This window comes from Salmo salar, chromosome 06 (genome assembly GCF_965601325.2).
Source record: "Salmo salar chromosome 06, fSalSal1, whole genome shotgun sequence".
Taxonomy (NCBI): domain Eukaryota; kingdom Metazoa; phylum Chordata; class Actinopteri; order Salmoniformes; family Salmonidae; genus Salmo; species Salmo salar.
In genome coordinates, this window is record NC_138296.1 from 36,254,651 (window position 1) to 36,543,008 (window position 288,358).

Sequence of the window (288,358 nt, forward strand, 5' to 3'; positions counted from 1 at the left end):
AAACTAAAGTAAAAAATAAAAAAGTAACAAAATAACGAGGTTATATACAGGGGGTACCGGTACCGAGTCAGTGTGTGGGGGTACAGGTTAGTCAAAGTAATTTGTACATGTAGGGAGGGGTGAAGTGACTATGCATAGATAATAGACAGCGTGTAGCAGCAGTGTACAAAACAAATGGGGGGTGTCAATGTAAATAGTCCGGGGGGACATTTGATTAATTGTTCAGCAATCTTATGACTTAGGGGTAGAAGCTGTTAAGGAGCCTTTTGGTCCTAGCTCCTGTACCGCTTGCCGTGCGGTAGCAGAGAGAACAGTCTATAACTTGGGTGACAGGAGTCTGACAATTCTTTGGGCCTTCCTCTGACACTGCCTAGTCTATAGGTCCTGGATGGCAGGAATCTTGGCCCCAGTGATGTACTGGGCCGTATGCACTACCCTCTGTAGCGCCTTACGGTCAGATGCCTTGCAGTTGCCATACCAGGCGGTGATGCAGCCGGTCAGGATACTATCGATGGTGCAGATGTAGAACTTTGAGGATCTAAGGTCCCATGTCAAATATTTTCAGGTGTTGCCGTGCCCTCTTCACGACTGTCTTGGTGTGTTTGGACCATGATAGTTCATTGGTGATGTGGACACCAAGGAACATGAAACTCTCGACCCGCTCCACTACAGCCCCGTCTATGTTAATGGGGCCTGTTCGGCCCGCCTTTTCCTGTAGTCCACGATCAGCTCCTTTGTTTTGCTTACATTGAGGTAGAGGTTGTTGTCCTGGCACCACACTGAAATAAGTTATGAACATTACAGTGTTTGTTTGACCCATGCGAGGGTGACTGAAACAGGAACCAACTTTGCTGTAATTCATGTATACAGTGGATATGTACAAATTAATGTAATATTTGAGTCTCTCTCTCACACTAATTGATTGTACAATGTACACATATATATTTTCAGTTTGTGAGTGTGTAAATATGAGAGTTGGAGACATGTTTGTTTGTACATAATAAAGAAAAACTTTTGTAAACAATGGGAACACTGCCATTTTGCACTGAGCCTTGCTGTTGGAAAACCACATCAGTAGTTAGGTTTCCATCCAATAGGCAACAGATTGTCATGCCAATATTATGAGAAAAAAGAAGGAACCCGCACACTGCTCTTGATATTATCACTGCTCTTTAATAAGCTTTACTTGTTGGCCTTACGGCCTTCATCAGAGCGTTTGTGAGTTAAAAAAAAAATATCACCCTTATGTAAACCTAGCCTCACCCACATCTGTTCCACGCATCAAATGGGGTTGGAGTCGATATTATAAAATCCGCATAAAGAGTATGTTTCCACCAAACTGACTTGTTGTTAAGTCAGTGCATGATGACATAGTTCACACAACATGTACTTTGCTTACGTTTTCATGTACCAAATAAAAATCTAAAGTTCATTGTGTTTCAATCGCATTTTCTACTCTACCACCATTTTTGTACAAAAATAAAAATGCAAATGTGCCAACTCTGTGAGGGTAGGCTAGTCTACATGATTACATTATTAATAATAAGACAGAGAATATTTATATTTGTCAAAAAAATTAAAAATATATATATATTACAGATAACTATGCGCACACTCCAACACTGACATCATTTACAAACAAAGCATTTGTGTTTAGTGAGTCTGCCAGATCATGGGCAGTAGAGATGACCAGGGATGTTCTCTTGATAAATGTGTGAATTACACCATTTTCCTGTCCTGCTAAGCATTCAAAATGTAACGAGTACTTTTGGGTGTCAGGGAAAATGTATGGAGTAAAAAGTACCTTATTTTCTTTAGGAATGTAGTGAAGTAAAAGTTGTCAAATACCCCAAAAAATGACTTAAGTAGTACTTTAAAGTATTTTTTCTTAAGTACTTTACAGCACTGATGTCACTCAGGAGTAAAATTGAGAAATGCCCTGCCTCACTCTGCCAAGCCCCCGATTTCACAATCTTCTATATGCCATCATAACTCACTTCCAGAACTCGGCTTTAAAACATCGCTCCTCACAGCGGAAGATTCATACTCGCCACAGACAGAGAAGGAAGAAGAGCAAGAAAGAGAACTCACAACCGGACTGACAATAAGAGAAAGATATAACAATACTTGTTACCAGCGAGATAACAACAGACTTTATTAGAGGATTTCTAGTAGGATCATCTGTAACTCCAAGATGAGCATCAGAATGTCAGCCAGCCTTGTCATTGTGCTCCTGGCCCTCCTGACCATTACTGAGGGTGAGTTTATATTATTACCTACATCACTCTGACTCAATGCATTGACACCAATGGACATGAATATAATGGTTATGAGTAGCAGGATTACTATTTACCTTTATATACTATCTTGTATCTTATTGTACATACAACTCAATCTGTCCATCTGCATCTTATATATATATATATATATATATATATATATATATATATAATATATATATAATATATAAATGCCCTTTTAAAACACGCTTTTATCCAGATGACTCTCTCGCTCCCCCTCTAACTAATCAAGTGTGTTTGTCATCACGGTGGATACCTGTGTATTCTTTCTACCCCTGACCCTTGACCTCTTACCTCTAACAGGGATGAGTCTGAGAGGCGTGGGGGCTGACCTGCGATGTCGCTGCATTGAGACAGAAAGCAGACGAATTGGTAGACTCATTAAGAAGGTGGAGATGTTCCCTCCCAGCTCGCACTGCAGAGACACTGAGATCATGTGAGTCCTGTTGCTTCCTGATTATAGTTCTATTACACTGGCAAATGCTTACTGTAAAATATGGCTATTATTTGATGTTGACATTAAATGTGGTTACTATATAACGTTAACTTAAAAATATAGAACTTTAGTTAATCAGTTCTACTCCCTGACTACCATCCAATTTCACTAGCTAATGCGGACACTAAAATGTAGTTATTACCAGGTTTCATGATTGTCTGACTGTGCTGTGTGTCTGCCCTGCAGTGCAACTCTGAGCAACAGCGGTCAGGAGATTTGTCTGGATGTCAGCGCTCCTTGGGTCAAGAGGGTCATTGAGAAGATGCTGGCCAAGTAAGTACAAGTTAGGCTGTATGAGTTTAAGGATGTGAACCGACCGGGTAAAACAACACAGATAGGATGACTGTTAAATGACAGAGAGTTTGATTGGACAAAATAATGTCATAAATACAGCAGAGCATGACTTGCTTCACCTGACAGAAATATGTCTAGGTTCAAGTGACATTTTCTTTCAGCTGAGTTTGGGGAATTTTCTTGTCTAGCTTCACAAAAAGTTGTGAAACCACATGGGCAATTATATTGTAATAACGTAACCTTTTATTTTCCTCAACAGCAACAAATGAAGAAGGGGAATCATTCCATGAAAACTCTGGGATTCTGAACTGTTACAAGATACATACCAAATAAGTATTTATAAGATTGATAGGCTGAATTCTATCATTTTCTATCTAGGTTGAAATACAATACTAGATTTAAAGTGGCATGAGACTTTTTTAAATGAAGAGACAGTCGGTTTCTTATATACAACCAAGTACTATGTACTAAGCTTATATTTGCTTTTTATTTCATAAATAGTTTTCGTTTCATTGAGATTTACATGCATTCCGGTTGTATTGGAATGATTTCGTATGAATAACGTCACATCCTACTTGACCCTCAAACTAATGTATTCATGTAAACCTCAGGATATTTATTGATATATTTATTTATTTGCCTACTTATTTATATTAAACTGTTGGATCATGTTGAAACTTCCAATCTAATTCAATTACAATAAATGTGTGAAAAAACCCTCTGAAATCTGTCTCTCGCTGTCTCTATTTTCTGTATATAACCATTACTCCTTCTAAAATGCAATCACAGCTTTTTACAACAGCTGGACTTAGACAAGTCTTATGACACTTTTGCCTGAAGCAAGGGAGGGTAGAGCATTGTAACAACAATACTAACAAGCAATCATTCAGTAAAAATAAGAACATCTCCTCACAGTAAACCAAAAGTTGGATTTCCATTTGACAGGAAAAGGGTAATTCATTGTTGCCTGTTCTACACAGTGGCCAATGAGCTTGGCTTGGATACAAGTCACTTTAGACTCCCCCACTCCAGAATGGATGATTGTGCTTTCAGATGATGTTATTTGAGAAGATTCCGAACTCATCAACAAAAATATTTTGCTAGATGAAACTTCTCTTACAGACTAATTGATGCAACGTATCACAGCGCTTACATTTTTGAAAATCTGGCAGTGGAGCTTGGCACTCTTTTGGTCATTACATGATAAGGTACATGTGTTTTAAATTCATTATCAACCACTATGTGATCTACATCTCATGGCTTCAAGTTCATTTGCTTTACTTCAATGCTGTACTGGCAACAGAAGATACACACAACTGACAAGGTGAAGACATTGTAGACTCCAGGTGAAGACGGTGTAGACTCCAGGTGAAGACGGTGTAGACTCCAGGTGAAGACGGTGTAGACTCCAGGTGAAGACGGTGTAGACTCCAGGTGAAGACGGTGTAGACTTTAGGTGAAGACGGTGTAGACTCCAGGTGAAGACGGTGTAGACTCCAGGTGAAGACGGTGTAGACTCCAGGTGAAGACGGTGTAGACTCCAGGTGAAGACGGTGTAGACTCCAGGTGAAGACGGTGTAGACTTTAGGTGAAGACGGTGTAGACTCCAGGTGAAGACGGTGTAGACTCCAGGTGATAAGTGTTTTTGAACCAGCTGCAATATACAACTTCAAGGAACTTAAAGTTCCCAAGACCTTTAGTATCCTAATGTAACCGAGTTGAGTTTTCTAAACTCACTCCTCTGAGTTTATTTTTTATTTTTTTGCTGGCGTAGCTGGTTAAAGGTATTTCAAGAGGGTGGTGAGGTGCGTTTGCAAGACAGAGGATGGGAAATCTAGTCTCAGTGCGAGCTGGTGAGCCAAGAAGCTATGCTGTTGAAGCAGCAGCGTGTGGCCGGGTACACTAACAGGACTTACCTTGTGCAATTTGTGTGGACACATTTGTATTAGTCCAACTTGTAACTCTCTTTTCAACTTGCTAAGCACAGTATGAATCCATGGAGGAATTTGGTCTATCTCAGGGAGGAGGGGTACAGTACACTCCTATTCATAAGATCATTTTGAAAGTTAAGACGAAGAAAATGTACAGTAAACCTGGCTAGGCATTTACCCTAATACCATGCTATCCACACACCTAAGACATTTATGTGCCACAAGGAGCTTCCATGAGCAATGGCACTTCCTCTTTCACCCTAACTCAGCTCACTTTAATCCTCACTCAGTTCTCGCTTTGATCCTCACCGCTCTCTTTGGGTCTCAGCCTCTCTCTTCCCTAAACTTAGTGGTGTGCGGGCACGTGCCCGTCCACATAGAAGTTGCGTGTGACCTTGGGCAGGGTGACCCCGATGCCATCCATCTCTGGGGTCAGGATGATCTGGCAGCGCAGACGAGTTCTCCTGGAGCAGAGGGGCCATATCCAACACGTCATCCTCCCAGTGGCGAGCAGTCATTTGATACAACTGTATGACAATCATGAACTTGTGTCAAAAATTCAATGTATATCTTTCCAGAATGTAATAATTACAGTGCATTTGGAAAGTATTCCGACTGTTTCTCTTTTTCCATATTTTGTTATGTTACAGCCTTATTCTAAAATTGATTAAATCTTTTTTTCTTCTTATCAATCTACACACAATACCACAACGACAAAGCAAAAACAGGTTTTTAGATTTTTTTTGCTAATTTATTACAAATAAAAACAGAAATGTTAACCTTATTTACAAAAGTATTAAGACCTTTTGCTGTGAGACTTGAAATTGAGCTCAGGTGCATCCTGTTTCCATTGATCATCCTTAAGATGTTTATACAACTTGATTGGAGTCCACCTGTGGTAAATTCAATTGATTGGACATAACGTGGAAAAGTACACACCTGTCTATATAAGGTCCCACAGTTGACAGTGCATGTCAGAGCAAAAGCTAAGCCATGCGGTCGAAGGAATTGTCCGTAGAGTTCCGAGATAGGATTGTGTCTAGGCACAGATCTGGGGAAGGGTACCAAAACATTTCTGCAGCATTGAAGGGTCCAAGAACACAGTGGCCTCCATCATTCTAAAATGTAAAGAAGTTTGGAACCACCAAGACTCTTCCTAGAGCTAGCCAGCCGGGCAAACTGAGCATTCGGGGGATCAGGGAGGTGACCAAGAACCCAATGGTCACTCTGACAGAGCTCCAGAGTTCCTCTGTGGAGATGGGAGAATCTTCCAGAAGGATAACCATCTCTGCAGCACTCTACCAATCAGGCCTTTATGGTAGATTGGCCAGACGGAAGCCACTCCTCAGTAAAAGGTATGTGACAACCCGCTTGGAGTTTGCCAAAAGGGACCTAAAGAACTCTCAGACCATGAGAAACAAGATTCACTGGTCTAATGAAACCAAGCTAGAACTCTTTGGCCTGAATGCCAAGCGGCACGTCTGGAAGAAACCAGCCACAGCTGGGGTTGTTTGTCAGTGGCAGGGACTGGGAGACTAGTCAGGATCGAGGGAAAGATGAACGGAGCAAAGTACAGAGAGATCCTTGATGAAGACCTGCTCCAGAACAGGACCACAGACTGGGGCGAAGGTTCACCTTCCAACAGGACAACAACCCTAAGCACACAGCCAAGACAACGCAGGAGTGGCTTCGGGACAAGTCTCTGAATGTCCTTGAGTGGCCCAGCCAGAGCTCAGACTTGAACCCGATCGAACATCTCTGGAGAGACCTGAAAATAGCTGTGCAGCAACACTCTCCATCCAACCTGACAGAGCTTGAGAGGATCTGCAGAGAAGAATGGGAGAAGCTCCCCAAATACAGGTGTGCCAAGCTTGTAGCATCTTACCCAAGAAGACTTGAGGCTAATCGCTGCCAAAGGTGCTTCAACAAAGTACTGAGTAAAGAGTCTGAATATACTTTTATACATTTGCAAACATTTCTAGAAACCTGTTTTTACTTTGTCATTATTTTGTATTGTGTGTAGATTGATGAGGGGAAAAAACGATTTAATCAATTTTAGAATAAGGCTGTAATGTAACAAAATGTGGAAAAAGTGAATGGGTCTGAGTACTTTCCGAATGCAGTGTACATGTTATTTAATGCTTTCATCATATGGTGTCATTATAAACAGGTATTTTTAAGAGGGCATTGCCTTGCACTTGTACTGTATCAGACATGTGTGTGTCATGTACTGGACTATTCAGGAGTGTGGGGTGCTAAGATGTATTTTAAAAATGAAGATGTCCATAACAGAGCACTATGTTACTTTTTAGGTGTCCACAAGTTTGCACCTTGCAATAATTGGGAACATGGGCTGGGAACCCTGTGAGGTGAGATGGAAGGTGTGTATGGTGAGACTTTGGAATAGTCTGTTGGATATGTCAACTGCCAGAATAGCTAGTAAAGTTGTTCAATGGGATCTATCCATAGCGGGAGCCTGGGCAACTGAAATGTCTGACCTTTTTCAACAGTCTGACTGTGAACATCTGTACGAAATCCAAATTAAGGGAGACAGAGATATGATTAAAATACAACTGTTGATGCAATATGAAAAAAAATGGGTGGAGGAGATTAATCATAAACCCAAATTGAGACCCTTTTGTTTGATTAAGGGTGAATTTGTGTGTGAGAGATATATTATGTATAACTTACCTAAAAGCAAGAGATGCTATGTGCACAGCTAAGATCGGGGATTTTGCCTCTGTGAATTGAAACAGGTCGGTATTGTGGTGAAATGGAAGAGGAAAGCCTATGTAACTATTGTAACCTTGAAGAAATAGAGAACTCATTTTATCCTATATTGCCCTTTCTACCATGATATACACTTGCTCTTATTCCAGAAAGCACACCAGATAGACCCTGGCATTATGTGGCTGAGCAATGAGGAGAAACTGAAATATTTTTTTGTCCATTGTTTATTTCTGTTTGGGGAATATTTAGATAAAGCCTGGAATAAAAGAAAAAGGGCTACCTGTAATCAAATTGTAAAAATGTTTAGCTTCTATGTGGTAAATGGCACGTGTGTGTATATAGATTGTGTATAGGCTTGTCTCCCATATGAATCTTCTCTTAGTGCCAGACTGGGTTCAAATGCCTTCTGTTTATTTTTTTCTGTATATGTATGTATGTATGTATGTATGTATGTATGTATGTATGTATGTATGTATGTATGTATGTATGTATGTATGTATGTATGTATGTATGTATGTATGTATGTATGTATGTATGTATGTATGTATGTATGTATGTATGTATGTATGTACAGTTGAAGTCGGAAGTTTACATACACTTAGGTTGGAGTCATTAAAACTCATTTTTCAACCACTCCACAAATTTCTTGTTAACAAACTATAGTTTTGGCAAGTCGGTTAGGACATCTACTTTGTGCATGACACAAGTAATCTTTCCAACAATTGTTTACAGACTATAGATTATTTCACGTATAATTCATTGTATCACAATTCCAGTGGGTCAGAAGTTTACATACACTAAGTTGACTGTGCCTTTAAACAGCTTGGAAAATTCCAGAAAATGATGTCATGGCTTTAGAAGCTTCTGATAGGCTTATTGACATAATTTGAGTCAATTGGAGGTGTACATGTGGATGTATTTCAAGGCCTACCTTCAAACTCAGTGCCTCTTTGCTTGACATCATGGGAAAATCAAAAGAAATCAGCCAAGACTTCAGAATAAAAATTGTACACCTCCACAAGTCTGGTTCATTCTTGGGAGCAATTTCCAAATGCCTGAAGGTACCACGTTCATGTGTACAAACAATAGTACGCAAGTATAAACACCATTGGACCACACAGCCATCATACCGCTCAGGAAGGAGACACATTCTGTCTCCTAGAGATGGACGTACTTTGGTGCGAAAAGTGCAAATAAATCCCAGAACAACAGCAAAGGACCTTGTGAAGATGCTGGAGGAAACAGGTACAAAAGTATCTATATCCACACTAAAACGAGTCCTATATGGACATAACCTGAAAGGCCGCTCAGCAAGGAAGAAGCCACTGCTCCAAAACCGCCATAAAAAAGCCAGACTGTGGTTTGCAACTGCACATGGGGACAAAGTTCTTACTTTTTAGAGAAATGTCCTCTGGTCTGATGAAACAAAAATATAACTTTTTGGTCATAATTACCATCGTTATGTTTGGAGGAAAAAGGGGGAAGCTTGCAAGCCGAAGAACACCATCCCAACCGTAAAGCATGGGGGTGGTAGTATCATGTTGTGGGGGAGCTTGCTGCAGGAGGGACAGGTGCACTTCACAAAATAGATGGCATCATGTGGAGGGAAAATGATGTGGATATATTGAAGCAACATCTCAAGACATCAGTCAGGAAGTTAAAGCTTGGTCGCAAATGGGTCTTCCAAATGGACAATGACTCCAAGCATACTTCCAAAGTTGTGGCAAAATGGCTTAAGGACAACAAAGTCAAGGTATTGGAGTTGCCATCACAAAGCCCTGACCTCAATCCTATAGAAAATTTGTGGGCAGAACTGAAAAAGCGTAGGCGAACGAGGAGGCCTAGAAACCTGACTCAGTTACACCAGCTCTGTCAGGAGGAATGGGACAAAATTCACCCAACTTATTGTGGGAAGCTTGTGGAAGGCTACCCAAAACGTTTGACCCAAGTTAATCAATTTAAAGGCAATGCTACCATATCAATTGAGTGTATGTAAACTTCTGACCCACTGGGAATGTGATGAAAGAAATAAAAGCTGAAATAAATAATTCTCTCTACTATTATTCAGACATTTCACATTCTTAAAATAAAGTGGTGATCCTAACTGACCTAAGACAGATAATTTTTACTAGGATTAAATGTCAGGAATTGTGAAAAACTGAGTTTAAATGTATTTGGCTAAGGTGTATGTAAACTTCCTACTTCAACTGTATGTATGTATGTATGTATGTATGTATGTATGTATGTATGTATGTATGTATGTATGTATGTATGTATGTATGTATGTATGTATGCAGTATATATGTGTGTATGTATATTTTATGCTCTAGGGATATAATTATTGCTTGGATAACCTTATTTACTATTATGGATTCAGTTTTACCTTACATTTTTTCACTCTTCATGCGATGCGCAATGCAGAGAACACGGGAAGAATAATTCTTTTTAATTACCACAGTGAATTATTGTAATATTTGTTTATGTGTCAATTAATCCCATAAGGGATGGGTTGCCAATTGGCAATTTGACACAAAAATAACATGTCATTCAGTCATTCATGTACCTTACTGCCTTTAGATAAACAGTAGACCTATAGTTTTTAATTGTTCATTACCTCTCCTCAGGTTGGGGCTGCCTGTCGACGTAGACTTCATTTACATACACATGGCATGTAGAACAGGCCCACGAAGCCTCATATGCACCTGAGTATAAACACAGTACCAGATGGTAACAGAACAGATCACAAGTAGACTATGAAATGCAGGCACTGTTGTCTTTCCAAGTAGTATACTAAGAGAGAAAGACAATACATTTCAACCTCTTGAGGAACCCATGTCTTTGATCATGGACATAAATGTGGGATGGATAGAGGATGTTGTCCTCCACATGAGCCTTCACTGGGATTCTCTGTCCTGAGTGGGCTATGTAAACAACTTTAACTCTGCAGACAAGTGACAGAGAGCAAAACAATTGGACTCCAAGAAAATGATGCTACTTTGTAGGCAAAAAGATAAGCAAATGGTGGCACTCCCAAACAGAAGGCCTATTTCAGTTTCTTTTAACACACACATAGAAAATAGGCAAAAAAAATTTGGCCCAATTTCAAAGACATTTCTTCATTTCAACACCTGGTTATAAAGACTCTGTAATAGACTATTTGTACAAATGTTTCAAATTATACAAACTAAAGTATTACAGTTTATCCTATGGTAGTTTCAATGAGCAGCAATAGCCCAAAGGCCGGCAGATGGCAAAATTGAGTCATGTCATCTTACCGTCCAAAGGCTATACATATGCTCGTATCCCCGTGGACTGGTTCATACATAAAACATTCTCCATTCAACCTGCAAATAAGGTTTTCACTAGTTACCACAGTCACAAAGTCAAAATGGCTATATCGTAAAAATGTATGAAAATTCAAATTAGCTTTTTGGTCTTAATTTAAGGTTAGGGTTAGGTTAGCAGTGAGTTTTGATTAGGGTTAGGTTAAAATCAGATTATAAGAAGATAAATTGTACAATTATTATGACTTTGTGGCTGTGGTAACTAGTGACAACCATGCCAGAAGTGGATAATGCCTAGGAATGCTAGTCCCGGATGTTGAGTAATGCGTTCTGACAATCAGGTTGCTGCAGTCTGTTGTTTACGCCTGGCTAACCTAACAAAGCAGGTGTAAAAGAAAACGCCTGAGCCAGGGGCGAAAATCTGATATCAACTTTGGAGGGGACAATTACATGAAATTTTCTCAAGAGCAATTCCTGAGGGGGACACCAAAAGTAGTGCTGTAACACATAGCCTACATTGTAATATGGTAAATGTATATTGAGGAACCAAAGAAATAAGGTGTTTGCCGTACTCCTAACTACCGGTACCCAAAACTACACAACTAATCACAACAGCAATACCATTGCCTTTAACAAATCTTAGTTCAGTCACCAGTTTAAGTTGAGAGTGGGGGTATCCATGGCATTTTCCAATTATGTTCCTATTTTACAAGTAAAAAAAATGGAGAACCTTTCATAATGTTGCCAAACAAAGACTTAACAAACTTACCTGAGACTCCCTGTCTCTGCCAGTCTGTCCCTGCATATCTGTCCCCAGCTCTGCTGTCTGTGTGCCATCTGTTGCCTGCTCTGCCTAATGACATCATTGTGAAACATTTCCATTAGAATTTCATTTCTTTCTTATGAACATTTTATCAACTAGTCTTTGAGATATTAGGCTACTAGGGTTCTTACTATGCGTTTTGGTGTATTGAAAAATACTCTGATGTCCGTCTTTTATTTTTCTGCCATTTTTCTACCTGGCTGGCTGGCTGGTTTACACACACACACAATGTGTAGGTTATTTACAGTAGGAGATGGGCTTCTATCATCTTCAATCATTCTATTTGGGCTTCGATCTAAAAGGTAGCTAGCAAATGTGAAACAGATTAAAATGACTAGAGTTGACAGCTGTATGAGTTCACCATTTACACAACATATGCTGCAACCTTTTGTAATTTTAATAGTTTGTTTCATATTGGCTGGCTTCCAACAATAGCTGAATTTGCAAAGCTAGCGAGCACCAATTCAGTTTCAGTGGTGTTTGCTATAATCTTTGCTACCCGGGTTAAATAAAGGTGAAATAAAATAAATAAATAAAAGTTCCCTTGCGACAATTTAGCTTTTGCAACGAGACCATTAAATATATTTAAGACAATGGTAGAAGAGAGTGTCGTTCTGTTCAGTTTGGACTTCAGTTTATCGCTAACCTTATCACAGGGACTTTGAAGCACTAACTTACATCATCTGCATGCTGAACTTGGAATAAATTGACAATAGCAAAGATTCCATCTTTGACGACGCCACATAAATGGAATAGGTACTAGCTAGCTCAATAGTTAATATTTGCGTGCTAGCTCTGCATATTCAGCTAGTGTGTGTGCGCGATTGACTGGATTAACCTCACGTCAGTTACGTGCATTGAGTGCCTTTCAGACAGTAGATACGACCTCTCTGTTACCTAGCAAGCTACGGAACTGGCAGTGGATCAAACCATTGTGAGGCAAAGGGTGGGGGGGTCGCAATCTTTTGAAACTTAAAAACGCCCTATTAAGTGTCTATAATCAGCACAATTGCTTTCATTGCGTATTATTAATATTATTTAAATTACATAGTTATGTTTCAGTGATATATTGGGGGGGACAAATCATATTTTTCCCAGGATGGGGGGGTCGTGTCCCCCCGTCCCCCCCGGGATTTCCGCCCCTGGCCTGAGCGGAGTTCCCACATCCGGTTTTCAGAGGGGAAAAAAACTACAATACATGACCAAAAGTTCTTCGAACATCTCATTCCAAAATCATGGGAAATAATATGGAGTTGGTCCTCCCGTTGCTGCTATAACAGCCTCCATTCTTCTGGGAAGGTTTTCCACTAGATGTTGGAACATTGCTGGGGGGACTTGCTTCCATTCAGCCACAAGAGCATTCGACAAACATTTCTGCATGGACTTTGTTCACTGGGGCATTGTCATGCTGAAACAGGAAAGGGGATTCCCCAAACTATTGCCACAAGGTTGGAAGCACAGAATTGTCTAGAATGTCATTGTATGCTGTAGCGTTAAGATTTCCCTTCACTGGAACTAAGGGGCCTAGCCCGAACCATGAAAAACAGCCCCAGACCGTTATTCCACTTCCACCAAACTTTACAGCTGACACTATGCATTTGGGCAGGTAGCGTTCTCCTGGCATCCGCCAAATTCGTCCGTCGGATTGCCAGATGGTGAAGCATGATTCAACACTCCAGAGAATGTGTTTCCACTGCTCCAGAGTCCAATGACGGTGAGCTTTACACCACTCCAGCCAATGCTTGGCATTGCGCATGTTGATTGTGTATGGCTGCTCAGCCATGGAAACCCATTTGATGAACCTCCCAACGACATGCTGACATTGCATACTTTTGTATATATAGTGTAGGTTGAATTAGCTGTATCCCTGAAAACCGGATGCATCTGGTTGTTGGCAATTCCACTAAGGGTGACCCCTGGCTCTACATGGGGCACAACATCAGGAAGTAGAATTAGCCACTAGTATGGTGGTGGAAAATGGCGTTTCGTAAAGAAAGAACGCATATTTTTCCAGTTTTTTTCTGCCGTCTCGTCAAAAAATCGAGTTACAGAGGAAATCGACACCTTTACAGCTTGAATGGAGAATTATTTATGTACGAACCTGTCCACGGGGGATACGAGTTTATAACTAGCTGCATACAACGTCTTTGGACAGTAAGATGAAACGACTCGGCATGCGCTCCGGACCTTCTTTCAAGGATTTTTGATCCTTATAACATTTGACTGGAGAGGCTTGGGAATTCCTCAGGACGGCGAGCGCCAGTGGAGGAAGTGCAATGATGCGAAGGTGTAAAAATTGTGCTGTTAAGATCAGAGATTTGTCTCCTGAGTATACATCTTTGTTCGAGGTGTACATACCTACGTCTCCTGATTACAAACCAATATGACTTCCAACATTTGCCCTGAGAATTCTACCAGAGATGAGTTTGGACAGGTAGAAGTGAGACTTTAGGAAAGAGTGGATTCTTGCTTTTTGGCCAACCTATACATTGTGTCGGGCTGGGTAAAGGACAAACTGGGAATGGATGCATGTGAAAGTTTCCAGAAGTGGAATTGTTTCCATTTGTTGTGTATCCGCCACCCAGAGTAAGCGTACGCTTTGAGTCACACGAATCGGGGCTCAAACTGTGGTGTGCTTTGCTCTCTGGAGCCACTAAAAGGGGTGATCAGTGGGGTAGTGTTGAGTGTAAAAGGGGTGATCAGTTGGGTAGCGTTGAGGGTAAAAGGGGTGATCAGTGGGGTAGTATTGACCTATGTTCCAAACTCGCTTCTGTGCTTTTGGGGCCAAGGATTTGGACACGTTGCAGCAGTTTGTAAAAGGGAGATCCCACGATGTGAGTGGGCATAGTCAGAGGGAGATTACAGTTGGGATAGAGAAAGCACTGTGTCAACTGTAGGGGTGTACAAAAGCTGAAGAACAAACACACATCCAGGTACACGCAACAGCACATCTTCAACCTCAGGAGGCTGAAGAAATTTGTCTAGGACCCTAAGACTCTCACAAACTTCTACAGATGAACCATTGAGAGCATCCTGTCGGGCTGTATCACAGCCTGGTACAGCAACTACACCGTCCTGTCCAGAGGGTGGTGGGGTCTGCACAACTCATCACTGGGGGCACACTGCCTGCCCTCCAGGACATCTACAGCACCTGGTGTCACAGTAGGGCCAAGAAGATCATTAAGGACCTCAGCCACCCAAGCCATGGCCTGTTCACCCTGCTACTATCTAGAAGGTGGGGTCAGTATACTGTAGGTGCATCAAAGTTGGGATTGAGAGACTGAAAAACAGCTTCTATCTTAAGGCCATCAGACTGTTAAATAGTCACCACTAGCCGGCTACCACCCAGTACCCTGCCCTGAACTGTCACTGTCACTAGCCGGCTACCACCCGGTACTAATAGAGACAGCTTCCCTATGTACATTGTCATGGAACACTGGTCACTTTAATAATGTTTACATACTGTTTTACCCACTTCATATGTAAATACTGTATTCTAATCAAGGCCTATCTTATTTAACTATTGATTTACATATACTTTCCGTAATGTCTATACATCCCATCATATCTACATGTATATTTATATTCCGGACTCTGACATTGCTCGTCCTAATATTTACTTATTTCTTAATTTGATTATTTTACTTTAGATTTTGTGTATTGTTTTGTATTGTCAGATATTACTTCACTGTTGAAGCTAGGAACATAAGCAGTTCGGTACACCCGCAATAACATTAGCTAAATATGTGTACGCGACCAATAACATCAGCTAAATATGTGTACGCGACCAATAACATCAGCTAAATATGTGTACGCGACCAATAACATCAGCTAAATATGCGTATGCGACCAATAACATCAGCTAAATATGTGTACGCGAACAATAACATCAGCTAAATATGTGTACGCGAACAATAACATCAGCTAAATATGTGTACGCGACCAATAACATCAGCTAAATATGTGTATGTGAACAATAACATCAGCTAAATATGTGTACGCGACCAATAACATCAGCTAAATATGTGTCCGCGACCAATAACATCAGCTAAATATGTGTACGCGACCAATAACATCAGCTAAATATGTGTACGCGAACAATAAAAGAAGTAGAAAAAGAAGAATGAAACGATTCAATATCACCATCTGCAGGCATTTGGGTAGAGCAGCCAGAAGTTGGAACAGCGAGATGACTTCCACTTCCAATTAGATGTTTGCAGGCTTCTTTTCGGGGGTTCTGAAAATGTCAATGTTGTATTTCTCTGTCTGCTCAATATTCAAGTATTCAATTGAGGCAAATTAACATTGCCATGAGTGTGTTTAGGTCACATAAAATCGAATTGAACCTAGGCGAGAAACAATGTTGCCAGTTCGAAAAAACAATGACACGAAGAAATGATTACATACAAGGCTTGTGGAATTACAAAATGTGTCAATAGGCTCATTTTCTTTCTCTCACGGGAAAGACAAAACTACACATTTTGTGTGGCGCTTCAATTGCTTTTGACAACAGAGGGCGCTCTTGCATTGCATTTTAAAGAAGAGGGCCAACAACCTTTCATCAACAACAAGAAGTGGTACCTTTTTGTTGTTTGTTATTGAAATGGAAATAACTTTCCCTGCATTCACAACAGCCTATACATTTTATGATAAGCATTAAATTGAAAACAGTGAGGGTAAGGTTAAAACTCTTGAAGGCCTACACACCCTTTCATGCTGTAATATGGCTGAGATATTCCCCAGAGCACATACACCACTCTGTCAGGTGTCTCTCTCACACACACTGACAGACAAACTCCCACCTCATTTAGCTTGACTTAATTACCTTCTTTGACTGACACCATACACCATACTGCACTAGTTAAATACTGCCTAGTCAAATAAAGGTTGAATAAAATGAAAATAAAACTAGCAGCTGTGTTTGCTGGCTGTTACCTCCTGAGAAAGCAGTGGGCTACCACTACATATGTGTTGTAGAGGCACTAATTAAGATACTATATAATGATGGGATATTGCCAACCTGGACTCAGGGGCTAGATGTAACATAGTAAATGTAATTCATTTTTGTATGATATGTAATGTTTGGTATGGTATGTATTAATTTGTGGATGTCCATCATCCATTTTGTATAATATGTTACAAATTACAATTCATACAATATTTTACGAATTTGCAAAACGTATAATGTGTTACGAATTCCAATTTGTTGTGGGTAACATTGGCTAGGTGGCTAACGCTAAAGTTAGCAAGGTGGCTAAATTAGGTGGTTAAATTAAAGGGTTTGGGTTAGGATTAGAGGAAGGGTAAGCTAACATCTAAAAAGTAGTAAATAGTTGCAAAGTTGCTAATTATCTGAAATGATCACCTTGTCCGTGATGAAATTCAAACACACATCCTTTGGGTTGCTAGACCTTCGCGTTATATGCCGACCCATCCACCCTAACCAGCCATCCTGCTTTTGTTTTTGCCTTAAGTAACCTTCTGTTTTATGTAACCAAACTTAACATATCCTACTAATTTGAGTATCCCAGATGTACATTTACTATGTTATGTCTAGTCTATGAGACCAAGCTGATATCACTGATAAAGGTATTACCTCAGCAGATGGACATGTCAATTCTGTAGCTCTGCAGTAAAGATGGAAGCACAGATGGAAATCTTACCACACTTCCCATTATTGTAGCTACAGTTCTTGGCACCTAGAACATCCCTTTACCCAGTTGGCCTTGGTCAGTTGTTTGTTATTGTAGGATGTTGGAGGGGCATTAAAAATCTGTCTAATATCAATGGTTTTTGGTTGTGTTCCTCACTCAACTCTATGCAGATTGACAGCAGTGGTTACAACTCTGAAACAGTAGTTTCCCCTGAGTTGTTGTCAGTCATCTCACAAAGACTGAGAGTGAGAGGAATGCAGATGTTTTTTTGTTTTAAAGCTCAGTGTGTATCAGATTGACAGACGCTCTGAGGTCAGAGGACTAGGGGGGATTGTGTACAGCAGCGAGTTGTTGGAGCGTATGTGAGATGAACGGTGTTATGACTGGACTCTACTGGGTGAGGAATGGGGAGTGGAAACGTTAGCTCTCAGGCTCTATGCCTCTACAACACAGACAGGATTCTGAGAGAGAGATAAGAGTGTGAAGATGTACTGTAAAGATGTGTACTTGACAGCTTTGTGCTCCTCTCACTTCACGTGTCCCTTCCCAGGATCTAAGGGCTGCAATGTAATGCCAATCTTGTATCTCTCACTGTTATCATAACAAGCAGTGAGTTAGGACTTGTCCACAAGGACCATTGAATCACGGCGTGGTTTGAAAAGCGTGGTTTGAAAAGTGTATTGTTTGGTCTAAGATCTGAAGGAACGGTGGAATAATGGGCTAGCCTCAGAGTAACTGGCAGTGTAGGATCCTCTGATGTGCGCACATTGGGTCTTGGCAATGATACACGATTCCACTACACAAACACTACCAGCAGGGCTGCAGCCTGCAGCCTGATGATTTTCTTTCATGTGGTTTTCAACAGTTAGGATTTGGTGGTCCTCAGAGGTCAATGGGATGGACCACCTGGTTTCAGTAATCCCCCCAAATATTACTGTAACGGAAACTAAAACATGAGATTCCAGAGACATTAACCCTGAGGCAACTGCACCTATAGATCATCACCCTAACAGCCGTAAGGGAAAGTTGAGCAATATGTAACTTTCTGAGATAACGAGTTGTAAAATGACTGTCTGAATTATATTTGTAGGCCATGATTCTATCCGTAGCGCAGCACGCTGGACAGCTGGCAATGCGTTTTTTTAAAGGTAACTTTCCAATTGAGCTGACATCTTCACATATACAGCATTGACCGTGAACGTAATTTCCGCAAATGTGGGAACTTTGCCTTTCAAAGCCGCATTGTCCACAACGCGCGTTCGGATTGAATTGGGTTGAGTATCTGTATATAGACATTTCATGATGGTTTATTACTATTGCAGTGTATTATTATCATCAGACAGTGCCAGTAATGTAGTCTGAAATGTTTCTTACTTCAATTTAATTTAAAAAGCGTTACTTATCCCCGAGAGCCAATTCATTAGGGCAGTCTGCAGGAAAGACAACAACAAGGCAACATACCACAATGACAATACCACACACAGGGTTGGAAAGGGAGGACATATTACTGGTAACTTTAAAGGTTTACCAGTAACTACCAGAATTTGGATAACTTTCAAGTATTTATTTTATTTTATCACATGACATCTACTGGCCTTTTTGGGTGCTTAAGATTATCACAGATGTCTGTAATTATCTCTGGCCCTCTGTGTGGCCTTATCACATGTAAAATATATCAAATAATAAAATACGATGATTTTCAAATACAAAATAGAATGACAAATCTGTAAAACATTATCCTAAAAATAACCTGTCAACTTAGTGAATTCCTTTGGTGTTTTATATGAGGGTTTCCGCATGAAATATCCTTTCTTTTTTATACACTTAGATTTTTTACTATGTAAATATGTCTGTAAATGTTTTGGCACCAAGCTGGTGGCAGTTGTGAAAAAGTCAATAGTTGGAAGAGTTGCAGAGTTAATAGAAAACAATTCCATTGTTGATTTGATGCTTTATTTCATGAATTACGCTATTTTTTCTTAAACCATGATGTCTATCCACTAGAAACTCATGGACAATATGGACACATATAGAAAAATGTAATACTATATATGAACACATTTTTCTAAAAGTTATTCAAGTATAAATTACCAAAGTTACCGTAGATTGCCATGGATTCTGGTAACTTTGCTAAATTACTGGTAGTTTTGCAACTCTAACCACACACAACCATCACATCATCATTAAAATCATCATAGACCACAGGACAGTACCTGGCATACACATTGACAGATTTAAAAGGCATAACAAAATGTATGTCCATAATAAAAGGTCAAAGATCAAGTCCATTACCTGATGATGTATGTCTTTACATGGATACAGCCAGACAGAGGGAGCACCAGGCAGCAACTGCTTTCAAGGAGCCCTGGGGGTCATGACCCTGGGGTGGTGTGTAGTTGAGAGAGGGGCGACCGCTGCACTGAGGCCACGTTGTTCTTGTACCCTGCCCAACCACCCTACACCCCTCATAATCTCCCCAACCATCCAGGCAACTGCTCCTGACCCCCTCAGCTGTGACGGCACCACATTCCTCGGACAATTCTGCTGATAGATACATTCCATCAGTGGCATTCTTTACACCCACCTGGGTCTCTCTATAGTTTGGATTACACCCATAAGGCTCCTCCATAACTTCTGTCAAACTAAATATTTTCTGTACTTTCTGATGTGCTAGCACAGCAGTCATATATATGACAGCCAGGCCTTTGATTACTAGTAAAGTTGCATGTTGTTTGATATTGATGGAGTAGGGGATGCATTCCTACAGTTTCACCAGTCTGTGATGTTTGTACACTTGTGGATACCTCCTATGAATTCATTTGCCAATGTATTCATGTAGGAGTGAGGTTGTTTGTGCTATGCCTGTAGATGAGTAGGTGGTGATTATGCACGTGGATGTCTGTTGAACCGCTGGCCTACATTCTCTCTGGGCAACAGGCCTGAGAATCTGAGGGGATGTCCCACTGTTCTCTCTGACTTCCTGCGAAATCCATTACTATCAGTCAGGCCCAGACGTAACACCACACACTTCAACCCAAAACAGCAAAGAATACACAACAGAGGGGCCATTTCATCTCCAGCTCATCCATTTGGGCCCCCTTTCTTGACACATCTACTGTAGAGACTGGTTGGGGGCCATGCTAAGAGGGGTTGGAACCAGTGTCAGGACAGTGCTCTGGTCAAGGATGAACAGTCTTTTGTAAACTTCCCTCTCCTGGAGTCATGTGTCTGTGGACTGGGCAGCTGATTTAATTAGTACAGTAGACATTTTTAAACCTTTATAAAGCACTAAGGACCCGTGAAGCCAACTATGAGCTGGATTGTCGATGTGTTTATTAAGTTTGCCAGGAGGTTTCTTAGGCAATGCCACAGGTGATACTACATTTAGATGTAGCATTACATTTGGACAGCTGTGAAATGTGTTTTACAATAACTTTACTGCAGGGAGTTGCAGTAGATATGTTAACGAGCAGTATAGTTGCCATGATATGTCTGTCAGTACTGGGCATCAGTGTGTGAAACGTGTGGATGGTAGATGATGGGTAACAGAACTGGCAGCTTGCTTGCCTGCCTCTCTCTCTCTCTCTCTCTCTCTCTCTCTCTCTCTCTCTCTCTCTGATGAGTGTTCCTGGTGATGGGAATCCAGCTCCTCGCCTGCTCCTCAATCGCCCAACCTTAACACACACACACACACACACACACACACACACACACACACACCACACACACACACACACACACACCACACACACACACACACACACACACACACACACACACACACACACACACACACACACGCGCGCGCGCTCATGGACATGCACACGCATGCACCCACACAGAAAACACCTCAATAAAGCATCAGCACACTCATCCTAAACTCAGCAGCTTGCTCCCAGGAGGCTCCCCATGTGTCCTCACATTCCTCTCTGCTATAAACGGATCAGTGTTTACCCTCCGTCTCCTCAACATGAGGACATTCTACAGACAGACAGCAGCCCCACTCCACTCATTAGCCCTGACTTTGATCCCTCTTCCTCCCTGTCTGACTGTCCGTTACCTGTCTGACTGGCCCTCCACTTTAATTGAAGAATCGTTTGAATGTAGCCTAAGAGTAACAGTATGCATTCAGCACATTCTTCACTCTTGCCTATTTTAGGTTATCATTCACTCAATGCATACTGTTTATAATGGGCTTATTGGTCTTCCTCCAAGTTTGGGTAATTGACATGACATGACATGACTAAAGGTATGTTTGACAGGAATGTGACCTTAACCACTCTCTCTTTCTCTCTCTCTCTCACACACACACACACACACACACACACACACACACACACACACACACACACACACACACACACACACACACACACACAAATGCAAACAGTACTGCTTGCAAAGGGCATTCACACTTAAGAAATGTTATTTGTCCACACCGATCACACACCCATCACTTTGACACTATAAGCTCAGTAAGCATTCATGACAAAAGACAAACAGGTCACAACAAGTGTGCATATTGTTTACAGGGTTGCTCAATTTTCTCTAGAACCAGAGCTACAGTACATTACCAACTACCCTTGAAAGAGGGTGGACCGCCTCTGCCATGCCAAGCCAACTCATTTAAAACAGGTTTCTCTATGTGACACCACTTTCAGTTGTGTAGATGTGTGGGAAAATGTCACTCTATCTCAGAGACGCTCAAACTATGAGGAAATGTTTTTCCTCCTATTACAGTGAGGTCCCAGCTTATCATGGCCACCCTAACATGGTCTCTGGGCCAAGAATAGCAGCAATGAAGGAGTATTATCTTTTATCTCCTTTGATTGTGTCAATGCCTTCCAGCTATGAAACTGTCTGGCAAAGAAGTGGATGTTTTTTAAGCTATCATTTTCATTTTGGTAAAGTAAATGGTATGGTTAATCACACATACTGGCCTAGGTGTCACAGATGAAGCAGTGAGTCAAAGAGATGTTGCCATTATATGTCATTTGATCTTGTTTCTCAGCTTAACTCAAACAGATTTACAGGCTTATGTATTGATCTACCACTACGCTGTACTTCTTTTCCTTCACATTCTTTCTGTAACAACAAAACAACAAAACAGAAAGTAAACACAAAGTTCAGTTGAAGGAGTGAGAGTCCGGAACAAAGATGTACCAGGTAAACCTCTCCACCAGTTAAACCTCTCCACCAGTTAAACCTCTCTACCAGTTAAACCTCTCTACCAGTTAAACCTCTCCACCAGTTAAATCTCTCTACCAGTTAAACCTCTCTACCAGTTAAACCTCTCTACCAGTTAAACCTCTCCACCAGTTAAACCTCTGCACCAGTTAAACCTCTCCATCAGTTAAACCTCTCCACCAGTTAAACCTCTCTACCAGTTAAACCTCTCCACCAGTTAAACCTCTCCACCAGTTAAACCTCTCTACCAGTTAAACCTCTCCACCAGTTAAACCTCTCTACCAGTTAAACCTCTGCACCAGTTAAACCTCTCCATCAGTTAAACCTCTCCACCAGTTAAACCTCTCCACCAGTTAAACCTCTCCACCAGTTAAACCTCTCCACCAGTTAAACCTCTCTACCAGTTAAACCTCTCCACCAGTTAAACCTCTCCACCAGTTAAACCTCTCTACCAGTTAAACCTCTCTACCAGTTAAATCTCTCTACCAGTTAAACCTCTCTACCAGTTAAACCTCTCTACCAGTTAAACCTCTCCACCAGTTAAACCTCTGCACCAGTTAAACCTCTCCATCAGTTAAACCTCTCCACCAGTTAAACCTCTCTACCAGTTAAACCTCTCCACCAGTTAAACCTCTCCACCAGTTAAACCTCTCTACCAGTTAAACCTCTCCACCAGTTAAACCTCTCTACCAGTTAAACCTCTGCACCAGTTAAACCTCTCCATCAGTTAAACCTCTGCACCAGTTAAACCTCTGCACCAGTTAAACCTCTCCATCAGTTAAACCTCTCCACCAGTTAAACCTCTCCACCAGTTAAACCTCTCCACCAGTTAAACCTCTCTACCAGTTAAACCTCTCCACCAGTTAAACCTCTCCACCAGTTAAACCTCTCCACCAGTTAAACCTCTGCACCAGTTAAACCTCTCCATCAGTTAAACCTCTCCATCAGTTAAACCTCTCCATCAGTTAAACCTCTCCACCAGTTAAACCTCTCCATCAGTTAAACCTCTCCATCAGTTAAACCTCTCCATCAGTTAAACCTCTCCACCAGTTAAACCTCTCCACCAGTTAAACCTCTCCATCAGTTAAACCTCTCCACCAGTTAAACCTCTCCATCAGTTAAACCTCTCCACCAGTTAAACCTCTCCATCAGTTAAACCTCTCCATCAGTTAAACCTCTCCACCAGTTAAATCTCTCTACCAGTTAAACCTCTCCACCAGTTAAACCTCTCCACCAGTTAAACCTCTCCATCAGTTAAACCTCTCCACCAGTTAAACCTCTCCACCAGTTAAACCTCTCCACCAGTTAAACCTCTCCACCAGTTAAACCTCTCCACCAGTTAAACCTCTCCATCAGTTAAACCTCTCTACCAGTTAAACCTCTCCACCAGTTAAACCTCTCCACCAGTTAAATCTCTCTACCAGTTAAACCTCTCCACCAGTTAAACCTCTCCACCAGTTAAACCTCTCCATCAGTTAAACCTCTCCACCAGTTAAACCTCTCCACCAGTTAAACCTCTCCACCAGTTAAACCTCTCTACCAGTTAAACCTCTCTACCAGTTAAACCTCTCCACCAGTTAAACCTCTGCACCAGTTAAACCTCTCCATCAGTTAAACCTCTCCACCAGTTAAACCTCTCCATCAGTTAAACCTCTCCATCAGTTAAACCTCTCCACCAGTTAAACCTCTCCACCAGTTAAACCTCTCCACCAGTTAAACCTCTCCATCAGTTAAACCTCTCCACCAGTTAAACCTCTCTACCAGTTAAACCTCTCCATCAGTTAAACCTCTCTACCAGTTAAACCTCTCTACCAGTTAAACCTCTCCACCAGTTAAACCTCTGCACCAGTTAAACCTCTCCATCAGTTAAACCTCTCCACCAGTTAAACCTCTCCATCAGTTAAACCTCTCCATCAGTTAAACCTCTCCATCAGTTAAACCTCTCTACCAGTTAAACCTCTCCACCAGTTAAACCTGTACACAAATGACGTCTCCACTCTCCACTTCATGATGTTTCCGCTTGGTTACCAGCCTCCCACCATGGCTCCCGCAGTTCAGCTAATAGCTGTGTCAGCTCCCTGGTGATGTTACAGTACCTGCCTGGCCTGGCTGTAGGCTTTTTGGACAGTGCTCTTCTACATAGCTGTAGCGGCACATCCTCTGAGTGTGTGCCAGACGTGGAGCAGCAGATCAGAGCGAGGCCCTCTCTGTCCACAGGGACTCTTTACTGAGCCAGGGGGAAGATTTACGGGTGCAAGGGTTCTGAGGGATGCACACTACACTGAATGTCTTCACTGTACTGAAACCATGTGTTGAGTGATATTGGGTGAAAGAGAGATGTGAGGCATTTCACAACCCTCTCATGGGATCTAAAGGCCAAACCATACACACACGCACAGAGACAGACCCCCCCCCCCCCCCCCCCCCCCCACCACCACCACACACACACACACACAAAGATACATACCCACACAGACACACACACAAATCAGTGATACAGTAGGCCTTAATGCTGTGGTGTTAGAAAGAGGTCAAGATGTTATTTCTGTACCTAATTTGATGTGATTTATTAATCCATCACATCTTGGAAGCATCCAACAATTTGACTACTGAGAAAAAACAAATCTATAAAATGATTGGATAAATGATGAACATCTCAACTCCTACTGTACTTCCCATTGATTTTATTTATAAATGTCATACCGGTCCAAACCGGAAATAAATAATAATAATAATAATAATTTATTACAGTTCTGTAGCACTTTTCATAGAATCTCAAAGCGCTTCAAGAGCAAAAAAACAAACAAGCAATATATCATGACAGCTCAACCAATTGAGGCCAAGTCTTTGAAAGCTGCATCCTACGAAGACGGAGAGGGACAGTTGATGGCTTGAGTGAAGGGAGATAGACAGAGGATGGTAGATGATGGTGATGGAGTCTGCTGATGATCTTGTAGAGGGCAAGTCTGGGAACCAGCCTGAGTCTTATAGCCACTGGACTTGGCAGCCACTGGAGTGATGCCTCAGCAGCTCTGGGTGCCAGAAAGCTCACCACACAAAGTTCAGAATAGTATCCAGTCGTCTTCTCTACGAGCCCTCTGCCTCAGCACTGCTGTATTCCTCTGTCTCCCATTCCTATTACGCTGCAGGCCACTCCTAAAATTATGTTCTCAAAAGATCAGGAATTGGCAGCCAGATGAAACAAAAAAAAAAGTGCTGTCATCACTAAGCAGATGCATATGTAACATGGGAAACATACTGACTGACCCACCCACCCAAGAGTTCTGGGCCTGGAGTAGACTTTACCCAGGAGCACTATGCTGTCTGAAAGCAAGGCTACAAATCAAGCCTCCTGGCTGTTTATTCCTGTTCCATTTCATCTGGGTTGAATCCACACAGCTAGAGAAAAGCTCTCACCCTTGAGCCTTCTGCCCTGGCTCGCTGTGCTTGGCAGGAAGGCAGAAATCACACGATACCAAAATCCCTCACACACCGCATGAATTATGTGAGCTGCATCCTTTTCTCGCATTCTTTCTCTTGCTTTAGGCCAGCTTTGTAAAAATGGATTTATTTTGTCTTCTAATCTTGAGTTCCTTTCTTTACCAAAAGAATCATGTGCCAGAAATAAAGTTCTGTAATACCAATGTATGGGAGAAGGAAAGTAACACAGGCTTCCAGTTCAAATAAACCAAGGTTGTTTGAAGTTTGAGTGGCAATAAATCCTCTTTGTCAATTTGAAATATATTCTTTCAGTGCTTCAACCACAGTAGAGTGACATTTGACTGATGTTTCAATTTCAGGGATCTATTCAGAAGTTCACCCCATATTCCCCTGAGTTCTTTAGGAAAGACTCTAAAACATTATGATTTCCAAGGATGAGGTTAACAGCTTTGTGTGAGTGTGTTCGTTTGCTCCTGAACGGGTTGCAGGTAGCCTACAGGTTAAGAGCATTGGGCCAGTAACCGAAAAGTTGTTGGATCGAATCCCGGAGCCGACTAGGTAAAAAAATCAGTCAATGTGTCCATTAGCTAGGCACTTAACCCTAATTGCTCCTGTAAGTCACTCTGGAGAAGAGCATCTGCTAAATGACTAGTGTGTGCGCATGCATGTGTCTGCTTAGTGCGAGTGTGTGAGGCAACTCCCTCTGATTAGAGGGTGGCATTCTGCCTGCAGAGTTTCCCTTGGATCAATTTACCCTATAATTTTCCTCCACAACCCGCGCTCTCAATGAGGAGAGCGGGTGCGTGACCTCCTACCTACACACGGCCACAGGAGGTGGACTTCCCCATTCACACACCCCTGCAGTTTAGGCCTCACTGAGCCCTGCAGTACTCTACATTCTAGTAAACAGGAGCTTCTAAAGCTCCAGCCTCTTGCACTTTTCTACTTGAGCTAAAACTGTATGTCCATTGTCCTCCATATGATACAGTATGTACTATGTATACGGAAGTCTTCAGTGGAGATGAACTGATGACATTTATACAGGGCTAAGGCCGTCTTGTGTGGATTTAGGCTTCCTTCCCTAAATCTCTCTGAGCTGGAGAAGACACATAAAAGGGCCTAAAAAGAGACTAATGTTGACCCAGGCAGCATGTCTTTGAGGATTTCTTTGTCAACCTTGTCTCTTTCTCTTGCTCCCCCTGTCTCTCATACTCTCTCACTTTCTCTCCCAGTCATTTGGTTTCAGTCTCTCCTTTCCCTACTCTCTCCTCTCTTGCACACGTACACTGCACTCACCCACATCATTACTCAATGCCTAGGTTTACCTCCAATGTACTCACATCCTACCTTACCTTTGTCTGTCCACTATGCCTTGAATCTATGCTATCGTGCCCAGAAACCTGCTCCTTTTACTCTCTGTTCCGAACGTGCTAGACGGCCAGTTCGTATAGCCTTTAGCCGTACCCTTATCCTACTTGTCCTCTGTTGCTCTGGTGATGTAGAGGTTAATCCAGGTCCTGCAGTGCCTAGCTACATTCCCACTCCCCAGGTGCTCTCATTTGTTGACTTCTGTAACCGTAAAAGCCTTGGTTTCATGCATGTTAACATTAAAAGCCTACTCCCTACGTTTGTTTTACTCACTGCTTTAGCACACTCTGCCAACCCGGATGTCTTAGCCGTGTCTAAATCCTGGCTTAGGAAAACCACCAAAAACCCTGAAATCTCCATCGCTAACTATAACATTTTCCGCCAAGATAGAACTGCCAAAGGGGGCGGTGTTGCAATCTACTGCAAAGATAGCCTGCAGAGTTCTGTATTACTATCCAAGTTTGTACCCAAACAATTCGAGCTTCTACTTCTAAAAATTCACCTATCCAGAAACAAGCCTCTCACTGTTGCCGCTTGCTATAGACCTCCCTCTGCCCCAGCTGTGCCCTCGATACCATATGTGAATTGATTGCCCCCCATTTATCTTCTGAGCTCGTGCTACTAGGTGACCTAAACTGGGACATGCTTAACACCCCGGCCATCCTACAATCTAAGCTTGATGCCCTCAATCTCACACAAATTATCAATGAACCTACCAGGTACAACCCCAAATCCGTAAACACGGGCACTCTCATAGATGTCATCCTAACTAACTCGCCCTCCAAATACACCTCTGCTGTTTTCAATCAAGATCTCAGCGATCACTGCCTCATTGCCTGCATCCGTAATGGGTCTGCGACCAAACGACCACCCCTCATCACTGTCAAACGCTCCCTAAAACACTTCTGCGAGCAGGCCTTTCTAATTGACCTGGCCGGGGTATCCTGGAATGACATTGACCTCATCCCGTCAGTAGATGATGCCTGGCTATTCCTTAAAAGTGATTTCCTCACCATCTTAAATAAGCATGCCCCACTCAAAAAATGTAGAACTAGGAATAGATATAGTCCTTGGTTCACTCCAGACCTGTCTGCCCTTGACCAGCACAAAAACATCCTGTAGCTTTCTGCATTAGCATTGAATAGCCCCCGTGATATGCAACTTTTCAGGGAAGTTAGGAACAAATATACACATGCAGTTAGAAAAGCTAAGGCTAGCTTTTTCAAACAGAAATTTGCATCCTGTAGTACTAACTCAAAACAGTTCTGGGACACTGTAAAGTCCATGGAGAATAAGAGCACCTCCTCCCAGCTGCCCACTGCTCTGAGGCTAGGAAACACTGTTACCACCGATAAATCCACTATAGTTGAGAATTTCAATAAGCATTTCTCTACGGCTGGCCATGCTTTCCACCTGGCTACCCCTACCCCGGTCAACCCCCGCACCCTCCACAGCAACCCGCCAAAGCCCCCACCATTTCTCCTTCACCCAAATCCAGATAGCTGATGTTCTGAAAGAGCTGCAAAATCTGAACCCATACAAATCAGCCGGGCTAGACAATCTGGACCCTCTCTTTCTAAAATGATCTGCCGAAATTGTTGCAACCCCTATTACTAGCCTGTTCAACCTCTCTTTCGTATCGTCTGAGATTCCCAAAGATTGGAAAGCTGCCGCGGTCATCCCCCTATTCAAAGGGGGTGACACTCTAGACCCAAACTGCTACAGACCTATATCTATCCTACCCTGTCTTTCTAAGGTCTTTGAAAGCCAAGTTAACAAACAGATTACCGACCATTTCGAATCCCACCGTACTTTCTCCGCTATGCAATCTGGTTTCAGAGCTGGTCATGGGTGCACCTCAGCCACGCTCAAGGTCCTAAACGACATCATAACCGCCATCGATTAGAGACATTACTGTGCAGCCGTATTCATCGACCTGGCCAAGGCTTTCGACTCTGTCAATCATCACATTCTTATTGGCAGACTCGACAGCCTTGATTTCTCAAATGACTGCCTCACCTGGTTCCCCAACTACTTCTCTGATAGAGGTCAGTGTGTCAAATCGGAGGGCCTGTTGTCCGGACCTCTGGCAGTCTCTATGGGTGTGCCACAGGGTTCAATTCTCAGGCCGACTCTCTTCTCTGTATACATCAATGATGTTGCTCTTGCTGCTGGTGATTCCCTGATCCACCTCTACGCAGATGACACTATTCTGTATACTTCTGGCCCCTCTTTGGACACTGTGTTAACTAACATCCAGACGAGCTTCAATGCCATACAACTCTCCTTCCGTGGCCTCCAACTGCTCTTAAACGCAAGTAAAACTAAATGCATGCTATTCAATCGATCACTGCCCACACCTGCTCGCCCGTCCAGCATCACTACTCTGGACGGTTCTGACTTAGAATATGTGGACAACTACAAATACCTAGGTGTCTGGTTAGACTGTAAACTCTCCTTACAGACTCACATTAAGCATCTCCAATCCAAAATTAAATCTAGAATTGGCTTCCTATATCTCAACAAAGCATCCTTCACTCATGCTGCCAAACATACCCTCGTAAAACTGGCCATCCTACCGATCCTCGACTTCGGTGATATCATCTATAAAATAGCCTCCAACACTCTACTCAACAAACTGGATGCAGTCTATCACAGTGCCATCCGTTTTGTCACCAAAGCCCCATACACGACCCACCATTGCGACCTGTACGCTCTTGTTGGTTGGCCCTCGCTTCATACTCGTCGCCAAATCCACTGGCTACAGGTTATCTACAAGTCTCTGCTAGGTAAAGCCCCGCCTTATCTCAGCTCACTGGTCATCATAGCAGCACCCACTCGTAGCACTCGCTCCAGAAGGTATATCTCACTAGTCACCCCCAAAGCCAATTCCTCCTTTGGTCGTCTTTCCTTCCTGTTCTCTGCTGCCAATGACTGGAACGAACTGCAAAAATCTCTGAAGCTGGAGACTCAGATCTCCCTCACTAGCTTTAAGCACCAGCTGTCAGAGCAGCTCACAGATCACTGCACATGTACATAGCCCATCTGTAAACAGCCCATCTATCTACCTACCTCATCCCCATACTGTATTTATTTATTTATCTTGCTCCTTTGCACCCCAGTATCTCTACTTGCACATTCATCTTCTGAACATCTACCATTCCAGTGTTTAATTGCTATATTGTAATTACTTCGCCACCATGGCCTATTTATTGCCTTAACTTACCTCATTTGCATTCACTGTATATAGACTTTTTTTTCTACTGTATTATTGACTGTATGTTTTGTTTATTCCACGTGTAACTCTGTGGTGTTGTATGTGTTGAATTCCTATGCTTTATCTTGGCCAGGTCGCAGTTGCAAATGAGTACTTGTTCTCAGCTAGCTTCCTGGTTAAATAAAGGTTAAATAAAAAATAAAAAAACATCCAAAACCTTCTAAAGACGTCAGAGTCCAGAACCATCCAGAAAGACAGAGGCATTGAAGCAGGTACCACCGCAAAACAAACAGCCTGAGGGCTCCTTGGCCAGGCCATGGCCTCTCTCTGAGGGATGGGAAACCTAGTGCCTCAGAAGGAAAAACAAAGAAAACTTCCCGCCGCAGACAAAAACACTGGATTCCATTGTGCTGAAAGTTTGACCTTCAGGACCATTAAGTTTAAGGAGAGCTGCAACAATACTGGAGGTGGATTAGAGGCTGTACTTCAGAGCAGAACAATGGATGGCAAGCAGTGCTGTGGTCCTGCTGTCTGCAGTTTGCAATCAGATGGATCTAATGAAACGCATGGGTCTGAATCCAGGGTTCCAATCTTCTCATAGGGAGGGAATGGGAACCACACAGTCAGAGCGGGGTTCAGTTTGCATTGTTGGAGGCCAAGACAGACTCCATGCAAAACAGGCACAATGCGTTTGGCAGGTATTGTACGTCTGAACTATGAGGGAGAGAAGTTAATGTGACGAAGACAGCTCTCCATGTGCTTTAGATGATAATAATCTAGATCAACACCAGTCCAATGGCCTTGATATACAGCTTCAGCCTGGCTTCAATTAGCATTAACCTCTCATCTGACACCAAGCCTTGCCACTATAATTCATGGCAAGCTTATCTTTATAGGAAAGTAAGATCACCTAACAGATGGGACTCTCACAGGGCACAATATATGACTACTGTAACACCATGGGGAATACCATTTATCCGACAGGGACATTTATCCCCATATGTATCTACCTGTAGGCCAACTTCAAAGGGCCAACATAGATAGGGTCCCACAAGGGGCCTCAATCAGCCCACAGGGCATGTATATGACCCCACAGAGGAGGTCAATTTCCACTGTTGTGGTTGGAGTTTTCACCCTGGGGCAAAACATCATCACCATAGGGACTAATCCTCAGGCTCAACTCCACAGGGCCCCACACTAAGCCTTTCATTGACACCATAGAGATCACATAGACCCCACAGAACCAGGCTGTTCACCACTTTGTGATAGCAGGACTTTTTACAGGTGTTGTTTTATTCATTATCCTTGTATCCTTCCAAGTAGAAACATAGTACTTTTTATTTTTTGTAAGGCTCAGAAACTTCTATACTCTTCTGTCAATATTGATTATCACCATGTAATACCAAGATGAAGAAAATAAGTAGTGTCTCTCGTCTTCCTCTATGCCATGAATGAAGGAAGGTGAAATGTAGTGTCACAGTTCCATTGAGAGAATGAGGCCACTTTGTTTCCCACAGATATTCTATAAGTGTCCCTCACCCCAGCTAAAAGACAGACAGATACCACAGGGGCTACACTCATTGTCTGTGGTCACATGGAGACTGTGGCACGCCCGCACACGCCACACACACACACACACACACACACACACACACACACACACACACACACACACACACACACACACACACACACACACACACACACACACACACACACACACACACACAGAGATATATATACACACACACAGAGAGATATACACACACACACACACAGATATACACACACACACACTGATATACACTCACATACACACACACAAACACACACACACACACACAGAGATATGCACACACACACACACATATACACACACACAGAGATATACACACACACATACACACAGAGATATATATACACACACACAGAGAGAGACATATACACACACACAGACATACACACACACACAGAGATAAACACACACACACAGAGATACACACACACACACACACACAGAGATATACACACACATATATATATACACACAGAGATATACACACACACACACACACACACACACAGATATACACACACACACACACACAGATATGCACACACACACAGATATAAACACACAGAGAGATATAGACACACAGATATTCACACACACACAGATATACACACACACAGAGATATACACACACACACACAGATACACACACACACACAGATATATACACACACAGAGATATATACACACACACACACACACACACACACCCACACACACACAGATATACACCCACACACACACACACACACACACACACAAAGGAGTCCCCTAAGATAATGATGTTATCTGTTACTACGTACAGGGATCCTAATCAGACAGAGGGATTTCTGGTAAGATTACCCAACCCCGAACAAGGGTTTGTTTTCAGTCAGGACCACTCCTATTTTACTATCGCTCTATCTGTGTTGTGTTAGTGTTGATTATGTCAGTGTTAATCATATGGGCATATACTATAACAGGAGAAACTGCCCCAAATACTTGAATATATTAAATATAAGTATTATATTCTTAAGTAAACTGCACTTGATTAATGACACTGTTCAGTCAAAGCCTTAGAGGTCCCTGTCTTTAGGGCAGAATAGTTATACATCTCCACAGAGAGAACATGGAACAGAGAGTCCAAAGGGCATGTGAGCCTTCACAAAAGCACCTCTTAATGACGTCCAAATGTTTGTGATTAGAACAGCTTAGCACTCTCTCTCTAGTTGGAGGATGACTCAATTATTTAATGCCCCCACTGTTCCTGTGTTCCCATGAACTACGTGAAGTTTACAGACCCAACTTTTCCCCCTCAAAAACTATCCTTAAATACTTGCAGTCCCATAAATACTTCCAGTCCCCACAAACAACATTAGGAAATAACCTCCAGGGGATTTTACAATGCAGGAGGCTGTGGCTGGCCGCCTTTGCAAGGGCCTCAATGTCTGACAAAACCCAGCCAACCTCAAATGACAATGACCTGAACTGATTACTGATAAGGGACAGACAGGCATGGGTCCAGCAGCCTGGTTTCCTGGGTCCTGGCATATGTTGGAGGACTGTCACAATACATGATGAAGATCCTGCATAAGTAGTGTAAATCAAGGGTTGAGATGTTCTGAAATACATGCAGTGGTGCGGAAGGCCTTACAGTACATCCAGCACACACAGAGACAGATTGACAGGATACTTGGTTCTGCTGCTGTGGAACAGGATGCTCTGCACTGTGCTTGTCTGCTGGTGGCAGCATTCAACTCTTTTCCTCTCTGTCTAGGAGAGTTGTTGAGTCCCTCTGTCTGTAAGTCAATAGGAATGTGAGCGTCCACAGGCACCTTACCTTATCACCACAGGAAAAGAGAGGAAGTATGTATTAAACACATTATGTAATGAAGTTTCAAGGATTCGCCTAAAGAGTTTCTATATTACAGAGTAATGCAGTAATAAAGCACCTTTTTTAAAGTTATCTCTCCATTATCTTGGAGAGGCTTATCTGCATAGATGGCAGAAAGTAAATGAAAGCAGTGGTGAGGGATTCCTTGATGTTTTCTGGAGGTGAGTGGGGACATGTAGCTCTTCCTTTTCCAGTTATGCAGCTGTGGTGGACAGCTGTGGTGTGGTGGACAGCTGTGGTGGACAGCCTGCCTGGTCACTGCTCTGGTCTGGCCCCGCCTCCACCGCTGAACAGCACGTTCTCCAGACCTGGCACTGCGCCTACCCAAACACCCCTGTGCCTCCACTCGACCCAACAACCCTTCCGCTTGACCCCTACGTCACACACAGCCACAGCTGCATCCGCACAACCAGAGAGAGAGCTGTGTGTGAGAGATGAAGGTGGAGTGAGGAGGGTGACAAGAGCACCTCTACTCTAAATAGAAACAAAGAGGATCTTCAAGGACTCATGACTCGGGCAGATATAGCCCATGTGCCTTCTTAAAAGTTGCCTTGTTTCTGCCCAGGCACCCTTCCCCCTTCTCCTGAGATGGAGGGAGAACAAAACAGCGAGGAGTTGGACTGAGTTTATACTGTATCTACAGCTGACAGGTCAGCTTTCCTCTGGGACAATGTGAGGATATGACTGTTTGATGACAAGATACGATAAGCGACTCAGAGGGGGAGCAGGGGTGACGGGTGCAAGGCGACAAGTACACTTTCTTGTATTTATTTTTGCCACAGCCCTGGCTTACCCTTTCATTTTTAGCTGCTGCTACATTTCTGAGAATATTACTAATGTGTCAGTGTCCTTGACTGACTGTGTGACTCTTTTTAACTAGAACGTGTGTCTCTCAGCTCGGGTCCCAGAGCTGGGACTGTGTTGTAAACATGATGAACGGTCAGTCGAACTCACAATGGCTTGTTTTCTTCTACTGTGAACTGAAAATAAACGTTGTTTAGAAGCTTTTAAAGACTCTCCCTGGCCCTCCAATGTATTTGGAGGGACCTCCATGGGTCACTGTAGATATGCTCTAGAAATTCAGGGAATAGCTTGTACAACCATACTGTCGTTAGTTATATCACTGTAGAAATCTGTATTTATTTGAAAAAGCCTTATTTCCAGGTCATTCAGAGGAAATAAACAGCTCATCAGTGGTCAGGGAGAGCACATGTTTTCCCAGGGCAGAGTTAGTGATGAGCAAACACACATCCTTCTGTCAGAATCACATCAAGGCCTCTATCTGTCGTACCAAACAATGGACTCAGGATTCCTGCTCTGTTCCGCAAAGAGTCAGGTAGCAATTTAGATAACCGTATCTCAGTATTTAGACACTCAAGCTGGGTCAATGATATCATTTGTTGAAACAGTGCAGGGTTAATAGCTATTCAAGAACAGTTGTTTCTAAGTAACAGAGCAAACAGTCAGTTGACAGAAGGATTCTGATTGTTCAGTGGCCTTTGATGTTTTAAACTTTGATTAGGCACGTTTGTGTTCTTCCTAGGTACACAGGCGATCTTTAAATGGTTACATTGCAGAATGTAAATGACACTGACCAGTGGAACATATGTACAACAGTGCCAAACATTCCCAAGATCAGAGGCACTGTTGCTCTGCGCTGGGGTATCTGATGCTGAATCTGTGATGGAGGGAGAGAGGGAGGGAGAAAGAGAGACTACTACACTAACACTGACATTTCAGTCCACCATTGAGTAGTGGTTTTAGGAAGAATGGGTAAGCTAAAACTGCCCCCATATCTACTCTGTGTCAGACTCAAGAGATTCTAACAGACCACTCCCAACACCCACACCAATCTGAAGACTGAAGAAAGGACATAGAACTATGAGAATGGAATGGATTAGTCAGGATTGGCAAACGATGGCTTCCTGTAAAGAATGCATTGACATAGAATTACCATTCCTCCATATCTCATTTACCTTCTTAGACATTCTCCAATACAGAGCTCTGAAAACTATCATCTCCCAGTTTGCTAGGGATCTTTTGTAATGGCAGGTTGTGCTCTTCGACTACCATACCCACAAAGATGTTAACATAGGCGAGACAGGGCAGCAGGAAAAGGAGGAGTGGGTTGAGCTGGCTCTTGGGTGAAGACTGTGAGTTTCATGGTTATGGGCTGCAGGGTGGTTAGTTACAGGGTGAAACAGCTTCAATCTAAGTTGCTCGCCACTCTTAGAACGTGAGAACCTGAATGTGGTTCACCAGGCTTTATTGGCTATAGTGCTCCCACTTCCACTGCCATCACCACCCATTCTGACTACATGTAGCACATGATGATGTGTGAAACTTATTCCCTCAGTCTGAAGTCTCCCCACTTGTGCCAGTGAACAGCTAGCTTTTTGTGTGGCACCGACTGGTAAGAAGCTTCAGGAGGGCGGTCACTTGTGCTAGCAAGGCAGAGGTCCCGCGTTTGCGCCTGGTATGGGCCGAATCAGGAGGAAGTGGTACTCGCTAAGCAAACAACGTGATGTTCTTTATATATGCATGAACAAAACCTAGGAAGTCGCAAAACTCAAGGTTTGCTTTATACATGAAACAAGTTCCTCATAAATGGATGTGGTACATTTTTGGGTAATCGCACACATTCACACATTCATATGAACTTATTTGACAAAAAGAAAGCTTAGAAGAAGTCACTAACAGAGAAGCATAGGCCTATCTGAGTTCATAGAAGTGTGATATTTATTTACTGAGGGGTGAAAATAGCTGCAAGCAAATGTGTCAGCCTAACTCCAGCCCGGCTATCTAGTTGTGGTGTAACCTGTCACATATTGTAATTAGGTCTCTGAAAACAGTGCAAACAGCTCATGAACTCATGGGTAAAAACAGACACACCCACCTCAGACCGTAAAGGCCTGAGTGATGGTATTAACATCTCCTCCAAAGCTATGAGACTTCACATTGGAATTCTCTCACAAAACGCAGATATATAATTATAGTGTAAGGCTCTGGGTCTAGTGGGTGCGAAGTCAGGCGCAGGAAGCAGAGAGTACAGGGTAGTGCTTTATTTGCACACACGGCGAACATAAGCCACCCCACGAAAATACAGGGCGCACACAAAACAAATGCCCCAAACACTGGGGACTGAAACAGTCCGGAGAAAACCCACAACCGAAAACACGTCAGACACAAGCGTGCACAGTAGCAACACACAAACAATCCCGCACACAGAGCAGGCGGGCCTACTGGCTAAAATAACCCGACTAATCAGCCTAACACAAAACAGGTGAAACCAATAAACAGAAAGGGGAAAAAAGGGAATCAGTGGCAGCTAGTAGGCCGGTGACGACAACGGCCGAGCACCACCCGAGCAGGAAGGGGAGCTACCTTCGGTAGGAGTCGTGACAGTACCCCCCCGACGCGCGGCTCCCGCAGCGCGCCGACACCGGCCTCGAGGGCGACCCGGAGGGCGAGGCGCAGGGCGATCCGGTTGGAGGCGATGGAAATCCCTCAACAGTGACGGGTCCAAGATGTCCCCCACCAGTACCCAGCACCTCTCCTCCGGGCCGCACCCCTCCCAGTCCATGAGGTACTGCAGACCCCTCACCCGGCATCTTGAGTCCAGAATGGCCCGTATAGTGTACCCCGGGGACCCCCCGATGTCCAGAGGGGGCGGAGGGACCTCCGGCACCTCACCTTCTTGCAGGGGACCAGCTACCACCGGCCTGAGGAGAGACACATGAAACGAGAGGTTAATACGGTAATAGGAAGGGAGTTGTAATCTATAACACACCTCATTTATCCTCCGCCCATGGAATGTACCTAGACCACTCCCCTGGCCGGTCCTGGCAATACGACCGCAGAAACCTACCCACCTCCTGGTTCACTCTCTCCGCCTGCCCATTACTCTCGGGGTGATAACCGGAGGTCAAGCTGACCGAGACCCCCAGACGCTCCATAAACGCCCTCCATACCCTGGACGTGAACTGGGGACCTCGATCAGAGACGATGTCCTCCGGCACCCCGTAGTGCAGGAAGACGTGGGTAAATAGCGCCTCAGTAGTCTGTAGGGCCGTAGTGAGACCGGGCAACGGGAGGAGACGGCAGGACTTAGAAAACCGATCGACAACAACCAGGACAGTAGTGTTCCCCTGAGACGGGGGAGATCGGTCAGGAAGTCCACTGACAGGTGAGACCATGGCCGTTGTGGAACGGGGAGGGGCTGTAGCTTCCCTCTAGGAAGGTGCCTAGGAGCCTTACTCTGGGCGCATACCGAACAGGAAGAGACGTAGAACCTAACATCCCTAGCCAAGGTGGGCCACCAGTACTTCCCCCTGAGACCCCGCACTGTCCTCGCCACACCAGGATGACCCGAAGAGGGTAGTGTGTGAGCCCACCGAATCAATTGATCACGAACACCAAGCAGCACGTACTTGCGACCCGTGGGACACTGTGGAGGCGCAGGTTTCACCCGTAACGCCCGCTCGATGTCCGAGTCCACCTCCCATACCACCGGTGCCACCAGCCTAGAGGCTGGAATGATGGGAGTAGGATCGATGGGCCGGTCCTCCGTGTCATAGAGACGGGACAGTGCGTCGGCCTTCGTGTTCAGGGAGCCTGGTCTATAAGAAATGAACCTGAATCGGGTGAAGAGCATGGCCCACCTTGCCTGACACGGATTCAGTCTCCTAGCTGCCCGGATATACTCCAGATTCTGGTGGTCGGTCCAGATGAGAAAAGGGTGCCTAGCCCCCTCAAGCCAGTGTCTCCACACCTTCAGGGCCTTTACCACCGCTAACAACTCCCGGTCCCCCACTGCATAGTTACGCTCCACCGGACCGAGCTTCTTCGAAAAGAAAGCGCAGGGGCGGAGTTTCAGTGGCGTACCCGAGCGCTGTGATAGCACGGCACCCACCCCAGCCTCGGACGCGTCCACCTCCACTATGAATGCTAGACAGGGGTCCGGGTGCGCCAACACGGGTGCATCGGTGAACAGCGCCTTCAAACTATTGAAGGCTCTGTCAGCCTCTGTCGACCACCGCAAACGCACCGCCCCCCCCTTCAGCAGTGAGGTAATGGGGGCCGCTACCTGGCCAAAACCCCAGATAAACCTCCGGTAGTAATTGGCAAACCCTAAGAACCGCTGCACTTCCTTCACCGTGGTTGGAGTTGGCCAATTACGCAGGGCCTTAACACGGTCACACTTCATCACCACACCGAGGTGGAAATGTGATAACCCAGGAAGGAGATGGCTCGTTTGGAGAACACAGACTTCTCAGCCTTGACGTATAGGTCATGCTCCAGCAGTCTACCAAGCACCTTGTGCACCAGAGACACATGCGCAGTGCGGGTGGTGGAATATATCAGAATATCATCGATATAGACAACCACGCCCTGCCCGTGCAGGTCCCTGAGAATCTCATCTACAAAGGATGGAAAGACGGCTGGAGCATTCTTTAACCCATACGGCATGATGAGGTACTCATAATGACCCGATGTGGTACTAAACGTGGTTTTCCACTCGTCTCCATCCCGAATACGCACCAGATTATATGCGCTCCTGAGGTCCAGTTTTGTGAAAAACCTTGCTCCGTGAAATGATTCCACCGCCGTAGCGATGAGAGGTAGTGGGTAACTAAACCCCACCATGATGGCATTTAGGCCTCTATAATCAATGCACGGACGCAGACCTCCCTCCTTTTTTTTCACAAAAAAGAAACTCGAGGAGACGGGTGAAATGGAGGGCCGAATGTACCCCTGTCCCAGAGATTCCGTGACATATGTCTCCATAGCCACTGTCTCCTCCTGCGACAATGGGTACACGTGACTCTTGGGAAGCGCAGCGTTTACCTGGAGATTTATCGCACAATCCCCCTGTCGATGAGGTGGTAATTTAGTCGCCCTCTTCTTACAGAAAGTGATAGCCAAATCGGCATATTCAGGGGGAATGCGCACAGTGGAAACCTGGTCTGGACTCTCCACCGACGTGGCACCGATGGAAACTCCCATACACCTCCCTGAACACTCCTCTGACCACCCTGGAGAACCCCGTGTCTTCACGAAATCCTGGGATTGTGACTAGCCAGCCAGGGAACCCCCAGCACCACCGGAAACGCAGGCGAATCGATAAGGAAGAGACTAATCCGTTCTTTATGATTCCCCTGCGTTACCATGTCCAGTGGAACCGTGGCCTCCCTGACCAACCCTGACCCTAATGGCCGGCTATCTAAGGAGTGCACGGGGAAGAGGGGATCTATCGGCACTAGCGGAATTTCCAGCTTGATGGCGAGTCCGCGATCCATAAAGTTCCCAGCTGCGCCTGAATCGACTAGCGCCTTATGCTGGGAAGAGGGAGAAAAGCCACGAAAACAAATAAATACAAACATGTGACCAACAGGGGGTTCTGGGTGAGTTTGGTGCTGACTCACCTGGGGTGACCGAGAAGTGTTCTGCCTGCCCTCTCGACTCCAAACTGGCTCCTCCAGCACCAGTCGGCCGTGTGTCCTCTCCGACCACAGCTGGTGCAGGAGGAGCCTCCTCCTCCGGTACCCCTCGGCACGGTCCCCCCTAACTCCATAGGAATAGGGGCGGGAGTACTAGGAGGTGGAACACACAAACAATCCCGCACACAGAACTGGCTAAAATAACCCGACTAATCAGCCTAACACAAAACAGGTGAAACCAATAAACAGAAAGGAGAAAAAAGGGAATCAGTGGCAGCTAGTAGGCCGGTGACGACAACCGCCGAGCACCACCCGAGCAGGAAGGGGAGCTACCTTCGGTAGGAGTCGTGATATATAGCCTAAATGTAACACTGAAAGATTTATTGTTGTGATAAAGTCATAAAATAACTAAGATTTAAAAATCCTAAGTAATCTTTAAAATAATATTGAAAACTTTTGACATTGGATTGGATGCAATTAATCATCATAGTAAATGTAATATGAGCCTCGTATAAGGTGTAACTGTTAACCCCAGTCAGTCCAGCCTACATGGGCAAGCTTCAGCACCTTCTATTACCTCATGGTCATACCCCAAATTACCTCGAAGAGACAGGCCTTTATGAGAACCTGAAATAACCACAACCTGTTTCTGTCTGTAATGAGAGTGGTGGTCTGCATTTGACCCCAGCTTAAAGCATCTCTCTAAGTAATATCACATTGATTTGAAATATCAGGTTAACTAAAAATGTAATTTCACATGATTAATCACAGTTGTTATCGGATCTGTGTAACAGTCAAAGGGCAGGACGTAAAACTGCTGCTGTCTGCAGGAAATGGCCCTGCATCTGAAGAAGCCCCAATAAGATGGGCCAAACACAATCAGGCACAGACGATGAAAAGGAAATGCAACCAATCAGAGAAATAACAGGAAATCTAGACTTGATAACAATAGTATTTCAACCCTCCAGCTAACATTAGCAGGTCAGGAGAGATACCGTACATATCTGACCCCAATGTCATATTATCTGCTTATTGTGGATGTACTTTTTAATAGCAGTAGGGGCTTCATAGAGGGGTTTTGTCTTCCAAAGAGATTCCCATTCACTTTTCATAACTGCAGGGCTCCTCTGAATTCATCTAAAACAACCCCTTCAATGATTAGTTAACAAACAGGGATATTAAAGGGTTCAGGTGATTGGTCTGGCCTGTCATCATGGGCAAATGGTGAGCACTGGCTTGAATACAATGCATACAGTATGAAGGCATTAATTGAGGTGCCGTGGGGGAGGAGCCAATATCGAACCATACTGACACTGACACTTTCTACGTTTCTCGCGTCCAGGTTTTATCATCAAAATCTTAATGAACCAATTCCATAATCACATGGCTCGCTGCATAGGAGATTAACTACAGAGTAGATCTGCCTTGTTAACAAGTCAACTAGATCATTTAGAGCAATCCCAAAAAATGATGTATTCTAAATGCTAACTGGCTGCAAAGAGTTGCAGTTGCACTTCTCAGGCATGCAGCTAAGCCTTGAGTGAGAACACAAGGCTATTTCTGCACCTAGTGTTGGGTGTTAAATTAAACAACTACTCCATCCCAACAACCACTAGCTCTGACACAATGATGATGTGGTTAACACATTCTGCAAAATTGATTACTAGATAAGAGGCAGATGTAGGTGTGTGTGTATTTCCTTTCCTAATGGTTGCCCTCGGGTTACTGAACAAGTCTGAGCCTGAGTGTTGTGTCAGTGTAAAGAGTTGTGGTTAAGCAAAAAAAAGAGAAAATGTCAATGGAAAACTTAAAGCTCGAATCCTTAATAGGTGAAACTACTACGTCCCTTTGGGATATTATAAAAACAAACACAATTCTTTACAGTCGGACATCCTTACACACGCAATAGAACAGCAGAATATGGACTGCAATAATTTTTTCCACACTGCCGGATGCTTCTCTGCTCCGTTTTCATCAACAAAACAAAAACAATAACTATGGTACTGGGGGGGGGGGGGCAAACAGTGGCTGCGGATTTAATCTTTAAAGAGCAACTGCCCCTAAAAACAACTTATCATTTAGAAAACAGCCTATGTGGCATCAATATGAGTCAGAAACATTTATTCTACTGTTAAAGTGTGTCATAAGATAATTTTGGTCGTAGTCAGTCTCGTCCAAAACAGAGTTTTGTGACACTTGTGGTCGTGAATGCATCACAACAAAAGTTTATGTTGGGTTTGTTTCAATCTTGCCCGCTTGCCCACAGCTGGCAGCACAGAAGTAATCATCAATTCGGAGTGCAGCTGCACACAACCCAATTGTAATGCCTGTGGTAAATTTGGGTTGACTTTGGATACACTGTACCTCTGGGACTAGTTAGGGACCATTGGTAAATTACACAAAGTACATGAGACAATATGTAACATTCCAATGGCTCCAAATTTAAATTACTTAAAAACCTCAACCCCACTATAAATTGTAGAAATTCATATACAATATTGAAAGCATTTAATGAAAAAACTTAAAGGTCTGCAACATGAAAATATTGTCTCATATACATTCATAAATTATCGATGATCTCAAATTAGCCCCAGAGATAGGCTATCCAAAGTCAATCAAATCAAATAAAATGTATTTATATAGCCCTTCTTACATCAGCTGATATATCAAAGTGCTGTACAGAAATCCAGCCTAAAACCCCAAACAGCAAGCAATGCAGGTGTAGAAGCACGGTGGCTAGGAAAAACTCCTTAGAAAGGCAAAAACCTAGGAAGAAACCTAGAGAGGAACCAGGCTATGAGGGGTGGCCAGTCCTCTTCTGGCTGTGCCGGGTGGAGATTATAACAGAACATGGCCAAGATGTTCAAATGTTCATAAATGACCAGCATGGTCAAATAATAGTAATCACAGTGAACAGGTCAGGGCTCCATAGCCGCAGGCAGAACAGTTGAAACTGGAGCAGCAGCACGGCCAGGTGAACTGGGGACAACAAGGAGTCATCATGCCAGGTAGTCCTGAGGCATGGTCCTAGGGCTCAGGTCCTCCGAGAGAGAGAAAGAAAGAAAGAGAGAAAGAGAAAGAGAGAATTAGAGAGAGCATACTTAAATTCACACAGGACACCGGATATGACAGGAGAAATACTCCAGATATAACAGACTGACACTAGCCCCCCGACACATAAACTACTGCAGCATAAATACTGGAGACTGAGACAGGAGGGGTCAGGAGACACTGTAGCCCCATCCGATGATACACCCGGACAGGGCCAAACAGGCAGGATATAACCCCACCCACTTTGCCAAAGCAAAGCCCCCACACCACTAGAGGGATATCTTCAATCCAATTTTGCCACAGTCGCACACCAGCCGGCTGAAGCTAATTGACAAAATAATTTGGCTTATTCTTCCCACATCAAACCACACCCCAAAATCAGAAAGTGCAGTCACCCTTTAAGGTCAGTGAGCTGAATAGGTTTGGTTGCACACTGATACATGTCTCAGAGTCAGGCAATTTTTTTGTCTTCATTTGAAAGTGCTGAAATTACATCCTTTTCTCAGGTTATCGCAATGCTTAACCCCTGTACTGCACTCAGCTCTATGCTGACTACAGTAGCTGCTGCCCTGTACCTTGTACATGTTGTACAGTATGTGAAGGTTTTGTCTATTGTACTTCAAGGGCACCTCAAGCATTTCATAAACCCCAGAGTCTTATACCGGCCAAAGACAGCCACAGGACACATGGTGGATCAGAGCAGAGGTTTATGGGAAACCAGAGCTGTTCTACAATACTCCAGGTCATCTGCAGCCCTGCACATGGTCCAGCTAGTGCATCTCATAAAGCCCTGGCTGCTGCTGCCTAGTGTAAATATTTCCCCTCTCATCAAAATGCTCTCCGTTTTTTACTGGCACAAAGAGCGGCTAGGCCTCTAAAACAACAAGGCTTTGTCCTCTGTCACTGGCCTGCTTCTCATTACTCCAGATCAGCCCTTTCATTTCACAGGTGTGTCCCCCACTGCACGGTTTAAGCCCTTATTTGTCACTGTGCCATTGTCCGTGCTCACTGCACCAGGGAATGACATCCGTTTGTGACTCAGTGGCCATCAATTGTGTTTGTCTGGGGCAGGAGGGTGAAGGGGACTGTGGGGGGGGGGGGGTTGTATGTCATTAAAGTTCCTGCTGTGTGTGTCATAGCAGGAACTTTAATGACATACACCCCCCCCCCCCCCTGCCCAGAAAAAAAAGTGTTAGTGGTTGAAGCAGCCTGTGCCTTACTTGTTTCAGTATGTGTTTCCTTCCAGTGACTGTAACATATTGAGAAGCCCGGCAGAGCGACTAATAACGAAACACAGGCCACTCTCCAACCATCTTTCCCTTGTTTCCTGAGGAAATGCCCAGGGTCGCAGCTTGCCTTTGCTTTTTTCCAGACCATTTGTAAACTGGATTCCTGTTTGAGAGAGGGAGCATGGGCTTGTATCGCAGCAGAGGAGGAATGAGCAGAGGTTCTGCAGTGACATGAAACATAAAAGATTTCCTTCAGGGCATCCAACTCTCACAGCTCCTTACACACGATCATGCAATGGCCTGCGGTCGCCGTTCAAGAGTGGCAATCGAGCATCTCTCCCACTCCTTACCTTCTCATCACCTAGATTCATTCCCAGTTGCTTATCCAACGCCCAGCCCTGAGAGACAGGTTACAATGAGTTACACTCAATGACTTCAACTACCAAGACGTCTGTATCTCAACTATAGAAGCCCTATATTAGTGAAATGTTGATTCAGTCAAGTAATAGCCTACATTTTTATTTGATTACAACATTAATTCATACTGTAGAACCTTATCTGCACCAACCACAATCAAGTAAATAATTCAGGATCAAGACAAAAGATATAACTCATTAAGAAATATCTTCTACGAAAGACCCATGGACATGGCCAATAGCAAAGTTGGTTAACTATTAAAGCTCATCACTAAGCTAAGGATTCTGGGACTAAACACCTGGTAAGGGTAGGCACAAATACATCAATGACGTCGCTCTTGCTGCTGGTGATTCTCTGATCCACCTCTAGACGACACCATTCTGTATACTTCTGGCCCTTCTTTGGACACTGTGTTAACTAACCTCCAGACGAGCTTCAATGCCATACAACTCTCCTTCCGTGGCCTCCAACTACTCTTAAATGCAAGTAAAACTAAATGCATGCTCTTCAACCGATCGCTGCCCGCACCTGCCCGCCCGTCCAGCATCACTACTCTGGACGGTTCTGACTTAGAATATGTGGACAACTACAAATACCTAGGTGTCTGGTTAGACTGTAAACTCTCCTTCCATTAAGCATCTCCAATCCAAAATTAAATCTTCCTATTTCGCAACAAAGCATCCTTCACTCATGGTGCCAAACATACCCTCGTAAAACTGACTATCCTACCGATCCTTGACTTTGGCGATGTCATTTACAAAATAGCCTCCAAAACACTACTCAGCAAATTGGATGCAGTCTATCACAGTGTCATCCGTTTTGTCACCAAAGCCCCATATACTACCCACCACTGCGACCTGTATGCTCTCGTTGGCTGGCCCTCGCTTCATATTCGGCTCCAGGTCATCTATAAGTCTTTGCTAGGTAAAGCCCCGCCTTATCTCAGCTCCCTGGTCACCATAGCAGCACCCACACGTAGCACGCGCTCCAGCAGGTATATTTCACTGGTCACCCCCAAAGCCAAATCCTCCTTTGACCGCCTTTCCTTCCAGTTCTCTGCTGTCAAAGACTGGAATTAATTGCAAAAATCACTGAAGCTGGAGACTCATATATCCCTCTCTAACTTTAAGCACCAGCTGTCAGAGCAGCTCACAGATCACTGCACCTGTACATAGCCCATCTGTAATAACCCATCCAACTACCTCATCCCCATACTGTTATTTATTTTTTTGCTCCTTTGCACCCCAGTATCTCTCCTTGCACATTCATCTTCTACTCATCTATCACTCCAGTGTTTAATTGCTAAATTGTAATTATTTGGCCACTATGGCCTATTTATTGCCTTACCTCCCTTAGCTCATTTGCACACACTGTATATAGACTTTTCTATTGTGTTATTGACTGTATGTTTGTTTATTCCATGTGTAACTCTGTGTTGTTGTTTGTGTCGCACTGCTTTGCTTTATCTTGACCAGGTCGCAGTTGTAAATGAGAACTTGTTCTGCCTGCGGCTATGGAACCCTGACCTGTTCACCGGACGTGCTTGTTGCACCCTCGACAACTACTATGATTATTATTATTTGACCATGCTGGTCATTTATGAACATTTTAACATTTTAACATCTTAACCATGTTCTGTTATAATATCCACCCTGCACAGCCAGAAGAGGACTGGCCACCCCTCATAGCCTGGTTCCTCTCTAGGTTTCTTCCTAGGTTTTTGGCCTTTCTAGGGAGTTTTTCCTAGCCACCGTGCTTCTTTCACATGCTTTGCTTGCTGTTTGGGGTTTTAGGCTGGGTTTCTGTACAGCACTTTGAGATATCAGCTGATGTACGAAGGGCTATATAAATAAATTTTATTTTATTTTATTTGTTCTCAACTGGCCTACCTGGTTAAATAAAGGTGAAATAAAATAAATACAAAAATAAAAGGTAACAACACATCCGCCACGCTGATCCTCAACACGGGGGCCCCTCAGGGGTGGGCGCTCAGTCCCCTCCTGTACTCCCTGTTCACTCATGACTGCACGGCCAGACATGAATTCAACACCATCATTAAGTTTGCTGATGATACAACAGTGGTATGCCTGATCACCGACATCGACGAGACAGCCTATAGGGAGGAGGTCAGAGACCTGGCCGTGTGGTGCCAGGACAACAACCTCTCTCCCTCAATGTGATCAAGACCAAGGAGCTGATTGTGGACTACAGGAAAAGGAGAACCGAGCACGCCCACATTCTCATCGACGGAGCTGTAGTGGAGCAGGTTGAGAGCTTCAAGTTCCTTGGTGTCCACATCACCAACAAACTAACATGGTCCAAGCACACCAACACAGTCGTGAAGAGGCCATGACAAAACCTATTCTCCCTCAGGAGACTAAAAAGATTTGGCATGGGTCCTCAGATCCTCAAAAGGTTCTACAGCTGCACCATCGAGAGCATCCTGACGTGTTGCATCACTGCCTGGTATGGCAACTGCTCGGCCTCCGACCGCAAGGCACTACAGAGGGTGGTGCGTACGGCCCAGTACATCACTGGGGCCAAGCTTCCTGCCATCCAGGACCTCTATACCAGGCGATGTCAGAGGAAAGCCCTAAAAATTGTCAAAGACTCCAGCCGCCCTAGTCATAGACTGCTCTCTCTGCTACCGCATGGCAAGTGGTACCAGAGCCCCAAGTCTAGGTCCAAGAGGCTTCTAAACAGCTTCTACCCCCAAGCCATAAGACTCCTGAACATCTAATCAAATGGCTACCCAGACCATTTGCACTGCCCCCCCCCCCCCCACACCCCCCGACCCCCACCCCCCGCTCCTCTTTTACGCTGCTGCTACTCTCTGTTATCATCTATGCATAGTCACTTTAATAACTCTACCTACATGAACATATTACCTCAATTACCTCAACTAACCGGTGCCTCCGCACATTGACTTTGTACCGGTACCCCCGTATATAGCCTTGTTTACTTCTTTTTTTAGGTATTTCTTTTTATTTTTTTAACTACATTGTTGGTTAGGGCTTGTCAGTAAGCATTTTACTGTAAGGTCTACACCTGTTGTATTCGGCGCATGTGACAAATAACATTTGATTTGATTTATAGATCTGTAAGGGAGGGAGGGGGCGAGAGAGAGAGAGAGAGTCTCTGGAGAGCCTATATTCTGTAGGCCAGTGAACTCACTGTGCTGTACAACTCATCAAGTCTGTCTTGTGAAAAACATTATTCTGAAAAGTCTCTACTGAAACAAGGTCATCCATTTACTGGTTTCAAAGCAATCACTCAACTCAACCTTTTCTTTTGTATCCATACACTCAACTTCAACTTCAAGTGGTGAAGGGCAGCCACATATATCCTCCTATCTAAAATAGAGAGGCCATCCACGTAGTGTGTTTCTTTTGTCTCTGTCTCATGAGTAGGGCCCTGTGTTTAGGTACGGTTGCAAAATTCTTGTAACTTTTGATAAATTCCCTGGTTTTCACAAAATCCAGGTTGGATGTGTCACGGAATCAGGGAGGAATAAGCAAGAAAACTGTAATCCTCCAACCAGGATTTCTGGAAAATCAGGGAATTTATTGAAAGTTCCAGGAATTTTACAACCCTAGTTATGGACTGTCATGTCAAGCCTTTTCTATAAATGAGAATTACACAAAAAATGTAAGTGATTATTTGAGGATAGGGCTGGACCATCTGACATAAAAATATGCTGTTGCTCTCTTTGGGTCAGAATCCTCCATGATAAAAACACACGTGAGGAAACTGACATTCCTCCAGCGAATGCTGGTTTGGAGGTTGGGAACCATGGACAGCTTGTGAAAATCACTGGCATCCAAACAGGGCTCTGCTTTCCCTCTAGTTAACAGTCCCCCAATAAGCCTTCCAATAAAACTACATTTTAAAACAGTCACCCCATTTATTCTTTTAAACATAATTTAACATGAACACCATGCCGGACCATTTTTCAGGGTTATAAACATGTGATGCACAGGGGAAAGAAAGACAGTGGGGTAAACTAATTGTGGTAATTGGTTTAAATGAACAGAGGATCGGGATATTGTAAACCTTCCAAAGGGATCACATAAAAAGATAATGGAATCCATACGGGTAATCATGTTTATGATAACAGAAACCATGTGTCCAAATAATCAGCCGTCCCGCAAAATGATACATCTCTCAACTCAATTTAGACAGCTCATCAAAATAAACAAAGGGATGAGCCTGAATGGAAAGGCATGCTACTAATTTCCAAAGAACATCAACAAAGAGCGTAAGCCAATATGAGCCTGTGCTGTAATTCCTGCGTGTGGATGAGGCAGGATTTGGGGAATTGAAACCCTCTCCTGGGTTGAAGAGGGGGCTGTTCCAGGGCTACAGTTACAAAGTGCAGGAGACAGGAGTTTGGAAATAATCTACTCCTTGTCTCCTGGATGTGTTTTACAGCGGAATACCTCACATAGCTCCACAGTCATACGGTAACACAGCACAGACACAGTGGGGTGTTGATGTCCCCTTGCTGCCATGTGTTGAGCACTGTCACCATCATGCCCTTCACAGTTACAGTACACACTATCACCACCGGAAAATTGGCCCCACAGCTGTTTCCTATCTTTGATGCCTGTTTCCAACACGCAGACTTGACATGATACATGATCAGAGAGAGACTGCCACGGACCACTACCGCCATGACCCAGATGAGGAAGTTACCGGTCCTGGTTTGTGTAGCCCAAGACAGGGCGGTTAATCGCTGGTGATGGGTAGAGAGAGGGAGGCAGGGATACAGATGTAGCTAGAGACCCATCAAACTCAGGCCCATGTCTGAGTGTTCTGACTGTGTTCTCCAGATTGTGCTGGCTAGATCTACAGTAATGGGTTCTAGAGGGTTATTGTCAGCCAATGACAACACAGTCACAATAGGCAGGACAATTCACTTCCTGTAGTGATGGGGGTTATCACCACCACAGGCAGCATGCACACTCTTCTCTTACTAAAATATGTCAGGTTTCAATTATATTCTAACAATAGTCAAAGTTAGATTCACACGTTTTTAAGAGAAAATATAAGGCCTTTGGGTTGTAAGTTCAATTTAAGCCCTTTGCTACAATGTAAATCCAAACATTGCTCTCTCTTTTATGTGAGACGTAGTGCAGGAAATCAGAGAAGCAGAGACAACAATAGTTTTGGTTTGGGTTAAGCTGAGCATCAGTGGAACATGCACGGCAGAACCTCTGTGATGGTCTGGGTAACTCAAACAGCTGCCTGGTTTCCCCCAGAGCGGGCCCGTACCACACTGACAGAGTACACGCATAATTAAGGGTTTACGTTCTGCTTTTAGGGAATGCTATGAAACAATATACAGAACATATATTTAACATATAGGCGAAGGGGTGGAAGAAGACAGAAAGCGAGAGGTCTTTGCTGGAACCAAACTCATAGATTTGTTTAGTTTCTCACTCAGAAGGGTTTAAATCTAGCCTATTTGCTGGTTTGCATGGATTGAACTAAGGAAATCCCATCCTTCGAAACATGGTCCAAGAGACAAACTTCTTGTTTCTTTTTATATTTGATTTGGTGCAATTATGGTTCGGTGAATCATGACTTATTAGAGATATTTGGTTTGTTTATTTGCTCGTGAAATGACAGATCCCATCATACTTTAGAAGTTACTATCCAAACCTCCTCACCACAGCAACATACGGGTTGAGCCAAGTGCATCTTATATGTAAACATCCATACCCTTGATTGAGAGAACTGTGCAGGCATACAACCTGAGGAATCTCCAGCACCACCATAGTCCCTCACTTGAGGGAATGAGTGGGCTGGTTTCCCTCCACTGTGCTCATTTAACCCTAATAAACACACCAAAAGGCATAGGGGGAATAAAAGAAGGAAAACTTAAATTGTCTCAAAACATTGTTAGTCACGCTACACTGCACCCGACTTGACTTGAACAGGGCCGTATCAACAATCAAAACTCTCGAAGAAAACCGCAAACAAATCAAAAGAAAGAGCGGAACAAGAGAAGAAAAAGACTCCAGGGCATGACAGTAGTAGCATTATGCCTTATCAGCCTTTACACTCCATGTTTTAATGATTAACCTTCCTCTCGGGAAGCCAGCCACTCCAGTCCGGCTCACTTCTGGCACTGTAGGTTCAACTTTATGGTCTTATTTTTTATGGAGGTAAAAAAGTTATACAACAGATTGGAGAATAGTGATGTTTGTGACGATGACTGGCCTGGGGGTGGCCGTAGTTAGGTACGGCTATTGAATACAGACAATGGGCCTGAAAAAAGCTATTTTTAATGTTGACGTGTGCTTCGTAGAACGGCTTTACATTACATATTAGGTCAGTACACTTCCAAATTCTGTCCTAAATACAAATCAGAGATATTATATTACTTCCCCCAAACCCATAAAAGGCATAATTGAGACACTGTTACACTGGCCCATATCCTCTACCTCAGTAGCTAACACACAAGTGATGTGGTCAGAGAGTATGCACTCCTCTCTACAGGAAGAGAGTATGAACCCAGGGCTAGATCTCATTATTGCTGGAGTTCACCAGAGGAAAAATGAAGACAACTTCATTCATGTGTATTCATTCATTCAATGAATACACATTCACTCTTTTATCATGTACCAGGGGAACACCAAAACTGGAAAGGGTCCCAGGGTCGGAGGCTGGATTTTCCCATCGTCTTGATGAAAAGAGTCTTGCCGTTTATCATTTCATTTTGGATTCCGCCCCGCTCCAACACAGCTGCCCCCTCTGTGTGGAAGCGAGGGTGGCTCTTCCCAGAATCTGACTCCTGACTAAGACATGGTGGGCTGTTTGGTGCGTATTGGTCATTGAAAAAGTTAGAATAAATCTTGTGAAAGACCTAACTCATTCACATGACTCACCCAGAACGGTTACACCCCCACCCCTTCTCCCCTTCTCCATGGGAATGTTCTTTCTTCCATTCCTCCATCCAGGATGAACTCATCCCAAACCACGATTCAGTGCGGCTTCTATGAACAAAACAGCCTTTCATAAGACCCTTCATTCAAATCACACTCAGCAACAGATAATCTGGAAAAATACATATGTAATAGCATGAGCAAACAATTTTAGGTCATCCACCATGATGCTAGCTAGGGAGCCTGAGAATTGAAAGTGACAGTAAGTGTAACATTGTCAGTAAAACCCTTTATCCTAAGGCCTGGGGAGGGGCTGGGGACCAAACCACGCTCCAGAATGTAGTGTTTCAGAAGGTTGCTACGTCAGTGAAAAGGGGACCTGGAATGCTTTGTTATACACTGCTCAAAAAAATAAAGGGAACACTTAAACAACACAATGTAACTCCAAGTCAATCACACTTCTGTGAAATCAAACTGTCCACTTAGGAAGCAACACTGATTGACAATACATTTCACATGCTGTTGTGCAAATGGAACAGACAACAGGTGGAAATTATAGGCAATTAGCAAGACACCCCCAATAAAGGAGTGGTTCTGCAGGTGGGGACCACAGACCACTTCTCAGTTCCTTTGCTTCCTGGCTGATGTTTTGGTCACTTTTGAATGCTGGCGGTGCTTTCACTCTAGTGGTAGCATGAGACGGAGTCTACAACCCACACAAGTGGCTCAGGTAGTGCAGCTCATCCAGGATGGCACATCAATGCGAGCTGTGGCAAGAAGGTTTGCTGTGTCTGTCAGCGTAGTGTCCAGAGCATGGAGGCGCTACCAGGAGACAGGCCAGTACATCAGGAGATGTGGAGGAGGCCGTAGGAGGGCAACAACCCAGCAGCAGGACCGCTACCTCCGCCTTTGTGCAAGGAGGAGCAGGAGAAGCACTGCCAGAGCCCTGCAAAATGACCTCCAGCAGGCCACAAATGTGCATGTGTCTGCTCAAACGGTCAGAAACAGACTCCATGAAGGTGGTATGAGGGCCCGACGTCCACAGGTGAGGGTTGTGCTTACAGCCCAACACCGTGCAGGACGTTTGGCATTTGCCAGAGAACACCAAGATTGGCAAATTCGCCACTCTTCACAGATGAAAGCAGGTTCACACTGAGCACGTGACAGACGTGACAGAGTCTGGAGACGCCGTGGAGAACGTTCTGCTGCCTGCAACATCCTCCAGCATGACCGGTTTGGCGGTGGGTCAGTCATGGTGTGGGGTGGCATTTCTTTGGGGGGCCGCACAGCCCTCCATGTGCTCGCCAGAGGTAGCCTGACTGCCATTAGGTACCGAGATGAGATCCTCAGACCCCTTGTGAGACTATATGCTGGTGCGGTTGGCCCTGGGTTCCTCCTAATGCAAGACAATGCTAGACCTCATGTGGCTGGAGTGTGTCAGCAGTTCCTGCAAGAGGAAGGCATTGATGCTATGGACTGGCCCGCCCGTTCCCCAGACCTGAATCCAATTGAGCACATCTGGGACATCATGTCTCGCTCCATCCACCAACGCCACGTTGCACCACAGACTGTCCAGGAGTTGGCGGATGCTTTAGTCCAGGTCTGTGAGGAGATCCCTCAGGAGACCATCCGCCACCTCATCAGGAGCATGCCCATGCGTTGTAGGGAGATCATACAGACACGTGGAGGCCACACACACTACTGAGCCTCATTTTGACTTGTTTTAAGGACATTACATCAAAGTTGGATCAGCCTGTAGTGTGGTTTTCCACTTTAATTTTGAGTGTGACTCCAAATCCAGACCTCCATGGGTTGATAAATTGGATTTCCATTGATTATTTTTGTGTGATTTTGTTGTCAGCACATTCAACTATGTAAAGAAAAAAGTATTTAATAAGATTATTTCTTTCATTCAGATCTAGGATGTGTTGTTTAAGTGTTCCCTTTATTTTTTTGAGCAGTATATTATGTTGATAGACGAGACACAGCAGCAGGGAAAACGTGTTGACACTGCACTTTTAGGGTGATATCTCTGTGGCAGGGGTTTGTATTCAAAAAGCAATGCACGTCAGCTTCGGAGTGAGGATTTGTAGAGGTTTAGATAAAGCTGAGGATGTTTGTGTTTATGCATAGACAAAGTCACATTCACATTTGCAGAGTGTGTGTATAATCAAACTGTTCCCAAATGGGAGCCTCTTCCTGTGCTTATTTGTCCCAGAAAATCCCCACTGACTGCAACGACAACATCAAACTGAACAAAGCGTTTTCCATCTCCTGTTCCACTCAAAAATAGGAAAAATATACATGGGAAAAGATTCAAACAAGTTTGTTTACCCAGCAAAATAAATGAATGCATTCCAGTGTAATTTCTGTTTTATTGCACAACCCCTCTCTATAAAGTCTGCCTGGCTTACACACAAAGGCTAAACTTCAAGAGTGTTTCCCTATAAAAACAAAAAGTCTGGATCACAGCAATTTGACATTCTGCTCTACTTGAGAATCTCAAACACACAAAGCTACAGACTTACAGCCGAGCAGAGACTATGGCCCATACACTTAATACAACAATTGCTGCCCATGTTTGATATATTTGCATGCATTTCCATGTAAGACATGCAAGTTTACATACTAGAAGTCACACACAGGGAATGGACAAGGGAGGGAGGCAGATACAATCTTCATCCATCTATCCATATTCAAATTGTGACAGAAGAGTGTAGTGAGTCCTGTTGTGTGGTTTCGAAAAGGACTGCATGACAGCACAGCCTCAGAGTGCTCCAGACAGCCAGTGGCTGGGAGGAGAGTCAGGTGACGTGCCTGACAGAGGAAGACGGACCAGTAATGGAAAGGAAACAAGTCCAGCAGTTTCATATGTTCCTCTTACATCCTCTCATTTGGAACTTGGGCTGTGGTCATTGTTTGAACACTAAGCTGTAGTTAACCACCATCAAAAGCTGGACTTTCTACACAGAAAGGCAGGCGAGCAACTTGTTGCGCAGATTCAGAGACATTTTTATGAACTCTGTCAGTCTCTGTCCTTTAGTCTCTCCACTGTAGTCTCTGTGGGAGGTTTGTGATGGACAGACGCTGTGTCCAAGCCACCCTACTCAGTTACAGTGCTCCAGACAGGAGGAGTGGAAATCCCATGACCTCACTTCACCCAGTGCAACATCGGGTCAACAAGCCGCCCAACTCAACAACTTCCAAATGAAAAAGCGGTCACTCCCTCAACCTACTGTACCTCTCAAATATGACACCTTGCATATAACTGAGAGAGAAAGAGAGAAGAGAGAAGAACGAGTGCAAACACTTTCTGCTCATGTGTATCTTGTGGCTTGGATCTCCGCCCACTATGTTTTGTGATGAATCCTGCCAAAAAGATAGCGTGGAACAAGTAAGGGAGCAAGGGAACAGGGATGGATGACAAGACATGTCCTTTTGAGTTCAACCAGTCATCCAGATGAAATATTGTTTAACCCCTCCCTTTCATCCTCTGTTCTGTTGACCCTGTGAAGTGAAGGGGTCAGCGTTAAATCAGAGGATGAGGATATCTAACAAGCTCTTGATTGGATAAACACACTAATGAAACGCCGTTCTAAGCAGTGGGAAGGTGTGATTGCTTTTCTCATGACCTTTTCAGGGTCCTTCGTACAGTATGTATGGCAGGCTCTGTGGTTATTTTCAGGGTCCTTCGTACAGTATGTATGGCAGGCTCTGTGTTATTTTCAGGGTCCTTCGTACAGTATGTATGGCAGGCTCTGTGTTATTTTCAGGGCCTCCGGTGGCGGCTCGGCAGGGCCGTACAGTATGTATGGCAGGCTCTGTGTTATTTTCAGGGTCCTTCGTACAGTATGTATGGCAGGCTCTGTGTTATTTTCAGGGTCCTTCGTACAGTATGTATGGCAGGCTCTGTGTTATTTTCAGGGTCCTTCGTACAGTATGTATGGCAGGCTCTGTGTTATTTTCAGGGTCCTTCGTACAGTATGTATGGCAGGCTCTGTGTTATTTTCAGGGTCCTTCGTACAGTATGTATGGCAGGCTCTGTGTTATTTTCAGGGTCCTTCATACAGTATGTATGGCAGGCTCTGTGTTATTTTCAGGGTCCTTCAAACAGTATGTATGGCAGGCTCTGTGTTATTTTCAGGGTCCTTCATACAGTATGTATGGCAGGCTGTGTGTTATTTTGACTGAGGTGAGAATATTATTCTGAGGTGAGAATGTTGCTCGTCAACTGGATTAGCACTGAAATGCTGCAGCCAAAGGAAATTGTCATAGTCTCAGAATGCAACGCTACACTGAGGTGTGATTGACTTTCTCACATCTCCCTATGGACAAAATAGTGGTGCATATCTTTTCAGCAGAGAAAGGATCCTGTATCATGATGAAACAAGCAGAAATGTCAGACTGATCAACAGGGTCCCTCTCTTTTTGGGGGTTTCTGGCTCATCAATCAAGACATGACAGCCGTACTGGCAACATGCCTTCCCTAAAGGGACAACAACACACAGAGCACACAAACAACAGATACATTAAAAGCTTATCTTTCCTCCCATTGACTTCCACATTACAAGACCAACGTCACAGAAATATATCATCCAAATCCAAAGCACTTCATGCATGTACTATACTCCCTAGGGGCGATGGGCGACTAATAAAGAGTACAGACACAAGACCTGAAGGAGAATAATAGGGGACTGAGTAGATTCCTACTGTGGGAAGCAGCTGGGCTGAGTGGGGTGTCATTCCGTTTACTCTTTGTGTGTTAATAAGGGTGATATGGTGAGATAGTGTCACAGCAGGAGGCTAACTGCCACTCGGGTGACAGGCCCATGGAGAGGATCACCTCCTGAGCAAGCAGCCACTGGGTGGGCCTTAGGCCAGAGGACAACTGAGACAGGCAGGACAAGTCAGGGCTTACCAACAGTTCTCTACTGCGGGGCCAACTGGAAATTAATTGTGGCAAGAAAATAAATAGTTTAACTCCAGAGAAGCAGGTGAAGTGAGAAGTATGCCTCCTCAACAGTTAAATAAAACAGCCTTACAGAGAAAAATTGCTTAAATAGATTTAGCCTCTAGAAGCTGATGGAGCATGTCAGAGGAATGGAACCCAATCGACTAAAAACGAGTCTCATGTCTCATGCAGTAACAAAAACAATGTATTTGTTTTTGGTAAACGTGATTTGTTTCCAACGTATTATGAATCCTCTTCTAACTGGAAATGAGTAAGGTGGCATTGCATTCCCAAAGGATAGTGTGTTCCACGTCAAGCTGGAATGCACTGTGTCAGTGTCGAATCCGTCTTACTATGACTTCATAGGTGTTTCTCAAGGAAATCCCTCTCCCTTCTAGGCACAATGAGATGGCTTCCTGTTTAGAGAAAGTAGGATCCAGCCACTCAGCCACCCACCATCCCTTTACGTAATTTCTACATACTAATGTAATAATTTATCATAACTGCACAAAGTGCACATATTGCTGTATTTCCATCATCCTTCTCATCCTCAGAAACATGTACGGTTATGAGGAAGGTCTGCATACTCTATACGCATTGAGGTGGGGGACTGACAGAGAGCGTTGTCCAAATCATGAAAAAAGATCCATGGCCCATGTTTTCATTCAGAGTGTGAGTAAAGATAAGAAGTAAACCAATAAAACTGACAGTCTTTAAAAATTAAGTACCATATCATTGTAGGAAGTGCAGCCTGGTCTCATATACTAGATGTAAGATAGTAAATGTAAATCCGGGCCCTCAAAATATTCTGAACAATAAAAATAAACGCACATGTAACAATTTCAATGATTTTACTGACTTTTAGTTCATATAAGGAAATCGGTGAATTGAAATAAATTAATTAGGCCCTAATCTATGGATTTCACATGACTGGGCAGGGGCGCAGCCATGGGTGGACCTGGGAGGGCGTAGGCCCATCTACTTGGGAGCCAGGCCCACCCACTGGGGAGCCAGGCCCAGCCAATCATTATGAGTTTTTCCCCACAAAAGGGCTTTATTACAGACAGAAATACTCCTCAGTTTCATCAGCTGTCTGGGTGGCTGGTCTCAGTCGATCCCGCAGGTGAAGAAGCCGGATTAGGGGGTCCTGGGCTGGCATGGTTACAAGTGGTCTGCAGTTGTGAGACCGGTTGGACGTTCTGCCAAATTCTCTAAAACAACATTGGAGGCGGCTTATGGTAGAGAAATTAACATTCTCTGGCAACAGCTCAAGTGGACATTCCTGCAGTCAGCATGCCAATTGCACACTCCCTCAAAACTTGAGACATGTGTGGCATTGTGTTGTGTGACAAAACTGCGCATTTTAGAGTGGCCTCTTATTGTCCCCAGGACAAGGAGCACCTGTGTAATGATCATGCTGTTTAATCAGCTTCTTGATAGGCCACACCTGTCAGGTGGATGGATTATCTTGGCAAATGATAAATGCTCACTAACAGGGATGTAAACAAATTTGTGCACAACATTTGAGAGAAATAAGCTTTTGTGCGTATAATACATTTCTGGGATCTTTTATTTCAGCTCATGAAACATGGGACCAACACTTTACATAGTATGATATGTTTAGTTTGGTATGGTTACATGACAGAATGTTACTTAATGCAAAACTAAAGGAGGGAAAGGGAAAGGGGGGTACCTAGTCAGTTGTACAACTGAATGCCTTCAACTGAAATGTATCTTCCACATTTACCCCAACCCCTCTTAATCAGTGATCGGTTGAACATATAACGTGAATGTCTAGCAACCCAAACGTTTCGTGTTCAAATCTCATCACGGACAACTTGTGCATTTTTGTTAATTAGCAACTTTTCAACCAATTGCACATTTTTAGCTACTTTGCAACTACTTAGCATGTTAGTTAACCCTTCCCCTAACCCTAACCTTAACCCTATCCCCTAGCTAACATTAGCCAGGTAGCTAAGGTTAATGTTAGCCTCCTAGCCACCTAGCTAACATTAGCCACAACAAATTAGAATTCATAACATATCATACAAATTGTAATTCGGAACACATAATACGAAATGGATGATAAACATCCAGAAATGAATACATACCATACGAAACGTAACATATCATACTAAATGGAGTGTGATGTATTTATGTTCAGAATCATATGAAATGCTCTGAGACCAGGTTGGGAAGTAGTATAGTGATCCATTTTACAACCACAGATCAAAAAACATATCAGATGGCAATTGGCCTAGAAAGAATGCACCTTTATACCTTCCAGCATGAGAAACTGCCTGTAGCCAAAACAGATCATAAATGCCTCACACCGCATCCCTAAAATAATTGTAATCCAGAGAGTAATGCTATTTCATCTCCAAGCCAGCTCGGGCAATGCATTTACCTATAGTTATTGCGACTTCAGAAGCCAAGTAAATGAGAGGTAGAGAGGAAGGCTGAGCGTTGGAGGGCAGAGTCCAGCCCAGCCCACTTCAAGTCGAGTCTCGCGTCAGTCGTTTTCTCCCATCACAATCTGTCACGTCTGATCATCAGTCAGAGCGTACTGTATTCAAACGCAAGACAACTGTGCTAAATAAGAACACGATCTCAGGCAAAGCTAAACTTCTAAAAGGTATGTCTTTGTAGTTATATTTGTGTAATAGCCTACTTATATTTGTACGGGGTATTTTTCGTTTTTATAAATATTTGAATGATACTTGTTTGGTATTTATTTATTCAAAAGATAGTATGGTGTTTTAGACAGTTGATCGAAATTCTATAATTCGATGGCATATAATAACTAGGCTAAAGCAAGGACAGGTTTATTTGTCTTATATTTCAGAAATTAAGCAATGTTGTGGAAAATCCAGATATTTAGCTTCACAATTTTGATACAAGCCTGTAGCCTATACTTGCCCACTGACAAGTTGATGAAAACAACAGATTTCAGTGTTGTCTTGTTCTTTTTCTGAAATAATACAAACTTGAATAACTACTAATTATTTAAAAAACGTAACTTAATTCATACATTTGCATACCCAATCCATAATAATTTTGAATTAGTGTTTTATCATATGCTATGTTTAAAACAGATAGGCAACAGTGCCTCAAATACAATTGAATCCAATTGTATTTGCACACGCTTTGAAAACAACAGGTGTAGACTAACACTGAAATACTTACTTACGGGTCCTTTTCCAACAATGTAGAGTTAAAGATTTTAAAAAATTGAAATAGTGGGACAAGGAATAAATATACAGTGCACAACGAATAACAATAACGAGTAAAAAAATAACATGGCTATTCAGGGAGTACTTGTACCTGAGTCGATGTGCAAGGGTACGAGGTAATTGACGTAGCTGTGTATATATAGGTATGGGTAAAGTGACTGGAAAACAGGATAGATATCAGGCAGTAAATAGACATTAGCAGAAGTGTATGTGGTGAGTGGTGTGAAAGTCTGTGTGTGTGTGTGTGTGTGTGTGTGTGTGTGTGTGTGTGTGTGTGTGTGTGTGTGTGTGTGTGTGTGTGTGTGTGTGTGTGTGTGTGTGTGTGTGTGTGTATGTGTGAGAGAGAGAGAGAGAGAGAGAGAGAGAGAATGTGGCGTCAGTATGCATGTATGTGCGTTTTGTGTGTGTGTGTGTGTGTGTGTGTGTGTGTGTGTGTGTGTGTGTGTGTGTGTGTGTGTGTGTGTGTGTGTGTGTGTGTGTGTGTGTGTGTGTGTGTGTGTGTGTGTGTGTGTGCGTGTGCATGTGTGTGTGTGTTTTGAGGTGTTAGTGTAAGTATGCGTGATTGTAGAGTCCAGTGTGTGTGTGTGTATAGAGTCAGTGCAGGAGATTTAGTGCATACAAAAAGTGTTTGTGTGTGTTGGGGTGTCAGTGTAAGTATATGTGTAGGTGTGAGTGTGCCTACATTTCTGTTCATGTGTGCATCGAGATAATTAATCAAAGTTGACAGGCAGAATGACCGTTTTCCCCCCCAAAATAAAACTGAGCTGGAAGATAAAGATAAATATGAATTAGTGACATAATAGGCCAAGTTTCTCCAGGACAAAACACTAATATTGGGAATTCTGTTATTATGTCTTTTTAATGGCGCCTTAGCTTGGTAATTTCTCATTTGTAAGGCACCTGTGGAGTAATGTCTTTGCTAGTTTCATACTCAAAAACATTCTATTAGAATTTGAACGAAGACAGGTACTGTTAATTACAAGGTTAATGAAGAATGTACACCTCCCCCTTTTATTTACATGTGTGTGTTGTTACAGATAAATAGGCTATTATACTGTATTTCAATACTGTTATTTTGTTTCCAGGTTTCTTGCTTGTCTGAGCCATCCAGTGGATTGTCCAGGCATTGCACAGTATTGGATAATGCTATCACATTGAGGATTCTTATTACCATCTATTCTAATACTAAATACAAAAAACTGGACTGCTCTATCTGTCAGAAACGACATTCAAAGATAGATTTCCTAAGGAATGTACATTCCCCACTTCCAACATACTGAATTATGGACTGCCTAAGAATTATGTGATGCAGAGTGGAAAGCATCTCGTCAGCTAAAAAGAAAGCAACATTCTCAGAATACCAATGGAAGCATCGCATGCTGCTTACGCTGCTTACGCTGCCCCCACTGTGGTTCCCATGTCCCCATCGGCAGGGTACCTGCTCCGGATGTTCCGCGAGTACCAGAGCAATGCTGTCATCAGAGAACACTACAACTACACAGGCAAACTGAAGGAGAACAAGTACAAGGATGGACTAAAGTCAGAGGCCATAGCCTTCCTGCTGATCTGCTTGCTCATAGTGCTGGAGAATGCTGTGGTGCTGTTGGCCATCTGGAAGAATAAGAAATTCCACCTGCCCATGTACTATCTGTTAGGCAACCTAACACTCTCAGACCTGCTAGCAGGCTTCACCTACATGGTGAACATTGTGACTTCAGGGGCCAACACGTTAAAGATGACCCCTGTGCTGTGGTTCCTGAGGGAGGGGGGGGTGTTCATAACGCTGGCCGCCTCTGTCATCAGCCTCCTGGCCATCGCCATTGAGCGCCACGTCACCATGGTGAGGATGAAGCCCTACCAGGGGGCCAAGCGAGGCCGGATGTTTGCCCTGATCGGGGCCAGCTGGGTTCTGTCAGTGTTCCTGGGGGTGCTGCCCGTCCTGGGCTGGAACTGTATGGGCCGTCTGGACCAGTGCTCCACCGTCCTGCCGCTCTTTGCCAAAAGCTACATCCTCTTCTTAATCACCGTGTTCACCGCTGTGCTGCTGGCCATCGGGGTGCTTTATGTGCGCATCTTCCACACTGTCAAGTCCAACACAAAGCACCTGGGCTCTGGACCGCAGCGCAAAGGCCTGGCCCGCAAGTCCCAGAAGTACATGGCCCTGCTGAAGACCGTCACCATCGTGCTGGGTGTCTTCATCGTCTGCTGGCTGCCTCTCTTCATCCTCCTCTTGCTGGACTTCTGCTGCCCGGCTCAGAGCTGCCAGGTGCTCTTCAAGGCGGACTACTTCCTGGGCATCGCCATGATCAACTCTCTCCTCAATCCCATCATCTATACCCTGACCAGTAAGGACATGAGGAGGGCCATCCTGAGGCTGCTGTGTCGACGCTGCCTCCTCACCAAGGATGGCCAGGTGAAGAAGATAGGGATGTCCTTCCTGGAGTGCAGTACCAGTAAGACTGAGGCGCCCTCCCATAGGCTGGAGGGCCTGGAGATCACAGTCTCTTCTGCGAACTTCACCCCTTCCACTACAAAAGCTATCTACCCCAGGATGTCAAAGACATGACTTGTCCATGACGGCCCAATGTGACTCAGCAGTAATAATGGATAATTGTCCAATTACAGTAAGAGCAGAGTCTTGGATACCCCCTTGACTGGACCACTCTTCGGCACCATCTTACAGCTGTGAGACTACTACATGTTACGTATGGGTTGTAAATGGAACTACAAGCAGGGAGGAAGTAATACTCTTCCTCTCACCTCAAAAGGGTAGAGAACGTCAGCGGAACCCACCATTGTCTTATGTTTTGACCTTCCTCCCCTGGTCTGGCATTTTCTTCCTTGACAGATAAGCTGGAGGTTTCCATTTAAAGACAGGTCGGTCTATTGTTAGGAAGTCAACCCTCAGTCACAGTGTTAGAGAAAGAAATACCTTGTTGGTTTTTAGTCTTCGGCGCCAAGCATTTAACGGATTAATATGCTGTTCTCATACTGTGAAAGTCCTTCTCTCGTATGCTGAGATACAATATATCTTTCATACGTTAACAATACTCCAAACTGCAGAAAAGAAAAACCCTCCTGAAGGAATGGATTCATGTTTGCAGCAGTATTTTGAATTCACCATTTACCGGTATTTAAAGAGAACCACTCAACCAGCAGCTGTGAAATTAACATTATTCATGTTTTTTATTATACAAAGATTGAAACACATTTAGTACATTTTATTTTGAGTCATACACATAAGTAAAGTATACATTTGAGTCATGCTAAGGCTCATCCTTATATCCCCTCTCTAGAAAATACATAATACAAACATAATGACATGTAATTAAAACATGAAGAATCCACACCCAAAACTTCTACCAGAACCATGTCATTTTTGTCATCTGATCTCAGGTCAGCTGGAATTCTGGGTAGAGGTTCCCAGACCAACATTAGAGGCTTGGTGGCTTAGACAGACAGAGAATGTCACGTTGATGCCTCTTCTGGTTTGCACATCTCTGGAGGTCTCTAAAACACACGTAGCAGCAGACATGATTGTGAGCAATAAAAAGGACATTATTGACTGGCTCTAGTTTTGTGGACTCAAAAAGTATGGAAATTATATTGAACACAGCCTGTTCACAAAAACAATAGCCTTCAGATCTTTCCTGAACAAGCTGGAGAATATCCCTCTCATGCAATGAAGTGTTATGTCTATCTTCTGTAAACAGTGGTCAATAGAAATGTGTCAAAGACAAACCACAAATGCATGGGGTTCCATGTATAAAGTTCCATTGTAACAGCAGTGGTGTTTAAAAAGCAAGCAATTCAAAATCTGTTCTCACATTGTATATAAATGTACAAATGAAAATATTTATATTTCTGTCTTACTGTACTATACAGTATATTGTGTAAATAAAATGAACAATAGTTTCTGTATTTCGTTTATTCTGAACTAAACTTAATTTATGAGGCCACTGCCAATGTTTTATATGTACATTCAAACAATAAATAAATGTATGTGAACAATATCTACAAAAACAGTATTTTTGGTCATTGTTTGCAGAATAAACATCCATACAAATAACATTGAATCTAGTTATTTCCTCTCACCCTATATTTGTGAAGCCAGAGGCCTCATGTGTGAGAATATGAAAGTGCTAGTGTCAATGTGGTGAGTGCGATGTTTCAGATCTTTCACAGGAAACTTACTCTCCCATCATCCACCAGTTATAAAAGGCTTTGACCTATATAGTCATCACATACCATACACTTCAACACTGAAAAGTGCATAAACACCGATAAGCAAATGTCAACTTAATTCATTTGAGAAGATGGAACAGTCTACAAAATATACATATACACCAAGGTGTAGTTTCCCACGATAGAGCAGACAGATGCCAAAGAAACGATGTACTGTATATCACAATAAAATGTAAATGTCTGATCGATGCTGAAGTTATTAAAGTAAACACACAAGCACACACGACAAACCCCTCCACTTGACCCACAGTGCACCAAATCCATACCACAAGCAACCATTCAAGAAGAAGACATGCGCTTGTGGCAACACAGAGAGAAGGCAGCAGTCATTGGGGACAATATACTTGACGCCCCGTTTCCAGTAAGATTATAAACAAGAAACCACCAGCTGACGAAGTTACACGAGTTGAGATCCAAACGAAACCTGTCCCCCGCCCTGTATCAAATCAACTACTCACCACATGCTACACTGGCAGAAACCTACCTAAGCATTGGCAATAAAATATGACTCATTTACAAAATGTGTGGGACATGCAATGAAGAGTAATGGTAAGATTTGCATAAATTGTGTGTGAACAAAAAAACTGCCCTTTTCCATTTAAGACTAGAAACAAGTCCCCTTAACCATAAATGGTTGAACTCACTTTGTCAACATGGACTTTTGCAAAAGTGGGTAAAGTTTGGCCTGGCCACAAATTTAATAAATAGAGTTGCTCTAAAATGAGATAATCTCCACAATAACTCATGTCAGGCTTTCTGCCCTGCCAATTATTTTAGGCTCACAGATGTTCATTAGGAAAATTCAATGGGTAGACAACTAATAACAGCAACACATTATTACTGCAGCAGTTACAATTATGTTTCTATTCAACCAAAACCTCAGAAACACTAGTCAATTGTGCATCCTTCTTGCTTGGAAAGCCCATGGAGGAATAGCATTTACCATGAATAACAGTTACCATTCCTGAAAATCTCAGTTTGCAAAAACAAACTGCAATGCAGTCCAGAATACTGTCTGTTGCATAAGCACACCTTCACATTGGACATTTATTGCATTAAAAAGGTGATCAGCACCCAACTTTTCAATACAGTAATTTCAGTACCATATCAAAAAGCAATGGGTTTGCAATGACACCTATTGGCAGAAAATAGTATTTCTAAAAATCATAATGTCTATGGTGAAAGTAGATACAAATAAAAGCTAGGGTTATAGGTTACTACCCAAATAAGTATTCTAGGAAATGTGATGCTTAGGAAAACTGCTTTATTCAATATAACAAAATATCATGCAAGTCAATACCAACAATAGGAATACAATCTTATTATAAAACAAATGTATTACAACACATAAACACAACAGACAATCCAACCACAGGAGAAACAACTACTGGATACTTATGGCAACTTTCCTTTGATCTCTTCTACCATTCAGTGCTGACAAAGTTCCACAGCTCATCACTGACTGAACACCGAGACCGCACAGAGGTGTCTATGTTGATTGGTGTGGCCAGGTCAGCTCCATAGTGCACTGCAAGGGATTAAAGTACACTCAAACATTAGTTAAACGCAACCAAAACCCACATCAACCAGCCATTAAACAAGAATTCCACATTTGTGACTTGTCAAAGGGTGATGGAAAAACAGTTATGCAGTGACAAATACCTCCTCTCAGAACGTGTGGCTCCGTGTCATACTCCCACTTGATCTTGGTCACCTTGTGGTACAACTGGGCCACGTATCTGCAGAATTAACAGTTTGTCAAGTTGCACCATGCTGTTCATGATGTGAGATCAATGCTCACCGACTATCATGGTTTAGTGCGGTGGGCTCGTGTGGTGTTGGGAGTGATTATTTCAGTATGCTGTTAGTCCTACTCACATGGCTGATGGGATAACCTCTGTAGTGTCATCATCAACCTCCTGCTGCAGAGTCTGCAGCTCCTGCTCTGAGTCACGCAGACTCTCCAGCTCCCTCTGCAGGAACCTGAGGAACCGGTCAAGGAAACCAACACGGAGAGAATCTCAATTGGTGCTGTTCGACTCCACGCTTCCTCAACTCCATCCTCTCCTACTCCTCAACTCCAACCTCTCCTTGCCCGATTTTGAAAAAGGTCAAAGGTAATTGAGGAGCGGAGGCGAGGAAAATGCGCTTGTATTAAATAAGAATCCTTGTCCACTCGTATGTCATCAGGCAAATTACGTTTACAGGGGTGGAGTCCCAAAATAAGTGTAACGTGATAAAAACATTTAGCTAGTAGATAAAATTTGCATAGATTTAAAAAAATGTGTGCATGCATTTCTCTTTAGAGAAAACAGCTGATTCAAAGGCGTTGTTGCAGATGCTCACTGTATGGCATATAAACTGAAATCTCAAAATACTTTCAACAATGGATGGCAGCCTGGTCAGCCTGTTGCAATAGACAAAGCATTCATGTGCACTTTTAAGAGAACCAATTGCAGTACATGAAGAACTTGTTCTGTGTAGAGACAGAGCATGACTGGGTGAAGGATACTGTAGTTCTGAGTCCATGTTCTGGCTCCTTGCTGTACACTGCAGCAGCTCCTGCTCCAGGCTGTCCAGCTCCCGCTCTGCCTGGCTCTTCTGCCCCTCCATGTCCAGCAGCTTCTGACTCGCCTCATCCTCACACTGAACTACACCTGAGGACAATGGCGATCAAAAAGGCTATATAGCTTGACGGCATGAAAATAAATAAAGTAAGTTATCATATGACAGGATCTACAAGTTTGTTATTTTTCCTTGCCGTTTAACACCAGTGTGATGGTTTTCTTCGTGTCCAAGTGTCGCTCAAAGAAACACTGCTGTTTTTCTCTCACTTTTCTTAATTCATCGTCAGCTTCGCTGCTTTTTAGTATTTTGATCATCGACTCTCCCGTGTCCATAACGTCCTGAAGCATGGTAACGTCTTTTCTGTGGAAAATTTTAGTAGAAATAGACAAATTACTGCCTATTCAAGAGTAGACTAGCTGGTGCATCATCAACACCACTAAAATTGTTTGCTGACTACGTTAACTAACGTTAGCTGCAGAGGCTCTTGCTTGAAAACAGCCGTCAACCTTAATGCCCAGACCCTCTGCCGACAGCTACTGTTACTAACATCTTAATTAAATACGTTTAGAAAGGTATACAATAACAAGCATTGATTTACCGTGTTTTGCCGAATGTAAACAGTTCACTTCACTCGTTTCCGTAATTCAAAGTTGTCCTGCGAACGCGCGCGCTTACATGAGGTGCCAGAGAAAGTGCCTGACGGAATTTTTGTTTCTAAACAAAAAACTAAATTACAGGAGAAATGTAAAATATTTATTCACATACACAATATAACAATAAGTAGATGCATACAATTGAAAATATAGAATTAATAGAAAGCGCCAAAAATATCTAGCGTTCTGATTGGCTAGATCCACACGGGGGCGCCAATGTCATGAGATTACTAGATTTATTTTACACAATGTCACCTGATGGACCCACGGAGTTTCATTTTCATTAGACGAACAACGTACAGCAGTGGCTCCCAACCCTTTTCGATTACTGTATCATCTGAATTTTTCACTGCCCGGAGTACCCCCTCATGTGTATTTTACCGGGTCTATTATTCTCAAGTACCCCTGGTTGGGAACCAATAATTTATAGTATACATACTCTCTTTGATGGAACTGCGGTGGTGTTGTGGGATAGGTAGGCTCACTGTACCCCCAGAGGTTATTTCTGGACAAAATTTGTACATTTTAGGGAACCATTTTCTTCTTAAGAACAACAGTTGGAGTACACAAAATGTCCTACAATTGTATTGCACAGTTTGCAAAATACAGTCAAGTAAATCACAATTGTTCCAAGAGTTGTTCAAGTTGATCTGATAGTTTTCAGGAATAAAATACAAAATATACAATTCTAAGCAGCCCTCAGAAAAATAGCAGCAATGGCAACTATCAGTGCCAATGCTATTGTAAGCTCATTGAACTTTGATTTATGAGGAACCATACTGTTCTCTGGTCCATTTATATTGTGCAGTTTGTCACTTTACCAACCATAAACCACAAAAATATAAGGGGAACATAAATCAGAATGCTGCCATTCTCTCCCTCACTCCTTGATCCCTTGCTTCTCAGTCTTCTCTTGAGCCTTTCGTTTCTGCCTGCCAAGCTGCCTGAAGTGCAGTCTCTTGGGATTCAGTCCATAGGCCTTCAGTCTCTGTCCGCTGAACTCTCGCCCACCCATTTTCACCCTGAAGGGCCCCTTCCCCGACATGAGGCGGCTTCCTGGGTGCCTGTTTTTCTTCTTTGGCAATTTTGGCCTTTCAGTCCTTGTGTTGGCAGTCTCCTGAGTGGTAGCAACTGTTTCCTCCTCCAGTTTCAACTTCTTGGATTTAGGTACCAGGAACTCCTCTTCCTGGTCTCCTGCCTCTCTCAGTGCCTGGACTACCGTCCTCTCACCAGAGTCCAATGCAGAGCTTTCCTGACTGGGTCCAGCCTCATCATCATCCTCCAGATCCTTGTCATCCTTCTCTGCATTCTTCATCCTGTCTCTTCTCTTCTTACCCACTTTGGTCTTGCCCTCTGCTTTGTCCTCCCTGCAAGGAAATATGAGCACAAATTGGTCAATGATGATAATTCAGTTTTTCAGATTTCTTAGAGAACATATTCTGCCAATCTGCATATGGTAGAATACTCACTCAGCATAGAAAGAGTTCAAGACTTCTATCTTTTTCTTCACATTTTGTCCTTTGATTTTGTAGTTCTGCAAATCACTCATCTCCTCCTTGTCAGACCTGAAAAAGAGATTGAAGAAAAAAAATAGAAAAGGAAAAATATGAAAGGCCATTTTCCCCATAGGTAGCTGATTAGTAAATGCCTACTGTTTTGAAACCAGGTTCATTACCTGAACATGCAGGTCTTCTTTAGCGAGGCCCAGCGGTTCAGCTCTTTCTCATCTGCTCCCAGGATCTGAGGGAAGAACAAGTTACTTTCTGTAATAGTAACATATTCATACAGCCACTTTAAACAAAGACGCTAAATCCACAGAAATGACTTTAAACCTAATTTGTGCAGATAAGGCTCCAAGCAAGTTGATAACTCAGTGCATACAAGCATTTCCCTTTCTATCATTCTCTCCTCATCCTCGTCTGCTCAGAGAGAAGATTAACTGAAGTCATGCCCTGGTCAGAGCCGTCCCCAGAGGGTGGCAATACCAGGTCAGTCACATCTCAGCTCATCAGTGCAAGACTCAGGGTCTGTACAGTACAACACTATAGCACAACCCAGGGTTCGGGGGTCAATTATATTTAAATTCCAGACAACTAAAAAAGTTAACCAAACTCACATTTTTTTCTAATTGAAAAGCATGGGGAAAAGTTTGCATTTTAGTGTACTTCCTGAATTCACTTGAACCCAACCCTGAGACAACCTATTAGGAACTAGAGCTCCCAGTCTCACCTCGTCAGTGGACAGGCCAAAGTCATTGGCCAGGACCTGCCTGTAGCGAAACCTGCAGGGGATGTCGTCTATGATGTCCTCATAGTCCAGCTTATAGTACTCGTCCAGGTACTGCTCAAAGGACTTCTCCTCTGAAACACAAAGGATGGATGCATGAAAGAGCATTCAGTCTCAATATCTATAGTACATCAAACAGAATCGAAAAGGTTATGGAAAATAACCCAAGATTCATGGTGCTGAACCTCCTGAGACTTACGGGGGTCAAACACAGGCTTGTTTTGGGTAATGACCTCAGCAAAATGAGACTTCTTTCTCTTCTTTCCCATCAGCGGGGCATCCACCTTCATCTTCTCCTTTTTCTTCTGCTTCTTGGAGGTGCTTGGCTGACTGGGATCATAGTCTGCATCCATCTGGTCAAGTGAGAGTTCAGATGAGTGAGTCACATACAATCTCAAAGGCCTGACTATCTCCAACATCAACGAGACCTTTATTTCTGACTAGCCTCCCTAAATGTGTTTCTGAAGGTCTGCAGGCAATGCTGAAGTGATGATCATATTAGAGGAACTCACAATAAAATCTGGATCTTCACAGTTTGGCTGGTCATACTCTTCTCCTTCATGCTCCTCTTCCTCCCCTTCTTCACCACCATATTCCTTTTCTCCACCCTCTCCTGTCCATGTGTCCCAGTTCCAGTGTTCTGCAGGACAGAGAAAGCTACCTTATTACAATGCCACCGATTCTAAAGTATTAAATTCTACTTGAGATAATAAAATCAGCAACGAGTGACTTACCACCCTCTAGCTCTTCAACTTCAAACTGGGGCTTCTCCCCCTCTTCCTCTCCATAATATTCATCACCAAAGAATTTCTGGAAGAAGAAAAAAATACAGGGAGAGACAATAAGACGAGTGTCTTTTTATTTACAATCCGTTTCTCTTCTTGAGGTGTGAGAGTGGTCACCTGCATGAGCTGGTCATGCTGCTGGGGGTCAAAGTCTCCCTCCAGGTCCACCTGACTGAAGGCCAGCTGCTCGTTGCCCGTCAGCTCCTGCAGCCGCCGCAGCTTCTGCATGATCTCATTACGCTTCAGGTTCTTCAGCTGCTTCAGCTGCTCATGCTTCTGCTCCTTCTCCTGCAGGGGCCAGAAGAGTGACAGGTCGGTTCGTTGGCAGAGTGGGAGGGTGAGAGAAATGAGGAAGGAATGGTATGATGTATAAGATTAAAACTAAAAGAGAGAGTCTACTGACCTTTTTCTTCCTATCCTTCACTTCCTCCCTTTTGAGCTTCCTGCGCTCGTCTTTGGAGCGGACAGAGGTGGCAATGGTACGGGGGTAAGTCTTGATCTGTAAGGAACAATAAGATATGAGACCAAGGTACATACACTACACCATACAAACAGACATGTGCATGTAGAGACAGACGGGAAAGTCCACCTTCTGGGCATCAGGCTCCTCAAAGCGGAAGTTGTAGTGTCTTTCAAAGTCCTCCTGGCGCTCCAAGAACGACTCCCCATCCTCTTCTGAGTCCTCCACGTCATCATTCACCACTTCGTCATAGCTGGGGATCCTGCACAGAGCCATGGCAGATTAGTACACAGTCAGAGTGGTGCTGAGCACTGCTCTACGATTACAATTGAAAGCATACAGACAAAACAACAAAAAAATGATAAATGTATAGACATAAAATAACTTATGTAAATAACTGTTACCTGTCCACGTCATCTTTCTCCATGTAGCCCTTATTCAGGACAAAATCCCTAAGGAAACACTCCTTCTCATCCAGCTCTGGGTCGTTCCAATAGTCCCTCAGGTATTTCTGTCTCAACACAGTGCACATATTTCAGTCACAGCAGGTCATTACATATCTCTCTTTCCCTCTATTCCAACAGTCTCTCCATCACTCACCATGTCCTGCACCTCTTCTGGGCCATCCAGCTCTGCCTGGCCTTTCAGCCAGTCCACATAATCCTCTTCCTCTTTATCCTGTTGGGTAGAAAGATAACAGGTTAGAGGAATAGAATGTTTCTCTCTGCAGTGCTTTATACTGTAAGATAAGACAAAGTCAGGCACCGGTTCCCACTGACCTTCTCTTCCTGTGTTTTGGTCCTCCTCTTCAGCAGCTGAAAGTCCTCTTCACTGCCCTCCTCATCACTGTCCTGTATGAACTTACGGAAGCTGGAGGAAGCATGACACAGTGTTTAAAAGAGTTATAAAAGACAGAAAACAAGGGTGTATTTACACAAATAAATAACTGTTATTTAGGACAAACGACACAGTGATTATGAGAGAATTTAACCCTTACCTCTCTTTCAATTCTCTCTGCTCCTGGATGTAACTTGGAGATGCAGCTCTCTGTCAAAGAAAGCAAAGGCAAACAAATGACTTCTTGTGACATACCTCCATGTAAATGTGTCATAACATACAATGTATCATAACATGCCTCTCTCCTCTTTGCAGCCTCTTCATCATCACTCTCCTCCTCATCATCATCCTCATATTTACTGGGAATGAGACAAATTGTTATTGTCAAACCATTTGCCCAAAATGAGATATGAAGATATGCACAGTAGGACATCTGCAGCTCACTCACCCTCCCCGTTCCAAGATAACTTTTCGCTCATAGTCTTTCAGATACATTGGCTTCTCTGTTTTCTTTGAAGTTGAAGGCTGGGCATCATCCCCAATGGATGCATCTGATTAAGAATGAAACATTGGGTGGTGAAAGACACCTCTTAAACAAACAAACACAGAATCAAAGTGTCATACTGTAATCAGTTGCAGCAACAACAAGACACGCTGACTGATGACATACCTTCCACTGTGTAGAATGTTGCATCAGTCTGATAGATCTTAGGATCTTTCTTCTTCAGCAGAGACAATGTTCTGTAGAAGTCCCTTTCAACTTTGGGGTCAAGTTCCTAAGAGGACACACATTAGTCTGCATTGAAATTACAAATATACAGGTCAAGGACCTACCAAAGGTAGGGCCAAAAACACTGACAAACCATAAACAGAACACCATGGCAGTGTTGGCATTTTGAACTTGAAACTATATAGCTAGCCAAATTAGATACAGTAATAGTACTTACCACCTCGCTATCATCATCTGACTCTGAATCTGAACCAGACTCACTCTCGTCAGCTTGGTCGCCATATTTGTCTTTCACTGAAATAAATCAATGATGAACATGACAAGCCATTCAATGGGGTGCAAGCATTCCGCTAGGAAAACAAGTCAGAACTAAATTTCTAGCTAGCTGGACATGCTAGCTAACTAGTTATAACCAAAAATGTAACGATGACTAAGTTAACTTCTGAACGTATAATTATATAAGTTAAATAAATTACAGAATAAGATTCATTTCAAATGGGATCAAAAGTTAGCAAGCACGTTGAAAATGATAACTTTAGCTAACATGAATTAAACGGCTGGCTTGCTAGCCATTTAGCTAGCTAACAAGCTTGGGAAGTCACACTTACGCCTTTGTAACTCTTCTTTTTGTCTATATTTGTCATATTTCTCTGCAAACTTTGAATTAATCTTGAAATCCGATTTTCCTGACATGATTACTTGTGAACTGGATAATATTTATCGGGAAAAGAATTCAGTGATATCTGTTCATGATGCTAACATCCACAGCTGCATGTATAGAACTACCACGTGGTTTCATGAGAGGAGGGTCAGAGTTGAAAATGAGGATCAACCAATCATAGGTCTAGAAAATATGTCCGTTTTATCAACAAATATATTTGTTGCCAATATAAAACTATTTTTTGAATATATAAAAAAATCACAAAATACATATTGATTTGCAAATATTTCTTAGAAATGTATTGCCAATTCAAATTAAGGGTCCTAGTTTGAGAGCATTGATGGCCTTGCCTTTTGTGTTAGTAAGAATATTAGTATAATTTATGTAATTTAATCATCTCCAACCTAGTAGCGATGTACGCCTTCCCTGTGGCTCAGTACGCCTTCCCTGTGGCTCAGTTGGTAGAGCATGGTGTTTGCAACGCCAGGGTTGTGGTTTCGATTCCCACGGGGGCCAGTACAGAAATAAAATAAACAATTAATGAAATGAAATGTATGTATTCATTACTGTAAGTCGCTCTGGATAAGAGTGTCTGCTAAATGACTAATATGTAAATGTAATGTGTGTGTCCTTTACAATGATAGTGTGCACTGAGGGACATGTTGAATTTTGTCTTCATTTATATAAAAAATCTGATTTATTGAATTATCTATGTGGTCTATATTAAAGAGCACTTAATTAAATATAACAAGCTTTAAAAATGTAACATTGTGCAAAATTTCTACTTAAAACAACAAAAGGCACTCATTTCGTGAAACAACCCAATTATATTGCTGTCCCTTGGCTATCACCTCCGATCTCAAACAAACACCTTCCTCCTCTCTGAATCCCACTGCAGCCTCACTCCCTAGAGCCCTCCAATACCTGGTCGACTATTCAAGACATGACACAGGGAACGAGGTGTATGAAGCTACTTAAAGTCATTCATTATTCCAGAAACAGTCTTTATCTCATGCACTATTGTTTGCTTTAGGTGGGATGTGTTATTATTTGACAGACTCGTTTGACAGGGGTGATAAGCTACAAGGATTGGCAAAGAATTGCAATGTAAACGTAACTGATGTTTTATTGTGGGGCCCAGGGAGATGAAGACATGACTCAGAGTAGCTAAGTACAAAGAGCAAACAGCAAAGAGGACATGAATGATGCCATGTAAGACCATATACGAGGTTGTTGTTTGAAAGGATCTAAGTAAAGCCCAATTCAGAGAGGTCAGAGCCACAGGAATGTTGAAGTGACAAACAGAATATACTGAGAGAATTTGGGCATAGGCCTAAATTGTCCAACTAGACAAAAACAGAACATTATATTGATGAAGTATTAAAAAGGAATAGTTGTCTCGATAATTGCAATTGAAAACAGGGTGAGTAAACTGGTGTCTTTGACCTGTTCTTTCTGAGTCAGACAATTGGAATAATGAATTCCATTACTGTTTTTAAAATACATTCATAAATCTTGTGTAAACTATCCTCCCAGTAGACATTATCTCCTGTACTTTCACTGTCTGGTCACCTTATGATCTTTAAAAAACCATAGGGATGGACCAGCATGGTACATATGGGCCTATACATATTGACAATTTGTACTAGAGCGCCTCCAGCTGTGCTACTGAGTCTCACTCCAAAAACATTGTGATGGGCTACTACACCATACTACACACACAGACAACACAAAAACATTGTGATGGGCTACTACACCATACTACACACACAGACAACACAAAAACATTGTGATGGGCTACTACACCATACTACACACACAGACAACACAACAACATTGTGATGGGCTATTACACCATACTACACACACAGACAACACAAAAACATTGTGATGGGCTACTACACCATACTACACACACAGACAACACAACAACATTGTGATGGGCTATTACACCATACTACACACACAGACAACACAAAAACATTAGATAGCTACAGAGTAGATTAGCATTGTATCTGACACAAAAGCCCCAGTTATTTTTCTGCTTTGACAAAGTCATTTCTGAAGAGCAATATATATTTAATGTGATTAGTGATTCATTTTAAGGATAAAAAAAATCGAACTGTCCCTCATTTTAAGGTCAACCCTATTATGTGAAGTGAACTCTCGTTTTAATATGGTGAAACTATTACATAACATCTAATAGTCAAATCATAGCGTATAAGAAAGTGAGTTGGTTCTACTCTTTTTGGCCATTTTATGGTGTTTTGTGGTGAAAACTGAGTAGTTCGAGCATAACACATCAACGCTGTTACCCATGGATAAACAAGATAGAAATGTTTTAACAATGAAATTTTTTTTCTGACGCTTGCATTCAATTGCACCTCCCTGTGGCACACAACAAGCTTCCTTTTCCCCTGTCACAAGGGGAAGTATGGCTAATTTAAGATAAAATCTTCAACCCTGTTACTTTATTCGGGAGTCAGTGCCACTTACCGTAGTAATTTAGTTTTTGAACCTCTTGAGTTGGGAAAAATGTTTTTTTATTAAGTTGAACATGTGCTCTTTATCGAATGTTAAAATGAAGTGAAATCAAACTGTTTTTTTTTTACCAAGTTACACATTTCAAAAGGCACCAAATTGGTGTAATTTATGTATCCTTTTATAATAGCCTACCCCGTGGCAAAGGAGTTTTTCTCACCTGACCTGGTATAAATTGGAGTTAAAAATGAGATGAAGATGGGATGAAGAATTTAACTGGAAGCAAAACTACAAATCAACGCTTTCTGATGTGTACATTACGCGAGAGGGCTCACCTAAAAATCTAGAGCCATTGATATAGGTAAACAATAGGTAAAACATCAACAGGTTTCAGAAGGAAGCAGTGTCCTTCCATGGCCTATTTCCACCCTCCGCCCACTGCTTCCCCTTCTGGGAAAAGTGAATACGTCCAACCTCTGCATAGAATATTGTCATATATTCAATGTACACAAAAAACATAAGGATGGCCTCACCATTTATCTCTTCTGTAATGTTTACTTAAAATGAGAGAGTATGGTTAATATGTTTCCATATAGATAGGTTGTATTTCATATTAACTCCACTGATGATGTAAACTGTTTATTACACCAATCTGTTTGAATACCAGTATAAAGAATATTGCCCATATTGATAGTTTGTTACAGTTTTACACTCTGTTGTACCTCTAATAAACCCCAGCTCCAGTTCAGCTGTACTGAACTCATGTTGTTATGTTAATGATTAAGGACAACCCGAGGTTCTTTGCTTCAAAAATGCGTCATGCCAACAAAAACAACCAGTCTAGAACACTGTGTTAGGAAATGATGTCATATTCCAGGGAGCAGTTATTTGTTTGGATGAATGTCACAAGTAAAGTAATCAAACAAAAGGAGGCCAAATCTCCAGTTGAATAAGTGTCCTAGTTACTGACAGCTGGTTAACATTATTCAGCCAGTGATCCAAACCCAGCATCTACTTTATCTTTAAGTGTGTGCAGTACTGTCCTACTGTAACATGATCATCTAGTGTCCAAGGTCAGTTACCACCCATGACAGTCTAATAAAGATGGGGACTCTCCTAATTTACCATCTTTCACAATGGCAGCCAGAGTCACAACCTGAATGGAATGGAGATGTATGTCTGTTTGTATGTTTTTTATGTATTTACTGTATATGCATAAGTACGGACGTGTGTGTGTGTGTGTTTTCTTGGTATGTCATCATTTATCCTCCCTTCACAGCCTTGAACTTTGTCTACAGTAGGGAGCCTGCTGCCAGGACACATAGACAGTTTGACCTGATGTCACGTCCTGACCAGCATAAAGGGTTATTGGTTATTGTAGTTTGGTCAGGACGTGGCAGGGGGTATTTGTTTTATGTGGTTCGGGGTTTAATGGGATATGTATTTATGTAAGAGGGGTGTTTGATTTATGTGTTCCGGGGTTTTTGGGTAATGTTCTTGTTTTGTATTTCTATGGTTTTCTGTGTTGTGTATTTCTTTGTGTTGGCCTGGTATGGCTCTCAATCAGGAACAGCTGTACATCGTTGTTGCTGATTGAGAGTCATACTTAGGTAGCCCTGTTTAACCTGTCCCTTTGTGGGAAGTTGTTGTTGTTTGCATAGCTGTATGTGTAGCCTGCAATCCTGATCGATCGTTTTGTTTGTGTGCAATAAAAGTCATTATAAGCACTCAACCCGCTGCGCCTTGGTCCACTACGTACGACGGCCGTTACATCTGAGCGATATAGCCTGAGACCTAATTTCTTTTTTGGACGCTGTTTTTTAAGGCTGCCACCCAATCTGCAAAATCATTTCAGTTGGAGATTTGTGCTGTGAAAAGTGTTCTCTTGAAGTGTTCTTGTGCAATAGCTTTGACATAAACTGGTGTCATTATGACTTTGTAGACCAGAAAGCTCGTGGCAATATGACATGAAGATGAGATATTTCAGTCTACATATGGAAAGAAAGTACCCATACACACTTCATCCCAGCTTGAACAAAAACTAGGCCTACGTCCCATCAATAAATAATCAGATCTGTGCAGAAACAGAGTGCTCCTTTTTCTTTATTTAAGACAAAAACAAGCTCACACTAAAGGTCAGTCGTCTGAGTCCATATACAGTGGGGGAAAAAAGTATTTGATCCCCTGCTGATTTTGTATGTTTGCCCACTGATAAAGAAAGGATCCGTCTATAATTTTAATGGTAGGTTTATTTGAACAGTGAGAGACAGAATAACAACAAAAATATCCAGAAAAACGGATGTCAAAAATGATATACATTTATTTTCATTTTAATGAGGGAAATAAGTATTTGACCCCCTCTCAATCAAAAAGATTTCTGGCTCCCAGGTGTCTTTTATACAGGTAACGAGCTGAGATTAGGAGCACACTCTTAACCTGTTGGGGCTAGGGGGCAGTATTTGCACGGCCGGATAAAAAATGTACCCGATTTAAACTGGTTATTACTCTTGCCCAGAAACGAGAATATGCATATAATTAGTAGATTTGGATAGAAAATACTCTAAAGTTTCTAAAACTGTTTGAATGGTGTCTGTGAGTATAACAGAACTCATATGGCAGGCCAAAACCTGAGAAGATTCCATACAGGAAGTGCCATGTCTGACAATTTGTTCTCCTTCTGTGGCATCTCTATCAAAAATACAGCATCTCTGCTGTAACACGACATTTTCTAAGGCTTCCATTGGCTCTCAGAAGGCGCCAGAAAGTGGAATGACGTCTCTCCAGTCTCTGGGCGAAAAACAGCAGGAGATTTTGTGAGTGGTCAGGCTGAGAACAGTGACACTGGAGATGCGCGTTCACGTGAATTCTCCATTTTCTTCTTTCAGCCTTTGAATGAATACAACGTCGCCCGGTTGGAATATTATTGCTATTTTCCGAGAAAAATTGTCACGTCCTGACCAGCAGATGGAGCTGGTGTAGTAGTTTGGGGGTCAGGACGTGGCAGTCTGGTGTGTGTCTTGTGACTCCTGATCAGGAACAGCTGGGAATCGTTGTTCCTGATTGGGAGTCACATATGTAGGAGTTGTTTGTCACTGGGGTTTGTGGGTAATTGTTTCTTGTTTAGTGTGGTTGCACCTGACAGGACTATTGGCTGTCAGTTTCCTTGTTTTTGTTTTGTATAGTGTTCTTTCCAATTAAATTGAAGGATGAATACTAACTCTGCTGCATTTTGGTCCTTTCCTGAAGACAGCCGTTACAGAATTACCCACCAACAAAGGACCAAGCAGCGGAAGAAGGCTGGCGAGGTAAGGGAGACCGGGAGGCACCCCCAATACATTTTTAGGGGGGGGCACAAGGGGAGTTTTGCGGGGCAAGAATGGAGCCCCAGGCCAGCTCCCCGCACTAGCATGGAGGTGCGTGTTCGCAATCTGGTACGCCCAGTACCAGCACCACGCACCAGGAGTCTAGTGTGTCAACCCAGCCTCGCCAGTCAACAGTCGTCATCAGAGCTGCCCGCCAGTCAAAAGTCGTCATCAGAGCTGCCCGCCAGTCAACAGTCGTCGTCAGAGCTGCCCGCCAGTCAACAGTCGTCGTCAGAGCTGCCCGCCAGTCAACAGTCGTCGTCAGAGCTGCCCGCCAGTCAACAGTCGTCGTCAGAGCTGCCCGCCAGTCAACAGTCGTCGTCAGAGCTGCCCGCCAGTCAACAGTCGTCAGAGCTGCCCGCCAGTCAACAGTCGTCAGAGCTGCCCGCCAGTCAACAGTCGCCAGAGAGGTCAGACTGCGCTGAACTGCCGGAGTGGCCAGACTGCGCTGAACTGCTGGAGTGGCCAGACTGCCCTGAACTGCCGGAGTGGCCAGACTGCGCTGAACTGCCGGAGTGGCCAGACTGCCCTGAACTGCCGGAGTGGCCAGACTGCCCTGAACTGCCGGAGTGGCCAGACTGCCCTGAACTGCCGGAGTGGCCAGACTGCCCTGAACTGCCGGAGTGGCCAGACTGCCCTGAACTGCCGGAGTGGCCAGACTGCCCTGAACTGCCGGAGTGGCCAGACTGCCCTGAACTGCCGGAGCGGCCAGACTGCCCTGAACTGCCGGAGCGGCCAGACTGCCCTGAACTGCCGGAGCGGCCAGACTGCCCTGAACTGCCGGAGCGGCCAGACTGCCCTGAACTGCCGGAGCGGCCAGACTGCCCTGAACTGCCGGAGCGGCCAGACTGCCCAGACTGTCCCGAGCGGCCAGACTGCCCAGACTGTCCCGAGCGGCCAGACTGCCCAGACTGTCCCGAGCTGCCAGACTGCCCAGACTGTCCCGAGCTGCCAGACTGCCCAGACTGCCCCGAGCTGCCAGACTGCCCAGACTGCCCGGAACGGCCAGAGCCTGAGCCGCCTCCAGGATAGGTGGGTTGGGGAGGGAGGGTGTAGCACAGTGCCGTCATTGACGGCAGCCACCCTCCCTTCCCTCCCTTATTGTTTAGGGTTACTGTTTTAGGGTTTTGTTGGGGATTTTGTTTGTTGGTGGTTTTTTGTTGTTGTGGTTAGGTGCATTCCGGGGTCTGCACCTTGAGGGGGGGGTACTGTCACGTCCTGACCAGCAGATGGAGCTGGTGTAGTAGTTTGGGGGTCAGGACGTGGCAGTCTGGTGTGTGTCTTGTGACTCCTGATCAGGAACAGCTGGGAATCGTTGTTCCTGATTGGGAGTCACATATGTAGGAGTTGTTTGTCACTGGGGTTTGTGGGTAATTGTTTCTTGTTTAGTGTGGTTGCACCTGACAGGACTATTGGCTGTCAGTTTCCTTGTTTTTGTTTTGTATAGTGTTCTTTCCAATTAAATTGAAGGATGAATACTAACTCTGCTGCATTTTGGTCCTTTCCTGAAGACAGCCGTTACAAAAATAGCATAAAAATGGATTTTAAACAGCGTTTGACATGCTTCGAAGTACGGTAATGGAATATTTTGAATTTTTTTGTCACGAAATGCGCTCGCGCGTCACCCTTCGGATACTGACCTGAACGCACGAACAAAACAGAGGTATTTGAATATAACTATGGATTATTTGGAACCAAAACAACATTTGTTGTTGAAGTAGAAGTCCTGGGAGTGCATTCTGACGAAGAACAGCAAAGTTAATCAAATTCTTCTTATAGTAAATCTGAGTTTGGTGAGGGCCAAACTTGGTGGGTGTCAAATTAGCTAGCCGTGATGGCCGGGCTATGTACTCAGAATATTGCAAAATGTGCTTTCGCCGAAAAGCTATTTTAAAATTGCATAAAGGAGTTCTGTATCTATAATTCTTAAAATATTTGTTATGTATATTGTGAATGTTAATCGTGAGTAATTTAGTAAATTCACCGGAAGTTTGCGGTGGGTATGCTAGTTCTGAACATCACATGCTAATGTAAAAAGCTGGGTTTTGATATAAATTTTAACTTGATTGAACAAAACATGCATGTATTGTATAACATAATGTCCTAGGAGTGTCATCTGATGAAGATCATCAAAGGTTAGTGCTGCATTTAGCTGTGGTTTTGGTTTTTGTGACATATATGCTTGCTTTGAAAATGGCTGTGTGATTATTTTGGCAGGGTACTCTCCTGACATAATCTAATGTTTTGCTTTCGCTGTAAAGCCTTTTTGAAATCGGACAATGTGGTTAGATTAACGAGAGTCTTGTCTTTAAAATGGTGTAAAATAGTCATATGTTTGAGAAATTGAAGTTATAGCATTTTTGAGGTATTTGTATTTCACGCCACGCGTCCCTCCTTGCCCAGGGAGGTTAAAGGGAGTTCTCCTAACTGCAGCCTGTTATCTGTAAAAAAACACCTGTCCACAGAAGCAATCAATCAATCAGATTCCAAACTCTCCACCATGGCCAAGACCAAAGAGCTCTCCAAGGATGTCAGGGACAAGACTGTAGACCTACACAAGGCTGGAATGGGCTACAAGACCATCGCCAAGCAGTTTGGTGAGAAGGTTACAACAGTTGGTGTGATTATTCGCAAATTGAAGAAACACAAAAGAACTGTCAATATCTCTTGGCCTGGGGCTCCATGCAAGATCTCACCTCGTGGGGTTGCAATGATCATGAGAACGGTGAGGAATCAGCCCAGAACTACACGGGAGGATCTTGTCAATGATCTCAAGGCAGCTGGGACCATAGTCACCAAGAAAACAATTGGTAACACAGTACGCCGTGAAGGACTGAAATCCTGCAGCGCCCGCAAAGTCCCCCTGCTCAAGAATACATATACATGCCCGTCTGAAGTTTGCCAGTGAACATCTGAATGACTCAGAGGACAACTGGGGGAAAGTGTTGTGGTCAGATGAGACCAAAATGGAGCTCTTTGGCATCAACTCAATTCGCCGTGTTTGGAGGAGGAGGAATGCTGCCTATGACCCCAAGAACACCATCTCCACATTCAAACATGGAGGTGGAAACATTATGCTTTGGGGGTGTTTTTCTGCTAAGGGGACAGGACAACTTCACCGCATCATTTGACGGGGTCATGTACTGTCAAATCTTGGGTGAGAACCTCCTTCCCTCAGCCAGGGCATTGAAAATGGGTCGTGGATGGGTATTCCAGCATAACAATGACCCAAAACACACGGCTAAGGCAACAAAGGAGTGGCTCAAGAAGAAGCACATTAAGGTCCTGGAGTGGCCTAGCCAGTCTCCAGACCTTAATCCCATAGAAAATAAATCTGTTGAGGGAGCTCAAGGTTCGAGTTGCCAAACGTCAGCCTCGAAACCTTAATGACTTGGAGAAGATCTGCAAAGAGGAGTGGGACAAAATCCCTCCTGAGATGTGTGCAAACCTGGTGGCCAACTACAAGAAACGTCTGACCTCTGTGATTGCCAACAAGGGTTTTGCCACCAAGTACTAAGTCATGTTTTGCAGAGGGGTTAAATACTTATTTCCCTCATCAAAATGCAAATAATTGTATAACATTTTTTACATGCGTTTTTCTGGATTTTTTTGTTGTTGTTCTGTCTCTCACTGTCCAAATAAACCTACAATTTAAATTATAGACTGATCATTTCTTTGTAAGTGGGCAAACGTACAAAATCAGCAGGGGATCAAATACTTTTCCCCCCCACTGTAATTAAACACAGTAAATCAACATAGTCCGGAAATATAAAACACCTGTGTGATTTGTGTATTTACAATCATACAATTTCATAAATAAATACATCATATCTTCCATGCTTCTGTCAGGAATTACAGAACGTTTGTGTTATTCAACAGGCTGTCATCCTGCTAATGTAATGGCCATTGGTAGTGCCCTTATTATCTAAAAGGATAAAGAAATGTATTTCTGGAAATATTTCATTCTCAAGTTAGTGCTAAAAATCTGATGGAATGATAAAGTATAATAGATCTCTGTGAAAGGTGACTATTTTGAAACTACTAAAACATCTCAATATTGATTAATTCTGGAAAACCAAAGGCAGTAAACACAATTAACACAGTTAACTTGTAACATGTATTTGGTGTATGTATGACACATATGTAACACAAAAAGGCTTGTCAGAAAAACTTCAGGCATACTGTAAAGTACCAATCAGAGTGTAATGATTCAAATGTTTAACGGTGTACAAATTCTACACTGGGACATCATGACCAATTTTTTTTAATGAATATTTACAAATACATTATAAACATAATATTTACATATTCATGATCTGCACTGTTGATGTTAGTTAACACAAATTTCTGGATTTATTCCATATGGCTATTGAATTAAACAATATGTTTAGCCCCAACCCCACATCAAAAACACAACAGAAACATAAACAAACACTTTCACTGACTCAACAATAATGTCTTTGTTAGGCTTAGACCATATATAATTACCCAAACTCTCTGTCTGTCCAATACCTGTAACACTGTGACATCCTCAAGGTCAAACACATTTAATTGTAAACAGTTAGACACATTAATTTCACTCTGATCTCAGAGAAAGAGGTGTCAAACATTGTGGCCTAAAGCCACCTCAGCACTATCATTAGTATTTGAACAAATCATCTGGTTAAAAGGTTATCAGCATGATATATAATGCACTTGGACAGCTTCTATTCCAGTACCTAGAACTGTCATAATCAGTTTTTACTTAGTCAAATAAATCTCTCTCTCCAGTAAACAATGCTGTGAAAACCATTGAAAGGCAACTTATGTTTCTGAACCTGAATGAAGACATGATATGCTACACTCTTAGAAAAAAGGGTTTTAAAATGGTTCAGCTGTCCCCATAGTAGAACCCTTTTTGGTTCCGGGTAGAACCCTTTTGGATTCCATGTATAACCCTCTGTGGAAAGGGTTCTACATGGAACCCAAAAGGGTTCTATCTGGAACCAAAAAGGGTTCTTCAAATGGTTCTGCTATGGGGACAGCCCAATAACCCTTTTAGGTTCTAAATAGCACCCTTTTTTCTAAAAGTGTAGTCTGTGTACTACTGTTGCATGACACATGAACAATGAACATGGTTTAAGGCTTTCTGTCATAGAAGAATTACACAATTATATACTGCTCTCACACAGTTGGGCTGAAAGAACGGGAAGCTTGAGAAGGAGTGGATGACAGAAAGTTAGACAAGGGAGAAAATGAGAAAGATACATCTCAGACAGACTGTCCTAAATCTACTGTCTTGGCTTGCAATTAAACACCATATTAGGGAAATTGAATGTTCCCACAGCAATAGTGTTACCAAGGCACATAGACATACAGTATAAGTGTCAGTGTGTTTAACCGTCCATTTGGATAGTGCTCCACTAGTGAGGCAATGTGGACGATTGGTATAAATAGCTACGATTTGACTTTGTCCCTGTCTGGTGATGTAAGAGGTAAAATTGGCTCATGTATAGAATTCAAGACGACATTCACTATCAAAGGGTTTCATTTCAACAAGTGGCTCAGGTGTTAGTTTAAGTCAGATTTTGATATTAAAACAATTCAGGAACAAAGAAATTAGTTTAGACATAGTAAAAGATATGATCCGCTCATTATTTCTCAACATTTTGTCAGTCTCAGACATAAGTCAAATAAATACCTACGTTATTTACAATACCTAATTTCTGAATTCTACGTAACAAGAAAGATATTTTTCTCAATTCTAAGTGGTGTTAAATAAAGTTGCAGTCACCTCATATATCAAGGGCACTTCTTCACAAACACAAAACACTCAAATATTACAATTACATTACTGTTCTTTCATAATGTGGTTCAACTTCTGAACAGTCTTGCATTTGTTAGACATTTCACAGTTCAGACAAATCGTCTCTGAGAAAAATACTATGTTGTAAAATGGACCAATAAAACTCAAGCTTGGTGGAGATGAGTTGATGGTCTCTTATGGCTCTGGATTGTGCACAAATGGGCAAGAAAGACACATGAATGTGAAAACTTCCTCCTTTTCCTGCTTTTCTTTCCAGAGCTTCCATTTGTCTTTGAGCACACAGTGGTTTGGTCAGCGGTATGACACTTTCTCTGCCTTCTCATGTCTTTGAGGTTGTGAGGTAAAAAAACAAGATTGTCCAGGTAGCTTATATAAAATGTCTCTCTTACTCCTCTGCTCTCTCCTCTTAAAGTGTTTGTGTTGGCAGGGAACAGCAGCACTACGGTCAAGCCTCATCATCAAGACTCACAATCTGTCTCTGAGGGCAAGGAAACAAAGAGGAATACATTAGGTCACTGAACTACAGCTACTGTACAACATACCATAGGCTACATATGCTAATACCAAAACACTAGCATACTCCAAGTGACATTGAGATTGACTGTGTATGACAGATTGGCCTCTTACCGGTGGGTAGGAGTAGCCGTCTGGACTGTGGCTCCTGCATATGTGCACCTGGTCTTCAGTGGTCTTCTGGTAGACTGGGTTTTCAAAGTGAATGGTGCTAGTGTTCTTCAGCCTGTAGTTCCTCCACAGCAGCACGGCACCAAAGGCCACCAGACACACAATGGCTGAGAGACAGAGAGAGACATACAGGTCAGAGGGGATTTGTTGATGCTAAAGTGGGGTTTTAACATCATTGGTGTGTAATAATCATGCTAACTGTGTGTCTAAGTCAGTGATGTTAAAGCAACTTACCTATAGGCAGCGCGATGTATAAAGCTGCAGGGGTTGAAGGGGCTGTGGGTATAGCAGCAAATTCATGGCGGATGTCTGAAGGGAAAAACAAGAAACATTTAGATCAATGATACACCATGTCAAAGTGTGATGTTCCAGGAAAGTTTCATCTTTAAAAATATTCATTGCTGATAACTCCTGCATTTAATGAGAGCACACATTTAAGTCATGCTTACCCTGAGTGGTGACTTGAGGCACTGTGGTAGTCTGGGCCTGGGGGATCCTGGGTCTATCTGGCTGGGCAGGCTGGGGGTTGCGTGGCACAGGCTTGGTAGTGCGGGGAGGCGCAGGCGTAACTGTGGTAGCGATGATGGGGGCCTTAGTGGTGGCGCGGGCTGGAGGTGCAGGGGAGGTGTGGGCGGGTGCCGGTGGGGGGTTGGGGGCGGGAACAATGGGCTTGACTGGAGCTGCAGGTGTTGGTGCAGCTGGTCAACATACAGATAACACTTAGGTTAGATATTGTACAGGAAGCAAGGGATCATATATTTCCCCTGTTATGCTACATAGAGAGGCTGAGGGTGCTAGCTAGATATATACCTGGTACACATTTCCTCATGTCTTTGGCCAGCAGCATGTTGTCAGGGCATGCACAGGTGTACTTGGGGGAATGTATGCCCACCTGGGGGGCTGCCAGACACATGAACTCACAGCCTCCGTTGGCCACCTTGCACCAGTCCCTGCCTGGAGTGGGGCAGAGGGGAGAAGGGGATTAAGTCTGGGAACTGGTTTGTCTCAATAGAAAGCACATTGCTATGCTACTGCAGCATTGTAACTTCATTGTAATAGTCTGAGGCTCCAGACACAAAAATAGCACTTTGAATAAAATGCATCCCTGAGGTGCAACCGTCACGCCAAAACCCATTGGTGCCTAACTCCATGGCATAAACAAACTACTGATCTAACTAACTATGGGAAGATTAAAAATCTGAGAGACCTGATACATACCAGTTGGCTGTTTGAGGTTGTGGTACAACACAATGTCCTCTGGGGATACCAGGTGCTCTGCCACAGGCTTGATGTCCCTGCCTGTCACACGGTTGGCACTCAGAATGGCATTGTTGCTGACATCTGTCCAAAACACTCTTTCCTACACACAGAATACACAGTACTCCATTTAAACATGTCTAATCTCTGCATAAACACATGAATTATATATGGTTATTTTCAGACTTATTTTCATAGTGCCTCATTTGAAAGTTAAAGTTGTAATTTTGGCACTCACCTCAAACACAGTGATGCCTAGGGGATGGGCTAGCCTGTGTTCATCTATAATGAGTGTCCTTCGGCCACCACCCTGGACGTCGATACTGGAGAGGGTGTGCAGCTTGGAGTCCACCCAGTACAGCCGCTGGTTCAGCAGGTCTGACCAGGGGACAGGACAAGAGAAACTAGTCAGACCAGAGTGACCATCCAGAAACACACACACAATTATGCATGCGCACCCTCACACACAAAGGTAGGAAGTTATGAAAGTGCTCACCAAGTGTGATTCCATTGGGCCACACAATGTCGTCTGTGACCAGAGCAGCACGGTCTCCTCCGTTCAGACCTCCCTTCTCAATCTTGGCTGGAGTTCCCCAGTCAGTCCAGTACATGAAGCTAGGAGGGCAGGAGAACACATTTATTAAAGCATGTCCTCATTCAACAAATATCCTGTGTAGGCTCAATGTTTCAGTCATTATGCTCATTCCTGAAGCCAGTGTGGGACCTACTTGCTGTGGGGGTCGACCACAATAGCGCGGGGCTTGGCCAGGTCATTCTGGAAGAGAGTCTTGCGGCGGCTCCCGTTGGCGGTTGACACGGAGATGCTGCTGAGGATACTGTCGGTCCAGTAGATGTTGCCGTGGACCCAGTCAAAGGCGATGCCCTCCGGAGCTTCGATGTCGCTGTCAATCACAACTTTGTGCTGCGCTGTGTCTGCAGCCAAGTCCATTGAGGTGCTGGATTGTAGGAGAAGGGTGGAAAATAGAGAGAAAATATATTTATTATACTATCATCATCATCATCATCAAGATATCACTGGGTGCAATAGGCCGACAACAGGGCTCTAAGGATAAAGATAACATGGAAGCTTTGCTCACCTGTAGATCTTCTTCTGGGAGAGGTCAGACCAGTAAATCTCCTTGGCAACCATGTTCATGTCCAGAGCCACTGCATTCTTCAGGCGGGGGATGACACGCGTGTACTCACTCTTGTCCAGTGTCATCTTCCTCACCTCATGGCGATTGGTGAAGAACAGATAGGCTACAGTGCCTGTGTGATCAGATGAGAGAGTATCGTTCCAATAACTGCAATGCATGACCCATGACAATATAAAAATAACCTTGATCAAAACATGAGCAAAGTAAGCATTCAGTCTTTCTTAGGTCCAATACTTACCGATGGCCTTGCAGGCTTTGGTGGCTGGGTCGACCTGGTAGCCCTCCTCACACTCGCACTTGTAGCTGCCCATATGATTGACACAGATCTGGCTGCAGATGTCTGGGTTGGCACACTCATCGATATCTGTGGGAAGAGGTACAGGACAGATATGACGTCTGTGTAACTGGCACAGTGTTGGAGAAAGTAAACGGTGGCGTAGGGTCAGACGAAGGGGGTGTGACGGTAACAGCACTGAGTCATCACGGCTCCACAGGGAAGTGGTCCAGTCAGGACAGAGACCTTCTCACCCCACTATCACCAGCTTTACACTGCCATACAGGATTGAACTAAGGCAAAGGTATCAATGGGCACATCGCCTGGCACTAGGACTAAAGGATGTACAGTCTGAAGTCCACATTGGCATGGACATCAGATCCAATATGGCTGCTGATTGAGCCAACTTTTTGGGCTCTGTGGACACACATGCAGCTACAGTGGTAAGGAGTTTTACCTTCACAGCGTTTCTTGTCCGTCAGGTAGTAGCCGGCGGGGCATTGGCACTCATAGCCGAACTTCAGGTCATTGCAGATGTGTGAGCAGCCGCCATTGTTGTACAGGCACTCGTTGGAATCTGCAGGGAGGATTAGAGAGAAAAGTGACAGTTCAACACACCAGTCCACAACTCCTCCTTTCTTTCAGCAACCACAGCTAGATAGCATTCCCATGGTTTCCATCCAACTCATTTTACGCGAGAAGCTAACCATAGGCAAAACAATATTCCCCCGAAGTACATTTTCCATCTTCATACTCACCACACTCTCTGAGAGGCTCATCTGACCAGTCCCTGCAGTCACGCTGCTTGTCACACACCTTCTCCATACTGATGCACTCCCCACTACGGCACTTAAACCTGGTGGGACCCTTGCAATGGCTCACTGTGGAGGAGAGGAGAGTGTGACTATAACACAAAGGAAGTATTACATTTCCAGTAGGTCACAGTAGTAGAAGCAGGGGTAGTAGCTTTATGTGGGGCAAGAGCCTACCATTGACACAGCCTATTTCATCACTCAAGTCTCTGCAGTCGTACTGGCGGTTACATTGGCGGCCGCCGTGGATACAGGTGCCATCACCGCATTGGAACTCATCGGGGCGGCAGGTGAGGCGGCCTATGGAGAGAAGGAGAGATTGAGAGGTCAGTAAAAAATCCATATGCAACTTACATATTAAAGACAGAAAATATGAAAGCGAATATAGCTAACAGAAGTAATAAAAGGGTAGTAAGAGAGAGGGAATGTACTCACTACAGTTGGTCTCGTCAGAGCGATCCAGGCAGTCGAACCCTCCATCACATTTCCAGCTGCTGTGGATACACTCCCCGCTGCCACATTGGAACTCCCGAAGGGAGCAGGGCTTGGGGGCACCCTCAGGGGCTCGCGTCCCACAGTTCTGGGGCCACTCGTCGGAGCCATCCGAGCAGTCAGCGTCCCCGTCGCAGGCCCACAGGCGCGGCACACACACAGAGTTGTTGCACTGGAAGGAGGTGGAGCTACAGGCGCTGGGTGGGCAGGAAGCCTCGTCGCTCCCGTCATCACAGTCCAACTCCTCATCACACACAAAGGAGGCCGACACACACTGGCCGTTACTACAGCGGAATTTGTTATCTGTGCAGTGCTTGGGCGCTGTGGGAGGAACAGAGACGTGTGTGTGTTAGAGGGGAGCCTCGTTTGTCAGGCTTATATCAGTTGGGAAAGAATGGGACTGAGAGGGGAAAGAGAGAGTAGATGAGAGAAGGGGAAATGTTGGGAGATAAGTTGGGGAGAAGGGTACAATAGAGAGTGGAGAAGACAGGACCACTCACCACAGCTCTCCTCATCAGCTCCATTCGCACAGTCGGCTTTGCCGTCACAGAGCCAGGTACTGGGAACACACTGGTTCAGACGTCCACCACAGCTAAACTCTGTGGTTCTGCATGTTCTGGCCGCTACAGGTGCAACCGAAAAGAGAGAACAACCATCAGAGACTGAAACTGAAAAAGATGTTGAACTAGAAGTGTTGTTCAATCCTCTATTGTTTTCCTATTAGCTACGGCGGTATGTGTTACTCACAGCAGGTTCCGGGGAGCTCATCAGTTCCATCTCCACAATCATCTGTGTCATCACACACCCATCTCAGCGTAATGCACTTCCCGTTCCCACACAGGAACTGCCTGATCCCACATACTGTCTCTGCGTCTATAAGGGAAAAACACACGTACCCACACGGTTAGTCCATGACTATTCATTCTGGTGAACAACAAAATCTCAAAATCAAAATGGGCTATAAGGAGCATTTCACTGACTAACATTTACAACCCCGGATACATTGTATAATGGGACAATAAATCTCTCATGAATGAAACCAATTGCTGTTCTATTTATTTCTGGGAAGTACACAAACCAGACGCTTTCCTGAGAGGACACTGTATATAGCTGCACATTGATCTGGTACTGGTACTCCTGGCAAAGTACACAAATCAGACGCTTTCCTGAGAGGGGTTGCGTGGCAAGCCAAGCCCATGGCACTGCAAAGCCTTAGCAGGATAGGATAACCAGTGGTAATTCTCTGCCGTGTTTTATCATCATCATCATACTGCCAGGTCAGTCAAGAACACAAAACATTATTTGAACACCTGTATCCTGACATCACAATAAACCACAGGAAAAGGAAAAAGTGTCTGTTTTCTGTAACTCTGTGGACGTTATCTGAGGCAAATACTTGAGCAGACCATAAATCAGAATGTATAGAGTTAAAACAAAAGTGCTAGAGCAGGTTGCATCTGGTGGGTCTCATTTCCCAGGTATGTAACAGTGAGTGGGGGAGGGTCTGGCTGTTCAGTGGGCGATGGCTGGGATGAGGCAGGGGGATGGGTGGGAGAGGCCCATTATGACCCTCTCAACATACATACGTATACATGTACAGACACATACACATGCAAATTCCAACCTGCTTATAGAGGAATGTGGAGAATCTACAACTCAAACACATTGACACATGCACACACATGCACACACACTCACACTAATGTTTACATCTGCCATTGGTAGTGGAGAATGTAGATTTTTGTCAGTAATTGGGTGGTGGTGACTGAAGACAAATGAAAAGAGATCGTAGACATACAGTACTGGCTGATGTTATGTTCTCCTTAACATCTTAATTATACGCCATGTAGTTCTGAATGCTCTTCATCCATCAAACAAAGACCTTCTAGACCTCCTACAGCTCTCCACCCAACCCCCTATCTAAATCACCCTACTTAGTGAACTGGAAGAACCAATTAAGACACTGTACTGTACATCAGTGCCCCTGGCCACAGAGATGACTCACAGCGGCGTCCAGATGCCACTGGGAATTCCTTATCCTGCACTTAGGCCTCAAAACACTGGATGGACACCTGTTTCTGATAGGAGCCAGAGGGAGGAGCTTGACCAGAGGGCGGAGCTTGAATCACACCACTGGTAGCTGATTGGGTCAAGCGGAAGGTTTGCATGATAATAACAGTAGAGACAATAGTGGGCTAGGTACTCTTTTCACTGACCACTGAGGATGGATTTTCAAAACAGGACAGTTTCTGGGTGGTGAATCTTTAGTTTCTCACCAACGGTTTCAGTTGCAGGAACAATAATACCTACTGAATTGCACTACCATGTTATTTCAAGGAAGTAAATAAGGGAATTTGTAAAGATTTAACAATTTATGCTCATTTAAGAGAAGGCCCGTAGTTTGGCGTACATTTTCTTCCCTGAGATATTTTGATCATAAACTGTGACAGCGGAGTTCTGTTGCTTTTCATTCCGTTCTATTCAACAGATGTCAACCGCAGATCTGGGAAAGTGGGTGGAAATTAAATGGGGAAATCTAGTACAGATATTTCTCTGTGAACAAACAGTATGAACATGAGAAGTCAATGTCCTCAGTCACCATGTCTCCACAGCTAAACAGGTTACTGCCATTCCAGTTCTGGACCCAGCTGTCCCCATGTAAGAGTGTACTATGGGCGTCTGTATTGGTGGGACCCTCTTCCATGTGCACTCCCTTTCTTTAAAGGTTTTATCATTAGTGACTTTATTGTTATCTTACCTGGTTGTCTTATCTATAGAGTTCCCTCATGAGTGAACAAGACAAGCCACAAAATAAGAGCAAAACAACACGTGAATGAATACCCACACAACTGAGAGAGAACATAAAAGAATACCCAGATGTGATCACATTTCACACTGCCATCCCTTGGAAAACAGTTTGGGTTCTAGTAACTCACACAACATGACCCTCTACAGCCAGGTGAGTATATTGACTTAATACCTGCAAACTCTAGTTAAAAGCTATCAACATATCTCTCTCTTTATCATATCCACCTGTCCTCATTCTCAGAGAGAAATGATGGTCAGATGCAGGCGAATGCCCTGCCTTCAATAACATTTGGTTAGGCTTAAAGTTCAGTCCATCAAAGGCTTGGACTGACAAGGTTTACTGATTAACCTTGGGGAGAAATGTAACGTGGCATACATGTTTGTCTGTCCTCTGATGTGTGGTGTGTTTAATTGATCTTCTGTCCTCTATCAGGACAAGCTGGAGGAGAGGAAACAGCTCTGCCCACTGTTTGATGAGCTGTTGAAGCTGGCTAATAAAGTAGAAATCTCTTAATATAATACTTAAAAGGCATGGACATGGTTCACAGATAGCATGGTAAAGTGATTTGCACAGGCTTACAGTTAGCCAGTACCACATTCTAAATAGGTGATGGAACAGATATTTTTGGGGGCATGTAATGGAGATGGGGCATGTAATTCTGCACCTACTTTTATTTATCGCTCAGCATTCTCCATTTAGGCCCTCAGAAAATGTCAAGGCAAAAACTGTATTCTTTCTGATTATTTGCAAAGAGTTTGAATCAAGTTCCCAGTGTGAGTCTCCAATTCGATGTCACCAAATCGATGTCACATTCTCAATATATCTGCACGTTACAGATTGCGCAATATGAGGGATGTCCGCTCCTCCTGATAAGACAATGGACAATGTGAGAATGAGCACAGAATGTTTCAGACTGCTGAAGCTCTCACAACAACACAACTCTGTTGTGTCAATGGATAGGAGTGTGAGAGCCAGTTCCAACACGTTCCAGGCACTTTTTCCCAAACATTTCCATACTGGCCCCAACACTAACACTGGAAGTTATTGCATACAGGGCAGATGGTGTTGAACCAATACGTTGGAATGTTGCCTCAAGAGAAATACTTAAAAGTCATGCTTTGTGGAGGTGGGCAAGAGGGATTCCTTTCATTCTCAGGGTGGCCCACCACAATGATTTCATAGGGCCATCAATACATCATGAAAGGGTCAAAAACATGAGTGAACAACAGAGTCTAGATTGCAATGTGACTGGTTATTGCACCAGTTGAGGAGAACACATTTAGTCTATTCCAGCCTTGCTATGTAGCCTAATTATACAATAATTCACTTGTAATCTGCTGTACCTGAATTTGGAAGATTATTGCACTTTAAAGCTAGAACGAGCTGTTGAAATAATAAAGCAACTCCTCAGTTTTGGTAAAAAGCTGAGGGATGGGCCTGAAGAAATGTAACCTCTCTCAAATTCATAGACAGAGCCAGACTATGGATGCAAGGGCTGACCATCCATGATATCAAAATTATAATTTGAACCATGTTTTGAGACTATGCAGGGTTTGTTTACATTTAGCCTATATTGTTTACAAACATTGGAGGGAAAACAGCTTATATTTTGGGTTCTGATGGGGTATAACAGCTGGACTAAGCTCATTAGGTATGTATAAGTGGCACAGCGGTCTAAGGCTCTGCATCTCAGTGCTAGAGGCATCACTACAGTCCCTGGTTCGATTCCAGGCTACATCACAGCTGGCCATGATAGGGAGTCCCATAATTGGCCCAGCATTGTCCAGGTTTGGTCAGGGTAGGCCATCATTGTAAATAAGAATCTGTTCATAACTTACTTGTCTAGTTAAATAAAAATATAATCAATGGGTGTATATATAATTAGGTAGATACCCATACACTTCTAGTAATTGCGCTAATGCTAGTTAGCATTGGCTCGCTAAACTACCTCAAACTTCCTTCATACTGGCCAATGGTATCCACGAGTTAATTTGACTCTGGGGAAGTAAATAGCCTCATTGGCAAAATCCCGTAGTATCCCTTTAATTTATAAATCCTAAAATGGATGTAGTAATAAAGGATTATAGCTTTAAAATAACAATAGCCTACTAACCAAATAATTGTATTGCACAATAGTGCAAAAATGTAAACTGCTGCTCTTCTCAGCATGCACTATAATGCATGCATCGTTTAGCCTCGACCCGGCTCCTATTCCACAACAAGCTTTCTGAAACGTCTTGTTGCACATTCTCAAATCTGATTGGCCACAGAATCTCATGGCCAACAACAAATCAGAGGCAGTGAACGTAGTTCAATCATACAAATGCCGGTAAAAATAGATCATGTAAATGTATCAAGGTAAATGCGAGCGCAATGACAAAATAAATAATCGTCTTAGCATTGTGTTCTGATAATAATAAGAAACAATTTGTGTTGCACACTATCACAGCTTCTTCAAGATGCAACACAAATTTGACCTACATTCTACAAATAACTAGCCCCCTCCCCCGTCGTGATGCATCAGGCGATGTCCACGAGTGGGCTATTTAAACATTTCAAATCGTTTGATAACTGCCATTTACGATAGCCTACTTTCTTGTTAAATATTATGTCTATGTTTAAAATATACTTACTTTGCCACTATGCATTAATGGAACAAATAACAAATAAGCCAAATGAATTGGGAATTATTCCCGAAGTTTACGATACACTAGAGTAGACCTATGTTAGAATAAAGATACTTACTTGTTTGGACAACACAGCAAGCCAGGAACACCAACAGCACGCACAGCAGCCGCCCCATAGTCTGCAGCCAAATTGTTAAAATGATTTACACTTTACTCTGACTGTCAATAAGGTACAATGATACAGCTATAACATATGATATGATTATTCCTTTACCAAGTTAAAACGATTGTTTTATTTTAATGTCACTGCTTCCAAGCTATTCAGTTCCTCTGCTCTTATGTTCTGGATTCAGATGCGCTTCGGACGAGAGGTTAGACAAGGATGCTCCTGACGGTGTAATCATGTTTGGCAACATCAGAGCAATTTCAATGTGGTCCAGGAGTGGGCTGGAACGGGAGGAGCCCCAGGAGCATAGGGCGGGGTTTGGAGTGGTGTGATCTCTGGAATACAGAGCCCCACTATCGAAAGGCGTGTCTTCAGACGCTCTATTTTACTACTGTTTAACCCTTTGTGTGTGTGTCTGTGTGTCTTGAGTTCATTCTTAAAGCTCCAGGCACGAACACACACACACACACACACACACACACACACACACACACACACACACACACACACACACACACACACACACACACACACACACACACACACACACACACCACACACACACACACACACACACATTAGAGGCGGGCCTAGACATACCAATATTTGTCTTTAAGCTCATTCTGACAGGTGCTTCAAAAGCAGGATCTCCCTGGTCAAAACAATAAATAAAGATTGTTTGAAGTTTTGGTCAAAACATATTTGCTTGCTTTTCCATGGAGTTGGTAAAAGTGGTAACTATAAGGTGATTCTTAATAGTGATCGTTTTACTGAGATATGTAGAACCTATCTTGTGACATTTTGATAAAACTGTACATTTTCATGACTCAGCTCAATCCAGACACAAACAGAAAATAACATAGGCTGTTGTGGTTCCTCGAGGTTGTCCCTATGAAATACATAGTGGACCAAACAATAAGCACAGAACATGTTATCAGGTCTATCATGATGGCCTTGAGGACTAATTCTCGTCTAGTTTGTACTTGCTCTATCTATTTTTAATATTGATCTATCCAATGTCCATCAGTGTGCAATGACGCACCATCTCTTATACAAAACACAAAAACGCCACAGCCAAACAACTGTGCTTTTCCCTCATGGTCAGAGCGGCAACACGTGACAACACAAATAACAGCAAAACAAGTAGTCAAACTGCTCCAGTTGTCATGGGTCTGCTGCCCCGACCAGCATTAGTATGACATCCTGCCATGCCTCTGTCAACCAGTAACTGACTACAGCCCCTATCCTATTTCAGATCTAATAGAACAAGTTCAAAACTGTAATCTAATAGCGGCTTCACATCAGAGTTGAGGATCTAGCTACACACAGTAGCTGGAAATAACATGGCAGGAGAAGCCAAGGCTTTTATGATGACAGCAAATTATATCGCTATTACCCTCTCCTTCTGAAGCAGTGGTGTTTTATTTAGTAACAGGGAGCGGTAACACAGATGTAATCCTGATTATGTCAGACAGATTTGGATCATACTACACTACATCAAGATGAAAGAGTAACATTTCAATTTCATGTTGATACCTTACAAAATAATCATTGCTAATTGGTTTTTACTCCAGGATTGAGATGTATTTCCTTCACATGGATTCAGAGAAAGCTAACCTAATATTTGAGACCATTAATAGGAGTTGACAGTCACACAACTCTCTGCCCTCTGGTGAGAGTGGGTCCTCTCAGTGACTGGCCCTTGAATAGCCCGCCATGGGGCATGAAAGCTTCTGAAACTGTGCAAAGGAGAACCACAGAAGTGCCTAATGAGACTGTACTAATTGTGCTGCCCTCACTGCTCCCGCTATTGGAATGCTGATTGAGCAGATATGTCTCATTGCAGGGAAAAGCATTCTTCAGATATCAGCTATTCAGCTTCCTATAAACACAGTCCTTCAAGAGCAGGAACAAAGCCGTTAATTGAGAGTGGAGGTAAGGTGAGCATACTGTATCACCCCATCCTATTTTCACCTGAAACCAGAAAGTGCACCATCCCCACTGCCCACTAACCCATCTCTCCGCCCCCTACAGCATCTCACCATGTGCAATCCCTCCCACTGCAGCCTATGTAAACAATGAGGACAACAGTGGTGTAAAGTACTAAAGAAGAAATACTTTAAAGAACTACTTAAATCCTTTTTGGGGGTATCTGTACTTTACTTTTCTATTTATGTTTTTGACTTTTACTTCACTACATTCCTAAAGAAAATAATGTACTTTTTACTCCATACATTTTCCTGTACACACACAATGTATTTGTTACATTTTGAATGCTTAGCAGGACAGGAAAATTGTAAAATTCACACACGTACTGTATCAAGAGAACATCCTATAATCTGGCGGACATCCCAAACAAAAATCTAAGTTAATGAATAGGACTATATAAAATAAAACTGTAAATGCACTTTAAATAAAGTTTAATTTGATTTAGTCCTATTCTTTAACTTAGATTTTTGTTCCAACATATCAATTATTCATTTGCAGACAAACTGGAAATAAAGACAGACTAAACCAGTGGCACAGATGGAGCTATCCAAGAAAATATATTTCTCCTTCAAATATCGATAGTTGAGTGTTGATAACATTGCAAATGCTATATAAGCCTAAATAGCATCAATGGTGATATATATTGTTTTGTATTTAACCAGTCAAACCCAGATGACGCTGGGCCAATTGTTTGCCGCCCTATGGGACTCCCAATCACAGCCGGGTTGTGATACAGCCTGGATTCAAACCAGGGTGTCTGTAGTGATGCCTCTAGCGCTGAGATGCAGTGCCTTACACCGCTGCACCACTCAGGAGAATATGAGTGTTAAAGTATGGTCACATTTCATTTGCTCTGTTAAACCTACCCTTTGGAATGATTTTGTTAGCAATAGTGAATCTATGCTGAATAAAAATTTAAACACAACATGTGAAGTGTTGGTCCCATGTTTCATGAGCTGAAATAAAAGATCCCAGATATTTTCCATACACACAAAAAGCTTATATCTCTCAAATTGTGTGCACTAATTTGTTTACATCCCTCTTAGTGATCATTTCTGCTTTGCCAAGATAATCCATCTGACAGTTGTAGCATATCAAGAAGCTGATTGAACAGCATGATCATTACACAGGTCCACACTGTGCTGGGGACAATAAAAGGCCACTCTAAAATGTGCAGTAATGTCACACAACACAATGCCACAGTTCTTCCATGGGTTGCATAGTCACCAGACATGTCACCCATTGAGCATGTTTGGGATGCTCTGGATCAACGTGTTCCAGTTCCCACCAATATCCAGAAACTTGGCACAGCCATTGAAGAGGAGTGGGACAACATTACACAGGCCATAATCAACAACCTGATCAACTCTATGCGAAGGAGATGTGTTGTGCTGCATGAGGCAATTGGTGGTCACACCAGATACTGACTGGTTTTCTGATCCACAGGCCTACTTTCTTTAAGATATCTGTGACCAACACATGCATATCTGTATTTTCAGTCATGTGAAATCCATAGATTAAGGCCTAATTTATTTATTTAAATTGACTGATTTACTTATAAGAACTGTAATGCAGTAAAATCTTTGAAATTGTTGCATGTTGCATTTTTATTTCTGTTCAGTGTATTTCATTTTTCAGGTGGAGATCCCTCAACAATCATTCCCACGATAGCACATTGGTAGTAGTCAGTGAAAATAACATGGTGAAGCAGGGCTGGGCTTGGTTAAAACCCTGGATGGGACACCAAAGGGTAACTGTAGAAGGAAGGGGTTCTGCCCAGCCTGTCATTTTTTTTCCTTCTGATAGTGGATATAACTTTGAAGATCTGACATTGTTTTAAAGTTATTCTACATATTTTATACAAGTTTTATCTACGTTTGAATTTGATTACCATGATAACATAATCCTGTGGTTGAAATTTCACCCTCAAAACAACAGTTTACATTGATGACTCTTTTCAAATCCAATGTATTTTCCATGTAGATTCCACATCACAACACGTTGACGAATTACATTGGAACAACGTTGACTCAACCAGTTTGTGTCCAGTGGGTTGGCTGGGAGTGAGAGTCCTTTCTCCCTCACAAGAGAGGAGACAGAGTCAGATCAGGTTCCTCCAGCTGCAGTAGAGCCTGTGGCCCAGTGATCCATCCTGACAGACCTGAGAAGCATATGCTGTGTCGACATCAGGGGCCTTGCACTAGATGCATTATAAAGTTAAAATGAGGAATGCACTAGATTCTTGGCATGTAGCCTAGTCTGATGTTTCACGTGGAGGCCTTCACCTAGCAAAACATCAGTCTGTAGACTACAGGGCAATCCATCACCAACCATCTGGAAGGACTGCCATTATTTATTTCCCAATATCTCAATACAAAAGCATGGTTTTATTTCTAATGGGAGGAAAGCATACCGCTTTTAGAATTGTTTTACAATGTTCTGCCCTTGGACAATTGGATAAGGCAGAGATAAGAGATACGTTGGGTGTATACTGAATATAGAGTAAAATGACTACATTGTCCTCAAATGAGATTGTCCGACACTCAAGGTCACTTCTGTTGGAACCTTGCTATCCAGCTTTCGCTCGTATGTCACGAGTCTTGGAGATATGACAATGTGAGACAACTTGTGCAGATACATGTTGAAACATATAACCACAGGTTGCAGCCCCTCCACTCAACCCCTCAAGACAGCTCACATCCATGACACACCCCTTGTTCATAACAGACCATCTCCTCTGCCTGCCTGCCTGCCTACAGTGCAGTGAGAGGAACTGTTCCATTGGCTATTTGGTTCTTCCACCCCTGTGGGGAGCCAGCTGTAAATCCTGTACACTGATCTGATCTCCTGGTTTCAACACTCACAGTATTGTCCATCTTTCATATCTCTTCAGATTTCCCTCCTAGCAAATAAGCTTTCTTATTGGAATGTATTTCTGATCAATGACAAAGTAAAAAAAACACAAAATAAACTGGCCATGTTAAACCCATATACACATAGGAGAATAAGGCTAGTCAGAGGTTGGGCTCAGCGCAGTCAGAATCTTCTATCACGGTTAATGCGGTGACGGTAGCACTTTAGAGTCACTTAAAATGAATCGACAAACCATTTGAGAGAACAAACTCTACAGCAGATCCATTGAAAATCGTTCCACTGAAAAACTTTCCAGACAAAAAAAAGTATTTGTCCAGGTGTTATGACATGAGCCCATGGCTGGAACAAAGCAGTGTGAGGGGGAGCGGAAAACACAGCAGGGTCAGTGAGTGACCTGCGGAAGAAGAAACTGGTGTATATCTGAGATCAGAGACATGGAAGCCCTGGCAGAATCTCACACATGCCCAGAGAAACACTGTTTGAAATACAACTGTGTGAGTGCTAAAAGCCTTTAAAAGCACTGTGGCCTAAAATACATCATTTCTATAATTCAGTTTATCATAGCAAACTAGCATTCATTTAGTGGTCAGCATGTTTACAGTTCAGACTCCAGGAGAAAATCTTCAACCTAAACAACAAAACACCTAAATCTTCAACGATGGCTTTTCATCCAGTACTGTTATCTGGTCAAGGTGAGGGCCATCTAGTGGACATACAAGATAACTACAACTAGTCAAAGATGGCTTAACAGTTCATTCTATTCGGCACATTTAGGATACAGCAGTCAATCATGTGAAGTGCATAAAGACAACAGCAGTGAGGAAAGTTTAATTACGAGACGCCTTTATTGTACTTTTTGGAATCCAGTGACACAGACGGGAGACAGAGTCCCGCCCTTCCCTTCTCACTCGTAGCTGGAGGAAGGCCTAAGGGGGAACGTACCGTTATCTCACTTGTATTCTTAAATTAAACAGAGATATAATAGAATGACACACCCAGGTGCATTTCCACAGACCAAACGACATGCATTCAAGGGACTTAGAAACCACAGCGACTCCGGTCACACAGCTCCATCTCAAAGGAAACAAAACGACAAAACAAACTCACTTAAAAAGTCAGCAAACTCTCCCTGTGGTCCACGATCAGTCTGCTAATCAAACCCTGTCCACCTTAAATCACTTTCAGGAGAAAACAACAAGGCAAAAAGACATACAGTCCAGCTATTCATACCAGGATTGCCTGCTTAAATATGTAAGTGTTTTTTTTGTTATAATTTTTGTAATTTTTTAATTGATGGTGTATTTTAACTATGGAATACATTTGTCTCACTAAAAATCAGCTCATCTAGGTAAAACTAGGCCCCTCTCCACTGGCTTGTCACCCTGCTATAGAATCTAGGTAAAATATATAAGTTCCAGTCGAGGGTCTCAGTGGGCCGTTGGTCCTCACAGAACAGGAGTGGTTCAGTTCAGTTCTCCTCACTGCCGCTGGCCGAACCCGCCTGGAACAGAAGGCCAAAGAAAAAAAAACACTTAATCCTTCAACCCAATACAACATAGTTTGTTGATCACCAGCCTAGTCTACTATAGACATTTAAGAAAACATTTCTGAAAACAAGAAAAAAGTGTTAAAGACAATTCAAATAAAATACTGCAGGTTTGAGTTACACAAGTTAATCAGTGTTGCTAGACAGCCTTCAGTGCAAAGAGCTTAGAAGAGGTCAACTTCAGTCAGGACAGTAGACAGCTACGAATGGAAGCTTAAATTGACAGTTAAGTAGTGTCTCAATGTATTTTTGCATGCGTCTTACCTCCTCCTGTTCTTCCTCGCTGTCGTCGTCGCTCACTACAGGTTTGGCCCGGGAGCCACGGCCCCTCCGGCGCTGGCCCTTCCCTCTGCCCTCCTTCTCCTTCCTCCCCAGCTTAATCTTCACCTTCACTGAACGAGCTGAAAGAGAGGGAGAGAGAAAGAAGAAGCATGGACAAATCCATGAGTATACAATTCTTCAAAAATTCAACAAATTATTAAATAGTTTTAAGGGGCAATCCCTGATAGCAACATCTATTTTTGGACTTTTAAATTAATGATTTACACCCATTGATTCTTGATGAATATAAGTTATAAATGCCTCATGAACTGAGTTAAATTGGCACATTCCACCAGATTCAAAAATATAAACTTGTTTTACTCCTTTGTAAACAATGTAATTGTAAACAAACACTGTACAGCCTCAAAACATGGTTAAAACTATAATTATGCATTCATACCGGTCTATGAATTTGAGAGTGGTTTTAACAGCCCCATCAGTCAGCCATTTACCAGACACTGGTGGGGGGGGGTGGGGGGCGTTGTTGTTTGAACGGCAGATTGCCCTTCTAACAGTGGACTATGACACTAAGTGCATATGTAAATACTGTAACACTCACATTCAGACTCAGAGCCTTCGTCCACCTCCTCCTCTTCTTCCTCCTCACTGTCCTCTCCCTCACTCTCCTCCTCCTTCTCCTTTTCAATCTTCTGCCTGACGCTGGTGAAGACTGACTGCAGTACGATGGAGTCCTCATAGATCTGGGGGGTGAGAGACGCCACAGAGAAATATAGAAGATGTCAGCAGCAGGGTAACAGGCTACTGTGACATTTCTTCAGAGTATGAGAGATTCCATTCAATTCACCATAAAGGTTGTGACAAGTCTCCTCGGATCTGTAATACATTGGGCTGAAACATGCCCTCCATATCCCAGCACCCACACAGCGTTGTCTTATCCTGCCCAACAACGGTCTGCCCTCCCCTCACTCCCTCCCTGTTGCCGGACACTCACCAGAGAGCCCTCCAGGTTGAAGGTCTGAGCGTTACTACACAGCAGCATCACATCCTTCTCCAGGTCATTCAGGCTGCGGTATTTATGGCTGCGGATCCTCTCCTGGAGGGGAACAGAGGAGAGGACAGAATAGTCATCAGACCAGTAGAGCACAACACAGGACAGAGAAGATCAGAACTAGACAGCTAGATGTGACTTGTCAGTCCCCTAAACTCCCATGAGGACTGTTTTACTGAATGTGATGCCCTAGCCGATTCCCGCGATGTCTAATATTAAAGAAGCCTCAAGGTATTGCTCGCCTGAGGTAGATTACCTAATGATAAACTGTAGACCACACTATCTACCAAGAGAGTTCTCATCTATATTATTCCTAGCCGTCTATTTGCCACCACAGACAGATGCCGGCACTAAGACCGCAATCAACCAACTCTATAAGGCCATTAGCAAACAAGAAAACTTCAATCAGTTTTAACACATTTTTACCAGCATGTCACATGTGCAACTACAGGAAGAAAAACAAATCTAGACCACCTTTACTCCACACACAGAGATTCATACAAAGCTCTCCCCCGCCCTCCATTTGGCAAATCTGACCATAATTCCATCCTCCTGATTCCTGCTTACAAGCGAAAACTAAAGCAGGAAGTACAGAAAAAAAATTTTATGCATTCACTACTGTAAGTCGCTCTGGATAAGAGCGTCTACTAAATGACTAAAATGTAAATACCAGTGACTCGCGCTACAGGACTATTTTGCTAGCACAGAGTGGAATATGTTCCGGAATTCAATGGCATTGAGGAGTATACAACCTCATTCATCGGCTTCATGAATAAGTGCATTGACGATGTCGTCCCCAGTGACCGTACGTACCGATCCCAACCAGAAGCCATGGATTACAGGCAACATCCGCATCGAGCTAAAGGCTAGAGCTGTCGCTTTCAAGGAGCGGGACACTAATCCGGACGCTTATAAGAAATCCTGCTATGTCCTCAGACAAACCATCAAACAAGAAAAGCGTCAATACAGGATTAAGATTGAATCCTACTACACCGGCTCTGACGCTCGTCGGATGTGGCAGGGCTTGAAAACTATTACGGACTACAAAGGGAAACCCAGACGCGAGCTGCCCAGTGACACGAGGCTACCAGACGAGCTAAATGTCTTTCATGCTTGCTTCGAAGCAAGCAACACTGAAGCATGCACGAGAGCACCAGCTGTTCTGGATGACTGTGTGATAACAATCTCGGTAGCTGATGTGAGTAAGACCTTTAAACAGGTCAACATTCACAAAGCCGCAGGGTCAGACGGATTACCAGGACGTGTCCTCAAAGCATGCGCGGACCAACTGTCAAGTGTCTCCACTGACATTTTCAACATCTCCCTGAGTTTGTAATACCAACATGTTTCAAGCAGACCACCATAGTCCCTGTGCCCAAGGAAGCGAAGGTAACCTGCCTAAATGATTACCGCCCCGTAGCACTCACGCCATGAAGTGCTACCCACCTGAACAAAAGGAACACCTATGTGAGAATGCTGTTCACTGACTACAGTTCAGTGTTCAACACCATAGTGCCCACGAAGCTCATCACTAAGCTAAGGACCCTGGGATTAAACACCTCCCTCTACAACTGGATCCTGGACTTCCTGACAGGCCGCCTCCAGGTGGTAAGAGTAGGCAACAATACATCTGCCATGCTGATCCGCAACACTGGGGCCCCTCAGGAGTGTGTATTTAGTCCCCTCCTGTACTCCCTGTTCACCAACACGATCATTAAGTTTGCTGACGACACAACAGTGGTAGGCCTGATCACCAACAACGATGAGACAGCCTATAGGGAGGAGGTCAGAGAACTGGCAGTGTGGTGCCAGGACAACAACCTCTCCCTTAATGTGAGCAAGACAAAGGAGCTGATCGTGGACTACAGGAAAAGGCGGGCTGAACAGGCCCTCATTAACATCGACGGGGCTGTAGTGGAGCGGGTCGAGAGTTTCATGTTCCTTGGTGTCCACGTCACCTACCCCAACTTCTTATCTTGCCAAATTTTGAAGGAGTTTTGTTTACACACCTCCTTGACAGTATATATTTTTTCTTTTCATGGTCCAAACACACCAAGACAGTCGTGAAGCGACCACGACAAAACCTATTCCCCCTCAGGAGACTGAAAATATTTGGCATGGGTCCCCAGATCCTCAAAAGGTAATACAGCTGCACCGTCGAGAGCATCCTGACTGGTTGCATCCCCGCCTGGTATGGCAACTGCTCTGCATCTGACCTTAAGGCGCTACAGAGGGTAGTGCATACGGCCCAGTACATCAGTGGGCCAAGCTTCCTGCCATACAGGGCCTATATAATAGGCGGTGTCAGAGGAAAGCCCATAAAATTGTCAGAGACAACAGTCACCCAAGTTATAGACTGTTTTCTCTGCTACCACACGGCAAGCGGTACCGGAGCGACAAGTTTAGGACCAAAAGGCTCCTTAACAGCTTCTACCCCCAAGCCATAAGACTGCTGAACAATTAATCAAATGGCCACCGGACTATTTACATTGACTGACCCCCCCCCATTTGTTCTGTACACTGCTGCTACTCACTGTTTATTATCTATGCATAGTCACTTCACCTCTACCTACATGTACAAATTACCTCAACTAACACTGTACCCCCTGTATATAGCCTTGTTATATTTTATTATTCTTTAGTTTATTTGGTAAATATTTTCTTAACTCTTCTTGAACTGCACTGTTGGTTAAGGGCTTGTAAGTAAGCATTTCACGGTAGGGTCTACCCTTGTTGTATTCGGCGCATGTGACAAATAAAGTTTGATTTGATTTAGTCTTATAACCAATACATTAATGGGTTAGTGCCATACCTTAATCTTCCTGAAGTCGACAGGCTTGCGGATGAGCTCGTAGTACTCAGGCAGCTCCTTGCGGGAGGGCAGCTGGATGAAGACTTCACTCAGCTGGCGCCCATTGCTGCTGTGAAATAGGAGAACAGGGAAACTCCGGGATTAGTCCACCTCAACATGCTCTGCTCTGACCATTAAATGACAAAGTAGGTTGTGTTTGTGTATGTTGTCATGTGCTGACCTTCACTGAGTTGTCATCCAGACATAAGAGCCCACCAACTCACCCGTCCTTGTACTTGATGACAGTGTCCACCACCTTCTTCATCTTCTTGGTGAGGGATGGGGGGTTAGGGGACAGTTTTTCAGCCGGAGGGCGCCCGCGTTTCTTGGCCTTCTTGACCTCCTCGTCCTTGTCACGGCTGCGACCACCGCTGGAGCTGGGCGTGGCCGGGCCGGGCATGTCATCACGGTCTCGCTTGCGCTTCCGGGTCGTCTTCTTGTGACGCACCTCCTCCTCGAGGTCCTCCAGATTACCGTCCTCTATGGCCTGTTGGAGGGGGAACCACACATCAGCATTCCAGGTCATAGATCTGTTATAGGACTCAATTATTAGCTCAAATATTTTTCAACTACAACAGTTGGATAGCTGACCTTGAGCCACTGCTTCTCTGTGAGTGAGTCGCTGTAGTCCACCTCCTTGCGCTGGCGAGAGCCGCGACCAAACATCTTCTCCTCCTCCTCCTCACAGGTGAGCCTCTCCACCTCGGCATCATCCTTTAGGATCCAGGTGGGCAGCTCGTCATCCTCCATCAGACGGGGCTTTCTCTTGGGGTTGCGAGCGTCCTCACGGCGCCGGTCCAGGTCCATACGCTGGAGGGGAGAGGGGGAGGTACAGTGTAAGAGGGAAAAAAAACAGTTGAAGAATGGTAGATTTCCATCTTAAGTCTATGCATGGATGTCATTTTATCAGACTTGAGGTTGTGTCAAAGCCTCCAACAGGGCAGTCTTCAGTCTAGAGATTGACAGTGAAGCCTCCAGTTGCCTCAAGCAAGACTCAGACTACATTACTCTAAATCTTGAAGAATTATGGGACTGACCATGAACTGGTCAAACTCCTCCTCGCTCCTGGCAATCATCTGGTTGACGGTCTCATCATCAGGCACCTCGTCCTCCTCCTGTAGACAATAGAAAGGGTGAGCACAGGGCTGTTAGTGGTGCCTCAGAGCCACATCTCTGAACTAGAATTCTTGAATGCTTATCAGTTATGTTAGTATCATATAAAGTGCATTGTAACATGTAGCACGTGATGTATTGGAGTGAATAACCTACAATAGGTGTGATGCAAAAGTCTACCAGGAAACCACTGCTCCTACTAACTGTATAGATAGTAGCCGTCCTAGCTGGAAGTCTGTTCTATGTTATTGAAAAAGTGCTTCATTAAATAAATAAAAAAGTAAACATTTTTAAAGAAAAAACCACAAAAAAAAGGAACAGCCCCTAAATCCAGAAGGTAGAGAGGAGGAGGAGAGAAAGAAGTAAAGAAAGGTTAAATGGTAGGGAGGCGTGTGGGTGGTTGGGAAGTGTGGTGGACGGTCATGATCACACCCACCAACGCCCCCCCAGCGCGCCAGCCCCCCGGGGCCCCGACCTCGTCCTGTTCCTCATGCTCCAGGATGGCCTGCAGGAAGGCACGGCGCTCGTGACTCGACGACTTCTGGTCGAACATGCCGGCCTGGATGACCTTCTGGTCCACGTTCAGCTTGTATTTGGCCGCCGCCAGGATCTTCTCCTCCACACTTTGAACGGTGCAGAGACGCAACACACGCACCTCGTTCCGCTGCCCGATACGGTGGGCTCTGTCCTGGGCCTGCAGGTCCTGTACAGGGGAGGGAGAGAGAAAGAGAGGGGTGAGTGATCAGAGTTAGGGGGGGGGGGGGGGCAGGACATGGGAGTTGGCTATGTTACCTCAATAGCCTCTAATCCTAGCTGTTTTCTAAATATATATCAATAACTCCAGTGAGATTCCAAGATCATAACACTACAGAAGACAGTAGAGGGTAATGAGCTGAACCTGATGTGGGTTCCAGTCGGAGTCAAAGATGACCACGGTGTCAGCAGACTGAAGGTTGAGGCCCAGCCCGCCGGCCCTGGTGCTGAGCAGGAACACAAAGTACTGAGAGGCGGGGTCATTGAAGGTCTTCAAAAGCATCCCACGATCCTCAGCCTTAGTGGTTCCTATGGAGACAAAGAACCAATGGTGTTAGTTACCAGTTTCCACAGGACAACAGCAGGAGGGATATGCAAATAACATGAGCTCAGCTTGAGATCATACATCAGCCTCCCCACATCACAATGTTGAGCCATTGTGTTCTAGTAAACTGCATACTGTAAATACAAAACAAATCCTACACATAGTACAAAATACTTCTGGAATTTGTCTTAAATTCATTTTCCCAGCACCAGACTTAATAACTTTCCTATCCCGCCTCTCACCGTCCAGACGCAGGTACTTAAAGTTGCGCCAGCTAAAGTAGTCCTCCATGATGGTCATGGTGGAAGTCATCTGACAGAAGAGCAGAACCTTGTGGTCGGTGACCCTCAGCTTGGGCAGGATACGGTCTAGCAGCTCAAACTTCCCAGCGGCGCGGTACAGGTCAGGTCTGGAGGGAGCAGGGGACGAGAACAGGGGTGGATGAGGGAACGCGCCACACACAGTAAGATCAACCACAAGACCATGAAGCATCAACATGCAACGTCTGCAGATGCTTTGCTTACCCAGACACTACGCCTCCAGTGAATCCCAAATGCTCAGAAAAGGACTCCTGTGAACAGACGAGTCACAGCTATTCGGTTAAAATGAGAAGCTTTAACCACAACCTTACACTTCAGTCAACATCTCTTCTCAATTCATGGAAGAGTTGAGGTAGGCCCTTGCACTGTACCTCGATCTGCTGGAACATGTAGGGATGGTTACAGATCTTCCTCAGCTGCATGATGGTGTTCATCAGGGTCTTGGTGCCTCCTTTACCCTGAAACACAACACTCTGCAGTTAGTCATCCTGTAGTAACCATCTAAACAGCCTAGTATAACTGACCCCCAGTCAGTTGTTAGGGGGTGTATGGAGAGCAGTGAGGGGGGTTCTCTACTCCTCCTTACCTTCTTGTCTTTCTCAGAGCCGTCGGTGAGCAGCACACCCTTAGCCTGCATGTGTCTGTACAGCACTCGCTGCAGGGCCGACATGTCACACTTGATCACATACTCCACCTGGGGCCCCCCCCCCCCCACACCACACACACACACACACACACACACACACACACACACACACACACACCACACCAGGTTAAAACATTGCATTGATATGAGTTTAAAGCGCTGAAAGAATCAATTGATTGATCTTTATTGTCTTTGGAGACTGAAAGCCAAGTGATTGACAGGAGTCAGACCTTCTCAGGCAACTGGGACTCCACTTCCTTTTTCAGTCTGCGCAGCAGGAAGGGGCGGAGCACTTTGTGCAAACGACGGATAATCAGGATGGTCTCTTCCTCGTTCAGATCCACCTAGGGTCGAGAGAGAGTGGGGTAAGAGTCCAGCCATGATGACCCCAATGTCTCCAGAACACCCCTCTCCAGAGCCCTGACTAACTCACCTTCTCTCCGGTCATGGCGAAGGGAGCGTTGAACCACTGCTCGAAGGTTGTGCAGGACTTGAAGATGGTCGGCAGCAGGAAGTTGAGCAGGGCCCAGAGCTCCGGCAGCTTGTTCTGCAGCGGGGTGCCGGTCAGCAGCAGACGCCGCGGGGCCAGGTAGTGAGTGTTCAGAACCACAGTCAGCTTACAGTGGTGGTTTTTCATACGGTGGCCCTCGTCCACTATCATGTACTTCCATCGCAGCTGAGAGGGAAAGAGTACAGTGGCGTGAGAAGTTGAAATGGAAGTTTCCATAGGTTTACCTGTCTGACTAGGGCCATTTCTATTGCACAGGGTGATTTGAAGAGGTGGGTCCCTACCTTAGCCAGCACTTGCTTGTCTTTGATGATGTACTCGTAGGTGGTGAGCAGTACGTTGAACTTGCCGCTGCGCAGGATGGGGAGGAAAGCCCGGCGAGCTTGTGGGGAGCCCTGGACAGAGACGTAGTAGAACACACATCAACTTTACATCTACAGAACATTATAATCAAAGGATATTCACATGTACATGCGGACCACCTACTACGCAAATGTCAAACTTCACCCTGGAAGAAGCATTGAAAGGGGCTACTCACTTTGTAAGAGACTTTCACCACAGTTGGAGCCCACTTATCAAACTCATACACCCAGTTGGACAAAGTTCTGAAAACAAAGACGGGAGATAAATTGATAAACATACACTTGCTCTGTCCACCACAAGTCGCACTGACATAACACAAGGCAAAAATATCTATGACCGTGGAAAATACCCATAACAGCCCTTTCGGGCTTGTATCCGTATAAGTACAGGCGAACATCTCGATTGAAACAACAGAAATACTACATCAGTCCCGGTCCATAAAGGAACAGAGAAGCGACTAGAGGAAAGGCGAGGCAGAGGGACTCACGAGAGGGGCACGATGATGAGGAAGGGGCCGTTAATGCGCTTGTGCTCCATGAGGTAGGTGATGAGGCCGATGGTCTGGATGGTCTTGCCCAGACCCATCTCATCAGCCAGGATCCCATTCAGGTTGTTATTGTACAGAGACACCAGCCACTCCAAGCCCTTGATCTACGAGGAGAGAGGGACACAAACCAGTCATTCTACTGTCTCACATGGTCATCAGGTACGCATGGCTTTGGTCATGTGTCATCTCTTCTTTTTTGACCTCGTTACTTCTTGTAAGCATTGTGAAAGGTAATGAAACACTACAGCGTGCATTGTGTATGGAAAATCATGTTACGGTGACGTGGGTAGACTGTGTACCTGGTAATGTTTGAGCTGCCCGTTGACCAGCAGTGTGGACTGTTTGTCCACCGTCTCAGTGACGGCGTGGGCCACAGCGTAGTAAGACTGCAGGCCTCGGGCGAACGCCGCCTCCGCACTGTTATACTCATCATCCACATCCTGCTTGGCTCCCTCGATGATGTAGCGGGCGTCGACCTCGGACACGTCCTCTGTGTCGGGGTCTGGGATCTTCTTTTTCTCCTCGGTGGGAGCCTGGGAAGGCTGGGGCTCCTCCTCTTCCTCCTGAGGTGAACGGAGCAAGAGGATAGACTCAGATACAGATGCCACACAGCCTGGCTGAAATTGTCTCAGCCAAGGTCAAGTCAAAAGGCATGTTATCGAATCGGAATAAAATATGCTTTATGGAAACTAGAACACAGCATGTCCCATGAACTGGTCAGGATTAAAATTAATCTGGAAAATCTCTGTTTCAGTAAAGATATTTACAGCACAATATGTTTTGATTTACATGAATATAAGCTTCATAGTACACAATGCAGAGAAAGGGTTACATTAGTTTGGGCTTGGCAATGGCCTAGTTTCTGATAGCCCAAGGCAAGAGTGGTACGCCTCTGAACAGACTCCACACGCAAGGTCTCATCCACGGCGGTCGCCTTACATTTATTTAAGGTGACTTGAGGTTTACGATATAAATATATTAAAAAGGGAAAGTAGGGGTAAGGAGAGCATTATGGTCTCTAAGGTACATACCTCCTCTTCCTCTGAGCCACTGTCCTCGCTGTCTGAACGAGGAGCCACTTCATACCTGCAGGAGAAAAGTTCAAATGATTAGTTGTGATGCCTGATGTCATTGTTCTGAGATGACAGTGTTTATGTACTTATGGCTAAGCAACAGTGTGAAAAGCATTTAGATGTGTACAACGTTCATCCTTTCCAAAGGAAAATGGTATTTCATATTCCTCAGGCTCTCGTGTCCTCATTATTCCCACAGTCTGGGTAAACAAGCGTGTCTTCTAGCTAGCTGTGTTTAACTGACCCAGGGTTCATCTCCAGCCAGGTGTCCAGCTGGCCAGCCCGGGGCGCGTCCAGCCCCGTCAGTATCTTCCCACTGTCTACATGGATCACCTTCACAGGCAGGTCACTCATCTGACTGGTCTCATCCAGAGGCTGAGAGTGGAAGAGGGAGTGAGTGAGAAATTGACTAGAAACTGTGTGATATATTACCTGCCAATATGATCATTTCATGGTAAATTAAACAAGTATTCCTGGGGCCTTGTGAAAAACAGGGAGCCTGGAAACAATGCTACTTTTCGGTTTCTTATCAACACATCATGAGGCAAATGGCCTATTACCAGACACGAAAAGGGCCTATTACCAGACACGAAAAGGGCCTATTACCAGACACGAAAAGGGCCTATTAGTTAAAATGTTGAGTGATGGGGCTTACATTCGTTCATTATATCGTTCTTCATGAACCGATGGCAGAGAAGATGACTTTGTAAAAAAGCTTGGGGGGAAATTGTCTGGATTTTATCGGACCAAATCTTTCACTGGGATCTGAAACTCACCTCTCCGTCGGGTCCCAGGGCAGGAGGCTGGCCCTCCCCACTCTCTGGCTTCTAGGGAACATGAACATCAGTTTCTCATATTGCAATGACAGGCTCAACAACGGAAACACAAGGGGTTGCATATCGCAGTAAAACACAAGGTAACACAATACAACAAATGGAACTTCAGAAAGATGCACTTTCAACATTTGTCCTTGGCCTCATTCCTCACCTTCTTCTTCTTCTTCTTCTTCTTCTTCTTGTCCTTTAAGGCCTGATCAGCCTTGTGGGCTCTGACCAGATCGGTGAGGTTGGCCACGTACTCGTCTGTCTGCTGCAGCAGGTAGGCCAGACGCTTGTCTTTCTTCTGGTCAATGAGCTTACGGTAGCCCTCCTCATCTTCAGCCTAGGGAAGGACACACACATTGACGACAGGTGTTAGAGGCACTGGGTGTGAGAGTAGATCTATGGCTATTTAATGTGTGGTCACTCACCATCAGCCTCCTCATTCTCTCCTTCTCAATGCGCTCATTCTCCTTCTTCTGCTCGCGCTCAGTGTTGGCGTGGTACGTGGCCACAGCCTTGGTGGCCTTCTGGAGCTTGGCTGTGATGGAGCGGTGGTACTCCTTGAAGTCTTTAGCATGCTGCAGGATGCTGTTAAGGTATTCCTGTACAAAAACCTCAGAATATTAGTGTCTACACAATACAACGCAAAGCACTGGAGGTCTTACAAGAATGCGAGGATCACCTGACATTTGGTTGTGAACTTTAGTCTCGACCCCTCTGTGTACCTGGCGTTTCTGTCCCGACCCCTCTGTGTACCCGGCGTTTCTGTCCCGACCCCTCTGTGTACCCGGCGTTTCTGTCCCGACCCCTCTGTGTACCCGGCGTTTCTGTCCCGACCCCTCTGTGTACCCGGCGTTTCTGTCCCGACCCCTCTGTGTACCCGGCGTTTCTGTCCCGACCCCTCTGTGTACCCGGCGTTTCTGTCCCGACCCCTCTGTGTACCCGGCGTTTCTGTCCCGACCCCTCTGTGTACCCGGCGTTTCTGTCCCGACCCCTCTGTGTACCCGGCGTTTCTGTCCCGACCCCTCTGTGTACCTGGCGTTTCTGTCCCGACCCCTCTGTGTACCTGGCGTTTCTGTCCCGACCCCTCTGTCTACCTGGCGTTTCTATCCCGACCCCTCTGTCTACCTGGCGTTTCTGTCCCGACCCCTCTGTCTACCTGGCGTTTCTGTCCCGACCCCTCTGTGTACCTGGCGTTTCTGTCCCGACCCCTCTGTGTACCTGGCGTTTCTGTCCCGACCCCTCTGTGTACCTGGTGTTTCTGGCGTCGTTTGCGCTCCTGTTCAATCTTCTGTTGCTTCTCCAGTTTCTCTGTGATGCGGGCCTCGCGGAGGGACTGCCTCTTGCTGCGCTTGTAGGCCTTAGCGTTGAGGGCCGTTTCCAGGGCCGTGTCACGACGCATACACACCACTACCTCCTGACGCAGCTGTCTCTGGAAATTTAGCAGCCTCAGGGCCTTGAGCTCGATGTTGGCTTTGGTGCGCAGGTCTCCGGCCAGAGACCCTGGTAGATGCTCCAGCTCCTGTATACGGTGGGTGATACGAGCCTGCAGCCTGTACTCTCTCTCCTGGAGGATCTCCACTGGGTCCAGGCCACGGGGCTTCTGGATGGGCGTGATGCGGTTCTGTTTCTGGTGCAGCACCATCGGTGGGGGCTGCCCAGGGGACTGGGTCTGGGGGGGCATGACCGGGGAGGCAGCAGGGGGCACGGAGGGGGGAGCAGGGGAGGGTCTGCCAGTGGGCTGAGGGGGAATCAGCTTCTGGGGGGCACTGGATGGAGCAGCAGCATTCACCATGGGCCCTAGAACATATGGCATTGAAAGAGTTATTAGTTCTACCATCCAACAGAGTGTTTTGGTGCAATGATTATCTGTTCAATATGTGCATATTACTTTTTTAATTTTTATTTAACTAGGCAAGTCAGTTAAGAACAAATTCTTATTTACAATGACGACCTACCCTTGTGATAGGTCTGGTGAAATTATCAGCACAGAAAAGAGAAGAACATGGACTAAAAACACTACAGACTAGTACCCTTTCACACACAGGTGAATCACTGCCCAGGGGTCAAGAGGAGGCTCACCTTCGGGCCATTGTTTAGGGGGCCCATTGGTGGGCTGTCCCTGCATTCCAGGGGGAACACCTGAGGGTCCTGGAGGAGGCATGTTTGGGCCTACCATTCCTGCAAGATGACATTAGATATGATCAGACACTGCCTGGGAATTCATGGCTACTGAAGTCTAGTTAATGTAGAAAATGGTGCCTGAACTGAGAACATGTGTTTAAGTTTCACCACCAGGGGTCCGTGTTCAGCATACAAATTATTTATTTTCTTTGTTTGAGACAGACAGCATTTGTGTGTCATTCACAGGGTTGCAAAACTCATTGACAGACTGTGTAGCATAACTTTGTACATTTCCCCCCCCCCCCCCCTCACCATGAGGTCTGTTGTAGTTTGCTGGTGGCTGTCCAGGCCCCGCCCCAGAGGAAGGGGGCATGTTGGGCATCCCTGGCTGCATCCCTGGCATGGGCCTCTTGCCCTGCACGGCCATCTGCAGGTGGTCTGGCAGGGGCTGGCTGCGAGCCAGCATCTTGTAGGCCATGATCTGGGCCCTGAGCTGGTGTAGCTGGTTTTGGTTGAAGGGGGTAGGTCCGCCTGGCCCAACCCCACCTGGCCCAGAACCACTACCCGGACCTGGTACCCCAACGCGGTTCTGCTGGCCCATGGCCTGGGGGTCACCGCCCTCCATGGGGACACCTGGGCCAGAGGGCATCATGGGGCCGGGGGGGGGGCCGTTGGCTGGCACAGGGCTGGGAGAGTGCTCAGAACCCCCCAGTGGAGAGGGGTAGCCTGGGGAGGAGAGACAACAGCACAGGTGAGAAAAGTAATCTTCCCTGGGAATGGTAGGGCATGACTGTCCCTTTAACTGAGAACAGTGGGGAACTGATTTGAATGACTAAAATAATGACTTGATACATCAAAAATGGTGGCGAAATGGATGCTAACAGACCAGGAGAAATGTTAACCAAATCCAGACTGGTATTATGATTATGAGCTGGACTGGCGATACAAACACTTCACAAATCAGTCTCTAACAGACATGCACAAATTACAGCTGAGCCTCGCCCTCTGTCACACCAGTCAATACAGGATAGAAGAGTCAACAGAAAAATACCCTCTCCTGTGTTACAGTATTTCAACAGTCCCTCTGTCTCCCTGTCCCTCTCTCCTTGGTGACTGAGTAGTTTTGTAGCAGACAGCTGCCACCGTCATTGTCTGAAAGGGGAGGCCTCATGCCCCGCCCCTCCACTGAGCGTCTGCTGCTCACGCTACCCAACAAAACGACAGAAGTGAAAGAGGAGAAACTAGCTGGTTGAGTTCACAGTACAAGTGCACACGCGTCTACACGAGTTACAGTTCACAGTTCCTCTTTTCAGGTAATTGGCTTTAATGACAATTGTGCTTAAGTCTAAAATCATAATCCCCATATTTAGATCACATGGAAAGCTAATAAGTTAACCTTTTGTGTAAAGGTCCTTCAATAACAGAGTCAATGTTTCCTCTATCCTCTTTACAATCTAATCAGTACCCCATGGTATGGTACCTTGAGAATGTTGATCCATGGGGCTAGGAGGGGGTCCCATTCCAATGTGGCCTCCACCTGGTCTCATGCCCATGCTCTTCATCGGTCCATAGCGAGGGTCATCAGACATGCCCTTCTCATGCATGCCTTCCATAGGCTGGGAGAAGACAACACACATTAATACATTGACATAAGCATGTCCTACCTAGATAGCACATACATTTATGTACGGTAAAGGAAGAATAGATGAATGCTAATCTAGTATATAAAAAAAAAAAAATTGTCATAAAATGGTACCGCATACATTACAGTTATGGATATGCCCATTTTCTGTCTTACTTTGTGCATCTGATGCATATTCTCCTGAGGATATACTGAGGGCCCCTGTTGTGGGTGGGAGTGCCCAGAGGCTGGGGGACCAGGGCTGGGTCCCATCATGCTATGAGCAGAGCCCGGGGAAGGGCTGGGGCCCATCATGGCTCCTGGAGAAGGCCCCGGTCCTGGAGAGGGGCCCGGCCGAGGCGTCCCTCCCATGGGGGGGTCTGGGGTGGACATCTCTCAGCTGAGTCTGAGAATGTGACAGCACCAAGCTCCACTCTGCAGAGAGGACAAATTACAGATGATACTGACCAAATTGTAGTTGACAATTTTGCAATATTTGTTTGCGTTTGTTGGCTGTACCTGCACCAAATCTCCAGTGGTTTTCCTTCATAGCTTGTTTCCATTATCTTTTTAAATAGGGAGGCTTTTTATTTGCAATTTTATTTCCATGACAGATCAAAAAACATGTTTTCTCATGACTCTTGTCCCTCTGCAGCAGACATATGGTATTATAATTTGATTTTAAGGCTCGTATGAATATCCTGCTTAATATAATATTTGTGTCATTATGACAAATCAACTGCATTATACTTAAATAACTCAACCAGAAAAACGGCTCTTTGGCTAGCTTTTGCCACAGCATTTATCAATGAGCCTTAGGATTCTAGCTAACAATTGATGCATTCAAAAAAGTTATTTTTCAAAAGACGACAACCAAATATAATCTTAGCAACTTTTCAAGCAAGAATCAAAACATCATCGTTCTGCCTCTGAACAAGGCAGTTAACCCACTGTTCCTATGCCGTCATTGAAAATAAGAATTTGTTCTTAACTGACTTGTCTAGTTAAATAAAGGTAAAATAAAAATTGTAAGCGTATGAGAACCCCAAAAAGTTATTTTGTTCAAAAGTAATAAAAACGTAAATCTCAGCTATGTTGAATGGGTGCAGATGGCAACGGATTCGGATGTGCCCAAATGACCCAAAATGCACCAGTTGGTCTGAATAACAAGATCCAATTCTCAAGACAGCCTTTATGTAGTCATTTGAGTATGTTTTGTGTTAATATGCACAGCTAGCACAAATATACACAAGTAGGACTAGAAAATATGTAGAAAATAAGACACTAGACTGGCAGAACCTGAGTTAGTTTATTTGATAGCCAGTTTCTGCTTCAGTCACAAGGTGGCTCATTTTGTCAAGATATTAGCCCAAGCATTCTCAACTTAAGACAAAAGTAGGAGCGCAGGCAAAAACACATCAGCCACACTGACCCTCGAAATGGGGCCGCTCCAGGGGTGCGTGCCGAGTCCCCTCCTGCACTCCCTGTTCAGCCACAACTGCACGGTCGCGAACAACTCCATTAAAGAATGAACATGGTCCCCACACACCAACAGTCCCGAAGAAGGTACGACAATGCCTCATCCCCCACAGGAGGCTGAAAAGATTTGGCAAGGGCCCTCAGATCCTCAATAAGTTATACTGTTGCACCATTGAGAGCATCTTGACAGGCTGCATCATCGCTTGGCATCCAAACGCAAGGCACTACATAGGGTAGTGCGTAAGGCACAGTACATCACTGTGTCCCGTGTGGCTCAGTTGGTAGAGCATGGTGTTTCCAACGTCAGTGTTGCGGATTCGATTCCCACGGGGGACCAGTACGAAAAGAAAAATGTTTGAAATGTATGCGTTCACTACTGTAAGTCGCTCTGGATAAGAGCGTCTGCTAAATGACTAAAATGTGAAATGTAAAATATGGGTCCGACCTCCCTGAATTCCATGACCTCTATACCAGGCGGGGTCAGAGGAAGGCCCTAGAAATTGTCAGACTCCAGCCACCCAAGTCATAGACTGTTCTTTCTGCTACTGCACAGGAAGCGCTACCAACGCTGGAACCAAAAGGGCCCTTAACAGTTTCTACCTCCAAGCCATAAGACTGCTAAATAGTTAACTAAATAGCTACACAGACTGTCTGCATTGACCACCTTAAGCACTAACTCTGACTCATCATACACGCTACTGCTTATTATCTATCCTGTTGCCTAGTCACTTTACCCATACCTATATGTACATAGCTATCTACCTGAATTCCCTCGTACCCCTGCACATCGACTCAGTACGGGTACCCCTGTATATAGCCAAGTTATCGTTGTGCATTTTGGCTATTCCTCATGTTATAATTTTTTATATTTTTCTCTGCATTGTTGGGAAGTTAGTCTACACCTGTTCGTTGTGAAGCATTTGATTTGTTGAAAGACACCAATGTTCTGTTTATGTTCAGTTTGCACAGGCCCACCTAAAGACCTCTAGATGATGATGACATAAAGAGTGGCCCGCCTTTGATAATACAACCCATATCACAAATAAATTTGAAATGGATTACTTGTATTAATAATTGCTTTCCTCAAATATAATAATTGCACATAGATAGTTGGACAGAAATATGCTCTAATGACTAAATATGTTTCCCAGTGTGTGGCGATTGACAGAAGGATGAGAGTTCTTGTTTGGAAACCTTAGACGAGGTGATTCGGATGATGCTGCCCAGCAGCAGCTGCATGCATAAAAATAAGCCCAACACACTCCCGACAGAAGAAACTAAATAAAGGTAAACAGTAACCATGATGTGTGGGTAAAGATGTCGACATCATGTTAGTGAGACGAGTCACGTTATAGCTAGCTATTTAAACGATTGATAGTGGAATCTATTGTCGTTCCTCCTCACTAGAGATTGAACAGTTATGTCCAAGGAGTGATGCATTCTCTTTGGTGAGACAGTAGTAGCTTGGTACTGTAAACCCGCTACCGGCGACTTGACATAAGCTAGCTAGCGTTAGTAAAACACGGATATTTAGCTAGCTAGTGGGGCATAGTTGCCGGTTGCAGTTGGTAATCGTAGAAAATGAACTACAGTAGCTAACTGGGTAACGTTAGATAATTAATTAAAGACTTCATTAACTACTTGCTAAATATTTCGTTATAAGAAGCTAACTAACCAACGTAAAAAAAAAAGTTTACGGATGCTAAGCTAATGTGGTGTACGGTGTATTTAGCATAGCTTGACTTGGCTAGAAAGCTAGCCATGTATAGTAACTCAGTTCCGTTTACAACACAGGTCAGAAACCATTCACTCGTGTGATGTGCTAACAAACATTGTTTTCTAGCTACATAGTAAGTGTATAAAATGAAAACGAAAAACAAAGAAACACTGCCAGACAGTTGGCTAACGTTAGCTGGTATAGTCTTTACTAGCAGAACATGCCGTAGTTACAAAATGTATGGTGAGAATTGGGTTATTTTGCTGACTTTGGAGATGCAGCAAGAGAGTAAAAGTTAAACAATCCTTTCAGTTGATTGATCCAACCTGCATCCCGTACCCCCGCTCTAGCTAGACAGATACATTTACCAAAAACACAATTCATTCATTTCACTCTGCCGCCTGTCTGCACTGCATACAAGACTAATAAATATGTCGGTCTAGATGCTAACGTTCCTTCCAACCCAACGATAAGCAAAAGGTGTTAGAAACTGAAATTATGTATCAATAATCGGAATAAGGATACCATCGACGAAGTATTAAAAATAAAACGGTTGAATCTGACTTACATTTAAATCACCCTTCGCCGATAGGTCCCTTCGATTTCCAACGCTAACCAGAAACAAAGAGCGACCTAGCCTGTTAGCTTTTTTTCTCTCACCACCCCCACTTCTCGTCTGATTGTATCGCCAAGGAACAGCCTTCACTACAGCAACCGTGATACAAGAGCGCCCCCCCTACTCGTTCATCCCCCATGAACGACTGGAAAATCAACGCATGCCCAGTCTAGGCCCCATTGCAGAGAAGAATGCGGTCGAAGTATGCCGACGTGGGGGATGGGTGTACAAGTTATTATAGAACAGCACTATTACATGTAGTAAAATAAGATCACGAGGGATCCTTGTTGATAGTAGTCATTGACAGTAAACAATGAAATCAATTGAGCTCCGTTTACATACATTTTTCTGCCTGAATAAAATGTGCAATGTCAAAACACATTTGTCGATATCAACACAAGCTTTTATTTAACTAGGCAAGTCAGTTAAGAACAAATTCTTATTTACAATGACGGCCAAACCCGGACGACACAGGGCGTATTGTGCGCCACTCTATGGGACTCCCAATCACAGTTGGATTCGAACTGTAGTGCCTAAGACCGCTGCGCCGCTCAGGCTCGCCACTCAGTAGATGGCGTAGAATAGGCTTGGGCCTTCAGCAAATGACTTGTGTGAGAATGATACTATAAAGACACAGAAGAGCCTTGTCTAGAATAACTCCTGAGCTGCAAAATAGAAAGTAAACATGATTTAGGCTAGGCCTATTCCACTATCTAAATATGTGTGTTCTTTAATGGACATATAATTGCATAATTTATTTTTATAGCCACGTGGGGCTACTGTAGTGATCATGTGACCTAATGAATCACACCTTTTCCAGTATTTGGGAGCACGGACTGTAGGCCTTATATTAGGCATTTTGACGGTTGTATTTGCACATTTCAATCTGTATGTAGGCTTGTTATATCCATTTGCATTGCACAACCCGATCACACAGAGGCTATATCCATATCAAATAACGAGACAAAACAAAATATTGATTACGTGTTGGCTATAACCTGTCTTGAGCGAAATAGCCAACGGGTCCCAAATAGTCAAGACTATCTATAGCCTATTCTTACTGCCAGATCTGTTTTCCCCTATCAGCCACTGCATGTGCTTCAACTGTTTTGTTTAAAATGTATTTAGAGGCTATATTTAGAGGCCTGTGAGCTAGGGTCTCTTTTTAAGGGGAGGCCTATAATAAAAACAGTTATAAAACACAAATAGAATTCTACAATTATTCCGCAAGACACCAGTACCCAAAATGACAGCATACATTGCAATGCCTACAAGTTGATGGCCCATTGTTTTATTTGGATGGGACTAAATTAAACATTGAATTATTAAAATGATAGGCTACTTGAGAATTTAGATACCCTTGAATACACACATGGATTTCAATAAACAAACAGATAAGACTGTTCTATTCTCTTTGATTTAGTTCCTATTGGAACTCAGACCATAGACAGAATGGATGACATACTGACTGACAACTGAATGATTCATTAAATGTTGAAATATGTTGGAATGATGAGTTGCATGCTCTGTACTTTATTTGGCTAGTAGGCAAATAGGCCTACATTAAGGTATAATGACTATGGCTGCATGCCTCCAGAGGGACATCTTCTGAGGCTGAGGGGTGCTTTTCCGAAGGCGCATAGTGCTGTATGGAGATCACAAGCTCGTCAACTGGGCAGCTGTCACACAACGGAGGGAATAGCCTACATGGAGACTACTTAAGACCACTGCAACAGAGTTATTGTAAAGTGTGGGAATAAGATCATGCTAGACTTAGCCTACGTTTAACCTCTCCCTTGTTCATTTTAAATGCCATATGTTCTTGACCCGATTCATATAAATCATGTCAAATTATTTAAAATTCATATTAACCCCTCATACAGAATATGCTTTGGCAAGATTGAGTGATTAAATAAACGTCAAAATATTCTAGAAAAAATATTGAGTGTCAAAGGCTCCAGTGGTCATACATAATTCATAGATTCACCAAACATCTATGTTTCATTATTCCTGGTATATACTACTGGTTATGATTGCAGACAGAGAATGGGATGGTGCAGTACTAATTAGTCATATTTTGATTAAGTGCATGCATGGATATGCCCATGCTGTAGAGATACACCTAGCTGACTGAAACTTCACTGTTGTAGGCATAATACAGCTAGTGTTATCTAGACTCGCGCTGGCAAACACATCCATTACATCAGCTACCGAAATGTGAAGTAAACTCAACTGAGGAGTAATAGAGAATGGAGACTTTTAACTTGAAAACGTGCAGGATAACTTTCCGGTTTCTCAGGCTTCCATTTTTTTTTTTTACACTGTGTTATGGTTGTTCGTGTAGCACTCCTCACAGGCCGTTTGGTGTACGTTTTTTTTGTTGGTGAGACGAAACTGCCAAAACTCTGAAAGGTATTATTGTACGTCAGAATTGCAACACAAGATTTGTTCAAGCCTAAAATGTTAGTACGTAATCGTAACATGGTGTTTGTATGTTCACAGATTAAATTTCACATTTACGTTTTTTGTTTCACACATGGCTTTTCTTACGCTCCTAACAATTTATGTATGAATTTTCTTTTACGATCTTAACGATATGTACGTTCAACCGTTTGGCAGCTATCTGGCTCCATTGAAAAACTACGACATTTACCTGGATCTCACTCTGCAAGTAGCACTGCTGGTGATTTGAAAAGTCAATCAATCAATAATATAATAATACTATTAGCAAAATTGTTTATATTTAATTTACAATCTGTAGAAACTATGACAATAGAAAGGTTCCGAACTTTTGTGAAACATCACAGTACAGCTGAAAAATATATGGCAAATAGATATCAAAACTGGATGGTGTTCAGAGATGGATGGGAGGGGTTGAGAGGAGCTGAAGGGTGGGACTAAAAATAACAAAAAACAAGATAACTAAAGTAAAATGTACTGTGTCCATAAAATGTACACTATATAGTATGTATAAGCTGGAAGTAGAAGCCTAAGTGTTGTTGTCCATTAGTTTAATCCAATTAGGGGAGGCGTGGTAGGGTTATGGGAAAATAATAAATTGACTATATAAAAATCAGTCAAAAGTTTGGACACACCTACTCATTCAAGGGTTTTTCTTTATTTTTACTCATCTATACATTGTAGAATAATAGTGAAGACATCAAAACTATGAAATAACACATGAAATCATGTAGTAAACAACAACAAAAAAGTGTTAAGCAATTCAAAATATGTTCTATTTTTCAAAGTTGCCACCCTTTGCCTTGACAGCTTTACACTCTTGGCATTCTCTCAACCAGCTTCATGAGGTAGTCACCTGGAATGCTTTTCCAACAGTCTTGAAGGAGTTCCCACATATGCTAAGCACTTGTTGGCTGCTTTTCTTCACTCTGCGGTCCAACAAATCCCAAACCATCTCAATTGGTTTGAGGTCGAGTGATTGTGGAGGCCAGGTCATCTGATGCAGCACTCCATCACTCTCCTTCATGGTCAAATAGCCCTTACACAGCCTGAAGGTGTGTTGGTTCATTGTCCTGTTGAAAAACCAATGATAGTCCCACTAAGCGGAAACCACATGGGATGGCGTATCACTGCAGAATGCTGTCGTAGCCATGCTAGTTAAGTGTGCCTTGAATTCTAAATAAATCACAGTGTCACCAGCAAAGCACCCCCACACCATCACACTTCCTCCTCCATGCTTCATGGTGGGAACCACAGAGATAATCTGTTCACCTACTCTGCGTCTCACAAAGACACGGCGGTTGGAACCAAAAATCTCAAATTTGGACTCATCAGACCAAAGGACAGATGTCCAAGGTCTAATGTCCATTGCTTGTGTTTCTTGGCCCAAGCAAGTCGCTTCTTCTTATTGGTGTCCTTTAGTAGTAGTTTCTTTGCAGCAGTTTGACCATGAATGCCTGATTCACGCAGTCTCCTCTGAACAGTTGATGTTGAGATGTCTGTTACTTGAACTCTGTGAAGCATTTATTTGGGCTGCAATCTGAGGTGCAGTTAATTGTTGATTTTTGAGGCTGGTAACTGTAATGAACTTATCCTCTGCATCAGAGGTAACTCTGGGTCTTCCTTTCCTGTGGCGGTCCTCATGAGAGCCAGTTTCATCATAGTGCTTGATGGTTTTTGCGACTGCACTTAAAGAAACGTTCAAAGTTCTTGACATTTTCCGGATTGACTGACCTTCATGTCTTAAAGTAAATATGGTCTATCGTTTCTCTTTGCTTATTTGAGCTGTTCTTACCATAATATGGACTTGATATTTTACCAAATAGGGCTATCTTCTGTATAGCACCCCGACCTTGTCACAACACAACTGATTGGCTCAAGCGCATAAAGAAGGAAATAAATTCCACAAATTAACTTTATCAAGGCACACCTGTTAATTGAAATGCATTTCAGGTGACTTCCTCATGAAGCTGGTTGAGAGAATGAAAAGCTGTCATCGAGGCAAAGGTTGGCTACTTTGACGAATCTCAAATATAAAATATATTTTGATTTGTTTAACACTTTTTTGGTTACTACATGATTCCATATGTGTTATTTCATAGTTTTGAAGTCTATACTATTATTCTACAATGTAGAAAATAGTAAAAATAAAGAAACTCTGGAATGAGTAGGTGTGTCTAAACTTTTGACTGGTACTGTATATAGACAGCCAAAAAATATGTGGGATTGGAAATGATGCAGATATTTACACTGATAAAAGCCACAATCAATTTGCAACATTTGAGCTGATCTAACCCCCCCTGCCAAAAGAAATAGTGTACACTACATGACCAAAAGTATGTGGACACCTGTATGTGGACACTGCTCTTTGAACATATCATTCCAAAAATCATGGCCATTAATATGGAGTTGGTCCCCCCTTTGCTGCTATAACAGCCTCTACTCTTCTGGGAAGGCTTTCCACTAGATGTTGGAACATTGCTGCAGGGACTTGCTTCCATTCAGCCATAAGAGCATTAGTGAGATCGGGCACTGATGTTGGGCGATTAGGCCTGGCTCGCAGTCTGCGTTCCAATTCATCCCAAAGGTGTTCGATGGGGTTGAGGTCAGGGCTCTGTGCAGGCCAGTCAAGTTCTTCCACACCGATCTCGGTAAACCATTTCTGTATGGACCTCACTTTGTGCATGGGGCCATTGTCATGCTGAAACAGGAAAGGGCCTTCCCCAAACTGTTCCCACAAAGTTGGAAGCACAGAATCGTCTAGAATGTCATTGTATGCTGTAGCGTTAAGATTTCCCTTCACTGGAACTAAGGGGCCTAACCCGAACCATGAAAAACATCCCCAGACCATTATTCCTCCTCCACCAAACTTTACAGTTGGCACTATGCATTCGGTCAGGTAGCTTTCTCCTGGCATCCGCCAAAGCCAGATTCGTCCATCGGACTGCCAGATGGTGAAGCGTGATTCATCACTCCAGAGAACGCGTTTCCACTGCTCCAGAGTCCAATGGCGGCGAGCTTTACACCACTCCAGCCGACGCTTGGCATTGCGCATGGTGATCTTAGGCTTGTGTGTGGCTGCTCGGCCATGGAAACCCATTTCATGAAGCTCCCGACGAACAGTTCTTGTGCTGACGTTGCTTCCAGAGGCAGTTTGAAACTCAGTAGTGAGTGTTGCAACGGAGGACAGACGATTTTTACTCGCTACGCGCCTCAGCACTCGAGCCTGCAGCCTGTACTCTCTCTCCTGGAGGATCTTCACTGGGTCCAGGCCAAGGGGCTTCTGGATGGGCGTTATGTGGTTCTGTTTCTGGTGCAGCACCATGGGCAAGGGCTGGGGGGACTGCCCAGGGGATTGGGTCTGAGGGGGCATCACCGGGGAGGGTCTCCCAGTGGGCTGTGGGGGAATCAGCTTCTGGGGGGCACTGGATGGAGCAGCAGCATTCACCATGGGCCCTAGAACATATGGCATTGAAAGAGTTATTAGTTCTACCATTGATTCCACAGTGTTTTGGTGCAATTATTATCTGTTTAATATGTGTGTATTCCTTGTTTAATTTTTATTTAACTAGGCAAGTCAGTTTACAATGACGGCCTACCCTGGACTAAAAACACTACAGACTAGTGCCCTCTCACAAACAGGTGAATCACTGCCCAGAGGTCAAGCTGAAGCTCACCTTCGGGCCATTGTTTAGGGAGTCCATTGGTGGGCTGTCCCTGCATACCAGGGGGAACACCTGAGGGTCCTGGAGGAGGCATGTTTGGGCCTACCATTCCTGCAAGATGACATTAGATATGATCAGACACTGCCTGGGAATTCATGGCTACTGAAGTCTAGTTAATGTAGAAAATGGTGCCTGAACTGAGAACATGTGTTTAAGTTTCACCACCAGGGGTCCGTGTTCAGCATACAAATTATTTATTTTCTTTGTTTGAGAGACAGCATTTCTGTGTCATTCATAGGGTTGCAAAACTCATTGACAGACTGTGTAGCATAACTTTGTACATTTCCCCCCCCCCCCCCCCTCACCAAGTGGTCTGTTGTAGTTTGCTGGTGGCTGTCCAGGCCCCGCCCCAGGCCCAGAGGAAGGGGGCATGTTGGGCATCTCTGGCTGCATCCCTGGCATAGGCCTCTTGCCCTGCACAGCCATCTGCAGGTGGTCTGGCAGGGGCTGACTGCGAGCCAGCATCTTGTAGGCCATGATCTGGGCCCTGAGCTGGTGTAGCTGGTTTTGGTTGAAGGGGGTGGGTCCACCTGGCTCAACCCCACCTGGCACAGAACCACCACTCAGGACACCAACGCGGTTCTGCTGGCCCATGGCCTGGGGGTCACCGACCTCCATGGGGACACCTGGGCCAGAGGGCATCATGGGGCAGGGTGAAGCGCCGTTGGCTGGCACAGGGCTGGGAGAGTGCTCAGAACCCCCCAGTGGAGAGGGGTAGCCTGGGGAGGAGAGACAACAGCACAGGTGAGAAAAGTAATCTTCCCTGGGAATGGTAGGGCATGACTGTCCCTTTAACTGAGAACAGTGGGGAACTGATTTGAATGACTAAAATAATGGCTAGATACATCAAAAATGGTGGCGAAATGGATGCTAACAGACCAGGAGAAATGTTAACCAAATCCAGACTGGTATTATAATTATGAGCTGGACTGGTGATACAAACACTTTACAAATCAGTCTCTAACAGACATGCACACATTACAGCTGAGCCTCGCACTCTGTACATATTACCTCAATACACATTGACTTTGTACCGGTACCCACTGTATATAGCCTCGCTATTGTTATTTACTGCTGCTCTTTATTATTTGTTAATCTTATCTCTTACTTTTTTTAAAAGGTATTTTCTTAAAACTGCATTGTTGGTTAAGGGCTTGTAAGTAAGCATTTCACTGTTAGGTCTACACCTGTTGTATTCGGCACATATGACAAATACAATTTGATTTTGATTTGTCACCAGTCAATACAGGATAGAAGAGTCAACAGAAAAATACCCTCTCCTGTGTTACAGTATTTCAACAGTCCCTCTGTCTCCCTGTCCCTCTCTCCTTGGTGACTGAGTAGTTTTGTAGCAGACAGCTGCCACCGTCATTGTCTGAAAGGGGAGGCCTCATGCCCCGCCCCTCCACTGAGCGTCTGCTGCTCACGCTACCCAACAAAACGACAGAAGTGAAAGAGGAGAAACTAGCTGGTTGAGTTCACAGTACAAGTGCACACGCGTCTACACGAGTTACAGTTCCTCTTTTCAGGTAATTGGCTTTAATGACAATTGTGCTTAAGTCTAAAATCATAATCCCCATATTTAGATCACATGGAAAGCTAATAAGTTAACCTTTTGTGTAAAGGTCCTTCAATAACAGAGTCAATGTTTCCTCTATCCTCTTTACAATCTAATCAGTACCCCATGGTATGGTACCTTGAGAATGTTGATCCATGGGGCTAGGAGGGGGTCCCATTCCAATGTGGCCTCCACCTGGTCTCATGCCCATGCTCTTCATCGGTCCATAGCGAGGGTCATCAGACATGCCCTTCTCATGCATGCCTTCCATAGGCTGGGAGAAGACAACACACATTAAAACATTGACATAAGCATGTCCTACTTAGATAGCACATACATTTATTATGTATAGTAAAGGAAGAATAGATTAATGCAAAAAAAGTATCATAAAATGGTACCGCAGACCATAGCAGACATTTTACATACATTACAGTTATGGATATGGCCATTTTCTGTCTTACTTTGTGCATCTGATGCATATTCTCCTGAGGATATACTGAGGGCCCCTGTTGTGGGTGGGAGTGCCCAGAGGCTGGGGGACCAGGGCTGGGTCCTATCATGGCTCCTGGAGAAGGCCCCGGTCCTGGAGAGGGGCCCAGCCGAGGCGTCACTCCCATGGGGGGGTCTGGGGTGGACATATCTCAGCTGAGTCTGAGAATGTGACAGCACCAAGCTCCACTCTGCAGAGGACAAACAACAGATAAATACTGACCACTATTTACAACAAACCAATCCAGCAGTGGGGAGTCAAATTTACTGTGTACTAGTGATGGGGGGATTGATACCGTTACATATCGGGATATTGTTGACGATATGTTGTATCGTTTTGACAATATCACATTAGTTGGCTGTACCTAGGGTTGCAAAGGGTTGGAAACTTTCCGGTAAATTTACGGAATTTTTTCCTTGGAAGTTAAGCCCTGGAATTTGGGGAATTTTGCTTAAATTCATCAAAAAAGTTAACTTAAAACAGTAAACCTTTTTTGTGGGATACATGGCAATTCTAGGTCTTATGGGATATTTTGGTTAAACTATCCCCAATTCAATGGAATTGCAACCCTCTGCATGCACAGTGCATTCTTCCATCACATGTACAGCTGATTCTCAAGATCTTGCACACTAACGAAATGCTATTCAGCCAACACTACTACACTGTCTGAGCCAAGGACTACATGCTTTCTGGTAAGTTTTGATTACAATATTGGGTGGGGTGAATATTTTTTTGTTAACAAGTAAATAGTAGCCTACAGCAAAGTGTGTTTAAATCATTTCTAACTTGTTAACAATTTCTGCTAGTTAGTTTTTGCTACCATGTGGGATTTAGCTTGCTTGAGCCTGCTAACTGAGGAGTGTTAATTCACCTGTTTCCATACATGTTTCATTTTAAAACATTTATCTTACAAAATGAGTTGTTTAACCTGTTAGGGCTAGGGGGCAGTATTTACACGGCCGGATAAAAAACGTACCCGATTTAATCTGGTTATTACTACTGCCCAGAAGCTAGAATATGCATATAATTATTGGCTTTGGATAGAAAACACCCTAAAGTTTCTAAAACTGTTTGAATGGTGTCTGTGAGTATAACAGAACTCATATGGCAGGCAAAAACCTGAGAAGATTCTGTACAGGAAGTGCCCTCTCTGACCATTCCTTGGGCTTCTTGACTCTTTTTATTGAAAACTTAGGATCTTTGCTGTAACGTGACACTTCCTACGGCTCCCATAGGCTCTCAGAACCCGGGAAAAAGCTGAATGATGTAATTCCAGCCCCTGGCTGAAAAACATTAGCGCCTTTGGTAAGTGGTCTATCAGAAGACATTAAGACTGAGGCGCGTGCACGAGGGGATCCCATGTTTTTATTTTCTCTCTCTTTGTACTAAAACACAGATTCCCGGTCGGAATATTATCGCTTTTTTACGAGAAAAATTGCATAAACATTTATTTTAAACAGCGGTTGACATGCTTCGAAGTACGGTAATGGAATATTTAGAATTTTGTCGTCACGAAACGCGTCGGACGCGTCACCCTTCTTTACCCTTTCGGATAGTGTCTTGAACGCACGAACAAAACGCCGCTATTTGGATATAACTATGGATTATTTTGAACCAAACCAACATTTGTTATTTAAGTAGAAGTCCTGGGAGTGCATTCTGACGAAGAACAGCAAAGGTAATAACATTTTTCTTATAGTAAATCTGACTTTGGTGAGGGCTAAACTTGATGGGAGTCTAAATAGCTAGCCCTGTGATGCCGGGCTATCTACTTAGAATATTGCAAAATGTGCTTTCACCGAAAAGCTATTTTAAAATCGGACATAGCGAGTGCATAGAGGAGTTCTGTATCTATAATTCTTAAAATAATTGTTATGTTTTTTGTTAACGTTTATCGTGAGTAATTTAGTAAATTCACCGGAAGTTTGCGGGGGTATGCTAGTTCTGAACGTCACATGCTAATGTAAAAAGCTGGTTTTTGATATAAATATGAACTTGATTAAACAAAACATGCATGTATTGTATAACATAATGTCCTAAGATTGTCATCTGATGAAGATCATCAAAGGTTAGTGCTGCATTTAGCTGTGGTTTGGGTTTATGTGACATTATATGCTAGCTTGAAAAATGGGTGTCTGATTATTTCTGGCTGGGTACTCTGCTGACATAATCTAATGTTTTGCTTTCGTTGTAAAGCCTTTTTGAAATCGGACAGTGTGGTTAGATTAACGAGAGTCTTGTCTTTAAAATGGTGTAAAATAGTCATATGTTTGAGAAATTGAAGTAATAGCATTTCTAAGGTATTTGAATAACGCGCCACAGGATTCCACTGGCTGTTACGTAGGTGGGACGATTTCGTCCCACCTTTCCTAGAGAGGTTAATCTAACTGCTTAACTATTTATCTGTACATGGAATTGTATTTGGGTTTTTTTACTCATTTTTTCCTAATCTTTACAGGAAAATGTCACGGGCATTATCTGATGTGTGGAGACGTTTCACTGCAGCCAACGTAGAAGGAAAAGCTGTGTACATTTGCAAATACTGTGCCAAATCATGTGAAGAATGCAACAAAGATGCAGAATCATCTGGCCAAGTGCATAAAGTTCCCTCAGCGCTCACAATAAGCAACCTCTGACAAAAGTCCCTCTACTTCTATTCGAGGTGAAGATTATGACTCAGACACCTTATCGATAGCAACAGCTCATGGTCCTCCTGGATTCAGAAGTTTTTTTGACTCAATGGAGGAACGTAGTCAGAGAAATGCTGATGAATGTCTTGCTCGAGCTGTGTATGCAACTGGTTCACCTCTGATGCTCACAGGCAATGTGTATTGGAAGAGATTTCTGAATGTTCTTCGCTCAGCATACACCCCTCCAACCAGACATGCTTTATCTACTCATTTGCTGGATGCAGAGTTCAAGTCAAGATCAAACAAAGCACAGAAAAAGCAGACTGTATTGCAATCATCTCTGATGGGTGGTTGAATGTTCGTGGCCAAGGAATAATTAACTATATCATCTCCACCCCTCAACCAGTATTCTACAAGAGCACAGACACAAGGGACAACAGACACACCAGTCTCTACATTGCAGATTAGCTGTCATCAATGACCTTGGACCACAGAAGGTATTTGCACTGGTGACAGACAATGCTGCGAACATGAAGGCTGCTTGGTCTAAAGTGGAGGAGTCCTCCCTCACATCACACCCATTGGCTGTGCTGCTCATGCATTGAATCTGCTCCTCAAGGACATCATGGCACTGAAAACAATGTATACACTCTACAAGAGAGCCAAGGAAATGGTTAGGTATGTGAAGGGTCATCAAGTTATAGCAGCAATCTATCTCACCAAGAAAAGTGAGAAGAATAAGAGCACCACATTGAAGCTGCCCAGCAACACCCGTTGGGGTGGTGTTGTCATCATGTTTGACAGTCTCCTGGAGGGGAAGGAATCTCTCCAAGAAATGACCATATCACAGTCTGCCGATATGGACAGCCCCATCAAGAGGATCCTCCTGGATGATGTATTTTGGGAGAGTGGTAAGCAGCCTGAAACTCCTGAAACATATAGCAGGTTTGAGGGAGACAATGCCATCCTGTCTGATGTTCAGACTCTGCTTGCAGATGTAATAGAAGAAATCCGTACTACCCTGCCCACTTCACTGTTGCTCCAAGCAGAGGAAACTGCAGTTCTGAAATACATCAAAAAGCATTAAGACTTCTGCCTGAAGCCCATACACGCCGCAGTGTACATGTTGGACCCCAAGTATGCTGCCAAGAGCATCCTGTCTGGTGCAGAGATCAACAAGGCCTATGGTGTCATCACTACCATGTCTCGCCACCTTGGCCTGGATGAGGGCAAGGTTCTTGGCAGTCTGGTGAAGTACACTTCCATGCAAGGGCTTTGGGATGGAGATGCAATATGGCAGTCGTGCCAACATATCTCATCAGCCACCTGGTGGAAGGGACTTTGTGGATCTGAGGCTATTTCCCCTGTTGCCTCCACCATCCTCCAAATCCCACCAACAGCCGCCGCCTCAGAGCGCAACTGGTCCTTGTTTGGGAACACACACACCAAAGCACGCAACAGGCTGACCAATACATGGGTTGAAAAATTGGTGGCCATCCAGGCAAATTTGAGGCTTTTTGAGCCTGACAATGAGCCATCCTCAACAAGGTGGGAAAGTGATAGTGAAGATGAGGCCTCAGAGTCTGATGATCAAGAGGTGGACATTGAGGAGGTCCAGGGAGAAGACATGGAAGCCTGAGAGGAAGACAACCAAAGCTTTAGTTTCATTTTAAAGATGTTGAAAACGTTTTTGGGAGATGCGATGGATCATTGGAGATCATTCAATATTCCCTTTTGTTGTTCATCCCATGTGAAGAGTCAACTCATTTAATTAAAGTACAATTCGTAACTAATTAAAAAATATATATTATTATTCTATTGGAAGGATTTTATAATTTTCAATTGTGTCTACTTATGATAAGGTAAAAGGCTTATGTTTCTGTATCCATATATGGTAAATATATCCAATGCAAAAAAACATCTACATTTAAATTGTATTCATTTGCATATTCCCGTTAATTCACATATATTCCCGTTAATTCCCTCGGAAAGTATCCACCTCTGAATATTCCCCAAAATGTGCAACTCTAGACACACCTACTCATTCAAGGGTTTTTCTTTATTTTTACTATTTTCTACATTGTAGAATAATAGTGAAGACATCAAAACTATGAATTAACACATATGGAATAATGTAATAACCCCCAAAAAGTGTTAAACAAATCAAAATATATTTCTTATTTGAGATTCTTCAAAGTAGCCACCCTTTGTCTTGACAGCTTTGCACACTCTTGGCATTCTCTCAACCAAAATCCACCAACGCTACACGTACCTTTGTCTCATGCCCTTCTGCACACCTAGGAACCTCCCTCCTACACTGCTGCCACATGCCCATTAGCTTGACACACCTGTAACGTTAACATCGTAATGTATTCGGTACAAAAGCTCGTACAGGTATAACTGATATTATAACGTCACTTTGCCCGGCAACGACTCAATATCAAACTCAAAAGAACACAACAACTCTTCTGTTTCTCCACTCAAGCCACACAGTCTGCGTCGCACCAAACGAAGAGCATCACAAACACCGGGAATCTTCCCCTGGCTTCAGGTGGTCCACTTTCACATTTACCGCTGCCCCAGTAATCACTCCTTTTAATGGCGCCATATATTTGAGAGCGAAACAATCCACATATCCTGTCCCCAGACGTTTGACGCGGAGCGCCTGCTTCTTCTGACCCAACAGAAACAAACAATCACAAGACCTCTTCGGGTTACCTTCATCGATTCCACACCACCCAACTCCATTTTCACCCACCCTGAAACCACACCTACCGAGAACTTCACCACACCTACCACCTCCGATATTTCGCCCTCATTCACTTTCATTTCTCCTCCTCTCCTGTATTCGATCCAGTGTACAGATCACACTTTCTACGATTCTTCAACAAACATCTCCTTTTTCCTCCACTTTTGACCAATTCAAGCTCACCTTCTTCCTCTATTTGTCCTTCCATTCGTCCGCCGTAATCCAAGTATATGTCTCCTGATAAATCTAGGACGCCATTCCCCGCTCGCTCCAGCCCTCCGCATCCAGCTGCGACACACACTTCCAAGTTTGATCACCCCAAACATTTTCCCCTACCAAAGATAACGGTATCTCCTTATCGGTCATCGAGGCCGTTAACACTTTCAACACTCGCAGAGATCGACAGTATTGCAGCGCGTGAGGCACCTAATGTGACGTATAGCTCGACTAGAAAGCTAGCTAGCAGCAAAACAACCTCCGTTAGCTCCGTTTACAACATAGTAGCACGCTATATTTGTTTGAGGTCAGAAACCATTCACCCATGTGACGGGCTACATTCCAAACATTGTTTTCTACGTAATAAATGCGAATAAACTGGAACACTGCCAGACAGTTGGCCAACGTTAGCTAATGGTATGGTCTCTGCTCCATGCTGTCTTAACAAAATGTAGGGTGCGAATGACGTTGTTTTGCTGACTTTAGAGATGCGGCAAGAGTAAAAAATATATTTCAGTTGGTTGATCCAACCCGCACCCCGGCTCTAGTTAACTGGATACATTTACCAAAAACATGTATTCATTTCAGTCTGCCGCCACTGTCTGCAGAGAGCCAGACGAGTAATGTCGGTCCTGATTACCGTTCCTTCCAACCCAACGATAACCAAAAGGTACTAGAAAGTGAAATTACGTATCATTCATCTGAACAAGGATAACATCGACGAAGTATTAAAAATAAAACACGTGAATCTGACTTACATTGAAATCACCCTTCGCGAGTAGGTCCTTTCGAAGTATGTCGACGTGGGGGATGGGTGTACAAATTATTATAGAACAGCACTATTACATGTAGTAAAATAAGATCATGAGGCATCATTGTTGATAGTAGTCATTGACAATAATAAATAAAGCGATTGAGCTTTATTTATTATTGTCAATTACTTTCTATGTAAAAAAAACATTGACGTTATCAACACTAACTATATTGACTCGTTTAATAACCACAACCAAAGACGCTGTTTTGTAGATTGGAATATGTACCAGTCCGCTTTACAGTAAACAACAAATATGATAATACAGGTTATTTAAATTAAATGCATAGGGACTAGATAGAACCACTGAGAGAACTGGGTAGTGGTGGATAGTCGACTCCAAAATAATCGATTCCGCGACTCCTTGACTGTCGACTCCCTTTTCTGGGTGTCAAGCTTCGAATCCTAAGATTCAGTATTTTTGCAATGGAGGAAACTATTTTCCGTAGAACACAAACTCTCGCTTCTTTCACCGCAAAGAGCGAGGGAGAGATAGGAGGGGCACAGCCAGGCATGTCCGCCACCAGGCAGAACTGTGCATCGGTTATCAAAATATGTTGGCTATAGCAAAGCTGTATTTCACAATTTCTTGCCTTGTAATGTCTCGTGCAAATTCACTAAAGTAAGTGCTATGAATGAGTAGGCTGAGCTATTCTACACGCAACAGACCGAAGACCAAACACACACTAGCGTTTTTCATAGCGAAGGGAAAGGAGCAGGCGAGGGAGAGAGAAGATAGATAGGGTGAGGCAGTGTAGAATAGCTCAGCCTACTCAGTCTTTCTGCCTCACCCTATCTTCGCATAGGCTGTATTTTGGTAATCTGTATCTAGCTATGCCTCGTAAATTACCAAAAGTATATTAAAGTATATATTAGGCAGTCATTGAGTATGGCTAAACTGATCTTCATAGTGCCAGTGAATTGAAGTTAAAAATCACCAAATGCATCAGCTAAATTAGGCCTAAAGGTGCAATAAAAATGATTGCCTAAAGCCTATTTAATGAAACTCTGGCTGGCTTTTGATGACCTAAGTCAGGGCTCCCCAACCCTGTTCATAGAGAGTTCCTGTAGGTTTTTGCTCCAGACCCAGTTGTAGCCTAACTAACTTGATTCCGTTTATCAAGCAGCTATTTTTTTTTATCAGATGCGCTAGATTAGGGTTGGAGAGCCCTGTCCTAGGCAATAGCTCGCAAAGCAGGATCCCCGCTGAACTTTTTGTAAATGGCAAGTTCACTTTCTCATCCATATACGCAATCAAATGTGCATATACCGTTCAGCAGCTCAAATCAGCAGGATGTGGGGCATTGTTATTGGGAAGGCCGTCTACCATGAATGGATCGCAAAAATAATGGTTATGATCACACTTCATCAATATAAATATTATGGGGAGACCTATATTTTTGTCAACGCACATACTTGGATAATAATTACAAAACCAACGTCTCTAGTAATGCCCGTCCGAATAGGGCTGTAACATGTCAAAGAATGGGCTCATCAGCGTCGAGTGCGCAGTATCATCGCATGGGATCCGTCGAGGCTGCACACGGCAGAAACATCACTGAAATATTATAGATGTAACTTCTTACAAATCACCTTCTATAGTCAAACAAAATAGTCCTTTAATATGCAACTGGAGGGGGGGCATCATGCTCTTGCCAGTCCTCTGAAACGCAAATATAATCTTCCTAGTAGGACTGCAATAATGATATGGTGCGTATGTGTGTGCATCCGTTTCAGCGTGTTTTTGGAGTTGAGCAAGAGTCGACTCCAATCACAGGAGTCGGAGTCGACTCCAAAAATCCTGAAGTCGCGCACCACTGGAACCGCGTTCATCAGGACAACACTTTTTAAATTGTTTTATTTTATTTAACCATTATTTAACTAGGCAAGTCAGTTAAGAACAAATTCTTATTTACAATGACGGCCTACCAAAAGGCAAAAGGCCTCCTGCGGGGGACGGGCCCTGGGATTAAAAATACAAAATAAATACAATATAAATATAGGACAAAACACACATCACAACAACAGAGACAACACTACATAAAGGGAGACCTAAGATAACAACATAGCATGGTAGCAACACAACATGGGAGCAGCACAAAACATGGTACAAACATTATTGGGCACAGATAACAGCACAAAGGGCAGAGACTACAAAACATCACACAAAGCAGCCACAACTGTCAGTAAGAGTGTCCATGATTGAGTCTTTGAATGAAGAGCTTGAGATAAAACTGTCCAGTTTGAGTGTTTGTTGTAGCTTGTTCCAGTCAAAATTTTGGCCAACGTTCAGATAGAAATGTATGATGTAGAACAAACATAGCTACCTCTTTTGTGTATAGAATCAGGTCTGCTCTAGTCATGGCATTTCTATCTGCAATGTTTTTGTAATGAACACGGCCTGCTCATAGGAGGGTAAGGGTTACCCGTTTATCACCGGTTTTATTATGAGCCAATAGTATCTTGACATGTAGCATTTTAATCAATTGAATGATAATGCACATTAAGGGTCGATAAGTAAAGCAACATCAGCATCAGACCCTCCCTTTCAATGAATAGCACTGTCAATGTGTTTGCCACAGTCATATCACACATATTCATATCAGACAATAGTGAAATACCATAAAAACAAGGGTTTCATTCACTTGTTTGTAGATGTGTAGGCTATTCTTATAATACATTTTCATTGTTGCACACCTTGATTTAGGCCTAGGTGGTTTACTATTCTTTGTGTTGGGGAATTTTCTGTTCTTATTTTAATTGTATCTAATTTATTGTATTTATTTATTTTCCTTAATGTCCTTGTCTCTCATCCAATTTAGCTTTTAGTATTTGGCACTCCTAATATACAAAACCAGTGATTGCTGCTCTTAACATGTGAATAAGGACATTAGCTTTGTCATATTGCAGTTGCACCTTACGACTGTTTACAGCAGCAAAGCTTGAGAATAGACAGCCTCAAATCTTATGTTAGTCAAAAACTCAATCACGACTTCTTGGCTGGAGAGTTGCTGGCTGGCTGCGTGACGCCTCGCTGAGCCAGCTTAGAGGGTGAGGTCAGGTCTCTGTTTCTTTAAGCTCCGGAACCCAGTCTCACCTTCTAAGTCCCAGAGCCTATTTACCATGCTAGGAGGGAAGAAGGTTCCAGAGGAAAGTGTTTCGGGTGAGCCACAGAAAGGAGATGACCCTCCGCTGGTTGTCCACCCAACTTTGGAGACACCGTGTGATGGGTCTCCTGTTGGCTTTGTGTGTCACCTTGTTACTCATGCTCCTGGCTACTCAGTCATTGCAGCATCCAAGGTAAGGGACAGTCTGTCTCTCTCTTTCTCCCCACACCATTATGCAGTCTGTAGCTGTAGGTGGTGGTAAAACTAATAGATTTAGCTCAGTGGTTATTGTGAATGTACCAGAGAAATTCTACATATATTTGTGTAAATGCATTACGGATTAAAAAACCTTTTAAATACAGAATTGATTAATGAGGAGTTTTTTGTCATGGCATACAGCTAAGCTGCATAAGTCCTGTTGAGACTTTGTTTACCTAGATGTCTGATGAAATCCTCTGTCTCTTTCCTTTTTCGAAAGCCACTATGCTGGGCACAAGGGACATAAGGTGGAGGAGAGGGGAGCACTTTCCGACAATGCTCCTCCAAACACCCCCATCCCATCCCACACTGCCCCTAACAGGAGGAAGGAGGTTCAGACACCCAATCTGCAGCATCAAAGAGACCCCAATGGGTACACCTTTATGAGGACAAGGAGGAGCCCTCCACCTGTAGCTTTCCTCAAAACACACAAGACTGGAAGCAGCACTGTTCAGAATCTGATGTTCCGCCTTGGGGAGAAGGAGAACCTCACTTTCGCCTTCCCCTATTACGCATACCAGTTCAGCTACCCAGATAGGTATGGGCACGACTACTATCTCCTGTAAGATACGGTTCCCTCTATTCATCTGATGAGTAGATCTGTTCTATTGCAATGTTCAGATGATCAAATTTACTGTCAGGTCTCTGGTACATTTGGAGCCCCTCCATTTGGTGGATATTAACTGCAGATAACTTTCACTGTTTTAACGTGCTTAACCTTCCTTATGGCTGCAGGTTCCGAGCAGACTTTGTAGATGAGCTGCCACCGGGTTCCTCTCAGTTCGACATGCTCTGCAGCCACATGCGGCTGGACCTGGGACAGCTGAAACAGGTGATGCCCAGGAACACCATCTACATCACCCTGCTGCGTGATCCTCTACAGACCTTTGAGTCCGTTTTCAGCTACTACACTTCCACTGTACCCGCCTTCACGCTAGCCAAAAAGGCAGCTGACGCAGCTAACAGGAAGTCCGCCCTCTCGGTCTTCCTGGAGGCCCCAGAGTCCTACTGGGACCCTACAGAACCTGGGAATGGCCTAGCCAGGAACCCTATGAGCTTTGACCTGGGCCTCAGCAGCCAAGAGTGGAACGCATCCTGGCCCATGGAGCTGACTCAGCTGGAGGAGGCCTTCCAGCTGGTGATGATCGCTGAGCACTTTGATGAGTCTCTGGTTCTCCTGGGGGCTCTGCTGCAGCTGGAGCCTGAGGAGCTGGCCTATGTGCACCTGAATGTCCGTGCCCCATCGGACATCACCCCGCTGGAGGAGGACACCAAGGCTAGGCTCTGGGCCTGGAACAGTCTGGACGTGCTGCTCTACAACTTATTTCTGCAGGTGTTCTGGGAGAAAGCTGAGCAGTATGGCCTGGGGAGACTGAAAAGGGAGGTGGCCCTACTGAGGGCCTCCACACAGAGGCTCAGACAGAAGTGTGTGGCCAGAGGAGGAGTCCCCCCTGGTGAGCTGGAGGACCTGGTCAGGCCCTGGCAGACCGACACAGTCACCATCCTGGGATACGAGGTACGAGGGAACCTGACCATACAGGAAGAGGGGCTCTGTGTGCGACTAGTGCTGCCTGAGCTACAGTACCACACTCACCTGTATTTCCAGCAATATGGCCATGACATGAGGTCCATACCTACAGACTAATGTGCAGCACTTTCCCTTTTAGATACTACACCACTCAGAATTTCTGCTTTTGATGTATTTTTCCAATAAACCAAAAATACTTACATTGTTAGGTCTCTTTCCAAATGTATTTTAATTTTTTAAATGTGGACCTTCTTGTTAAAATACTATAAATGACCTTAATTCAACTCCTAGCAACCTAATCAAGAGATGTTAGCCTCTTGGGGAAGCTAAAAGAGGCATAGTTCAGCCATAATCCGAGAGGAAGTGGCGTATCTTTTTACTAGAAGCTCAAGAACATTATTTTAGCTATAATCATTACATTTTTTGGGTCGGGAGAAACCCCTCTTCAGTTATCAAACAAATTTATAAAACCCTTTTTACATCAGCAAGTCACAAAGTGCTATACAGAAACCCTGCCTAAAACCCCAAATAACAAGCAATGTAGAAGCACAGCATGGTATCCGTTAAACATGTAATTCAAATTTGTATGGCCTAAACTAAATCAGTCTGATGACGTTGAGTGATTTTTTTAAAACAGAGCTTTTATTGAATGCATTGTGCCACTCATTTTCCATGTAAAAAATATTCATAAAAAAACAAAAAAACAGGGCAAATGCAACCCCATATTGCTCAGAATGTGCCTCTTAATTGACTGATAGCAATTAAAACATTTATATTTTATACTCTCCCCACTCAGCCACATAAAACCAACACATCTCTAAGAAGACAAATTGATTCCTTCACTGGTTCCATGTGCACGTCACAAGGTCTAAGGAATCTGATTTCCTAATCCATTCACAGAGCAGACATCCTGTCACATGACGTCAAACAGCAGCTCAGAGTCTAATGCTGGACAAAGTAGTTCAACAAAAGGTTGTAGTGGAGAGGACTATGGGATGAGCAGCCCATCTACACAATGAGGAAATAGGGTCAGTTAGTGTCTTTCAGCCAGGCATAGTCACCCATGACTTCATGTAGAATAGTAAACAACGAAGTTGAATGCAGGTTATTTAACGTAAGAACCTCAAAACCATACTAATATCAAAACCTTAAATTAAAAACAATTATACAAAAACCTTCATTTAAAAACATTGTTACATTCATAAAAAGACATCCCCTTAAAACAAATAATTAGCCAAAATGAATAAATACACATGAATAGTGTCATTGGCCTGTTCTATTCAGCAACACCTCACCCAGCCTGGTTATCGCCTGTGGAGGTTGGGGATAAAGGCTAATGCTGGAGCATGTCACCCGTCAGTAGCTGCCACTGATAAAGCTCAGTTCAGTAACCGTGTGTATGAGTTGGTATGTGAATGATGTTCCCTGCTGGCCACATTAAGTCAGTCTGTTCACAGCACCCTTAGCGGAGTGGCCAACAACCAGATGTTCCAGTTTTCAGGGATACAGCTAATTCAACCTAGCTTAGAAGATTTATATCTGCTACGTTAGTTCACAATAACACAAACTCATCCATGCTGTTGCTGTTATTGGTCCTTCTCAGCCTCGCCTTGTCCTTGGTCAGGATGTGGGTGACAGAGTTTGGGGGTGCATCGCTCTCATCCTCCTGCCCCCCATCCTGTCCCTGACCCTCTGCAATGGTGAAGATGGGGTACCTTTCTGTTGATGATGAGAGAGCCTGGGGAAGAGAAAGAGATGAATGAGAGAACCATCTCTAGGAGAGCTCTTATTTTTCCCCTCATCTCAATTTAACCATTAACCAATGACTGCATTACAACATACTGTAAAAGCAATAAATGTACTTGGCTCCTTGCAACTAAAACATGTTCTGCATCAGTTATACAGCATACTCTTCATATATGTATATTTGATGTTTGATCTCAAGAGTAAACAACAGCATCTTGTCCAGGGTTCAAATCCATAGCCAGCCTATTCCCCTGACATGAACACTGCAAATAAAATCAAGTTGGTCACATTCACAGGATACAGGGTGTAAACGGTACAGTGAAATGCTTACTTGCAAGCTTTCCTCAACAGTGCAATACCCATTTATAAAAATAATACACAATAAGTAATACAAAGTAACCATTTTAATGTTCGGAATTTTTATGTTTGGAAATATATACACAAAAATAATATACAGTATAGCTTAGATAAATAATAAATAGTAGCAGCAATAGTGGCTGTGTGTGTGTGCCCCACATACCGTGCTAACAGCTGAGCACAGTAACTCAAATTCCTTCTGGCTCTTGGCATAGAAGCCTATAGTGCAGCTGGGATCCATGCGACTGAAGGAGATCTTCCTGGGACACTTGCAGTGAAACGACTGCAGGGGGAGTGGAGAGGAGAAGGCCCCATTAAGGCGAGAGATGGTGGCATCAGGTTAGCCCAGTTTCTAGACAGATTTTATCTTGATTGTGTCACGAAAGCGTCGCCAACAGGCACAGACAGGTTGGTAAATAAGTGGCTTAGTGTTACACTGCTAGACCGAGATACAATCTTGGTCTAGGACCTGGGCTAGTGTCATGGATATAGAATAATATATAGGGTTTGCAAACAACACAGCCAAAACAGGAAGAGAGCGCCTTCCATTACCTCTAAGGGGAAGTTATCCTGTGTGATATCCACTGTGGACTGGCTGTAGTGGGGGTCCAAGCACAACAGCTGTTCGTCTAGCAAAGGAGACATGAGCATGGTCAGAGTGAGGGTACAAGGACTGTAAAATTACAGAATGACAACAGGAAGACCATACACCTACCTTGGTACCCAACGAAGAACAGAGAATGCTTGGGTTTGCCACCTATGATTCCAATGCAGCATTCTAACCTCAGGAGATTCTATGGAAAGATAAAAACACAAGAATGGTTTACCAATCTCTCACTGTGTTTTTTGGTTGTCATTGTCTGTGTGCATGTCTCTAGCATGTTACTCTGACTTGACACATACTTTGACACATTTGATGTAGGTGGGGTTGAGGACTTCTCCTCCCAGGCGCACAGGGACCAGGATGATGACAGACTTCCAGGCTGGACTGGGTCCTGTGGAGCCCTCAGATAGAGGTCTCTCACACAGCCTCACCACGTCATCTATGTACACTACACAGGGACCACACAATGATACCACCTATTACTATGGTCTGATGGGCGCCCTGCCAAATAGTGAGAATGAGATAACAAGGGAACACTCACCAGCGCAGTCCTGTGCTACATACACTGTCAGATTGGACACCTCTGATGATGCTGCGTCAACAGCCTTACTAAAACAAACAGACACCCCACATCACTAAGGGAAGATGTATTGTACTGAATGCAGATGGCTGGGGGGGCAGGTTTAGCTTCTAAGTTCTCACCGAAGTATGTGTGCTACGATGGAGGGGCCGTACCAGTCCCCTGCCTTCTTCCCTGAGCTTGTGCCTTGTTCTACCAGCTGATGCAGCCCGAACGGGGCGATGGGATGGTCCCCAAACCAGGACACCACCCGTCTGTGAGTGACCTCAGTCCGGCTCTCCAGGAAGGACACTATGCTCTTCCTCCTTCCCTTCTTAGTCACCTCTGGACCCAAGGAGCGAGACTCCTGTACCTCCATGTCATCTTTGGAAACATGGTTGGCAGAGAGCCAGGTCCAGCCTGGCAACAATAGAAAGACAAGGGACAAGGTTAAGTAGTGATAAACTGTAGTAGTGTGTTACTCAGGAGATACTGCTGGAAACATGTACCTGTGTGTGTGTGTATATATATATATATATATATATATATATATATATGTGAGAGTGTGTGTCCCACGTGCACAAGTGTGTTTTTTATTTTACCTGGTGGCAGCAGGTGTAGCAGCAGGCCCTGTGCCAGCAGCATCTGTCCACTGCGCAGCATGCAGCCCCACCCACTGTCTGTGGTCAGAGAGGAACCATCCAGCTGTGGGAAGCCCCGCCTGTACGTCAGCCACAGCAGAGTGGCAAAGGCCCGGCGAAAGCACTCCCTCTCCACTGACAAAACAAAGGACAGACACTATCCTTGAATATAGAATTGTCTCAAATCCAGTTACATACCAGTTTAGCATTAGATGCGAGTCTTTTTAAAAGGGTGGAGTTACCCAACCAACAGAACATCTCTCACCTCCATGACTGAGCAGATAAGACTGTCCAAGCATGGTCAGAGGAGAGGTCTTGCTGAAGCGGGCCTTTGACTTGAACGACCAGCCTGGACCAGCAAAGGAAAACAAACTATAAAATGACAAACAATAACTCGCCCAAGCCTCCCCACTTCTCCTTCACCCAAATCCAGATAGCTGATGTTCTGAAAGAGCTGCAAAATCTGGACCCCTACAAATCAGCCGGGCTAGACAATCTGGACCCTCTCTTTCTAAAATGATCTGCCGAAATTGTTGCAACCCCTATTACTAGCCTGTTCAACCTCTTTAGTATCGTCTGAGATTCCCATAGATTGGAAAGCTGTCACGGTCATCCCCCTCTTCAAAGGGGGTGACACTCTAGACCCAAACTGCTACAGACCTATATCTATCCTACCCTGCCTTTCTAAGGTCTTCGAAAGCCAAGTTAACAAACAGACCATTTCGAATCCCACCGTACTTTCTCCGCTATGCAATCTGGTTTCAGAGCTGGTCATGGGTGCACCTCAGCCACGCTCAAGGTACTAAACGATATCATAACCTCCATCGATAAGAGACATTACTGTGCAGCCGTATTCATCGACCTGGCTAAGGCTTTCGACTCTGTCAATCACAACATTCTTATTGGCAGACTCAACAGCCTTGGTTTCTCAAATAATTGCCTCACCTGATTAACCAACTACTTCTCAGACAGAGTTCAGTGTGTCAAATCGGAGGGCCTGTTGTCCGATCCTCTGGCAGTCTCCATTGGGGTGCCACAGGGTTCAATTCTCGGGTCAACTCTTCTTCTCTGTATACATCAATGATGTCGCTCTTGCTGCTGGTGATTCTTTGATCCACCTCTACGTATACGACACCATTCTGTATACCTCTGGCCCTACTTTGGACACTGTGTTAACTAACCTCTAGATGAGCTACAATGCCATACAACTCTCCTTCCGTGGCCTCCAACTGCTCTTAAATGCAAGTAAAACTAAATGCATGCTCTTCAACCGATCACTGCCTGCACCCACCCGCCCGTCCATCATCACTACTCTGGACGGTTCTGACTTAGAATATGTGGACAACTACAAATACCTAGGTGTCTGGTTAGACTGTAAACTCTCCTTCCAGACTCATATTAAGCATCTCCAATCCAAAATTAAATCTAAAATCGGCTTCCTATTTCGCAACAAAGCATCCTTCACTCATGCTGCCAAACATACCCTCGTAAAACTGACCATCCTACCGATCCTCGACTTCGGCGATGTCATTTACAAAATAGCCTCCAACACTCTACTCAACAAATTGGATGCAGTCTATCACAGTGCCATCCATTTTGTCACCAAAGCCCCATATACTATCCACCACTGCGACCTGTACGCTCTCGTTGGCTGGCCCTCGCTTCATACTCGTCGCCAAACCCACTGGCTCCAGGTCATCTATAAGTCTCTGCTAGGTAAAGCCCCGCCTTATCTCAGCTCACTGGTCACCATAGCAGCATACTTATCACACGCTCCAGCAGATATATCTCACTGGTCACCCCCAAAGCTAATTCTTCCTTTGGCCACCTCTCCTTCCAGTTCTCTGCTGCCAATGACTGGAACGAACTGCAAAAATCACTAAAGCTGGAGACTCTTATCTCCCTCACAAGCTTTAAGCACCAGCTGTAAGAGCAGCTCACAGATCACTGCACCTGTACATAGCCCATCTGTAAACAGCCCATCTATCTACCTACCTCATCCCCATACTGTATTTATTTATTTATTTATCTTGCTCCTTTTTATCCCAGTACCTCTACTTGCACATTCATATTCTGCACATTCTACCATTCCAGTGTTTAATTGCTATATTGTAATTACTTTGCCACCATGGCCTATTTATTGCCTTACCCTACCTCATTTGCACATGCTGTATATAGACTTATTCTACTCTATTATTGATTGTATGTTTGTTTATTCCATGTGTAACTCTATTGTTGTATGTGTCGAACTGCTTTGCTTTATCTTGGCCAGGTCGCAATTGCAAATGAGAACTTGTTCTCAACTAGCCCATCTGGTTAAATAAAGGTGAAATAAATAAATAAATAAATACCAGTCACTTAAAAAAAAAAATATATATATATATATATATATATATATATTTTTTTTTAAAGTGACTGGTCACTGGTAGGTCAAAACGGTTTTAGGCACACAAACCATATTTGACGTTGTTCCATGCTGACACCAACTTGGACTTGAGTCTGCCTTTCTCCTCAGGTTCCTCTGGGTCATCCTGGCTCCCATCAGAGCCGTGAGTTCCCAGAGACATGGTGGAAAGGTGGAACCAATCGTCTGGAGGGTCACCCTCAGGGCTCTGGCCCTCACAGGGAGAACTGGGGTTCATGACTACTGGGCTTGACCAACTGTCTGGAGGTCGTTTCCTTATCGCCATATCAACCTGAGAGTGGACACAGCATTGAGTATTCAGCCAAGAAGAAACCTTGATTACCATCAGGGGCAAAGCTCAGAAGTAAGCTGAGAGATATTGATTGCACAGATCATAGTAGTAGCTTATACTAAGTCTTCTCTCCAGGAAGTAGCTACAAACATATATTAAACTGCATGACATGTTAATAATTCCCCTCAGTGTGTTAGAATGAGGGCATGTGACTAGCTTGTGATGACAGTAGGAATTTCAGACATGTATGGGTTTCTTTCAAATAGATAGACTATAGTAATGTTGACAGAAGACACCAACCCTACCGTTAGGCTTGTTTACACTGAGCTCCACTGGGGTCGAAACGCAATCATGATTAAATTAAGACAATGGGGAGCCAGCGCGAGATATGGGTCAGAATATGAATCTCAATGTAGGGATGGGATATGTATTATTACTAACGTACGCTAGCTAGCAGTAACCACCTTAGCCATTTTCGAATGGCAGTGTCAGCCAATCAGCTCCTTTGTTGTTCAACGCGACTTGCCATTCCATAATGGCTGCTGTGGTTACCGCTAGCTAGCATGAGGATGAAAAGGGCAGTTTTCCAGGAAAACTAGCAGCATTTCAATCTTCTCGATGCATCAGTGTGGTTAAAGCAAAAACTTGGAGTACAGTGGCATATCCCATCCCTGCATTGAGGTATGTTTTCTGAGCCATATCTCCAGCTAGCTCCACAGTGTTTTAATATAATCCTGATTGAGTTCCGACCCCAGTGCAGCTCAGTTTAAACAATCCTAACGGTAGTGTCAGTATCTTCTGGCAAATAATTGTGGAGCAGCACTTTCTTTTCAGCAGACACTGAAAATGCAGTTACTCACACAGTAGAGCTCCATCTGCCTTCGCAAGTAGCAAGTATCCAACTGTTTAATATATATTGAAAGATTTTATATCTGGCTAGTCTACAGTGCATTCGGAAAGTATTCAGACCCCTTGACTTTTTCCACATTGTTACGTTACAGCCTTATTCTAAACTGGATTAAATCGTTCCCCCCCCCATCAATCTAAACACAACACCCCATAACGACAAACCAAAAACAGGTTTTTAGACATTTCGGCAAATGTATATATAAAAAAAAAATTAAAAACGAAATATCACATTTACATAGGTATTCAGACCCTTGACTTAGTGCTTTGTTGAAGCACCTTTGGCAGCAATTAAAGGCTCAAGTCTTCTTGGGTATGACGCTACAAACTTGGCAACCCTGTATTTGGGGAGTTTCTCTCATTCTTCTCTGCAGATCCTCTCAAGCTATGTCAGCTTGGATGGGGAGCATTGCTGTACAGCTATTTTCAGGTCTTTCCAGAGATGTTCAATCGGGTTCAAGTCCGGCCTCTGGCTAGGCCACTCAAGGACATTTCAGAGACTTGTCTCGAAGCCACTCCTGCGTTGTCTTGTCTGTGTGCTTAGGGTCATTGTCCTGTTGGAAGGTGAACCTTCTCCCCAGTCTGAGGACCTGAGTGCTCTGGAGCAGGTTTTCATCAAGGATCTCTCTGTACTTTGCTCCGTTCATCTTTCCTCAATCCTGACTAGTCTCCCAGTCCCTGAAAAACATCCCCACAGCATGATGCTGCCATCACCATGCTTCACTGTATGGATGGTGCCAGGTTTCCTCCAGATGTAACGCTTGGCATTCAGGCCAAAAAGTTTAATCTTGGTTTCATCAGACCAGAAAATCTTGTTTCTCATGGTCTGCGAGTCTTAAAGTGCCTTTTGGCAAACTCCAAGCGGTCTGTCATGTGCCTTTCACTGAGGAGCGGCTTCCGTCTGGCCCCTCTACCATAAAGGCCTGATTGGTGGAGTGCTGCAGAGATGGTTGTCCATCTGGAAGGTTCTCCCATCGCCACAAAGGAACTTTGGAGTTCTGTCAGAGTGACCATCGGGTTCTTGGTCACCTGCCTGATCAAGGCCCTTCTGCACCGATTGCTCAGTTTGGCCAGGAGGCCAGCTCTAGGAAGAGTCTTGGTGGTTCCAAACTTTTCCATTTAAGAATGTGTTCTTGGTGTTCTACAGCTGGATTGGAGTCCACCTGTGGTAAATATCAATTGATTGGACATGATTTGGAAAGGCACACACTTGTTTATATAAGTTCCCACAGTTGACAGTGCATGTCAGAACTTCAACCTCATGGCTTGGTTTTTGCTCTGACATGCACTGTCAACTGTGGGAACTTATATAAACAAGTGTGTGCCTTTCCAAATCATGTCCAATCAATTGATATTTACCACAGGTGGACTCCAATCCAGCTGTAGAAACATCTCAAGGATGATCAATGGTAGCAGGATGCACCTGAGCTCTATTTTGAGTCTCATAGTAAAGGGTCTGAATACTTGTGTAAATAAGGTATGTTTTTTATTTTTAATACATTTGCAAACATTTCTAAATCCCTGTTTTTCGCTTTGTCATTATTGGGTATTGTGTGTAGATTGAGGAAGCTCATTTATTTAATCCATTTTTAAATAAGGCTGTAACGTAACAATTTGTGGAAAAAGTCAAGGGGTCTAAATACTTTCCCGAATGCACTGTATATCAGTAGCGAGCTAACAATCTGTGATACCTTGTGTGATAAGTCAGCACCCGAATTGTTTAACGTAAGTAATACATTTCGTGTTGACAACCAGCTAACATTAGTGACACGACTAGGGTTGAGTTACCTACATGTCTCAACATTACAGATGAATCGTCAAGATTTTTTCCAACACAATGCCAATGGCAAGCACGTTGGCATTCATTTGTCACTGACGAGCTTCTTGCTGACTGAATGTGTTCTAACGTTGCATTGTAAAAATATATCTAACAAAAATATTGTATATTGCTTTCAAATCTTAAACTAACTCAATGTATGCTAACTTGCTAATGAATAGCTAATTGACAGCGGGTTAACGATATCTAACTAGACAACAACGTCCATGTCTTTATTATATTCTGTAAACAAGCTAACATTACCTGTTCTTTTCTCCTGAGCTCTTTATAGTTGGTTATAATTTGTCCTCTTACCTTTAATTTACATATCTGTCATCTTGTATGTTTCACTTACAAACTGCTGTCAACGAAATAATCCTCTGAATTGGAGATGACTTTCAAGAACAAGTTATCCCATGATTAGCTAGCGGCCTGACTTCCTGTTTGTCTACCTGTCAATCGGTATCGTGATTGGTCAATAAAGGTCCAACGTTTCATTTACCCTATGCATTTACCCCTATTGATTTACTCCCTCCACAGCGGCGTGTTCAGCATGACGCAACGTTTTGGAAAGTTCATGTATATGCTCCGTAAAACAAACATGCCTCTCTGTCGTATAGAATAAGGATTTATGTATTGCTCTAATCATGAAATGTCTATCTGCAAGGTTGGACAAAGTTTTGCTGAACGTGGACCCCTCTGTTGTAGACCCCTCTGAAATCCATTTAGAAGTTGTCTGTCAAAGTTGTCTCAAAACAAGAACACAAACAGGCACATGGTAATTTAAGGATTCTCTTGAAGGATTTTATTACTCTTTAGGCTTTTTTTTGCATTGGTTTCATAACAGTGCCTAGGGAATAAAATGACATGGACAACAATGAACTGAGAGAAGTGTCATAAAAAAGTCAAAACTCACAAATAAGTCAACATGGATAGAGGCCATGGTGTATTGCAACTCTCTTATGGAATGACAGAAGTATAACTGCACAAAATAGGACAACCACACAGATTTGGTAAATTCTCTCATTTGTAGACTTACAATTTAGAGATATAAATAACAATTCAAAGAACAATGCACAAGTAAACTGTTTGAGAGCAATTGACAAATAATCAAATACAATAAATAAAAAGTGTAATAAATAGATAAATAAATACATTTGACACAAAATAAAGTGCAATTTCCACGCACACCCCCACATACACAAACACAAGCTTTTAACTAGCATTCATCTAAATATGAGCTGTTTGTCGTCTCCTAGGAGCACTGTATCAGTATCATACATCTCTCTTTATCGGTCATAATACACACAACAAAAGTTTTTTCTAATTGTATTTAGACAAACAAACAAGTTTCTAGTAGCTATATGAATGGAACAGTGGTTACAATAGGAAATCATGAAGATATGAGGGTAATATCTCAGATAAAATCTAATCTTGTGTCATTAAATTGTGAACTGATTATGTGTAAATTACATTTTGACCTCAAATACTATGTTCAGGACAGCCGTGTGATGACCACAAGATGGCAGTCTGATACAGGTATGGGCATGAACATATTGAGTTACATCCCTGATGAGAGTGCTGCCTAGGTCTACGGTGGGCTCTCAGATCTCACTAGGAATTCTACATAGAACTTGCATATCATTAACAACATATCCCTCAAATAAACTGGCACTTTTATTCGCACATTACATTATACAACGCTAATTTTGCATACATTGAAAAGGGAGAGAGTTCTAGCCTACGTTGCCAGAGTACGAGTAAGTCTCAAAGAAGACTCCCATTCTATAGTATCTATTTCATCACCTGACCACACTTAATTCACACACAGAGACATCTGGGTTCCACTTCTTTAGTTCAATTCATTAGCACTGTGTTCATTTCAGAACCTAAATAATTGCACATTTCACAATGCCCATTGGGCACAGATGTCAATTCCATGTCTATTCCATGTTGGTTCAACGTAATTTCATTGAAATTATGTGGAAACAACATTGATTCAACCAGTGTGTGCCCAGTGGGTTGAGTCAATGCAGACAATTCGTAGAACAATATATCTGCTTGTTTGGCTTATTGCAAACCTTTACCTCCCTAACATCCGTTCATGGGTACATTGTAGGGGACACACAGGAAAATACTTAAAAATCCCATTGCATAGTGTCCCTGTGCAAGTTCAGATAGTCCACCTAAATCCAACCAGGACTCAGCCCTTAAAACACTCAAACAAATTCATTCAGCTCTCCTTTACACAATACAATTCCAAGTTCCACATTTAGCAAGCAGGTCATCATTTTAGTCCAGTTAGGAACACATCTCAATTTGTTACACCAATGCATGTTACACCAATGCATGTTACACCAATGCAACAATTCCTCTCTCAATCTATTTTCCAGGTACTGTGTGAGAAAAAGAACAAGGTGCTATCTTTAGGTATTTTAACTGAGTTAAAAGATGGCACCGGAGTTGACGGACATGGATAATGTTCCTCGTGGTGACAGACTGTGACAGAAGCCTGCCTATAGACATGATGTTTACATTGGGAACATGTGGGGGCTGTTGACATGATGTTCACAGTGTTCACTACCATCAGGTCTGTTAGATTGTTTTCCTCATCTCTTTAAATATTCTCTTTCATCTCTCATGTATAATTTGGAACATGCAAGAAGACACACTTTTACTATATACATTACACATACATTACATACATACACACATTTGAGAACAGCATTAAAGCACATTCCTCCACATATTCTTGTTTTATCTACAGGTCTGTATTTTTTAGCTATTTGGTGTGTGTTTCTTAGGTGTACATGTTTTTGTCCCTTTTTTGAGGGTGCCCTGTAGGTGCCTGATATGGTGACATGATATTCCGATCCAAAAGGCATTTCCCAGGTTTGTCCCTCACTTGCAAATCAGGAGTGGTGCTTACCTGAATTCCTCGTGTTTGCCTTTTCAGGCTGAGCTGAGCCGGCAGGACTTGGAGATGTCCCCTGAGCTCCCCGTCGACCACCTCCAGACGGAGCCTCAGACTTTCCTGCTGAACTTCCCCGTTTCTCCTCACCGCCCTCGGGCCCTTCCTGGGATCCCATCTTCATAGGCCCCAGCACGTTTTTGGCCACACTGGTCAGCTGAGTCACAAAGCTTGGCTTGTCACCAGGGGAGACGGGGCGTGACTTGCTGGAGCAGGGGGAGGCAGCGGTGGAGGAGGGGGACATAGGGTTCTCCTCCACCACCTCCAGGTGACTCCTCTCCTCCTTGGCCCCTCGGTAACTGCTCAACGGGACAGAAACCTTGTCTGTTCTGGATTTTGTTGAAGCAGGAACTGGGCCTATGGTAAGAGGGGATGGGGCCGAGGTTGGGGCTGGTGCTTGGGTTGGGACTGAAGGAGCAGGTCCTTTAACCTTGGTCTCAGTGGCTTTGTCAATGCCACCCATCCCTCCTTTCAAAGTGCTCTCTCCCATCTGTGTGTCTTTACTTGCTTTGGCCAACTCTGTAGCTCCCGCCCTCTGTGTAGTGACTTTGTCTGGGCCCACACTCCCTTTCTCCTCACTCTTCTCCCGGCTTCTGCTTGCTGGGGTGGTGTCTGTCTGGACAGCCTGGTGTTTACGCTCCTGGGAGAGCGGACTCTGGGATGTAGCCTGGACTTGGGCCCTCTCAGTGGGTTTAGGGTCTCCACTGGCTGTCTCAGAGCTTGGAGTACTAGAGCTTAGAGGTTTGTCTGCTGGGCTGGACTTGGCCCCTGGAGTGGAGGGGGTTGAGGCTGGGCTAGGCTGGGCCTCACCTGGTACTGGGGAAGCTTTTCTCTTCAGAGCCTCACAAGGGGTTAATGTCTTAGCTGTCTCACCAGCGCTGGTCTTGGGCTCTACTTTAACAGGTGTGCTGTCAGTGTGAGGGTCAGATGCTGTAGTCTGGGAAGCTCTCTCCCTCCCTGTCTGCACTGTGTCCCGGCTCAGGGGCGACTCCTGTCTCCCCAGCCTCCTCGCAGGCTTCAGGCACCCTGTCTCTCCAACCGTGGGGGGAGAGGGGGAGGAGGAAGACGAGGGAGAGGGGGGAATGGGCCCGTTCTCTCCCTCCATCTCCAGCAGACTCTGCAGGCTGTGCTCGCAGTGGAAAGACTCCCTCCTGTAGTCCCCATGTGACACCTCCAGGCTGTGCTTACGCATTGACACCCCCCCTGCAAGGGGTGAGGAAGCTGAAGACGAAGATGAAAAGGAGGGCAGGAGGGTCGCGCCCAGTTTCTCTGACGACTGAACCCGCTGTAGCAAAGGTGAGCGGGGGGGCTCTGCGCTTTTGGGCCTGGGACGGGCCACAGGGGGAGAGGAGTGGAGCTTGGCTGGGAAGGCCTGGGTGGTGTTGGAGCTACCCACCGTGTGGCCAGACAGGGGTGGGGGAGAGGAGGTGGTGGGGGAGGGTGTGTGGGCCAGGGGGGACAGGGGGATGTTGCCAGCTGACTTGCAGCGGGCTGAGCGGTACTGGCGGTGCAGCTTGGGGGAGAGGCCGTGCAGGGAGCTGGGTCTCATGTGCTGGGAGGCAGCCGGGGAGTTAGGGGTGCTGGAGACTGGAGAGCTGCTCTGAGAAGTGTTGCCTGAGGAGTGAAGAAGAGACATATAGCAATCATTCAAACTGTATTATTTTGTTATGTGAGGGTGCAGATGCTAAGAGGAGTGCTGTACAGTAATGTAGGTAGAGTAATGCCCTTCATACTGACCCAGGTAGGTGGAGTCGGGGGTGGAGCGGTAGCTCTGTGTGGGGGAGCGGGCAGAGAGGTTGTGGGTGGGGGAGCCTGGGAGGCTGTCCCCTGATGACAGAGAGCGGTTCAGAGAGGACAGGCTGCGGCTGGTGTGGAGCAGGTTCGACTGCTTAGTGATTTTCCTGAACAACGAGCTGCGCTTCTTACTGCGAGTGAGAAGTGAAACGAGAGAGGTGGGAGGATGAGAGGAGAGATTTTCTAGAGCGCTCATCTGAAATCATAGTGTACCATCTGCTGTGCAGAGAAACCCACTTGTACCTTTCTTGTCCCTCCTTAGCCCCTGTCTTCTTGTTGCGCCGTGCCATCTTGGACTTGTAGCTGGACTTGCGGGCAGGACCGATCTTGATGGAGGTGTTTTCAAAGGGCGTGGTGGTCACCGTCACATTGTTTCCACTCTGGAGAAACAACGGAAACAAAACACGTACAGTATACACTGCTTGCACACTTATTAGGCAAATTGTATTCCTCAGGATTCATTTTATTGCTGAACAAACACAATGCTCTCAGTCAATCCAAAATGGTATTGAATCTCAAACCTGAATGTTTAACAAAGGAATAGTGAGTTTTGTCTTTCTCATGGGAATATATAAGTGTGCTCAATTATTAGGCAACTATTAGTGTGCACAATTAGTAGGCAACTAAATGACAAAAATAATTTCTCCCAACTCACTTTTTATTCTCAATTTGTAGAGTAAGTGTAACAAATTAGTAACACAAAATGACAATTAAATAACATTTTTGGCCTTTCAAAAATATTCAGTGACCAATATAGCCACCCTTCTTTTAAATAACTGCCATGAGCCTTCCATCCATTGTCTGTCATTTTCTTGATCTGTTCACGAACTTTCGCTGAAGCAGCAACTACAGCCTCCCAAATGCTGTTCAAAGAGGTGTATTGTCTTCCCTCACTGTAAATCTCACGTTTGGGAAGGACCCACAAGTTCTCAATAGGATTTAAGTCAGGTGAGGAAGGGGGCCAGGTCATTATTTGGGCATCTTTGAGGCCCTTGCTGGCTAGCCAAGCAGTGGGATACTTGGATGCATGTGATGGAGCATTGTCCTGCATAAAGATCATGACCTTCTTGAATGCTGAGGACTTCTTCCTGTACCACTGCTTGAAGAAAGTATCTTCCAGTTTCAGTCCATCTTCAAACCGAAAAGTTCCAACTACCTCATCCTTAATGATAGCAGCCCATACCAGTACCCCTCCTCCACCTTGCTGGCGCCTGACTCGAAGTGGTGCCCTGTGTCCATTACTGATCCAGCCACGGGCCCATTCATTTGGTCCATCAAGAGTCACTTTCATTTCATCTGTCCATAAAACCTTCAAAAAAATCTGTCTTCAGGTATTTCTTTGCCCAATCTTGACGCTTCAACTTGTGAATCTTATTCAGTGGTGGTCGTGTTTCAGCCTTCTTGACTTTGGCCATGTCTCTGAGCACTTGACACCTTGTACTTCTGAACACTCCAGGTAGGTTGCAGTTCTGGAATACGGTGGCACTGGAGGATAATGGGTTCCTGGTAGTTTGAAGTTTAATTCTTCTCAAGTCTTTTGCAGTTAATTTGCGCCTTTTCTTCTCCATGCGCCCAGCGCCCCAGAGGTCACGCCTCAATAGTTTATCTATTTTAAGAGTGTTGCATCCGTCTGAAAGGCATTTTACAATTTTTTACCTTTCAGTGTCAGTTAAATCTCTTTTTTGGCCCATTTTACCTGAGGTAATGAAGCTGCCTAATAATTATGCACACCTTGATATAAGGTGTTATTCACTTTCACTTTCACCACACCCTCCCTCATTACACAAATACATATCACCTGAAAATGATTCAATCCAATAAGCATTCAAGTGTATATGGTTTGGAGTTGGAAAATGTGCATAGAAATAATGATAAGATCAGAATACTCACTTGCCTAATAATTGTGCACACAGTGTATGATAGGCTTCACCTGTATTCTATACTGTAGAAAAAAAACACATGTTTCTTTCCTCTCACCTTCAGAATGAGCTCCACCACCTCAGTGTGCACCAGCCCGTGGACAGACTCCCCGTTCACATGAGTGATGAGGTCACCAGCGCAGAGTCCCGCCTCCTGGGCAGGGCCTCCGTCCTCCACATGCTGTGATTGAAACAGATCAACATCAATCAAACAAGTCATCATGCTATTGGACAAGTCTGTTTTTCCACTACAAATTGTAGCGATGTTTGTTATGATACAGAACTTCTTCAAAAGAGTGATGTCTACTTAACACTACTTTCTCCATGGAAATGAACACAGAACATATCATCTCTATCGCTGTCTCACCCAGACCATGTGGTGTACACTGTAGACATCACTGTCTCCCATGTAGACTCGAATGGCTCGGAGGGTGAAACCGTACTTCTTCCCAGAGCGGTGGATGGTGATGGGAGAACGCAGCACGTTGACCGTGGGCGAGTAGTCTCGGCTGGGGGAGGAGTCACGAGACGACAGGTCGGAGGAGATGGATTGAGGAGACATGGGGCTGGCCAGGGGGGACGTACCATGCTGCTCCACTGAGGAGGGGGGAGAGAATCACAGGAATAAAGTGTGAGCAAAAACATCTGAATAAGTCAATTGAAGGTCAAAGCAATAGATAGTTTTAAAGAAATGTACTATTTTCCATAACAAGCCCAGTTAACCGTTTTACTGTTTAACATTAATATTGTCATTAGCAACAGACAGACCCGGTCTTCTCACACTGCCTTGCCTTCCAGCTCCTCACCTGTAGGTATGATGACAGACAGGGCTGTGGTGGAGGCAGACTTGATGACCTTGGTCACGGGTCGCGAGTTGCGTTTCTCTCCCTCAGCTGAGAGCTGGCTGTGGCGGACCCTCCTCAGGACCAGTTCGTTGGTGGCCCGGGACCCCTGGGGCTCTGTGGCCCCAGCAGTCACAGTATTGCTGGGGCTGGGGATGACTCCCATTGGTACATCAGCTGGCCTCAGCTGCTTGTCTGGAGCAGAGCAGAAAGATGGAGGAATAATATCATTTAAGTATCAAAGTGTATGTCAAGCCAGGATTCATCCATTATCCAATGCCAAATGCCCTCACCTCCAGCAGTCAACCCGTTGCCCTCCTTTTCCTTCCTAAAATCCCCCTGGCTGGATGTGGTGCCCATGGATGTGGTGCCCATGGCCCCCTCCAGAGAGGTGCCCCTGACCTTGACTGGGGGCTGTCTGGTGGGCACGGGCAGCTCAGGATCGGCCTCTAGTGGGGAGGCGACGCGGTGAGTGTCCATGAGGGCAGAAAAGCGTCGCCGGGCCCCAGATGGAGGACTGGAGTCACTCTCAATGAAGGAGGACTCTGAGCACGACAGTCGCTTCCTACACACAACAACACAGCACAGAATTGATGTATTGTATTTATGAAAACAAACAATGAGTAATGATAATGAGAGCCTTGATAATGAGGACCAACAATGTCACATTTCCAACTTGTTATGCAAGGTAAGAGGGCACTAGTACTAGTCAGAGTACAGTAGTGGTCATACTCACATCTCAGGTGATCCTGTCCTCCAGCTCTTATCTCTCAAGGTCAGGCTGCCCAGGCTCTCTCTCTTGGCCGCCCGGTCCTCCCTGGGGCCCTTGTGCTCCCGCCGGGTCACCGTTGAGGGCTTGTGCTCCAGCTGGGACAGGTGCTCCATGCTGCTGTACACCTGTAGTTCACAACAGAGAGAGGACGCATAAGCTTTCAGCACCCACAGAGGGAAAAATTACACATTTTCCCATGATTCTTCCTTTTACAATAGGTTCAGTGGCACAATTAGCTTTCACAGATTAGTCAAGAAGGGGAGATCTGAGCAGAAAGATACATATGTCTGAGGCATGTGTGTCAATAAAATCCAAGGTTACCAAAGAGGTTCTTTCATGACTTAAGTCACTTGGCTCAGACATATGTATCTTTCTGCTCAGATCTCCCCTTGTTGACTAATCTGTGAAAGCTAATTGTGCCACTGAACCTATTGTAAAAGAAAGAATCATGGGAAAATGTGTAATTTAGGATTATGAGATTTACTGACAGGATTTAGGGAAGACGCGTTTACATGGCCTAGACTTGTACAATGAGGGGCATCAAGTTAATCTAGTTCAACAAGGAGTGTTGAAGAAGGGAGGTGAGACAGAAGAACTGATTAGGCCGAAGTGTAGGTTTTATCGTAAACATCAATTAATAGCCCAGGCATTTATTTGCTTGAATCACTGAACACAACAGGCTCTTATTAGACAGGCTTCTATTTGAGTCAGGTGTCTCTTTCCTTAATGCACACAGCGTTTGTTCACTTGCATAGTTAATTGTTTAATTCCAGCATTCACTTCCAGTATTTTATTCAATATCTTAATTTCCTGCACTAATGTGCTATCATTTACACACTGTGCCACATTTATTTTGTCTTAGTATGCCTCTAATAAAAATGTATAAAAAAACCCACCCTTGACAGAATAATTATTCTCCTCTTTGAATGTGCATTTTTTCTGCAGTTCTTACTTTCGTCACTAGAGCGAACAGCTGATTTCTGGGGGGTCTGTGTTCCTGAAGTTGTTGACAGTTTTTGTGCTTGCCAGTTAGCTAGCAGTTCTCATCTGTTAGCAGCCAATGGCTAGCAGTTTCTTACTGGCGATAAAAACTGATGATTGCCATCACTTTTTCAAGTCATTACTGAATTATTTAATGTAACAAATTAAACATTAAACCTTGTAAACAATTCATGGTAATTCATGGTAACGTTGTAAACAATTCATTTAGACCCAGTGTTTATTTGCTGAAATGTGTAGCGCTGGCCGGCTATTCAAATGGACAGGTCGGCTATTTGAGACTGTGTTTATTTGAAGTTTTAAGGTATGTTTATGGATGAGTAAGTGTAGAGTTTGACCTTGCTGAAGCGAGGGGAGCAGGAGGAGAAACGACGGAGCTCGACAGGTTCATCATCATTGGTGTCGTCCTCATCATAAGAGTGGACGTGGTGGTAGCGGTCCGAGCGGGCTGGGGACGGAAGAGGACATCACACACACACACACACACACACACACACACACACACACACAAATGCAAACAGACAAATAGCATGGAGAAGTGCCTCAAAGCTCCAAACACAGCTAGTTCTTATCTCTATCCCATATGCCAGTGGTATTCAAAGTTGGGGTTGCGACCAAACTGTAGTTATTTTTTTAGGAACAGAGTAAAGATTATTGTATGGGACAATATGCAAACCTTTATGAGAAATACAACTTTTTTAAGGAAATGTATTTATTGGTTTCTTTGATAACCTTCAATAACATTTGAATCTCTTATTTGTTGATGTAAAAATCAACATTTTTGTCAATAGATTAGGGGTGGGCTGGGCTGGGGTAACGAGAAATTGTTACAAAAAAATGGGTTCCCCAGAAATTCTGGAGAAGAGAATGGGGTCCCCGTTGAAAAAGTTTGAATACCACTGCCTTATGGTGATTCTATACATTAAGAATGCAACGAGTCAGCACAGTTCCCCTCCATGTGACCAGGGGGCAGTGCAGTTTGAGAGAGACTCACTGTCGAAGTAGCTGGTGTCCTCCTCTGACTCTAGGTGGGGGATGAACTCAGCCTTCTGTCTCAGCAGACTGTTCCAGTCCAGTTCAGTGAAGAACGAGTGCTGCTTCACCTCAAATGCACCGCCTGGGGCAGCGAAAGAGAAAGAGGGAGAGAGAGAGAGAGAGAGGGGAGAGAGAGAGAATGAAAGGGAGAGTGAGAATGAAAAGGCGAGCGAGCGAGAGAGGGGGAGGGAGAGGGAAAGAGGGATAAGATGTGTGTTGTTGAGTGAATCTATATTTTCACTATGAATAGGCAGTTTAGTCCATTTCTGCTACAGCACTCTACGTCTGATGTTAAGCATGTTGTCAACATGCACGTGTATGCTGACCTGTGCCCAGTCGGACCAGTGGGTTGGTCTGAAGCAGAGTAGAGATCAGATGCTGGGCATCGGCAGGAAGAGCGTCCTCACCTTCTGGCCACATTATGTCATCTACAAGAGACAGACAGAGATAAGTTGCATTGGACAATGTAGACGTGAGAAAGATGACTTCAAAATGGCTGTAAGATGCTGATCGATGAACCCACTAACCCCCGACCTCTCACCTGTGATGACCTGTCCAAAGAGCTCCTCAGGCGTGGCTCCAAAGAACGGCACACAGCCCACCAGGAACTCATAGAGGATGATGCCCATAGCCCACCAGTCTACTGGCTTCCCATAGCCCTGTCTCAGGATCACCTCCGGGGCGATGTACTCTGGCGTGCCACACACCTGATGGAGGACAGAACCACAGCGCTCATATGAGAGGTTCTATAGTCATATCTATGGATAAAACACTACTGGTGAGATGCTAAGGCCAGTCTCTCTCAAAATGTGAGTGAGAGACGTGTGGCCAATGCACGTGTTTGCCAAGCTGATGGGATCAATGCGAGAATGCCAGGATGAAACATGAAAGCTTGGACGTTGTGTTTTCATGTGCAGATGGGTATTCATCAAATGCTAACAGATCTGTGGCTGTGAGAAAGCCGAGCCAATAAATAATTGGGGATTTAATTGAAGCGGCACCATTCAAAGGGTGGGAAAAATAAAACATCTGAAAAGACAGTTGATTATAATAACTGAGGCATATTTGGTTATCATTTTGTTTGATGTTGATCATTTCATTTCTTCACGCTTTGACAACTATATGCACACATTTATAAACTCAGCATGTATTTATTATATTTGTCTAGAAATAAATACATACAAATTGATTAGCTACAGTTTTTTTGGTCTGAATGGTTATGGAAAATGTAGAAATGTAAATATATTACTGCAAATTCATTTTGAATTCCTGCCAAGGTTGTGTATGCTGTGGTGGGTTTCTCTGCTCTATATACAGTACACACCTGTTTGTCCAGGAACTCTCTGGTGTCCTTCTCAATGTGGCCCTCGTACAGGTTAGTGGTGAGGCTCATCAGACCCATCTTAGACAGGCCGAAGTCAGTCAGCTTGATGTGCCCCATGGAAGTGATCAGAAGACTGGGGACAGACAGGTCAAAGGTTACCTGAAACACTCTTCGTGTTTGTAATATAATCAAACTTTGAGTTCACTCCAACGAGTCCCACATGATAATTGTTCAATGCCAACCCAAGTGAGGTCTTACTTGTCTGGTTTGAGATCGCGGTGCACGATGCCATAGTTGTGGATGTACTCCAGTGCCAGGACGGTCTCGGCAAAGTACATGCGCGCCATCTCCACAGGCAACGCCCCAATGTTTTTCAGCAGGGTGGCACAGTCTCCCCCTGGCAACAGATAACACGTGATCAGGCTGACTGCTAACATTCCCATCACCAGCAATGTCCTAAATGCTGCTCTTGTCCTAAATAGACAAGTAATGGTGTCCAGTGTATTATTGTGTTAACTTACCCTCCACATACTCCATGACCATACAGAGGTGCCTGCGGGTCTCAAAGGAGCAGAACATGGAGACCACGAATGGGTTCTCAGCGAAGGTCAGGATGTCTCTCTCTACGAAGGCCTGCTGGATCTGGTTCCTCAGTATCAGGTTCTGCTTGTTGATCTTCTTCATGGCGAAACGCTGACGGGTCTCCAGGTGACGGACCAGGTAAACAGCCCTGGAGACACACACACACATACACACAGTTAGTAATCTGAGTAAATCCAGTGTTTTCTCCTAAAACCATTCAATGGACATCAACAAGATGGCTCAGAGACATGTACTAATGTAACATTCATATGCGTGAACACACCCACACCCACACTCACCCATAGGCTCCATTGCTGATCAGCTTTATGGTCTGGAAGTCAGCCTCTTCCGGCGTCTTCATAGCTCTCATCTTGCCCTGAGGGAGAGAGCATGACAGCAGGGTAAGACGAGACTGGATCTGGGCAGACCTCCAACACCAGGCTCACAGGAGTGACGTCGTCTCTTTCTCCCCCAGTGCTACCCTTGTCTTCTTGACTTCTTGTCCAGTTAGCTGAATTTTGGCACCTGCCCTGATGGTTGAAGGAGGGCTGATTGCAGGCCTAGAGGATATCCTGCTTTGACTTCAGACTCTAATCAAAGCAAATGGACTCAATTACGTAGAGTAATGTCCACTGTGCCAAGTAATTAGTAGAGGAAGCACTCATATTCATTAGAGTCAGCAGGGCCTTGGACTACAGTTTGACTTAACCCAAAGGGACAGAGGGAGAGGGGGGTTGATGGTGGGCGGGCTGGGAAGAGGTGGAGTAGGGACAAGGTTCTCACCTCTGTTGAGTCGTCTGTTTCTGGGGTGAGAGGTCCCTCACTGTCGTAGCTGTCCAGGTTCACCATTTCTGGGGACATACAGAGGGAGTACATATGAGCTGCATTTCAGCAATACATAGAGTGAGAGAGCAACAGTAGTCAACACAAGTCAAGGCTTCCTCTTTCTCTCTCTCTCTCGGACTCATTCTCTCGCTCACCCTCTATAGGGTCTCTTGTCAGTCCCAGCTGGCTGATAATGTAGCGGGGGATGTCCGTCTTCATCAGGTGTCCCTCCTTGGCGTGGTCCTCTGCTGCCTCCAGCAGGTGGTAGAACTCCTCTGGATTAAACTCCTGAGGGACAGGAACAGGAGGACCACATTCAGTGTGACACAGGTATAACACTACTTTAATCAAGATATAACACATTTTTATTGCACGCACTACAGACGCTATATTGGTCCGCTAATACAGGACTAGTAAAGGCCCAGTGCACTACTTTTATGAAGACATTGTTTTCAAATAATTATTCCGATTTTTCAAGGGGGCCCTCAGCACCCTCAGCACCCCTACTTCCCCGGATATGCATGTACCAAATAAAAAACACAAGTTAAATGGGTTTACATCACATTTTCAACACAACTGATGATTTTCTCACAAAAAACAAATTGTATATAGCGAGTGTGCCCACTCTGGTATTGGCACAGTACTGTATCTGTGCCCTGCGCGCTGTTGGCTAGAGCACACGCATAGCCTACATCATGGGTATTACACTCTTAACCTACGAGGTCCGGAGCCTGCTGGTTTTCTGTTTTACCTGATAATTAATTGCACTCACCTGGTGTCCCAGGTCTAAATCAGTCTCTGATTAGAGGGGAACAATTAAAAAATGCAGTAGAACTGGCTTCGAGGTCCAGAATTGAGTTGATGAGATTATTGTGGACAAAAGAGCGACATCATTTGTATTCGTCAAACAGCACCCAAGCATCAATGAGGATGTCACCAGAATAAGACCCTAGATATTTATTGGAAAGGAGCATCAAGCTCATCACCTTGCACTTTCACCACCCTGTGAAGTTCATCATAAATGATTTAATCTGTAGCCTAATAAACTGCATGCTTCGCTGACAAGTTGTAGTGGGAGGACCATACAACATGTCATTGCAAGACTCTAAGTTTACTTCGATATGATGGGTTATTATTTCAATATTTGAGCATAAAAGAGTCAGAGTGCAGTATAACTACAGTATGCTGCAAATACTGCATCCAAAGAAATCTGTTTCCATCAGGCCTGTCATGACATTTCTTATTCCAACATGTACTTTACGCACATAAAAAGGTTGGATGGAAGCCAAGTTCATGAGGCCTGCCGGCTGCGGTCACCCAGAGGACAGGACTACTGCTCTGCCAGAGACCCTGAGTCAGTCTGGGCAACACACACAGGCTCAAACTTTAAATGACACAGTCACGGTCTGTGAGACTCAGACAGCACTTCAGGGGGCCGCTGGTATTTGAAATACTGTAGTGAGGCAAATGGAATTTTAATCTAAATGCAAATGGAATGGCTAGCCAGTCAGATTGGGCCTTTTATCAAGGTGCTTAGTTGGAGCTCAGTATTTTTGCCCTACTGTGTAATAAATCCCCTGTTTAAATGTTTATAATGACTATTTGTGCTCATATTTATTTAAGGAAATGAATGTGTGTTTGGTCCAGGCCAGGGATATGGTCTGTTAAATAATTAGTGGGGCCATGGACCGTGAATGTGACTGTGAACACTCCCATGACCATTACCATGACTGTGATTGTGTTGAGAGTTCTGTGTTCTGTTCTCACCAAGCACTCCAGCAGCCTTGCTGGGCGAGAGATGATGATGAGGAGTTTCTTCACCAGCTCTGTGACGAAGGCCACCTCTGAGCTCTCTGATCGCTCGTACGCCTGAGAGAGAGAGAAATAGATGGAGGAAGAGAGAGAGAGAAACGTTGAGGGAGAGAGAGAAGTAGAGAGAGAGAGAGAGAGACAGACAGCGACAGACAGACAGAAAAATACAAAATAAATCAAAGCTTTGCAGCAACGTGGGATGTGAGAACAGTCATATTCCAGGCAAAACTAATCCAATCAAAAAGAATAATCAGACCGATTTAATTAATCAACCCGTCAAACCAGGGGTGCAGATGAAGTTCCTTGATAGCTTCTATCTGCTCAGACAAATCACACACACTATTACACAATTGGCCTTATTTTACTCCTTTACTCGTTCTTGTCCTTCTGAAAGGCGTAGTGCTGTCATTTCAAATGAGATGATAAAAACTAAATGTGCCTCTCAGCAGCCTGCAGCTAGGCCACTCAGACCTGAGAAGAGCCTGATATTGAGACAATTCCACTCAGGGCTATGCTGATGTTATACACTGCAACATAAGACTGGCTTATGGGCAGCTCTATAACCCCAGAACTGACCTGTCCTGGCCCCTATCATGACATCTTAGCCTTATAGTTGCAGTGCTTCTGTGACTCACGTCATTGAGCAGCTTCTCCAGGTTCTCCTGCAGCTCAAAGAAGTAGACAGTGGTGATGAGGCCCTCGCGAGCTTTGGATAGGCAGTCCCTGGACAGCTCTGCTATCTGATGGTGGATGAAGCTGATGACCCCGTCGGCCCGCGGCAGCAAGCTCTCAGGGGAGAAGGCATTGATGAACTCTGCCAGATGCTCCTCCATCTGAGCCGTGGCCTGGGAGAGGGAGATACAGGAAACAGAGTTAGGAGAGTTTTATCCATTTCATATTTTACATTCATAACTCAAATAGTTCAGTTTTGCTCCACTGAGCCGTGGTATTTCCATCATTCTCACTTCCACCTGTTTAAAAGTAGACATAACTCCTGACTTACAAATCAGAGAGGAGACAGCCTCGTTTCCCCTCAATTTCCATCGAAGAGAGTTATCTATCTCTGACACACAGTACCACACTGAGCAAACACCAAAACCTGCTTCCTTTTGACACCAGTCTGCTCTAACCAATCCTTATCCTTTCTTGCACTTGAAAGTGTGAGAGAAAATTATATGTGTGTGTGTGTGTGTGTGTGTGTGTGTGTGTGTGTGTGTGTGTGTGTGTGTGTGTGTGTGTGTGTGTGTGTGTGTGTGTGTGTGTGTGTGTGTGTGTGTGTGTGTGTGTGTGTGTGTGTGTGTGTGTGTGTGTGTGTGTGTGTGTGTGTGTCATGTCTTACTTTGGGGAAGCGATCCTTGTACACATGGTTCATCATGACGATCTCATTGTCATAGCAGGAGGGGGAGCGTCCAGGACTGAGGCTGCGGGAGCGCGGTCGCATGTGTGGTGAGCAGCGGCCCCCATCATCGTCGGTGATGCTCTCTGTGCTGCCAAAGTGCTTGGACAGAAAGTGCAACTCGTCCATGGTGGGCTGGAAGGGCAGCTGGTGCAGCCGCTCCTGAGACGAGCTGGAGGACTGGAGGGGGAGGAAGAGAGGGAGAAGGAGGAGAAAGAGAAGGGAGGACGAGTGGAGGTGTTGGACAGAAGACAAAAGAGCATGAAAAATGATGTTCTCTCATACATGAAATCCAGTTTTTGTATTGGCCAGAACCATAGCTAATCATGTACTCTGGTGGCTCTGGTAGTGGCTATACTGGGAAGTGGGGACAGTTAACCTCATCCATCTGTCTCACCTCTGAGAGACAGAGAGAGACACTAATGAAGTGAGCCCAGCACCAGGGTCTGCTACATTCATCTGTCTCTTTCAGACACAGACTCATTTACCTGCTGAGTCAAAGCAATGGGACTTGACATTCACCACAGGATCAATCCCAAATCAACCCAATTGGCATCCCTGCTTAAAACAATCAGGACAAGGTTGAATGGAAGGACGGGAAGATTATCTCTGTCACTGCATTTCATGGTTATAAATGTTCTGTTATTCATCGATGCTGCTTTCTCAATATGTCTGCCAGGGTATTGAAAAAGCACAGTTTTCACTCCCAAATGGATCTGTCTCCACCATAGCTATGATCAGACTCAGTCCAGGGGAGAGGAGGGGACTCTGTAGTAGGACTGGTACTAGTTGTGAAGAGGGCACGATAACACCCTTTTCCCCTCAGGAGACTGAAAAGATTTGGCATGGGTCCCCAGATCCTCAAAAGGTTCTACAGCTGCACCATCGAGAGCATCCTGACTAGTTGCATCACCGCCTGGTATGGCAACTGCTCGGCATCTGACCGTAAGGCGCTACAGAGGGTAGTGCGAACATTCCAGTACATCACTGGGGCCAAGCTTCCTGCCATCCAGGACCTATAGACTAGGCGGTGTCAGAGGAAAGACACAAAAATGTTCTCTGCTACTGCACGGCAAGCAGTACTGGAGCGCCAAGTCTAGGACCAAAAGGCTCCTTAACAGCTTCTAGCCCAAGCCATAACACTGCTGAACAATTAACCAAATGCCCACCGGACTATTTACATTGACTGACCCCCCCCATTTGTTCTGTACACTGCTGCTACTCACTGTTTATTATCTATGCATAGTCACTTCACCTCTACCTACATGTACAAATGACCTAGCACATTGACTCGGTACCGATACCCCCTGTATATAGCCTCGTTATTGTTATTTTATTGTGTTACCTTTTACACTAAGTTTATTTGGTAAATATTTTCTTAACTCTCTCTTGAACTGCGCTGTTGGTTAAGGGCTTGTAAGTAAGCATTTCACGATAAGGTCTACACATGTTGTAGTCGGCGCATGTGACAATTAAAGTTTGATTTGGTTTGAAGCCGCCCTGCCAGCTCCATACTAAGTTCCATGTCTGGGCTCATTCAGATATATATGTGTTGTTTGTTGACATATTATTTCCAGTGGGGGTATTTTGCTAAATAGAGCCTGTGGTGAATTGGGCACCGAACAGCGTGTACTATCTATTTCTCCTCTTTTCTACTCTCCTCTTCCATCCCACCGGTCTGGTACTTATCTAGCTACCCTCCTCTGTTCCTCCCTCTCTCCCTGGCCAGACGAGAGCAGTCCCCAGGCCTCTGATGTTGTGTTACATAAGTGAGAAAAACAGAGAGAGAGAGAGAGAGAGAGAGAGAGAGAGAGAGAGAGAGAGAGAGAGGAAGAGACCTGAGGGAGGAAAATCAAAGACAGAGAAAATGTGGGTATAGATGATGCGTGTGCCGGTATGTGTGTGTGTCTATGAGTGTGTGAATGAGAAGCTGAAGAAGACCCTGAGGCAATGACAGAGACAGTAAGAGTGTACCATGGTGTTAGAAAGAGAAAGGAGACAGAGACAGTAAGAGTGTACCATAGTGTTAGAAAGAGAAAGGAGACAGAGACAGTAAGAGTGTACCATGGTGTTAGAAAGAGAAAGGAGACAGAGACAGTAAGAGGGTACCATGGTGTTAGAAAGAGAAAGGAGACAGAGACAGTAAGAGTGTACCATGGTGTTAGAAAGAGAAAGGAGACAGAGACAGTAAGAGTGTACCATGGTGTTAGAAAGAGAAAGGAGACAGAGACAGTAAGAGTGTACCATGGTGTTAGAAAGAGAAAGGAGACAGAGACAGTAAGAGTGTACCATGGTGTTAGAAAGAGAAAGGAGACAGAGACAGTAAGAGTGTACCATGGTGTTAGAAAGAGAAAGGAGACAGAGACAGTAAGAGTGTACCATGGTGTTAGAAAGAGAAAGGAGACAGAGACAGTAAGAGTGTACCATGGTGTTAGAAAGAGAAAGGAGACAGAGACAGTAAGAGTGTACCATGGTGTTAGAGAGAGAAAGGAGACAGAGACAGTAAGAGTGTACCATGGTGTTAGAAAGAGAAAGGAGACAGAGACAGTAAGAGTGTACCATGGTGTTAGAAAGAGAAAGGAGACAGAGACAGTAAGAGTGTACCATGGTGTTAGAAAGAGAAAGGAGACAGAGACAGTAAGAGTGTACCATGGTGTTAGAAAGAGAAAGGAGACAGAGACAGTAAGAGGGTACCATGGTGTTAGAAAGAGAAAGGAGACAGAGACAGTAAGAGTGTACCATGGTGTTAGAAAGAGAAAGGAGACAGAGACAGTAAGAGTGTACCATGGTGTTAGAAAGAGAAAGGAGACAGAGACAGTAAGAGTGTACCATGGTGTTAGAAAGAGAAAGGAGACAGAGACGGGGGCCAGGGTGGGGGGCGAGCAGAGGGTACCATGGTGTTAGAAAGAGAAAGGAGACAGAGACAGTAAGAGTGTACCATGGTGTTAGAAAGAGAAAGGAGACGAGCAGAGGCAGGGTGGGGGGCAGAGCAGTGGTGCACCATGGTGTTAGAAAGAGAAAGGAGACAGAGACAGTAAGAGTGTACCATGGTGTTAGAGAAGAGAAAGGAGACAGAGACAGTAAGAGGGTACCATGGTGTTAGAAAGAGAAAGGAGACAGAGACAGTAAGAGTGTACCATGGTGTTAGAAAGAGAAAGGAGACAGAGACAGTAAGAGTGTACCATGGTGTTAGAAAGAGAAAGGAGACAGAGACAGTAAGAGTGTACCATGGTGTTAGAAAGAGAAAGGAGACAGAGACAGTAAGAGGGTACCATGGTGTTAGAAAGAGAAAGGAGACAGAGACAGTAAGAGTGTACCATGGTGTTAGAAAGAGAAAGGAGACAGAGACAGTAAGAGGGTACCATGGTGTTAGAAAGAGAAAGGAGACAGAGACAGTAAGAGGTTACCATGGTGTTAGAAAGAGAAAGGAGACAGAGACAGTAAGAGTGTACCATGGTGTTAGAAAGAGAAAGGAGACAGAGACAGTAAGAGTGTACCATGGTGTTAGAAAGAGAAAGGAGACAGAGACAGTAAGAGTGTACCATGGTGTTAGAAAGAGAAAGGAGACAGAGACAGTAAGAGTGTACCATGGTGTTAGAAAGAGAAAGGAGACAGAGACAGTAAGAGTGTACCATGGTGTTAGAAAGAGAAAGGAGACAGAGACAGTAAGAGGGTACCATGGTGTTAGAAAGAGAAAGGAGACAGAGACAGTAAGAGTGTACCATGGTGTTAGAAAGAGAAAGGAGACAGAGACAGTAAGAGTGTACCATGGTGTTAGAAAGAGAAAGGAGACAGAGACAGTAAGAGTGTACCATGGTGTTAGAAAGAGAAAGAAGACAGAGACAGTAAGAGTGTACCATGGTGTTAGAAAGAGAAAGGAGACAGAGACAGTAAGAGGGTACCATGGTGTTAGAAAGAGAAAGGAGACAGAGACAGTAAGAGTGTACCATGGTGTTAGAAAGAGAAAGGAGACAGAGACAGTAAGAGTGTACCATGGTGTTAGAAAGAGAAAGGAGACAGAGACAGTAAGAGTGTACCATGGTGTTAGAAAGAGAAAGGAGACAGAGACAGTAAGAGGGTACCATGGTGTTAGAAAGAGAAAGGAGACAGAGACAGTAAGAGTGTACCATGGTGTTAGAAAGAGAAAGGAGACAGTAAGAGTGTACCATAGTGTTAGAAAGAGAAAGGAGACAGAGACAGTAAGAGTGTACCATGGTGTTAGAAAGAGAAAGGAGACAGAGACAGTAAGAGTGTACCATGGTGTTAGAAAGAGAAAGGAGACAGAGACAGTAAGAGTGTACCATGGTGTTAGAAAGAGAAAGGAGACAGAGACAGTAAGAGTGTACCATGGTGTTAGAAAGAGAAAGGAGACAGAGACAGTAAGAGTGTACCATGGTGTTAGAAAGAGAAAGGAGACAGAGACAGTAAGAGGGTACCATGGTGTTAGAAAGAGAAAGGAGACAGAGACAGTAAGAGTGTACCATGGTGTTAGAAAGAGAAAGGAGACAGTAAGAGTGTACCATAGTGTTAGAAAGAGAAAGGAGACAGAGACAGTAAGAGTGTACCATGGTGTTAGAAAGAGAAAGGAGACAGAGACAGTAAGAGTGTACCATGGTGTTAGAAAGAGAAAGGAGACAGAGACAGTAAGAGGGTACCATGGTGTTAGAAAGCGAAAGGAGACAGAGACAGTAAGAGTGTACCATGGTGTTAGAAAGAGAAAGGAGACAGAGACAGTAAGAGTGTACCATGGTGTTAGAAAGAGAAAGGAGACAGAGACAGTAAGAGTGTACCATGGTGTTAGAAAGAGAAAGGAGACAGAGACAGTAAGAGTGTACCATGGTGTTAGAAAGAGAAAGGAGACAGAGACAGTAAGAGTGTACCATAGTGTTAGAAAGAGAAAGGAGACAGTAAGAGTGTACCATAGTGTTAGAAAGAGAAAGGAGACAGAGACAGTAAGAGTGTACCATGGTGTTAGAAAGAGAAAGGAGACAGAGAAAGTGAAGTAAGTCAGACAAAGGAGAAAGAGAAAGTGGAAGAAAGCAAGTTCTGAAGAAAAGACTAAGAGCTTTTTAGGAAAATGCCATTGATCCATGAGATGAGACAAAGCAGGGTAAATCGGTGCTACCGTGGAGCTGGGCGTGTTGGTGCCATATCCAGAGGAGGGCAGAGATGCCAGGGACCATCGTCGACCATCCGCCCTTCAGAGGAGAAAAACAATGTACAGTATTAAACCTGAGCGCATCAGACTTATGTCCAACATCCTCAATGCATCCACCAATGGAACTAATATGGAAATATGCGAAGGAGGCGGCGCCCACATCCTGTATAACACAACTGATCCACCGTATTGTATTAGTCATCAGAGCCATCCGAAGGGAGAGGGAATAGAGTGGAGTGACCTGGCCATTGTGTTTCTATGGGGCTGCAGCATGCTGCAGTGACAGACAGGCAGAAGGATTTGATCAACGAGAGCAGTGAGTACAGGAAGCTATTACTGCTCCTGCCTCTGCTCCTCTAACTCTGACTGACTGACTGACTGACTGACTGACTGACTGACTGACTGGGAAGAGAAGGGATGACCTCCTGGCTAGGCTCTTTGGCTTCCTCTCACCACTGACTCTGAGAGGTGTGATCATTCTCACTGGGAGGTGCTAGACCTGCATCTAACAGGTATTCAGCTCTCCCTCCCTCTCTCACACACACATACACACGAATGCATACACACACAGTGTCAGGGAGCTGTTACCTTCTGGAGGAGGCGAATGAGAAGTGTGCCGGGGTGCTGGAAGATAAGTTGCGAGGGCTGTCCAGGGGGCTACTTCCTGGAAACATAAAGGAATGGGAATAGAGAAACAGACAGAGCATGCGAGAGGAGGAGAGGTACTGTATAATGACGTGTTTACAGTAAGATGTTTGCAGTCCGAGACGGCTGTAGTACGTACCGAGGTGTCCAGGGAGGGGCAGAGGAGAGTGTGGGCGGTGGGGCAGTGTGGGGGAGGTGGTGGACAGGATCAGACTCTTCCTGTTACTGGTACGACAACTGGAAGCACAGAGAAAGACAAATAGAGGGAGTTTTATGAACAATGATGAATTAACAGGAGACCTTCTGTGGAGGTTCAGTGTGGTACATAAAAGAGAGAGTGTGTTACTGCAAGTATGTGTGTGTTTGTCTGTGGTTTAGTGTGTTCAAGTGTGTGTGTGTTTGTCTGTGGTTTAGTGTGTTCAAGTGTGTGTGTGTTTGTCTGTGGTTTAGTGTGTTCAAGTGTGTGTGTGTTTGTCTGTGGTTTAGTGTGTTCAAGTGTGTGTGTGTTTGTCTGTGGTTTAGTGTGTTCAAGTGTGTGTGTGTTTGTCTGTGGTTTAGTGTGTTCAAGTGTGTGTGTGTTTGTCTGTGGTTTAGTGTGTTCAAGTGTGTGTGTGTTTGTCTGTGGTTTAGTGTGTTCAAGTATGTGTGTGTTTGTCTGTGGTGTGTGTGTGTTCGTGTGTGTGTATGTGTGTGTGTGTGTGTGGACATGTGCGTATGCAGGGCTCACTGCAGGAGGACCAAGGCGATAAAGAAAATTATATTTGCCATCAATCCCCAGCCGTCTCCTCTCATGCAAGATAAGGGTGAAGAGTAGGAAGGAGGGAGAGATACAGAGCGAGAGAGAGAGAGAGAGAGAGAGAGAATGGGAAGACAACAGGATCCTCTCAAATCCATGGGAGAACCTCAATCCTAATTGGAACCTCCACTCCACACACTCTCCTCCATGTCATACTACACATGATGACTCTATCTGAGTCACACACAGACGTTGTCAGTAATGGCACGGGGCCTCTTTAATGACACTCTAAAAGCCCACATCGCAGACCCATTTGAAACACACTCAGATAGCTCCATCACCAGCACTATGACACATTGCCCCACCCACTCCTTTTTAATACGGTTTGCACTACTAGTCAGTCAGTGTGGCTTTTACTGTCAAGGAAAGGAGGAGAGACGCTGCGTTCATATGCTGGTCATTAATTGGAAACTCTAAAATGTCTGACTTTCTGATTCGTGGAATGTGGCAAGTGTATAACTACAACCAGTTAGCAAGATATTCCTAGTTCCGTATAGCACGTGAATGCGGGAAGAGTCCTGCTGTTTTTCCACATCCTACCTCTGTCACACAGGGGAGAGGTTATACAGACATGCTTGTTGTCATAGCCGCAGGAAGTAAGGGTGCTGAGGGTGCTGAAGCACCTCCTAAAAAAATCTAAATTAAAAAAATATATAAATAATAATTTAAAAAATATTTTAAAAAATTCTTCACTAAAGTGGCGCACTGGGCCTTTACTAGTCCTTTATTAGCGGACCGTTGTAGCCCTCTGTAGCGCGGAAATACTTTTTTCCACAAAAAGTGTCTCAAGCCTTGAACAATGCAGCATTTAACTGATTGAAAGTATGGGGATATCAGTGGACAAATTCCATTGTCAAGGCTACGACGGCGTCAGAGCAATGAATGAAGCTTACTCACGTGTTTAAAAGCGCATATCAGACCGGAAGCCTAATGGTTCTCAGGCAGGCCTAGCTCTTTATGTGTTTTAGTTTAGAAAACTATCTCTCCGCAGAAGCGACAGTTACAGGGTTGGTAAAAACAGCTTGATTGCCCTAGCAACATCCGGGAAACTGAGTAGAAGGGAATGGTGCTTCAAATACAGCAATTGAACAACATCTTTAATTGAGCCTCTCATTCTCCTTCAACACGTTATTGAAAGAGATTCATTGCATCGAAAAGTTATTTAACAATCTGCAATGTTTGAATTTCCAACTTTAATTACTGAACAAGTAATTACATTATTGCTGCCAGCAATCAGTCTAAACATGGCAGCATTGCGACACCATGTATAGCGTTGTGAAATGTTAACATGAAGAAATGATGACCAAATAGGCCTACCAATAAACATTTATCCATTAGCTAAAGCTCTAGACCACATGCCTTGGCACCACAGAAAGCCTATTATCGAATAGATGTCACAATTTCAGCACCATGGACAGTGATCAGCAGTCTATACCTTGTGAGTGCCTGTCTGGTTAACGGGAGGACGAACTCCTACCTTGTGGGGATCCAGAGAAGCTGCTTTATGCTAGTGGCACAGATAGGGGGGTCTACCTGTGTCAGAGGACCTTCCCCTTTGCCCTCCCACTCCTCAAGTGCACTTTTGGGTATTTTTCTATATACCGTGTTTGTCACTGTTGTTCTGAATCCACTGACCACAAGTCGTCGTGATGTCATCACCCACTCCCTACCCCGTCTGTTGGTTTGCACTGTACAGAGCTCACATACTGCCTGCTGTGCCTTTTCTCAGTCTGCTCTGTATGGAGATTGCGTGCTCACGTTCAAGTGTGTGTAGCAAGCAGTGGAGGCTGGTGAGAGGAGCTATAGGAGGACGGGCTCATTGTAATGGCTGGAATAGAATAAATGGAACAGAGTCAAACGTGGTTTCCATATGTTTGATGTGTTTGATACCTTTACATTTATTGCATTACAATGAGCCTGTCCTCCTATAGCTCATCCCACCAGCCTCCTCTGGTAGCAAGCCACAGCAACATAGCATTTGAGTAACACTTGATTTAAATAGTCATCCATATTCGGTCTGGTAGTTGGCTGTTACCATGACAATCCAATTGCTAACTCAACGACAAGCCGATGCGGATGACCAGTGCAACGGTGGTGCAATTCCCACTCTTTCTTCCTCCTGACTGGGCAGTAGCAGAGAGGCAGCAGTTGGTTCCCACACCTGTGTGAAGCTAGCCACAATAAGGATTAGCCACAATATTGGAATTTGTGCTCCGCCTTAAAAATTAAAGTCTCCAATTAAGACTGACCAAAACAGATACAGAGAGTGGAATAATGCCATATTTGGACTAGATATTAATGCTAAACAAGGTTGGAATGTTGTTATATAACGTATAAATAAATACAATAATTTATTAATTAGATAATAAACAGTAAAAGAAACCGTTAATTGGTGGTATACATACATGCACATGTACAGCCTTGCCTATAGAGTGTGTACACATGAAATGGGGTATTAGCCTACTCAGTGACACCCACAGAACACAACTATGTCTCGGGTCAGATCTTGGGTATTCGGTTTATGAGCGGACCCGAGAAAGAATTCTAATCCCCACTCAACTATTGCTGCACGACATATGTCATCATTTTAGGGCACCAGGCATATCCATTCAAACCTTCACAGCACACAGGCAGATACGCGAGAGGAACTCTCCTTGACCACACACATACACCCCCCCCCCCCACATACACCCTCCCCACTATCACCACACCCCACCGCCACACACACAGTTCCTTTGACGTTGTTTCAGAGGAGTGTTTTTCCGTCTGAATAAATGCAGAGTCACTGGGACTAATAGGCTGATTGCTGAGTCATGACGTGAGCTGACTGTAAGATCACCCAGTTGGACAGACACAGAGGCAGTCGCAGAGACAACCCCCTCTATTCCATTGGGAGACAGTGACAGAGTGCTGCTAGCAACCAGGCTGCAGGTAATGCTAATGATTAGCATGACTCTGCAACAAATCAGTTCAATCAACCCGTGCTTGCTCTATCTGTTTGTTTCAGTTGTGAAGATTGTACTCCTGTGCTTGTGGTTATTACTGAGAATGTTGATAAAGAGTTGATCACAAAACCAGCTGTTAGCCTAAACCCAAATATCACCAACCACTAACCAGAGTGAGGAGTTCATTCATTTTTGTTTTCATTAGCTATCCTATAAAATACGATCTGTCATCAAGCTTATAGTTATGGTCATTTCCAGTCTTGACTCTTTAACCTTTGCTACTGATGGATGCCTCTGTAATCCTCATTTGTGGCCCTCATCCCCAGCACTGGGCCTCTCCAGATTCAACCCTAATTAAACATGTGGGAGAAGCTTTGGAGACGTATTAATTAACGTTTCATTTCACTGCAGATGATGGTGGGAGCAGAAAGCAACGGCGAGCACATTAAACACTGTTCCACTTGGCTTTCATCACATTCGTGGTTAATTGTTTCTTCAGCAACTGGGGCTATTTAAAGGAGTGCAGGGCGCTTTGAGGCATCAGTGAGAAACCCAGAGTACAAAGAGCCTCACTGGCTGAGATTCTACTTCTGTGGTTCTCAGACTAGCAGGGTAAATGCACTCTCAATGCCGTGGGAAATAAATACGGCTAAGTGTTCACACAAATATGTACACACGCACACAAAGGCACGCACGCAAACGTACACACGTGCAATTTAAGATGCACTACATGGCCAAAAAGATGTGGACACCCCTTCAAATTAGTAGATTCGGCTATTTCAGCCACATCTGTTGCTGACAGGTGTATAAAATCTGGCACACAACCATGCAATCTCCATAGACAAACATTGGCAGTAGAATGGCCCATTCGGAAGAGCTCAGTGACTTTCAATGTGGCACCGTCATAGGATGCCACCTTTCCAACAAGTCAGTTCATAACATTTCTGCCCTGCTAGAGCTGCCCCGGTCAACTGTAAGTGCTGTTATTGTGAAATGGTGTAAGGGCTGTCGTGAGAGAGAGTAGACCAAGGTGCAGCGGAGTTAGTGTTCATCATGATTTTAATTTAATAAAGAACACTACACAAAACAAAACGAGAAAACTGACAGCCAAACAGTCCTGTCAGGTGCAAAACACTCAACAGAAACAATTACCCACAAAACCCAAAGGAAAAACATGCTCCTTATGTGTGACTCCCAATCAGCAACAACGAACTTCAGCTGTGCCTGATTGGGAGCCACACACGGCCTAAAACAAAGAAATACAAAAACATAGAAAAAGGAACATAGAACGCCCACCCAATGTAACACCCTGGCCTAACCAAAATAAAGAACAAAAACCCCTCTCTATGGCCAGGGCGTTACAAATGGAAATGTCTAGGAGCAACAACGGCTCAGCCGCAAAGTGGTAGGCCATACAAGTGCACAGAACGGGACCGCCGAGTGCTGAAGAGTGTAGCGCATAAAAATCATATGTTCTTTGCTGCAACACTCACTAATGAGTTCCAAACTTCCTCTGGAAACCACATCAGCACAAGAACTATTAGTCGGGAGCTTCATGAAATGGGTTTCCATGGCCGAGCAGCCGCACACAAGCCTAAGATCACCATGCGCAACGCCAAGCGTCGGCTGGAGTGGTGTAAAGCTCACCGCCATTGGACTCTGGAGCAGTGAAAACACGTTCTCTGGAGTGATGAATCACGCTACACTACCTGGCAGTCCGACGGATGAATCTGGGTTTGGCGGATTCCAGGAGAACACTACCTGCCCCATAGTGCCAATTTTAAAGTTTGGTGGAGGAGGAATAATGGTCTCAGGCTGTTTTTCATGGTGAAGGGAAATCTTAATGCTACAGCATACAATGACATTTTAGATGTACATTTTTATTTAAATAGGCAAGTCAATTAAGAACAAATTCTTATTTACAATGACGGCCTACCGGGGAACAGTGGGTTAACTGCCTTGTTCAGGGGCAGAACAACAGATTGTCAGCTCGGAAATTCGATCCAGCAACCTTTCGGTTAGTGTCCCAACGTTCTAACCACAAGGCTACCTGCCGCCCTGAATTATGATTCTGTACTTCCAACTTTGTGGCAACAGTTTGTCGAAGGCCCTTTCCTGTTTCAGCATGACAATGCCCCCCTGCACAAAGCGAGGTCCATACAGAAATAGTTTTTGAGATCGGTGTGGAAGAACTTTATTGACCTGCACAGAGCCCTGACCTCAACCCCATCGAAGTCCTTCAGTACACCCCCTTACTCATTATTTTAAAGTAAAATTAGTGTGGGTGTAATGGCTTTATAATTTAGGACCAGTCCCCCATGGCCCTGGGGCCCAGGCCCATTCTCTGGTTGCTCATTCAGGGTCACAGCCAGACAGGACAGTGGGGAGATGTGGCTGTTTGTTTCAGCCCCAGTGACTAAGGCTGGACTGAACCGGCTGACTCCACACAACCTCCCAGCTGACAGGCTGCTCACTGCCTGGGGCTTCTCACTGAAGAGGAGGGAGGGAGATTGAGAGGAGGGAATAAATTAGGAGGGATGGAAAGGTAGGGAGAGATGCAGAAAGAAAGATAGGTGGGGAGAAGACATGGAAAAGAACAAGGGCAAGGGAAGAAAGGGATGGATAGAGAAAATAAAATCAAGTGGAAGAGAAAAACGAGGGAGGAAAGAGAGAGAGTCAAAGAGAAATTAGGGAGGGAAAGGGAGGATGTTCTCCCAGTGGTGCTCATCATCCTTGCAGGTGTAACTGGTGTGAAATGGTTAGCTAGTTAGCGGTGCGCGCTAGTAGCGTTTCAATCGGTGACGTCACTCACTCTGAGACCTTGAAGTAGTTGTTTACCTGGTTGTCGATGTGTTCAGAGGGTCCCTGGTTCAAGTCCAGGTTGGGACGAGGAGAGGGACGGCAGCAACACTGTTACACAGGTGTAAGGTAAACATGACCCAGTTTTTTCACACACACTATAATGTAAACACATGGAAACATAGCGAACACACACATTCACAAAAAAACACAGGCCCTTCTGCTTGAACAAAATGCCTGACAAATAGGAGCCCGTGTCACCTTATTTATGCTTATCCTCTGCCTTTTCATAATTTCCCTCTCTCTCTTCCTCCATTCACAGCAGAGGGACCAGACCTCATTAATACTGAGCAACCAAACCATGTCTCCCTCCATGCTAACAAACAGGCAGGTGCAACATTACATTTCTACGGATGTGATGACAAATTTGAACTGATTATATTCTGAAGAACAAAGAGAATGCGAGAAAGTGATAGAGAGCAAAAAGAGAGACACAGAGCTGCAATGGAGGGAGGAAAAGAGAGAGAGAGAGAGAGAGAGAGCAAGAAAGAGAGAAGCTGAGGTTGAGTTGAGGTACAGCAGGTGTTTACATCCGGCACTGGAGTGATGGATAGAGGAGGGGGGAAGAGATGGGTGGAGAAGATCTGAGACTGGTAGAGGAAATGAGGGGAGTGATGGATAGAGGAGGGGGGAAGAGATGGGTGGAGAAGATCTGAGGCTGGTAGAGGAAAGGAGGGGAAAGATGGATAGAGGAGGGGGAAAGAGATGGGTGGAGAAGATCTGAGACTGGTAGAGGAAAGGAGGGGAAAGATCGATAGAGGAGGGGGAAAGAGATGGGTGGAGAAGAGCTGAGACTGGTAGAGTAAAGGAGGGGAGTGATGGATAGAGGAGGGGGGAAAGAGATGGGTGGAGAAGAGCTGAGACTGGTAGAGGAAAGGAGGGGAGTGATGGATAGAGGAGGGGGGAAAGAGATGGGTGGAGAAGATCTGAGACGGTAGAGGAAAGGAGGGGAAAGATGGATAGAGGAGGGGGAAAGAGATGGGTGGAGAAGATCTGAGACTGGTAGAGGAAAGGTGGGGAGAGATGGATAGAGGAGGGGGGAAAGAGATGGGTGGAGAAGAGCTGAGACTGGTAGAGGAAAGGAGGGGAAAGATGGATAGAGGAGGGGGAAAGAGATGGGTGGAGAATATCTGAGACTGGTAGAGGAAAGGAGGGGAAAGATGGATAGAGGAGGGGGAAAGAGATGGGTGGAGAAGAGCTGAGACTGGTAGAGGAAAGGAGGGGAGTGATGGATAGAGGAGGGGGGAAAGAGATGGGTGGAGAAGAGCTGAGACTGGTAGAGGAAAGGAGGGGAGTGATGGATAGAGGAGGGGGGAAAGAGATGGGTGGAGAAGAGCTGAGACTGGTAGAGGAAAGGAGGGGAAAGATGGATAGAGGAGGGGGAAAGAGATGGGTGGAGAAGAGCTGAGACTGGTAGAGGAAAGGAGGGGAGAGATGGATAGAGGAGGGGGGAAAGAGATGGGTGGAGAAGATCTGAGACTGGTAGAGGAAAGGAGGGGAAAGATGGATAGAGGGTAGCGTGAGCAATGGGTGGAGAAGAGCTAAGACTGGTAGAGGAAAGGAGGGGAAAGATGGATAGAGGGGGGGGGGGAGAGATGGGTGGAGAAGATCTGAGACTGGTAGAGGAAAGGAGGGGAAAGATGGATAGAGGAGGAGGGAAGAGATGGGTGGAGAAGAGCTGAGACTGGTAGAGGAAAGGAGGGGAAAGATGGATAGAGGAGGGGGAAAGAGATGGGTGGAGAAGATCTGAGACTGGTAGAGGAAAGGAGGGGAAAGATGGATAGAGGGTAGCGTGAGCAATGGGTGGAGAAGGGGAGATATTAGTAGAGGAAAGGAGGGGAGAGAGATATAGGTAGAATAGGAGACTACTGGGTACAGGAGAGGTGGGAAGGAGGTAGAGGAGAGAGTTAGTGGAGAGGAGAGAGCACTGAGCGGTGGGCTCAGTGCTACGCAATGTGCAGCAGGGGAGACACAGATAAGAGTTAAGAGAGGGTGACCAGTGAGAGGAGGAGAGGAGACAGAGGAGAGAGACACCCGACTCCATAGTTATTCAAGTTCACAGACCATGTGAGATGAAAAGAAAATGACAAAGGAGAAGCAATAATGTGAAAGAGAGAAAGAACAAAATGTATGATGTGGGTGCAATAAGATTTTTAATAAATGGTATAAACAATTACTACAATAGTACCAAAGATTTTTGTAACTAACCCAAGATAGACCACAGCCTGTCGTTTCCATTGTGAGCAAATGAAGCATAGTGGGCAGAACAAGCATGGAGGTGGGCAGAGCCAAGCACCAGCTAGCAAAATCCTATTGGCGTGGTCTAGTATGTATTTGCATATTTCCGTTAGGGAACGCCTACTCTGCGAAGTGCGTGTGTGCAATAACTGAATTCGCCCCTGCACTCCTTCTAAAGGACTGTACGTTATTTATAATGAGGGATATCTGAAGAAAATCGGACCACTCTGACATGAAAATGGATGGCCCTCCCTTCAGTAAAATATATTTTTACCCGACCCTACCTGAACGCTTGAAAAAAACCAAGTGACCCTCCCCTATGCACAAAATAATAATTAAAACATGAAGTGGATAGCAGAGGACATGCCTACCATTTACCCTCACTCAGAGCAGAGACCAGAGCCTTTAGATATGCAGTTTTAGAAACTGTCCTTCATTTTGGAAGCATTAGCCAACATGGTAAAGTATCCAGAAGGTTGTGGATTCACATTACACCGCGGACAAGGGTAGGTGTGAAAAGATCTCCATTATAATAAAAACACTGCATGAATGTATCTGAGAAAAAAATTGCCTTTTATAAAAGCATTTCATGCAATTCCACATTATTTTACATGACTGGAGACAAGCAGAATCTTTTAATATCACAACAGCGCATGACAACTAATGAGCGCATGCTGCAGCACCGGAGAGGTTGTGATTTCTATACAGGATGTTGTTAAAAAAGAGGATAGTCTAAGTTTGGAACAGAGCTGAAGTTGTCTATCAACTGTAAAAATTGAGAGCAACAGAACCAGTTACAACTGGTGTTTCTAAAAGTTCATTCAAAGGCACTGTAGAATGATTGTATAGCCTTATAAGGCATTTTTCATTTCATTATTATTTCATTCTAAATCATTATTTCTTTGAAACTGCAGAGGAGAATTTCTGACTGTAATAATCCCCTTTTGTGGGGAAAAACTCATTCTGATTGGCTGGGCCTGGCTCCCCCATGGCTGCGCCCCTGTCCAGTCATGTAAAATCCACAGTGGTGTAAAGTACTCAAGTAAAATATACTTACCATTGCTACACCTGGCTATCAGCGGAGCCTTGTCTAGCAGCGAAACAGTAAAATATGAAAGTCGTTTATTTGGGGTATCTGTACTTTACTTTACTATTTATATTTTTGACAACTTTTACTTTACTACATTCCTAAAGAAAGTAATGTACTTTTTACTCCATACATTTTCCCAGACACCCAAAAGTACTCGTTACATTTTGGATTCTTAGCAGGACAGGAAAAAGGTCCATTCATGCACTTATGAAGAGAACATCCCTGGTCATCCCTAGTACCTCTGATCTGGTGGACTCACTAAACAGAGAACATCCCTGGTCATCCCTAGTGCCTCTGATCTGGTGGACTCACTAAACACACATGCTTTGTTTGTAAATGATGTCTGAGTGTTGGAGAGTGCCCCTGGCTATCTGTAAATGATGTCTGAGTGTTGGAGAGTGCCCCTGGCTATCTGTAAATAAAAATACAAAACAAGAAAATGGTGCCGTCTGGTTTGCTTAATTTAAGGAATTTAAAATGATTTATACTTTTACTTTTGATACTTAAGTATATTTTAACAATTACATTTACTTTTGATACCTAAGTATATTTAAAACCAAACACTTTAAGACTTTTACTCAAGGAGTATTTTACTTTCACTTTTATTTGAGTCATTTTCTATTAAGGTATCTTTACTTTGACACAAGTATGACAATTGGGTACTTTTTCCACCACTGGTATGTTGTTTAATAGCCTGTTGAAATGTTGATCGTCAATTAGTGACAGAATCACACATTACTTCCCAAGCAAAGATATTCCTTTAGCATTGGAGTCACGTCTTTCCCTTGCATTTTATAGCTTGTTTCTAGCATAAAGCTCTGCGGACTAAAGCGTCGATATAGATTGCGTTATATAATCAGGCCTTTTTAAAAACCATTTATCTAAAGCTAACAAGGGGTAGGCCCAGTGGACATTTTAGCCTGTAAATCCTGGTGGGGCTAACTCCCCCCCAAAATGAATTGCACTATAACGGTGAAAAACGGTGCCCACAAACTGTTAGGGCCTACATAAAGCTGTCCCAACAGCAGAGCTTTCTTTTCAGCAATGGAGTGAATCCTTACCACCGCTACACCTGGCTATCAGCAGAGCCTTGTCTGGCAGCAAAACAGTTCATTCAGCCTCATTTACTGCCTTTAAAAAAGTGGCAATCTGATAAGTGGCAATCTGTAATTTTGATTAAGACATTAATGAGCGAGCTAGGATGGACGTAGTCAATATAACTATTTGTTCAGCACTTTTGTAATGTACAGCAACAGAATTCAGAACATAGGCCGTTCTTACAGTAGTCTCCCTGTTCACCAAGACAGAACCGTAGGACAAATAAAGTGGGCATATGAGCAGACAATGAAAGGTCTTACAATATTCGATGATGACATTTCTCTTAAACAGGCTATAGGCTACATGTGCACCACCAAGTTAGAACAGTAGGCTAAATTATGAGGGGAAAAGGGGCCAAATTATTAGGGTGAGGCACATGGGCTAATAACAGCTTACTACATAACATACACATAGTATTACTTTCTTAGCTCCAGTATACATATCTCCCTGGCATATTACAGCATTTATGCAGCAGCATACAAGACATTTTTGAACTCACCATGTTGTGCAGTGCTCACTTGAACAGAAGAGTGGAGATACTTTGTGGGCAAATTTTGTTATCAAAGTCTGGCATTCTCTGGATTTATGGTGCTTTCAAGGCAACTGAAAACTCGAAGAAAAAATAAATAAAGTTGAATCATGATGTCACGTCCTGACCAGTATAAGGGGTTATTTGTTATTGTAGTTTGGTCAGGACGTGGCAGGGGGTGTTTGTTTAGAGTGTTTCGGGGTTTGTTGGGCTATGTTCATATTTAAGAGGGGTGTTTGTTTAGAGTGTTTCGGGGTTTGTTGGGCTATGTTCTTTGTTAGTCTATTTCTATGTTAGTTCAAGTTTGTCTATTTCTATGTGATATTTATTGGGTGGACCTTCAATTGGAAGCAGCTGCTCCTCGTTGCTTCTAATTGAAGGTCCTATTTAAGAGGGGTTTTCCTATTGGATTTGTGGGTAGTTGTTCCTTGTTTAGTGTTTGTTGCACCTGACAGGACTGTTTCGTTTTTTTTTTTTGGTATACGTATTTATTTGTTTCTCCTTCTTCAAAATAAAAAGAAGATGAGTATACATATTCCCGCTGCGTTTTGGTCTGATCCTTACGACAACCGTGACACATGATGTCTGTGATCTTCAGGTCGGAGCTCTAGAAAGAGGCTCAAGTTCCAGACTTGGAATTCCAAGTTGGATGACCGTTCAAAATGTATTTTCCCAGTGTGGCAAAATTGCATGATTATGTTATAATACTTTTATTGCATCATGGTTGTTTTATTCAACAGAATAGAGTATTCTTAACTATTGTGTGTGTGTTCTACTGAGGATGGGCCTCTGGAAGATAACACTGACAGGAGATTTACGATGTCTTTTGGGTGATAAAACCTAAAGAGCATTCCAGAGCATGAGTTAATGTTTCTGTTCTATACCGTACCAGGGAGAGACGGCTCCAGTTTGGAGTCGGAGGACCAGACACTGTTCTATACAATGAAAACTGTTGACACAGCAGATATTGTCTGCTATGTATTATAGGTATCTTTCATACAGATCTTAACCTTGTGACCCATTCTATATATCTGTTGTTCGTCATGTAGGTTGAAAGGGGTGTATCTTGGCTATAAAAGACCTTTGTACTTTTGTCTCGGCGCTCTCAACGGATCATCAGAGATGGTGATTCGTCGACCAGCCATCGCTATTGCAAAGCTCTCACTATTAAAGATTTAGTTTAAGTATAACTCTGACTTGTGTGATACGTTTGTCTCTCCTCATTTGATAGTAAAGAAATGAACCACCACACCAGTCGGAGCTCATTTTTTTCTGAGATCCTAGTTGTCTTGAATGCACTGAAGTCTGACATTTCCCAGTTCCGAGTTTCCAGTTGTTTTGAACAAGGCAGAAGTCATGCTGGATTGACAGCATGACCAATGTCTACAACCTTTTCTGGCCCATCGTGTTAAATGTTTATCCTTTTAAGCTTGGAAAAGAGATACTTGAACCGAGACCACACACCCACTCCACTGAATTTATCAATCTAAACCCAAACCTTTTTGTGGCACCGCAAGCACTGCGCCAATCATTTTTGGCTGTGAAAATAGCACACATATTTCTGCCCCCCCCCCCCGAATCTAAAGGTCTACCGCCAGCACTTAGATTTACTATTGCAATAGGTTTGGTTATGTTTTTAACTAGGCAAGTCAGTTAAGAACAATAATCTTTACTCTTATTTACAATGATGGCCTACCCCTCCCATAACCCCGATGACGCTGGGTCAATTGTGTGCCGCCCTATGGCCAATCACGGCCGGTTGTGATACAGCCCAGGATCAAACCCGGGTCTGTAGTGCTGCCTCTAGCACTGTGATGCAGTGCCTTAGACCACTGCACCACTCAGGATTCCTGTTAATTGATTACAAATTAGATGACCCTCCTCTGGACAAAATAGAAAAATACTAAACCCTCCCCCTGACTGAAAATGTAAAAGCATGACCCTCCCCCATTTTCCTCCAGGTAACAACTGTGTACATTTCGACCACTCCCTAAACAATTACATTTTTTCTCAACTTTGGCAAAGGGTAAAGTCTACAAAACTTAGTCCAGTTTTCATCAATGAGAAAATGTGCAGAATGTCAGCCAAAACCCATCTTGCTACATCTTCTCCCACTGCCGGCCACTAGGCTTCCTCTCATCACCATATTTGGTGGTGAGTGGAAAATCCAACCGTATGCTTCAGATTTATACATCCGGTGAAACATCTAGCTCATTGTTCTATCTGTGATAGTACTGTATAGGCTACATTATGTGACCACAATCGATGACATACCAAGCAAAGAAAACCAGAGAAGAGAGAAGAATATTACAGTGAAAAAGAGAGTGCCTTGCCTTGTCCTCTATCCTGATACTCAACACCTATACCTATCTAGAGCCATCAAGAATCTTCTCAGTCAATCCAAATTCACACATTCCTTCCATCTCCCAGCATCCTCTCCTCCTCCTGAACTCCATGGGCTGGGACAAAGTCGCCAGCGTCAGCACATCACAGCAACCCAATCTGGACAGACACCCGAGGAGAGGCGATGCCACCCCAGCCTGGAAGATGATGGATGTGGCTTTATTGTCCCTGAAAGTTTAAACACTGACATATGTTGAAATGGACATGCCAGCTCTCAAGCAGAGCTCTGGCTAACACAGCTTTGTCACATCTCCACTGGACCACATAAGGATGCTGTGTGTTAAATGTCAAATTGTGTGGCCTAATTTCATTACAACCACCAGAGAAGTCAAACAGAGCCTAGTCACCTTCTACTGACCCTCTTACAGCTGTCTGAGACACAAGTTCCAGGTCCTCATACAACATGCCCTGAGGCACAGATCTAGGATCAGCCCAGATCCTTATAACTGTTCAAAACAAAAACAAACTTTTTATGTGAGAAGTAGGCATTGGTCTGAAGCCGAAAAAGAAAGGAAATTCACGAGCACCACAATTCCTACTCCACCAAGGTTTTCCAGCACACAGCTTTGACCTAATACAATAGCTACATTGGTCTATTGTACTTCAAACAATGTGTATTCAGGTTGCTTAGAATGTAAACCTTATCAAACACCCACAGTAACTCAATATTAGGAAGTTTCTGTTCATATGTATATATATAACTAGGCATGTCAGTTAAGAACAAATGATTATCTACAATGATGGCCTACACCAGCCAAACCCGGACGACACTGGGCCAATTGCGCACCGCCCTATGGGACTCCCAAGCACAGTCGGTTGTGATACAGCCTGGATTCGAGGTGTCTGTAGTGACACCTCCAGCACTGAGATGCAGTGCCTTAGACCAGTGCACCACTCGGGTGCCCATTCTAAACTTTGGTGTCCTTAATGTTTTATACACTCAGTGTATGTAGACATTATAGTTTTTGCACCATAACACAGCAATACAACTAAAGTAAAAATACACAATAATGACAAATGGAAACAGAAATAATGTAGTTATTAGTATTTATTCAATATTAACAACTGATTTTCCAGAGGGAAGTTGTCAGGGATTTCTTCGTCGTCAGACGATATGGCGAAATCATCGTCGGAAAATGAGGACCAATATGCAGCAGAGTTGAGATAGTTAATTTTGAACTTTTAACAAACTCAAAACGAACATACAAAAATAACCTCACGATTTACAGACAGTCCTGTTAGGCTCACTCACGCTAAACAAGAAACAATCTCCCACAATTACACAGACAAACACACCCAACTAATATAGGACTTCCAATCAAAGGCAACACCACACAGCTGCCTTCAATTGGAAGTCCACCCCAATTAACCAAACATAGACATACAACCAACTAGATCAACATAGAAATACGTAAACAAGGAACAGTGCCCAAAAACCCCGGAATACTTAAATCAAATGCCCTTTTAGAAAAAACACCACCCCGAACCACATAAACCAAATACCCTCTGCCACGTCCTGACCAAACTACAATAACAATTAATCCTTATACTGGCCAGGACGTGACAGAAGTGAAAAACCAGAAACACATTTAAGCCAATATGGAGTAAACTGGAAAAATATCCCTGATCTCATTTAACAAGACAATCGAGCAAGCTACTGGAAAATATACAAATAATCAACTTCTCCCCCTGGTATCCTACTTCTCCCCCTGACATCCTCTTTCTCCCCCTGGCATCCTACTTCTCCCCCTGGCATCCTACTTCTCCCCCTGGCATTCTACTTCTCCCCCTGACATCCTACTTCTCCCCCTGACATCCTACTTCTCCCCCTGACATCCTACTTCTCCCCCTGGCATCCTACTTCTCCCCCTGGCATCCTACTTCTCCCCCTGACATCCTACTTCTCCCCCTGACATCCTACTTCTCCGCCTGGCATCCTACTTCTCCCCCTGACATCCTACTTCTCCCCCTGGCATCCTACTTCTCCCCCTGATATCCTACTTCTCCCCCTGATATCCTACTTCTCCCCCTGACATTCTACTTCTCCCCCTGGCATCCTACTTCTCCCCCTGACATCCTACTTCTCCCCCTGGCATCCTACTTCTCCCCCTGACATCCTACTTCTCCGCCTGGCATCCTACTTCTCCTCCTGACATCCTAATCTTCCACCTCGGTGGAAATGACTTGAGATATACCAAGGGGGCGGCACTGGTGCAGCAGATGCATGGATTTAGAGGTGGTCATCCGAATGTTTCCCGGGACAACAGTGGTCTTCTCTGATATCATGCAGCGGAGGAGCTGGATGTTCCAGTGGGGCCAGAGGATAAACAAGTGCATAGAGAGGGCCCGGCACTCTATCAATCATCTGGTGTATGCATTTCAGGGAACACAATCCGCCACCGTGATGTTAAGCACTGTGTCCCTGGGTGCATTTGACGGAGGGGCAACAATGTATTCCTTGAAAGTTTAGAGTTGGTCTCTCCTGTCTCTCCAGCGTGGCAGTTTCCCAAGGTTTGGTGTTGACAATGAACTTTACTTAGCTAGCTAGCTGTGCTTTGTGGAAGAATGTGGGCAATATTGTCAACATTGAGTTGTGCCAGTTCATGATCAGTCCATACAGCTAATGTTAAAGCCTTGTTAGCTTGTAGCTAGCTAGTTAGCTAACATTACTGGCTAACATTAGTTGGCTAGCTAACTGGCAATAGCAGCCAAGGACGTTCACTATCTTATTTGTGCTTATTTGTTCGTACTCTGATTACACGCAAGTTTCAAGGCCAACAGTTTACACAGATGACTTCAGCCATGTGAAAAACCTTCCATAGGAAAATATAGCTAGCTTCCTTAGCTTGTAGCTTGCCTCTCATCTGACTGGTGAAAGCTAGCTACTAGCGATGTTGCTTGATTGATGCAATTTTAGATAAATGTATACAAAATTACCTGATTTAGTCATATTTTATATTACTATTATACATTTTATACATACAAATTATACCCATCCACAATTTTTTTAAATAATTGTATTTATTTATTTATTACCCCCTTTTCATCATATCCAATTGTCTTGTCCCATCGCTGCAACTCCCATACGGACTCAGAAGAGGCAAAGGTCGAGAGCCGTGCATCCTCCAAAACACAACCTTCCAAGCCGCACTGCTTCTTGACACAATGCAGGCTTAACCCGGAGGCCAGCCGCACCAATGTGTCAGAGGAAACACCGTACACCTGGTGACCATGTCAGCGCCTTACCCACCACAGAAGTTGCTACAGCCTGATGGGACAAGGAAATCCTGGCCGTCTAAACCCTCCCCTAACCGGACGACGCTAGGCCAATTGTGCGTCGCCTCATGGGTCTCCCGGTCGGCACGGGTATTGAACCAACATGTGTAGCAACGCAGTTTGCACTGCGATGCAGTGTCTTAGAGCGCTGCACCACTCAGGAGACCCCATCTGCAAAGGTTTTAATGCTCATCAATTGCCTTGCACAAAGTATCAAAATACTAAAACACTACTTAAATAATTGCATTTTCTATCACAGAAACAATGAGAAAATATGGAAAAAGAAATAAATAATGAAATGTTAATTATATAAAGCAGCCTGTGTAATCATCTGCCAGAGAGTAGCCTTGGCCCGAGCCCCAAGTAATACATTTGGGCCAGATAATTGACACCGGAATTGGCCCGAGCTCAATCCCCACAACCTAGCCATAAGTAATACTGCCCGAAGTCGGCCCAGACTCGGGCCACATGACGTCGGCCAAGTCTAACTCTCAGCCGAGTGCCCCGACTCTCAGCCGGAATCGGCCCAGATCCACTGTGCTAGCTGGGTGTTAGCGTTGTCAGAAATGTAACAAAAGGGTAGCACATCGTTGGTTCTTAATGGACAGAAACGAGCATGTGAGATTGATAAATTATACATTTAATCAAAACTGTTGCTCCTACAAACGTATTCAGTCCAAAAGGTGGCAAGTCTAATAGTCACTTTATGGACGCTGAAGTCTTGTTCTTGTCCGACTCCTAGATATTGAGCTAGGTCGGGGAAAGACATTTTATTGTTTTCCTGAATCTAACAACCCAGATGGCTCATGACCAGAGGCAGGGAGTGTGTTGTGTACCTGAATTTAACATTGAGCTTCCACCAATGCCATACTGTTGTGGGGGCTATAGCCAGTTAAGGTAAATCACAACTAACCGTAGATCAGTGTCTAGGGCAGTGAAATTCCCCCCAAAAATCGCCAAGTCTGGGCACCCCATCGACATTCCAATAAAAAAAGAAACCAATAAATACATTTACTCAATAAAATAAGAATTTTCAAATGTTCTTTCTCAAAAATGTTTGTATATTGTCCCATACAATAATCTTTACTCTTAATTTCATTTTTTTAAATTACATCCCCAACACCGAATACCACTGGTCTAGGGGCTTACTTCAAAGCTAGAACAGCTTTTGATGTTGCAGTCTCAGAGACAAAACATTAGCTTCTTGTTATTGTCTTTGATAAACAAAGATCCCTTATTTTGTCTAGAAACATAGAGGCTGACAGAGAAACAGGACAGTGTCAAGAGTGGCATTCTTCAGATTCAGTTATTGAGGGGGTAGACTTTTCCTGGAACTGAAGTCAGGCTCCGACGGGACTAGGCTCCGACGGGACTAAAGAAGATCAAAGAAAATAAATGCCCCATTACTCCACAGAAATGATTTTTACTCTAAGAGAGGAGTAATGCTACCACTTCCACCAAAGCTACTGCTATTGAATCCAAACATCCCCGGAGAGACAGGGGACCACTCAGAAGGACGGATTCTTTGGTCTGGCCCAGGTATCTTGACACCCCACTTACCTCCTTCGATGTGTGATATGTGTGGTATTGTTTGAAGGTAGATTCAGCAAAATGACATTGCCACGAGCAGCACCGGAGATATATTGAGATACATGAGATGCAACACTTCACTCGCACAGTCACACACAGTATCTGCGTATGTGCACGGGTTCGCTTCACACTGTGAACAACGTCGCAGCCAGGGCACCAAAACAGTGGAGAAGTTGAGCCTTGTGCTTTAATGCTATTAGTTGACCCACTACGCTCTTCACTTTCTGCATCTACCTCATATTACTGAGTCTACCTTAAGTACTGTGTAATAGTGGTCTGATGGCCTTGTTTGTTTGTAAGGGTTAAGGTGTGGCCATGAGAGAGAGGTGTGTGTGTGTGTGTGTGTGTGTGTGTGTGTGTGTGTGTGTGTGTGTGTGTGTGTGTGTGTGTGTTGTGTGTGTGTGTGTGTGTGTGTGTGTAGGTGTGTGGGTGTGTGTGTGTGTAGGTGTGTGTGTGTGTGTGTGTAGGTGTGTGTGTGTGTGTGTGTGTGTGTGTGTGTGTGTGTGTGTGTGTGTGTGTGTGTGTGTGTGTGTGTGTTCTAGGGAGGGGTTGGGGATGGAGCAGTGTTGTTTTCGCTCTGATCTTTTTTGTGATGAGGTACACCTGAGCCCAGCACCTGAGGGACACACACTGTCTGATTATCAACACTCATTATCTCTCCTTTTATCCTCCTTCCCTCTTTATCTTCTTTACCTCTCACTCCTTCCATCCTGAACACATCCACCCACTACATCTGTATTTAGCTAACACACACACATGGAAACACACACACCCCCACATAAAAAGAGGAGAGACTCGTGTGCACGCATGTGCCTGACTACAGCTGAATGGACACTCACCCCAGGACGTTCTCTCGCTCACTAGCTCTCTTTCTCTCTGTCATCCTCTCTTTCGTGATTAAACTGTAAAGAGCTGGATACAGACAGAAAGAAAGAGGGAGAGGGAAATAGAGAGATGGAGAGAGAGGGAGAGAGAGAGAGAGAGAGGCCTGTGCATGTCTTCACTGCTCACATAACCCCAGTGTGTTGGTCCTTGATGGAGGCTGAGATAGAGATATTACCCCTGGGCCCTGTGCTCTTACTCACTCACTCCCTCACTCTCCCTCTCTCTCATTTTCTCCACCCCTTTCCTTCTCCCTCACTCTCTCTCCTCACTTGCTAAGCCACTTTGACTTGAGGATGTGACTGGAAGATAATGTAGTGTGATAATGGCATGTCCATTCAAAACAAATAGGGAATGATGTTGATGAACCTGCCGTAGCAGAGCACCAGCTAACTGAAACTGGTAACAAAGGCTGATAGATCTATTACACTGCAGTGTAATGGGAAGATATACATTTGTTTGAAAGTAATTATATAGGGGCACTATGAGATGATTGAACATATAAATTCATATGAAACTACTACCTTCAGCACAACAGACTTCTTGTTAATCAGCATGCTGACTAAGTCGAGTATTTTCTGTCTGGTGGGTGTTTGTGTGTGTTGGTGTGTGTGTGTGTTAAAACTGCAGTAATAACAGGCCAGAGGCTGCCTAATCCCTGGCCAATCAGCAGGAGAGAATGAAGTCATAGGAAGTCAGAGGGACTGGGGCACAGTAGGAGAACTTCTCCGAGATGAAAGCGAAATGATCTTGATCATGGCTAGAACTGTTTTAGAATATTCTATGTGTCAGGAAGCTACGTATCCCCTTACAGTCATCACTCAACAAAGAGTTTATCTCAGCATCACTGAGTCAACCTGATTCAAACAGAGTCGTGGATATAATCAAACAGTCACCTTTCATTTCAGTCACTGATTAGTAAATACTATATTAAGCCTCAAATAATGCTACAGTCCTATCTTAGCTGGTACGTAGAGGATGTCCGTAGAACCACTGACACAGCAATCTTCATAAACACTACTCTAAGCCACTCGACAGCCTCACTCAGCAGAACTGAGCAGAAATACAAAACCAGATGGAGACTCCACACACACACACACGCACACACGCACTCACGCACTCACACACACACTCGGTGACCTTACAAGCACAAACACATCAGTCGCATTGTCCATGCTAACCACCTCCTCATGTACACTTAGCTGCTACACAAACACAGAGACGGAAACACAGATAGATGAGGTGATGGAGGGAGGGAGGGATAAGAGAAGGATAAAAACAAAAGGGAGGACAGGGAACAACATCACGTATTACAAAGACAGAATCCCCCCACCCCTCAGGACACACTGACCTATTTAACAGTGCCCTTTGTTTTATATTGTACCTTTTGGTGCGTCGGAACATGTTGCTTGCGTAGTGAGGGTAGCTTAGCGTAATGCTAAGCAACGAGAGCAGTTGAGAACTGAGAGTCAGGAAGCAGCAGGGTCCCTTGAAAATGTCGTCGCAAACGCTCCCTCAACCTTTAGATGTGCACCGGTGTCTGAGTGATGTGGCGGTGGACAAACGACAGTAAAGGAGAGTGAGGGAGAGGAGAGAGAGAGAGAGAGAAGGAGGGAGGGAGAGGGAGGGAGGGAGGGAGGGAGGGAGGGGAGGGAGGGAGGGAGGGAGGGGGGAGGGAGGGGAGGGAGGGAGGGAGGGAGGGAGGGAGGGGGAGTGGCTGAGGCTGTCTTTGATTTTAAATAGGAACAAAAAATCAGACAAGGTATTGTGGATTGTGTCACAAGCGTAATGGCCCTGGCAAAGGATGGGCTTACCAAGAAAAACTTCCAAAAGGACTCATTTGAGACAGAAAGGAGTTGGGGGGGGGGGGGTAATGTCATAAGAATGCGCTCTCTCTCTCTCGCTGTGTGTGTGTGGGTGTGTCTGCTTGAGAGGTAAATCTGTGTGAAAAGCTTTTTACTGGAGGCTACTGTAAATATGAATGAGAGAAAAGAGAGTGAGGGAAGAAGGGAAGATTAATTCATTATCCCAGGAAGGGGGAGAAGACACTTAAAGAAGTCCAGAACATGTTAATTGAAGCTTATGCTAGGAGGTGGTAGAGATGTGTGTGTTTATCTGCAACATGTGTGTATACAAGTGTCTTACATAACAAAAAACAGATAGTTTAGATTAGATATGAGCACATCCATTCCATAATTCATCCAAGCAAATGTAAAACCACGACAGTGCTGATAAATACAAGCCGACTGAGAACAATAGAGGAGACAGATGAATAGATCAAGGCAGTAGATTAATGTGAGGCCTACTCCAGTGAGCTCATCTATAATGGATGATATGGATGATACTGGTCTAAGGGGAGGGAGGCCTAGAATGGGAACCAGACTGAGACAGAATGAAGCCAGATGGTACATCTCTGGAGGAGAGCATAGAGTTGATGACTAAATGGGGGACAAAATGAAAGCTGAATACCACTAGAGGAGATGACCAGCGGTCACTGACGTCAGAGGTCAGCACGGTCCCCAGGTTCATTTCCTGGTTTATTTCCCAGGGGTATGGTGTGGGTGATATGGGCAGGGAGAAGAGACGGGTCACAGAGAAAGGCAGAGAGAGGGACTGGAGGGAAGCAGGGACAGAGACTACACAGAGAGACTGCTTGGGTCTGTGTTCTGTATGCTGTGATTATAAACACACACACACACACACACACACACACACACACACACACACACACACACACACACACACACACACACACACACACACACACACACACACACACACACACACACACACACACACACACACACACACACACACACACACACAATGATAGAATGATGAAAGCTTCATCTACCACATTATTAACATATTATAACATTTAATTAACCCAATCAATTATGTCAGCCATATCTTTGTCTTGCTGACACAGACAATAACACACTGGAGCTGTTTCCCTACCACACACAAGCTAGGGTATGAGAAAAGGAGGGTGAGCGTGAGGGAGAGCGAGAGACAGAGCGAGAGACAGAGCGAGAGACAGAGCGAGAGGCAGGGCGAGAGGCAGAGCGAGAGACAGACAAAGAAGGAGGAGGAAGTGTTTCAGCACCATGGAAAGCGATCAGACGCAGAGCGCTGTCTACCCAGACACACGGCAGGATTGCCTCCTCCATTCATTCTAATTCCCCTCTAAGTACCTCTAAAGTATCCTCAAACCCTCAATAGGGTGTTGAAATGCTAATCATGTCTCAACAGGGATTCAACAGGGATGAAATCTTCCAACCAGGACAGATGAGCCCTCGGCTGATAAAAGAGTTGCTGTTTCCAAACACACACTTCCCCTGGCTCGGGGTGTGTTTCATAGGGAGTGCCCAGTTGGCCAGGAGGGAGGGAAGATGTACTAACCTGCTGTTCTTGCGGGGCAGTGGCAGATCCTTCTGGAAGAAAGGCAGAAAAAGAGAGCACAACAGAGATCAGGTACTGGTAACAGAGGGATTCACAGGTTACGAGGTGGTTAGAAGCAGAGAAACAGACATCAACTTAACCCCTGTACGTCACCTCACCACATTAGTACATAAGCTAAGCAATGGCATGTTATGACTTGACACCTCCCTTCAGTCTCTTAGTCCACTTGGACCTCGCCTCTGCTATAAAGACTCACATATACAGTACATTAATATACACAGTACATGGTATTCTGTGTGTCTTTGTGAATTCCGTTGAGGGAGAGAAACCAGGAAACAGCAGAACAGAGAGGATGGGTAAGTGCATTATGTGCTTGTATATGTGAGTGTGTGCTTCAGTAATGTGGACCAGTGCTTTTAAGTGGACCAACGCTCTCGCTACCTCTCCCTCTCTGTCTCTCTCTCTCTCTTTCTGTGTTCCCCCAGCAGAGCAGAACAGTGTGTCCATCCTCCTATCTCTCCCCTGGGTCCCAGATGGACCCAGAATACTGGGCTGGAACAGCAGCAAACGCTGAGAAGTGCCAAATCCTACACCAGCTCAGCCAGGCTCTTTGAAATGCTTCTAACTGAGGCACTGGTTTAGTTTCCCTGGCACTGTTTTAGCATTTATGGCACAAATCCCATTCAAGTCATGGTACCGATATTTGCATTTTTCATGCATCATGTTCAAATCATCTATAAGTGACATTGTTGAGCTTCACAGTCAATTTTAGATATTTTTGGAGGATTTGGACATGCGCAAAAAATGCTAATATTGGTACCATGACTTTAATGGGATTTGTGCCACAAATGCTAAAACATTAGCATTTGGAAACAATGGCAGGAAAATAAAACGAATGCATGGATTGCTGTCATACCTTGTCTATAGACTGCTTACAGGGAAACCAATGTGTCATTGTGTAATTTGGGATGAACTATCCCTTTAAGCTCTGTGGTGCCTAGAGCTTCAGCCTCAACCAGAGCCTGATTCTGCCTCTGTCTGTGTCTCTGACTGCTTACTTCTTACACACACATTCACTGCAGCAGACTCCCGCTCTCTCCAGACATACATGTAGAACATGAAAGAGACAGAGAAATAAAATAAATCGGGGAAGAGAGGGGCCAAGAGAGACACCGATCCTGTTTCCCAGGTGTGTGTTGTGTGGAGCGTTAATTAATGCATTAGCCACTCCACATCCACTCCTGTCAATGATGGGCGACTCAGTCAAGATCCCATTAGCATTGACTGACAGGCAACCAGTGACAATTAATACAATATTTGGTTAATGTTGAGCTAAAGTGTACATGATTGTTTGAGTGTGTGTGTGTGTGTGTGTTTTGTGTGTGTGTGTGTGTGTGTGTGTGTGTGCGTGTGTGTGTGTGTGTGTGTGTGTGTGTGTGTGTGTGTGTGTGTGTGTGTGTGTGTGTGTGTGTGTGTGTGTGTGTACATGTATACTATAAGCTATTAGGGCTGGGAATTTCCAGGGACTTTACGATACGATATTATCACAATACTTAGGAGCTGATACGATATGTATTGCGATTGTCATGATTTTATATTGCGATTCGATGTTCAGAACATATTGCTCACTATATGTCTGCTGCAGAGAGAGAGAGCATGACAAAATGAGTTTTGATCAGTTGTAACGGCAGTCGTATAGAGGGGACCAAGGCGCGGCGTGTTGAGTGCTCATGCTTATTATTTAATGAAAAAACTTAAACACTTTACAAAGGAACAAAAACGACAGCAAACAGTTCCGTCAGGCAACAACCACAAAACGAAAAACAACTACCCACAAAACACCATAGAAAACCCCCAACTTAAATATGATCTCCAATTAGAGACAACACGAACCAGCTGCCTCTAATTGGAGATCATCCCAAAACTCAACATAGAAATAGAAAAACAAGAACTAAACATAGAAACAACAAACATAGACTGCCCACCCATATCACACCCTGACCTAACTACACAGAGAAAAAACAGCTCTCATAGGTCAGAGCGTGACATCAGTCGTGGAAATAAAAGTGCTGAAGGCATGTTGGCTCACTATTTAAAAAGAAGATGGAGAACAAGCTATAAGATGAAAAATACCAGAGTTTTGGCGCAGGTACAGCCGACTATCTCTACCTACAATTATTTGTATAATTTTTTATTATTACAAATCAATACTTAATATCATCCAAAAAATTATGTTGCGATATGTAACTGTATCGATTTTTTCCCCATCACTATAGGAAATAGAGTGAATAATGTGTGTGTGATCCTCTTCATAAGGTTCTCTCTCTGGAACAACTAGAGAAACCCTCTCCACAGTGTGTGCTTGTCTAGTGGAATGTCTTTGTATCCCAGGGACAAACCTCCCACATAGCAGAATACCTTCAACACTCAGTTACCTTGAAGTGTAAAACGGAACACTCCACAGATTTAGTCTTACCCCAGAGAGAGCTGGTAACAGCTATGAATGCTTGGGAGAGAAGGCAGTAGGGCCTTGATTGAGGAGTGACAATGAAATAAATCATTTTGGATCAAAAGAGAAGTAACTTCACCATTGTAAGGTCAGATTCTCACATGAGTTTTACACCCAGCACAAGCCGAAGGTCATCGATAGTTGTTGGTGTATATTAAGCTCCTCCCATGGGTTTACGTGTTAATAGAAACAAATTCCTCTTTACAAGGACGACCGAATATTCAACCTATTGATTCCTCCTCACTCCTCCTCCATTGGTCAGACTAATTGATCCTGAGCCATCAGAGCTCTGTACATTACTTTAAAGTGTGGATGGAGGGAACACAGTGCAGAGAAAGACTGGTGATGGGGAAGGTGTATGAACATATCTCAGACACAACATCATAAAGATATCTGGCTCGTACCCGTCATACTACACATACCAGTAAATCACTTTATAATTGCCACTTTAAGAGCTGTGGCATAGATCCATATTGAGTCTGTCTGTACTGAAATGCACTTTCAATAGATACTCTTCATGGTGCATATTTTTTCATCCAGGTCATGTAACCTCTCATAACATGATTATGAAGAGAACATCTAGTTCGCTTTGATACACAAGGAGCGGAAATCTTTTTATGCTACAAGTGCAGACTAGTTAGAGTAAGAAAGAATGTAGAGAAAACCTTCAGAATATAGAGGTATGAAACCAAAGGAACAAAGCAGGATGCACTACGCCGACTACGGCATTGCATCAAAATGAGTCTGCTCTGATGTCATCAGTAGGGCCCTTTACTGCTGTGGCGTGTCTGAGGCATGTCTAGACAACAAAGAGAACAATGTGGTGCATCAAAGAGATTGCAACATTCTATTTGTCTGGGAGGAAGAAATCAGAACCATGGACAGGGCCCAACAGGTGTAGGATCTTAATTTGAGCCAGTTTTCTACTTCAGGAAAATAATCCAGCAGCAACAGGAAATGTGAATTATTATATTGATTATAAATAATGAAAATGTTTGTTGGGGTTGATAAATTTTAAGCAAGAGAAAATCAATTTTGAAATTTCAAAATGTAAATTGCTGTCACAGATCCTTCTGTAACTTTCATCACGCACACCTGTCCCCTATTCCCACTGATTCGTTTTTCTATATATGTAACGGGCGTCGTATAGAGGGGACCAAGGTGCGGCGTGTTGAGTGCTCATAATTATTCTTTAATGAAAAACAAAACACTTTACAAAGAAACAAAAACGACAGCAAACAGTTCCGCCAGGCAACATACAACTAAACGGAGAACAACTACCCACAAACACAATAGAAAAACCCCAACTTAACTATGATCTCCAATTAGAGGCAACGAGGACCAGCTGCTTCTAATTGGAGATCAACTCAAAAAACAATAACATAGAAATAGGACCGCCGCCGAAGACTCCGGACTGGGGAGCGTCGCCGGAGGCTCCGGACTGAGGAACGTCGCCGGAGGCTCCTGACTGAGGAGCGTCGCCGGAGGCTCTGGACTGGGAAGCGTCATTATAGGTTCCGGACTAGGGACCGTTGCTGCAGGCTCCATGCCATGGATCGTCTCTACAGGTTCCGCGCCATGGACCATTCCTACAGGCTTCTTGCCATGGATTATCCCTATAGGCTCCGGACCATGGATAATCCCTTCAGGCTTCTTGCCATGGATTATCTCTACAGGCTCCGGGGCCATGGATTACCTCTGGAGGCTTCGTGCCATGGAACATCCCTACAGGCTCCGGGCCATGGATCATCACTACAGGCTTCGTGCCATGGATCATCTCTACAGGCTTCGGACCATAGATTATCACTGCAAGCTTTTCTCGTGGAGCTGGAACAGGTCTCACCGGACTGGAAACGCACTGAGGACCGGGTGCGCAGAGCAGGCACAGGACGTACTGGGCTATGGAGGCGCACTGGAGGGAGAGTGCGAGAAGCAGGCACAGGACGTACTGGGCTATGGAGGCGCACTGGAGAGAGAGTGCGAGAGGCAGGCACATGCTCACCACAATAAGCACGGGGAGTTGTCTCAGGTCTCACCCCTGGTCCCGCCAAACTACCCGTGTGCCCCCCCCCAATTGCCTCTCATTCCTTCCCGGTAGGCTACGATATCTGTCTATTACCTGGCCCCAAGTCCAGTTTCTCCTTTCGATCCAATCCTCATTAGACCAGGTATTCATCTCTGCCCGGGCACGCCGCTTGATCCAATCGTGGTGGGTAGTTCTGTAACGAGCATCATATGAAGGGGACCAAGGCGCAGCGTGTTGAGTGCTCATCGTAAATTTTTATGAAAATGAACACTGAATACAAATAAACAAAAATGACAGCCGACAGTTCAGTCAGGTTAATCTAACAAAACAGAAAACAACTACCCCCAAACACAATAGAAAAAAACCCAACTTAAATATGATCTCCAATTAGAGGCAATGAGCACCAGCTGCCTCCAATTGGAGATCAACCCAAAAAACAACAACATAGAAATAGAAAAACTAGAACGTAAACATAAAAATAGAAAACATAGAAAACCACCAAAAACACCCCGTCACGCCCTGACCTACTTTACTATAAAAAATGATATCTTACAAGGGTCAGGACGTGACAATATATGTGTTCTTTGGTTTCCATTGGGGGGTCGATTATTGTTCCCATGACCGTTGGTGGTGTGAGTACCTATGTGTTGGTGCAGCTGTTATGCTGCGTGCTATATACTGTATATTGTGTATTACGGGCAGAGGTGACTTGGACTCGAGTCAGACTCGAGTCACAAATATGATGACTTGCAACTCAACTTTGACTTTAACACCAATGACTCGTGACTTAACTTGGACTTAAGCCTTATGACTCGACCTGACTTAAAAGCATTCATGATTTGAGTAAATGTAATAAACTAACTATTACTCTTGTTAAAAATATGAAATGGTATTACATTTGGTGAAGAGCACATTATGACTTGTTTAGGACTCGAAACTCAAAGTTTAGGACTTGAGACTTGACTCGGACTTGCCTGTCTTGACTTGGGACTTGACTTGGGACTTGAGTGCTAAGACTTGAGACTTACTTGTGACTTGTAAAACAATGACTTGGTCCCACCTCAGATTACGGGTATTGTCCTGTGTCGTTCAACGAGGTTGACCCTCGCTCTTTTGTTTGGGTACAGCCCAGTGTTTTTGTATACGTGTTTGTTTTGGGTGTATTAAAAACCCTTATTGTGTATTCCTGCACCTGTCTACAAAATCCTTTATACCAGCGTGACAATTTCAAACTTCAGAAGCCTTTTAAAACGTCAAATTCACTAGAAGTTTTAAATGTCCTGCGTTGCAGGAAGGAATCAGCACCATGGACAGGGCCCTACCTTGGAGGAAGGAATCAGCACCATGGACAGGGCCCTACCCTGGAGGAAGGAATCAGCACCATGGACAGGGCCCTACCTTGGAGGAAGGAATCAGCACCATGGACAGGGCCCTACATTGGAGGAAGGAATCAGCACCATGGCCAGGGCCCTACCTTGGAGGAAGGAATCAGCACCATGGACAGGGCCCTACCTTGGAGGAAGGAAACTGGACCATGAACCGGGAATACTTAGGAGGTTACTCCTCAGAGCCAACTCAGGAGTGGGATATGGAAGAGGGATATAGTAAAGAGATTCAGGGAAGCGTATAGGTTCAAAAAGACCAAATGAGATCAGGAGAGGAGATTAGCTGCTTGAGAGCCAATGTATCGTATCAGCTCATACATGATGGAATAAAATCTGGTCTGGAAAGTGGTCTGACAAAAGGTGACTCACCTCCTGAATATTCTTTTGCTTTAGATTTGCATCAGAATGTCAGATAATGTAGGTTATAATGTCATGTGTCCTAATAAAAAACTATTCAATGAATAAAGATCACCTCCTCAAACTGCCCTACAAACAGCATGATTGTCATTGTTGAACCAATATTTTAATGCTGTCTCACTTTGTCAGGCCGTATGGGGAGAAACTCATGTCACACTGAAATCTAGACTTTATCAATGGTCAGCCATTGTGTCATTGACTCAGTCAATCCAGGAAGCTGAGACTAATGAAAGGGATTGTAATTGAGTTTCCGCTTTCTGAATGTTAAACACAATAAAAGTGCAGTGACTGGCTGACGGTAGAGATTGGTTCTCTGAATCTGATGGATCTGGAGCGGAATGACGACAGATGGAGCTCTGTCACAACCGTACCGTTCCCACGGACTGATCACAGATTTGAAAGCAAAACAATTATACTCTCTCTCTCTGACAAGGATGACTGCTCTTCCAGAAGGTTCTGCACTGTGGGTTGAGGAGTCTAAATCGTCCCTCTGAGTCGCAACCACATTGGGATGTTTGTGACACAATGACAAAACATACGCCAAATGTCTATGAATATTCAAATAGACTGCATTGTCCTGTGATTGCAGTGGTTGGCAGCATTACAAATACAGTTCAGGTTCATGATTATATTGCCTGATTGTAATGCTGTGTACAATATAGTACACTATGCTGTGGCCCAGGGGGGAGGTTGAACTCCCAGTTACAAGTCACTGTTCCACCGGATGCACCACAATATACTTGTGTATTCAGCCCAGAGCAGAACGTGGTGCGCTGGTAACCGCTTCAACACGGGATGGTGCATCTCACGGGGTTATATCCTTTCAATAAGAATTCCTAATTAATAGAATACATGTGATTGGATGTACAGCACATTCGGAAAGTATTCAGACCCCTTGACAATTTCCACATTTTGTTACGTTACAGCCTTATTCTAAAATGGATTAAATCGTTTTTTCCCCTCATCAATCTGCACACAATACCCCATAATGACAAAGCAAAAACAGGTTTTTAGAAATGTATGCAAAATTCTTAAAAAAACAGAAATATCTCATTTACATAAGTATTCAGACCCTTTACTCAGCTCTTAGTTGAAGCACCTTTGGCAGTGATTACAGCCTCAAGCCTTCTTGGGTATGATGCTACAAGCTTGGCACACCTGTATTTGGGGAGTTTCTCCCATTCTTCTCTGCAGATCCTCTCAAGCTCTGTCAGGTTGGATGGGGAGCGTCACTGCACAGCTATTTTCAGGTCTCTCCAGAGATGCTCGATCGGGTTCAAGTCCGGGCTCTGGCTGGGTCACCCAAGGACATTCAGAGACTTGTCCCGAAGCCACTCCTGCATTGTCTTGGCTGTTTGCTTAGGGCCGTTGTCCTGTTGGAAGGTGAACCTTCACATCAGTCTGAGGTTCTGAGCGCTCTGGAGCAGGTTTTTATCAAGGATCTCTCTGTACTTTGCTCCGTTCATCTTTCCCTCAATCCTGACTAGTCTCCCAGTCCCTGCCGCTGAAAAACATCCCAACAGCATGATGCAGCCACCACCATGCTTCACCATAGGGATGGTGACAGGTTTGCTCGACGTGACGCTTGGCATTCAGGCCAAAGAGTTCAAGCTTGGTTTCATCAGACCAGAGAATCTTGTTTCTCATGGTCTGAGAGTCTTTAGGTGCCTTTTGGCAAACTCCAAGCAGGCTGTCATGTGCCTTTTACTGAGGAGTGGGTTCCGTCTGGTCACTCTAACATGAAGGCCTGATTGGTGGAGTGCTGCAGAGATGGTTGTCCTTCTGGAAGGTTCTCCCATCTCCACAGAGGAACACTGGAGCTCTGTCAGAGTGACCATCGGGTTCTTGGTCACCTCCCTGAGCAATGCCCTTCTCCCCCGATTGCTCTGTTTGGCAGGGCGGCAAGCTCTAGGAAGAGTCTTGGTGGTTCCAAACTTCTTCCATTTAAGAACGATGGAGGCCACTATGTTCATGGGGACCTTCAATGCTGCAGAAATGTTTTGGTACCCTTCCTCAGGTCTGTGCCTAGACACAATCCTGTCTCAGAGCTCTACGGACAATTTCTTCGACCTCATGGCTTGGTTTTTGCTCTGACATTCACTGTCATCTGTGGGACCTTATATATACAGGTGTGTGCCTTTCCAAATCATGTTCAATCAATTGAATTTACCACAGCTGGACTCCACTCAAGTTGTAGAAACATCTCAAGGATGATCAATGGAAACAGGATGCACCTGAGCTCAATTTCAAGACTCATAGCAAAGGGTCTGAATACTTATGTAAATAAGGTATTTCTGTTTTTTGATTTTAATACATTTGCAAAAAAAAAGTATAACTTTGGTACAAGACTTTGAATGTCCTTGAGTGGCCCAGCCAGAGCCCGGACTTAAACCCGATCTAACATCTCTGGAGAGACCTTAAAATAGCTATGCAGCAACGCTCTTCGTCCAACCTGACAGAGCACACCAAACACAGGTGTGCCAAGATTGTAGCGTCACACCCAAGAAAACTTTAGGTTGTAATCGCTGCCAAAGGTGCTTCCACAAAGTACTGAGTAAAGGGTCTGAATACTTATGTAAATATGATATTTCTGTTTTTCATTTTTAATAAATTAGCAACCATTTCTAAAAACCTGTTTTTGCTTTGCCATTATGGGGTATTGTGTGTAGATTGATGAGGGAAAAAAAAAGATTTAAAACCTCTTCAGGATTGGTGGGTCCCCCTCGGGACGGTTGAGGTAACGTAGGCTAATGCGATTAGCATGAGGTTGTAAGTAACAAGAAAATTTCCCACGACATTGTCACGAATCCCACCGAAGGTAGCTCCCCTGCCTGCTCGGGCGGCGCTCGGCGGTCGTCGTCGCCGGCCTACTAGCCGCCGCTGATCCCTTTTTCCTTTTCGTTTGGTATGTCTTATTGTTTGCACCTGTTCCTTATTTGTGTCTCTTGATTTATGGTTATTTAAGCCTGTTTAGCCCGCCCAAGTTTGTGCGGGATTATTTTCGTCAGAGTGTTTTTGTATGTGCTGGCGATCTACTTGTGTTATTTTATATGCGTACTGTGGACCCGTTGTAATTGGGCACTTCGCAATTCACGCCGGTTGTGTTGGCGTCGACCGTTTTTTGCATTTGAGGAATAAATACATTTTTTCCTTACCTCTGCTCTCTGCGCCTGACTCCTACCACCACTCCTAGCATTCGCTGACAGACATAAACATATCTGATATTTGCAGAAAGCTTATATTCTTGTTAATCTAACTGCACTGTCCAATTTACAGTAGCTATTACAGTGAAATAATACCATGCTATTGTTTGAGGACAGTGCACAGTAGTGAACTTGAAAAGTTATTAATAAACCAATTAGGCACATTTGGGCAGTCTTGATACAACATTTTGAACAGAAATACAATGGTTCATTGGATCAGTCAAAAACTTTGCACATACACTGCTGCCATCTCGTGGCCAAAATCTAAATTGCGCCTGGGCTGGACTAATACATTATGGCCCCTTCTCTTGCATTTCAAATGATGATGGTACAAATAAAATACAAAACAATGCATGTTTTTTTTTTTGTATTATCTTTTACCAGATCTAATGTGTTATATTCTCCTATGTTCATTTCACATTTCCACAAACTTCAGTGTTTCCTTTGAAATAGTATCAAGAATATGTATATCCTTGCTTCAGGTCCTGAGGTAAAGGCAGTTAGATTTCGCTATGTCATTTTAGGCGAAAATTGGGAAAAATGGGTTCAAGCCTTAAGAGGTAAATGTGGAAAAAATCAAGGGGCCTGAATACATACATATAGAACCTTCCACCCCCAGCTGGGATATGGATGCTGATGAACGAAGAACTAATGTTCGAAACGTTGTTGTACTAAAATCCCCTGGGAGTATGAGCAGCAGGGTGCAGTGTTTTCCTTTCTATTAAACATAAATTCACCTAGAACTCTAGCACCTGCAAAAAGTACCTGGATGTACGTATGTTCTTCAGCTTTTGTACAACACCTCAATATCAGCAATATGGTGCTACTTTAATTATCTTCCCCCAGACCACTTCCTGGCAGTAATCTATGTGAAGCTCTCTGATAATGAGATGGGCTGGCTAAGACACCAGCCAGCCATGAGGATCAGACAGAGGCAGGCAGAGAGTAATGCTGCTGCCGGACCCTGCCATGAGATAGGAGAAACAGCAGCACTATAAATGGTCGTCTGACGTCATGCCCTTCAGCTCCTCTTGTCTGAGCCGGAGGAGAAATGGCCCCGGCTGTTATGAAACAGTACTGGCTGGGCTCCCTGCCCACAGCTACACTGCCGCTGCCCCCATCATTTCGTGGACACATGAAGGACAATGGTGAGAAAGTGAGTCTGGGGAGGTGATCGGAACCTAGACAGGGGCCTGCTCATCACCTCAGTCAGTGTCAGTGATTGGCTTACCGTCCCATGTCTGACAGATGGAGAGGGGCTGGGGAAGAGGGTGATGCTGTAGTATGGAAGTGTCATGTCATCCCCACTGGCTGGCACACCATCCTCAATACCCCACACATTATTCAGATCGGTCCTTCCCCTGTATGCTACTGTACATACTGTACATGTATATACATGTGTGTGTGTGTGAGAGTGAGTGAGTGAGTGAGTGAGTGAGTGAGTGAGTGAGTGAGTGAGTGAGTGAGTGAGTGAGTGAGTGAGTGAGTGAGTGAGTGAGTGAGTGAGTGAGTGAGTGAGTGAGTGAGTGAGTGAGTGAGTGAGTGTGTGTGTGTGTGTGTGTGTATGGAGGCTGGAGAGATAGTGTCTGGAGCAGATATAAAGACTTTTTTTAATGTTAGTCATGTTGAAGCAGTGCATTATGGGGCTGACCCTTGACCTGCTCTCTGTGGGAGTGGGGTGTGTCACCATATGGCGCAGAGAGATGAGAGATGCGCCAGAAGGGGGATTTTAAACAGACACTAACGGTTGTGAGAGTGGCTGGGATGATGAGACTCCAGGGAGATGAGCTGTTGGATGAATCTGAAGGATGGTCATCCAGACACTATCCATCCTCATAAACACACAGAGAGAAGCACACTGGCATACACACACATCTTCCTTATGCACATTCATGACTCATGCTTGTTGTTGAGACATGTAGATGTTTCAAGTTGTCACCTGTTGTCACTAGTTTGCTTTGCCTTATGTTTTACTTCACACACACATCCACTGTTGGTTTGCTGTTGTGTTTTACTTCACACACACATCCACTGTCTGTTTGCTGTTGTGTTTTACTTCACACACACATCCACTGTTGGTTTGCTGTTGTGTTTGTGCTGTTGCCAGTGTCTTCTGTATGTGTCGTCCATTTTGTCTGACATTGCTTTTTGCCTCTTGCCAGGCCATCATTGTAATTAATGATTTGTTCTTAATTGAATTGCCAGGTAAAATAAAACATGAAATACTGTGAAGTCAAGCATATGTGCACAGACACAGACCCCACACACACAGGATGGAATTGAGAGTGTTGACAATGCCATGAGGTGGATTTTCCCAGCACAATAAATAAACTGAGTAATGGTCATCCCCAGTCTCTCCATCCCCAGCTCTCTATCCTCCCTCCTCTTCATCACTATACTGCCCAGCCCTAATGATGCCCTAAGGCCCTCTGCCTGGCTGGCTGGCTGGCTGACCACTCAGCTCAGTTCACTTGACTGAATCACACTCCGAGGGGGAGGGGTGACCGTACTTAACCAGGCTACTTCATAATGGATGAACACGTAGGCTTCAGTAATATGAACATGTCATATCAATATGCATGGGTACATTTTCATTATGGAGATATTACCTTGAATGGCATTATAGACATAGAGTCGCCAAGCATCTTATGAATTTGACCTCTGCTGAGATACATTAAATCAACATTTCTGCAGCTGAGCACATGAAGTCGTAAATGCATAACACAGTTGTTATAACACATGCTCTAAAAAGGATGTTGTGTGTGGGTAGTTGGTTATTAACATACTAACCTACACATTGTATTGAACATAATCTCAACTCAATGGCACATTGTGTACGATTTCTATTGACATGAGTGTAGCCTACATAGAACGAACTGTGACATGAGAGATACTATCAAACACATTACACCCGACCCTCACCTGCAGCCTCCGACGCCGAATTATCCCCGAGTCATCCATGGTGTAATAAGGCGCAGTCAGATGGGGAATTCCCAAAAACAGCCCCCTGACCCTTCACTTGTTTCGGTTTCGACCCAAACAACTTTGCGGCATCCACTGGCTGTCCGGTTCTCACTCAAATAACACAGCCGAGACCGCGGCGTTGCTCACTTTGAGCCAAAGCGCACAGTGTGCGTGCAGTGTCACGTTGAGGAACCGCTTGAAAACCACCAAATGCCAGGATGTCCCGTAGCATCTGAAACAAGCAGGGTCTTCGGGCTTTTAATTCTCTAAAATAAAGTTATTCCGCTATAGCCTATAGGTTAATTCAATGTTTAAGTCAATGATTCATAAATCCCCATGTTGATAGTCGACTGTCACCTTCACTTCTTCCGGTTGTTTTTAGAGCATCTTTGTGCACCGCCAACATTTCTTTAGAGACTTCACTTGCAATATAGTCTACTGCACCAATTCTTTGGCGGTGTCTAAAATAAGTTACACCTACAGCATTAAATGTTCACAATATACCAGAATGTTCATTTCGCGGTTGATGCTGCTTGAGCAATGGTGCGAGACGTGCACAGATGCTTCCTCAAGCTCAGTCAGTCCGGTTAACATTGCTGCTGATTCGCCCAGGAATCCATCCACTTCTTTGGACTGCCAAGGCAATAACAGTCCATGACATAACAAAACACATCGTCTTTCCGCTCAAACTTTTAAAATTCGACAGAATGTTCTTCTCCCTGGCTGCATATCGCGGTCCATTCATTCTTCCACCTTCACTTCCTTTGATAACGTACGACAATAGCGCGATATCTGTAACCCTTCCGTGCCCGGGATTCCCTCACGCCCCTCCTCCACGCGCAATCCGCAACTGGGCCAGTGTGATGAACTAAACATCCTTCTCCTCTCGCCACAGGCAAATTGGGGGAATAAGAAGGATAATATGGGGTGAACTACTTCATTGCTGGGCAACGATGAGAACCGCATGCTTGTGAACGGCCATACTGGTCATTCACGACCATGGACAGTGCAACGTAGCCTACGAATGAGTGCCTTAGCTTTTAGATAGTTTTTGCAATTGCATTGTCATTCTTTTTTTTTACCAGCATTACAATCAAAATGTTGTACCTTGTATACGATATACAGTACCACTCAAAAGTTTGGACACACCTACTCATACAAGGGGGTTTCTTTATTTTTACTATTTTCTACATTGTAGAATAATAGAGAAAACATTGAAACTATGAAATAACACATATGGAATCATGTAGTAACCAAAAAAGTGTTAGGGCTAGGGGGCAGTATTGACACGGCCGGATAAAAAACGTACCCGATTTAATCTGGTTACTACTCCTGCCCAGTAACTAGAATATGCATATAATTATTGGCTTTGGATAGAAAACACCCTGAAGTTTCTAAAACTGTTTGAATGGTGTCTGTGAGTATAACAGAACTCTTATGGCAGGCCAAAACCTGAGAAGATTCCATGCAGGAAGTGGCCTGTCTGACAAGTTGTTGTTCATCTTGGCTCTTTTTATTGAAGACTGAGGATCTTTGCTCTAACGTGACACTTCCTACGGCTCCCATAGGCTCTCAGAGCCCGGGAAAAAGCGGAATGATATCGAGGCAGCCTCTGGCTGAAACACATTATCGCGTTTGGCAATTGGCCGATCAGAGTACTATGGGCTTAGGCGCGTGCCCGAGTCGACCCCATGCTTTATTTTCTTTCGTCTGTTTACCTAAACGCAGATTCCCGGTCGGAATATTATCGCGTTTTTACGAGAAAAATGGCATAAAAATTGATTTTAAACAGCGGTTGACATGCTTCGAAGTACGGTAATGGAATATTTACCATTTTTTTGTCACGAAATGCGCCATGCTCGTCACCCTTATTTACCCTTTCGGATAGTGTCTTGAACGCACGAACAAAACGCCGCTATTTGGATATAACAATGGATTATTTGGGACCAAACCAACATTTGTTATTGAAGTAGAAGTCCTGGGAGTGCATTCTGACGAAGAACAGCAAAGGTAATAACATTTTTCTTATAGTAAATCTGACTTTGGTGAGTGCTAAACTTGCTGGGTGTCTAAATAGCTAGCCCTGTGATGCCGGGCTATCTACTGAGAATATTGCAAAATGTGCTTTCACCGAAAAGCTATTTTAAAATCGGATATATCGAGTGCATAGAGGAGTTCTGTATCTATAATTCTTAAAATAATTGTTATGTTTTTTGTGAACGTTTATCGTGAGTAATTTAGTAAATTCACCGGCAGTGTTCGGTGGGAATGCTAGTCACATGCTAGTCACATGCTAATGTAAAAAGCTGGTTTTTGATATAAATATGAACTTGATTGAACAAAACATGCATGTATTGTATAACATAATGTCCTAGGGTTGTCATCTGATGAAGATCATCAAAGGTTAGTGCTGCATTTAGCTGTAGTTTTGGTTTTTGTGACATATATGCATGCTTTGAAAATGGCTGTGTGATTATTTCTGGCTGGGTACTCTGCTGACATAATCTAATGTTTTGCTTTCGTTGTAAAGCCTTTTTGAAATCGGACAGTGTGGTTAGATTAACGAGAGTCTTGTCTTTAAAATGGTGTAAAATAGTCATATGTTTGAAAAATTGAAGTTTTTGCATTTTTTAGGTATTTGAATAACGCGCCACGGGATTACACTGGCTGTTGAGTAGGTGGGACGCAAGCGTATATTTACAATTTATGGGCAAGCGTCCCACCTAGCCCATAGAGGTTAAACAAATCAAAATATATTTTAGATTTGACATTTTTCAAAGTAGCCACCCTTTGCCTTGATGACAGCTTTGCACACTCTTGGCATTCTCTCAACCAGCTTCACCTGGAATGCTTTTCCAACAGTCTTGAAGGAGTTCCCACATATGCTGAGCACTTGTTCACTGTTTTTCCTTCACTCTGCGGTCCAACTCATTCCAAATCATCTCAATTGGGTTGAGGTCGGGTGATTGTGGAGGCCAGGTCATCTAATGCAGCTCTCCATCACTCTCATTCTTGGTCAAATAGCCCTTACACAGCCTGGAGGTGTGTTGGGTCATTGTCCTGTTGAAAAATAAATGATAGTCCCACTAAGCACAAACAATTTTTACATTTTACATTTTAGTCATTTAGCAGAGACGCTCTTATCCAGAGCAACTTACAGTAGTGAATGCATACATTTAATTTCATTAAAAAAAAATTGTACTGGCCCCCCGTGGGAATCGAACCCACAACCCTGGAGTTGCACACATCATGCTGGCATTGCAAACGCCATGCTCTACCAACTGAGCCACAGGGAATCATCCAACCAGATGGGATGGCGTATTGCTGCAGAATGCTATGGTAGCCATGTTGGTTAAGTGTGCCTTAAATTCTAAATAAATCACAGTGTCACCAGCAAAGCACCCCCACACCATCACACCTCCTCCTCCATGCTTCACGGTGAGAACCACACATACAGAGATCATCTGTTCACCTAATCTGCGTCTCATAAAGACACGGCGGTTGGAACCAAAAATCTCAAATTTGGACTTATCAGACCAAAGGACAGATTTCCACCGGTCTAATGTCCATTGCTCGTGTTTCTTGGCCCAAGCAAGTCTCTTATTATTATTGGTGTCCTTTAGTAGTGGTTTCTTTGCAGCAATTCGACCATGAAGGCCTGATTCACACAGTCTCCTCTGAACAGTTGATGTTGAGATGTGTCTGTTACTTGAACTTTGTGAAGCATTTATTTTGACTGCAATTTCTGAGGCTGGTAACTATTGAACTAATCCTCTGCAGCAGAGGTAACTTTGGGTATTCTTCCTGTGGCGGTCCTCATTCGAGCCAGTTTCATAATAGCACTTGGTGGTTTTTGCAACTGCACGTGAAGAAACTTTCAAAGTTCAGAACATTTTCCAGATTGATTGACTTTCATGTCTTTTTGCTTATTTGAGCTGTTCTTGCCATAATATGGACTTGGTCTTTTACCAAATAGGTCTATCTTCTGCAGACCACTCCTACATTGTCACAACACAACTGATTGGCTAAAATGCATTAAGAAGGAACGAAATTCCACAAATGAACTTTTAACAAGGCACACCTGTTTATATAAATGCATTCCAGGTGACTACCTCATGAAGCTGGTTGAGAGAATGCCAAGAGTGTGCAAAGCTGTCATCAAGGCATAGGGTGGAGAAGAATTTCAAATATGAACTATATTCTATGTTACTGTCACGTCCTGACCATAGAAAGCTTTTATTTTCTATGGTAGAGTAGGTCAGGGCGTGACAGGGGGTTTTGTCTAGTTAAAATGTTCTATGTTGTGTGGTTCTAGTTTATGTTTTTCTATGTTTTTTTGGGATGATCTCCAATTAGAGGCAGCTGGTCATCGTTGTCTCTAATTGGGGATCATATTTAAGTAGTTGTTTTTCCCACCTTGGTTTATGGGAGATTATATTTTGAGTTAGTGTATGTTGCACCTCTTCGTCACGGTTTGTTGTTTTGTTTATTGGTTTATTTGTATGTCTTGCATAGTTTCACAGTTATAATAAAATCGGCGCCTTGGTCTGCTCCTTCATACAACAAACGTGACAGTTACTACATGATTCCATATGTGTTATTTTATAGTTTTGATGTCTTCACTATTATTCTACAATGTAGAAAATAGTAAAAATAAAGAAAAACCCTGGAAAGAGTAGGTGTGTCCAAACGTTTGAGTGGTAATGTATATATTTATCCTTTTGCAATATCTGTTCATGGTGTATGTTGGTCTCAAAGCTCATATCAGGAGACCATGCAAATGGAATCCAGTAAGTCTACTGACCTGATGTTGATCAAGCATGGATCATCTTTATCATGCATGGATCATCTTTATCATGCATGGCATATCCAGGATTTAACCCCCCTAGGGATGACTGATCATTCCTGGCTCATATCCAATATCTTTCATTCCTGGTGTTTGATCAAATAGGCCTATGTGCAGCAAACAGGTTAGATCTCAAACATTTGTCATCACTTTTTGCATAAGAAATTAGCATGAACCGATTAGAGGGCTGGGAGCTGAAACTTTTGAATGTCTCTCTCCATCAGAAAATTGCTTGAGTGGAGAGAATGTTTTACTCATGGTTTGGTGCCCTCAACATCTGTGAACAAACTGAAACAGACAGTCAGACAGTGCATGACCTGAGTGAAAAGAAGGAGCACAAACAATGGCCAATGTTTGCCCTTGGACAGTTGGCCATTGGATAGATCTACAGATCTACTATAATGAGTTCCTCTCATCATATTTGTTTGCCTGGGATGATGATGAGGGACAGATGGATTGCCCTTTGGCAGAGAGAGGTTGCGTAATGCTTTGCGATCAAGGATTAGGACTTTCACGCTGTTTTTATGTAACATATGGTCGGTCCGAGTATGGCCCACGCAAGGATGACCTCACCCTCAGCCCGGACATAGCCAGCCCACAGAGCAACACTGCACCACACACACACACACACACACACACACACACACACACACACACACACACACACACACACACACACACACACACACACACACACACACACACACACACACACACACACACACACACACACACACACACAATCAAATCAAATCAAATCAAATCAAATGTATTTATATAGCCCTTCTTACATCAGCTGATATCTCAAAGTGCTGTACAGAAACCCAGCCTAAAACCCCAAACAGCAAGCAATGCAGATGTAGAAGCACGGTGGCTAGGAAAAACTCCCTAGAAAGGCCAAAACCTAGGAAGAAACCTGGAGAGGAACCAGGCTATGAGGGGTGTGCCGGGTGGAGATTATAACAGAGCACGGCCAAGATGTTCAAATGTTCATAAATGACCAGCATGGTCAAATAATAATACACACACAAACACACACACACACACACACACACACACACACACACACACACACACACACACACACGCACACACACACACACACAATGCCACTTGAATTAGTACATTGTGCTCATAATACAAAATCAAGGAGAAAAGCTGTGGTAAGCAGGCTTTGATTCATTTGATTAAATAGCAACCACCAGGGCTTTCTGGCTGGCTGGCACACTTTCCTAATGCTGATGGCTGCTCTTTATGTTCCATTTCTATGCAGCCTACATCCACCTCACAGAGACAAACACTCACAACACAATCAGGAAGCCATTAGAGTCCCTCACCCAAACCCTGTAGCACCTCATCCACTCCACTCAGTGAAATCCTCAGGCATCTCTACTGCTGTGGCGCCTTTAGACATACTGCAGGCACTGTATTGATTTTTGCTCCTTGTTGCTTTAACTCATCTGACTGATAGACCCTGCAAGATGCCCTGCATGGCAGGTAAAAGCCTGGTGGGCATACAGTACATTCGGAAAGTATTCAGAACCCTAGACCTTTTCCACATTTTGTAACATTACAGCCTTATTCTAAAATGGATTAAATACACATTTTACTTCATCAATCGACACATAATACCCCATAATGACAAAAACAGGTTTTTAGAAAAACATAAATAAATTATTTACTTAAGTATTCAGACCCTTTGCTATGAGACTAGAAATTGAGATCAGGTGGATCCTGTTTCCATTGATCATTCTTGAGATGTTTCTGAAACTTGATTGGAGTCCACCTGTGGTAAATTCAATTGATTGGACATGATTTGGAAAGGCACACACCTGTATATATAAGGTCCCACAGATGACAGTGCATGTCAGAGCAAAAACCAAGCCATGTGGTCGAAGGAATTATCTGTAGAGCTCCGAGACAGGATTGTGTCGAGGCACAGATCTGGGGAAGGATACCAACAATTTTGGCAGCATTGAAGGTCCCCAAGAACACAGTGGCCTCCGTCACTCTTAAATGGAAGGAGTTTGGAACCACCAAGACTCTTCCTAGAGTTAGCCGCCCGGCCAAACTGAGTAATCGGGGGAGAAGGGCATTGATCAAGGAGGTGACCAAGAACCTGATGGTCACTCTGACCGAGCTCCAGACTTCCTCTGTAGAGATGGGAGAACCTTCCAGAAGGAAAGCCATCTATGCATCACTCCACCAATCAGGCCTTTATGGCAGAGTGAGCAGACGGAAGCCACTCCTCAGTAAAAAGCACATGGCACCATCCTTACGGTGAAGCATGGTGGTGGCAGCATCATGCTGTGGGGATGTTTTTCAGAGGCAGGGACTGGGAGACTAGTCAGGATCGAGGGAAAGATGAACGGAGCAAAGTACAGAGAGATACTTGATGAAAACCTGCTCCAGAGCACTCAGGACCTCAGACTGGGCTGAAGGTTCACCTACCAACAGGACATCGACCCTAAGCACACAGACAAGACAACGCATGAGTGGCTTCAGGACAAGTCTCTAAATGTCCTTGAGTGGCCCAGACAGAGCCCGGACTTGAACCCAATCGAGCATCTCTGGAGAGACCTGAAAATAGCTGTGCAGTGACGCTCCCCATCCAACCTGGCAGAACTTGAGAGGATCTGCAGAGAAGAATGGGAGAAAGCACATTTTGCAATATTCTGAGTAGATAGCCCGGCCATCACGGCTAGCTAATTTGACACCCAGCAAGTTTGGCCCTCACCAAACTCAGATTTACTATTAGAAGAATTGGATTACCTTTGCTGTTCTTCGTCAGAATGCACTCCCAGGACTTCTACTTCAACAACAAATGTTGTTTTGGTTCGAAATAATCCATAGTTATATTGAAATAGCTCTGTTTTGTTCGTGCGTTGAGGTCACTATCCGAAGGGTGACGTGCGGGTGCATTTCGTGACAAAAAATGTAAAAATATTCCATTACCGTACTTCGAAGCATGTCAAACGCTGTTTAAAATAAATTTTTATGCTATTTTTCTCGTAAAATAACGATAATATTCCAACCGGGCGACGTTGAATTCCTTCAAAGAGAGAAAGACAAAATGGAGTCCTCTCGTGCACGCGCGCTCCAGTGTCAGTGTTCCCTGCCTGACCACTCACAAACACTCCTGCTGTTTTTCGCCCAGAGACTGCAGAGCTCTCATTCCACTTTCTGGCGCCTTCTTAGAGCCAATGGAAGCCTTAGAAAATGTCACGTTACAGCAGAGATGCTGTAGTTTTTGATAGAGATGCCCTAGAAGGACAACAAATTGTCAGACAGGGCACTTCCTGCATGGAAACTTCTCAGGTTTTGGCCTGCCATATTAGTTCTGTTATACTCACAGACACCATTCAAACAGTTTTAGAAACTTTAGAGTGTTTTCTATCCAAATCTACTAATTATATGCATATTATATGTCACTGACGTGGTCTTCCTGTCTGGGTTGGCGCCCCCCCCTTGGGTTGTGCCATGGCGGAGATCGTTGTGGGCTATACTCGGCCTTGTCTTAGGACGGTAAGTTGGTGGTTGGAGACATCCCTCTAGTGGTGTGGGGGCTGTGCTTTGGCAAAGTGGGTGGGGTTATATCCTGCCTGTTTGGCCCTGTCCGGGGGTATCATCGGATGGGGCCACAGTGTCTTCTGATCCCTCCTGTCTCAGCCTCCAGTATTTATGCTGCAGTAGTTTATGTGTCGGGGGGCTAGGGTCAGTCTGTTACATCTGGAGTATTTCTCTTGTCTTATCCGGTGTCCTGTGTGTATTTAAATATGCTCTCTCTAATTCTCTCTTTCTCTCTTTCTGTCTTTCTCTCGGAGGACCTGAGCCCTAGGACCATGCCTCAGGACTACCTGGTATGATGACTCCTTGCTGTCCCCAGTCCACCTGGCCGTGCTGCTGCTCCAGTTTCAACTGTTCTGCCTGCGGCTATGGAACCCTGACCTGTTCACCGGACGTGCTTGTTGCACCCTCGACAACTACTATGATTATTATTATTTGACCATGCTGGTCATTTATGAACATTTTAACATCTTGACCATGTTCTGTTACAATATCCACCCTGCACAGCCAGAAGAGGACTGGCCACCCCTCATAGCCTGGTTCCTCTCTAGGTTTCTTCCTAGGTTTTTGGCCTTTCTAGGGAGTTTTTCCTAGGGAGTTTTTCCTAGCCACCGTCCTTCTTTCACATGCTTTGCTTGCTGTTTGGGGTTTTAGGCTGGGTTTCTGTACAGCACTTTGAGAATATCAGCTGATGTACGAAGGGCTATATAAAAATACATTTGATTTGATATTCTCGTTTCTGGGTAAGAGTAGTAACCAGTTTAAATCGGGTACTTTTTTTATCCGGCCGTGAAAATACTGCCCCCTAGCCCCAACAGGTTATGGGGTATTGTGTGTAGATTGATGAAGGGGAAAAACGATTTAATAAATTTTAGAATAGGCTGTTTCCGAATGCACTGTATTAAAAAATATATTTTTATTCCTTTGGATTTTTCTATTCCTTCTGTGCGAAGGATGGGCTGAACTAGACCCCACATGGTCAGCAGAGGAGAGGGTTTATTTTCACATGGTCAGCAGAGGAGAGGGTTTATTTCCACATGGTCAGCAGAGGAGAGGGTTTATTTTCACATGGTCAGCAGAGGAGAGGGTTTATTTCCACATGGTCAGCAGAGGAGAGGGTTTATTTTCACATGGTCAGCAGAGGAGAGGGTTTATTTTCACATGGTCAGCAGAGGAGAGTGTTTATTTCCACATGATCAGCAGAGGAGAGGGTTTATTTTCACATGGTCAGCAGTGGAGAGGGTTTATTTTCACATGGTCAGCAGAGGAGAGGGTTTATTTTCACATGGTCAGCAGAGGAGAGGGTTTATTTTCACATGGTCAGCAGAGGAGAGGGTTTATTTTCAGGGGTAAGTAGTCCAGGTACAGTAAATGTTCTGATCACTGTCATCCTCAGCACCTACTATTCACACTCCACAGTGCATCCAAATACCCCTTCTTCTCCTGCAAGTTCGATTTATATAAAAGCCCTTTTAAAAGTGTATCTGAATGTGGTGGCAGGATGGCAAAATGTCATAAATGTTTCATTGAGATTGGATGGAGACCAGAGGTTTTTACTTAAACACAATTCTGGGAAAGCATACAGACTGTGTAGATTATGCAGGGGTTTTTATGCCCTCATGCCAGCGAGCAAGGGGCCCTGACTACAAGACACGGGGGGGTGGTTGATTATATCAGGGGTGAGGAGAGGCAACCTCAGCCTGGGGTGATGTAACAAACTGAAGCAGTGTTCATCCTAAGACACCAGTCATGTCATACACACACACACACACACACACACACACACACACACACACACACACACACACACACACACACACACACACACACACACACACACACACACACACACACACACACACACACACACACACACACACACACACACACACACACACATATACACACACATATTCACACACATATACACACACACACCGATAGGGGAGCACAGATGGAAAATGAGGGATGCATTCCTTTTCCCCTCCCACTCAGCCAGAAGGCAAACCAACCATTACCAAAGACAACCGTAAAGCTGTCACTCAGTGCTCCAGAGTGCTCTCTTCTTGGTGTTCTGAGTGTTACTGTAACAGACAGTTTCATACAATTGTATGAAGTGCAAGGACGATACCACACAAACCGCTGTGCAAAGGAGCATTACTGTCTGACATTATCTCCACCATTTCAAATGCCTTTGACCTAAGATGACATAGCCCTGCTAAGTGTGTATGTGTGTGAGATGACATAGCCTTGCTAAGTGTGTATGTGTGTGAGATGACATAGCCCTGCTATGTGTGTATGTGTGTGAGATGACATAGCCCTGCTATGTGTGTATGTGTGTGAGATGACATAGCCCTGCTATGTGTGTATGTGTGTGAGATGACATAGCCTTGCTAAGTGTGTATGTGTGTGAGATGACATAGATCTGCTATGTGTGTATGTGTGTGAGATGACATAGCCTTGCTAAGTGTGTATGTGTGTGAGATGACATAGCCCTGCTAAGTGTGTATGTGTGTGAGATGACATAGCCCTGCTAAGTGTGTATGTGTGTGAGATGACATAGCCCTGCTAAGTGTGTATGTGTGTGAGATGACATAGCCCTGCTATGTGTGTATGTGTGTGAGATGACATAGCCCTGCTAAGTGTGTATGTGTGTGAGATGACATAGCCCTGCTATGTGTGTATGTGTGTGAGATGACATATCCCTGCTAAGTGTGTATGTGTGTGAGATGACATAGCCCTGCTAAGTGTGTATGTGTGTGAGATGACATAGCCCTGTTATGTGTGTATGTGTGTGAGATGACATAGCCCTGCTAAGTGTGTATGTGTGTGAGATGACATAGCCCTGCTAAGTGTGTATGTGTGTGAGATGACATAGCCCTGCTAAGTGTGTATGTGTGTGAGATGGCATAGCCCTGCTAAGTGTGTATGTGTGTGAGATGACATAGCCCTGCTATGTGTGTATGTGTGTGAGATGACATAGCCCTGCTATGTGTGTATGTGTGTGAGATGACATAGCCCTGCTATGTGTGTATGTGTGTGAGATGACATAGCCCTGCTATGTGTGTATGTGTGTGAGATGACATAGCCCTGCTATGTGTGTATGTGTGTGCATGAGAAAAAAATCTCTAGCTAGTCTAAATGTCTGTTTTCATTATTACAACGTTAACCATAATGTTTCCCTCTCCCACTCTCCATAGTAAAGAAGTGGGTCACAGTTTCCACACACACACACATACACACACACATACACACACACATACACACACACACGCACATGCACACGCACACGCACACGCATACACAGACCGCCTGCATGGAAAGACTCCTCAGAGGATCATCATTAAGAGCGAACAGACGTGGCTCTGGACCTCAGAGAACACATTCAGCCACACAGGGGGCTTGTTCCAATGCCAAGGCATGAGGAGTGTAAACATCACATAAACGAGGGGATGAGAGGGAGGAGAGGAGACAGGGATGAAAACACAACTGATGTTGCCAGTTATTTTTCCCTCTTCCTCTCTGAACCATACATTGACATTCCCATAGGAACATCAGTTTCCTTGTTTCTCTTTTCCTTGCCTTTCCCAAACCACTGTAAGCTTAGACCAGACTGTTCTATACTCAATCCGATTATTCTTAATGAGTCATTTAATTTCATACCACAGCCGCTGTGGAGGGCCATGAGTCTGGTAAACAAGACCAGGTTCACTATAATAAATCCCAACTGTGCCACTGCTACCCTGTGGTGACATGTGACAGTGCAGCAAAGTTGCCGCACCTATTTGAACAGCACTGAGTGGACCCATGCTGGCCTTCTCCCAGTGAGGAGGGACTGACAATATATTTTACATAGGAAATCCATGAGGCAATAAAAGGAACGGGCAGTTTAATGTAAACCAGTCTTCAGGCAGTCTTTCAGTTATTGTTCATGGTGGTACAGTCAGATCTGGATTGGCCTGCTTTGTATTATCCAATTGCAGATGGCACTGCCTCCATCATAGAGTCACTAACACATCAAAGTCACAGTGTTAGAGATCACAACAAACAGTATCCTATCTATTCTGTCTGTCTGTCTGTCTGTCTGTCCCCCCCCCCCCCCCCCCCCCCCCCCCGAGCACTAACAAGATGATGTCATTACTAGATGATGACAGAAGGCATGGTGGGTAATCCGTGTGGTCAGCGTGTCTGTGTCTGAGTCAGGAGGTGAGTCCCCTCTGCTAAACCAATGGATGAGCCTAGCGGGATGCCATTAAGCTCTGATCAGCACCACAGTCGTCACCCACTGTTAGGGACAGCCACTCTAAGAGGATTGGTCACACACACACACACACACACACACACACACACACACACACACACACACACACACACACACACACACACACACACACACACACACACACACACACACACACACACACACACACACACACACACACACACACACACACACACACACACACACACACAGGCACACACACATCTCAAATGGCTCACAACCAACCAGCCAGGGGCAGGGGACAGCCTGGCCTAATGACCATGTCATGGCTCCTTTCTTCTGGGTAGCTAGACATTCTCCTGGATCAGACTCTTTTTACTGGAACTGAGAGAACAGCAGACGGTAACCGTAAACCCATATGTGCCAGATAACTGTATTAGAGATCCAGGTAAATTACTCCATGATCCTGACTGACAGGGGATTTCAAGGCAGGATTTGCCCTGGTCACGTTGGGGTCTTACAATCTTTTGTTTTTACTCAATGGGACTTTCTGGTAAAAAAAAAAAAGTGAAACAACTTTACTTATGAGAGACGTTTGCTGTCACTCTTTTAAGCCAACTTGTAAAGAGAAACTCCCTTTCATGTATAATTCATAGTTACTTAGCTCAGGCAGAAGGCAGTACACAATATACCAGAGATAAAAGGCAACAACAAAGACAGACACAGCAAACGTCATTAGAGGAAAGTGCTTCCAGAGAGCAAATTGAGATGGATTAAAGTCTTAGTGCAGTCTTTGTGTGTGAGTGTGTGTGTGTGTGTGTGTGTGTGTGTGTGTCACTGTGGAGTAGAAAACAATGTTTAGCACTGTTGCCAAGTGGCTCTGCAGGCACTGTGAGTGAAAAATGGCGATCAGAATGGATTTCATACACAGCATGTATATAGGATGTACCGCTTCTCTGTTGATTTGATGTCCACAGAGACAGCTGGAGTTATAGTCTCCCTGGACACCTCCTGTCACACTCACACACATACATGCAGGCTTTACACTCACACTCTGTTCCTGTCCAACTAAGCCTATTAAATAGAAGCAGAGGGTCAGTGTGTGAATCTGTTTGAGAGCGTGTGACGGCGTGAGAAAAACACTACGCTGCTGCAGTAACAGGCTTAAAAGCGGTAATGCCCCACTGACCCACTGAACATAGGTCACAGGGGTGTTCCATCAGAAACAAGACCTTCTCAAGGTTTTTTCCGGTTCCACTAATTTCATTAACAGTGGTTACAGCATGCCCCTCGTCTACAACAGTGAATGATGATGACTGCCAAAACAAAGTGTGATCAGCTTGCATACGGCTGGTTGCGCTGCAGAGAAGGCAGAGAGGGAGAGAGGTCAGTGTGGTGTATAGATCTGTTCCCTCTGAGGTGTCAATGTAAAGGTAGAGTTATGGGACAAACAGGGCCTTACGAGAGGACGCTCCCCTCCAATCCATCTACAGGAGACGAGATTGAGTGCGGAGACTTCTCCTAATGCAAACATGAATGTGTCTGCGTAGTGTCTCATGCAGTCTATACTGAGTGTACAAAACATTAGGAACACCTTCCCAATGTTGAGTTACACCCCCACAGCCTCAATTCGTCGGGGAATGGACTCTGCAAGGTGTCGAAAACATTCCACAAGGATGCTGGCTCATGTTGACTCCAATGCTTTCCACAATTGCGACAAGATGGCTTGATGTCCTTTGGGTGGTGGACCATTTTTGATACACACGTCAAACTATTGAGTGTGAAAAACCCAGCAGCGTTGCAGTTCTTGACACACTCAAACCATTGCGCCTGGCACCTACTACCATACCCCGTTCAAAGGCACTTCATTATTTAGTCTTGCCCATTCATCCTCTGAATGGAACACATACACAATCCATGTCTCAATTGTCTCAATGCTTAAAAAACATTATTCAACCTGTCTCCTCCCCTTCATCTACACTGATTGAAGTGGTGACATCAATAAGTGACCATAGCTTTCACTTGGATTCACCTGGTCAGTCTATGTCATGGAAAGAGCAGGTGTTCCTAATGTTTTGTACAGTCAGTGTATCTTCCCTGTGTGTACACACAGCCAGACACTCTGGAGCTATACGCTGATATAAAGGTCATAACACCGTGGGTGCTTAAATGTCACCACATTTCTGTAGGCATTAAGGTGTGTTGGGAGTGATGAAAATAAGAGAGAGAGAGAGAGAGAGAGAGAGAGAGAGAGAGAGAGAGAGAGAGAGAGAGAGAGAGTGTGTGTGTGTGTGTCAGTGCACCTCTGTCAAAATCAAATCTGATCATTACTCACCGATTCTTTCTCTCTGTTCATCACTCCATTTTTCTCTGAGCCTGTCTGTCACGGAAAGGAAATGAAAAAAGATACTCTTGGAAAGCGTAAAATGTCTACCGCCTCCCCCAGCCAAGTCATAGGCTGGATGGATGCCAAAAGAAGATGAAAAAGACAATGAAAAAGCCTTGCTCCCCCACTCTGGTTTTATTGAAAACAAACTTCATCCATATAACCATATGATATGCTCTGTTGTAGACAGAGTCCAATAATGTCCCTGTTGGTTGTTTAGAGACACAGTAGACAGTATATAGGCAATCCCATTAAGAAAGGAATGGGAGGTAAGTTAGTATAGGCCTTGGCCCCATAGAGAGGGGTAACAGAGCCAGGTTGGCCTGACTTGCTGTCGTTAGGTCTCAGGCTCTTTCGGAAGGCTGTGGTGCTGTCCATGGTCCTGATTTAGGTACTGGAGTAGAGGCAGTATAATGTTGTGTGGGACGTTTCTTCGGAAAATAGATGAATGGATAGCACCTCTTTGGCATGGCAGGACTCTCTAATGCAGTTACAACCTTTCGATCCTTTGCTAAGGAGTCCAGACACGGGCTCATCTGTCACCAATCCTGTCTATGCAGCAGGCCAGGGTGCTTAGCTAATTTGGAGGATTTTACATATCATGACATGTTATCAAAACACTGCAGATATTAGAGCAATGAAACAGATGCCGAGTTCAAGACAACTCAGAAACTCATAGATAAATGTGAGTACATTTTTTATGTCACACTTCTGATTCTGATACTTTCCAAGTGGGAAACTCGAACCTCACCTTTCTACAACGAGTTTCCAAGTCAGAAATGTTGGAGTTTCCGAGTTCCAAGGCAACTTGTCTTGAATACGACAAGAAGGTTAGAAGCATTGTCTTACATCAGATAGAGTGCTGAGTTCACCTGCACAAACGGGTTAAAATTTGAGTTAAAATTTGGGTCTGTTTTTTGCATAGAGCTTGATATTGGTTGATATTTTTTCTGATACCTTCCAATTGGGAAACTCTGAGCTCATCTTTCCACAACGTGTTTCCAAGTCGGACATTTCTTAGTTTCCGAGTTCTGAGTTGTCTTGAACGCAGCATGATATCGGTTGAGGGACAAGCGTTGCATAGGAGTGACATCATCTGACATAAAACAATGGGTTAGTTATACCGCGTTCAAATCATGTCGGGGACTTGTAAATATATCCTTCCTACTGGGAAAAATGCACGTGTATGATGGTATGATGTCTGGGCCTCGATCTTTCCAACATGCTGAACTCTGCAATGCATTTAAACGTTATACTGAACCATTTAAAAAGTGTCTCTCCTAACTTTCCTTTTTTTCCTCCCAATAAACTACATGGATGAATAATAATACTGTTTTTTACTATTGAGCATGACATGTTAACGTACTATTTTATGGTTTGTTTTTTATGTTCTTCATGTAGGCCTGATGGACCTCAGGTGTTTTTGATATGGCCATCATGCTGAGAATAACCAACCAACCATAACAAAGCTGAGAATAACCAACCAACCATAACAAAGCTGAGAATAACCAACCAACCATAACAAAGCTGAGAATAACCAACCAACCATAACAAAGCTGAGAATAACCAACCAACCATAACAAAGCTGAGAATAACCAACCAACCATAACAAAGCTGAGAATAACCAACCAACCATAACAAAGCTGAGAATAACCAACCAACCATAACAAAGCTGAGAATAACCAACCAACCATAACAAAGTGTAATAACATAGTAGAACCACAGGGTGGGAGTCTTGCCATTAGAAAATGCTTCAGGTGGGCTTCAAACCAATGATCCATGCTCTGCCAACTGACACACACACACACACACACACACACACACACACACACACACACACACACACACACACACACACACACACACACACACACACACACACACACACACACTCTTTATTTTCATCACACCCAACACACCTTAATGAAACATGGTGACATTAAAGCACCCAGGTTGGTGTGACCTTTATTTACAGCCTAACATTATTTAGTTTTTAAATCCTCAGCAGTCTACACACAATACCCTATCATGACAAAGCGAAAACAGGTTTACATTTTCTTTGCAAATGTATAAAAAAGAAGAAGAAAAAAATAGGTATTTACATAAATGTTTAGACTCTCTAGAGCTGGCAGCCTGGCCAAACTGAGCAATCGGGGGAGAAGGGCCTTGGTCAGGGAGGTGATGGTCACTCTGACAGAGCTCTAGAGTTCCTCTGTGGAGATGGGAGAACCTTCCAGAAGGACAATCATCTCTGCAGCACTCCACCAATCAGGCCTTTATGGTAGAGTGGCCAGACGGAAGGCACTCCTCAGTAAAAGGCACATGACAGCCCACTTGGAGTTTGCCAAAAGCCACCTAAAGACTCTCAGACCATGAGAAACAAGATTCTCTGGTCTGATGAAACCAAGATTGAACTCTTTGGCCTGAATGCCAGGCATCACTTCTGGAGGAAACCTGTCACCATCCCTACGGTGAAGCATGGTGGTGGCAGCATCATGCTGTGGGGATGTTTTTCAGTGGCACGGACTGGGAGACTAGTCAGGATCGAGGCAAATGATGAACGGAGCAAAGTACAGAGAGATCCTTGATGAAAACCTACTCCAGAGCGCTCAGGACCTCAGACTGGGGCGAAGTTTCACCTTTCAACAGGACAACAACCCTAAGCACAAAGCCAAGACAACGCAGGAGTGGCTTCGGGACAAGTCTCTGAATGTCCTTGAGTGGCCCAGCCAGAGCCCAAACTTGAACCCGATTGAACATCTCTGGAGAGAACTGAAAATGCTGTGCAGCAACGCTCCCCATCCAACCTGACAGAGCTTGAGAGGATCTGCAGAGAAGAATGGGAGAAACTCCCCAAATACAGGTGTGCCAAGCTTGTAGCGTCATACCCAAGAAGACTCAAGGCTGAGTAATGGGTCTGAATACTTATGTAAATTTGATATTTCCATTTTATACCTGTTATTGTTTTGTCATTATGGAGTATTGTGTGTGGATTAAGTAAAAAATACTATTACATATTTTTTTAATAAGGCTGTAACCTACAAAAATGCGTAAAAAGTCCAGGTGTCTGAATACTTTCCGAAGGCACTGTATGTAGAGTTGTAGTTTTCTTTTTTTGATCATATCAAGTATGCAACGCTGTAATTTCACAGAATATTTTTCAGATCATTTCTAGGGTCCAGTCTTCAGGAAGTAATACTCAGGCCACATTCTGTTGGCCTGGAATTCCAATCAGTCTGTATTTCACTTGTCATTGTGTGAGAGGTCAGGTTGTGTGTGGCCTCTCTTAGCTTACATAATCACACTACACAGCCTCTGCAAAGCAACACAGACTACACTAATATTTTTGATTTGTTTGGAAATTCAAAAGGGATTAGTATTTTGAGTTGTCTTCCTCTTTAGTTGTCAACAACTCTTAAACCTATCAGAAAACCCCAAAAAAGTTTAAGAAATGGTTCAGTGGATCAAAGCAAATAATGTTTTGCAATTCGCGAGACAACAAGGATCGTTACACTGTTTGCCAACTCTAGGACTGGTTCCCGGCAACCTCGCGGTTAATTAAAAACAACGGTTCACAGCAATGCAAATCTCTGTCCCCCATTTCATTGGTCCCTGAATAGCTCCAACACAAAGGATATCATTATTCGCCTTCTAATTGCCAAAAGGAAATAGTTTCTGTCTGCCTCTCGCCCCCTCATCCTCGTAAATAAGTGCATTGTGAACGTCCCCTGATTATGAAACTGTCTGGTGAATTTGGTCCCATGTGAGGCAAAGGTGTAGAATCCTCCTCCTGCCAATAGGATGATATGAATCTAGGCATTCTATAGGTCTACTATATGTTATTGCTCCATTAAGCTCCATCCTTTTCTTCTATGAATACACTTAAACTCAATACTGTACAATGGACTTATATAAGACTCAAGGTATTGCACACCAACGCTACCAAACCCAATAATGGATCAGAACGTCATTATCTTATTGCCATATCTTATTGTCATTATCTTATTGTCATTATCTTACTGCCATATCTTATTGTCATTATCTTATTGCCATATCTTATTGTCATTATCTTACTGCCATATCTTATTGTCATTATCTTATTGTCATATCTTATTGTCATATAATTGCAGGTTCTTGGTTTTAGGAAATCGTATCTAGGCCACAAGGAACTCCATCTGCTGTGATGAGGCCAAAAGGCTAGTGACGACAGAGGAAGTCTGGGGCAGGGATTAGTTGGCACCCTGGGTCTGAGGGGGAGAGAGATTACAGGACAGGATGAGCACTGGGCAAAGTGTCTGTTTAGATCTCTATTTACACCAACATAAGGTAGGTCACACAGGCCCAAACATCAAAACAAACATTGAAACAAATGTATGCCTCATTGGGGGAAAAAAATGGAGTGCGGATTTTGCTGCAAGTGGCAGATTGAAGTTATTTGTGGGGCAATGGTTGTCAGCAGGGAGATGTATTCCAATCCTCTCAGCATATCATACAGTATCAAATCTCACCCTTCACCTCCCCTTCACACAAAGCCCTGACCTGTGGGTTTGTGGGAGGAGGGGAGGACAGGTGACTCAGCACTTGAGGAGGATGCACTTATACCAAGGACAATGCCGCGCCAACATGTTCATATAGGACCAAATCAATTTGATGAATCCACTGACAACCATATCCTGGTGTTTTTCAGTAACTGGTGCGTGATACAGAATGACAGTACCTTTAATACAGAATGACACTACCTGGACATAATATGCTCAGGCCAAATCATTTAAAGGTCATCCCTATTACATGGTACAATACTGGATGGGAATACCTCCACACATATCTTTCTAATTTATATGATACAAATTATTGTGTGTGTGTGTGTGTGTGTGTGTGTGTGTGTGTGTGTGTGTGTGTGTGTGTGTGTGTGTGTGTGTGTGTGTGTGTGTGTGTGTGTGTGTGTGTGTGTGTGTGTGTGTGTGTGTGTGTGTGTGTGTGTGTGTGTGTGTGTGTGTGTGTGTGTGTGATATGGATTACCAGCAAGGGGGAGGTCGGAGGAGGAGGTGGGGGAGGTGGCCAGGAGCTTAGATGTCCTTCAGTTAAACCAGTGAGAAACTGTCGTGCTGCCCCTGGGAAGAAGTGATCATAACAAGCAGTCAGCCCGGAGGAAGAGCTGCGTAGACTGGTGCTGATTCGACGACGATTCCAAAGCTGAGGAGACACGTCGCACAAGACCAAGCAGAATCAATAGGAAAACGGTTTCTCCCACCGACAGGTAGGCTAAGGCAGGCGAGGAGTAAAGTATTTTTGTCGATAGTGGAAAATAAACAAATGGACATAGATTGCAAACTACGCAGTTGGGATATTGTGGTGTGAAATCTTGTCATTCCCGTTATTTTGTTTAAAGCTAATCAAACATGGTTTTATAGTAGCCTATCTTTGCATTTGTTCAAGTCTTAATTATTTTCTCGTCAAATTATTAGTTGATAGTTTCGTTTGTCGGGTATGGTCATCGTTTTACTGAAAGAAAGTCAGTCATTTGTAGGTTTGTAGCTGATAGTCTCAAGTAGCCTACATACAGACGACCTACAATAAGTAGCCTACATACAGACGACCTACAATAAGTAGCCTACATACAGACGACCTACAATAAGTAGCCTACATACAGACGACCTACAATAAGTAGGCTACATACAGACGACCTACAATAAGTAGCCTACATTGTTATACATCTAACAAAGCGATTTGTAAACTCTGAAATGTGTTAAACATGTCTGTCACTCATTTTCTATAAAATACTTAAACGGAAGTTCATAAGAAAATACCATATTTAGGATTTAATCAGTTATTGTTATGCATGCTTAGCGTTATCCAATGGCTAGATAGGCTATAGCTTAATATTTCACAGGCTGTGTCATACATCACACCAATCCTTGAACCTCCTTAATTAGGCTAGATGCTCCATGGCACGTCATTGAATACAAACTATGTTATGGACAGACTAGACCGTTTTTGATCAGTGGTGGTTGATCTTACTCCCTTTTTGAGGGAAACATTCTCGTTAGTGCGATAAGAAATAGGGAAACATTCAAATGTCACATTATTAAAAAAAAACTGGTCTTCATATTGTATGGTTCACTGAACCCGCTTGTCTCCCGCTCCGCTGTCCAAGGTCCTGATTATAGCCGGCTAGCTGAACGTATCGCAGGTTGAAGAAATGGCCATCACGTCAAACTCCCTGCCGTTGGTCTGTGCATATTTAGCGGCTACCCTGATTGGTCGCATTTTGTGTTTGGAGGGGGCGTGTCTACAGGACGGTAGAAAGAAGGCCACGCCCAGCCAGGAACCTCACCTGAAAGAGTGCACAATCTATGCTGAGAGTGAGTGAGAGCACTGTGCTTTTTAAGACAACAACATGCATCATCAAACCATGACAATGAGAGAAAACTGTTGTTGGAAGTTTGCTATCTAAATCCTCAACCCTCCTATGAGATGAGGTGTCTCTCCACACCCCATGGTCATAATCTATCCATATCTGTTCTCTCATCAGATGCATGTTGTTCAGAGGATGACATCCAGGATCTTCATCCCATGACCAGTGAGAAGAACAGCCCCTGGGACAAGTGTGGGAAACTGAGCCCGAAGTAAGTCTGCGATTTACAGCGGCCTTTGATCATGACTAGCTGATATAACCAATATTTTCAATCTATCACATCAAAGCCAATAGCCAATAGCCAACAGAGACAAAAGCATTGCACTGCTGGAGCAAAGAGAGAGTTACATGCTGTGGTCTACCCTCACTCTCTCTCCCATCCATTTCTATGTCCAGGTGTGAGGACTTCCTGAAGCGTGTGACCTGTTTCTACCGTTGTTCCCCTGATGCAGCACGCTGGCCACACTCTCACCTCCAGTCCTCCATGCAGGCCGTGCCACTGTGCCACAGCTTCTGCCGTGACTGGTGAGCTCACTACAATAATCTAGGGTCCCCAATGTAAACTGTACTGAAGGCTCTGCGCTAATCACATCATCCAGCAGTATCAAATGTTGATCTGTCATCTGGTCATTGCAACGTGACATTTTTCTTCAGGTATGAGGCCTGCAGGATGGACATGACATGTGCTCGTAACTGGGCCAGAGACCCCAGAGGACAGAACTGCACTGGGAACTGTGTGCCGTATCAGCAGGTAGGCTGTTGATTGGATGGGCAGCAGCCAGTCTCATGGGAGGGAGCCATGTTGAGTTGGCTGTAGTGCTATGTTGAGCTGTGTTTTAACCTTGCTATAAATATATTTTATTTTATTTCAAAAAGAGATATTTAGACTCAACGATTCATTTCTTTGAGGAAGTTAAGAACCGTCCTAGTCTCTTTCTCCAGCTGTGTCTCTTATGATAGAGCTGTAGGAAGATATAGAAGCCTGGCATGCAAGGCTAGGTTAGCAAAGAATCATGGTAGTATAGCTGAGTCAGTTGTACTGGTACTGCTGGTCTCAGTGGTCAGTGAGGGGTTAAGGAAACAGAGCCTGGCTCAGTGGAATAAAGGAGGTGCTCTACCAGGGGCGGACTGGGACCAGAAATCGGCCCTGGCATTTCTAACAAACCTGCCAGTTTTTTTTTCTTGAGGGCCCCACACCGGACCATTTCTTTCCTCGAGGCCCCCATTATTAGCCAGATAATGATTATTTTGTGCAAAGAATCCAAGTTAGACAGGCCCACTGTGATAAAAAATGGTCCAGTCTATCTGGCATTTGCCCAGAATGTCAGATGGCCAGTCCACCCCTGGGCTCTGCTCTGTACTGTTCCACTTGACAGAGGAAGATATAAAAAGAGGCAGAGTGACCCAGGGCTTGTGCACAGCTGAGACCAACTGTGAACCTCCCAGTCACACACAAACATGCACGCACACCAGAGGAGGCTGATGGGAGGAGATGTAAGAGGACGTGCTCATTCTAATGGCTGTATTGGAATGAATGGAATGGTACCAAACACATCAAACACATGGAAAAACAACGGTTCCATTGATTCCATTCCAGCCATTACAGTGAGCCCGTCCTCCTATAGCTCCTCCCACCAGCCCCCTCTGACACACACACACACACACACACACACACACACACACACACACACACACACACACACACACACACACACACACACACACACACACATAATCAGTGGTTGGATGTGATGATGAGAGGTGACAGGAGTGTGTGTATGTTTATGTGGAAGAGGCAGGTCAGGGAATCACAAATATACCAAATAAAAACGTAATTATTGTGAGGCCATTCAATTAAAGTGAAGCTGTTCTGAATATGAGGCCCTGCTATACAGAGACCTCCAAAAGACCCCCAAAGGAGGAGTCAGAATGTTAGAACAAAACAACTCACATCTAATAGAAGTATTGTTTACACAATAACAATATGTTCACAGATTTATGGTATTCATTAGTTTGACCCTTTGCTTAAGAGCAACTGACTTAGGAACTCAAATGAGGTTGGAAGCAATTTGTGTCCAGGCATTTTAATGACGGCTCTTTTAATGATCTTCAGCTGTTCAAAAACAATTATTTAAACATGGTCTGAGGTAAACAGTTTGTAGGTTAGAATGGAATGTTCCGTTTGATTCCTCATCAGACAAAGGAATTACATTTACATTTACATTTACATTTAAGTCATTTAGCAGACGCTCTTATCCAGAGCGACTTACAAAATGGTGCATTCACCTTATGATATCCAGTGGAACAACCACTTTACAATAGTGCATCTAAATCTTTTAAGGGGGGGGGGGGGGTTAGAAGGATTACTTTATCCTATCCTAGGTATTCCTTAAAGAGGTGGGGTTTCAGGTGTCTCCGGAAGGTGGTGATTGACTCCGCTGTCCTGGCGTCGTGAGGGAGCTTGTTCCACCATTGGGGTGCCAGAGCAGCGAACAGTTTTGACTGGGCTGAGCGGGAACTGTGCTTCCTCAGAGGTAGGGGGGCCAGCAGGCCAGTGGTGGATGAACGCAGTGCCCTTGTTTGGGTGTAGGGCCTGATCAGAGCCTGAAGGTATGGAGGTGCCGTTCCCTTCACAGCTCCGTAGGCAATCACCATGGTCTTGTAGCGGATGCGAGCTTCAACTGGAAGCCAGTGGAGAGAGCGGAGGAGCGGGGTGACGTGAGAGAACTTGGGAAGGTTGAACACCAGACGGGCTGCGGCGTTCTGGATGAGTTGTAGGGGTTTAATGGCACAGGCAGGGAGCCCAGCCAACAGCGAGTTGCAGTAATCCAGACGGGAGATGACAAGTGCCTGGATTAGGACCTGCGCCGCTTCCTGTGTGAGGCAGGGTCGTACTCTGCGAATGTTGTAGAGCATGAACCTACAGGATCGGGTCACCGCCTTGATGTTAGTGGAGAACGACAGGGTGTTGTCCAGGATCACGCCAAGGTTCTTAGCACTCTGGGAGGAGGACACAAGGGAGTTGTCAACCGTGATGGCGAGATCATGGAACGGGCAGTCCTTCCCCGGGAGGAAGAGCAGCTCCGTCTTGCCGAGGTTCAGCTTGAGCTGGTGATCCGTCATCCACACTGATATGTCTGACAGACATGCAGAGATGCGATTCGCCGCCTGGTTATCAGAAGGGGGAAAGGAGAAGATTAATTGTGTGTCGTCTGCATAGCAATGATAGGAGAGACTATGTGAGGATATGACAGAGCCAAGTGACTTGGTGTATAGCGAGAATAGGAGAGGGCCTAGAACAGAGCCCTGGGGGACACCAGTGGTGAGAGCGCATGGTGCGGAGACAGATTCTCGCCACGCCACCTGGTAGGAGCGACCTGTCAGGTAGGACGCAATCCAAGCGTGGGCCGCGCCGGAGATGCCCAACTCGGAGAGGGTGGAGAGGAGGATCTGATGGTTCACAGTATCAAAGGCAGCAGATAGGTCTAGAAGGATGAGAGCAGAGGAGAGAGAGTTAGCTTTAGCAGTGCGGAGAGCCTCCGTGACACAGAGAAGAGCAGTCTCAGTTGAATGCCCAGTCTTGAAACCTGACTGATTAGGATCAAGAAGGTCATTCTGAGAGAGATAGCAGGAGAGCTGGCCAAGGACGGCACGTTCAAGAGTTTTGGAGAGAAAAGAAAGAAGGGATACTGGTCTGTAGTTGAATTGGGAAGCTAACTGCACCTCACCCATTCACATGTCCTCCCTAATCGAGCTGACAACGCTTCAGTCTGCCTCAGGGCCACTGTACACAGCACAGGCAGGCTCCAAATAAATACACGGAAACACACACACTTGCACGTAGGCTACTGCACTCACATATAGGCTACACACAAACACATGCACATTCTGTACTCACATATAGGCTACACACAAACACATGCACATTCTGTACTCACATATAGGCTACACACAAACACATGCACATTCTGTACTCACATATAGGCTACACACAAACACATGCACATTCTGTACTCACATATAGGCTACACACAAACACATGCACATTCTGTACTCACATATAGGCTACACACAAACACATGCACATTCTGTACTCACATATAGGCTACACACAAACACATGCACATTCTGTACTCACATATAGGCTCACACACACACAAACAAACACATGCACATTCTGTACTCACATATAGGCTACACACACACACACACAACACATGCACATACTGCATTCACACATAAGCTAGACACACACAAAAACATTTGTAAATGCACACACAATACTGCACACACATGTACAAACCATCAAAACGTCCCCCTGGCCCTTCTCCCAGGCTCCTCTCTGGCTTTCTCCCTCATCATCTGTAAGCTCTGCTGGCTCCTCTCCATCGCCTCACTGGCCACAGCAATGTTCTGGGGCTTATTAACATCATCAACAAGGAAACCAACACTCTCTTCACGCTCTCCACTCAAACACTGGTTCTGAAGTGGGCAGTGACTCTGCACTAACATGCACAGAGACTGACAGCCTGTGTTGTGATAACAGCAGGTTGACATTTACTGGGATTAATCTTCTCTTTAAGGCAGATCTGAGCAATTTCTCTAGATCCAGCCAATGGAAAAGTAAAAATATTGTCTATATTGTAAAATTTCATGAAAACAGATGTAAGGTTAGGCACTAGGGTTAGGCACATGACCATGGCCGCCCCCAGGAGAGGAGGCTAGTAATCAGACCAACTAGTAGCTATCTGATGCACAGTAACAGCGCTGTCCTTTTAACACAGTCAATATAGCAGTGCTTCCTAAATGTTCTGGGTGACTCATTCACTCCTTATCCCTCAGACAGACAGGATGAGAGAGGGGGAGAGGAGAGAGGAGAGGGAGGAGAGAGGAGAGGAGAGAGGAGAGAGGGGAGGGAGGAGAGAGGAGGGAGGAGAGAGGGGAGGGAGGAGAGAGGAGAGAGGGAGAGGAGAGAGGGGAGGAGGAGAGAGGAGAGAGGAGAGGGAGGAGAGAGGGGAGGGAGGAGAGAGGATAGAGGAGAGGGAGGAGAGAGGGGAGGGAGGAGAGAGGAGAGGGAGGAGAGAGAAGAGGGAGGAGAGAGGAGAGGGAGGAGAGAGGAGAGAGAGGAGAGAGGGGAGGGAGGAGAGGAGAGGGAGGAGAGAGGGGAGAGAGGAGAGGAGGAGAGAGGTGAGAGGAGAGAGAGGAGAGGGAGGAGAGAGGAGAGGGAGGAGAGAGGAGAGGGAGGGGAGAGGAGAGAGGGGAGAGAGGAGAGAGGGGAGAGGGGAGAGAGGAGAGGGAGGAGAGAGGAGAGAGGAGAGAGAGGAGAGAGGAGAGGGAGGAGAGAGGAGAGGGAGGAGAGAGGAGAGGGAGGAGAGAGGGGAGAGGAGAGAGGAGAGAGGGGAGAGGAGGGAGGAGAGAGGAGAGGGAGGAGAGAGGGGAGAGGAGAGAGGAGAGAGGGGAGAGGAGAGGGAGGATAGAGGAGAGAGGAGAGGAGGAGAGAGGAGAGAGGGGAGAGGGAGAGGAGAGAGGAGAGAGAGGAGAGGGAGGAGAGAGGAGAGGGAGGAGAGAGGAGAGGGAGGGGAGAGGAGAGAGGGGAGAGAGGAGAGAGGGGGAGGGGAGAGAGAGAGAGGAGAGGAGGGAGAGGAGAGAGGAGAGAGAGGAGAGAGGAGAGGAGGAGAGAGGAGAGGAGGAGAGAGGAGAGGGAGGAGAGAGGGGAGAGGAGAGAGGAGAGAGGGGAGAGGAGGGAGGAGAGGAGGAGAGGGAGGAGAGAGGGGAGAGGAGAGAGGAGAGAGGGGAGAGGAGAGGGAGGATAGAGGAGAGAGGAGAGGGAGGAGAGAGGGGAGAGGGGAGAGGAGAGGGAGGAGAGGGAGGAGAGAGGAGAGGGAGGAGAGAGGAGAGAGGGAGAGGGGAGAGGAGAGGGAGGAGAGAGGAGAGAGGAGAGGAGGAGAGAGGAGAGAGGAGAGAGGGGAGAGGAGAGGGAGGAGAGGGAGGAGAGAGGAGAGGGAGGAGAGAGGAGAGAGGAGAGAGAGGAGAGAGGGGAGGAGGAGAGGAGAGGGAGGAGAGAGGGGAGAGAGGAGAGGGAGGAGAGAGGAGAGAGGAGAGAGAGGAGAGGGAGGGGAGAGGAGAGAGGGGAGAGAGGAGAGAGGGGAGAGAGGAGAGAGGAGAGGGAGGAGAGAGGAGAGAGGAGAGAGAGGAGAGGGAGGAGAGAGGAGAGGGAGGAGAGAGGAGAGGGAGGAGAGAGGGGAGAGAGGGGAGAGGAGAGAGGAGAGAGGGAGAGGAGAGGGAGGTGAGGAGAGAGGAGAGGGAGGAGAGAGGAGAGAGGGGAGAGGGGAGAGGAGAGGGAGGAGAGGGAGGAGAGAGGAGAGAGGAGAGAGGGGAGAGGGGAGAGGAGAGGGAGGAGAGAGGAGAGGGAGGAGAGAGGAGAGAGGAGAGAGGGGAGAGGAGAGGGAGGAGAGAGGGGAGAGGAGAGGGAGGAGAGAGGAGAGAGAAGAGTTGTAACGGTAGCACTTCTTACAAAGTGGTGATGACTCACTCCCCAGAGAATCAGAGCTTACAGATATAGGATCTTCATTTGACCTATATTGTCACAGCAAAATAATCATTCAGCAACAGGATTTAAATGCTTAGTCCATAATGTAGCGGGAGCTGTGGTTAAGCTATTAGCGGCCAAAAGTAGGCTACATGAAAAGTGTAATACTGTTAATATAATTGTGCGTTAGATTGGGTTTTCAGTTAATTTATGTAAATAACAAAGCTCATCTGCATTGCTTGGGGTACAGGAAAATTCCCAGCAACAAAAGAGTGATCAAATGAAGATCCTCTGTAAATGTGTAGACCCATGGTGTCCCTACCATTCTATTAATAAGCTTTTCCAATATCAAGCTTTTCTGAGAAATGTAGACTTAGACTTCATGATGGGGTTTTTGGCCCTAAAACCTGAATTTGGATTAAAGTGAAGGGAAAACATATTTATTTCTCTCTATCAGCTGGCTTTTATATGACAGATGAAGCATGACCTTGTGTGCTGCTCCCCGTGTCTCTAAAAGCCTTTCTCTGTATGATGAGGGCACTAATGGATGGGTGAGAGAGGGGTGGGAGTGGCAGCTGCTGCCTGGCAAAGGCTTTGTTTTGTTTTTTCAGAAAAGGTACATCTTTGTGTAATCAATAGTCTCAATTAAAACGAGTGCCTTAATCAGAGGTATACTTTGCTCTTTGCTACCACAGATGTACCAGCACGGCCGGGACCTGTGTGAGAGCCTGTGGGGGGACGCCTTCATGACGGTGGAGGATGAGGAGGAGGAACGGGAGGGGGGTGAGGGTATTAGCAATGATAATGGTGGACGTCCCTGTGGATGCCTGACCCTCAGCCCCTCGGACAGGGAGGTGATCGCTGCCCTCAGGGCCCTGGAGGAAGACCCAGAGGAGCTGGACACCACCAAGAGTGGCTTGCCTCAGTACCGTGCCCCCTGCCACACGCAGCCCCAGACCAAGCCTGCCACACTGCCCCCGCAGGCGCGGAGGAGCAACGGCAACGTTGTGATGCGGAAACGCTCGGTCGTGGTGGATGATGTGGAGGGTAGTGGGAGTGGGCTGTAGATGAACTGACAGAATCTGATCTCTGAATCTGTAGCACTGTCCCCAAGCTGGGGTTGTCATATCATGCTCCTATAACTAACCTTACCTCACATACTGTACCTCTCATCATTACGCACCATTATAACCCATCAATCAAATGTTGCTTAGAGACGCTCCATGTTTTGAAGTAATACCAAACATATAAACCATTATGACATGACATGCCCTTAACACTGTGTAAATAATGTACGAATAGTGACATTGACCGTAACATTATTCTGAAAGGTAAAACTATCAACAGCTAGCAACAAAGTGTATGACATCATGTTGTATTACAGTCTGTTGTTACATGGTACTTGGCCCAGGGACTGCAGTTGAAAATTAGCCGGCTGACCTAATCTTTTATACAGTAGTAATGTTGATTAATGTCCACTGTCCCTGTAAAAGTTAATGTAATAAAGTAAAGTAGTTGCTAAAACAGGTGACATCATTCATGATCGCCATCAATGTTTGGCATGTAATTGTCAGTCATGTATGCTCATTATAAACATATGTAGTCTGGCAGCTACATTAGTAGGCCTACAAATGAAAATATCTATCATCTTGTGAGGCGCCTGGGACTGCCTCGGTGCATATCATACTGTAGAGTTGTGTTTACTCATCAGTAGACTGCAGTAGTTTCTAAACTGTATTGTGTAACTTTGCCATCAGACAAGGCATACAGGAGATATGTATCCATACTGAAGCTTCCAGAATTCCTCTATTCCTCAATCCTAAACACCTTTTTTTAGACATACCTGTACAACTGTCAACATGCTTGGCATATTTTACTATCGTGATATAACGTAATGTACTACTGTTTTCTTGTCATGAAATGTTTGATAGTGGAGGAGGGAGGTTGGGTGTTTGTGATGGTGGTGCAGAGCCACATCATTAGAGTGGCTGCCATCCTGCAACCATAGGAGTCAGCTGTAACAATGATGAAGTATTCTTTATAGCTGGAGGAAGTCTGGAATTTCAGAAAGAGAATCTCCGCAAAGGACAGACTTAGACTGCTGATGTAGAAACATGGCTCATGCCAGTAAGGCTTTTGTGTTGGTTTGAAAATGCATCGGAACTCTATTCAGGCAATGTCATTCAAGATCATGTGAAGTAGAATTAGAGCCAAACTCTATAGAATGTCTAAAGAATGGAGGACCAAAAGGAAACCTGTTTGTCTGAGTGTGATAAGAATACCTATTTGGTGTTCTTTTGTTTCTTGACATCCTCAATAAACACTGGATTTCAAAATCATTCCATTGGTATTTTCTATTGTGTTGTTATTAGAGCCATTGCCAGATCAAAAGACATAGCAAATATGTGTTCTGTGTTCTCCATATGCAGCACTGTCCAACCGTTTGACCTGTCACCTCAGGATAAGGACACTGTGTATTCCAGGGATGATGTCATCACCCAACATGGCCGCAGGGTCAGTCCACCTCTGATGTTCTCACCAGTCCAGCTCAAGCAGGCAGACAGCTTGACAGTTTGATTATGGGAGTGAATAAATATAGTATATGTATTGTTCAAATTACAAAGGCGCCACACCAGCAGTTGAAGCCATCAATATGGCTGTTTTTGTGCCACTCAAATTAGTAGTATGAGACCACTGTGTGTGTGTGTGTGTGTGTGTGTGTGTGTGTGTGTGTGTGTGTGTGTGTGTGTGCGCGCATGCATATGTGCGTGTGTGTGTGTGTGTGTGTGTGTGTGTGTGTGTGTGTGTGTGTGTGTGTGTGTGCGCACTTGCAGGATGCTAATACAAATAACAGAATAACGTTGTACGTCATTATAGCTATAGTCATATCAATAATACCACAAAGTACTACTGGACATTCTCCTGCCTAAAGGATAGACAGTAAAACACAGCCTGCTCCACCCTCTCCAATTCTCCTGCCTAAAGGATAGACAGTAAAACACAGCCTGCTCCACCCTCTCCAATTCTCCTGCCTAAAGGATAGACAGTAAAACACAGCCTGCTCCACCCTCTCCAATTCTCCTGCCTAAAGGATAGACAGTAAAACACAGCCTGCTCCACCCTCTCCAATTCTCCTGCCTAAAGGATAGACAGCAAAACACAGCCTGCTCCACCCTCTCCAATTCTCCTGCCTAAAGGATAGACAGCAAAACACAGCCTGCTCCACCCTCTCCAATTCTCCTGCCTAAAGGATAAACAGTAAAACACAGCCTGCTCCACCCTCTCCAATTCTCCTGCCTAACGGATAGACAGCAAAACACAGCCTGCTCCACCCTCTCCAATTCTCCTGCATATTATCAAGGCACACTCTCCATCCCTCCCTTCTTCTGTATAATTCCTAGGGTTGATAGATACTGTTTCTGCCCATGTACAGTACATTACGGGATATTATAAATATGTACAAGCAACTGCCAAAATAATGGAAACACTTGAGTAAATTCAAAGCATATTGAAAGCAGATACCTCCACACAGGTGTGGTTCCTGAGTTAATTAAGCATTTAACATCCCATCATTCTGGGCAGGCAATTATTTTGACTAGCATAGCTATGCCCCCATAGGATGACAATGCCCCTATCCACAGGGCACGAGTAGTCAATGAATGGTTTGATGAGCATGAAAATGATGTAAACCATATGCCATGGCCTTCTCAGTCAACAGATCTCATCCCAAATTGAACACTTATGGGAGATTATAGAGTGATGCCTGAGACAGCATTTTCCACCACCATCAACAAAACACCAAATGATGGGCTTTCTCGTGGAAGAATGGTGTTGCATCCCTCCACTCGAGTTCCAGACACTTGTAGAATCTTTGCCAAGGTGCATTGAAGCTGTTCTGGCTCGTGGTGGCCCAAAGCCCTATTAAGACACTTTATGTTGGTGGTGTTTCCTTTATTTTGTCAGTTACCTGTAGCTCTATATCATTTTACACAGCGGGTCTGTAGGCTCTGACAGGCCTGTTTTTTTTCCTGTGCGCTTTATTAAAAATATTGTCAAGGGGCAGTGTCATTGAACTCCAGCAGTAGAATACATTGCTTGTCAAATCATTGTTCAAAATCATTAGGCCTGGCTATGCTTTATTTCTTAAAGGTCTAAGCCGCTGACACCATGGATCATTTAGCTATTTGATATTTGATTTAGAATTTTATATTGAATTTGGCCTTTACTACTATAGCCCATAGAAACACGTTGAATTACGCATTCATAAATGGCAACAACAAAAAAGACAGTCAAAAAATAAATCACATGGAATAAGGTTTTGAAGTGTCTGTCCTAAAAGTTCAAAAATGAGACATAATAATTGTAATCAGAAGACACTATTAACATCTAAATATTATTGGTAACAGAATAAATAACAGAATAATAACTGCAGATTAAATAGTGCTGTAATTGAAAATTGTACACCCAATATAGGTTACTGCATGTTAGCAGATACCCATAGACCTACAGTCATTATGCTTACGCTAGTTAGCAGATACCCATAGACCTACAGTCATTATGCTTACGCTAGTTAGCAGATACCCATAGACCTACAGTCATTATGCATCATGTTAGCAGATACCCATAGACCTACAGTCATTGTGCTACAGTCATTGCGCATCATGTTAGCAGATACCCATAAACCTACAGTCATTATGCTAGTCATTGTGCATCATGTTAGCAGATACCCATAGACCTACAGTCATTATGCATCATGTTAGCAGATACCCATAGACCTACAGTCATTATGCATCATGTTAGCAGATACCCATAGACCTACAGTCATTATGCTAGTCATTATGCATCATGTTAGCAGATACCCATAGACCTACAGGCATTATGCATCATGTTAGCAGATACCCATAGACCTACAGTCATTATGCTAGTCATTGTGCATCATGTTAGCAGATACCCATAGACCTACAGTCATTATGCTAGTCATTGTGCATCATGTTAGCAGATACCCATAGACCTACAGTCATTGTGCTAGTCATTGTGCATCATGTTAGCAGATACCCATAGACCTACAGTCATTGTGCTTACGCTAGTTAGCGTTGGCTCGCGAAACTACCTCTTAACTTCCTTTATACTGGACACGGAGGCATAAAAAATGGTATCCACGAGTTAATTTGACTCTGCCAAAATCCCAAAGTATGCATTTAAGAGCTAGAATTTATTTTGTACCCTATGTTCTGATTCTCACCAATGTTGTGGTCTTCTCACACTATTCAAACAACACAATCGAATAAATGGCTTATGAAGCTCTCTTAGCCTATAGATCACATAGGCTATTGAAAACAAATAATCTGAACTAAAAAGACACATATTTTGGATTTTCTGTGCATTCTCGACAATAGCTAATCAACATCGAAAAATAGCACGTTTTTTCTGCGAACCTGCACATTATCATCTTCTGTCTTTCGTGGCATCAATGTGATTGGTTATGGCAGGGGAAACGGTGGTCGAGTAGTCTAGTGTATGTTAAGCGGACCTTGGGAGCTTTGTGTTCACGTTGTCCTACAAAAGGGGAACAGGACTATAGAATTTAAGCGAACCTGAACTCAGACCAACGAGTTCGGTTCGCTTCCTTTGAGTTCCTTTGGAGTATTCACACTACACAAAATAATAAGCAAACCGCACTGAGTTCACAAAAATCGGATGGCAGTCTTTCTGACGCTTTGAACACACAGACAGCGTTTGCACAAAATAGTTAACAGCATCATCTGGATATGTATGCAACAAAAGTTCAACATTCACCTTCTGCTACCATTTCTGTCGAGCCGTTTACACATACAGTTTGATGCATACGTTCGATAAATCCAACATATGCACCACACCGAACGCACTGCAACTGCCTCCTCAACGCAATGCTGCAAGGCAAACGTAGCGTTTCATTGGAAATTAATGTAATTGTCGCCACCAGACAATTTGCATTGACCCCCCTTCCTTTTGTACACTGCTGCTACTCGCTGTTTATTATCTACACATAATCACTTCACCCCCACCTACATGTACAAATAACCAGTACCCTGCACACTGACTCAGTACCGGTGCACCCTGTATATAACCTCATTATTGTTATTCTTATTATGTTACTTTTTTATTATTGCCTTTTATTTTTGTCTACTTGGTAAACATTTTCTTTAACTCTTCTTGAACTGCACTGTTGGTTAAGGGCCTGTAAGCGTTTCACGGTAAAGTCTACACTTGTTGTATTCGGCACATGTGACAAATAAAGTTTGATTTGATTTGATGAATTCTGGTGTACCAAAATGCAATTACACTGTCGGTGTGTTCGAAGCATGAATCCTTGATGGGTGCACATCCCGGTCTATAGTTATACATGAAATGCCATGTTCACTTGCTGGCCAGAACTAGGAAACTCAGACATTTTTCTGAAATGTGAACTATACTTAACAAAAATATAAGCACAACATGCAGCAATTTTAAAGATTTTACTGAGTTAAAATCAATTGAAATAATATCATTAGGCCCTATCTATGGATTTCACATGACTGGGCAGCCATGGGTGGACCTTGGAGGTGTGGTGTAAAGTACTTAAGTAAAAATACTTTAAAGTACTACTTAAGTCGTTTTTGTTGGGGTATCTTTACTTTACTTTACTATTTTTATTTTTGACTACTTTTACTTCACTACATTCCAAAGAAAATAATGTACTTTTTACTCCATACATTTTCTCTGACACCCAAAAGTACTCGTTACATTTTGAATGCTAGCAGGACAGGACAGGAAAATTGTCAAATACATGCACTTATCAAGAGAACATCCCTGGTCATCCCTTGCCTCTGATCTGGCAGAATCACTAAACATAAATGCTTCGTTTGTAAATCATGTCTGAGTGTTGGAGTGTTCCCCTGGCTATCTGTAAATAAAAAAAACAAGAAAGCGGTATGCTTAAGTATATTTTAGCAATCACATCTACTTTTGATACTTAAGTATATTTAAAACCAAATACTTTTAGACTTTTACTCAAGTAGTATTTTACTGGGTGACTTTCACTTTTACTTAATTTTCTATTAAGTTATCTTTACTTTTACACAAGTATGACAATTGGGTACTTTTTCCACCACTGCCCACCCACTGGGGAGTCAGGCCCAGCCATTCAGAATGAGTTATTCCCCACAAAAGGGTTTTATTACAGACAGAAATACTTCTCATCTGATCTTGGCAAATGAGAAATGCTCACTAACAGGGATGTAAACAAATGTTGACGTTTTTGAGAAATAAGCTGTTTGTGCGGTATGGACGTTTTCTGGTATTTTTTATTTCAGGTAATGAAACATGGGACCAACACTTTAAACGTTACATTCATATTTTTGTTCAGTGTAGTTGTAGTTATACACGTGCTGCGTTCAACGAATCAGCATGTCGGACATTTCCGAATTTCCTAGTTCCGATTAGGATGTGAGTGCTGCATATCCCCCAAAAGACAGTAGCCTAGTAGGAAGATAGGCAGAAACTGCTTTTCCAATAGAAATCCCGATCACGCTTTTGTAGGCGATGTCACGGCGACGTTTGCTAGCTAAGCTCATGCGCAGAAACACGTCATCGTGTCTAACGGTCTTCTCACGCCGAACTGCGCATGTGCATGCCGTCAATTCAAAGACACACCTTGGATATAAAGTTGTTTTTGACGAAAATGTAAACGTGTCAGTTTGACACTTTCACGAAGTTCAGATAATAATATGTTAAACTACTTAAGACATTGGCTCGAATCTAGGTTGTGTCTTCATATTTAGACAAATTAACAGCTAAGGAAGAACTTTTCAGTTCTCTCATTGACTTCTCAAACCTCGGCCTACTCTGCGTGGTCATTTTCCCGGAAGTCTCACGATGTCGTGTCTCTGGGTTTAGAAACTCTGTGATATACATTTTCCACGATTGATAACGTCAATCAAATTCTTCACATCCAGAAAACTGAGAAAGCCTATTCTCGCGGGATTTGCATCTCATCAGCTTTTAGTTACTGGTCAGTTGTTGATCATCTCTATTACTATGTCCGTGTTCTGACAGCAGTAAGTGTTTGAATGTTAAATGACGAGACAGAGGCATTGATGCGAGTAACCAGTCTTGTTCAGTATATTGCAATACATCCGGGTATCTCAAGCACACCGGTAAAACACTGGAGTTGCAGTAATTAACATTTACCAACAGATGGCATCACTGTGCCATCTTACACCCATAACAGTAAGGGCCTAGTCTATCTGTTGCCACTTGATTGTGCACTTTATTTGACATAAACTCAGACACCTGTACTATTTCTTCTTACTTGTGTGGCGGTGACCTGAGAAAGTAGCAGTAGCATATGTACCTCTACACTCTACTGACAGTCAAACTGACACTATCAAACTGCTGACAGACTAGGTAGAGTAGGCTACACTGTAGAGAGGGGTAATAGATCAGACAGCCTAAGTTAGTTTGGTTGTTGGCTGTGTGAACTGCAGTGTTATTTTATTAGGCTAGTGTAGACTACACGTTTTATCTTACAATGTTTGTAATGCAGTAGATTGATAGAAGAACAGTTTAACCAAATGTGACTGTTTCCTTTAATGTTTAATACCAGCTTTAACTCTACCAAACTCTTATCTGAAGTTCATGTTTCATGATAAAGATTTCTGAGACAGATTTCTGGTTTTATTTTATAATCAGAATAATTAGTATTCTGTGTTTGATTCCCCTCTACTAATTTCTTGCTGTGTCATATGGGGGAAAATCCTCTGCCCACAGGTCTGAGATGATCTATTCAAAGCCTAAAGTAACAATTATAAAAATGTGACATCAGTTAAAAAATAATACAATAGGATATGATTATAATATCCCTGTGTTATATTGTGTTTTAAGTACATTTCTCTCAGCTCAGAGTTCCCCTTTGGAGCAGTGAGTTCAGTGAACTGTTCTAGTTTCGCAGCAAGGAATACTTTAAAACAAGCATGCGTGTAAATATTATAGTGTCCTTCACTGAGAGGTTGCTGCATGAAAACTTTACAAAGAAACCAATTCCTCAAGCTCAAGCATGACTGTGCTGTGTGTCATGTGCTTCAGGCATGTGCTCGAGTGTTTTGAGGCAGACAATAGTGTTGTCAAAGATTCCTGACTCTCAACAACAGGTTTCATGTCTCAATAATCTCTGTTTTTATTTTATTTTTTTGCATATTGCTGCATATATCTAACTTAATACCCCAACTTGTGGCTATGGTTAGGTAATCATTTTCATGTTTGTGAAGAGGAATCGAGGAAGTAAATGCACTAGGCTGCATAGGGTCCTGAAGCCCCACCCTGCCCAGAGTTAAGCTTCTCCTCTCAGCCTATGTAGCTGTGATAAGACCCTGGAAGACTGACTGAGTCGGTTTGCAGCTCCAGATACACAGCAGATGTGTAGCTGCCATTGTTCAAGTCATCAATAATCATGCAGGCATGCAGTGCATTTGCCTACAGTCCTGCATTTATTGTGTGTGTAATAGAGATTCTCTCTCTCCCCCTCCTGTGCAGGATCAACACAGAGAGGAAACACGGAGGTCTGGGCCCCATGAAGATCCCTCTGCTGGCTGACCCCACCCAGGCCATCTCCAGGGACTACGGAGTGCTGAAGGAGGATGAGGGCATAGCCTACAGGTCTGTTACCAAGCTTTGGGACAAGTCTTATAATCCTATTCTCTCTCTCACTCACAGCTGCTCATTTGCTGACCTTTATACAGTACTCAGCCCTAAACCTGTTCTAACCTTCCTCCAAACTGTCCTGAGGTCTGTTTGTGATTGATGACAAGGGCATCCTGAGGCAGATCCCCATCAACGACCTGCCAGTGGGGTGCTCTGTGGATAAGACACTGCAGCTGGTGCAGGCCTTCCAGCACACTGACAAGTTTGGAGAGGGTGAGAGGAGGAGGGGACAGAGAGCAGGTTGGGGATTTAGAGTAGGATGTGCTGACATCTCAGGACATGGCAGGAAACTCATATTGTTAGGCACCAATAGACCTCCATTGTATGCACTCTAGTGCTACTTGACCTCTAGCCCCTCTTCAGCTCAGTTCCCATTCTTATTAGAGTATACAGTACATTTAGTGAGCAAATGTGTTTGATATACACTGTATGTTCACAGGGCAGATGTGTGACTTGTTGTTTCTCTTTATAGTGTGCCCAGCAGGGTGGAGACCAGGGAGCGACACCATCGTCCCAGACGTCCAGAAGAGCAAGGAGTTTTTCTCCAAACAGAACTGATCCCTCCACACCTCCTTAGAGGTGCTACATCTATACAGGGTACTAACTGAGCACTTACTGTTGTTAGCTGGATCGCTGACTGACTGAGTCTGCTGATCGCATTGATTCTGTGTAAACTACACTGTCAGTGGGGATGTGTTTTGTGAGATTTCTTGAAAATGATATATTATTTGTGTATTAGGCTTGATGTTGATTCCATCATGGGGCCTATTTTACTGCTGTTTACTGCTTGTAATTAAGCATTTCACTGTTAGGTCTACACCTGTTGTATTTGGTGCATGTGACAAATAACATTTGATTTGATTAGATTACAATTCAAACAGTGCCATGTGAGTATTTTGTTGATGAACGTGAACGTTAATAAAAAAAAAACTGAATTTATAGCTAAATTTTTCTCTAGTTTTGTAGTGATGAGGCATTTGGAAGTTGCTTTTGCCTTTTTAAAGAAAATATAGTTTAAAACCAAGTGTTTTATTCAGTACTTTTCTATTGGAATATGACAGTAACACTGGAATAGAGTTAATAGTAAGCTTTAGTTACTAACCACTAGATGGTGCTATGCACACATTGAACAAGCAATGTCCCTGTTTTTCTGGAACACATTGGTTTTGTATAGGTTTTGTTTATTGATATGATACAAACAAATTAGTTTTAAAGAGCAACTGCCCCTAAAAAACAACTTCTCATTTAGAAAACAGCCTATGTGGCATCGAGTCAGAAACATTTATTCTACTGTCTAAATTTAGTATAATGTGTAAGTAGGATCATTTTGGTCATAGTCTCGTCCAAAACTGAGTTTTGGTCATGACTGCATCACGATGTAAATGAAGGTTGGGTTTGTTTCAATCCTTCCCACAGCTGGCAGCACACAAGTAATCATCAATTCGGAGTGCAGCTGTATGTGACCCGATTGTAATGCCTGTGCTTGGGTTGACATTGGATATGCTGTACCAATGGGGCTAGTTAGGGACCATTGCTAAATTACACAATGTACATGGGACAATATGATAAAATTCAAATAGCTGCAAATTTCAATGACTTAAACACCTCAAACCAACTATAAATTGTAGAAATGATAATACAAAAATGTAAAGCATGATGAGAACTAAAAGGTGTATAACATGAAAATATTCACATTTACATTGTGTAATTTATTGACAGTCCCCAACTTGCCCTAACCAACTTTGCCACAGTCGGACACCAGTCGGCTGAAGCTAATTGGAATAGTTTGGTTAACTCTTCCCACCTGCGAACACACAAACACAAGACCCCCACATCAAACCACACCCTGATATCAACTCATATTTTGAATTCAGTCATGGCCGCTAGCATTTCTTAATTAACCTAATCTAAAACGAGGCCAGATCAGGAAGTGTAGTTGCCCTTTTAAAGTTTTTATGTTATAATAGAAACATATAATATAAACATTCTCTATTTTTGAATGACCCCACTTGTTATGACCAAACTACTTATTCTATCGCCCAGGGTGATAGTGTACACTGCATGTCTCAGGAGAGGTTATAATCTGTTCCCTGTGTTTCAGAGGTCATTAATGGTGAGCTGCACAGTGTACACTGCATATCAACTCCATTCTATTACAACTTAACTTACTCCTCTAGTGACACATGGGACTGAGAAACCAGACATTATGTAGACCACTACTTATTACAAATTGACTGTCTTTAAAAGATTATGGGATTACCTCCCACGGTTTGAGATAGATGGAAAAAGTTTGTAGTAGTGTTTTAGACGATTCCTATTGAAGACCTATGTCGCCTTTACATAGACATTCAGCATGCAAAATCCCATTCAATCTGCATTGTCCTACGTAGGCCTAAATGTCTCTGAAATTAGTTATGTAATTATTGAAAGAAGCTCAGATGGCCATGGTGAGGTGGGAGGAATATGTATGATGCGAGAGAAATGTGGGAGATGGAGCGAGAGAGTGATGCCTGTAGGAGTGAAAGGGGGCTAGCGGGGAGGAAAATAAACCCACCCCAGATCTTCATACGTCATCACTTGCATCACAGATGTTCCCACAGACACTGATGGTTGTGGGCTGTGGTAGCGAGAAGCTGAAATGGGCAGGTTGTGCGTGTGTAGGCCTATACATAAATAACCATGTTAACACCATGTTTTTATGTATTTCCCCCTTGGTGGGATCTGAGAAATCAAGTATCCAAAAAACATTGGTTCCATCTGGCAATGGAACATTTATGCTCCCACCAATGTGTCGAGAAGTGAAAACAATAGAAGAGTACAATAAATTGGTATAGGAGAGAGAAGGGTTAGGACACCTTAGCTCTTGACTGTCACATTTTAATTATGTATGTTTTAACAAAATAAAAAGAAATAAAAAATCTTACAAGAGATCTTTGTACTAAAACACAGAAACTGCACTTGTTTTTATGAGTACTAGTAGGACTATTTAAACTGAAAGATACACAAATGGAGTACACGTAGGTGTCATAGCTGATATTTTCCATATTGGGGCATAAAAAAAAAGAAAAAACGTTTTAACCTCTCTCCAAAACAGCTTAGGTCAGAAAGTGTGTCAAAAACCCAGCGTTCAGCGATTCTTTTGAAGTGGTTTTCTTTTTCTTCTCAAGTGTGGTGAAGGTTGTGGAGAGCAGTCTGGCTGGGTTGTTTGCCTAGCCAGCTGCTGTAGCCTATATCATTAACTGCTTAACAGGACAGAATTCCCCTCCTGGTTTCCTGAGAGCAGCTTGTGCATACTCAAGCTCCTCTGTCTGCCAAAGACCGCAAAACAACAGGAGTTGCAACTGTTGCCAACTTCGAAGGGCTTGAATTTAAAAAACTGTTTGGATAAGAAGTTAATGTATGATGACTAATCCTCAATTAACTCAACTTTACTGGGACTTTTCCCATATCCCTGACTCAATTCAAAGAGAACAGGGCCTCACATATTTCTCTGATGTCCCCACAATGTTCTTGTCCTTGGCAATGCCAACCCAAACCAACCATACACACAGATGCTCTCACACACCAGATGCCCACTCACTTCTACTGCTCTGCCAAGCGGTGTGGCATCTTTAAACACCCCCGGCATTCCAAGGGCCACTGTCACTTCCTTCCATGTGCACTCATTCAAATATAAGACCTGAATCTGTCGTAACTGTGGTGTGTACACAACCACCATGTTTAGTTACCCTGGCTGGGCATCATGGGAAAGAATGTGTCCAGAATGAGCTGGTGGCCATTGGACATCAGTCTTTATACAAATAGATGATCCAACCAGAGAATTGATGGACTGTGGACAGACACCTTGAATATGGGATGACTGAATATTTTTGTCTAGTGGTAGACCACTTCATGCCATAAGAAAAATGTAGTAATATGTCATTTAAAATAGTCAAGAAAAGTTAGTGGCTTAACTTTGTAGTCATTGATAACCCTTGCGAAATGATGACTGTGCCAAGTCCATATCCGGTCAAAGTTTGTTTCCCTTGTCATGCTCCTTATCGAAGTTCTGAATTACCCTATGCGCCAGCTTAGTTTCAATAATAATATTGGAAAGTCCGTTATGTCAAACCATTTTATTGATACAAAGTGTTAGATGAAGTGGAATGAAACCAATTTGCAAGGAAGGCGGGAGTTCCCAGAAAGCTTCGCTCACAGTGACGTAATCTCTACCAGAAATGTCCCTATATGGACACGCTGTGCGTAAAGGAAATGTAACGCAACGCGCTGACGTTCTGGACATGAAGGCGCTGAATCTAGTCTAATGGCATCGATTGCATAGAATTTATCACTGTAAAGTAGCATGAACTAAACCTATTTAAGTCACACGCTTAAGGTTGTTGTTTAGGTATAATAGACTTCAGTAAATGTGTAAAATCCTCTTCATATACCCTACTTCAACGACCAACAATTTCTAAATCGCTTTTAATTAAACACCATGGATGGCATAATGACACCAACAGACAAACATGAAGCCAAAATCGTTTTGAAAAGAGACTTTACTTAAATATACATACCACAAATAAAAAAAGACATTGTAAACATGACAAAATATTAATTTGTCAGGATCAACCTGGCAAACAAAATAACTTACACATTTAATGAATGCAGCATTGCATGACGATATGCAAAATTACAAACAATACAATAGCATTTCCATTTGATACCTAACCAAACCAGCCTATCAAGTGGTCTCTGGTTTGTTTGTCTAGTCACTCAGTGTTAGTGTCTATGTTCAGTCTGGATGCTGTTCCTGTTATGCATTTGGATTATATGGTCCCTTGTGCGGTGTCCAGCATCCGGAAGTACCATTTCTGTCAGTCTTTTACACGAAATGAGAGTAGCCTACACACAGCCTGCGGCCGTATTGTCATTACCAACAATAGCCTGCCGGTATATGGCTTATTGCAGTGCTGTTCATGTAGAACATTCCTCCAGTGTTGTCACTTCTAAATCATGAATTACTCTGCGAAATGCCCTCGCCTCTCCATTTAAAATGCCTCCATTTTGCTCGTCAACATAAGTTGACAGCCGCTGCTTACATGTGTCAGGACTTTCTGTTTGAGCTGGGCGACTTGTTCACGAAGCACAGTCGCCGTATTGGAGAGCCCAGCATTGTCCGACTTCAGAACTTTCACCTTGTCCTCCAGTCGGGAGATGCGCTCCAGTTTGCGGCGCCGGCATTTGGTTGCTGCTAGTCGGTTTCTAAGCCTCTTCCGCTCGGCCTTGATTATCTCTTGGTTTTCCATGTCGATTGGGGACATTGGCGGGGAACCGTCGCTGCTGTGTAGATCAGGGACGGTTTGTGGTTCTTCTTTGAAAGCCACAAGGCGCTGTGGATGGACCCCAGCGCCAGGTAGAGAGTACTGAAAGGGGTGTGACGCGTGCGTCGAGGTCTGTTGGTGATGGCTCTGCTGGTGGTGCGGCGGTAAGTAGTTGATGGTGGTACTGGGGTAACTGGATGCGGAAGAGAGGTTAGTGTTTGGGCAATAAGCGTTCAGTGTTGTGTAGATTGGAGGCTCGGGCTGCAGGGAGGAGCCGAAGACACTAGAGGCCGCCGCCGAACAGGTCGTCACACCACCCGCTCCAATAGACACGTTGGGCGGGGCCATGGGCATATGGTTTATCTTGTGGAGCTCGTCCAGGGCTTTCACGAAGCCCTCCGCAAAGCCCTCCTGCTCATCGGTGATGCTCCGGTTGTAGAAGTACTGGCCTGGGGTGGGAGTAGTAATTATACCGTTACTGTTTTGGATGATAAGCCTTTCGAGTTCAGGGGAAGCAAGCTTCAGTGACCCGACGTCCTGGTGCGCTGCTTGGTATAAGTCAGACTTGAGGTTGCGATATGGCTCTGTCATGTTCAAATTCATATTCTGCTTTAGGTGTTTGTAGTCGTGCAATGCAGCATCAGAGTGGCCGTAAGCCGAGAGAAAAGAGTCGTCATGATAAAAAGGCTGCTCCATTTTTGTAGACATAAAGTCGTAGGAAAGTGAGCTTACCAGTTGTGTTTAAACAGTCTCAGGATATTGGTCAACAAATGACGGTGTCAGCAAAAAGTAGGCTACGCATCAAAGCAAGCACCCGTCTTCTTTTTCAGCAAAGGTCTTTTTCAGCAATGACCCAAGTTCAAAACTAAAAAGAATTTCACTTCTAAAAGTGTGAGGGAAAATCCGAGATGTAGAACAGAGCAGTGGTCCACGAAGGCTGTCAACAGATGAATGACCGCAGTATTGACGTGATCCAATGTCTTGAGCTGTCTTTTTCAACCTTGTATAAGAAAATAAATTTATACCCACATATAAAGTTGCGTTCCCGGTATGTTGTTCTATGTGATAAATTCACTCTGAGTGAACAGCTAGTAACATGCCGTTTTATATATACACCAAACATTGGGCGAGTTCGTGTTGCATGGTCCGGTGCCCCGGGGAGCGGAGTCTATATATTTTTAGACTATTCCATTGGTCCATAAATGAAATCTCCACCCACCCCGTGCACTGGCCATGCAAAACGAATTAGCCCACACAACTGCTGTCAAGATTGGCAAAGGGAATTGATTGGATAGAAACTATTTGTGCACGCCCAACAACATAACGTCAGGGTTATGACGCGATTGCCAGGAACCACTTTGATTATAAACCGATCGTGCTCATGCTCATGTAGGCAAAATGAAAAGTGAACAGTGAAGCGAGGGCTGGATTTAGAATATACTTCGATACATTCTTCACCTAATTTATTGAAATCGCTGTGCAGACTAATGCACAACGAGGTATAGACTCATTTGACAACATGTTCGTAGGCTGTTGATATATGTTGTTTTGTGATCTGACTGTTACATTGTAACTACAGTAGTATAGACTCATTTGACAACATGTTCGTAGGCTGTTGATATATGTTGTTTTGCGATCTGACTGTTACATTGTAACTACAGTAGACTACGTTACTGTGATGTTGCAAGTTCAACGTTTTTACATTGTTACAAATTGATAGGCATTGTCCATCAGACGCTGAGCTGCGCTGCCTACACCTACATATTTGTTGGACGCTATACTGTGTAGGCCTTTAAAATGAGTTGCAATTCACTTGTTCATTTAACAGCAAGTTTGTTTGATGAATTGCATGTAGCAGGGATAGCTATTAGCCTAATGTTGAAATTATATTTGATTGTTCCGTGTGCAAATGTGATGAACAGTGCCGCGATGGGGTTAACGTAACCGTGGAGACCACATAATGTATACCATGTATTAACTATATATATATTGATGTACTACGTTAGGATGGAGTACTTCGTTCTGAGAAAATCCGCGTTCCATATTTGGGCATGCCGACGCGTTAGTTCCTCTGAGAGAACTGGGAAGCTAAGGCCCCCTTCAGCCTCATTCCAGCAGCATTCCTGTTGTATAAAGCTCATCCGTGTGAGAGCTAGGGACTTTTTGTTTGAATCATTTTAGATGAAAGCAAATATTTCTCACCTACATTTTGTATTGTTGGAAGGCAACTCCTTTACTGAGTTCATGGTTATCTATTGATTTAATGTACCCCACGAGTCTTATTTAATTTTAATTAATCAGTTAAAATTAATAATTCATTGTTTTCCAATTTTAGCAGCGATATTGCCTTTCTCGTCTTATGTACTGTGCATTCGGAAAGTATTCAGACCCTTTGACTTTTTCCACATTTTGTTATGTTACAGCCTTATTCTAAAATTGATTAAATTGTTGTTGTTTTTCTCATCAATCTACACACAATAATGACAAAGCAATAACACGTTTTTAGAAATGTTGGCAAATGTATTAAAAAAACTGAAATATCACATCTAGTATTCAGACACTTTCCTCAGTGCTTTGTTGAAGCACCTTTGGCAGTGATTACAGCCTCTAGTCTTGGGTATGACGCTACACGCTTGGCACACCTGTATTTGGGGAGTTTCTCCCATTCTCTGCAGATCTTTTTTTATTTAATTTTTTTTATTTCACGTTTATTTAACCAGGTAGGCCAGTTGAGAACAAGTTCTCATTTACAACTGCGACCTGGCCAATATAAAGCAAAGCAGTGCGACACAAACAACACAGAGTTACACATGGAATAAACAAACGTACAGTCAATAACACAATAGAAAAATCTATATACAGCGTGTGCAAATGTAGTAAGATTAGGGAGGTAAGACAAAAAATAGGCCATAGTGGCGAAATAATTACAATTTAGCAATTAAATACTGGAGTGATAGATGTGCAGAAGATGAATGTGCAAGTAGAGATACTGGGGTGCAAAGGAACAAATAAATAAATAATATGGGGATGAGGTAGTTGGGTGGGCTATTTACAGATGGCTGTGTACAGGTGCGATGATCGATAAGCTGCTCTGACAGCTGATGCTTAAAGTTAGTGAGGGAGATATAAGACTCCAGCTTCAGTGATTTTTGCAATTCGTTCCAGTCATTGGCAGCAGAGAACTGGAAGGAAAGGTGGCCAAAGCAGGAGTTGGCTTTGGGGATGACCAGTGAAATATACCTGCTGGAGCACGTGCTACGGGTGGGTGCTGGTATGGTGCCCAGTCTGCTAAGATAAGGCGGGGCTTTACCTAGCAGAGATGACCTGGAGCCAGTGGGTTTGGCGACGAATATGAAGCGAGGGCAGCCAACGAGAGCATACAGGTTGCAATGGTAGGTAGTGTATGGGGCTTTGGTGACAAAACGGATGCCACTGTGATAGACTACATCCAATTTGCTGAGTAGAGCGTTGGAGGCTATTTTGTAAATGACATCGCCGAAATCAAGGATCGGTAGGATAGTCAGTTTTACGAGGGTATGTTTGGCAGCATGAGGGAAGGATGCTTTGTTTTTGCGAAATAGGAAGCCGATTCTAGATTTAATTATGGATTGGAGATTCTTAATGTGAGTCTGGAAGGAGAGTTTACAGTCTAACCAGACACCTAGGTATTTGTAGTTGTCCACATATTCTAAGTCAGAACCGTCCAGAGTAGTGATGCTAGACGGGCAGGCGGGGGTGCATGCAGCGATCGGTTGAAAAGCATGCATTTAGTTTTACTTGCATTTAAGAGCAGTTGGAGGCCACGGAAGGAGTGTTGTATGGCATTGAAGCTCGTCTGGAGGTTTGTTAACACAGTGTCCAAAGGAGGGCCAGAAGTATACAGAATGGTGTCATCTGCGTAGAGGTGGATCAGAGAATCACCAGCAGCAAGAGCAACATCATTGATGTATACAGAAAAGAGTCGGCCCGAGAATTGAACCCTGTGGCACCCCCATAGAGACTTCCAGAGGTCCGGACAACAGGCTCTCCGATTTGACACACTGAACTCTGTCTGAGAAGTAGTTGGTGAACCAGGCAAGGCAGTCATTTGAGAAACCAAGGCTGTTGAGTCTGCCGATAAGAATGCGGTGATTGACAGAGTCGAAAGCCTTGGTCGATGAAGGTCGATGAAGACGGCTGCACAGTATTGTCTTTTATCAATGGCGGTTCTGATATCGTTTAGGACCTTGAGCATGGCTGAGACGCACCCATGACCCGCTCAGAAACCAGATTACATAGCGGAGAAGGTACGGTGGGATTCGAAATGGTCGGTGATCTGTTTTTTACATGGCTTTCGAAGACTTTAGAAAGGCAGGGTAGGATAGATATAGGTCTGTAACAGTTTGGGTCTCGAGTGTCTCCCCCTTTGAAAAGGGGGATGACCACGGCAGCTTTCCAATCTTTAGGGATCTCAAACGATACGAAAGAGAGGTTGAACACGCTAGTAATAGGGGTTGCAACAATTGCAGCTGATAATTTTAGAAAGAGAGGGTCCAGATTGTCTAGCCCAGCTGATTTGTAGGGGTCCAGATTTTGCAGCTCTTTCAGAACATCAGCTATCTGGATTTGGGTGAAGGAGAAGTGGGGGAGGCTTGGGCAAGTTGCTGTGGGGGGTGCAGAGCTGTTCACCGGGGCAGGGGTAGCCAGGTGGAAAGCATGGCCAGCTGTAGAAAAATGCTTATTGAAATTCTCGATTATCGTAGATTTATCGGTGGTGACAATGTTTCCTAGCCTCAGTGCAGTGGGCAGCTGGGAGGAGGTGCTCTTATTCTCCATGGATTTTACAGTGTCCCGGAACTTTTTGGAGTTTGTGCTACAGGATGCAAATTTCTGTCTGAAAAAGCTAGCCTTTGCTTTCCTAACTGCCTGTGTATATTGGTTCCTAACTTCCCTGAAAAGTTGCATATCGCGGGGGCTATTCAATGCTAATGCAGTACGCCACAGGGTGTTTTTGTGCTGGGCACTCAGGACTGGAGTGAACCAAAGGCTATATCTTTTCTTAGTTCTAAATTTTTTGAATGTGGCATGCTTATTTAAGATGGTGAGGTAAGCACCTTTAAAGAATAACCAGACATCCTCTACTGACGGAATGAGGTCAATATCCTTCCAGGATACCCGGGCCAGGTCGATTAGAAAGGCCTGCTCGCTGAAGTGTGTTAGGGAGCGTTTGACAGTGATGAGGGGTGGAAGTTTAACCGCGGACCCATGACGGACGCAGGCAATGAGGAAGTGTTCGCTGAGATCCTGGTTGAAGACAGCAGAGGTGTATTTAGAGGGCAGGTTGGTCAGGATGATATCTATGAGGGTGCCCATGTTTACGGATTTAGGGTTGTACACTTGCCCGTGTTACGGATTTAGTAGGTTCCTTGATAATTTGTGTGAGATTTAGGGCATCTATCTTAGATTGTAGGACGGCCTGGGTGTTAAGCAAATCCAAGTTTAGGTCACCTAACAGTACAAACTCTGAAGATAAATGGGGGGCAATTAATTCACATGTGGTGTCCAGGGCACAGCTGGGGGCTGAGGGGGGGTCTATGACAAGCGGCAATAGTGGGAGACGTATTTCTGGAAAGGTGGATTTTTAAAAGTAGAAGCTTGAACTGTTTGGGCACAGACCTGGATAGCATGACATAACTCTGCAGGCTATCTCTGCAGTAGATTGCAACTCCACCCCCTTTGGCAGTTCTATCTTGGCGGAAAATGTTGTAGTTGGGGATGGAAATTTCAGATTTTTTGGTAGCCTTCCTAAGCCATGATTCAGACACGACTAGGACATCAGGGTTGGCGGAGTGTGCTAAAGCAGTGAATAAAACAAACTTAGGGAGGAGGCTTCTGATGTTAACATGTATGAAAACAAGGCTTTTACGGTTACAGAAGTCAACAAATGATAGCGCCTGGGGAATAGAAGTGGAACTGGGGGCTACAGGGCCTGGGTTAACCTTTATATCCCCTGAGGAACAGTGGAGGAGTAGGATAAGGGTACGGCTAAAGGCTATAAGAACTGGTCGTCTAGTGCGCTGGGGACAGAGTATACAAGTAGCAGATCACTGGGCATGGTAGAATAGATTCAAGGCATAATGTACAGACAATGGTATGGTAGGATGTGAGTACATTGGTGGTAAACCTAGGCGTTGAGTGATGATGAGAGAAGTTTCGTTTCTCGAGGCACCAGTTAAGCCAGGTAAGGTGTGGGGTGAGACATAAGAGCTATCTAAGGCATTTTAAGCGGGACTGAGGGCTCTACAGTGAAATAAAACAATAAGAACTAGCCAAGACAGCAGTAGACAAGGCATATTGACATTAGAGAGAGGCATAAAGCAAACACAGGTGTTGATCAGGAGTGCTAAGACAACAACGGGTAAATGGCAATGAATGGGCAGAGCAGGTCAGTTAAGTATATACAGGACCTGAGTTCGAGGCTGGGGCCGACAGGTAAACAAAATGAGGTACCGTGTTATTGAAACAGTCCAGGGGGCATCAGCTGTGTAGTCGAGTGATCATAGGGTCAAAAGAGCAGCAATAGGTGAGTCAGGGTGCCGTTCGGTAGTCATTACTACACTAGGCGAGCAGGAGACACAGCGTTCAGAAAAGCTAGTGGGCCGGGGCTAGTAGATGGTTCTTCGGCGACATCGTAACAAAATGGCCTGTTGAGACCACATCGGGCGATCACGTCGGCAGTCCAGTTGTGATGGATCGGCAGGGCTCTGTGTCGACAATAATGGGTCCAGGCCAATTGGCAAAGGAGGTATTGTAGCCCTAGAATTAGCTGGTATATGGGCCTAGCTCGAGGCTAGCTCGAGGCTAGCTCAAGGCTAGCTGGTGCTTGCTTCAGGACAGAGGCGTTAGTTAACAGTAGCCACTCGTTTGCAGCTACCTAGCTGCGATGATCTGGTGTAATAATCCAGAGCGGCAGGAATCCAGTGATGTGGTAGAGAAGAGCAGTCCGATATGCTCTAGGTTGATATCGCGCTGTGCAAGACAGGCAGGTGTTGTCCGAGCTAAGGCTGGCTGGCTGGTGACCGGGAAAAAGGTGAAGACCGTTAGTCGTGGCTAACAAAGACTAGTAGCTAGCTGGCTAGCTCCTGATGGAAGTTCCAGTTGTAAGGAATAAAAATAGCAGATCCGTGCCACATTGGGTGAGGCGGGTTGCAGGAAAGTATATTTAGTTCGTAGATAGAAAGAGAGATTAAGATATATACGAAAAAGACTGGCTATTTACAAGACATGGGATAAGACAAAGACAAACACACATGTCCTACTGCTACGCCATCTTGGGTATAGTAGTATATCTTCTCAAGCTCTGTCAGGTTGGATGGGGAGCGTTGCTGAACAGCTATTTTCTCTCCAGAGATGTTCGATCGGGTTCAAGTCCAGGCTCTGGCTGGGCCACCCAAGGACATTCAGAGGCTTGTCCTGAAGCCACTGCTGCGTTGTCTTGGCTGTGTGCTTAGGGTCATTGTCCTATTGGAAGGTGAACCTTCACCCCAGTCTGAGGTCCTGAGTGCTCTGGAGCAGGTTTTCATCAAGGATCTCTCTGTACTTTCCTCCGTTGATCTTTCCCTCGATCCTGACTAATCTCCCAGTCCTTGCCGCTGAAAAACATTCCGACAGCATGATGCTGCCACCACCATGCTTCACCGTAGGGATGGTGCCAGGTTTCCTTCAGATGTGACGCTTGGCATTCAGGCCAAACTCCTGTCTTGCATTTTACTGAGGAGTGGCTTCCGTCTGGCTACTATAAAGTCCTGATTGGTGGAGTGCTGCAGAGATGGTTGTCCTTCTATAAGGTTCTCCCATCTACACAGAGGAACTCGGGTTCTTGGTCACCTCCCTGACCAAGAGGTATATCAAATGAGATTTTGTTTTACTACAATGTAAAAACAATTTAAACTGAGCCATGTTGGTTTAAAAAGCTGACTCTTCCAAATGAAAAATTGATTACTCTCCCCCGATTGCCCAGTTTGGCCGGGCAGCCAGTTCTAGGAAGAGTCTTGGTGTTTCCAAACTTCTTCCAATTAAGAATGATGGAGGCCACTGTGTTCTTGGGGACCTTCAATGCTGCAGATATTTTTTATACCCTTCCCCAGATCTGTGCCTCGACACAATCCTGTCTCAGAGCTCTATGGACAATTCCTTCAACATCATAGCTTGGATTTTGCTCTGACATGCACTGTCAACTGTGGGAACTTATATAGACAAGTGTGTGCCTTTCCAAATCATGTCCAATCAATTTGAATTTACCACAGAGGAACTCCAATCAAGTTGTAGAAACATCTCATGGATGATCAATGGAAACAGGACGCACCTGAGCTCAATTTCGAATCTCATAGCAAAGGGTCTGAATACTTATGTAAATAAGGTATTTCTGTTTTCAAAAATGTCTTAAAATCCTGTTTTCACTTTGTCATTATGGGGTATAATGTGTAGATTGATGAGGAAAATGTTTTATTTGGTCAATTTTAGAATAAGGCTGTAACGTAACAAAATGTAGAAAAAGGGAAGGGTTCTGAATACTTTCTGAATACGCTGTATGTCTTTCATGACTGCTCAGAGAGGGATATAATTTGTCCCAGGAGTCGAGGATCATAGGGGGTCAACCTTTCTCTCAACTGTTGTGGTTTAATTGGTTTCGCCACCGGTCAGTGTCACACAGAGCAGAGTCATTGTAACTGGGTGAGCTGATTGACTGTGTGAGAATGGGAGAGTTTTTTTGCCACTCTCCATCACCTAAAAGACACCTTCTACCTGTAACTAATATAATGAACAACTCCATCTAGCCTGCTGTGTTAGAACTTTTTGTGCTGCAGATGGGTTTCATTTGGAATCTTGCCACGAGTTCTATTCCTTTCATCATAGATTGGATTCAAAGGCAATGTCAAACAATGGGAAGATAAGCCAGGCTACAAGCAGAATCTTGTTCGATAAATTGCTCCAGTGCTCAGGTTGAATTTGACCCGTAGTTTGTCCCAATAAACCACATTTGATTTGTCTTTCTGCAGATCAGTTTCTGTTTACTACCCATCCCAACTCAGTGGATATTGAGAGGGAAATGTGATTCCCCCACAGTGCACCAGCTTTGGTTGACGAGAAGGTGCCTTTGTCTCTTGTGTGTAATCTTTCCATCACCCACACAAACACGGCTCAAACCTGCAGATCCCATTGTGGTTGTAAAACATGACAGTGAAATGTAACCACTTTGTCTCACTAACTCATACATGCATCAGGAGCTTACTTGAAAAATCCATATCCCTCATCTTAAGCATATTGAAACCTAGAATTTCTGTGTTGTGTTGATATCACAATTCTTGGCAACCTCATTCACACGGGTTAGTAGAGCTGTGCTGGAGCGAAGGGGCTGGGTTAAGCTTTCAACACATTTACCGTCTTGGAACAAACCAGAAACAGCAACCTGCGTCAACATGTATTTAATGTGAATGGCACAGTCAGCACATATATTTGTTAAGAAAATACTGTTGTCATGTTTAGGCCTGTGGTCCAACTTCTCACGAGGCTAGAGGATAACCGATCACTATGTTATGTTAGCACACAAACTCAAAAACTGCACATTATTGTCATGATTTTATGTGACACTTGAAATCGAATTATCCAGAGCCCATGTTGAAACTTGAAGCTGTGGCTTGCCACTGCTTTATTTCGTATCCTGAATGATGCCCATATAATGTCTGTCTTTCTGGTAAATTTAAAGTATTTAAATACTATTATTGAGTCTGCCTTTTTGTCAGTATCCATGGGAATAGACCCTAACAGAGGAAAACAGTTACTGGCAACATTAACACTCCCAAACTGCCACCTCCCTCATACATTCTATTCTGTCTCTGCTAGCTCTGGTCAAGTTGGTTTTGGTTTAATGCATCATTGTGGTAGAGTTTTGACCTCAGCTCCTGTGGCATTTGGCATTGACTGCAGCCCAGTGGGGTTCAGCATAGTGAGTGTTTCCCGTAACACCCATGAGAGTACATGCTGCCACTGCCACACCTTACTCTAAAACACTCCCAGGTTATCCAAGAGGGAGGAGGGATGAATGTGTGCAAGAGGGACACAGAAAACATGGTTATTGAATGCACACTTCCAGTTGAATATTCAATGTGCTGTACCACCCTCCCATGTAATAAAATCATTATAACAGAACAATGTGCTGTACCACCCTCCCATGTAATAAAATCATTATAACAGAACAATGTGCTGTACCACCCTCCCATGTAATAAAATCATTATAACAGAACAATGTGCTTCATCAGCCCCACCTCTGTTTACAATAGAGATTGGATTCAACAACCCTTTTTATAATATGTCTTTCTGAAGATCTCTATTCTATTTTATCAGTGTTTGTACTTGTCTTGTGCCAATGTGTAATTGTGTTTTTCTGTAAATTCTCTGAGATAGGAGGCCTCTTGGGAAGAGACATGGTTTACACGGTTGGGATCACATGGACGAAGGCCAAAAACAACTCAATGTTACCTGCTGTTTCTCCTGGGGGAGTTTGGGAAAGGCAAGCCTTAAGGGGTGGGGTGTAAGTCATTTACGGTAAGAGTTCAAACTGTGTGTGTGTGTACAACAGTATGTGTTTACAACAGATGCCCATGCAGCTGTGTGAACATCTGCATGGAAAGAGGAGGATAACGTGATCATTATTTCCTTTCTGCATATATTGTTTTTCAGTATCGAAAATTACTCCTGCACATGATAACATCTGCTTGTTTTATTGTGTTGACATTTTCAAGAGCTTTATTACAAGGACTGTAATTATCTATGATGGACTAAGCAACGGGGCTTTTGCTCACTGCACCATATGGAGAGACTGTGTGATGTTGTCCATGTTAGCGTTCACTTCAAAAGTTAGCTATAGTTCAAAGTATTACAATATCTGTTTTCTTCTTTACAATGGTTATGAGAAAAACGTTAACTAGGATCAGCCTAATAGTCATTGACCCATATACAGTGATAATATCACAGTTGGATATAATTTCTAGCCTACTAACCAGTAGGTAGACAGGCATAACTCTATTCCTCAGTTTTTCCATTCGCCATGTTATGCAATATTACCTCCAGGGGAAGAAATCCCTGGAAAATGGGGAATTTGGGACTTTTCCAAAGGCACCCCAGACAAAGCAGGCTCTCACAATAAGACACTGATCTGAGTCTTCAGCCCTCCACACCACCTCTTCACAACCATCCCGTTGTCCCTCTCCACCTCCTCACAACCCTGCTATTGTCAGTCCCGGCTCACAACAGCCTCAACCACTGTCCTGGGCTCTGATTGGCTGGAAGCTCCCGCTCTCTGACTCACCCTGGCTGGAGGAGTCTGTGCAAGTCAGAGGTCAAAGCCCCGAGACCAACAAGTCTTCAGAGTCTTTTCACTGTCCTTCATACTCTGCAGAACACCCAGTCAGCAAAAAGAGAGGGGTGAGGGAAAGTGAATAGAGAGAGGGAAGAGAGAGGGAAAGAAAGACATGCTTGGTTGGATGAGGGTTGTGAATGCCCTCTCGGCTGACTCTTGACTGAGTGGGTGATTCTCCCATTGGGACACAATGGGGCCTCTCATGCTGTTGTTGTCTTCTGTGGTCAGTGTTGTGAGGCTATAAATAGAACCATCCATCATCATTATCATCATTAACAACATCACATGATGGTTACAATGGTGTTTTTCTCAAGTCCAAGCTGTTGACCCAAACAGCTTAGACTCATGTCGATCGATTGGCATCTATTGATGTCATGGTAGGCCAATGGACGGCACAGAGAGAATCCTGGTTTCATCTGCTCACCCGCAGTTCACCGTGCTTACTAACTGATGGGTGGTTCCATGATTCTGTAATTCTCACGTTCAGCTACTGCAAAGTCAAGTCTTGTTTAAGTCAGGAAAGGACAAGACAGGCTTTACCCCTGGAGACCAGCAGCCTCTGCAGCCCATTCTAGGCCTGTCACAACCTTTTGCTCACATCTTTTTGATAAAAGGGGAAAAGCCTGTTGGGCAGAAACACGGCCCCATGCTTTAGCACTGGCTAAAGCAGCAAATGGGGCAAAGCTATATCTAGCCAGCCTTCCTCCTTTGCATAGTACCACACTCGCCAAGCTCACTCAACCTAAAGGAGCCTGTAGGAGAAGTGAGTCAGGTAGTTGGCCAGGGTATCGGGGGCATGCCCCAGGGTAACCGTCCCTCTGCTCGGCCAACCAGGACAGAGAGGTCCTGTTAGTCAGCTATAGGTGGGGGTCAGTGATGTCAGCGCCAGAGGTCAACACATTCTCTTTACCTCATGGCTCTGTCAACCCCCTCCTCCTCTGCTCTATCATGTAGCGCTCTCTCCGTTCATTATTCTGTTAGTGCAGTGGTGTATAATCATTATAATGAAGGCTGAATGTGCTCTTAATGAGCTTGGCCTATACAGAACTACAAGTTAAAAGGCAAAGAGCCTGTAGCGCAAGAGAACATTTATTGTAACACGGGAATGCGGGGGTGAGCGAGCATAGCATGATAAAACAATTGTCTCCTGATTTTTCTGTGTGTGTGTATGCATGTGAGAGAGATAGAGGAGTGTGTGAGTGAGAGAGCGAGGGAGAGAGAGCCAAGATTTTGTTCCCATGACTTAGAATAGACAAATCAAAGAAAATAGAATTTTTCTCTTCCCTCCAAATCCAATCGCATGTTTGATCTCTGTCTTATTCTTCTGCTGACTCTTTCTGGGTTCTTTGTGATTTCCTTTGAGTTGGTCCGCTTAGTTACGGTTTGGCCCGGCTCGAATGTTATCTGTTTGTTTTTGCTAGTTCTCTATCTTCCACATGGCTGAAATGCGCCTTTGTTTTTTTATTAAAAGTGAATGCCACAAGGTTATTGCCATGTCAGGTCATACGGTGCTCATAAAGTGGGGTTTTATAATAGCATAATTTATACAGCACTCTGGGAGTTATTTCTCCCTTAGGAGGTTCTGCCGACCCAGGCACTTTTCAAAGCAGCAGCCTACTGATTTACGGCTTTCATTACAAACCAGATCTCATAAATTAAAAAAACTCAAAGAGCCCCTTAGACAAATCAAAAATGTATGTGTGACCTGACGATCAATCTGTGGCACGCTGTGGAGAGGCTTCGTTCTCAGTCAATCTGTGGCACGCTGTGGAGAGGCTTCGTTCTCAGTCAATCTGTGGCACGCTGTGGAGAGGCTTCGTTCTCAGTCAGCAGTTGTTGATGTTTAGAGGAGTCATATCCACTCCCAGAGTCTGGTCTGTTTCCTGATATCTCACCTTGGCCGTCTGAACTGGCTGAGCTGCTGTGGAAAGTTGGCAGTGTTAACTCATTATCATAGCATTGACCTGCTGGCCAGGGAATCCCTTCATGGGTGATAGAGATTTTGAGGTCATGACCTTCAATGGGAAGACGTCATTGGCTGGGGAGAGGGAGCGATAAAGAGTGAGAGGGGATGACGGTGCAGTGAGTAAGTTACAACTCACACACCCATCGTAACCGGAAACTCAAAACAAATGTAAACACATCATACATCTAAAGACTGGCATATTACTCAGTTTATTATTCCACAAACATAATGTGCAATGAAAGGTCTCACGAAATATCATAGTTAAGAAACAGTAGGCCTATAAAAGGAACCACAGTGCCAGCAGTTTCTGGGGGCAAAAGCACTCATATTTTTTTTGCCAACACACAAAACCAAAAAGATCTGACTTTGGCCACGTTTGCAACTCTTGTAAAGCCCAAGGGAGCCGTGTGTGATTTTGTAACCGAGTGTCATTCCCAAGGCCTTGAATTGAGCATGTCTTAAACAAGCCCAGACATGGTTGTCCTCAAGTAAAGTAGTGCATGTAAAAACGATCAATTCCCCTCCCACACCCACACATGCATATACCCATACGCTGCTTCGCAAGCACAAACACACATAAAAACTAAAGCTCAGAATTATTGCTTTCATCTCCACTCTGTGCCATCACAATATTCCAGTTTTTATTTTTTTTCACTTCAGACGATAGTTCCGGGCAGTGCCTTTGGTTCAGTGAGGTGATGTTGTGAAGGTTACCCTCCAAGGTTGGTGTTTACAGCGGTGGAGGTTCTGTAGGGTGGAGGCAGGCTGGGACTACCACATGCAGCTCAATTAGCAGTCTGCGGTCTGTGTGTGGCACGGTAATTACCTCACATTTTACCTTAAGTAGTGCATTTAGGAAGCTCCACTCCAAATATAGACTCTCTCTGGCAATTTCATGGTCTCGTTTTGGCACAAATCACAATTTAATTGTTTGTGCGTTGTTTAGTTGTGGCAAATATTTTGGTTTTGGACATTTGGAGGCCAGTCAGTACAAATCCTTTACATACAGTACATACTGTGTGCACTATATATAGGCCACAGTAATGCATAACATATATAATGTACAATCACATTTGTCAGGTAACTGCCAAAATAAAGGAAACTACTTGAGTAAATGAGGGATACAAAGTATATTGAAAGCAGGTGCTTTCACACAGGTGTGGTTCCTGAGTTAATTAAGCAATTAACATCTCATGCTTAGGGTCGTGTATAAAAATGCCCACTTACCCATTATTTTGGCTACCATGGCTAGAAGAAGACATCTCAGTGACTTTAAAAGAGGGGTTTCAAAGGAGCATAGGGGGTTTAAAGTGTGTCTGTGTGCGCTTGTATTACCATCCTTGTGGGTACCTGAAATCAAGTCCCCACAAGGATAGTAAAACAAGGACAATTCTCCCTCGTGGAGACATTTCCCAGGTCCCCACAAGGACAAAGGCTCTTTTAGGCATAGGGTTAAGTTTAGGGTTACAATTAGGGTTAGGAGGTAGGGTTCGGGTGTCACGGGCTGGCTCGAAAAAACAGGAGAGGTAGAGTCAGGCGCAGGAGACAGAGAATTCTTGACCACACTTCTTTATTCAAGAAAATGGATGTGGTCGCCAAAAGTATAGGGACGCAGCCCTTAAATAATTCTGCGGTGGTGTACACAATGAAACCAACCACAGGCAGAGGAAAACCAGCACACGTTCCTCAAGCACATAAACCGGACAAGAAACACAATCACGCACAAACACAGACATCCTACGCTAAACTAAATAACCCCCCCTACTAATGACTAACCCAAAACAGGTGCGTGCCTACCTAGACCTAACCAACAGAAAGTGAAACAAAAAAGGATCGATGGTAGCTAGTAGGCCGGCGACGACGACCGCCGAGCTCCGCCCGGCCGAGGAGGGGCGCCACCATCCGTCGGTGTCGTGACATCGGGTTTAAGGTTTAGGGATTTTAAATGGAAATACATTCTAGGTCTCCACAAGGATAGTAAACCCAAACATGTGTATGTGTGTCTTATTCACCAGATCTCAACCCCATTGAGCACTTATAGGAGATTCTGAGAAGACTTTTTCCAGCAAATTATGGAATTTCTTGTTGAAAAATGGCATTGCATCCCTCCAGATGCTTCTAGAATCTATGCCAAAGCACATTAAAGCTTTTCTGGTGGCTTGTGGGGGCCCAACATCCTATTAAGGCACTTGTTGGTGTTTCCTTTATTTTGCCAGTTACCTGTAGCCTTCTTCCTCTCCCAACTGCCCTCATAAATGTGATAAACTAACTCCTAAATGTTGAAGGAGACCAGAGCAGACAGTAACATACAAACAACTATCACCACAGGAAAAAACTCCCACCACACGAAAAAACCACCACCATAGAAAAACTACCACACAGGAAAAGCTTGTTTAGGTCTCTGCGACATCAAAGCCTCCTCAACTTGTTTTCTCTGAAGAAGAGACAGAACTTCCACTCATCCCTCAGTCTGAAAGTTAAGTTAGTCATCTTCTCAGTGCCTGTCAAACAGCTCGCCGCTTCGTCACTCCACATCAGAGTGATGGACTAGGCCAAGTCGGGTGTCTTCATGTGTTATCATGTGTATACTTAATGAAGGTACTTAATCATTAATGTGTTGCGAGTTTACAAGAATTAGGTTGTTTATGTGTCATCATGGGTAGTGAGCTGTCATTGGCAATTAATCATTCATTTATTTGTTGTGTGTCCCTCTCTACTGTATTCTGCATAAAGAGGTTCCCAAACATCGGAGGAACATATAGAAAATAACATGCTAATTCATCCAAGCGTTATTATTTTTTACCTCTGGACGTATTTGATGTGTCTAAGGTTGTCATTATATTCAACCCAAATAAGATGTACATCTGATTTGAATGTTCCAATATAGTTGACACTAAAAGCAAACCAGTTTTCTTTGAGTAATGTACAACACTGCCAGCTCACATTTTCCTTACAAGATGTACTGGTACAGTAATGCCGTCTCTCTAGCTGTTCATTTTTATCCTCTGTTTTAATGGGGCTCTGGTGGATCTTTCAGTGTAAGGCGAGCAGACAGAAATAGCTAAACAATGCCTGGCGGCTAGAGGCTCACATCTATAATGACCCTTATGTTGTTTGAAGAGGCCCCTCTAAAAGGCTGAGCAGGTGGGAGTGTAGGTGGTCTCCAAACTCCCTCAGCATCCTCCTGCATAGGCACACACAGCTGCCCCACGACACACACACACACCCCTGATACATGTTCTTGGCTTTCTCTCTCTAAAAGACACACAATAATGGTTGGTTCTCTCTCTCTCTCTCTCTCTCTCTCTCTCTCTCTCTCTCTCTCTCTCTCTCTCTCTCTCTCTCTCTCTCTCTCACACTCTCTCTCTGTCTCTGTCTCAGTCTCAGTCTCAGTCTCAGTCTCACACTCTCTCTCTCTCTCTCTCTCTCTCTCTCTCACTCTCAGTCTCACTCTCTCGCTGTCTCTCTCTCTCTCTCTCTCGCTCTCTCTCTCTCACACACACACACACAAACACACACACAAGCACAAAAATACAACTCTAAATCATCTCAGATTCCTTCTCTAAGATGTCTTCCTCCTCTCACTCTCTCTCTGCTGAAAGTGAATGTTGACCCCATATTTAAAGGTGACTGAAATGATATTCCTGCTGTTCTCATATGGAAATAAATCAACCACTATCGTTCTCACATCCTTTTACCCAATAGCATTTGATCAGCTCTATTTTTGGGTCTCTCTATGGAACAGTGTATATATTCATGTTTGTACTGTTTGTACTGTGTTTGTACTCTTCTGATTCCGGTTGGAGAAAATAGCCTACTTCAGGGACTGATGATAATAATTACAACTCTTACTTGCGTCAAACATCCAGAGTCCTGCTTTCTGTAGAACCGGATGCATGGACTCTTCATTTAATCCCTTTGAAGATTGCTAACTTTTCTTTATATACTGAACAAAAATATAAACGCAACATGTAAAGTGTTGGTCCCATGTTTCATGAGCTGAGAGAAAAGATCCCAGAAATGTTCCATACACACAAAAAGCTTATTTTTCATAATTTTTTGGCAGAAATTGGTTTACATCCCTGTTAGTGAGCATTTCTTCTTTGCCAAGATAATCCATCCACCTGACAGGTATGGCATATCAAGAAGCTGATTAAACTGCATTAAACAGGTACACCTTGTGCTGGGGACAATAAAAGGCCACTCTAAAATATGCAGCTTTGTCACACAACACAATGCCACAGATGTCTCAAGTTGTGAGGGAGCGTGCAATTGTCATGCTGTCTGCATGAAAATCCACCAAAACTGTTGCCAGAGAATATAATGTTATTTTTTCGACCATAATCTGCCTCCAATGTCTTTTTAAAGAATTTGGCAGTACATTCAACCGGCCTCACAACCGCAGACCAGGTGTAACCACGCCAGACCAGGTGTAACCACGCCATCTCCACATCTGGCTTCTTCACCTGTGGGAATAATCTGAGACCAGTCACCCGGACAGCTGATGAAACTGAGGAGTATTTCCATCTGTAATAAAGCCCCTTTGTGTCGAAAAACTCATTCTGATTGGCTGTGCCTGGCTTCCCAATGGGTGGGCCTATGCTCTCCCAGGCCCACCCATGGCTGTGCACCTGCCCAGTCATATGAAATCCATAGTTTAGGGCCTAATTTATGTATTTCAATTCACTGATTTCCTTATATGAACTGTGACTCAGTCAAATCATTGAAATTGTTGCATGTTGCGTTTATATTTCTTTCAGTATAGCAATACTTAAAAAAATAATTATATTGTGTTATTGACTCTTGGTTTGTTTATGTGTAACTCTGTGTTGTTGTTTTTGTCGCACTGCTTTGTTTTATCTTGTCCAGGTCGCAGTTGTAAATGAGAACTTGTTCTCAACTGGCCTACCTGGTTAAATAAAGGTGAAATAAAATAAATAAATAAAAATTCCAGAAGTAGCACTGAATTATTTGCTAATAAATATTGTACTATAGGCCTATTAATAAAAACGCAATTAAAAAATAAAGGGAACACTTAAACAACACATCCTAGATCTGAATGAATGAAATAATATTATTAAATATTTTTATCTTTACATAGTTGAATGTGCTGACAACAAAATCACACAAAAATAATCAATGGAAATCCAATTTATCAACCCATGGAGGTCTGGATTTGGAGTCACACTCAAAATTAAAGTGGAAAACCACACTACAGGCTGATCCAACTTTGATGTAATGTCCTTAAAACAAGTCAAAATGAGGCTCAGTAGTGTGTGTGGCCTCCACGTGCCTGTATGACCTCCCTACAACGCCTGGGCATGCTCCTGATGAGGTGGCGGATGGTCTCCTGAGGGATCTCCTCCCAGACCTGGACTAAAGCATCCGCCAACTCCTGGACAGTCTGTGGTGCAACGTGGCGTTGGTGGATGGAGCGAGACATGATGTCCCAGATGTGCTCAATTGGATTCAGGTCTGGGGAACGGGCGGGCCAGTCCATAGCATCAATGCCTTCCTCTTGCAGGAACTGCTGACACACTCCAGCCACATGAGGTCTAGCATTGTCTTGCATTAGGAGGAACCCAGGGCCAACCGCACCAGCATATGGTCTCACAAGGGGTCTGAGGATCTCATCTCTGTACCTAATGGCAGTCAGGCTACCTCTGGCGAGCACATGGAGGGCTGTGCGGCCCCCCAAAGAAATGCCACCCCACATCATGACTGACCCACCGCCAAACCGGTCATGCTGGAGGATGTTGCAGGCAGCAGAACGTTCTCCACGGCGTCTCCAGACTGTCACGTCTGTCACATGTGCTCAGTGTGAACCTGCTTTCATCTGTGAAGAGCACAGGGTGCCAGTGGCGAATTTGCCAATCTTGGTGTTCTCTGGCAAATGCCAAACATCCTGCACAGTGTTGGGCTGTAAGCACAACCCCCACCTGTGGACGTCGGGCCCTCATACCACCCTCATGGAGTCTGTTTCTGACCGTTTGAGCAGACACATGCACATTTGTGGCCTCCTGGAGGTAATTTTGCAGGGCTCTGGCAGTGCTCCTCCTTGCACAAAGGCGGAGGTAGCGGTCCTGCTGCTGGGTTGTTGCCCTCCTACGGCCTCCTCCACGTCTCCTGATGTACTGGCCTGTCTCCTGGTAGCGCCTCCATGCTCTGGACACTACGCTGACAGACACAGCAAACCTTCTTGCCACAGCTCGCATTGATGTGCCATCCTGGATGAGCTGCACTACCTGAGCCACTTGTGTGGGTTGTAGACTCCGTCTCATGTTACCACTAGAGTGAAAACACCGGCAGCATTCAAAAGTGACCAAAACATCAGCCAGGAAGCATAGGAACTGAGAAGTGGTCTGTGGTTACCACCTGCAGAACCACTCCTTTATTGGGGGTGTCTTGCTAATTACCTATAATTTCCACCTGTTGTCTATTCCATTTGCACAACAGCATGTGAAATTTATTGTCAATCAGTGTTGCTTCCTAACTGGACAGTTTTATTTCACAGAAGTGTGATTGACTTGGAGTTACATTGTGTTGTTTAAGTGTTCCCTTTATTTTTTTGAGCAGTATATTTTCAAAGCAGCACTAGTTTAATTGAGTCCTTGTACTTTCCCACTGTAATAATGACTAATAGTGAGAGTTGTACTCTCATCACATCGTCTTTGTGATGCACCAGTCCATTGACTATCTATTAAATGGTGGTGTGGTTATGATATGATTTTCAGTGAGAACCTCAATAACATCAACCGACATACAACTACGCCCCGAAACAGAGACGAGAGGATAGCGAAAGTTTCAGACAAGGAGACCACATTCTGCTTAATTCCAACCAGCATTTAAACGGTTAAATGTATTTTCTTCCACCACCCAAAAACCCGACTGCTCACAATTGCAGTTACTCATGTAACAGACTGCCTTACAGATGCCCCGTGTGATGACAGTCCAAGTCTTAGTTTATTTGATGTTATCTGGTTACAGCTTCTGCCAAAACCATGGTATTCAAAACCTGTGACTCATTCCCATGTATGATACCTAATACTAAATCTATCACTGTGATGTGAATATGCCTGGTATATCGGTATGGGGAAAGCTGTTTTCTCATTCAGTACTTTTCAGTAGATAATTAGATTAGTCTTTTTATGCTGACTCAGTTCCAAGCACAGATGTTGTAGATGATTGCATGCAGGTGGCTCCACACCAGTGAAGGCTGCTGAGGGGACAATGGCTCATAATAATGGCTGGAATGGAGTCAATGGAATGGTATCAGACACGTTTTTTGGGGGGGTATGGGGGGGGTTTCATGTGTTTGATACCATTCCATTATTCCATTCCAGCCATTATACTCAGCAGCCTCCATTGATCCACACAGGTGTTCTTCAGATGCCTCTCACGCTGCTGTTCACTCACAGCTGCACTTTATGCACTTATTTGAGAAAAGAACGAGCTTATGAGGCTATAATCGATACATTTATTTACACCTAAGTATTGGTCATAGCATAAGAGACAGACATTTTGATCTTTATGAATTTATACATGCCATTTAAGAAATCTTCAAGTATTCAGGTGAGAGTGTTATTAAGCACCCACATGAGAGTATGAAGTGTTGATATGAGGGTATTTATTTTTTTATTTTATTTAACTAGGCAAGTCAGTTAAGAACAAATTCTTATTTACAATGACAGCCTAGGAACAGTGGGTTAACTGCCTTGTTCAGGGGCAGAACAACAGATTTTTACATTGTCAGCTCGGGGGTTCAATCCACCAACTTTTCGGTTACTAGTCCAACGTTCTAACCACTAGGCTACCTGCCGCCCCCAATCAGCTCATCAGCTCATAGGTGAGTTCTGTCCCTGTAGGACAGTGTGAGGTCGTGCCTGTCTTTCTGTGTTCCAGACGTGAGGCTCAGATTGCGTAGAGCATCTGTCCTGTCAGGCCACATCACACGGCTCCCTCTTAACAAGCCCTAACGAGCACCTGAGTGTAATCGGCCCACTCAGAGTTCACTCTAATGACAGGCCTCACTCTCTTGTCCCCCTCTCTCTTTCTGTCCTTCTCTCTCCTCCCTCCCTCTTTCTTTCTTTCTTTCTTTCTTTCTTTCTTTCTTTCTTTCTTTCTTTCTTTCTTTCTTTCTTTCTTTCTTTCTTTCTTCCGTTCTCTCTATCTCATTCTCTATCCCTCTCTGCCCCTTTCTTTCTTCTACTCTCTCTCCTTCTCCCTCTCTCTCACCCTCTCTCTTTTACAACCTGCACCTGCACTTGGCCTCCTTATGAGGCTCCTTGAAACACTGATCTGGGTCCAGTTGGCCCTGCCATCCCGGCAACAGCCCTGGTCCAGCCATCAGAGGCACAGTGCGCCCAGACTGACCACATCCACAATGCCTCACAGCACATGAAGCTGGTGCGTGCATGGAGGTACTTAGACAGGCCCTTGGAAACCATGTGGACTCCGCAGGTGCCCTCCCTCCTGCAAACATGAAGCCCCCCGAAACCACTCACACCGCCGCACATCCAATCAGGATCACAGAAAGGAGCCATGTCCTGCGGCAATTCATCTGCTCTATCAAACATTATCACATTATCACTGACTACTCTCTCTCAGGTATTGTACACTCAGCTCAATGTCTTATTCCCCACCATATCCCCACAAGCCTCAATGTCCTACTCTCTACAGAGGACGCTTCCTGTGCAGCAGTTGTAAGGAAGAGAAAAAAAAATTATGTTGTTTTTACATAGTGTGTTTGGTGTGAGGGGGTGGTGTATGTGTGGTGTGAGGAGTGGTGTGTGTGTGTGTGTGTGTGTGTGTGTGTGTGTGTGTGTGTGTGTGTGTGTGTGTGTGTGTGTGTGTGTGTGTGTGTGTGTGTGTGTGTGTGTGTGTGTGTGTGTGTGTGGTGTGAGGGGTGGTGTGTGTGTCTGGTGTGAGGGTGGTGTGTGTGTGTTTGGTATGAGGGCTGGTGTGTGTGTGTTTGATGTGAGGGGTGGTGTGTGTGTGTGTTTGATGTGTGTAAGGTTCTGGGTATAGCTGGTGCAGCGGAGTCAGGCGCAGGACAGCAGAAATGAGTAACACAATGAACTTTACTCAAAATTTTGGACCGAACTTACAATAAAACAATCACTCACAAAAACCATGGGGAAAACAGAGGGTTAAATAATGAACATGTAATTGGGGAATTGAAACCAGGTGTGTAAAACAAAGACAAAACAAATGGAAAATGAAAAGTGGATCGGCGATGGCTAGAAGGCCAGTGAAGTTGACCGCCGAATGCCGCCCGAACAAGAAGTGGGACCGACTTTGGTGGAAGTCGTGGCAGTACCCCCCCTTGACGCGCGGCTCCAGCAGCGCGTCGACACCGACCTCGGTGACGACCCGGAGGACGAGGTGCAGGGCGATCCGGATGGAGACGGTGGAACTCCCGCAGCAACGAAGGGTCCAAAACGTCCTCCACCGGCACCCAGCATCTCTCCTCCGGACCGTACCCCTCTCACTCCACGAGGTACTGAAGGCCCCTCGCCCGACGCCTCGAGTCCAGTATGGCTCAAACAGCATACGCCGGGGTCCCCTCAATGTCCAGAGGGGGCGGAGGAACCTCCCGCACCTCAGACTCCTGGAGTGGACCAGCCACCACCGGCCTGAGGAGAGACACATGGAACGAGGGGTTAATACGGTAATCTGGGAGAAGCTGTAACCTGTAGAAAACCTCGTTTAGTCTCCTCAGGACTTTGAATGGCCCCACAAACCGCGGGCCCAGCTTCCGGCAGGGCAGGCAGAGGGGCAGGTTTCGGGTCGAGAGCCAGACCCGGTCCCGGGGCCTCACTGCGGTGGCGATCGGCGCTTTCCTTCTGACGCCTCACGGCCCGTTGCAGGTGCACATGAGCGGCGTCCCAGGTCTCCTCCGAGCGCTTAAACCATTCGTCCACCGCAGGAGCCTCGATCGGGCTTTGATGCCAAGGTGCCAGAACCGGCTGATACCCCAGTACGCACTGGAAGGGGGAGAGGTTAGTGGAGGAGTGGCGGAGCGAGTTTTGGGCCATCTCTACCCAGGGGATGAACGCTGCCCACTCCCCCGGCCGGTCCTGGCAATAAGACCGCAGAAACCTACCCACATCCTGGTTTACTCTCTCCACCTGCCCGTTACTCTCGAGGTGAAAGCCCGAGGTAAGGCTGACCGAGACCCCCAGACGTTCCATGAACACCCTCCAGACCCTTGACGTGAACTGGGGACCTCGATCAGACACTATATCCTCAGGCATCCCGTAGTGCCAGAAGACGTGGGTAAATAGGGCCTCCGCAGTCTGTAGGGCTGTAGGGAGACCGAGCAGCAGAAGGAGACGGCAGGACTTAGAGAACCGATCGACAATGACCAGGATCGTGGTGTTACCCTGTGAGGGAGGAAGATCCGTGAGGAAAGCCACCGATAGGTGCGACTATGGCCGTTGTGGAACAGGTAAGGGCTGTAACTTCCCTCTAGGCAGGTGCCTAGGGGCCTTGCACTGGGCGCACACCGAGCAGGAGGAAACATAAACCCTCACGTCCTTGGCCAAGGTGGACCACCAGTACTTCCCACTAAGACAGCGCACCGTCCGACCGATGCCAGGATGACCAGAGGAGGGTGATGTGTGGTCCCAATAGATCAAACGCTCGCGGACAGCAGACGGAATGTACAAACGCCCAGCTGGACACTGGGGGGGAGTGGGCTCTGTACGTAACGCCCGCTCGATGTCCGCGTTCAGCTCCCACACCACCGGTGCCACCAGGCAAGAGGCCGGAAGTATGGGAGTGTGATCTATGGACCGCTCCTCTGTGTCATACATCCGGGACAGTGTGTCTGCCTTAGCGTTCTGGGAACCTGGTCTGTAGGACAGGGTGAAAACAAAACGGGTAAAGAACATGGCCCACCTTGCCTGGCGAGGGTTCAGTCTCCTCGCCGCCCGGATGTACTCCAGATTGCGGTGGTCAGTCCAGATGAGAAAAGGGTGTTTAGCCCCCTCAAGCCTATGTCTTCACGCCTTCAGAGCCTTGACAACAGCCAACAGCTCCCAGTTCCCCACATCATAGTTTCGCTCCGCCGGGCTGAGCTTCTTCGAAAACAAAGCACAGGGGTGGAGCTTTGGTGGCGTACCCGAGCGCTAAGAGAGCACGGCTCCTATCCCAGCCTCGGACGCATCCACCTACACTATGAACGCCAAAGAGGGATCCGGATGAGCCAGCAGGGGAGCTGAGGTAAACAGAGCCTTCAGGTGACCAAAAGCCCTGTCTGCCTCAGCCGACCACTGCAGTCGCACTGGTCCCCGCTTCAGCAGTGAGGTAATGGGAGCCGCTACCTGACCAAAGCCCCGGATAAACTTCCGGTAGTAGTTGGCAAACCCTAGAAACCGCTGCACTTCCTTTACCATGGTGGGAGTCGGCCAATTATGCACGGCTGAAATGCGATCACTCTCCATCTCCACCCCTGAAGTGGAAATGCGGTACCCTAGGAAGGAGACGGACTGTTGGAAGAACAGACATTTCTCAGCCTTGACGTACAGGTCATGCTCCAACAGTCGACCAAGCACCTTGCGCACCAGGGACACATGCTCGGCGCGTGTAGCGGAATATATCAGAATGTCGTCGATACACACCACTACACGCTGCCCGTGCAGGTCCTGGAAAATCTAATCTACAAATGCCTGGAAGACTGATGGAGCATTCATCAACCCGTACGGCATGACGAGGTACTCATAGTGCCTTGAGGTGGTACTAAATGCCATCTTCCACTCGTCACCCTCCCGGATACCCACCAGGTTGTAAGCGCTCCTGAGATCCAATTTGTGAAGAAGCGCGCCTCGTGCATTGACTCTATTGCACTGGCTATGAGAGGCAGCGGGTAGCTGTACCTCACAGTGATTTGGTTGATACCTCGATAGTCAATGCACAGGCGCAGACCTCCATCCTTCTTCTTCACAAAAAAGAAACTCGAGGAGGCAGGTGAAGTGGAGGGCCGAATGTATCCCTGCTCCAGGGATTCGGAGACATATGTTTCCATAGCCGCCGTCTCCTCTTGTGACAGGGGATACACGTGACTCCTGGGAAGTGCTGCGTCTACCAGGAGATTTATTGCACAATCCCCCTGTCGATGGGGTGGTAATTGAGTCGCCTTCTCTTACAGAAGGCAAGCGCCAAATCGGAGGGGATGCGCACGGAGAGGGATGCGCATCTATTCAGAGGGGATGTGCACGGTGAAGACCTGGTCTGGACTTTCCACCGTAGTAGCACTGCTGGAACCCCCTAAACACCTCCCCGAGAACTTTCGTGACCACCCCTTGAGAGCCCTCTGTTGCCACGAAATAGTGGGGTCATGACAGGCCAACCAGGGTAGGCCCAGCACCACGGGAAACGCAGGAGCATCAATAAGGAAAAGACTAATTCTCTCCTTGTGACCCTCCTGCGTAACCATGCCCAGTGGACCGGTGGCCTCCCTAATTAGCCCTGACCCTAATGGTCAACTATCTAGGGCATGCACAGGGAAGGGCATATCCACAGGAACAATGGGGATCCATAAACTATGGGCAAATGCTCTGTCAATAAAATTCTCAGCTGCGCCTGAATCTACGAGCACCTTATGCTGGGAATGCAGGGAAAATTCAGGAAAATGTATAAACAACAACATGTGAGCAACAGGGGGCTCTGAGTGAGCCTGGTGCCGACTCACCTGGGGTGACACGAGAGTGCCCTGCCTGCCGTCTCGACTCCCAGAAGAACCTCCCCAGCACCGGCCAGCAGTGTGCCCTCTGCGGCCACAGATGGTACAGGGAACGGCCCCTCTTCCGGTCGCCCTAAGCGCAGCACCTCCCAGCTCCATGGGCGTCGGAGCGGTGGTGCTGGGGGATGGAACTGACAGGTCCCGATCCGGACATCCGCGGGTAGCCAGCAGGTTATCCAGCCGGATGGACAGGTCCACCAGCTGGTCAAACGTAAGAGTGGTGTCCCTGCAGGCCAACTCCCGATGGACGTCCTCGCACAGACTTCACTGGTAGTGATCGATCAGGGCCCTGTCATTCCATCCCGCGCTGGTGGCCAGGGTCCGGGAGTCCAAGGCGAACTCCTGTGCGCTCAAGTGGAACAGACGTTCACCCGCCGCTCTACCCTCAGGCGGGTGGTCGAGAACTGCCCGAAAGCGGCGGGTAAACTCCACGTAATTGTCCAACACCACTTCTCCTTCCCCCCATATGGCGTTGGCCCACTCCAGGGCTTTCCCTGAGAGACAGGAGACAAGGGTGGACACGCTCTCACGTCCCGAAGGAGCCGGGTGGACGGTCGCCAGGTAGAGTTCCAGCTGGAGTAGGAACCCCTGGCATCCGGCAGCCGTCCCATCATACTCCCTCGGGAGCGCAAGCCGAATCCCACTGGGACCGGGTGAAGGAGGGGTGAACTGTGGTGCCTGTTGTAGTGGTGCCGGTGGAGGCGCTGGCAGAACTCCTCCTCTCTCCCATCGGTCCATCGTCTGCAGCACACGATCCATGGCGGTGCCGAGACATTGCAACATGGTCGCATGCTGCTGGATGCGCACCTCAACCGCCAAAGGGGGGTTGTGGATCCTGCAGACTCCATTTTCGGGTGAGGGATTCTGTAAGGTGCTGGGTATAGCTGGTGCAGAGGAGTCAGGCGCAGGACAGCAGAGAAGAGTAACACAATGAACTTTACTCAAAACTTCCAAATACATGAAGTAATACCAAGCCCACAAAAACGGACCGAACTTACAATAAAACAATCACTCACAAAAACCATGGGGAAAACAGAGGGTTAAATAATGAACATGTAATTGGGGAATTGAAACCAGGTGTGTAAAACAAAGACAAAACAAATGGAAAATGAAAATTGGATCGGCGATTGCTAGAAGGCCGGTGACGTCGACCGCCAAACGCCGCCCGAACAAGAAGAGGGACCGACTTTGGGCGGAAGTCGTAACAATGTGAGGGCTGGTGTGTATGTGTTCGGTGTGAGGGTTGGTGTGTGTATGTGTTTGGTGTGAGGGCTGGTGTGTGTATGTGTTTGGTGTGAGGGCTGGTGTGTGTGTTTGGTGTGAGGGATGGTGTGTGTGTGTTTGGTGTGAGGGGTGGTGTGTGTGTGTTTGGTGTGAGGGGTGGTGTGTGTTTGTTTGGTTTGAGGGGGGGTGTGTATGTGTGTGCTTCAGTGGGACAGAGTGTGTGGGCGTGTACTGAACCCTTGGAATAGAATATCTGTGTGCAACGATCAATACCATCACTGTTGTAAACAAGATAAGAGAGCATTGGTTTGAAGTGTGTGTGTGCTGCTTGTGTGTGTGAGTGTGTGTGCATGTGCGTACAACGGAGCCCTAATGGGGTAGGTGAGTGTGCGTGAGCGTGTGTGTGGGCTGCAAGGCCACCCTCTGATCGTCTCCTTGGCAGCCGCTGTGGTGAAGTGCACTCTGGGTGTTTGAGAGGCCTCCCAGAACAAGAAAGAAAAGACACACACTAAACGCTTTATCAGAATTGTCAAGCTCTATTTGTCTGCTTGCTCGGCAGGGACTAGTGTAGCCTAGATGCAGCTCTGCGAGGTTGTGCAATGTTATGATGCCAGCCCCCTCACACTTTCCCTCCCCCCATTCGGCTTCCCTTGTTTGATGTGGTCTTTGGAGAACTCTGTTTAAAGAAAATCTTCTCCCACTTTGAAGTCTCCCTCTTTTCCCTCTTTTTATCTCTCTTTTTCTACTCTTTATCTTCTGGTAGTTTCTGAGGGAGGAAAAAATAAACAGGGATGAAATTGGATACTTGTCCTACATACGCTGTTCACCTCGTGTTATGAGCTTGAGACATTTCTCAAGAAGAAACTATTGTTTGGTTAAGGAATGGTTACACACCTCCTGTCACCAAACACTGGGATTTTAACTGACTGGCTTCTTTTGATACAAAAGCTTTGAGAGAAGTGTTTTGATGTCATTCCAAGCATTTATCAAACACTGTTATGAGGGTTGAAGTCTTGAACTACGCCTGGTATGCTTAATCAAATACAGCGGGTGTCATTTTCGGATTTTCACTGCAGAGACAATTACTTCAAAGCTCTTTCATCTGCAGCTAAAGTACATTTATCTTTTTGACTTGACATCCTCCACTCACAAAGCATGGAATTTACTCTCAAGTGGTGACAAGACAGGTTTGACATCTCATTGTAGCGTGGAGAAAATCCTGCACGGAGCCTTCGCCATGTGCTGCCACTTTAAGAGCTCACCAGCTGTCAGGAAGATGGAAACCCATACAAACTTGCCTTGTTCTAAAGCACGGTCTTGTCAGCAACACTGCTTTGATGGTAGTGCAACAATTTGCTGTAGTTAGTTCCTGTTGAAGTCTGTTTTAAATCGCAGAGACAAGAGGAGTTAAAGTAAATTCCACTTCAGCTCCAGTCAATTCATGAGTGAAAAATTGCCCATAATGCACCATGAGGATTTATTAGATGTATTCCCTTATATTTTGATGAAGGGAATTAATTAATATTAATTGATTCGGATTTATATGGAATGGACTACGACCCTGACTGAAATACTGTCTCTTGAGTACAGGGTAGTATAAGTACATCAAGCTTCATAAAGTATGGCTTTATTATCAATCTTCTAGTGTTTTGAAACATAACGTAAAAGGAACCAGTGAAGGCAATTAGATAAATTGCCTTTGCTCTTAGCTCTGAGGCCTCATTATGCATGGCTGGCTTGATTGACCTTCTTCACAGTAATCAGGCAAAGAGAGCAGTCGTGTTCACAGGTCAGTAGAACTCATATTAACCGTGTTTACAGAGGTCAGGGATCACAGCCTTCATTAACTGGCTTGATCAGATGACCCCAATAAAAAAACAGCAGCTAATGCCCACTATGGTAATGAAATATGGGACCCAGGGAAGCTTAAGGAATAACAGACTACAGTTTAAAACCCTAAAGGGAGATAGTGGACATGTTACATCATAGGTTGGAGGGGTTAATGCTATACCCCAGGCCTTTTCCTCGCCCATGGCCTATCTATGGTCATTAATGATCAATGTCCAGCCAGACAGACAAACAGGAAGCAGCTGTTGCCAGGGCAACAGCCCGAGGGTCTGTAGAGTGGTGTGGGAGAGATGTTAGGTAAGCAAGGAGGGAAAAAAGACTGGTAAAAATGGAGGAAAAAAGACCACAGTGGTGGTGGAATCTAATTTGATTTTGACAGGGATATAGAGGGATATTTCCCCCATGCGCAGGTGTGTGTGTGTGTGTGTATGTGTGTGTGCGTGTGTGTGTGTGTTCATGCCCATGTGCGCATGTACCTGCGTGCATCTGTGCCTGAGAATAGCTTGACTGACGCAAGCCATTACAGACCAGCTTTAGAGCCCTGGCAACCCTGCTCTCTCTCCTCCTGCTCCTCCTCTTACACCCCCCAGTCCTCCTCTCACTCTCTCCCACCATCCCTTTCGCTCTCTCGCTCTCATGAAATGATTGCATATGGAACGTCATATAATCAGATTATGTCACTGTCTTATTTACTGGGTTTTATCAAAGTGTTATCTCTGTGCATTGACAGATTGGACTGCATAAAGACACAGTATATGTATATATGTAACGGCTGTCGGGAGAGAGAGTAGACCAAGGCGCAGCGGAGTTAGTGTTCATCATGATTTTAATTTAATAAAGAACACTACACAAAACAAAACGAGAAAACTGACAGCCAAACAGTCCTGTCAGGTGCAAAACACTCAACAGAAACAATTACCCACAAAACCCAAAGGAAAAACATGCTCCTTATGTGTGACTCCCAATCAGCAACAACGAACTTCAGCTGTGCCTGATTGGGAGCCACACACGGCCCAAAACAAAGAAATACAAAAAACCTAGAAAACGAACATAGAACGCCCACCCAATGTAACACCCTGGCCTAACCAAAATAAAGAACAAAAAACCCCTCTCTATGGCCAGGGCGTTACAGTACCCCCCCCCCCCCAAGGTGCAGACTCCGGCCGCAAAACCTGACACTGAAGGGGAGGGTCCGGGTGGGCCTTCTTACAGCAGCGGCTCAGGTGCGGGACGTGGCCTCTGCTCCACCCTCGGCGTCGCCCTCTTAGGTGGCGCACCTGGCCGCGCCGAAGGTCTGGTGGGTGACCCTGACTGCGCCCGGCTGGCGGGCGGTGATAGCTGCGCCCGGCTGGCGGGCGGCGATGGTTGCGCCCGGCTGGTGGGTGACCCTGGTTGCGCCCGGCTGGCGGGCGGTGATGGCTGCGCCCAGCTGGCGGGCGGTGATGACTGCGCCCGGCTGGCGGGCGGCGATGACTGCGCCCGGCTGGCGGGCAGCGATGGCTGCGCCCGGCTGGTGGGCAACCCTGGTTGCGCTCGGTTGGCGGGCGTCCCTGGCTGCGCCCGGCTGGCGGGCGTCCCTGGCGGCTCCGGTGGCACTGACCCAGGATTCACCAGGCTGAGGAGACATGTAAGAGGCCTGGTCCTAGGCGCAGGCCTCACCGGGCTGGCGGGCGGCTCTGACTGCTCCGGACAGGCGGGCGGCTCTGGCGGCTCCGGACAGGCGGGCGGCTCTGGCGGCTCTGGACAGGCGGGCGGCTCTGGCAGCTCCGGACTGGCGGGTGGCTCTGGCGGCTCCGGACTGGCGGGCGGCTCTGGCGGCTCCGGACAGGCGGGCGGCTCTGGCGGCTCCGGACAGGCGGGCGGCTCTGGCGGCTCCGGACTGGCGGGCGGCTCAGGCGGCTCCTGACAGGCGGGCGGCTCTGGCGGCTCTGGACTGGCGAGACCCACTGGAGGCCTAGTCCTAGGAGGCGGCACAGGACGGACCAGGATGGGGAGACCCACTGGAGGCCTGGTCCGAGGAGGAGGCACAGGCTTAACCAGGATGGGGAGACCCATTGGAGGCCTAATCCTGGGAGGTGGCACAGGACGGACCAGGCTGGAGAGATCCACTGGAGGCCTGGTCCGAGGAGGTGGCACAGGACGGACCAGGCTGGAGAGATCCACTGGAGGCCTGGTCCGAGGAGGATGCACAGGATAAACCGGGCTGTGGGGGAGCACTGGAGTTCTAGACTTGACGCTCTTTACCCATACTCCAGGCTGAATGCCCACTTTGGCCCCGCACGGGCGGAGAGCAGGCATTGGGCGAACTGGACCCTCCCAGCGCCCTGGAGACACAGTGCGCAGAGCCGGTGCAGGATACCCTGTCCCGAAAAGGCGCACTGGAGACCAGACGCGCTGAGCTGGCACAACCCATCCTGGCTCGATGCCTGCCCTCGCATGGCACTTGTGGGGGGCTGGCCTATAGCACACCAGGCTATGCACGCGTACTGGGGACACCGTGCGCTTTACCGCATAACACGGTGTCTGACCAGTACTGCGCTGCCTCCTGTAACCATGGGAAGTTGGCTCAGGTCTACCGCCTGACTCCGCCAATCTCCCCGTGTGCCCCCCCCAAAAAAATTTGCCTGCTGCGCTCCCTTTCCTCACACCAGCGCCTCTCAGCTATCGCCGCCTCGATCTCCCACTGCGGGCGGCGATACTCCCCAGCTTGAGCCCACGGTCCACCTTCGTCCAGTAATTCCTCCCATCTCCAGGAATCCTGAACAATCCTCTCCATTTTCTCCAAAGTCCATGAGTCCATACTATTCTCCTTCTCCTGGTGCCTCTCCTTCCTCCGCTGCTTGGTCCGTTTTTGGTGGGTAATTCTGTAACGGCTGTCGGGAGAGAGAGTAGACCAAGGCGCAGCGGAGTTAGTGTTCATCATGATTTTAATTTAATAAAGAACACTACACAAAACAAAACGAGAAAACTGACAGCCAAACAGTCCTGTCAGGTGCAAAACACTCAACAGAAACAATTACCCACAAAACCCAAAGGAAAAACATGCTCCTTATGTGTGACAACGAATTTCAGCTGTGCCTGATTGGGAGCCACACAAGGCCCAAAACAAAGAAATACAAAAAACCTAGAAAACGAACATAGAACGCCCACCCAATGTAACACCCTGGCCTAACCAAAATAAAGAACAAAAAACCCCTCTCTATGGCCAGGGTGTTACAATATATGTATGTACACTGAACAAAATCATAAACACAACATGTAAAGTGTTGGTCCTATGTTTCATGGGCTGAAATAAAAGATCCCAGAAATGTTCCATTAACAAAAAGCTTATTTCTCTCAAATGTTGTTCTCAAATTTGTTTACATCCCTGTTAGTGAGCATTTTTCCTTTGCCACGATAATCCATCCAATTGGCAGGTGTGGCATATCAGGAAGCTGATTAAACAGCATGATCATTACATAGATGTACCTTGTGCTGGGGACAATAAAAGGCCACTCTAAAATGTGCAGCTTTGTCACATAACACAATGCCTCAGATGTCTCAAGTTTTAAGAGAGCATGCAATTGGCATGCTGACTGCAGGAATGTTCACTAGAGCTGTTGCCAGAGAATTTAATGTTAAATACTACCGTAATTTCCGGACTATTAAGCGCACCTGAATATAAGCCGCACCCACTGAATAAAAAAAAAAAAATTGGAACATAAATAAGCCGCACATGTCTATAAGCCGCAGGTGCCTACCGGTACATTGAAACAAATGAACTTTACACAGGCTTTAACGAAACACGGCTTGTAACAAAAATAAATAGGCTTTAACGAAACACGGCTTGTAACAACAACAACAAAAAAATTTGCAGTAAGCTTTAGTTGTCTTTTTGCACTGAGTCAATTCCTCACGCTGCTGTTTCCAACGTCTTATCATCGACTCATTAAGACCAAGCTCCTGTGCAGCAGCTCTATTTCCTTTTCCAACAGCCAGATCAATCGCCTTCAACTTGAAAGCTGCATCATATGCATTTCTCCGTGTCTTTGCCATGATGAGGGTGACAAAATGACTACCGTAATCAGAATGATGGGAAGTTTGAGAGCGCTCGATTTAATCTAAACAGTAAACAAAAAAGTTGTTTGACCTTAACCCTGTTCGGCAATTTCATTGGTCTAATGAAAGCTTCATGCCGCCAAAAAACTGAGCACGTCACAGAATGTGTTTTTTTGGAGAAAAAAAAAATGTAAGCGGGAAAAATCCATATATTAGCCGTGTCATTGTTTAAGCCGCGAGGTTCAAAGCCTGGAAAAAAGTTGCGGCTTATAGTCCGGAATTTACGGTATACCATAAGCTGCCTCCAATGTCGTTTTAGAGAATTTGGCAGTATGTTCAACCGACCTCACAACCGTAGACCACTTGTAACCGTGCCAGCCCAGGACCTCCACATCTGGCTTCTTCACCTGCGGGATCGTCTGAGACCAGCCACCCGGACAGCTGATGAAACTGCGGGTTTGCACAACTGAAGCAGCCGTGTCTGCACAAACCGCCAGAAACCGTCTCAGGGATGCTCATCTGCATACTCATCGTCTTCATCAGGGTCTTGACCTGACTGCAGTTTTGTGTCGTAACCAACCTCAGTGGGCAAATGCTCACCTTCGATGGCCACTGGCACGCTGGAGAAGTGTGCTCTTTAGGGATGAGTTTCAACTGTACTGGGAAGATGGCGTCGTGTGGGTAAGTGGTTTGCTGATGTCAAGGAATAAGCTACAAACACAATTGCTTTTTACCCATGGCAATTTTAATGCATAGAGATATCGTGATGAGATCCCGAGGCCCATTATCGTGCTATTCATCCTCCTACATCACCTCATGTTTCAGCGTGACAATGCACAGCCCCATGTCACAAGGATCTGTACACAATCCCTGGAACCTGAAAATGTCCCAGTTCTTCCATGGCCTGCATACTCACCAGACATATCACCCATTGAACATGTTTGGGATGCTCTGGATGGACGTATATGACAGCGTGTTCCAGTTTCTGTCACTATCCAGAAACCTCACACAGTCATTGAAGAGGAGTGGGACAACATTCCACAGGCCACAATCAACAGCCTGATCAACTCTATGCAAAGGAGATGTGTCGTACTGCATGAGGCAAATGGTGGTCACACCAGATACTGACTGGTTTTCTGATCCATGCATATCTGTATTCCCAGTCATGTGAAATCCATAGATTAGGGCCTAATGAATACATTTCAATTAAGTGATTTCCTTATATTAACTGTAACTCAGTAAAATCTTTGAAATTGCTGCATCTTGCATTTATATTTTTGTTCAATGTGTGTGTGTGTGTGTGTGTGTGTGTGTGTGTGTGCGTGCGTGCGTGCGTGCGTGCGTGCGTGCGTGCGTGCGTGCGTGCGTGCGTGCGTGTGTGTGTGTGTGTGTACACTGTATATAATTTGTTGTGTCCAGAAAACTAGTCTCAGGCTTTGACATGACTCGTTGCTAAAATGTTATTCATGAGTGTGCAGTCTGGTAACTGTTTTGTGGACCAACATGAAAGGGACCTGTGAGTTCCCCTGGTCTTCTTGCCATTCTCTATTTGCTTAAAAATGACATATAAACCCCCAAGCTAGCTAGAGTCAGGCCACCTGACTGACTTTGATCCTGTGCCTGGAAAAACATGTGTGAATCTATCCAACCCCACCCACACACTTAGTTTGAACACACACACACGCACACACAGAGAGAGCGAAAGAGAGAACAAGGAATGCTTGGAATCAGAAAATATAATGAATTGATACATATAATAGTTCATCTAACTATCACACAACCATATCAGATATCACCTTCCAATCATTGCATTGAAATGTAATAACTGTATATTAAAAAAGTGTCAGATAGATTGCTAACACATGGGTGCATCTGTGTCTGATGCCTTGGGGTGAAATCAGAACGAAAAGCCTCCAATGAGAAATGTGGCTGTTGGCCTACAGTGTGTGGACTTTCCCACACAATGTCATTTTATTTTCCTCTTCCTGTCATTGTATTTCTCCACCTGTCAAAGGGCATCCATCCAGACTCATTTTCTCTCAGCCTATCCTGGTCAGAGGCTCTTCCAGTCACAATTAATTGACCAGACAGTTTCTGGAAGCAGCAGCTGTGGCAGGATGCCCAGGAGGTTACATGCTTTCAGTGCTTTCAGCTCAAACCTGTTGCTGAGTCTTCTAAACTGTGTGAATTAATTTAAATCACGAATATATTGTCATGTCTCTGTCTGTTTGGGGTGTAAAGGTGATGCATCCTGTGATACTAGTGATTTGAACGTGCTTCTACAAGAGACTTACAGTCAGTGTCATGGTCGTGATAATGGACGGACCAAAGTGCAGCGTGATTTGAGTTCCACATCCTTTTATTAAGTGAAAACTTCTCAACAAAACAATAAACAAGCAACGACACGTGACTTACGTGGTGCAACAAGCACAAACACAAACAACATCCCACAAAAGCAGGTGGGAACAGGGACACCTTAAGTATGATCCCCAATTAGAGACAACGATAATAAGCTGCCTCTAATTGGGAACCATACTCAATCCCAAACATAGAAATGAATCGACTAGAACACCCCCTAGTCACGCCCTGACCTACAACACCATAGAGAGCCAAGGGCTCTCAGGGCGTGATAGCCAGACACGTACACACAGGAGGCCAGGAGTTTTGAGCAATCCGAATCATTAAGTATAAGTTGTACGTCAGTGAGAAACGTTGCTCAATCGCCTCCCAAACCACAAGGCAAGGAAGCTGTGACCTCACCATTCAGATTCGTTTGAATTAGCGAGGGGAAATGGCTTAATGATACATAGTAGGAAGCTAAAAACGTTCCACTCAGACACAATATTTCCATAAAGGAGTCGAGAGGAAGGAAAAGCCAGATGGTGTTAGTCATGTGAAGTGGTCAGTGTTTTTGCCAGCCATGTCGTTCTATTCATTCAATAATGGTCTTTATGGCTTCAAACCCTATGTGTTTGTATTTAGATGTACTTGAGCGAATCCAGTAATCTTATATTGTACTTTATGTTTATGGTACAGTATGTGATATCTACAGGAAATACCAAAACTGCTTAACTTTAACATGGAAGCAAAGGTGTTATAACGTCCTGTTAACTTGGGGTATTTCCCTTTGTAGCGTTCCTTGTTTCACTCAAAAAACACAGTCCTCACCTGCTAAGGTCTGTGACCAGACAACAATAAATCTCTTTTGAGAAAAAAAGCAAGTCTGTTGCAAATGACCAGTATCCGTTTAAGGTGTATGACATCTCTCTGACCTCAGGGTGATACCATATGAAGTTCATCTGTGATAAAAAGAAAAGCAGTGACGTGTGTATTATAGTGTTGAGCATTAGTATCTTGAACTCAAAAAGCCACCTCCAATCATCCCATTTTACACCTCAAAGCTTATCCTACATGGGTGGAACACTACACATTTCTGCTTACATTCCATGACCAAGGGGCTAATGGTAATACTTTGAAATGAAGTGTTGTGTAAAACCTTTTCTTTTTTTATATTCCATGGTCACTCTCTAAGCCAGGTCATCATACATGCTTGCTATCTCCACTGCCCCCCCCCCCCCCCACCCCCCCACGTCCCCCCACCCACCCACCTCATCCTTTTTGTCTTAACAAACAGCCAAGCTGGTGATTAATAACCACTAATACCATTGTGACAGTTAGGAGGGCCTCACACAGAGGCAGACGGAAATGGGATCTTTCCACTCAGGCAGAAGAGAGTTACTCATCTCAAGGTGAAATCCCTCTGTGATGCCCACGTTCTCCTTATTTACCTCAGGTGTGTCAGACCACAGGAGATGAGGGAGAGGAGAGGCTGGGTCACATTAGAGCTCTTATCACTAACTGCTGTAGTCCAACACATATCTCTTTCACATGAGGAACCAGACCAACCAATCGGAAAATAAGTCCAGTATCCTGTGGGTGGTTGGAATCAGACCAGTATCAAGTTATTGATTTACACTGCATCTAGACTGAGAGGCCACCACAGTGGCACAATGGAAATATTAGCAATCAAGTCGTAACAGTTTACAAGGTGTGCTGCATTAGAGTGTGGATGATAAACATTTATACAGATTCCATATCTTAATTTGATCAACCTGTTGTTGCAGGACTTTTTCCTAACGTCTAGTGTATTCCAGGTTTAAAAATACCTACACTGTAACATTTCTGATTTTATTTGCCAAAATGAAAAATGTGTCAAACCTTACAAAAGAAATATGAATTATAATTCACATTTCCTGTTGCGGCAGGATTATTTTCCTGCTGTAGCAAACTGGCTCAAATTAAAATCACCTCAAACTGTTAGATGAATGATGTAATGTACTTCCATCAATGCACTTGTACAGAAAGTGCTGGTAGAACATTATTGGTAAAGTAACTGATTCTCACTCTCTTGTAGAGTATGGTTCTTCTCCTGAGAGTAAACCACCTGATAGAAAAAAAGAACCTGATTGGATGGGGTTGTCCCTATTTCTGCGTCTAGATCTCACATTCTCACCCAAAACTAGACTGCTCCTACAGTGTCTCTCTCTCTCTCTGTAGGTGTGTGGGCGTGATAGGAGCAGAACATAACATTTCCCCATGGAGTCTGACACAGAGCAGCAGCGCCAGGGGAAGGAATACTGTCCTCCTTACACGGCTGTCAATCACATCACATAACTGGCATGGTTTCAAATGCTGCTGTCAATCATATCACACAGGGTGCGTGTGTGTGCATGTGTGTGTGCACGTGTGTATGTGTGTGTGCACGGTGTGTGTGTGTGTGTGTGTGTGTGTGTGTGTGTGTGTGTGTGTGTGTGTGTGTGTGTGTGTGTGTGTGTGTGTGTGTGTGTGTGTGTGTGTGTGTGTGTGTGTGTGTGTGTGTGTGTGTGTGTGTGCGTCAATATCTATGTACGTGTGTGTGGGTTTGTGTGGATGTTTGTCTGTGGCTTTTGGTTCTTGGTGAGTCGGACACTGAGCATCCCTTGTGATTCGTGTGGCTGAGTCACGGGTAAAATCCCATCCCACTCTAGCCACCACCTCATGTTGGGGGTCTCTTCATGGACCTGACGGCTAGACCAGAGACCAGATCCACGATAGCAGGACTTGCTCCTGGGGAATCTGTCTGTGGCTGCCCAGTGTTAGATCCATTCACTCAGTCTAAACTTACTACAGAGCAAGCCCTAACAAAAAACTACAATTCAGTGTTGGACCTGTGCCCAAATGTGTCTCAAAGCAATTATGTTTCTCTTGAAGATTATTCTATCAGTGCCATCAGGGTATACTGGTGGCAGAGAGGGGGGCGGTAGTAGCTGCACGCTTAGAGAGGAAGGAAGCGTGAAAGAGAGAGATAACGGAACCGAGACAACAGATATGCAGACAGATAAGGCTTTATTACTCGACAGTGGAAATGTGGGCAAAGCAGCGAGAGTTGAAAAAGAAAGGTGATTAGTCCCAGACAGTTAGA

At 44.4% G+C, this 288,358-nt stretch overlaps 13 protein-coding genes and 2 non-coding genes across 21 annotated transcripts; 5 read left to right on the forward strand and 10 right to left on the reverse strand.

Moving 5' to 3' along the window:
- The first annotated feature begins 2,034 nt into the window (after positions 1-2,034).
- LOC106607048 (interleukin-8) lies at positions 2,035-3,816 on the forward strand. The gene is made up of 4 exons (XM_014203609.3): positions 2,035-2,258; positions 2,604-2,736; positions 2,983-3,069; positions 3,350-3,816. Exons 1-4 carry the CDS (start codon positions 2,195-2,197, stop codon positions 3,357-3,359), a joined length of 294 nt encoding a protein of 97 aa, XP_014059084.1. The 5' UTR covers positions 2,035-2,194; the 3' UTR covers positions 3,360-3,816.
- On the reverse strand, positions 3,530-16,309 carry LOC106607049 (uncharacterized). The gene is made up of 5 exons (XR_001329153.2): positions 16,002-16,309; positions 11,805-11,888; positions 10,366-10,453; positions 7,713-7,761; positions 3,530-5,485 (listed from the first exon to the last, which is right to left on the reverse strand). It is a non-coding gene; the product is annotated as an uncharacterized LOC106607049 (transcript).
- A 43,336-nt stretch (positions 16,310-59,645) lies between these two features.
- Positions 59,646-64,451, forward strand: LOC106607047 (sphingosine 1-phosphate receptor 1). Its single transcript, XM_014203608.3, has 2 exons — positions 59,646-59,784; positions 61,468-64,451. The coding sequence occupies exon 2, from the start codon at positions 61,746-61,748 to the stop codon at positions 62,946-62,948; it is 1,203 nt and encodes a 400-aa protein (XP_014059083.3). The 5' UTR covers positions 59,646-59,784; positions 61,468-61,745; the 3' UTR covers positions 62,949-64,451.
- A 1,423-nt stretch (positions 64,452-65,874) lies between these two features.
- Positions 65,875-67,921, reverse strand: LOC106607046 (kinetochore protein Spc24). The gene is made up of 6 exons (XM_014203607.3): positions 67,794-67,921; positions 67,389-67,555; positions 67,140-67,284; positions 66,506-66,610; positions 66,290-66,366; positions 65,875-66,155 (listed from the first exon to the last, which is right to left on the reverse strand). The coding sequence occupies exons 2-6, from the start codon at positions 67,540-67,542 to the stop codon at positions 66,049-66,051; spliced, it is 588 nt and encodes a 195-aa protein (XP_014059082.2). The 5' UTR covers positions 67,543-67,555; positions 67,794-67,921; the 3' UTR covers positions 65,875-66,048.
- A 5-nt stretch (positions 67,922-67,926) lies between these two features.
- LOC100286593 (protein KRI1 homolog) lies at positions 67,927-73,751 on the reverse strand. The gene is made up of 19 exons (XM_014203605.3): positions 73,555-73,751; positions 73,164-73,240; positions 72,887-72,992; positions 72,665-72,767; positions 72,515-72,575; positions 72,377-72,426; positions 72,159-72,249; positions 71,980-72,057; positions 71,784-71,890; positions 71,509-71,641; positions 71,323-71,418; positions 71,037-71,207; positions 70,869-70,944; positions 70,647-70,774; positions 70,334-70,487; positions 70,078-70,208; positions 69,524-69,588; positions 69,318-69,413; positions 67,927-69,215 (listed from the first exon to the last, which is right to left on the reverse strand). Exons 1-19 carry the CDS (start codon positions 73,637-73,639, stop codon positions 68,729-68,731), a joined length of 2,295 nt encoding a protein of 764 aa, XP_014059080.2. The 5' UTR covers positions 73,640-73,751; the 3' UTR covers positions 67,927-68,728.
- On the reverse strand, positions 69,768-69,865 carry LOC123743613 (Z30 small nucleolar RNA). Its single transcript, XR_006770469.2, has one exon. It is a non-coding gene; the product is annotated as a Z30 small nucleolar RNA (small nucleolar RNA).
- Positions 73,752-83,701: 9,950 nt separating the features above from the next.
- Positions 83,702-95,799, reverse strand: LOC106607045 (low-density lipoprotein receptor). Its single transcript, XM_014203604.3, has 19 exons — positions 95,643-95,799; positions 95,487-95,547; positions 90,680-90,805; positions 90,433-90,555; positions 89,876-90,253; positions 89,618-89,740; positions 89,387-89,509; positions 89,086-89,205; positions 88,593-88,718; positions 88,295-88,466; positions 87,926-88,153; positions 87,694-87,812; positions 87,436-87,575; positions 87,159-87,300; positions 86,751-86,894; positions 86,390-86,638; positions 86,175-86,249; positions 85,884-86,047; positions 83,702-85,734 (listed from the first exon to the last, which is right to left on the reverse strand). The coding sequence occupies exons 2-19, from the start codon at positions 95,542-95,544 to the stop codon at positions 85,702-85,704; spliced, it is 2,643 nt and encodes an 880-aa protein (XP_014059079.1). The 5' UTR covers positions 95,545-95,547; positions 95,643-95,799; the 3' UTR covers positions 83,702-85,701.
- A 5,424-nt stretch (positions 95,800-101,223) lies between these two features.
- LOC106607010 (SWI/SNF-related matrix-associated actin-dependent regulator of chromatin subfamily A member 4) lies at positions 101,224-120,344 on the reverse strand. Of its 5 annotated transcripts, none has more exons than XM_045720332.2 (31): positions 120,103-120,344; positions 116,516-116,773; positions 116,198-116,333; positions 115,030-115,443; positions 114,676-114,774; positions 113,846-114,393; positions 113,022-113,195; positions 112,760-112,933; positions 112,549-112,596; positions 112,017-112,147; positions 111,731-111,785; positions 110,999-111,262; positions 110,640-110,803; positions 110,328-110,394; positions 110,074-110,184; positions 109,715-109,957; positions 109,512-109,625; positions 109,222-109,329; positions 109,007-109,093; positions 108,840-108,886; positions 108,558-108,724; positions 108,136-108,299; positions 107,674-107,940; positions 107,162-107,239; positions 106,716-106,934; positions 106,349-106,611; positions 106,086-106,191; positions 103,217-103,318; positions 102,824-102,965; positions 102,208-102,344; positions 101,224-101,898 (listed from the first exon to the last, which is right to left on the reverse strand). In XM_045720332.2, exons 2-31 carry the CDS (start codon positions 116,729-116,731, stop codon positions 101,866-101,868), a joined length of 4,878 nt encoding a protein of 1,625 aa, XP_045576288.1. In that variant the 5' UTR covers positions 116,732-116,773; positions 120,103-120,344; the 3' UTR covers positions 101,224-101,865. The 5 variants fall into 5 exon arrangements, with proteins under 5 accessions (XP_045576288.1, XP_045576286.1, XP_045576287.1 ...); XM_045720330.2 differs by having other exon boundaries at positions 106,086-106,194; XM_045720331.2 differs by having other exon boundaries at positions 112,549-112,599.
- A 2,525-nt stretch (positions 120,345-122,869) lies between these two features.
- On the reverse strand, positions 122,870-135,482 carry LOC123743535 (SWI/SNF-related matrix-associated actin-dependent regulator of chromatin subfamily A member 4). Of its 3 annotated transcripts, none has more exons than XM_082976515.1 (6): positions 134,737-135,482; positions 128,355-128,573; positions 128,032-128,167; positions 126,641-127,054; positions 126,288-126,386; positions 122,870-126,066 (listed from the first exon to the last, which is right to left on the reverse strand). In XM_082976515.1, the coding sequence occupies exons 2-6, from the start codon at positions 128,529-128,531 to the stop codon at positions 125,009-125,011; spliced, it is 1,884 nt and encodes a 627-aa protein (XP_082832641.1). In that variant the 5' UTR covers positions 128,532-128,573; positions 134,737-135,482; the 3' UTR covers positions 122,870-125,008. The 3 variants fall into 3 exon arrangements, with proteins under 3 accessions (XP_082832641.1, XP_082832640.1, XP_045577251.2); XM_082976514.1 differs by lacking the exon at positions 134,737-135,482 and adding an exon at positions 133,946-134,682; XM_045721295.2 differs by lacking the exon at positions 134,737-135,482 and adding an exon at positions 133,286-133,777.
- Positions 135,483-138,015: 2,533 nt separating this feature from the next.
- On the forward strand, positions 138,016-139,799 carry LOC106607044 (galactose-3-O-sulfotransferase 2). The gene is made up of 3 exons (XM_014203602.3): positions 138,016-138,089; positions 138,375-138,692; positions 138,890-139,799. Exons 1-3 carry the CDS (start codon positions 138,016-138,018, stop codon positions 139,797-139,799), a joined length of 1,302 nt encoding a protein of 433 aa, XP_014059077.3.
- A 503-nt stretch (positions 139,800-140,302) lies between these two features.
- LOC106607042 (cysteine protease atg4da) lies at positions 140,303-149,471 on the reverse strand. The gene is made up of 11 exons (XM_014203601.3): positions 149,323-149,471; positions 146,045-146,285; positions 143,855-143,938; positions 143,551-143,724; positions 143,092-143,368; positions 142,931-142,998; positions 142,689-142,837; positions 142,501-142,579; positions 142,338-142,414; positions 141,949-142,068; positions 140,303-141,420 (listed from the first exon to the last, which is right to left on the reverse strand). Exons 2-11 carry the CDS (start codon positions 146,277-146,279, stop codon positions 141,235-141,237), a joined length of 1,449 nt encoding a protein of 482 aa, XP_014059076.1. The 5' UTR covers positions 146,280-146,285; positions 149,323-149,471; the 3' UTR covers positions 140,303-141,234.
- A 455-nt stretch (positions 149,472-149,926) lies between these two features.
- On the reverse strand, positions 149,927-207,487 carry LOC106607040 (microtubule-associated serine/threonine-protein kinase 1). Its single transcript, XM_045720333.2, has 26 exons — positions 206,652-207,487; positions 194,190-194,218; positions 171,221-171,318; positions 171,025-171,100; positions 170,404-170,476; positions 165,222-165,458; positions 164,518-164,727; positions 163,838-163,939; positions 162,226-162,358; positions 162,029-162,096; positions 161,545-161,621; positions 161,185-161,393; positions 160,922-161,060; positions 160,664-160,796; positions 159,881-160,046; positions 159,666-159,767; positions 159,299-159,421; positions 158,643-158,752; positions 157,270-157,430; positions 156,827-157,098; positions 156,498-156,728; positions 156,059-156,288; positions 155,750-155,872; positions 154,016-154,152; positions 153,716-153,903; positions 149,927-153,592 (listed from the first exon to the last, which is right to left on the reverse strand). Exons 1-26 carry the CDS (start codon positions 206,688-206,690, stop codon positions 151,920-151,922), a joined length of 5,139 nt encoding a protein of 1,712 aa, XP_045576289.1. The 5' UTR covers positions 206,691-207,487; the 3' UTR covers positions 149,927-151,919.
- Positions 207,488-226,896: 19,409 nt separating this feature from the next.
- Positions 226,897-236,997, forward strand: rbp (Riboflavin-binding protein). The gene is given in 6 exon segments (NM_001173783.1): positions 226,897-226,971; positions 227,869-228,076; positions 228,247-228,340; positions 228,526-228,654; positions 228,784-228,880; positions 235,354-236,997. Coding segments are annotated over 5 exon segments (855 nt in total). The 5' UTR covers positions 226,897-226,971; positions 227,869-227,913; the 3' UTR covers positions 235,726-236,997.
- On the forward strand, positions 236,773-245,282 carry LOC123743536 (peroxiredoxin-like). Its single transcript, XM_045721296.2, has 5 exons — positions 236,773-236,785; positions 237,088-237,172; positions 244,208-244,329; positions 244,457-244,588; positions 244,848-245,282. Exons 1-5 carry the CDS (start codon positions 236,773-236,775, stop codon positions 244,931-244,933), a joined length of 438 nt encoding a protein of 145 aa, XP_045577252.1. The 3' UTR covers positions 244,934-245,282.
- Positions 245,283-248,895: 3,613 nt separating this feature from the next.
- On the reverse strand, positions 248,896-250,766 carry LOC106607037 (transcription factor JunB). Its single transcript, XM_014203597.3, has one exon. The coding sequence runs from the start codon at positions 250,384-250,386 to the stop codon at positions 249,406-249,408; it is 981 nt and encodes a 326-aa protein (XP_014059072.1). The 5' UTR covers positions 250,387-250,766; the 3' UTR covers positions 248,896-249,405.
- Between the last annotated feature and the right edge of the window lie 37,592 nt (positions 250,767-288,358).

Coding starts and splice junctions, on each gene's coding strand:
- LOC106607048 (XM_014203609.3), top strand. CDS start 2,195: ATGAGCATCAGAATGTCAGCCAGCCTTGTCATTGTGCTCCTGGCCCTC. Junction 2,259..2,603: donor CCTCCTGACCATTACTGAGG/GTGAGTTTATAT, acceptor TACCTCTAACAG/GGATGAGTCTGAGAGGCGTG. Junction 2,737..2,982: donor TGCAGAGACACTGAGATCAT/GTGAGTCCTGTT, acceptor TCTGCCCTGCAG/TGCAACTCTGAGCAACAGCG.
- LOC106607047 (XM_014203608.3), top strand. CDS start 61,746: ATGGAAGCATCGCATGCTGCTTACGCTGCTTACGCTGCCCCCACTGTG.
- LOC106607046 (XM_014203607.3), bottom strand. CDS start 67,542: ATGCTTCAGGACGTTATGGACACGGGAGAGTCGATGATCAAAATACTA. Junction 66,367..66,505: donor GAGGTTATCCCATCAGCCAT/GTGAGTAGGACT, acceptor TTAATTCTGCAG/ATACGTGGCCCAGTTGTACC. Junction 66,156..66,289: donor GCCACACGTTCTGAGAGGAG/GTATTTGTCACT, acceptor AATCCCTTGCAG/TGCACTATGGAGCTGACCTG.
- LOC100286593 (XM_014203605.3), bottom strand. CDS start 73,639: ATGTCAGGAAAATCGGATTTCAAGATTAATTCAAAGTTTGCAGAGAAA. Junction 73,241..73,554: donor AAAAGAAGAGTTACAAAGGC/GTAAGTGTGACT, acceptor GATTTATTTCAG/TGAAAGACAAATATGGCGAC. Junction 69,589..70,077: donor TTGGCCTGTCCACTGACGAG/GTGAGACTGGGA, acceptor TTCTTCCCTCAG/ATCCTGGGAGCAGATGAGAA.
- LOC106607045 (XM_014203604.3), bottom strand. CDS start 95,544: ATGGGGCGGCTGCTGTGCGTGCTGTTGGTGTTCCTGGCTTGCTGTGTT. Junction 87,813..87,925: donor GTGGTCGACCCCCACAGCAA/GTAGGTCCCACA, acceptor CTGCCCTCCTAG/CTTCATGTACTGGACTGACT. Junction 86,250..86,389: donor GCCTCAAGTCACCACTCAGG/GTAAGCATGACT, acceptor TTTTCCCTTCAG/ACATCCGCCATGAATTTGCT.
- LOC106607010 (XM_045720328.2), bottom strand. CDS start 116,731: ATGTCCACCCCAGACCCCCCCATGGGAGGGACGCCTCGGCCGGGCCCC. Junction 109,626..109,714: donor TCGCCATGACCGGAGAGAAG/GTGAGTTAGTCA, acceptor TCTCGACCCTAG/GTGGATCTGAACGAGGAAGA. Junction 108,300..108,557: donor TAAGTACCTGCGTCTGGACG/GTGAGAGGCGGG, acceptor TTGTCTCCATAG/GAACCACTAAGGCTGAGGAT.
- LOC123743535 (XM_082976515.1), bottom strand. CDS start 128,531: ATGTCCACCCCAGACCCCCCCATGGGAGTGACGCCTCGGCTGGGCCCC. Junction 128,168..128,354: donor ATATGCATCAGATGCACAAA/GTAAGACAGAAA, acceptor GTCTTCTCCCAG/CCTATGGAAGGCATGCATGA. Junction 126,387..126,640: donor AAACTACAACAGACCACTTG/GTGAGGGGGGGG, acceptor GTCATCTTGCAG/GAATGGTAGGCCCAAACATG.
- LOC106607044 (XM_014203602.3), top strand. CDS start 138,016: ATGGGTCTCCTGTTGGCTTTGTGTGTCACCTTGTTACTCATGCTCCTG. Junction 138,090..138,374: donor CAGTCATTGCAGCATCCAAG/GTAAGGGACAGT, acceptor CTTTTTCGAAAG/CCACTATGCTGGGCACAAGG. Junction 138,693..138,889: donor CAGTTCAGCTACCCAGATAG/GTATGGGCACGA, acceptor TTATGGCTGCAG/GTTCCGAGCAGACTTTGTAG.
- LOC106607042 (XM_014203601.3), bottom strand. CDS start 146,279: ATGGCGATAAGGAAACGACCTCCAGACAGTTGGTCAAGCCCAGTAGTC. Junction 143,369..143,550: donor GCTACACCTGCTGCCACCAG/GTAAAATAAAAA, acceptor TATTGTTGCCAG/GCTGGACCTGGCTCTCTGCC. Junction 142,415..142,500: donor GTTCTTCGTTGGGTACCAAG/GTAGGTGTATGG, acceptor CTCCTTTGCTAG/ACGAACAGCTGTTGTGCTTG.
- LOC106607040 (XM_045720333.2), bottom strand. CDS start 206,690: ATGGATGACTCGGGGATAATTCGGCGTCGGAGGCTGCAG. Junction 164,728..165,221: donor ACAAGGATCGCTTCCCCAAA/GTAAGACATGAC, acceptor TCCCTCTCCCAG/GCCACGGCTCAGATGGAGGA. Junction 159,768..159,880: donor CTTTGGACAGGTCATCACAG/GTGAGAGGTCGG, acceptor TGTCTCTTGTAG/ATGACATAATGTGGCCAGAA.
- LOC123743536 (XM_045721296.2), top strand. Junction 237,173..244,207: donor TCACCCAACATGGCCGCAGG/GTCAGTCCACCT, acceptor CCTCCTGTGCAG/GATCAACACAGAGAGGAAAC. Junction 244,589..244,847: donor CACTGACAAGTTTGGAGAGG/GTGAGAGGAGGA, acceptor TTCTCTTTATAG/TGTGCCCAGCAGGGTGGAGA.
- LOC106607037 (XM_014203597.3), bottom strand. CDS start 250,386: ATGTCTACAAAAATGGAGCAGCCTTTTTATCATGACGACTCTTTTCTC.